This window comes from Peromyscus leucopus, chromosome 16_21, assembly GCF_004664715.2.
Source record: "Peromyscus leucopus breed LL Stock chromosome 16_21, UCI_PerLeu_2.1, whole genome shotgun sequence".
Classification (NCBI taxonomy): Eukaryota; Metazoa; Chordata; class Mammalia; order Rodentia; family Cricetidae; genus Peromyscus; species Peromyscus leucopus.
The window spans coordinates 26,212,291-26,500,648 of record NC_051084.1 but is presented as its reverse complement, the minus strand read 5'-3'; the positions used below and the strand labels follow the sequence as shown (position 1 = coordinate 26,500,648).

Below are 288,358 nucleotides of genomic sequence, written 5' to 3'. Positions count from 1 at the left end.
AATGTGAGGGTAGGAACTCAAGCAGGGACTTGAAAGAAAATCGTAGAAGGCTGCTGCTGCTGCTGCTGCTGCTGCTGCTGCTGCTGCTAACTGGCTGGCTGGCTGGCTCATTGACTTGCTCACACATAAGCTTGCGCTTAGCTAGCTTTCTTATATGACGCAAGACCATTGACCTAGGAATGGTGCTGCCCACAGTGGGCTGGGCCCTTCTATATCAATTAATAATCAAGACAAACCTCCACAGATGTGCCCACAGGTTATGTGAGCTAGGTAATTTCTCGAAAGAGACTTTCTCTCAGATGACTCCAGGCTGTGTCAAGATGACAATTAAAACTCATCAGGACAAAGCCCATGGAAAAATTCGCCACTGTAGAGTGCTCTTCTGCAGTTTGATCTCATGGAGACTCTGATGTCTGTTTTTCAAATGAGATAAATGAGCTTATTACACAACATTTTGTTATCTAAATTGAACTATACTATATAAATATCTGAAGGAGTTATATGGCAAACTTCAAAATCTGTTAATCATTTGTAACAATGCCACTAAACACCATATTTCTGCATTTGTTTTTCATGATACTTATTTTATATATGCGAAAATGAGTTTCTGAAAAGTTGCCCATGGCCACTTTCTGTGATGGAGGAGACAGACGGAGCCAGGACTTGGCCTTGGGACTCTCGATCTTCAAGCCAGTTCTCACAGATGAAGTATCACGAGTTCCATAAATGCCTACTTCAGTACCTACTCTTCTAAAGACCCCTAAGTTCCTCAGATCCATGTTTCATTACTAAAACTTGCCCCTTACAATTTTTCAATTTTTAAATCACTGATTATAATATGCAAAGCTATGCAAATTTTATTCCAAACAGAAAGGGCTACATAGTCATTACTGATAAGAAGATAACTACATGAGGAATGTAAAGTAAGTAAGTCTGAGATTTTTTTTTTCTTACTAGTTCATACCAACACCTAATCTGGGCCTTATGTTAGCACTGAGAAAAAGTATCTCAAAGAAAAAGTATTTCAGACGTTAGCATGGTCCTTAAGGACCACATGGTCTGGGTAAGGAAGAAACAGTTAAATCACTATAATGACATGTCATATCAGTTCTACTGTAAATGCAATGCTAAATCCTGTAGAAACAAAATGATGCCTCAAGAGAGTAATTCTGGGGGGTGGGCACCCCACAAGAGAAGCCTTTTGGTGTTGGCCTTTCTAACTGCTGGTATTTAATACTATCACAAAGCAGATGACTTAACTATTTGGATCACTGCATAAGGTCGCATTTCTTCCCCTCTCTCTCCACAATACATTCTCTACAGCCTGCTCCTAGGTGGACTCTTGCAGCCCAGCCACCACCACTCTTAATATCCTTTGGCATAATGAATTTGAGCTAGTTCTTACTAAGGGCAAAAAAAAAAATGGGTCTGGGGGTTCCAGGTGGAGGGGGTAGTCTTACATTTGAATGATAGGGTACGTTTTTTTGTTAAAAAAAAAAAAAAACTACATAGAAGAATAATTTTGACATAGGCAAGCATAGGAGACCCTACTCTACCCAGTGACACGGCTCTGGGATGCTCCCTTTTAGCAACATGCAGAAGTTAACTCCCGCAAACATTTCTTCCTCTACATGTTGGAAAAACAGGAATCAGCCAATTCCAACAGGAACCGTATAGCTTGTTTTGAAGAAGTCTTTGGAAAAAGCATTCCCTGCCATTTGTCAAGGCTGCTAACTCCCAGAGCTGTACAAGGAGAAACTCCAGTGTGGTGCCTCACATGCCTCCAGGAGCTGCTCTGCTTTGCCCCCTGCACAAGATCAGAGACTCCAGGTAGGATTCTAAGAGTTAAAAATCTCCAAACCCAACTATGAACGGTAAACATCTTTTTTTAATGTCAACGGGCAGCAAAATATCTCAGTGGGTAAGGAGATTTGCCACCATGCCTGATAACCTGAGTTCAATCCCTGAGATTCACATGGAAGAAAGAGAAAACCAAGACCTGCAAGTTGTCCTCTCTGATCTACACTCACACACACGCATGTGCACACACACAAACACAGTTTTAAATTTTTTGATGAAAATGAATGATGTTTTCTATTTACCCTTAAAAGGATCATTTTTAAGCTTTCATGGGACGTATCAGCATTAAAGGGCGATTATAGGATGTATTCTACAGACTGAAATTACAGGTATGAACAAGAAAAAAAAAAAAAAAAGATAGCCAATGCTGATTCCATACTTAGACTATGTCATTTCCCGCTGAAAACTTATATAACACTCTGTCTCCTTTGGGGAAAAAGAAAGTGCACTTTCTTGATGATAAAACTGATGCTTAGGGACAGGAAGACCTTTGCAAAGACACCTTGCCCTTCGAGTCTGGGCACTCTTGAAACCAGAAGGGTCCTTTTGTGCCGCACAACACACTCACCAGATTGGGACAGGACTTTAAACAAGAAATATGTTCACACAGCCCTTGTCAGGGCAGTCTTCCATTGCTGTGGGGCTGCTCTGGGTGAGCCCCTGCTTAAACTCTGCCCCCAACCCTAGCCGAACACAAGGAAAGCACCTAAAAGAACCGACAGCTGAGCAGACCTTTCAGCACACATAATCACGGCTCATGATTGTCTTCACAGGTAGGTGCAGGCAAAGGCAGGTCTTTAGAATAGCGCCACTATCCATTTAAATGCTCAAAGCCATGTCTGGTAGTGAAGGCGTATGATCTAGGTCCTGCGCATCATGTCAGAACCGAAACTCACCAGTATGGTGAGGCAGAAGGGAAGACCAAAACCAGTTGGTTGGCTTCAAAGAGCTGAATCTGCTGCCTAACTAAGTTCTTTTCTTCCTCAGTGGTTGCCATGGTACCATGCAGAGAGAATCACAGATGGAAGGCAGGAGAGAACAAATTTGTGACTTTCTGTCTTGACCCTTCCATGGTGATGAAATCACGGCCCTCATTCTGGGATGGCACAGAATCGCTGCCAGTGTCTTGAAAAAGTCTGCAGAATTTGGGAGAAAATTGTCAAGCAGTCAGTAGGAGACTATATTTTAAATTCTTTCAGGGCAGTTGGTGGGGGCAAGCAAGATGGGTCAGTGGGTAAAAGTCCTTGTCACTAAGCCTGATGATTTGAGTTTAATCCCCAGGACCTGCATGGTGGAAGGAGAGAACCAGCTCCTGCAAGTTCTCTTCTGACCTAAACACACACACACACACACACACACACACACACATACATACTCTCACACACATATACACACATACTCACACACATATACACACATACTCACACACACATACACACATACTCACACACTCACACCATGGCAGTCACTCACAAGAAGGGAGACAGGGACACACACACACACACACACACACACACACACACACACACACACACACACACACACACACACACACACACACACCATGGCAGTCACTCACAAGAAGGGAGACAGGGACATACACACACACACACACACACACACACACACACATACACACCATGGCAGTCACTCACAAGAAGGGAGACAGGGACACACACACACACACACACACACACACACACACACACACACATACACACACCATAGCAGTCACTCACAAGAGGGGAGACAAGGACATACACACACATACTCATACACAAAAGAAAATAAATAAGAGTGAGCTTTATTAGTTTCAAATATTGTGCACATCCAATTCAGATTTACATGAGTATGAAAAACAAACCCAATTAAAATGAAGAATGGCCCCGCATTGTAATATACAGGAAACACACATTCATTTTGATGCATAGACATCAATCACTCCATTCTATGACACAGGCAGTTTGACTCAGTGAAAAGTGCAATAATGTGCATACTGTTTGCTGAGCATTTAGAACACAGCATAAGTTTGACACGCATATTTTTTTCATTATTTCTGACTGCAACTCTTTCAGATGCAGTGTAAGATTATCCCACTTTACAAATGGAGACAGAGTTAGAAGAGAGTAACCTTTACCTTAGGATCATACCACTGCAAGAGAGGACAGCCCCGCCCCACGCCGCCCTCCAGCTGCAAGGCCCTAAGCCAGTGGTTCCCCAACCTTCCTAATACTGCAGCCCCTTAACACAATTCCCGTGTTGTGCTGACCCCCAATGATAAAATCATTTCATTGCTACTTCCTAACTGTAATTTTGCAACTGTTACGAATAGTATTGTAAATATCTGATATGCAGGATCTCTGATATGCGACTCCTGTGAAAGGGTCCTTTGACCCTAAAGGGGTCACAGGTTCAGAACCAGTGCCCTGAGCCCTTCCTAACTGCACAAGCTGGGCACTGGTAGGCGTCGAGGGCTGAGTCCTCTTCATCCAAATTTCTACCCACTGCCAGTGCTTCCTTCCTTTCAATCTCACTGGGACCAGATAAGGATTCAGTGAATCATGAACAGTTGAAAATGTGGGCTCAGCGATGACAAGAGCTAAACAAAAGTATTCATAGTTTGGTTAAATGCACTCGGGATTTTAACCCACTCCCTCTGTTTTTAAAAGAGATCTTTTTTCTTGTCTCTTGCTAGAGCCATCACAAGGGATCTCTAAGGACCAGCCTTGTGTTGTTACTTGATATGACAAATGTCTGCAGCGTTCATCTTTCCTCATTCTCCCAGTCACCGTTATCATGGGAACTGTGACCCCGCATTGAGGAGACCAGTCTTTTTTTTATAAAGGAATGAAGCAAGAAGCCAATGGGTAATAACCAGGAAACATAACAACTTCAACACACCAAGAAATGTGGAGAAGAGAGATTTTTTTCCTCTAAGCTGAAGAAATTCTCACATTTAAGATCCATTGTCAAGCGGCTCCACCCCAGAGCGCAGCTCGGCCCATGCCTAGGAGACCCAGGCATCAGCTGTGGTCTTTTCTCTTTCCTCTCACTCCCCTGGCACTGCAGGGGAGCTGTCACTGATCCCATACTCTCTGGTGGTCTAGATTTGCAGAGAGATATCAGAAGAGAATTTAATCAGCCAGCACACATGCAGCTCAGGGACTCTCAATTATTTGCCCTGAGAGCTTCAGAAGCAGAAGATTGACAACATGTAAGTTGTTTCTGTTGGCCCAGCAAGAACTCATTATCTCAGCACAATCGTTGATGTTCATGGCTTAAAACATACAAACAAGGGTGTGGTGATTTTTCATCTCTAATAGGGTTGCTGTACAGAGCTCTGATTTCCCCTCTCCACTGAATTGTCAGATGGGAAGTCAACCCAAGTGTATAATGGGGTGCCTTTTTCTTTTCTTTCTTCCTCTCCTTCTGCCAAACTTGCCTTTGCTTCTAATTCTCAGAAGTATCAATTAACAATGCATAATTTTAATAGAGCACTTGCAAGCACGGGGATCGTGCTGTAAAAATTAGTTGTCTGGCGCTGATTTCCTGTAGACATCGTCACTCAATGTTCTAGTCTCTTCAGAGCCACCACTAGCCTTCCCCAAGATTCAAGACAGGCAAGATGTGAGTAACCTGCCCACGTGGTCTGCAGGTGTATGGGTGGGTGATTTGGAATATAAATTCTTAGGAAGAAAATGATCGGTTTCGGCTTTAGTCAAAATTCTTGGGAAACTTTCAGAGATCTGAATTTAGTGATTTAATTAAACAAGGTGTGAATGATGATTTCCCACAACGATGGTACCTAAGGCCCAATCCCTTGTTTAATGCCAAACTCTGGAAACGGTGCCCATTTTATAAGTCAAGGAGGATCGTGTGTCACCATTTGATAATGGCCAGACAGGTGGGTAAAGCCTCTAATCTCTGCCCCAGAAGGCTGAATCAAAAGGACAGCAATTTCAGGGCTACAGAGCAAGTTCAAAGCTAACATGGACAGCTTAATGGGCATTGTCTCAAAATAAAAATTAAAAATGTGTGGGGACATAGCTCAGTGGTAGACCACTTGCCTGGCATGGATGAGGCTAGATCTTCAAACCCCAAAACTATAAAACAAAGAAACGAGGAGATTCCAAATGATGTTGCAAATGCCACAGATGACACTTTTAAATCTTTAGATCAGAGTATTTGATAACAGTATTTACTTTAGAATAAGGGAACATGAGTTTCTGGTGTGTCCCTGACACTTTTTGAGTTGAACACACTCCAGGCCAAAGTTTTTCTGCAACGACATCATGAGGATCATCTCTAAGGTTCTTTGATTTTAAAACAAAGAGTTTAGAAGAATTCATACAAAGATGAGAAACTCTAGCCCCACCCCCAAAAAAAATATTTTCATATATATGTGTTCAGTAAATACAGAACACCTGGGCATGCTAGGTTAGTAAGTGTGCACTATGCAACATGGCAGCCATTTGACACAAGTAACCATCGATTACTTGAGATGCAATGTATCAAAGACACATTGGACTGCCATGACTTAGGAGGAAGAATAATTGCAAACCATCTCATTTGTAATTTTGTACTGATTGCATATCGATATGATACTGTGTATGAACAGCAGAGTAGACAAAAATGCATCATTAAAATTCATTTCCCTCTTCTTTTTATTGTTGCTGATGGGGCTACCAGAACACTTTCAGCTATCTACATGGCTTATATTTCCTTGCCATCAAGTAGTACCAACGTAGGTCTTGGTTGCTTGGCAACAAATTAACTTAAGAAGTTAAATTCAAATAGAAACCAGGGAAGAATAAGAGCAAACAGACAGATAAATAATTAATTTCAAATTGGTTTTTTAATGTATAAAGATTTAAAAAAAAATGAGAAATCATACTAAAATGTTTTTCTTCAGATGGGTAGATAGGAAAGTCCTTTAACAGAGATGGCATTGAGTTGAGACCACAGTGAGTCATGGTCACTGTATAGGACTCTGGAAAAAGAGTGGCGTGGACACAGGGAGGACACTTGAAGATCCTGAGGTGGGGCCAGTCTTGGAACATTTATGTGTACTGACCCTTGAAACATTAACGTTTATAAAATATTACCAGACGCATTAACTACCTTGCATAATGGATTGATGGTTTGGACACTGCCCCAAGTCATTATTTCATGTAATTGTCACAGTAACTCTTGGAATGCCACATTGTCTACTCTACAGAGAACTGTACAGATCAGTATTTGAGGGGCCTGCCTGCAGAAGGCCAGCATATAGGAAGCAGTGGGGATAGAGGGTCTCTGTCTACATACAAATCTAGCATGCCTTCTGTCTGTCTGTCCTCTTCCTGTCTTCACCCAAGCACACACTAAGTGTCTTAGTCAATGTTCTATTGCTGTGAAGAGACATCATGAAGACAGCAACTCATAAAAGAAAGCATTTAATTAAGACTTACTAACAGTTTCAGAGGTTTAGGTGATTGTCATCATGGCAGGGAGCATGGCAGCATGCAGGTAGACATGGTGCTGGAAAAGTCATTGAGAGGTCTACATCTGGATCCATAGGCAGCAGAAAGAGAGAGACTGGGCCTGGCTTGAGCTTTTGAAGCCTCAAAGCCCATCCCCAGTAACAACTTCCTCCAACAAGACCACACCTACTCCAACAAGGCCACACCTCCTAATCCCTCTCAAGTAGTGCTACTCCCTAATGACCAAGCATTCAAATATATGAGCCTATGGGGCCATTCTCATTGAAACCACCACACTAAGTGAACAAGACTTCTCAGCAGATTTGTGATGTCTCTGCCAATCTTTTCCCGAGCTTCTCCCCACACTGAGGGGAGAGCTGGGTGAACACTCAAGCTCAGCTTGCTTCTAGTCAGTTACAGCAGCCATTCATTTCCTACATCACACAGCTGATTAATGGGTTGTTGGTTTCCAGCTAACTCTGCAGCAAAAGACACTCATGACTGAAGCTATCTACTGTGTGAACATTTCCTGGGAAGAGAACAAACAAATGTCTGTTCACCCTAGACATGCAACCAATGACAGACTAAAGAAGTGACTCCACTCTGGTCTAGCCTGGTAAATGACGGGGCTAGCAGTGGTTACTTACAAAAGCATGGGAAACTACTGGGCAGCTACAGCACTGAATAAAAGTCTTCCCCAGAAACTGTTAACCATTTACATATCCTTGGGAAAGGGTGAGGCCTCGCAAGCCTGGGCCTCTTTCTCGATGGGTGATTGATAGGCCCACTCAAATGCAGGCTCCTGTGGGTCACCACAACTCCCTAGCTCTCAAGAGAGCATCAGCTACATCAGCCTTCCCAACACTACCTAACAGATTTTCCATTCTCCAACCAATTGTTTCCCTGAACCACGAGAGGGAAGTTTCTCTTCCCTGTCTCCCTCTGCTCCTCTGGGAAGAATAGGTGTCAGCTAAGTTCCCCTGGGCTCCAGGGGGAAGTTGCCTTTTGTTTCCTAATAATTAGCTGCAGAGTTAAATACACTTGAGAGAAGAAACCAAAAATATTTGAGACCTAAGGCCTGGGGATCCGCACATTTCTTCAGATTCATGGAGCTCAGAGCATCCAGTGGCCTGCAGGTCCCAGAAGTACTAGATCTGTAGTTACCCCGGTGCCCACCTAGCTCACAGCCTCCCCACAGCTCCCTGTGTAATTCTTGTGCCTGGGAGCCAAGGCAAGGTGGTCTTTGTAGACGATAGCATCATAGTCTTCAGTCGATAAGATTTCCAAAGAAATTATTTTCCTGGTCCGAATGACTTGCCCTTCGGTCGCTGGCTTTTGGGAGTGGCAGGCAATCACTGTCACTCCCTGGACCACAAAAGGGAGGGTGAGTTTGTACAAATGCAGCCAGCGCCATCAGTGATTCTCAAATTAGGGACACTCGGTCTCCCTCGGGCAGCACACCATTGTTCATTTTAGCAAGACGGGATGAAGCACTCACTCGGTTCCTTGTCTCCCCCTCTTAAATATTATTGGAGATTAATTTTATTCATTACAGTCTCCCGATGTTTAGTAAGCATTCTGTTTATGGTTCAATACGACATTAGGGAGAAAGCTTAGCAGTGCAAGTTTGGAAAGCAAAGAGACTTGAGTTTGCGTCATCTCAGCTCTCTGGCTTACAGCTTGCATGATACTGAACCACAAAACTTTGACCTTCACTAAGTCTCAGTTGTGTGGAAAAAGGGCATGAGAACACCTGCATTAGGGACTGATGTCAAATTAAACTGAGGCAAGTCACTGCCAGCCTGCTATGGCCCTCAGGCATCATTAATTAAAGTGATTATCTATCCTTTGTTTCATCTCTTGTTATAGTTACCTTCAGCTGTCAACTTGACACAAACCCAGACTTGCCTCAAAAGAGGGTACCTCAGTTGTTAATTAATATAGGAGGGCCCAGTCCACAATGGGTGGTACCATCCTTAGGCAGACGGACCTTGGCTGTAGAAAAATGGTAGCGAACATAAGCCTGAAAGGGAGCCAGCGAGCAGCATCCCTCCATGATCTATTATGCTTTAAGCTCCTGTCTCTAGGTTCCCGCTTGAGTTCCTGCCTTGACTGTCCTCAGTGATGGACCAGTACATAGAAGGATAAGCCAGATAAACCCTTTCTTCCCCCGCCCCCAGTCATTTACAGTGAGTGTTTTTATCACAGCAAGATAGAACAAGATAGAAAAGCAAGATAGAACACCTTATATCTGATACGTTTCTGTAAATTAGATCCTCCTTACCCAATAACCCAATGAAATCACATTTCCAACACCTGTCACCAAAGGGGCAAACTCTGAACCATCTCTCATGACAAAGAAAGGCTCCTTTCGCTGGGAAAATCCCCAGGTGCTCTCATCAACTGAAGCCACTTCAACTAAGTGGAATCATGGGCTGGGGAGCTGGCTCAGCAGTTAGAGCACTGGCCACTCTTGCAGGTAGGTTCAGGTCCCAGCACTCACATGGCAGATCCCAACTGACTGTAACAACTCCAGCTCCAGAGAATCCAGTGCCCTCTTCTGGTCTCCGTGAGTACCTGCACACTAGTGTGCAGACACATACACACACACATACACATAAGTAAAAATATAAAATAAATGTTTTAAGTGAAATCATTAGTCTGCTAAAAGGTCCATAGAGAATATCCTACTACCTTTAAGTATAAGAATCTTGGGCCTTTAGATGCGGCTTTTTCTCCACAGATAGAGTACACACACAGGTGGTGAACTTATTATAATGAAGCCATGAAGACTGGCTACTTCTGGAAATTTCTGCCTGCTTCAGAGGTCATTTCCCTGTCAGTCAGAGGAAATGTTTGAGAAATAAGACATGATTAGAAATGAGGATGGGTAGGAAATGCCATAGAAGTACAGCTTCAAGCATTGTATGGCTGAACACAAAGTAATTCCTTAGTTAGTACTGACTATTTCTGAGGATTTTCATAGGCTTCCATAATAGCCAGAGAAAAGGAATGAAGGAATGAAGGAAGGAAGGGAGGAAGGGAGGAAGGAAGGAGGGAGGGAGAGAGAGAGAGAGAGAGAGAGAGAGAGAGAGAGAGAGAGAGAGAGGGAGGAAGGAAGGAAGGAAGGAAGGAAGGAAGGAAGAAAGAAAGAAAGAAAGAAAGAAAGAAAGAAAGAAAGAAAGAAAGAAAGAAAGAAAGAAAGAAAGAAAGAAAGAAAGGAAGGAAGAAAGGAAGGAAGAAAGGAAGGAAGAGGGAGGGAAAGGCAAAGAAAAGAAAAGCTTAAGAAAGAAGTCTGAGAGCATGCTTCTCCTCTAATTGGATGAGTGGCCCCAGTGAGTGTGTTTTCCTGTCTTGAGGAAGTGTGTGAATTTGTCCAGACTCCAAAACACCTACTTTATTCAAAGTGACTGATACAACCTTTGGTCATCTGCCAAAATGTTTCTCATGCTTCTTTCCATTCTATATCATAGTCCATCCATCAACTGCAAGTGGCCTTCTGTAACTCTTCCCAAAGTTTTCAAGAAGCATTTGACTGTAGTTAAAAATTTGAGAGGGAGTAAAAAGCTTTTAGTCTAGTTGAAATTAGATTGAAGAGGGGGCTGGAGTTAGAGAAACCCTTCAAAATGAGCATCAAGAGTGGTAGTTCTCAACTTGTGGGTCACAACACCTTTGAGTCAATGTGTAACAATGAAAATACATCCTCCACATCAGATAATTACATTATGATTCATAACAGCAGCAAAAATATGGTTATGAAATAGCAACAAAAATAATCTTATGGTTTGGGGTCACCACAACATTAGGAACTATATTAAAGGATTGCAGCATTAGGAAGGTTAGGACCACTGATCAAGAGCAATCATATAAGATGCTTGGACATGGCGCCACACTTGGGCCCTCATCTAAGCCTTCATGTCATTTGGGGAATTTAATTAGGTGTATTCTATAAGCTTCAGGGGAGCCTAGAATCCCCTCTCTTGGATTGCCTGCTGGGTCTTTTCTCACTGGTGTCTCCCAGTGGAGTCAGCTGTGTCAATTTCTCTGGAATTCTGCAAGCTCTCCTTTGCAAAAGCATTCTCTCTTTGCTAAAGCATTCACTTATATCCCATGCATAAATGTATAGGCGTCTACTTACAGTTATACTAGTAACATTTTTTAGAAACCATTATTCTTTAATACAGCCTTTAACAGGGCAACACGGACCCTGGGGACCATATATCTAAAGACCCACCTGACTCACAGGAACAAAAACCAGTCCACTTAGAATGGAGACCGCTTCCTCTAGTAGCAGTCTTCTAGTAGGATTTTCAGCCTACAGCTCTTAGTGTCAAAGAACATGGGCCTCTAATTTCATTTTAAGAAAGTCGTTCTTCTTGTTTCTATGTCTGTCTTTATGTTCCTTTTTCTTTTCAGGTTGATTGGCTCGGGGCCAAGTGATTTCATTGATAAGTTCCTTAGTTAAATCCTCCTATCAGATTTAGGTTCCAGATCCTGGAGGAGCATCCATCATGGGTACATAGGAAGTGCTCAGCTGACCTGGCTTATCAACCTTGTCTGTCTGCCTTCCAGGTAGCTTTGGTGTCTTCTCATCTCACACCTTTGTATCTAGGTTTAAAAAGATCTTACAATAGTTTTCAAGGAGATCCATGAGAGCGGGGGGGGGGGGGGGGGGCAGTGACAAAGGCCGAGAGTGTGATTTCAAATGTGGAAGAAACCTTCAGTTTCACTAGTCCAACCTTTTCATTCTCCTGTGGGAAATGATGGGGCCGCAGACAGCATGACTATCTAATGACACTGTACCTAAGAGGTAGCACTGAAATGGGTACCCCCAAATCTCATGATTCTCACTAGCAAACATTCTTTTCACAGTCCCTTTGACTACTGCAGGGATACCTCAGATCCTTGTGCCAAGTCTAGACCTCAGGGATCCCTGTCATAGAAAATTTGGTAGACTGGGCACCGTAAACTGAAAGGACCCCTCCCCCTGGCATGAAAAGACCTGTGATCACAAGCCGCTGTGGCCCTTCAGAAAGTGGTCAGCAACATCCCAGAGCTCTTGCTTTCTAATTGGTTAAGTGATTCTTAAACCAGCTCTCACATCCTCTTTACTTGTGAAAAGAAAGGCTAAGAAGAAAGGGATACTGATGTGGGAGATGTTGAGCCTACTGATTTTCATATTCCATCAATCTAAAAGACAAAGCACAAAGCACACTGGGTACCAGGGGTACCCACCAAGTGATGAGAATACTTCCATCTCACAGATGTGCTAATTAGGCTAACATCAGCTTTTGTAAGGGGTAAGGATGCTGTGTTGTTTTAAGGTTGATCACCTACCCCACTTGTTTGCCTGAAAGTCTCACATTATAGAGAAACTTTAATCAAGCCAAATAGACAGTTGGTCACCCTAAAATACAATACTTGCCCCCAAACTACAGTTTGGATCACTGAGACATTATATCCATTATAGGAAGTTAAAAATGCTTTTGAGGTTGAGGAGGCTGGAGGGATGGCTCAGTGGTTAAGAGAACTTCCTGCTCTCACAGAGGACCTGAGTTCAGTTCCCAGCACCCAGCCAGCATCTCATAACCACCAGGGTATCCAATGCCACCATACTCTGGCCCTCTCCGGCACCTACACACAGATGTACATCAAAGCATAAATAAAAAGTAAAAATAAAAACTAAACAAATATTCAAAATGTTTGAAATTTAGAATCAGTTGACACAGGGAAAGTTCACAAGGCTCCATCTCTAAATGCAGAGTGTAGATATGACAGGATGAAAGGATAGATTATTAAATCTACTTTTAAAGAGCAACTACTTGTTTGAGATGTTACTACATTGCTATAGATTTTAGTTTATTGATACAAAATTAAGGTTAATTTGGTTATACTGCATATATATTTCTACTCTTGTTTAAGGTATTATGTTTATGCAACTCATTTAAAATTGTAATATATAATTAAGGAATACAGATTAATAATTAGTCATCTATGATAATCAAATTTATAGTCATATTAGTTAAGTTTTCTCAGTATACATAGATATATTTCAATTTGGTAGATAATCTTCAAACACTTCAAAGACCTACAGAATATGGCATTTAAAATGTTTTAAGAGCTTAGACTTTTCTGGACATTGAGACATGTCTGCTCTTGGCAGCACCAATCTATTTTAGAGAAGATGATGGGCATCAAAGAAACTCCATATGGAGTTTGCTTTCTTTATGCTAAAAGTTAGCCATTTGGGCAAGAAACTGCTCTTGCCTAGACTGCTTGACAATCTGTTGTATAAACTGGACATATATAACCCATAGGAAAATGACCACTGAATTTGCCAAAATAAGGAGAAATGATTCTTCAGTTTCCTGCTTCACTGAGAAGACCACCGGACATTCTGCAGGACACAGGGAGAAGCAACTTTGCCAATAGGTGAGACAATACTTCAAAATTTCCTGCTTCACTGAAAAGACTACCAGAGACTCTAGATCTTAAGATGGATGCCCCAATGTTGCAGAGAACTTTGGATGACTGTCCAGGAAGCCAGATGTCTCTGTCATTTCTAGAATTATGGAAGCTACTTGCAATGCACTTCCTGTTTACTTAGGTAATATTATATCCTTCTGGGGTCTTTGATGTAATTGAAGACTAGATGGTTATAATTTTCCTTGGTTATGATAAAAGATAAATTAGATATGAAACTTTAGACTCACAAATATAGGATAAATGATAGAATATTTTCTTTAATTTTGCCAAATACAAATAGACTAGATATTGTAACTGTAATTCTGGCTTGATAACTGTTCTGTTACATGTAATTTAACTATGTTAAAGTTAAAATCTTCCATTTTGATTAGACAGTAAAGGGGAAGTGCTGTGGGATGTCTTTCTGTATGCTGTGAATGTGTGTTGCTCTGATTGGTTGATAAATAAAGCTGCATTGGCCTATGGCAGGGCAGGATAAGGTTAGGCAATGCATTCAAACTGAAGATGAAATGAAGAAGAGTGGAGTCAGGGAGATGCCAGCCTGCTGCCCAAGGAGCAACAAGATGCCAGCAGACTGGTAATGCCACAGCCACGTGGCAACATATAGATTAATAGAAATGGGTTGAGTTAAGTTATAAGAGATAGCTAAAAAGAAGCCAGACCCATAGGCCATACAGTTTGTAAATAATATAAGCATTTGTGTGTTTACTTGGGACCAACTGGCTGTGGGATGCAGGTGGGAGAGATTCGTCCTAACCGAGGAACCAGGCAAGACTGGGGAAACTTCCAGTTACAATAGTTGATACAAGAAAAAGCTCACAAGGCCCCACCACTAAATGAAGAGTTTCAGGATATCAGTGGTTGCTGAGAGATGGAGAATCAGTCTTCTCCAGGAATGAGCCCCCTGAAAGATTATCCAATCCCAAGCAGTCAACCCTAAATATGTATGTATGTGTATATGTATGCACATACATATGTAGCAATAATAATTAAAGAATAAGAGGCCATAAATTTGAGAAGAATTGTGGAGATACAGAAGAAGTTGGAAGGGAGGGAGAAACATTAAATATAGTACTTATATATAAAATTCTCAAAAATAATTTTAAAAAACACTTCAGGGGCTGGAGAGATGGCTCAGCAGTTAAGAGCACTGGCTGCTCTTCCAGAGGTTCTGAGTTCAATTCCCAGCAACCAGTTGTGGTAGCTCACAACCGTCTATAGTGGGATCTGATGCCCTCCTCTGGAATAAAGTCATATGTGCAGATAGAGCACTCATATACAGAAAATTTAAAAAATAAATCTTTTTTACAAAGCACTTCAAATACATGTATTAAAACAAAATAAAGTAGAAATTAGTCACTACCCCCTGTAAATTTCACCTCACTTCTCTGAGTTCAGGTGCCTGTGATAAATGTGGGTCAAGGCTTTAAAATACATACTTCTGCCTGTGCTGGCCATCAGTTTCCTTCCCACTTCATAGAACACAGTTCAGGGCAGAAACTCATGGTCATAGTCGAGTGGACCAGAAAAGAGGCAAGGCAGAAAGATTCAAAACATCACACAATGCTATTAGAGCTGCTCTGTACCAGCCAACCAAACAACAGCTTGCATCACGGCCATGTGGCACACGGGTTACCAGGCTTTTGGGAGCTAGTAGCCAACCTATCATTTTATGCTATGTCCCCCAAATCTAAGATGTACAGAGAGCCACAGCCACTGATTTTGGACAATGCAAAACAACCTCCTACATCTGCTGCTAAATACACCCCATCAAACTCTAGGACCTTGAAACGTATTGTTTCAACTCTCCTCACTCTAGTTAGTTTGTTTGGTCAAGGCTTAGTGTATGAGTGCTCTTGACCAAGAGGAGAAGGAATGTCATACTCCATACTCTAATCCATTCTGCTAAAGAACTAGAGTCAGGAGTGGTTGTGATCTGCCAGGTGAGTGCTGGCAACTAAGCCTGGGTCCGCAGTAATAGTAGAAAATGTTCTTAACTACAGAGCTGTTGCTCCAGCCACTCCATAATCCTTTCAGATCAAACACACTTATGCCCACATGGAGCTAAACACACTTTTAAATCTGAGGAGGTATACAAGCAAGGGAAAATGACAGATGTAGTCCATTTACTAAAATAATCAATAGTGCCACCCGGTGATTCTGTACATTCACATCTCCTTAAAAGCAATGATCCCTACATACCAGAGTGGATTGTGGGCTGCAGTGGCGGGGGGTTGGGGGGGGTGCTGGCGGTGCAAAGAAAGCCCTGTCGGACTATGCAAATAATTGATGAATCTAAAAGACCAGAAGAAGCATACTACTCATCTATAAAAGTAAACCTAGTAACTAATTCACCGCACATTTTGTCATGCTGCATATGTCTATGGTGTGTCTTGAAAAAAAAATGTTCTGTTACGTTTTATTTTTAAAAATAGTATTGAGCAATTTCTCTGAATGAAGCATGTACACATTCTGGGATTGTTCATTCATTGTCTCTGGGCAACTTCACATGGGCAGCACTGGCTACACAGTCTGTGTTCTATGCACAAAGTCTTAAGGATGTTACAAACTTGACCAGTGTGGTTCACAGGTAGACTCACAGCCACTACCCTTGTTGAACCAAGAAGAGGGAAGTTCGGAGACTTGCCCAAGGTCAACAGTAAATTCCAGGGCCATAATGACAACTCAGACCGTCTAGCCATAGTCATCACTGCTCCCCCTTCGACAAGCCTATACCATCATCTGTTCCCAGACACCTTCAAGCCTCCTGAGCATCCCAGTGGACTCTCCACCTGAAGAGTTCTTCCCTGCCGGCATCATCTCATCCTTTCCCTTGAATCTTCCATACAAAATCCATCATGATTTGCAATGACGTCATTCACTAATGGTTTGTTCCTTTCCGATGCCTCAGTATTAATAAAGAATATTATTTCCACGAGCATTATTTCCATGAGTGCCTTCTCTGTCTTGTTCACTGTAGCATCCTTGATATCCAGCACAGCACTGGATTCACAGTTAAAAAAAAAAAATCAGTTAAATACTGCATGGGTAAGTGGGTAGGTGGAGAGCTAGATGGACAGGAAAGAATTTTCTATACAGTCTGGATGAGTCGCCTCCATGAGATGGCATTCCACTGAACTGAAGATATGAATAGTTGTAGGTTCAGGAAATACTATTATGGTCCTGGGCTGTCAAGGGGACATGGTCCTAGAAGAATCCATGACTGGATCTAATCTTAAGACATTTTACACATCCAGCTTCCAGCAAGTGGCAGTAGTCATTTTGCAATCACCAATATCAAAGACAAAATGCTATATCAAAGACAAAATACTACCTAGACCTTCACCATGCAACTAACAGATTCAAGTATAGACATGAGAGGGCTCAGCTGACAGAGGATCAGCTTTACATCCTCTCCCTCCCTCTCTGGTTCCAGATTCCTGACTCTAAACTTTATGCAACCTATATCGAAAAGTTTGGAACTGTATTGGGCAATTAGGTGTCCAATTATTTCTATCAACCTCCAAAATGATAGTGAAACTAGAAAAAGTATTAATCTTCAAAGCCTTATCACATAATTAACTTATACAAACTTCTAAATGAATAGATACCAGCCTAAAGAGCTGTAGTGAGCAGAAATGATTGCTACTAATCACTGGTGATACAGACCTACTCTGAGGTCACAGCTTCCTTTCCCAGTTCCAAATGTTAAAGAGGGAGCTCTCTTAAGCTCATAGCCTGCTCTTGAAGCACTCGCCAAAGCCTGCCATGATGCCTAGATAAACGCCAATGTATCCATAAAGTGACATCAATCAACTGGTAACTTAATTGCCAGAGTCTTGGAAGGAAACAGACAGGGTACTTCCGCTGGGTGATTTGAAGAGAATACAGCAAAGGAGTTTGTTGATGGAATTATTATGACCAAATCACAGCACAGGTTATCATCATGCTCCAAGACTAGCAACAGTTAGAGGTCTCTGGAGCTCCAGACATAAAAAGGCAAGAGGGGGTTGCTGGTTATGAGAACCACATTCCTAAATGGTCAGCTGTGGGCAGTAAGTTACACAGGCATGGCACATGATTGTGGCCTTCTTAAGGAGGAAGCTGGCTGCCTATGGCAACCACGGACAAGACAAAGACCATCCACTGATAACACTCCAACTGGAATCCAAAAGGCAAAGAGCATCTTTTCAGGATACAGAGCATGGAGGGAAAGTGGGAGATGGGTCGTGAAAACAGTCATCTTCTGTGGAACCCCTCAAGTAGTTGACAGGAAAGTGTCACTAAGGTGACCATCCTGTGCCAGGTTACCAATACTTGATCAGTATAACACCTAAAGTCCTGTGAGCTGGATGACTGATCATGCTAAGTGTTGCTCAGCTTATGCCTCCAAAACAGTCATCAGTGTTCATGGCAGGTCTACTGGAGTTCTCACTGGGCCTAGAAGAAGCCAAGCTATCAGAGGGGGAAATATAGGTGGAGGCACCACTTCTTTAGGAGGGAATCAATCAACCTCCATTCTGCTTCTAACATGGAGCCCTGAGCCAGGAGTGCTCACCGCACTCCTGTGTGTTCCCATGCCAACTTGAGCCTCCAGTTCTGAGCATTGTCCTCCTGCAAAACAAGAACCTGCAAATGGGCTGATGTTTGCGAAAGCACCGACCACAGAACATGAGAGACCAGAAGAGCTCTTAGTTTAACCCTGTACTGCCTATCTTTCTTGGGAGATTCACAAAGTGCACAGATAGTCTACAGTTTCTGAAAAGTTGGAAGGTAAGAAATGTGTGTGAGTCAACTCAACCCAGTCAGCTGAGCGTGAATCTTTTGTCCCAACCCCATGTCGTACCCTATAGAGACACACAGAAATGACAGTCCACAGAACGGACTTTGGAAAGTGCTAGAGAAGATGACCTCTGTGGCCCCTTAACCCTGCATTTTGCGACTCTGTGACCAGAGGCACGTGTGTATACATGGGATCTACATAACTATCTGTCAGTTAAGGACAGTTTAACCCTATGGTAATCAATATTACGCAGACAGCTGGCTCACCATTCAGGATGGAGTCTGTGGCCACTGAGTTAACTACCACGGATGGAGAGAGAGCAAACTTCGGGGATGTAATTGCTGAAACTCATCCAAATTTCTTTTTTTGAATGTATGGAGGTTACTGACATTTCACAAGACCCTATTAATTGCCTTTCCAGAATCATGATTGTGACAGGAGGTCCATACCAGCTGCTCCTAAATATAATGAGACTAATTTATAAATGTTCCCATGATGCACCGATTCTGAAGGAGCTCACTGTCAGGGGAAAGCTTCTCCTGCCCTCAGCTAATGACCTCCTTATACCATGAAGTAGAAAGATTGATAGATCTTGCAGTTTGATCCCTGTTCCTTTAACTGCGGGGCTCATGGTGATCACAGGATCTGAAATGCTGATAGGTGTAGAGAAATCGTGTTTTTTAACAGACTGGGAAGGAATTTGTTAAGGAAAACTGGCCACCACTCAAAAATGCACAGGAAACGGACAGCACGGGAAGCGTTTAGAAAAGAATCAAGGGAGTAACCACAAAATGTGTGTTTATGTAGCCAGCAGGGTCACAGGCACAACGGGATCCAGTGTGGCGATGTGTGGCTGTAAATACCCAGCCAGGGAGGGGGAGGGCACAAGAAATATTAGAAAAAAAAAATGAAAATTACAGTTTCTGTGCTGTTTTGCCACCCCAAATCTGTAGTTTACAATTGTTGACAATATTCAGGATTGTAAATCTTGCTGCAGCCCAGCCTGAGAAGATGACAGACTTCTCAACACCCAACACCTGAGTGTTGACTGAGAATCCCGTACACCCCCTGGGGTGGCTCTCCTTGTCCTGTCTTCATGCTGTCAGGACATCTGTATATTAGAATACCCAAGTTGTCACATGCCCCAAATTCCACTGCGCACGCCTCTAGGCTGTGAAAGATAACAGCATGTGTGAGAAGGCAGCTTCAGGGAGAAAGACGATGCATTTGGCACAAAACAAATTTGTTTTGTGGAGTGCAGAGTGATGCTGTTTTCCTTATGCTGTGACTCACCCACCCCTGGAATACAAAGGGATGATAACACCCAGCCAAGGGGAAAAAGATGATGATGATGATGATGATGATGATGATGATGATGATGATGCTCAAATCCTCTGCCGTTCCACTGACCTAGACAGCATCAATGATCTTAGAGAAGAAAGCACAACACAGAGGACGCAGGCAGTGAGCTATAGGCGCTAACACTGTCACCAAGAGGGACCATCCACACATTGTACATTGTTGTTACTTCATTGCCAGAACACGATAAAGAGAACAAAGGAATTCAAAATGATACATTGAGCTCATTTTTCCCCCTCTCACTTTTCTACTTTTGGGAAAGAAAGGAGCAGAGAGGAAAGCAGGGGGTGGAGCTGGGAAGAAGGGCCCAGTGACGAAAGTGCCTGGCTCACTGGTGTGAGGATCTGAGTTCCATCCCCCCAACCCCTGCATAAACACCCAGGCACATCAGCACAGGTTTGTCACACCAGCCCTGCCTGGGAAGGTTGAGACAGGAGGATCCCTCTGGCTGACTAGCAAGCTCAGGGCCAGCAAGAGATCCTGTCTCAAAGGAGGTGAACAGCATTCCTAAGGATGACATCCAAGGTTGTCACTTGGTGTCAATGTGTGTGCACACATATGCGAGCACAAACACACATGAGAAGTTGAGGAAGAGTCGCAAAGTACTCGTGGAGAAGGGAACAAGGCAGGTTTCTAATCAGACAGCCAAGCTGCGGCCCTAGACTGGTACTCTACAGACCTCATGCCTTGAGTGCTATGGACAAACACAAGATGTTCTTCAGTAGTTTCAATCCACTCCAAGGTCAAGAAATAGACTGAAGTCTTGTGAAACTAGACATGTTGACACAAAATGGATGAAAACATTGGTGTGGAAATCAAGTGGGCCTGGAAGTTTCCTCTTCGGTCCAGGGTGATCTTGGCCAAATGGCTGACATACCTTCTGCTTCAGAGGTTGCATGGAAGGCACGGGTGTCCCCTCCCACATCCATCTCCAACGTCAATTCAGAGTTGAGATGTTTTTAAACTGAGATAGGGTCTCCTCAGACAGCAGACAAATCAACGTGCTGTGGTTCCTGTTAGCCTAAAACCAAACTCAGCAGCACAAGAAAACTCCAGGCTCTCCACTCAGATTTTCTGCTTCCAAGTTCATTAAGCTAACTTAATACTTGTACATATAAGAATGGAGAGGTTGCTCTGGGGTTAACAGCACCTGTCTCTCTTGCAGAGGATCTGAGTTCAGTTCTCAGCACCTACAAGGTGGCTCATAACCATCTAACTATGTTTCTACATCTAACTATGTTTCTAAGGATTCAGACACCCTCTTCTGGTCTCCACGGACACCAGGCATACCTGTGATGCACAAACATACATGCAGGCAAGACACCCATACTTTATACTGTCAGGGGAGGAGGGGACAAATGTCACCCGAGAATAGAGGAGGAAATGCTCACACAGCCTGAGAAATCAAGACAGCGGTTCTGTTGCATCAGAATACTGTGAAATCCAAACCCACCCTTCTGATGTGGCATCCAAACATCCGCTCTGTGGACCAGAACTCAAAATCGATGATGTCGGTCAGCTATTTTTGTCAGTCTTTTTCCTCTGAGTTTTTTTTTGTTTTTTTTTTTTTAATGCTGTGGATTCCATATGAAAGCTTCCTTTTGTGCCTTTGTAAAAAGACATTGCCTGACAAACACAGAACAGTCTGGTGACATGTTTTTATAGGACACATCACCAAAGCCTTATTATGAAGCAGGAAGCATTAAGATTTTGAATATAGATTTTTAAATAAGTAGAACGGTAATGATGGGCTCCTAACAATAGTGAAATTAGAGGTCCCAGCATTTCTCTAGTGGATGGCACCCTGCCTTGTATTATCATGTTCCTGTTAGCAGCAGTCTTCATTATATGGAGATATTTTTCATTGTGAGATCTTCGTCAAGGATTAAGAGAAGGATATAAACGCAGTCATTTGGAAGATCTTATTGTTGGAAAGTGCTCATTTGCCTCTAACTGGGTATCATTTCTCTGTGGCTTAAAAAAATGTTTCCCTGCTGTTTTTTTTTTTAACAGCAGGGAGATTACAACATTGTTGTTAAAGTTGTTGATTCTGACTAGCCTTCATTAGGCACAAAAACCCACAAAGAATCAATCAATACTTTGTGGTTTTCGAAAGGAGCATTCAAGGTGGGTACTATTAACATGTTCTTTGTATCCAAACAGTATTAGCCCCAGAGAAATAATGAGGAAAAAAATATGAAAAGAAAATGGGGACTACTCTTTCTATGTTAATAATGCTTTCCATTAAATAAAGCAATTCAAGTCAATAATGTGCTGATTACTTACAGGCTAGTACAATATTAAAAAAAAAATTCCCTTACATAACAAGCCACTGTGTTTAATGAGATTTTCTCCACAGTAATATTCAGTATTTAATAGAGCTAGTCACTGCCTGTGGCACCTGTCCACCATGACCTGAGTTCTCTAGGTTAGCCTTACCGGTCTGTGCACCACAAGGCTGATAGCCATTTGGTTTTATAATATTAGGACTTCTTAGTGTTACTTCGGCATGGCTTCCTGGTCTTTCAAAGCCTCATACAATGCAGTGAGCATGTTAGACACTTGGTAAATGCAGCTAAGAAAGTGAATTCTCTCATTGTATTTCTTCTCAGAGCAGTCTGTAGTGGATGTGAATACATAGAAACTCTATCCACAGAAAGTGGACTGCGGCAACAAGCCGATTCTATTAATCATCTTTAAGGTTTTGCTGATAAAGATCTACCTTAAGGGAAACCTGGTTTTATTTATCATGAAGTCATGTAACTCCATTTTGTAAGAACACCCCATATTCACATGAAACAAAGCATTTGCACATGGGGGCTTGTTTGCTTTTTTGAACATATCAGTGTTCCAAAATCCACCAAAGACAGGAAGCACATTGAAGACAGAGGGTCCAGCTCTGTGAACCCACAGCCCCAGCAATAAGCCATTGTCCAAGGTCACCTCTGTTCAAGGGCCACGTGCCTCCCACACAGTTTCTGGAAATAGCTTTGCTTCATGTAAAGTTTTGCACTGAGGTTACAAAACATTTTCAGAGAAGTATAAAATGCCAGTGTCAACTGAAGATGACTTTTAAAAGAAGATAAAGAGTTCTTGGATTGTAATGTGAGTCGACAGAAAGTGATTTACTTTACAAAAAAAAATGAAGTTTACACAAAGCTGGTGCATAAATCAAGATCTCCTCTCTCATGAATAATTTGAGTCACCTAGGATAATTTATAGCCTTTGTCATGAAAACAATTTAAAGTTCCATTCTGCGTTAGCATATCTTCTGTTGAAGCCAACACAGATCCCATCCCGCTGCAAAAAAAAAAAATAATAATAATAATAAAATAAAAAAAATCTGTCTGAATAGCAAAATTTAAAACAAAAAAAAAATCTTTTCTGGAGTAAGGTCACAGACCCTTTAAACATCAATGACTTTGCTTGTCTAGTTGTTGGTGTGGAGGCGGTGCATGTGTATGTGCAAAAGTTCTGAGGAAGACAGGAGAGGGCATCATAGTCCCCAGAGCTAGAGTTACAGGATGTTATACGATGAGTAACGTGGACACTGGGAACCTAACTTGGGTTCTCTGGAAGAGCAGTAAGCACCATTAGCTTTATCCACCTCTCCAGCCCCTGAGATTGTTGTTTTCCTTGTTCTCTAGATCTTTACCAGTTTTGATGTTTGCAGGACCCCTGTTGCCCACCACTCTCTTACGTAAAGGTCTCACACAGCCAGTGGTTGCTCCATCTAAAGGAGCAAACAGCCTGTTGAGGGCAAGGAGGAAGTTCAAAATTCAAGTTTTCTAACTAGGGAGATGTCCTCACGGGACAGGATTCCAGTTACTCCAAACAGAAGCATCAGTTAAGGGTCTCATCTCTTCACCCATAATCCTTTCAACTTTGCGACGCCACAAGAACTATGTACCTCATCCTGGCATCCAAGTCTCTCAGCAGAGGCAGCAAGCGCCATCTGTGTTCACTTTCCCACCATGGTGCAGCTGGATGACCAATTCCTCAGCGGGGCTCAGTCCCTCCCGAGTCTCCCTTCAGCCTTGTGTCCAGCTTCATCTCTCTGCCTCTTCACAGCATTATCATGCCTTACCCACAGTCCCCTTGTGTCTCTCTTCATACCCCTGTCTCTTCTACAAAGGACACTAGTCAAATGGTGGGGTTACGGTCCAGCTCTGAGGATAACCTTTTATGTGTCTAGCACCTCCAAAGACATTTTCTCTGGAATACCGCTACATTCTGACACCCTCGGGGTTGGAACTCTGTGTGGCTAAGGATGGGAAGCAAGATTGATCTCGTAGCACTTAGGGGTGTGGGTAATTGACAGTTTACCTTTTCTTGGTCCTGTGACCGCTCACTGCCCATGACTGAATCAGAGCATCACATTCCAGTGACTTTGTGTGACTTCTGATGAATCTCTGTTGCCAAGACACAGTGACTTCTCAAAAATTATGTGTATGAGGCATTGGTGAGGGATGGAGGTGTGCACATGAATGCAGGTGCCTGAAGAAACCAGAAGAGGGTGTTGGATCCCTTGCAGCTAGAGTTGAGGCTATGGTGAGGCACCTAAGGGTGAGATGCCCAAACTTCAGTCCTCTGCAAAAGCAGTTCATGCTTTTAGCTACTGAGCCATCTTTCCAGTTCCCACATAGTGACTTCTTACCCTTCCAAACTGCCAAAATAAGAAATCAAACAAGGATATTCTAAACAGATTCTAAATGACTGCTCTGTGTGTGTGTGTGTGTGTGTGTGTGTGTGTGTGTGTGTATTCTTCATATGAACAATGCCTTAGGGTTTTTATTGCTGTGAAGAAACATCATGACTATAGCAATTCTTACAAAGAAAACATTTGGGGTGGCTCACGTAGAGTTTCAGAGGTTCGGTCCATTATCGCCATGATGGGAGCATGGTGGCATGCAGGCAGACTTGGTGCTGGAGCTAAAAGTGCTACATCTTGCAGGCCACAGGAAGTCAACTGACTGTCACACTGAGTGATGGTTGAGAAAAGAGACCTCAAAGCCCGCCAACACACAGTGACACACTTCCTCCAACAAGACCAAACCTACTCCACACCTCCTAACAGTGCCACTCCCTTTGGGGGGCCATTTCCTTTCAAACCACCACAGACAACAAAGCTGCAGCCCCTTTTCTGAAATCAAACATCAGTAAGCCAATGGCAGTTTTACCAAAGCCATTGGTGCAGAACTCTTCGGCACATTCAAGGGGCAGATTACAAACGAGACTTCAGAGGGCCTTGAGAAGGAGCAGTTTGCCAGAAGAATGAGAAAGAAATCAGAGTGCAACATAGACGCCTACAGGGTTAGCTGTGAACTGCAGCATTTACCTGTAATCAGGTCGCAGGAGACTGAATGAAGTTCACAAGTTAGAGAGCACTCCAGGCCACGTGGCATGTTTGAGGCCCAGCCTGGGCTACACAGTGAAACCATGCACACATATATAAGCAAACTATCACAGACCTCATAAATGAAGGAACCACTGACAATCTTAAAGTATATATAATATGTATGTGTGTGATTTATATGTGTATACACACCATGTAAATATGTGTGTGTGTGTGTGTGTGTGTGTGTGTGTGTGTGTGTGTGTGTATTAAAGCACAAGGAAATTAGTTAAGAATTAAATAAGCAAGACTGTAACAAGGAACATTTGGAGTGAGGAAGGACATCCAAGGTCAAGAAAATGCTAGAACGTTGTGAGAAAGAGTTAGTAAAGAAGAAAGCCTGTGTCCTTCCTTAATGGGACATTCAGAAAACCGTGGCCATCAGCAGAGATGAAGACAATTATAGATACCTCTCCTGGGTTCACAGGGCCAGGCCAGGCCAACATTCCCATGCCTCTCTGACACCACACAGGCATGCTTCTGGTCTGCTGTGAAAAGGGGGTCTTTGGGGGACCTGGCTAGTTTTTGAAAAATCATTTTGCTGAAAAATTAAAGAGTTGATGCACCAGACTTACCAACTCATTTAAGACCATTTCTTCTTAACCATGTGCATGTCAACAGCAGTTAGTGCTGGAAGAGATTTGCTAGACATTTTTAAGATTTGGGGATAGTTTTTGTTAACATTCATTTTATTTCTCATGTTGCCATTTTAAGGGATATTTAGTATGTCAAAAACATGATGACTCATTAGAGAAAGTACCAGCCACAAAGCATGAGGACCTGAGTTCAGAGTTCCCAGAACCCACTTGAAGCCAAGACACAGTAGCACACAGATATGATCCTAGCCTTCCTTCAACATGGGAGGCAGAGAGGAGATTCCTGGGAGCCTATGAGCCAGCTAGTCTGGCATACACAACACTAAACAAGATAGCTTAACTTAACCAAGATGGAGGTGAAGGCCAGACCAGGACCCAGGGCTGTCCTCTGAGTGCCACACATGGACCATATTTGAATCATGCCAGGGCTTTACAATAGATATTAATTGAAGAAAATTCCTTTGTAAAGTGTGTGTTATATAAGCTTATAAAATATTTAGTCCACATTGAGAGTAACATGTAGTTCCTGATTATAAGACCTATTGAGAAACACAACCATCATCGGATGGAGAATGTTGGATAAAATGACCCTCAGTCATATGAGACAACCAACGACGGTGGAAACATATTACTTCTTGAGTCATGCTGGCTACTAATCAGAAGGCTCAGCAATGAGCTGAAGGAAAACGTCACACCCAGCTGATCACTGCACTGTGGGTCATGTTGTCACCCATCATTCTCCATGTAATTAGTCACAAACTGACATTGATTGAAAGAGCCTGGCTCCCTCTCCCTTGCACGACTGCCTGGGTACTGAGTGGAGTCTTCCAGAGGGAGTGGAGTAGGGTGTGATTTCAATCCCGCTGTGGTTTTAAGTGTTGCTGCGTGATAGAGCTTGAACAGGCGGAGTCCATGCTGTGAGTCTTTTAGAAGCCTATCAGACAGGCACGGCAAGCAAACATTGCTACCAGGGACCAGCACGCACTGTCTCGTAAGCCACCCTGGGTGTTGTGCTAGTGGAATGTCACCAGGGCGGCGCCAGCATGTGGCCCTCGCAGAGCCAAAGTCCAACTTTCTTCCCACTTAGACTTAAGCATCTACTCACGTCCAACTTCCCAAATGCTTTCCTCTCCTGAGTGGAAGGACCCCAAAAGAATCTGAGGCAGAGCCACAGCTGTGAAGAGAGCGCTCCATTGCCAAGCCGAGTGCCGGCTTGTTCTGTGTGGATTTTGATCTGGCTTCCCTCCAAGATACAAGCTGTTCTTCTTACTCCGAGAGAGATAAGAGAAAAACAAATTACACTCGGGGAAAGTTAAATAACCACACAACATGGAACAACGTGGCTGAAGAAACGTCAGCAGGCAGGAACTGATTTATCTGCTCAGCAAAAGGTACTGAGACGAGTGGTCTGCAAACCGGGAACCGCGGAGCCTCAGGTGGTGGAAGTGAGAGAACTCCCCACCCTGCAGTAGAAGAGAATTTCCAGGATGAGGAAGGGTGACTTGGTGGGGTGAAAGGCTTGCTGCACATTCATGCACACACACACACACACACACACACACACACACACACACAATTATTTTTTTTAAAAAAAAAGAAATTATCCAACCAATGTGGTTTCATCCTAACCTAGCATCCTGGCTTCTGCTTCTACCAGGGTGATCCTTATTTTGGTTTTGGGTTGGGTCATGTTCTTTTATTTTCAACAGAAGATCTTCACGACGTACTCCAGTATGCCCAGCTGCTTTTTTTAGCTTGAGTTCTGATGATAGAATTCAGGCCCCAAGGGCCAACTCTTTACTAACAGCCCATCTCCTAAACCTCTCCTCAGAAGCTGTTAAATAAAAATTATATATACACGTATATATCATATTTTTATTGTATATGGTTTAAAATAGGACTGTGTGCATTTTACTTCTCAACAAACTTACTCAATTAATGGCTGATCTTTGGACTATAATGCAGCCCAAGACCCCCTGCAGTTAGGAAATGTCAAGAGCCAACAGAGAAAACAGGGCCCGAGTCCCAGGAAAAGACATTCACCCGTGCTAGCTAGCGTGGAAACACAGAGCAGTTAGAAAGAGGAGACACGGGCTCTCTGTGCTTGCATCAGCTCAAAGGGTGAGGATATTAAAGTCCACAGTATAAACATATACACACAACGATACATGGAGCCGGAGAGCAAGGCTCCGTTTTTAAAAAGCATTCTATTGCTTCCTTAGGAAGCACAAAGCTAGAATTATGATAACTCTGTTTGCTTTAGGTTCAATTCAGAAACGCTCTGCTGTAAAATTACTTTACATCAGTTTTGAAAAACATAAGCAGACTTTTACCAAATATAGATGCCAGGATCATAAACTGAAAATAGAAGCCAGAAGCCAGATGCTGGAAACCCAGGGAACATTAACATTGTATTACACTTGGCATTGAAAAAAAAAAATCCATAGTGATTTACTGACTTTACAGAAAAATGAAGAATTAGCTGGAAACATACTCAAACTATCAAAAATATGTGCTTTTTGGCAATAAGCAAAGAAAGAAGATTTATTTAATGTTAGAGGGGTTAGCAGCAGAGAGCTAAAAGGGAAAACAACAATATCACATATTAACTTTGTTCTTAAACATCCACATTTAATGTATCAACTCTGGCTGCTGTCATATGCCTTGGCAATTCAATAAAGTTAGTGAAATGGAAAATTGAAATTTTTTATTGTGATATTTCCAATTTCTCTACTAGTGGAATGGTTTAATAATAAACCATTTTGTATATATACTGTCAGGGTACTCATTAAAATGAGTGGGCTATCATTTTTTTTCTTTCTATTCCTGCCTATCAACGACTTTATTTACCAGGGCTTATCACGTAGAACACATGGTTCAGCTAACCATTTATGTGGTACTTTTTGTGCAAGCAAATATCATCTATTGCTAAGACCGAGTTTTTAAGCATACAGGGATCTCTAAATAGTCTCACATTGTATATCTCACATTATATATTAAACAACTGAGCCTTGGTCGAGTTTAGCAACTTCTCCAAAGCCAACAGCTAATCCGTGGTACAGTAGGTGTCCAGCTTCCAGAATGTTCTAACACAACAGACCCTGTTATCATCTTGATATTATTTTAATAATAGCTGTTTAACAGGTCTGTATATTCTTGTCCGGCCAAAAAAAAATGTTGAGGGAGTGGCCAATAAGCTTTAATTCGGCCTTATTGATGGATTTTTTTCAGTTTGCTAAGGGATGAAACTCCATTGAAAACACCCCTAAGTGGGCCTGGATACCCTTCCATAGGCTCTGCACATCTGCCTCTGTCTCTTAATGCTCACATCAGTCACAGCAAATATCGACTCCCTAATTTGTAAGACAGTATCTTCATAAAGCCGAACCTGCTCCTTGCTGCTCTTTGCAGAGTTAATCTCCTTCTAATCTGGTACCTTCCATTAAGTTGCTCATATCATTAATTTATTTCCCTTTTAAACGACAATCTAGGCATGTGTTCTTTGGCACCAACCCTCCATAAAACATTTATATCAACCATTAACCCTCCTTAGGCAACCGGCTTGATCAGAAGGAGAACAAATTGGAGCTGAAACACCCTGGGGTGGATTCAACTCTCAGTTCAGTTGCCAATAAACCATGTTGCTTTGAGTCGATCGTCCAACTCCTCACACGTTTTTCTCCATGTGCAATGGAAGCGGTCAATCTCATGACCTCTGAGACCTAAAACTCTGGGCTTCCAAATGGATCATCTTTAAACCAACCTTAATAAGGATTATACTTTTACTAGTCTTCCATTCATGTTCCTACTCTCCTTACATATTCCGTTCCTGGTGCTGAGGCAAGTAAATAAAGCCACAGTATAGTGTGGTATCTTCCTTTACTACACTATGAACTCCATAAAAGGTTAGCTCACTTTTATAGGCCAGTGACTGGTAGAATTGACTGTCTATAAATGTTTGATACCTGGACAGATAGATGAATGACTGCCATTGCATAATAAGATGAGCCTAAGTGGACGAGATCACACTGTCATTGAAAATAGCCAGAGATTGTTGCCCTGGGCCTCATCAGAAGAGTTACTAGTTATTTGGAATTGTGTGAGTGTGTGTGTGTGGGTGGGGTAATGTACTTCAAATCACATACTCTTCTTCCCAATCTCTCCTTATTCCTTCTCCACTACAAGCCTTTGAAAATCCAGATCCGTTGCCCAGCTTCCCCTACAAACCTGTTCATTGCATTTATGAAATCTTCTACTCATGTTAAGTGACTTCAAAACACTGGTCAAATCGAAGCATATGTCCTGTGACAAAGCAAGGTATTTTTTATGTGGAAAAAGACCTAGAACAAGTTATCTGTGAAAATTAACTTCTGGATCTTTATCATTTTGCTCTTTGTTCACTTTATATTTTCATCCCTGAAAGAATCACGCATTCCAGGTAACTCCATCTTTCTTCCTATGACCAGTTTGTAATGAACGTATCTACCTCAGTCTGGAAGGGTGACGAGGCCTTGATGTTTCATTTGTGGTTCCAAACTCAGTGTAGTCGTTGTGTTTTCCTGGTTCCTTTTATTCACACAATAGGGGTGTGTCTTCGGGGTGCCCCTGCATGCATGCAAATGATCTCTGCATTACTTGAACAGATGCTCTGTCAGGTTTTAATCGTCAGCCACACTGCGTGATATGAAAGGAGCCCAGAATGCTGACTCCCAGTGGGATGTCCTGCACTCTCCTGACACTTCTCTTCCTGGATATATCTGCTGCTCTCAGACAAGCCCATTTCTCTGGCTTCCCTCCATGCAGGGTTCTTTTCAGACAATAAAAATTTCTTGATTGCTATCTAATAACTTTCCCACAGTCATGGCTCCATATTGGCATAAACACTCTAGATTAACACATACATAACGTTAATATTTTCTAACTTGCTTTTTAAATACCCATCACAATCATAATGATGCCATTCATCCATTGTAATTATACCCATTATTACAGATATGATTTCTTCGTGGGGATCTTCGTTATTATAAGTAGTATTTTATATTTGCATTATAAATTCTAGCAATAAGCCGAAATTATGAGGACCAACCCTAATGTGTCTGCTATTCGCTCCATCCAAGGACCACACACTCATGCATGGACACATTTATATCTACATAACTGTCAAAGGACTCAAATAACCCCTTGCTCTGAAAATATTACTGCCGTGTTCATAAAAATAATAACAGGCGATTATTGTTCATTTTTCCACATGACAATGACTTCACTACCACAGAGTGTCACAAGGTATATTGCTCCATTGACGTTTGCAATGAGGCTATGATAGAGGAGCCTCACATAGCCCCATTTTACTGATAGGAAAACCAAGGTTTATTGGACTAAAGAGACGGCTCAGCAGTTAACAGCACTTGCTGTTCTTCCAAAGAATGGGAGTTATTGTCTCCAGCAACAACTTCAATGCCTCACAACTACCTGTAACTCTAGCTCCATGGTATCCAGTGCCCTCTTCTGGCCTCTGCAGGCACCCACATACTACACACACACACACACACACACACACACACACACACACACACACACACATAAAAATTTGAAACTAAATATTTTTTAAAAAAGAAAATCAAGGTTTTTTGAAGGGAAAATAATTATACAAGATTCTGCAGGGGAAAATCTAAACATTGTGGAAATGGAGCCCAGATGAATTCATCCCTTGCCATCGGGTTTTGAGAATGCTGCTGAGTCCACTGCTTTCCTAAGCTCTGGAGCTTTCTGTCTTTGAACAATTGTTCTCTAAGCTCATGTGAGCAGATCACCCTGACGTGCTATCTTAAAACTTAAAGCAGGTGAAGAGTGCAAACTGAAATCTCCGTGAGAGAAATCCAGGCTATCAGAGTTATAATGAATCACGATGACTCGGGAATTAGCAAATATGGCAAATCGAATCGGAACATCATTTAAGGATTATGCATTTATCAGCATTGTATTCTAACTGTGAATTTGCTAATGTTGACTGATTCATCTTGGAGTTAATAAGCTTAGTCTCTGTGCTCCTTAGCAGCCTTTTCTCTGGTACATAAGGTTTAAAGTTTAATTTCTTTTCATGAAGATTAATCAAAGATTTTCCAGCTGCCAAAAGACAACAGACCTGAAATCCTATTAGAACTAAATTTAGCCACAAAGATTTTGATAATGTCATATTATATCTCATCTCTCCATGAGTTTATTTTTGTAAAAAAAAAAAAAAAGCAAATGTACAAAATGTGTTATTCTTTAATTATTTTCCATTTGTTGTAGTCTAGTACATAAATAGTCACAAGAATGATATGCTGTGCCAAAGTTTAAAGGTTCTGTGAATCTTCTGAAAAAAATGTTCAACATATTATCTCAATAATGATAGCTTACATTTCAGAAGATTTATTGTTTTCATTACATAAGCCTGAAATTATATGCCTTAAGAATGATAATACTTATGCTTTTAAATTTGCATCATGAACTATAAAGGTTTAAATATAAATTAACTTCCTTGAATATAAAATTTTACCCAAACTGTCTTTAGAACAAAGCATGACATCTTAGTTAGAGTTATTTCTGCTGTGATGAAACATTATAACCAAAGCAGCTTGAAATGGAAATGGTTATTTGGCTCCACATCAATCTTCATCACTGAAGGAAGTCAGGGCAGGGACCCAAGAAGGGCAGGATCCTAGAGGCAGGAACTGATAGAGAGGCCATGGAGGGGTGCTGCTTACTGACTTTCTCAGCCTTACCACCAGCCTAGGGGTGGCACCACCCACAATGGGTTAAGCTCTCCCCCACTAATCACTAACTAAGAAAATGCTCTACAGCTGGATCTTAGAAAGGCATTTTCTCAGTTGAGGTTCCCTCCTTTCAGATAACTCTAGCTTGTGTCAACTTGACATAAAACCTAGCCAGGACAAACAGATTGTGTTCATCTTCAGGAGTGACTGTCTAGTCAATATCAACGACTTACTAAGGTTGAGCATAGTTAAGACCCAGTGAGATACACACTACCAACGATGGCTTCCAATATCTCACCCTTCAGGCTGATTTATTTTAGTCTTTTTAATAGCAATGATAATAAAACAGGAGCTGGAGAGTTGATTGGTATTCAGTCAGTACAACTGGTGCTGTGTAAACACAATGACTTGCGTTCAATCCCTAGCATCTATGCTAGAAAAGGTGGGTGTGGCAGCACACCCCTGCAACCCGAGTGCTGGCAAGGCAGAGAAGTGGGCGTCTCTGGGGTATCTGACCAGTCCATCTAGCCTAATTGGTTTCAGGTTAAATGAGAGACCTTCACTCCGAAAATATAATGGAGAATGATTGAGGAAAAAACCCAATGTCAACACCCAGCCTTCACACACACACACACACACACACACACACACACACACGAAAGTCAGGGGACAAAAATAATAAAATGTAGCTGTTTCATTAAGTCTAGATTTGAGAATGGTCAAGCATTTCTTTGTGTGTGTGTTTTTTCTTTTTTTTTCTAAATTTTTTTTTTCATTTCACTTATCAACCACAGTTCCTCTTCCCTCCCCTCCCTCTGCCCCATCCCACCTCCCCCCACCCCACCCCCTATCCACTCCTCAGAGAGGGTAAGGCCTCCTGTGGGAGTCAACAAAGTCTGCCATATCAAGTTAAGGCAGAACCAAACCCCTCCCCCCTTGCATGAAGGCTGAGCAAGGTATTCCCCCCATAGGAAATGGGCTTTAAAAAGCCAGTTCATGAACCAATGACAAACCCTGCTTCCACTGCCAGGGGCCCCAAATATAGACCAAGCCACACAACTGTCACCCACATTCAGAATACCTAGTTTGGTCCCATGCAGGTTCCCCATCCGTCAGTCCAGAGTCTGTGAGCTCCAACTAGCTTGGGTCACCTGTCTCTGTGGGTTTCCCTATCATGATCTTCACACTCCCCACCCCCTGCTCATACAATCCCTCCTCCCTCTCTTCAACTAGACTGTAGGAGCTCAGCCAAGTGCCTAGCTGTGGATCTCTGCATCTTCTTCCATAGAGCCAGATTAAGGCACGATGATGACAATTAGGGTAATGCCCAATCTGAGTACAGGGGAAGGCCAATTTAGGCACCCTCTCCACTATTGCTAGGAGTCTTAGATGGGGTCATCCTTGTGGACTCTCTATCAGGATATCTCTTTCATTGCTCTCCCTCTCCATCCCTCCACCTACTGAGAATGGTCAAGTATTTCTTAATGTATTTTGTAATATAAAAAATCCAAGTAGCAATAACTTACCTTTCACTTGGAATTCTATTTCAGGCTTTCTGGAGCACACAGCACTGAAATCCCTGATGACCAGTGGTGTCCAGTGTGCTGCCATGATACTGGTTGGCCATGTTGTGTGTTTTCCTTGGGGAAATGTTCAAGTCTTTTCACCCACTTTTTTAATTAAATGGAGTTATTGCCTGTGAGCGTGCCATGTACTGTCATTGTTATGTTGAAGTACATTCCTTCTACACCTAATTTGTCGAGAGTTTTTAATGAAAGGATGCTGAATGCTGCCAAAGGCTTTTCTCTGTCTCTTGAGATGTCTGCATGACTTCTTTCTCCATTGTGTCAACATGGGCTCCATATTTATTGTTTTCACCTATTTGCCACATCCTGGCATCTCAGAGTGAACTCCAACTTGACGGTGATGTGAAATCCCTCTGTCAGCCTTTGGGTGTGAAACATTCCCTAAAGGCTAACGTTGTTGAACACTAATATGGTCCCCAGCTGATGGCTGTCTTTCTAACATCTATGGGACGTTTTAGATGTGAAATATAGCTCATGATAGAGTGGCAGATGTCAGCCACTCTGGGTGGACCTTAAAGGCTATATCCATCCTTGGATCCACCTGAGCCCTCGGCTTCCTGATCTGCCAGAATGTGCGTAGCTGCAAATGTAAACTCCCACCCTTACAGACAAAGCTGCCCTGGCCACCCTGCCTTTCCCGGCCATGGTGGACTGCCCGCCCTAAAACTGTGAGCCAAAATAAATCCTTCTTATCCTTCTTTCCTTAAGTTGCTTCTGCAAGGTGTTGTGTTACAGAGACAAGAAACACAACCAGCGTACCTGCTACAGTGATGCTGAATTCAATTCATTAGAATTTTATTGGGAATTCTGGCATAGGTGTTCATCAGGGAAACTGGCCTGTAACTTTCTTTTCCCATACTGTCCTTATCGCACTTTGATCTGTGAGTGGTGCTGGCCCTCAGACAATACTCATGCAAACACGAATCTAAACCACACAGGGATCTTGCCTTTCATTTTGTTACTATGTATTTGTTACTATGTTCATTTGGCTATGTTTCAAAGACAGACACTAAGTGTTTGACAAGGGCAAGGAGAAAGGGACTTGAATAGTGTTGATAGTACAAATTGGTACATTCACTATAAAAATAGTATGGAAGGCAGCTCACCACTATACCACCAATGCTGCAATTTGATAGACCCTGGCTGGCTGATAGACAAGGGAGGTCTGTCTTTTTCTGAGGAGAAAGGAGAAGGAGTAGATGGGGGGAGGGGGGTTAAGGGAGGGACTAGGAGGAGAGGAGGGTAAATTGTGATGGAGCTGGGGAAAATTATTAATTAGCTAATTAAAATAAATTTAAAAAACAAAAATAGTATGGAGATTCTGCTGTGGGATGGTCTGTATGTCAAATGTGTGCTCTGATTGGTCAATAAATAAAACACTGATTGGCCAGTGGCCAGACAGGAAGTATAGGTGCGACTAACAGAGAGGAGAACTGAGAGAAAAGGAAGGAGGAGAGAGACATGCCAGCCGCTACCATGACAAGTAGCATGTGAAGACGCCGGTAAGCCACGAGCCACCTGGCAAGGTATAGATTTATGGAAATGGATTAATTTAAGCTATAAGAACAGTTAACAAGAAGCCTGCCATGGCCGTACAGTTTGTAAGCAATGTAAGTCTCTGTGCGTTTACTTGGTTGGGTCTGAGCGGCTGCGGGGACTGTCGGGTTAGAGAGATTTGTCCTAACTGTGGGCCAGGCAGGACCAGAAAAACTCTAGCTACAAGATTTCTCAAAAATAAAAATACAGGGCTGGAGAGATGGCTCAGTAGTTAAGAGCACTTGCTGTTCTTGCAGAGGACCCAGGTTCAGGCCCCAGCATCTACACAGTGGCTCACGAGCATCTGTAACTCCGGTTCCAGGGGATCTACTGCCATCTTCTGGCCTCCTTGGGCATAGCATGTACCTCGTGCACATATATACAGACAGGCAAACACTCATAAAAATAAATGTTTTAATTAAAAAATATCTCCCATATGTTTTAACCATATCTAGATGAGGCCAATGTTGAAAATGGATATTCGCACCCCTCTACTCATTATAGTATTAGTCACAACAGCCGAATTATGGCAGTAAACTATGTACTATTAACAATGAATAGAAAATCCATATAGATACAATGTTGCATATAATGAAACACTACTTATTCACAAAATATAAGGAAATCCTGCCATTATAATAAAATAGATTAAACCAGAGGGCATTATAGTAAGCAATATAAGCCAGACACAAAACAAAAATAGTGTTACGTCTCACTTAGATGTTACAGTTTTAATATTTAATGTCTACCATAGGCTCATTCATTGGGAGTTTGGTTATTAGCAGTTGGGTCTTGTGGAATATTAGCTGAAGATGTGTTGCATTTGTTTAGGCTGTGGAATATTCGTTTAATGATGCAAAGATGCATAGCATTTTTTTATGTTGCATTTGTTTAACTCTGTGAAGCTTTGTTACTTTGTCTGACTAAAACACCTGATGGTCTAAAAAAGAACTGAACAGCTGACAACCAGGCAGGAGAGAGAAACAGGCCTGGCTGGAGGGCAGAGAGAATAGATAGAAGGAGAAAAAGAGAAGAGGGAGGAACAAGAAAAAGAGGAGAGGGAGATGCTGGGTCCAGCTACCCGACCAAAGTTGGGGTTGCAGGGAGCAATTAGACCTCATCAGTGTACTAATTCCTTGATGGATTCATAATATAGTGACATTCTTAAAAGGTTGTGGAAAGGAGGTTGTGACTGTTAATCATGGGTGTGATTGGATCTGGAATCAACTGTGGGACATGCCTCTGGACTATGAGGGTATTTCTTGGAGGGATCAACTGAGCAGCGGGGGGGCGTCCCCATGGTATGTGGCACCAGACATAAAGCTGTTGCTTTTGCATGCCTGCCTTCACTGCCTGCTGGTAAGGACATCTACCCTACGGCTGCGATCCTTCATCGATACCAGAACTCAGCTTCTACAGCCTTCCCCCAGGGACTGAAGACCTATGGTCCTCCAGGAATCCCCAGGTCTTCATCTCCAGATCAGGACAACTGGGGCATCTAGTCTCAAGGATGAAACAGCGAGTGGGTGGCCATTACTGGACTACCCAACCTGAACTGTGGAAGCCACTCCAGTAAATAAACTCCCCTTTGTAGTTTGTATTCATTCTATTAGTTTGTAGGAGGAGAACACTCACTAACACATCATGAGCAGGGCCTACTTTGAGGAAGTGCATCACTAGAGATTGTCATTGGGACCTATGCCCTGTCCTCATTCCTGTGTGCTGTCTCTGCTTCCAGGCTACCAGGATGTGACGGGCTTCTCTCTGCCATATTCTCACTGTCATGATGGACTGAAACCTTGGAACCTTTTTTGGAAATTAAATACTTCCTCCCTCAAGTTGTCTTTCTCAGATATTTCACCCCAATGACAATAAGGTCTGACCAAAAATGTCATTAAAAGCTAAACTTGGGGCTGAAGAGATGGCTCAGTGCTTAAGAGCACTGGCTGTTCTTCCAGAAGACATGGGTTCAGTTCTCAGCAGCCACATGGTGGGACTCCGTCTGTGACTCCAGTTCCCTGAGAATTCAAGACCCTCTTTTGACCTCTCTAGGTACTGTATGCATGTGGTTACACAGACATTCATGGGGACAAAATGAACCATAGACATAAAATAAAAATAAATAAATCCTAAATTTAAATAAATATGAACTCGTAATCAGAAAATAGAACAGTAGTTGTCAGGGGATATGGAGTTGGGGAATGGAGAGATATCAGTTGTACCTCTCTCCCAGTTATAAGATGAATAAATTCAGGGAATATGATATTTAGTGTGATGGCTATAATTAATAACATTCTACTTCATACTTGAAATTTGCTTTTAAAAAAGTGAATCAGAAAAATGTAACTATGTGAGGTGATGGGTGTTAATCAATGTGATTGTAGCAATCATTTCAGAGTGTATATGTCACATTATGTGCTTGATTATATAAATTCTCTTTGTCGATTTTGCTTCAATAAAATAGAGGAAAAATAATAATGAACATGTGAGGCCTTGCATTCAATTGCCAACAATGAACAAAATAAAACATGCAGTGCACACATTATTCATCACCATGCTTTACACCATTAAGAAATGTGTAACGAGTCACTGACCTCAGAAGGAACCATATGCTCTAAGGACTGCAGATAATTAACTTGTTAAATTTTTTCTTTAAAATTAACCGTTGGTCATGTTGTGAGCCATTTGGCCATGGCTGAATAGAGCTGAGAAATAATGATGCTTACAACACAAAATCCTATGCATTGAATTCTTTAGTTAAAATGAGCTCAGAGTTCCCATTAGCAGACCTAAATCAGGGGATGACCAAAGCAAACAGGTAACAGTTTATGTGTCCATACTCTTGTTTTTATGTCTAATGTTAACTCTAAGAATAGACCACATAAAATTGTTTATCTGTAACTTGAAAGCAATTCATTAGTATCAATAATTTTGCAGGTTTCATATTCAAGCTTCAACTGGCCATGTTTGTGAAGCAGTCAGTACTTAGGGCAAGATTACACATCACTATAGCAAACTGTGAACTGATCAAAACCTGATACTTTTTTTGGGGGGAGGAGGCCATTCCAAAGTGGTGGGATTAGAGAAAGTGGCAGGGAACCAATTTTCTAAAGAAAGTAGGAGAACAAAAGATGACATTTTGACAATACACATGGCTATCATGTGTCTACTCTAAGTACATTCTTATTTTTTTATTTGTCATTCAGTTCTTTATTAGACCATCAGGTGTTTTAGACGGACACATTCTTTATGTAGACCTGTGCTCAAGTCATCTTTGAGATGCCAATGATTTTCCAGTTGTCCAGTAACCCAAATCTAATGGTATACATTTACATGTGTCAAGTTTCTTTGTTGAAATAATCTTGAGCTCTGAGATAAATCATTTGTTCATAAAGAATCAGTTTCAGAGAATAATAGTAATAGCCAGCTTATATTTGTTTCAAGGTTTTCACTACCTCCCAAGACACATACAATATTTTATTTCCCAATGCACTTGGGACCATGTGGCTGGTGCTGACCAATGAAATGTGATCAGGATTAATAGGCCTCACTTTTCAAAGATGAAGAGCTAAGATGACCCTTACAATCCCCCTGTTCCATTGCAGCAACCAAGGAGGAGATCTTGACTGAGATTTCTGAGCCTCAAGATGAAAAGATCTCAGGTTGACCAGTCACTTCAAGGATGCTCACTGCTGGGAGAAGTCTCTCAGATCCACTGGGTCTTTGCCTGAGCAAGAAACGAACTTTTGCTGTACTTCTGCAGTAAGTGTCCATTACTTGGTGAGAATCGGATTTATCCTGGCTGATACCTCCTCCTAAAACCCAGGCAGACACAACTGGCTATTCCCTCCAAGACACTGCTTAGTAAATTACTATAAGGCCACTTTAAAACCACACGGGGGAAAAATGAATTAAAATAGTCCAAAATGACCTCAGGAATATTAGAATATTTTTTTCAACTCTCCAGAATTTTCTACTGCATAGATTTTTCACAAGATAAAAAACAGAAAAGTTAGGTATCCACCTCACACTCAACATACATTCTCTCCAGGAAAGATTTGATCAGTAGGAATAGGGTTCAGATTTGGTTGGTTTGTTTGGGTTTTAAGGATGTGTTATGGCCCTAGTCACTGTCCTCATGCTGTGAAGAGACACCATGACCAAGACAGCTCATAAAAGAAAGCGTTTCCTCTGGGACTTGCTCATAGTTTCAGAGGTTTCACACATTATCATCTCGGAGGGGAGCATGGCTGCACTCCCAGCATTGGAGAAGTGGCTGAGAGCTACATCTCATCTGCAGGCAGAGAGAGAGAGAGAGAGAGAGAGAGAGAGAGAGAGAGAGAGAGAGAGAGAGAGAATGGACTTGGTATGGGCATTTTCAACCTCACCATCTACCAGCCATGACGCACTTCCTCCAACAAGGCCAAACTTTCTAACCCTTCTAATCCTTTCAAATAGTGCCACTCCCTGGTGACTTTAAGGGCCGTTCTAGTTCAAACCACCAATTTTTTTTTTGTTTGAGGATGAAAATTTGTACCAGAACCTGATATTTAATATTTTTTAAAAATTCAGCCTTGTGTTCTAAAATACATGTAGAGAAGATCAGATTAAAACCTTTGGAGGTTGGGGCTTGAGAGACGGATCAACAGTTAAGAAGTACTTACTGAACCTCTGAGGCTCGGTTCCCACATAGTCACCAATCGCCACCATCTATAACTCCAGTTCTTGGGAATCAGGTCCTGCCCTCTATAGGTGGTATCGTTCCTTACCCAGTTGGTCCTAGTTTATGTAAGCAAGGTAGGTAAAATGAGCCTATGAGTGAGCCAGCAAGCAGTATTCCTCCATAGTTTCTCCTTCAAGTTCCTGTTTGAGTTCCTGTCCCAACTTCGCTTCGTGATAAACTGCCACCTGGAAATTGAAATAAACCCTTTCTTGCCCATAGCAGCTTTTGGTCCGAGTGTTTTACCACAGCCACAGAATAAAACTGGCACAGCATGAGCATGGCAAGCTGACAGGGACAAGGTCAAGAATGAGCATCAACCGTTGGGGTCAACATGAGTGAATTATTTACAGCAATGCTGAGAGACCACAGCCATTCTCTCAAGGTCTCGTCCCCACACTAAGAGGGTTGAATCATCAGTGCAATGACGCCACATTTTCAGAGAAGTGGTCTGATTGTAACACAAGCCGTTGGAAGCACAAACAACACACCCTCCCCCCCGTGATGTCGGTGGAGAAAGAGACTAGAAGCCTATGAATACATTAGGCAGAAAAGCCACCAGCTCCCTCAGCAATTATCCCATCCCAGGAAATACTAGAATACCAGGAGAGAAAGGATCAGATTTTAACTTGCTGGTGCTTAGTCATGTTTATAGGTCCATCTGTTCAGGCTTAGGTTAGCTCCCAAGGTCAAATATCCCTCTTGTATTGACATTCATAGGTTAAGTCTCCAGAATTCCACATGGCCACTGCAGTAAATCATGGACTCCACCCTCGCAAGGCACAAAGCTTGTTGTAGGCTGAAAATTAAAACACCAGCACCATAAAATAATGTATTAGGCACCATGGACTGAGGGAGCGATGCAAAGAAAGCCTTTAGAATCAAAGGCTTGTCTTTTTTTATGGAGAGGAAAATAGATGATGCCCACATGTGTACAAACCATCTGCTCAGACTTTCTGGAGATGAGAATCTGACCACTCGGTGTTTTCTTTTGTAATAAAAAAAAAAAAAAAAAACCTTAAAAAATAAAAAATAAACTTAAAAAACTATACAATTTTTCAAACTTTGTTAATATGAAAAGGAAATACCTGAGTTTGGCTATAAAATTTTCAAACTGCATTGGTACAAACTATAAATAAATCTCAAATTCCTCTTGGCACATTTCCAATCTACTGCGGCTGCCAGGGTTAAGAGAGAAAAAAAATCAAAGTTACTGAGGTAACGGAGGTAAGACCATAACCAAATCCCACCAGTTTTCTCTGCTAAGTCAGGACATAGCCCCTAATGTTTGCTAGCTTATGGGGAATGATTGTAAGATATGCAGCTGATATGCTTAACACCCAAGTCTAGGGCGAGAAATTGGAATGCATAGGGAAACACAGAAACTGGGTGACTTCCAGAATAAATAGGAGTGTTCTAGAAGTAATGAGGGAAAACATTCGATGTATCTTAACTGGTGAGCTTCAAGGCAACTCCACTAATCTTTGTTTAATGAGCACATACCTTCCAAGATCCCTAAGGTCTCCAACCACGGAGAGGTCGTGGGTAACAGGATCGTATCCACTTCACACCTGTTCCTGTTCTATTTGGTCCTATTTGAATAAGTACCTCCAGAAATTAGGCTTCCTTGAGATATTTCTACCAGACCATTAGACATTACTGCTGATTAGTAACAGTCATCCATGTTGACCAGTCTGATTCCGTCTTCCTGTCTAACTCGTATTTATGTCTTTCATTATGACCATACACAAAATAAAATCTTCGAATGTTCACATTCTTGTTGGGAAAACAGTGTCTAGCAGTGTCTTAGTAGTGAGCTAACCTCTGAAAGTCCCAAGGAGAAGTAGAAGATACTCTAAAATGTCTCCTTTCACAAAGTAGAACCAATATCTAGAGGCAATCGTGTTTTTTTTCATGGCCACCATGTTGGATAAGGACACTTGGGAAATCTTAGTCAAGGATATTCTACTTTTTCTAAAGCATATTCAGCAAGCAAAGTAGCATTTTCCTCAAGCTCCCTGAAGTGCCATATCACAGGTGGGTACAGATAGAGGGCAGGTAAGAAAGCCTGACAGCTTCCCTCAGCTCTGCGGGGCTCCAGTGGTGTGACCATCAGCAAGTCCTCGGGCTTCCTTCTCCAAGTCTCCACTTCCTTCCTATACTGAACTTTAGCTGATTTTCCTTTCAACCTCAAGCTTTTCCCAAATGGTGATACTCATCTAAGGACAGAACCAGTCCATCTAAGGCTATGTTGATATTCATCATGATGTGATGTGCAGGGCTGAGCATGTTGGTTTTGAGAGCACAGATTAGGGAAATTCTGAGAGCTAGGCAAACCTGGGATAAATGTTTTTATGTGTGAAAGAGAAATGGGAATAGTGTGACCAGGTTTCAATGTCATTTCAAATGCCACATCTTCTGGGTATATTCCACAGTAAGGTTAGATATAAACAAGCATGAACATGGTAAGCTAATTATAGGGTTTTGGAAATCTATAATAATTGAAAATAAGAGTAGCAGAGTACCCAAAATCCCTAAAGAGATCCCCAAATCATTTTATTTTCAATTTTCAATCTCCTTTGCTGTGGTGGTTTTTATGAGAAAGGTCTCTATATTTGAGTGCATAGTTTATAACTGATGGACTGTTTAGAAAGAATTAGGAGGTATGGTCTTGTTAAAGGAGGTGTGTGACTGGGGGTGGGATTTGGGGTTTCAGAAGCCCATGCCAGGCCCAGTCTCTGTGTCTCTGTCTCTGTCTCTCTGTGTCTCTGTTCCTGTATCTGTGTCTCTGTGTCTATCTCTCACTCTCTCTGTGTGTCTCTCTGTCTCTGTCTCTCTCTCTGTCTCTCTCTCTTTCCCCTCTTCTCTTCTCTCTGACTGCTGCTCCAGATGAGCCGTTAAGATCTCAGCTCCAGTGCCGTTCCTGTTTGCCTGATGCCATACTCCCCGCAATGATAGCCATTGACTAACCCTTTGAGTGTATAGGAAAGTTCCCAATTAAGTGCTTTCTTTGATAAGTTGCCTTGGTTGTGGTGTCTTTTCATAGTAATAGAACAGTGACTAAAACATAAGCTGAATATAATGGAAGACTAACCCTTGAAATTGTGGAATGATCAAAAAGCAAAAGAGAAAAGAAGGTCATAGAAACATCCAGAAACTTACTAGCTATTCTATAATCAAAGAGGAGTATTGAATGGTTGGTTGGTTGGTTGGTTGGTTGGTTGGTTGGTTGGTTGATATCATTATTTTATTAGAAGGGATGTTATGTTCCAGTTATTTTCATTCCTGTATTTGTAAATTGGTGGTTTCCAAACTTCGCTAAGAGATTTTATTACTTTGAAATTCTTGTTAACATTCTCCAATATGTGTATTCATTAACTCATCAACCAAATCTCATATTGAATTTGCCAGTGTACATTACAAAACACATATCAATAAAACTGCTTTAAAATCATTTAATGAGGACATAAATCATATTTTTTTTAGTCTCTGACTCTTTCCTGCTTCATACTCCCTTTAGTGCATCTCAAAGTACAACAATATATACTTAAAGCAAGGGTCACTGTTGTTGATGTAAATCTGTGTTTCAAATGTCTTATTACAGTGGGAAGGGATTCCTGACTTCTCACTAGACCACGTTAGACAGCTCTTCAGTGCTGTGCATTCCAAGTATAGCTCTGAATACAGGAGAAACATCTACTTCACCAATATCCTATTGGTGCTTATGTTTGTCTTAATGTTAGCTTCCCCACAAAACACCCTTAGATCCTTTCTTACTTTGTGACCTCCAATGTAGTTAAAACTAGGAAACATAGTTTTCAATTCCTTAAGTGGACACACGTAAACATCAATGAGATACAACATGATAGAAATGAATGACACATAGAAACCACATTATCTGCAGTGTGGTAAACCTCCTAGCATTCTCCGCAGATAGCTGCCGAAGTGAAAACTAAAGGTCAGCTGACCCTTGGCTAGTGAGGCTGCTGGTGCCCTCCCTGGTGTACATTTCTGTGAATGCCCTGGTGCATATTTGTGAACACTATCATTTGCAATAAGAAATATAAATGGAAACCCTGTTATTTCTTCCCCATCGTCTGCTTTGGAGGTCCAGAGTACAGATCCTTGTGGGAGATAAGCAAGGCAGTTACCTGAAGCATCTCACCTGTGTGCATGGTGGGCCAGGGTTATGGGCTGGGAACACAGATGCATGTGAGTCCTTCGGTGTGACCAGTGGGAACTTCCGGGGAGCTTCTAGGGTGAGCTTCGTTGGAAAATTCCATTTCTCACCATGATGCCTGGCCCATTCTTTGTCCTCTGAGCACCAGCCATTTATGACCTCAGGGAACACCACCATCAGAAGCTGTACAATGTATTAACGTGTTCACAGTGAGTACTTCTGCTAGTCTTGGGTCAAGATAAGATTAGTCTTAAAGCTTCAGTTATCCTGGGAGGTGCTGCCAAGACTTGCTTGATGATTAAAGGTCACACCATTGTGCCACTCAGCTGCCCTTGGGACCTTCAAATGATCAGGGATCCTCCTGCCTGCTACAGTCTGGATGCTAAGGAAAACAGCTGAGCTCCTTGCTGTTTATTTGTTTGTTTTTTAATCTTTGTAACTTGTCTTGTACCGCCAGGGCTGCCACCACAAAACACCAGAGACTAGGTGTTCAAAACTGACGTCTCTTCACACAGGGTCCTGCTATTATGGCCTTCCTCAATCTTCATTACTTCCATAAAGGCCTTATCTCCAAGTATAGCCATACTTAGGGGGCTTAGATGCAGGAATGTTGGAGACACACATTCAGCCTGAAGCATAATTTACATTTTTGTAATTTTGACAAGTATGGAGTACCTTCTCTGTAACTGGTATCATAACCAGATTGTTGCTCTCTGTGGTGGCTTGAAAGAAAATGCCCCCCAAAGGGAGTGGCATTATTAGGAAGTGTGGCCTTGTTGCAGAAGGTATGGCCTTGTTAGAGGAAGTGCGTCACTGTGGAGGCAGGCTGTGAGGTTTTATACGTGCTCAAGCCACACTCAGTATCTTAGACCCCTTCCTGGTGATTGCAAGTCAAGGCCAGAGGGCACCAAGGGACCAAGGAAGGGATTACAAAGCCATCGCGGCAAACCAATGCATGCATGGGGGTAATTTACAGGAACGTGAGTGACTCCAAGCAGCTGCACAACTAGAAAGCTCTCTAAGCATCTTATAGGTAGGTGTACTACTGGGGAATTCTCACGGACCACACATGACAATGGAGTCACTAAAGAGTGGCGGGGACAGTTGTCACTTAACCACCGGAGAGTCTTACTCGAAGCAATGCTTGGCTGTTGACATAACTCTGGGGAGGAGAGGGGTTGTCTGGACCTCATGAGCCTCCTCCAGCCACATGAGGGAAAGTGAGCAGGCCCAGGCTCCTGGGGCTTTTATGTTCATGATCACAGTCACTCTGATTCAAGATAGCATGGGTATGTCACATCCAGTCCAGATGTGGAAAACATCTGTGGGGGACAGTGGTATAAAAGGATGCAGAGGCCAATGCCAGCTTCGTGTCATGTTGGAGAGCAATGGAAGGCTGATGCCTGTTCCTGAGGGCAGAGGTTCAACATGAGCTAATGCATATAGTTTCAAGAGGTCACCCAATCAGACATCCAACCCATAACTGGAGAACAGATGGCATGAAGCCAAGGATAGCTATGAAGGTAGCCCAACACAGAACCACAGACTCACCTGAAATGTTTTGAGAGTTTGGGGGTATCTCTGTTGTGTGGCTCCTGAGAAGAACTTCGTGGGAAACATATGATGTCATATAAGGAGGCCTCAGTCTCCAAACTGCTGGAATTCTGGGATGCACCACTTGAACCGGCAATAATTCTTTCAGGGATGTCACTGCTGCTGCAATAATAGATGCACAGGAGGTCCTCATTAGACAAGTGAAAATGGTAAAACCGAAGAGCAAGTGCGAGGTTGAGATAATTGGGGAATCTTCAACGACGGTAGCTGTGCTTGCTCATAAACTTTTACACCCGCTGTTAAAAGCTCTTCAGATTGATTATCTTGCATCTTATTCCCACCTTTCCCTCATATGAGGAAAGGTCTAAAACTGAAGGGGTGCACTTATCTGAATAGGTATCACTACCCCAGGCTGATCATGGAGCAGAGGATATACACGGGTGCCCATTTCTGCTCGTTTTTTCTTTTTCTTTTCCTTTTTTTTTTTTAAAGATTTGTTTTTTTTTTAAAGATGACATACATTTGAAAGAGAGAAAAGGGGTATATGGGAGTGTTTAGAGGGTGAAAAAAAGAAGGCAGAAATGTAATTATATTAATCTCAAAAAATAAATTTAAAAGACGTACTTTTAAAAAATGTGTGTGTGTGTGTGTGTGTGTGTGTGCGCGCGCGCGCACCTGCTGTGAGTTTTTGTGCGTCGGGTGAAGGTGCACTTCAAAGGCCAGATAACGGCCTGGGACCCGCTGGAGTTAAGACTAAAGGTTGGGTCAGTCACCTGATGAGGATGTTGAGGACGGAACCCCCAGATCCTCTGCAAGAGCAGTAAGCACTTGACCCCTGAGCCATCTCTCTAGTCCCTAGTTTATTATTTAAAATCAATTTGTGTGTTAGTTTGACCTCTCACTGAAAGGTCACTATGCATAAGGTTGCCATAGCAATGGGCAGTGCTAAGTAAGCGCTACCCCACAGGACCCCACGCTGCAGAGTCTGATGTGGAATCAAGACTCCTCCAAGGTGGTCCTTAATGCCACCACCCCCCACCCGCGCCTCCACGCCAGCGATTCCACAAATAGGCAGTGGAGACACGAACCTAAGGTGATGTCCTAAAGCCGCAGGGAAGGGTCGCAAGCTCTTGAGCTTACTGGGTCAGAGTCTGGGCTTATTATGGGACCCAGAGAGGACTTGGGACATGTGGGGGCGGGGTGGGGGCACTCGGAGGAGAGGTACCAGGTGAGATGGGGCCCAGACCCAGGGTTTCACTGGTTTGCAGCTGGCACGGAGGAGGGGTGGCAAAGGCAGATGATATTACGAAGCCTCAGTGCCAGCCTCACCTCTGCAGTTTGAGACTCGGAGTCTCTGCACCGCCGGGGTGCAGAACGGGCAGGTTGGTGTGGTCATGGTCCCTGTCCTCAGCCCACCCACAGCCACTGCAGTCTAGAGCCCACCCCATGCTCCTCACCCCCCAACCCCGCTCATTCCTTCACGCCCCGCGCACCCCCACCCACCTCCAAGCACACCTTCACACACCCTTGAACCCATGCAGCCTCATGACACTGCCTTGTACCCCATGCACCCCTGAGGCCCAGCCTGGTCTTGATGGGTGCACAGGCTGCCAGCAGGCTCTGTGAAACCTCCTTTCAGGGTCACCAGAGCCCCCACAGGGAGACTGTTGGGATTCCAGGGATGAAATCATCTTCCCTGGGAAGGGATTAGAGACTGAATCACACGTGGGCTTCTGGCCCTGGGCACAGAGCCTGCAAGTCTGTGGCTCCGTGTGTCGGGCGTTCATGTGACCTGTGCCTTGCTGTGAAGTTCCTTCTGATGTCAGGAGAAGGAGTAGGTGCCGGGACTCATCAAAAGTTAGGAGTCCACTGGGGATGTAGCTCAGTTGGTAGATTGCTAACATAGCACACAAGACCACCTGGTTGGAGCATCACCAAGACATAAGCCAGGCATGGCAGTGCACACCTGCAATCCCAAGGCCTCCAATACTGGGCATAAAGGCAGAGAGAACAAAAAATCAAATACATTATCAGTTACATAGGGAGACTGAAGCCAGTCTGGGTGCATGAGACCCTGTCTCAAAAAAAAAAAAAGCATAAAACTGAAGTGACATTTAAAGAATTTTTTAACTTGTGAATATTATCTTGTGTGTGTATGTACACATCTGTGGGCATGGGAACGGGCTTGCTATTTGTCTGAAGGACAACCTCAGCTGTCAATCATCTCCTTCTACTCGGTTGGAGACAATGTCTTTCAATCTTATTTGTAACTGCATATAGGCTGGGATATCTCCACCTCCCATCTCCTCTTAGGAGCCCGGGGATTGCAGATGTGTCCAACAGCATCCCACTTCATATGGGCTCCAGGGATTCAAACTCGGGTCCTGACATTGGTGCTGCAAGCTCTTTACCTACTGAACCATCATCTCTCCGGTCCTGAAACATGAAATTTTTCAAATACGGACAATATAAACTCTCTTTGTTCGAATGCGGTTTGTAGTTCCACATAAATGCATCCATGAATTTTAAGAGAATTGGCCATGACTGGTTTCATAAGAGAATGAAGAAGTTCAGCAGGTGTGTCGTTGTTAAAATTAGCAGAGTTGACCTCTTGGTCACTTGTGTTTTCATGGGTGATGTTACTAGGAGCTGTTGGTATTGGGACACCCATCAATTACCTCAATGGTGGTGGTGGTGTCAGCTGACTGGGGACATAACCCAGTGTATACCCTTTTTATAGCTGTTTGGGGCATATGTGGTCTCTGCTCCCTTCACATGCTCGTCTCTGGCTAACAGGCAGTTTGAGAGAAAGGAAAAAAATGGTCCAGCCTTCCCCACTAAAATATTCACAGCCTGGCAATTTAAAACCTGTAGCATTTTTTTTAACCACCTGCCAGACTCAGGAAGAAATATAGAGATTAACAAATAAAAGATTTGTAAAATGTTTCCTGAATCTAAAATTCCATAAATATGCTAAATAGTAATAATCCACCCATTGTTAAATTTATGGCGCCTCTTCTGCTGTGCACATGAGACGATTTAGATGCATGCTTCTTGTCAATTAAACACTGAGTTTGAAGTAAAATAATGAATCCCATTCACATCCTATGAAAGTTGGGGATAAACTTCTCCCATAAGGCAGCGGGGTTGGGAAGCCTGAAGTAAGTAACACTGCAAAAAAAAAAGCTAGGAGGATTACCATTTGCCTTGCAGATGGAAAACCGGACTTGGGAACCAGGGAAACGACACTGTAGTCAGTCCTGACGCATGCACCTGCTGCGTGCCTGGACTCTAAATGTTCCTTTGCGTTAGGTGGAAGCCAGCAGGGAAGCCATGCAGGTTGGTGGGACAGCCCAACAGCTCTCCCACTTAATCTGTGAAATATGTCTCTTGGTATTTTAGAGCTAAAGTTCAATCTGTGGTTTTGCTAATAGGCAAGGAAGAAAATCTTCGTAGTTACTCTGATAAATTATTCATTCTTCCAATAGCATGGGTTTGGTTTTTAAGCATCCTTAATGCCAGCTATTATTTTAATATCCTGAAGATAATTGCCTTGTTCCCAGTGGATGGAGTGACATGTTAACATAACATTTTTTCTCTTAGCTTGTTTTTAACAGTGAAGTGTGTGACTGTTGGCTGGTGTGGCACAAGGAAGCCTGTTTCTTGGGGGCTCGCTTGAGGTGTAAATACTGACATGACTCATCTTTTCTGATTTAGGAGCAACCCAAGACTCTTCCCCAGCAGCCTGGGCAGTGAGGGAAACTGTGACATCAAGAGTATTTCCAAAGACATTGTCCTTTGAGTGGCCTTTGCTTTTCATTTCCTCGACTCGGGTTCTTCAGTTCAACAGCTGCTGAGACCCAGCCCAGCACCCCAGGCCTTCCTCTCTGCCGCCATTCTTACCTATGTCTTAAACTATACCATGCCTTGTAGGGGCTTTCCAGCGGGTTGGCATGGGTAAGAGCCCAGGAAGGAACAAATGACTCCACGTCTGTGGGACAGCCGTGCCCCACACAACATGGTGCTTCATCACCTCACTACACGTCTCCAACAGCCTCGTGGGGTGAATGATGCTGTTTCTGCCTCACCAAACAAAAGCCAAGGCCCAAGGAAAGCTTTAGTGCCAAGAACAGAGCCAAGACCATACAGTGATTCTGCATCTGAAATGAGAAGAGTTGCCATTCTAAACTGAAGCTTGGCTGAGTTCTCCCATTCACTAACTGGTCACCGCATGACCCGTGAGCTCCTGAAATCCTCCACACCTCTGGCTTCTTTCCTCAAGTTTTGGAATAAGCAGCCTCTCAGTGATAGAAGCGAATGTTCCAGAATGTTGGTTGCCAAACACACAAGCTTGTCCTCTGTGGTGGTTTGAATGAGAATGGCCCCCATAGGCTCATATACATGGAATGGTTGGTCAACAGTTGGTGAAACTATTTGGGAAGAATCAAGAAGTGTGGTCTTGCTGGAGGAGGTATGCCACTGGGGGAGGGGGTTGAGGTTTCAAAAGCCCATGCCATTACCATTTCTCTCTCCTTCCCTCCCTCTCTCCCTCCCTCCATCTCTCTGACTCTCTGTCTCATGGCTGTGGATCAAATGTAAGTTCCCAGCTATTGCTCCAGAGTCATACCGGCCTGCCTGTCGCCATGTTCCCGCCATTATGGTCATGTCCCTCTGGAACTATGAGTTCCGATAAATATTCCCTTTTATAAGGGAATCACAATGTCTTTGCAGAGATAGAAATGTAACGAAGACATCCTACAGGGTTCTGGAACCTGTCTTCCTTGCCCTCCCTTTTCCCCCACCCCACCCACCCCCCACCCACCCATTACCTTCTATACTTCCTGGTTCCAGGCAGATCTCACCTCCTTCCTGGGCTCCCTTCTGCTACTTGATGTCACCCCGATCCTCACGACCCCTCAAGACACCAACTGTGAAGGGAAGTTGTTCTCTTTGTGTCTAGGTCCACAGGCGGTTGGTTGAGTTATCTTCTCCTGCTCACTGGTCCCATCATGGCATAGGCTACATAAGTCCAGATCCCATTTGACTTGACTGTTTTCATTATTGTGGTCCCAGGACCCAGTGCAGTGACAAATGGCACCCACTTACTGAATGGTGGATGTTTGGATGAATTATCTCTTACAAGGAACTTGTGTGAGGGGGCCGATGTATCGTTCTTGCCGGGAATAACCTGACTGGGTCCCCATTAACCTCACACCAATGGACAGAATGAGATTACATTATGAATGAAAATCTGAGAGCGGTGATGGAGAACACAGGACTGGCTCCAGACACTCAGAATGATAGAGAAGACTTTGTCTAGAAGATGTTTCAAGGTCAGTTAATGGTATAGGTCATTTCTTTATTGATAAAGAATCCAAAACTTTAAAAAAAGTAGACTGAAGGTATCTTTGGGACCTGTCAGCTGTAGCAGACCCCCTTCCTAGTCATGGAAAAACATGTTCCTGTTTATGGCAAAGCTGTCACCATTTCCTTGGTGTCTGATTCTGATTCACATTGGTAACATTCTTCACTGTAAAATATAAAAGTCCTAAATAATACAACCCAAGCCTCCATACTTCTAGACCACCGTTCTTTCTACAAATTTCTTCAGAATGCTCAGGCACCATACAGTCATCAACGGAGCTGTCAGTCAATGATGCTCTCTTACAAAAATAAAAATCTTAGGTTGCCCACACCAGTACTAGATTTGGATGCTAGAACATTCTCTATAAAGGTCCATTTATAAATTTATTCTGTCCTCCATAAGCCTCAGTACTATATTTCCCTTCATTAAAAAAGAAATTGAAACAAACTGGCCTCCGACTCAGTATGTAGCTGAGGATGACCTTGAACTTCTGATCTATCTGCCTTTACCTCCCCTGTGCTGGGATTATAGGTGTGCACCACAACATCCAGTTTTATGTCCTACTTGGGATGGAACCTGGGTCTCCTTAATCTTAGGAAAGCATTCTATCACCTGAAATATAACTCCAGCTTTTCAATTTCTATTTTAATCATCAAGCAGCCTTTTAATATCTGCCATAGTTTACCAATTCTTTTTTTAATTAATTCAATTTAATTTATTTTATGTGTATGAATGTTTTGTTTGCATGTATGTATATGCACCACACATGTGCCTGGTGCCCTCAGAGTTCATAAGATGGTGTCAGATGCTCTGGAACTGGAGTTACAAACAGTTGTGAGCCACTGTATAGGTGTTGGGACTTGAACTCTAAACCTCTGGAAGATCAGCAAGTGCTCTGTGGTAGTTTGAATGTAATTGGCTCCCATAAGCTCATTGGGAGTGACACTATTAGGAGGTGTGGCTTTGCTGGAGTGGGTATGGCTTGTTGGAGGAAGTGTGTCACTGTGGAGGTGGGCTATGAGGTCTCATATATGCTCAAGCCATGCCCAGTGTATCAGTTCACTTCCTGTTGCCTTCATATCAAGAAGTAAGAACTCTCAGCTCCTGCTCCAGCACCATGTCAACCTGCATGCCATCAGGTCATACCACGATGATAATAGACTGAACTTCTGAAAATGTAATTCACCCCAATTAAATATTTTTCCTTTATAAGAGTTGCTGTAGTCATGGTGTCTCTTCACAGCAATAGAAACCCCAACTAAGACATGCTCTTAACCAATGAGCCCTCTCTCCAGTTCCCACTTAACAATTCTTAAATGCTCAGATGGCTAAATAGGAAACTTACATTACTGAGCACTTTAATACTGGTATAATGGATTTGAGATATATTTTCAAGGATGATTGATGTTTTGAATTCCAAGAATGATGGCAGTTCATGTTTAAGGATGAACATAATAATTTTTTTCCTCTAACTTTGAAATCAATTCTTTCTAGAACATTACCTCCATAAACAAAAGGCTCTTAAACTATAGAGAACATCACAGTCATCTGGAAGACTTCTGAAAATTCTAGATTGCTCAGATCCACACTGCACTGTTCTGAGTTAATAGGTCTGGGATCGCACCCAGATGACTACCTCTTTAGCAAACACATTCACTGACCTCTCAGTCAAGTGGCTGATCATCTCACCCCAGGGGCTCTGATAAATTTAATATGCTCTTAATTTTTCCTGTTTACTTCTAAGAGGGCTATTTTAGAAAGAAAAAAAATACATGAGAAGGAGTTCAATGTATTTGAATCTAGCAAATAGCAGAGATGATCAAATTCATTTATTAGATGTAACAAGTATGTGTCCTTATGGTACAAGCTAATAAAAGCCATATGCATGTGTGTGTGATGTGGGGTATGTGTGTGTGTGTGTGTGTGTGTGTGTGTGTGTGTGTGTGTGTGTGTGTGTGTGTGTAGATACTTCATAGAACACACACATATACATGTGTGCTGGTTAGTTTTAACTGTCAACTTGACACAACCTAGAGTCACCTGGGAAGAGTCTTAATGAGGAATTAGCTAGATCAGATTGGCCTGTGGGCCTGTATTGGGGGCATTGCCTTGATTCTTAATTGATGTTGGAAGGATGCAACCCATTGAGGGTGGCACCATGGCATATGCTGGTCCCAGGACTGTATTACCGTAAACAAGGATGCATTCATCTCTCTTTGCTCTTGACTGTGGATGTGATGTGACAGCTGCTTGAGTTCCTGCCTTAACGCCCCTGAAATGATGGACTGTCATCTGGAATTGTCAGCCACATAGACCCTGTCCTCCCCTTTGTTGTCCAGTATTTTATCACAACAACAGGAATTAAACTAGAACAATGATGTTATAAAGTCACAAGGTAGCCGCAGGGTGACAGACCTAAATGAACAACATTTACAATGTTTCTTTTCTACAGAAAAAAAATACCAATTAGCAATAAGAGTTGAGCGTGAAGTTCCCTGAGATAGCGGTGAGTTCCCTCAGCCTCCAGATGCATCTGCTCCATATACTAGAGATATAAAATAAACATCCAGGCAACACACAAGGATGAATCTGCAGATCCAGCCAAGGGTGCCCACTTAAAGTTCAATCTCCAGTGCACAGCAGTGGGGCCATGGTGTATTTGTGTCTTCTGTAATGTTCTGTTTGCTAATTCTGGCAACTCAGAAGGTGAACATCGGCATTGGTTGGCAACCATATCCAGAACCAAGGGGTGCTCAGCGCTTACTTCAGAAGCTGGCAAGTGCCCTTGAGATGCTCCTGAGAAAAGTGCACAGTCTTTGCTCTCCTGTAGCCCCATGTGGCTGAAGCTCTTGGGGACAGGGGCTCCCCTGCAGAAGTGGGCAGCTGATCCAGAACTACAGCTTGTGGGTAGATGGCCCACAGGGTGACTTAGAAAAGTATTTGAAATGGGCCCATAGGAACAGCATTGAGCTGGATTATGGATAGAGAGTATCTGAAGCTTTGGGAGGGACACTCAAGCTCTCGGATCTCCAGGGTAGTATTACCTGCAGAATATGCAGACATGATCTTGGGCAGCTTTAACAAGCAAACAAGGGCCAGATGGTTGATAGTGGCATTTCCTGCAGAGTGTGCAAAAACTATGGGCAGATTAAGCAAACAAAGGCCTGCCTGAAGAGTTTAGAGTACCCATGCTGGAAACAGCATATGCTCTTGAATCCGTCAGTTAGTGGAGAGGACAAGATTGAAGGGGAGACTGCAGAGGATCCAGCTTCAGTCACAAGGCCTAGCACCAGCTCCTCTATTTACAAGCAGGGGGAGCTTAGACATGCAGGCCACCATCTCCTGCACAGTGAACTGGGAATAATCACAGAAACTGTGAAAGAGTCATTACTACTCAGTGTCTACTTCTAATTGGTGATATGATTTTGTGATCCAACAGAAACTTTGTAGCCTGTTGTTCACTTGTATCTATAGCAAACCCAGTAGCTATATCCACACTACACACACACTAACACATGTGCATAGACAGGCACATACATATGAATACATACACACACACACACACACACACACACACACACACACACACATACACCTGTGTTTACATGAATTGCACAGCGTCATTGCGTGAGACTGCAAAACTATTTAATTAATGGTATGCAAAACTAGCATGGCCTCTATCATTATGGGAGGGGCAAGGTCTCTGCTAGCAGCCATCATGAAGAACTGTGGAAGAGGAAAGAGAAAGAAAAGAGTGAAAGCTGTGGTGGGGTGGTGGTGGCACTCACCTTTAATCCCAGCACTTGGGAGGATGAGACGGGCAGATCTCTGTGTTCGAGGCCAGCCTGGGCTACAGAGGGAGTTCCAGGACAGCTCAAGCAGTTACACAGAAAACCCTGTCTCACAAAGAGAGAGAGAGAGAGAGAGAGAGAGAGAGAGAGAGAGAGAGAGAGAGAGAGAGAGAAGAGAGGGAGAAAGAAAGAGAAAGAAAGAGAGAGAGAAAGCTGGAACTTGTGGCACATGCCTGGCATCCAAGCACTCAGGAAGCAGAGCAGGAGAACAGGGAGTTCAAGGCCAGTCCAGCCTGCCTAAGATCCCCATTCAAAAAATCAAAATGCAATCATAAAATGAGAGTGGAAACAAGTTAGCAAAATAATGTTTGTATACCTAACTGAGGCATTTAAAATAAGTATATTCAAATTTTGGTCTCTAAGAGAGAATACTACAGCTAGTCCAATAATTTACTCTAACCCAAAGTCAACCACATTGTTTTTAAAAACTGCTACGTGTTACTTTTGATCACAGATGATTCATCTGATTTGCTTTATTGTGTCTGATTATTTAATTGAATTGGCATGCAGTTATTGTTCACCCAAGCCTTTGACCATTGAAGGAATGTGAGTTTATCAGCAATAATTGTCAAAATATCCAGGCTTCTGCAACATGCCAAGCAGTGTTAACAATGATATCTTCAGGGTCATAGTGCTGGGACTCCAATCCTCCCCACAAGCTTCCTGATTCGGACCAGTCACTGTGTGTGCTGGTTGCTTTCTGTTACAGTGATAAACACCATGACCAAGAGCTACTCAGAGGAGGAAATGGTTTATTTGGCTTCCACCTTCCAGGTCACAGTCCATCATTAAGGAAAGCAGGGCAGAGCTCAAGCAGGAACCCAAAGCAGAAACCATGGAGGAATGCTGTGTAGCTGAAGTTTTCCTGTGCTCGCCCAGCACCAAGGTCCCACAGCCACTTATAAAATTCCTGTGTCCCATCTGGTCCTGCAACCACTCAGACCCAAGTAAACACACAGAGTCTTATATTAATTAAAACTGCTTGGCTATTAACTCAGGCCTACCACTGACCAGCTCCTACACTTAAACTCAGCCCATTTCTGTTAATCTATAAATCTCCAAGTTTTCCATGGCTTTACATGCTGCTCCCTGGATGGCAGGCTGAAGTCTCCTGATTCAGCCTTCCTCTTCCCAGAATTCTTCTTATTTGCTTATCCCACCTATACATCCTGCCTGGCTACTGGCCAATCAGCATTTTATTTATCAACCAATCAGAGCAACACATATTCACAGCATACAGAACAACACTCCACAGCAAAGCTGCCTGCTGGCTCATGCTTACACAGAACAATATGGCATGCCTGGAGAGAGTGCCACCCACAGTGGGCTGGGCCCTCCCACATCAATCAAGACAATTCCCACAGACAATGTCTACAGGCCAATGTGGAGGTAATTTAGTTGAGCTTCCCTCTTACCAGATGGCTCTAGGTTATGTAAGAATAACAATAAAACTGACAAGCACTTCTCCAAATCTCCCTTTAACCTGTCTGTAAGGGAGAAGCAGCGCCATTCCTTGCCTCCAAGGCTATGAGCTGTCTTCAGGAAGGTACCCAGCTAAGTGCTGCTTACAGTTTCATGACCTCAGCCATGGTACTGTGGTTGGCGTGTAACTTCCTCAATCTCCCCATAAAGGATTAAGTTCAGGAAAATATCTAACAATGTGGAAGCTATTTATGATCTTCAGCCACGTCTTCATGTATTGATTTACACAGCCAGAGATATTCGGAGCACTTTCTAAACCATTAGAATGCAGGCTTCCTATTCCAAGGAGGGTGTGTTTCTTTCTCCTACACATCTACCTTAAATTTTTATGTAGGAGAAGGCATGGCACCTCTCTGAAGAGTTTTTGGGTTTAAAGCTGTCTGTTAAAGAATCTGAAACTAACTCATAGACACTAACTAACTCATACAGAAAAAAACTAAAGGTCGACGTAAGGTAACTTGTAGCTTGTGTATATAGTGGGTAATAAGCATCTCCAAGGCATCTCCCACGTTTTAAAGGTGGTAGACTCTCAGGGCTGGTAAGGTGGCACCTCAGGCTAAAAATCACTTCTGGTAAACCTAACCACCTGAATGTGACGTGGGTATGATTCCCAGAACACACGCAAAGGTAGAAGGACTCCACACATTTATTCTCTGAACCCCACACATCTTCCAATATCTACCATATATAAATATATGTAGGGGTGGCACAAAGGTTTCCTAGTGAGATCTGAGCTTGCTTTACCCAGCAGGGCTACATTAAGGGATGGCTTGCCCACGTGCATGGTTACCAGGTGATTGGAAGGGTCTTCACTTGGCTGTGTTAGGGGGAGGTCTTTTGCCCCACCCCTTGGCATTCCTATAAAACGCCCTTTTGGAGAGGCAGAAGGGGCCAGTGGATATTGATGCAGGTTCTCCCGAAGATGTCCTGCGTTTCTGTCTCTTCTCCACACTCTCTTTCTATATAAATATTTCTTCTCTCTCTATTCTCAAGAGTACCCTGGAGAAAATGTGGGAGCTGGCCTCCCGTGTGTGTGTGTGTGTGTGTGTGTGTGTGTGTGTGTGTGTGTGTGTGTATGCTATATACAATGTTATTGTATTTGTATATAATGTAAACAAATTATATATTTACTTATAATTATATATAATGTAAATAACTTTTTTAATTTTAAAAAATGGTAGACTCCATTTGAGTGAACTTATTGTATAACAAAGATCAATGTGTTTTAAGACTGAAGCATTGATAAGCATCTGCCACATACATATTTTTAATGAAAATAAATTTTTTCATACAATATATTCTGATCATGATTTTCCCTCCCTCTTCTTCTCCCTGATTCTCTCCATCTCCCCACCCTTTCAACTCCATGACTTCTTTCTCTCTTTCTTAAGAAAACAAACAGGAAGATAAAAACAAAAGAAGCAAAGAGCACAAGAATTTCATGCACACATAGATACAATCATGCACTTGTGTGCCTGCACACACACACACACACACACACACACACACACACACACACACCACGCACCTTAAAAACTCAAAATCTGGGCTGGAGAGATGGCTCAGCTGTTAAGAGCACTGGCTGCTCTTCCAGAGGACCTGGGTTCAATTCCCAGCACCCACATGGCAGCTCACAACTGTCTGTAACTCCAGTTGCAGGGGATCTGACACCTTCACACAGGTATACACCCATGCCCATAAAATAAAAATAAATTCCTTAAAAAACTCAAAATTAGAAATCATAATATACAAGCAAATTACCTGCAAAGTAAAAACTGCCCAAACAAAGCAATATGAGACAAAAAAAAAAAAATCTTCAAGTTTGTTTTGTGTTGATCTGTTTTGTGTGATACTGCTGGGCATGGGGCCTGCTCTAAAGAGTGGTTTGTATACCCAGTGAGACTCCCTTGGAGAAAACTAATTTTTCCTTTGTGAGCAGTTTTCATTTAGAGATAGCTTCTTGGTTAAAGACAGGAACTCTTGTCTAGCTCCCCATCTCAGTGCTGGTCCCTCATCTGGTTTGGCCCTGTTCAGGCCCTATGCACTCTGCCACAGCCTCTATGACTTCATATGTGTGCCAGTCCTGTTACATCTGGAAGACACTGTTTCCTCGATGTCTTCCACCCCCTCTGGCCCTTACAATCTTTCCTCCTCTTCTTCAACATAATTCCCTATCCCTGAAGGGAGGGGTTTGATGAAGACATCCCATTTAGGACTGCGTGTTCCGAGATCTCTAACTCTCTACACATTGTCTGCTTGTGGATATCTGTATTTGTTCCCATCTACTGCAGGAAGAATCTTCTCCAATAGTGGTTGAGCAAGACAATGATCTATGGGTACAGAAGAATGTTACTAGGAGTCATTTTATTGCTATGTCCCTTTCACAGAACGGTAGTATTTGTTTTCCCGCTCAGTCCCTGACCTATCTAGCCTCAGGTTCTTGGTCACTCAAGCTGTGTCAGGCATCTCACAAAGTGAGCCTTAAATCCAACCAGATAATAACTGGTTGCTGCCACAACTTTTGTGCGACTCTCACAGCAGTGTATCATGTAGGCCGGAAATCATTGTAGATGGAAGGGTTTGTACCAGGGTTGGTGTTAACCTTCCTCCTCTAGTAGCATGCAGAGTTCTTCCAGTAGTATTGTAAGCATCAGTCAGTAGAAATAAGTGTTCTAGTTAGGCACCAGCTTGACTTCTCTGTGTCCAAGTGAAGTCAACCTAAGTGTTGTCTTAGGCAAATGGATCTTGCCATCAGCTTGGGGAGAGCAATCAGTAGCTTTAGCAATGGCATTAGTTGTTTGGGGGTTCCCATGGGGCCCCTTTAGCCAACAACTCAATTAGACACTGGAGGCTTTAATTTTCTTTATCCATTCATCGGACATCTAGGCTGTTTACAGTTTCTGGCTCTTATGAATAGAGCAGCAATGAACATGGATGAACAAGTGTCTCTGTAGTAAGATAGAGAGTCCTTTGGATATATTCCCAAAAGTGGTGTACCTGGATCTTAAGGTAGATCTATTGGCAACTTCCTCAGAAATCATCACACTGGTTTCCACAGTAGCTGTACTAGTTTGCACTCCCACCAACAATGGAAGAGTCCTTATTCCATATCCTCACCAGCATGAGCTGTTACTTGTTTTATTGATCTTAGCCATTCTAAAAAATGTGAGTAGTTTTGATTTGCATTTTCCTGATGATTAAGGATGTTTAACATTTCTTTAAGTGTTTCTTAACCATTTGAGTTTCCTCTTTTGATAATTCTCTGTTTAGAACTATACTCTGTTTTTTAAATTGAATTATTTTTAATCTAGATTTTTAGTTTTCTATGTATTTTGGATATTGTCTCCCTATCAGATATGTAGTTGGTAAAAAGAAAAAATCTTTTCCCATTCTGTAGACTGCCATTTTTTTTTCCAAATGAAAGTATCCTTTGCCTTACAGAAGCTTTTCAATTTCATGAGGTCCCATTTATTAATTGTTGATCCTAGTGCCTGTGCTAATGATGTTCTATCCAGAAAGTCTTTTCCTGTGCCAATGAGTTTAAGACTATTCCTCACTTCTCCTCTATCAGGTTCAGCATATTTGCTGGGTTTATGTTGAAGTCTTTGAATCATTTGGAGTTGAGTTTAGTGCAGGATGACAGATATGGATCTATATGCATTCTTCTACATGCAGCCATTCAGTTTGACCAGCAACATTTATTAAAGATTCTTTTTTTTTCTATTGTGTATTCTGGCTTCTTGGTCAAATATCTGGTCCATGGATATATGGATTCATGTCTTGGTCTTTAATTTGACTCCATTGATTGATGCATCTGTTTCTATGTCATAACATGGTGTTATTACTATAACTGTAGCACAGCTTAACAATGGGGATGGTAATATGTAACGAGTCTTTCTCTGTACCACAAGCTCCCAAATAATGACACAGAGATTTATTATTAATTATGAAAGCTTGGCCTTAGCTTAGGCTTGTCCCACTAGCTCTTATAACTTATATTAGCCCATTTATTGTATCTACATTCTGTTGCATGGCTCATTGCCTCATTTGCTCATTCTGCTTCCTCTGCATCTGGCTGGCAGCTCCGCCTTCTTCTTCCCAGAGTTCTCTCCCTGCCCTGAAGTCCCGCCTAGACCTCCTGCCTAGCTATTGGCCATTCAGCTCTTCATTACACCAATCACAGAAATACATTTTTCACAGAGTGTACAAATATCCTACAACAGTGATACCTCCAGCAGTTCTTTTATTTTTCAGGATTGTTTTAGCTCTCCCATTTTTGGCTTTTTTTTTTATATGAAACTGAAAATTGTCCTTTTAGTTTTGTGAAGAATTGTGTTGGAATTTTGATAGAGGTTTGTGGAATCTGTAGATTGCTTTTTATAGGATGGTCATTTTCATATTAATCCTACTGACCTATAAACATGAAAGATCTTTTCATCTTTTGATATCATCTTTGATATTTTCTTCAATGTCTTAATTCTGTTATTATAAAAGTCTTCCATTTTCTTAGAGTTATTCCAACTCTATATATAGAGTTGAGAGAGAGAGAGAGAGAGAGAGAGGGGGGGGGGTTATTGTCAGAGATATTGTTTCCCTGACTTCAGTGTGTTGGTCAATTGTATATAGCAGGGCTAATGATTTTGTTAATTTTGTATTGTGCCACTTGGCTGAAAGTAGCTATAGAAGTTTCTCATGGAGTTCTTAGGGTCTTCTGTGTATAAAATCCTTTCCTACTTGTATTCCCTTGATCTCCTTCAGTTGTCTTATTGCTCTGGCTAAGACTTCCATTATTATATTGACTAGGTATGGAGAAAGTAGACGGCCTTGTCTTGGTCCTGATTTTAGCAGAAATGCTTTGCTTCTCTCTCTGTTTGGGTTGATGTTGAATGTAGGTTTGCCGAAAATTACCTTTGTTATGTTCAGATATGTCCCTTACATCCCCAGTTTCTCCAGGACTTTCATCATGAAGTAATGTTAGATTTCATGAAAGACTTTTTCTGTATCTAATGAGATGCTCATGTGGTTTTTTTGTCTTTCAGTCTGTTTATGTGGTGGATTACATTTATCAATTTATATATGTTGAACCATCCCTGCAATTCTGGGATGAATCCTACTTGATCATGCTAAATGATCTTTTTGATATATTCTTAGATTCAATTTGCAGGTGTTTTACTGAAAAGTTTTGTGTCTATGATCATAAGGGAAATTGGTCTACAATTTTCTTTCTTAGTTGGCTCTTCCTGTGGTTTAAGTATCAGGGTAATTGTAGCCTTATATAAAAATTAATCAATGTCCCTTTTGTTTCTATATTGTGGAAATTTTTGAGGAATATTGGTGTTAATTATTCTTTGAACCCATAGGTCTGGGTATTCTGTGATTCATTTTCATTAAATTCTAAAAAGTTTATAAATTCCTTATTAATTTCTGTTTTTATCCATTTTTCATTCAGTGGTGAACTAATTAGCTTCGATGAGTTTGTGAAATTTCTATTGTTTCTGTTGTTTCTGATATCCAGCTTTAATCATTGATGGTGAGATAGGATACAGGGTATTATTCCCATTTTCTTGTATCTGTTGAGACTTGCTTTGGGTCCAAGTATGTGGTCAAGTTTGGAAAAAGTTCCATGAGGTGCTAAGACAAAAGTATATTCTTTTGTGTTTGGGTGAGATGTTCTGCAAATATTTGAGAGGTTTGTTTAATTTATAACATAATTTAACTCCAGCCTTTTCTCTGTTTAGCTTTTGTTTGGATGGCCTGTCTGGTGGTGAGAGCTGGGTATTGAAGTCTCTCACTATCACTGTGTGAGGGTCAATATGTGATTTTAGTCACAGCAGTGTTTCTTTTCTTAACTTGAGCACCCTTGTGTTTGGTGTAGATATGTTTAGAATTGCATCCTCTTGGTGGATTTTTCCTTTAATGACTATGTAGTATCTGTCCCTATCTCTTGTAATTAGTTTTGGATTAAAGTCTATTTTGTGGGATATTAAAATGGCTATACCTGCTTACTTCTTGGGTTGATTTGCCTATCTCCTTCCATCCTTTTACCCTGAGGCTGTGTTTACCTTTGATGGTAAGTTGTATTTCTTGGATGCAGCAGAAAGATGGATCCTGTTTTCTAATCCAATCTGCCAGTCTGTCTTTTTATTGGGGAATTGAGCCCATTAATATTGAGATTTTGGGGGGGGCTGGAGAGGTGGCTCAGAGGTTAAGAGCACTGCTTGCTCTTCCAAAGGTCCTGAGTTCAATTCCCAGCAACTACATGGTGGCTCACAACCATCTGTCACAAGATCTGGTGCCCTCTTCTGGCCTGCAGAGATACGTGCAGACAGAATACTATACATAATAAATAAATAAATTTAAAAAATATATATTGAGATTTCTTTTGGTTAGTCTACAAAACCATGGGTCTCTAGAGACTTTAGCACATACTTGTCACTTCTAGCCTCCCATTTATGTTGTCATTTGGTTAATTCTTACCCTCCTCTCTCCTGGACCAGAAGTCCCTGAAGCCAGAGGTCACACTGGTAAGCCTCCTTTTATCTTCCCAGCATGGCTTACAGAACCAAGCATCTAATACCTACCCAAAAGACAATAGATCAATCAATTGGATGAGATTTTGGTTTTTCTCATCCAATTGGTCCAGTGTGACCAATGTACTGCAAAGCAATTTTTTAATTTTGGGAGTCAGATTTGCCTTTCAGAATTGGATTAAAAATTTGATACTCTCTCTTATTAAAAGTTGAAGTACACAGTTTTTATAATAAATTTTTAAAGGGTCCATGGAGCTTAGGTTAAGAATTAAATATTAAGAACATCTAATTGTACTTGGGAATGAAATATCACAAAAATTAATTACTATAAGTAGCAGTATTTTAATGTTTATGTGCTGATGGTAATCAATTATATGTTGCCTTTGGAATATTTTGCAACCTTCCATAGGGGGAAAGGAACTATCTATAAATGCTATATATTTTATTTATATTCAGGAAAGAATTTAAGGCCTGCAGAGAAAGACTAATAAAAACACATACTGCAGTATAATATAAAATATATTCCAAAAAGGTAAAAAAAAAAATCAGTCTAAGGAAAAAACTAAGGCTAAGAATACAAGATAGGGCCAGGGGAGAGATTCATATTCAAAATTTATGACAAGAAATTCAACACCCTTGCTGGAAGACGGTAACAAATTTTATTCTCAGGTTTTCAGCCGCCAATGTAGAGGAGAAAAAAAAAATCAGCTATGCCTTACAGAGGGTCGTATTTTATATATGCGTCTGTATGAATACATGTATGTGTAATTTAATAGAAAATGCTTAAAGAAGGGGCCAGTATGCCATGTTAAAAAGTAGAGAGGCAATATTTCCAACCTTCCTGGGCATAGCCTCTGCTCCTGAGCCTAGAACAAGACATAAACGATGCTAAGGATGACCAGAATTTAAGGGATTTATAATTAACAGTTCGTGATTTTCTGTAATTTTTGTCAGCAGTAGATATTTGGAAAGAGTCTTCATTAAGCTAGGAGAGTCAGACATCTGGGTGTTCCCCAACAACCAGGGATCTCCACATCTCCATTTATTACAGCCCCATCTTTTAGGATTTTCATTTGTTTTGTGTGTGTGTGTGCATGTGCGAGAGCATGCACACACAAGGTGCAACACCGTGTGTGTGTGTGTGTGTGTGTGTGTGTGTGTGTGTGTGTGTGTGGTCAGAGGACAAGCCTCTGGTTGTCTCTCTCGCCCCCTTGTGGGACTTGGGGGTCAGACTCAGGTTGCCAGGCTGGCTTCTAAGTGCCTCCATGCAGAAGCCACAATTCCACTTTGTCCTGTATGCAGGTACACTCTATTTATTTAATAAAAGGCTTAGGGGCTCTTGCTCCCCCTTAAAAGAACACACACCTAGGATGCTTACTCTCAGGACCTCGTCTGAGCCTTCTCAATCAAGCCTCTCTACTTCAGAGAGCTAATACAGTCACCTCCCTCTCCTGGTGGAGGATGGGACACTGAATGAACCACACCGACAGGGTTTCTTTCTTTCTTAAGTGGAATGCGTTTCTCCGGCTCCTTTGTCCTAAATTCAGATCAGACTTCATTTCTTTTTCGAAAACTGTGGTTCGGGCTCTCATAATCCCAAAAGTGCATTCAGGTTCCGTACTTGTCCCCTTTGTAAAATGTCTGTTCCCAGGGACTCAGAAGGTCTGCATCTTGGATGTAACTAGGCAAAAGTAACTTATGCAACATTTTAGTGTTTGCCTTGTTATTGAGATCCTTATTCAGTTGCTAGGATTCTGTCACCATATGGAAGTGGAGACAATTATATTACATTTGGTGGCAAGGGTGGTGGGAGCGAGGAAATAAAAAGACATTCCCCAGCACAGCGTTCGCAATCCAGAGACTTCAGCACTTGAGAAATCTTTCTTCGCCTTTCTCTCCTCAGCCTGTCTCCGCCCTGAGTCCTCCCTTTTCACCCTCCAGTGTCTCCAGCCCGGTGTGCGCAATGATGAAGACGCTCGCGCTAGGACTAGAGAGGATGATGTTCAGAAGTAGCACATCTTACATAATAAAGCTGAGTGTTCCTGCATAAGAGAAGATTTTGTTTTAAAAAAAGAAAAACTCTACTACTCCCGTCCACCTAGTATCTGAGTGGCAAAGGAAGGTCTCCTGCCTTGATTTCTTAGGTGCACCCAAAGCCGTTAGTGGCCTTGCATGGTCTCAGAACCACGCTGTCTTTGGATAGCTTAAGCTTGAGACTGTGGACCTTTCTCCCTGCACCTATATACCTGCGTTTAGTTTCTATAAAACATCTGAGTTGATTACCTACTGCCTGCCAGACACTGGTGGGAGGGGATGAATTGCCTCTGATGTCCCCTGCCTTCACTTAGCCTGCAGATTAGTGGGGAGAAAAAGCAAAGAATGGCACAAATTAACATGGAATCGAATTGATTTCAAGTGTGTCATTGGGGGGGGGGGGGACGGTGATAGAGATGTAGCACACTTCAGAGTGCTTGCCTCACATGCAAACGGCCCAGGTTCTGTTCCCCAGCACCTCACAAGCTGGATGTGGTGGTATACGACTGTTATCCCAGCACTGTGGAGCTGGAAGCAATGAGTGCCAGAGGTTCAAGGCTATCCCCCCAATACATAGTGAGTTTGTGGCCAGCCTGGGATACATAAGACCTTATCTTGACTAGAAAAAGAAAAGAGAACATGTACTTCAGAAGGGATAGAAGGTCCCAGGACATGAGATGCAAATGGCACACAAGCATCTTCAGATCCAGAGGGTAGGCAGAGGGCCTGGTGCATTGAGGTTTATAAGACAAGCGTCTAGCAAGAGAGAGCATGCGCAGTATAAGAGCAGAGAGGGAGGGTTGAGCTGCCTGATTCCCGATGTACTTACTCAAGGGCCATTGCCATGGAAACCTCCCCAGCCATATACAGTAACCTGCCATGATGCCAGGACTAGTGAGAAGGTTGGGGCTTTATGCTCTTGTTTTGTTTGTTTGTTTGTTTGTTTGTTTGTTTGTTTTTGTTTTTTCTTAGTGGGAGAATTGTACTTAGTTACTTCTGTTTTCTATTCTGAAAATGTATTTCTGGCTACAACCTGGACGATGAGTGAGCAAAGGACAAAAGTTATATAATGCAGTTGAATGTTTTCAGTGGAGAGATGATGGACCCTGGGCTTGTCAGGGGAAGCAGGTGAGGTGGGTGAGTTTTACAAATTGATTAGAGTCAAGGGGCTTGGGGAAGGTACTGATGGGGCCATCTTCTGCAGCAGTTATGTGGAGACAATGAGGAAGTGTCAGAAACCAGAGACAAGCGCTGAGTTCAAGGCTGGGGGTGTTGATGACACAACAAACTGTCACAAGCAGGAAGGGGATTATACTCTGGGTGTGGAATTGGTTTAAGGTGACAGGATTTGGGGGCATGATGATGTCACAAGACACCATGCACAGACACTGGATTGTATTATGGTCATGTTATGGGTGTGGAGTTTGTCAAAGAGGATAAGGACTTATGATATAAACTTATGAGTCATCTTCCCACTCCTGAGTCTGGTGATGGAGATGATTAGAGAGAGAGGGAGATTGTAAAATGAGTCAACAATAAGTCTGGGACAAAAGTCTACAGGAAGTCAAACCCACGATGGCCCTGTATGAGAGGGGGACCCAATAAAGAAGGAAATAACGGCAGAAGAATCAGGAGATCCAAGAAATGACTGTGTCATAATGGGCTGGGGATAAGGGTTTCTGAGAGGTGGGAGTGGTCAGCTTCCTCAGATAAAGAGGATGGATACACAGGGGGTTTTTGGATGTGGTGACTCAAACTTAGTACTTGGAAAACAGAACCAAGAGGACTACAAATTCCAGGCCTTATCCAGTCAAATAAAGAAAGGAAGGGAGGAAAAAAAGAAAGAAACAAACAGAGAGAGAGATAAACAGAGAGAGAGAGAAATAACACTTTGTATATGTTGAGAAACTTTTGAGTTATTATTTACTTATTTTTTTTCTTGAGCTAAGGTAGAGAAGACTGATCAGTAGATAATTGCTTTTGAAACAAAAATAATTGTAAAGCAACATGTACCAAAAATACAGCTGTAATTCATTCCACCTGTGGTTCTTTTCTGTTTTTTAATAATTTTTACCTAATCAGTTTTACATGTATCTTTAACCTATACTCAGCAAGGAAGCATGACATAAACATGTGACATGTTGGTGACCACGAGAAAAGGAGAGAAAGTGGGTGGTGTGTGAGCAAGGAACAGTGTGGGGTTGTGTGGTCTCAACTGCAAAGAAAATGTGACCCTGGATCCCAGGGACCTTGGCACAGCCCCACCTGCTTCTGCTATCAGTGACCTATTTGTGCCTAGTGTAAATAAGCCAAGGACTGTCCACAAAGCACTGTTGACGCCTCCCCTGCTGGTTGGCGTTGCTATGTGGGGGAAGGTTCCCACAGGCTGACATGTGGAAGAACACATGCTCAGAGACTTCTGTGGGATGAGTGGCAGTCTGTGTTCCCTCCCTGCTCCTGATGCAACTCGGACATTTGAACCCTCCCAGAGAGAAGGTGCAGCGGAGGTCAGTGTCTCAGCACAGTGACCAGGTGGTAAGACAGACGTCAGACTGAAGCATAAGGAGCTGATTATGGGAGGTAAGAACATGGAGGTGAGGCCTGGTGCTTAGTTCTGTGTTTGGAATCTGCAATGGAAGTGAGAGGTTGGGGGGCAGGCAGCTGGACAGACACATGGGTAGGTAGGCATTTGTTCAGTCAACGAACAGTGTGCTGTCTTACACTTGGTGGCACTTAGAGACAGGAGGCAAGGGGATATCCTCGTGGGAGATCTGTCATAAGCATATTGGGCCATAAGATATATGTCCAGGATAATCTCAAATGCATTTACTAATGTGATTTACTAAGTTCAGCACTTTTCCTCATAGGTACACTTTTTTTTTTTTCTGTTGTCGGTTTTGAGACAGGGTTTCTTTGTGTAGCCCTGGCTATCCTCGAACTCAGAAATCCTCCTGCCTCTGCCTCCCAAGTGTGGGATTAAAGGCATGCACCACCACGACCCAACACCGAATGTACACTTTTAACATGACCTTTATGTAAAGGTCAAACCAATTTGTATTCAGAACAGAGAAATAAGATAGTATGCCCCCCAAAGTAGTCATTTTGTTTTTTTTATCCTCTCTCTTTTCATTTTTTTTTATCTAACCAACTTGAGCAGTCCTACTGTTACCACTTAAGAATCGGAATATATTTTCTAAATAGTATCCTGAGCTATATCTTCAGTCTTCCATGGTGCTTTTGAAAAATCAAGGAATTACCTACGTTATATCATGCCCACGATGCTTAAGCAGACTGTGACCTCCATGGAGGTTAGAAATGTGAATCAATAGGGTGTCTCCAGTTGGGCTATAAACTTCTTGATAGCAAGGGCTTTTCTGGGTTAGAACCATCCCAAACAAAACCAGAGACCATAAATACAATTGTCATAGAAAAATGCTTAGGGTATCCTTGGTTTGCAAAGGAGGACTCAGCCAAGGATTTAAGAAGATGCCAGGAGGAAGTGGTAATGAACTGGGGTGGAGGTAAAGACAGACACAACAGATGAAAGAATGTTATTAACATGGGCTTGAGAGAAAGGAACCAACCTTTCCAGGTGGTGTTGGCAGTGTGGGGAGATAAAATTAGTGACACCACAGAGGTCCTGGGTAAAGTGGTTTGTTCCTCTTGATCTCAGCTCCTGGGAAGCTCTATTGGATGAAAGCTTTGGGCTGGTTCTGTGGAGGGGAGGGGGTATGTTGGGAGCTATTAGAATTCTCAAACAGAAGGACTTTGAGGCATAGGAACAACACCCAGATCACATAGAAAACTGAGAAATAATGGAGCTTGGGAACTGAAAGGTAGATGAGGATGAGCTCTGACAATGATCTTGGGTAGGTAATGGGAAATCCAACCTCTATGTACAAAGTGGCCATGTTTCAATTTGATGCGTGGAAAATGAAGAGGTACCATCTAAAACGGAGAATAAAGATGGCCCAGCCTTTAAGCCAGAGAGAGTGATAATTCCACTATTTTGGTGTAGAAAGAAAGGGAGATTCTTCAGAAGAGGGTGAGGATGGGGATCTGGCCCCAGTAAAGATATCAATGACTCTCAATTTGACTGAAATTGCTGCCAAGTGGAGAGCCTGTCAACAGCCCGGGCCCGAGGGGAGGGGAATGGGAAGATGCCAGACAGTGAATGTTAGATGATTGTTCTGGGAGAAGAGGCATGAGGTTCCACAGGAGCCAAGGGAAACATGTGGGTTTGGGAAAGAGACCTTCCCTGGGATGCCTTTCATTGATTCGATCATCTCGTGAGATCTTTTCTCTTTTTCTTCCTCCCCCTTTGGAACAGCCCCACGAAGTGGCTGAGTGGCTGTCAGCACCATCTCAGAGCTGGGACACAACTCATCTTCCCAGCTCAATGCCCTATTTACTAATGAGCATTGACTGACCTGGAGTTCCTACAGGTTCTCCTTGGGGCTGAGAGAAGGATCTCCTCAGGGGATCCTCGTGAGCCTGAAGAGAGAGCTCAGTGGGTAAACACTTGCTGTGCAGACATGAATCCCCACACGAAAAGCTAGCTGTGGTGCTGTGTGCTTACAACCCAGCACCGAGGGAGCAGAGACAAGAAGATCCCTATGGCCCACTGTCTGGCCAGCACGGCCTACTTGGTGAGCCCCAGGTCAGTCAGTGAGTGATCCTGCCTCAAAGAAACCAGGTAGATGACCCCTGAGGAACCTGAGCCAAAGTTGTCCTCTGGCCTCCATACCTAGGCATCACACACACACACACACACACACACACACACACACACACACACACACACACCACATACATGCACAGAGACCCCACTTCCTGTCTGTTTGTTACGAAGACCCAGAGAAGGGGAAGAGACAAATGATTTACTAATTGAATATTTCTGGCTTACATTTATGATGCTGCTGAGCCAAGCTTCAAGTTCATCTCTAGGAATAACACCCTTTTTATAGAAATAATCACTGCCTCTATGAAAAAGTGCTATTTTATCTTTCAGTTTTCACATAGTTATTTTATACTTCTAAATAATCCATTTTATCTTAATGTCCTTGTACATGAAAAAAAAAATCCAGAAGGATGAAATACTTGCTTTCTCTAGAGAATGTGATAAAGTGACATGATTTCTTCTGAAGGATATTAAAAATTTATGCTTTCCCTTTCCCCGAAGTACCAAGAAATTCAAATACAAATTCTACTTTCAGCTACTTTGACTACATTGACCAGCGTGTGTGTGCATGTATGTGTGTGTCTGTGTGTGTGTGTGTGTATGTGTATTCTCCTTTTTATTCTCAATGATGCTTTCTGATTTTTACCCCTAAAAAAATCCTTAAGGTAGAGTGTCAGGATACAAACACACTAAGCACCTATTAAAAGAAAACTGAGATCAGTTGGCTCCAACAATTTATTCTAGCCTCATTTTATTCCCAGCACTACATAAGAAAAAAAAAAGAATGGGGGGTGGCCTGGGGGAAGGGGAGGGGGGCAGGAAGGGAGAGAACAAGGGAATCTGTGGCTGATATGTAGAACTGAATGGTATTGTAAAATAAAATAAATTAAAAATAAATTAAAAAAAAAGAAAAGTGAAAAAAAAAGAATGAAAAAAGAAATGAAAAGAGGTTCTCTGACCTGACCGCATTCTGGGCCAGATATGTCCAGAAGATCACATCCTTCTGCATAGATAAGTTATATTATAACCAGAGAAAAGAAACCTGGTTGGCTGCAGCTGGCACTTGCCTTACATGACCATATTTTGGCAACATTCGGCCTCTGATTGGCTGGACAGCTGGTGGCTGTGGTTGGCTGGAATGGCAAAGACCTCTTCGGTGTGCTTGTAGTCTGTTTGTATATCACCTTCCAGCACAGGTCACCATAGCAGGGCATGCTTTGGGCCAGCCATGAAAATACAGAGACTAGTTCAGTGTAGCAGCCCTTGTAGTAATAACTGGATAGCTCTCCACTCCTACTGAGTAGCTCAGGGCATCGTTTCCACCCGAAAGGTGAGGGAACTGAGCACCAGCGATCAAGTTGAAGCATTAATGGCACTGGTAGAGGATAGAAGTCGGTTGACGCAGACAGGATGGGCATGCACAAAGCCCTAGGTCTATCCCCACCACTGTATAAAACCAAGCATGCTGCTGTTGGTGCTCGCCTGTAATCCTAGCACTGGGGATGTAGAGGCATGAGGGCCCAACATTTAAGGTCATCCTCAGCTACGTAACAAGCATTGAGGCCCAAGCTACATGATTTAAAAAAAAAAAAATCCCTTGCGTAGAATTCATTCTGATACCCTGCTCCCAAGGGAGGCCCCTTTGCTCCAACTTTCTCCCCTTCTTGCTCTAACTCTTTGGAAGATTTCCAAATGGCATGCCCTGGCTGAGTGGTTCTCGTGCTGATGAAGACTAATCACCGACATATGGGACTAATATTGTTTCCGAAGTTTCTCCTCATGCTTCCATCTCCTTCCTAGGTTTTACAACAAAGAGACGTCTAGAAGTATGCCCTTCATCGGGCTGTCTTCAGTAATGAAAATGGAATCCAAGCTTATTCTCCTCTTTTGCAGGGTAAGTACTAATTTGAGTTACTGAATTAGCTTTGCACTCCACAGTATTTAACCAAAAAAAAAAGTAGAAATGTTGCTTGTGCTTTGTAAAGATGGCATGCCTTATGAATAACACCCAGATTTGTCTTAAGGGTGTTTGCATTTAAAAAGAAAAGAAGAATGTTCCATTTTTAAACATTACATTGTGGGTTTTTATAAATTGTAGTTGAACATGTTTCCTCTGATCTAGAATTTGAGTCATTTTGACCTACATAGGAGTTGAGATCATGAAAATAACATGAGTCTTCCTTGCATATTTTATACACAAGTAGAGTTTTGTGCATAAAACTGACATGTGGTCTCTGAAAAGTCATGACCACATGACAAGGAAGATTTAGAAATGGACAGATTGCTGCTCGGTAGCATTGTCTTTCTTCCCAGATGCCCTAGCTTGGTGTATCCACCCCTCTTGGCCTCAGCACTGGCTGTCTTTAACTGGAAAATGCATGATTACTGTGCAAGCAGCTAGAACAAAGATGGGCCCAAATGGGAGAAATTAGCTTTTGAAGAAAGGGCAATGTTGGTGGGTTGCTTTTTGTTTTTTGTTTTTCCCCCCAGAGTGACTCTGCTTTGTCTACCTACAAAATCATGTGTTAATTTCAGTCCACATGTGTTTTATTTTTATTTCTATATTTAATGTTCCAATGCATAGTTTAAAGAAGAGCCTTCTGTGTGTAACTATAAATATTGTAAACATTTTAGTTATTCCAGGCTTGGGGAAGTGAGCATACCTGAATGTGTGTGAGGACTGAATTACAGATAACTCTTAAACAAATGTAGCTTTTATTACCTTTTACTACACAGAGTAACTTCAACAAAACATTACAAAGTAAAAGTCCTTAAGGGGACCCTTTGCAATAAATCATACGAACATTCCATTATTAGCATATAGATTGAATGTATAGAGGAGCTCGGAAAGGGCCAAGGTTCCCTGAAAATGGTTTATTCTGTGTCAGAAAATTATACATAATGCTGAAATTACATGTTTAAAACACCATATTTTATCTACCCATAAATACAACATTTGCAAAGCAAAAGTAAACATAAGCTTGTAAACAAATTATCAGAAGGTTTTTAATGTGCCAGGGCCCTATATTAACTACATGTCACCATGTGTGCATAAATAACTTAAAGAGTAGGTAAGGGGGTGTTTGCCCCCACGTCTCAGATTCTGGGGCTCGCACTAATGAATCAGGATCCTATTTACACTATTAATCCCCAAAGTAATTGCTTATTTGAAGAAGTTCTGTCTTGGCAGTTTCTATTAATTAAATCCATTTGCAGTGTATGCACACTCTTGAAATTCTCCAGTCCTGTTTTTCATAAGCCAAATTCAAATAGGTTCATGTCATAATGTCTTTGTCTTTTATTAAGGCATCGACCTTTCGGTTTTAAGGACATCTCAGAACGGCTCTGTACATAAAAACTGCTAAATCAAATTCCTCTATATTTTAGAAAAGTCAACCTATTACACGTTATTATGTGAAATGTTCTCTTCAAGACGATGGGTAGAGGTTTATGCCGAACACATGTCTAATTTCTAATGTTTCAGTAAGTGCCGTTTATTCTGTGGTTTTTTTTTTTTTTTCCGGCTTTGACTCTGCAAGTCTATTTTTAACTGTCCCTGTGCCTTCAGGATTTCAAGCAAGCTTCTCAGGGTGCATGTATTTAAATATATTTTTATGAATTCTTTGAGAATGTCACACACGCTTGTAATGTATTTAGATCATATTCAACTCCTCCTCCCCATAACCTCCATCTTTTTCCAACTTCGTATACTTTTTTTTTTCTTTTATAGATTATAGATAGGGGAAAGAGATGGGGAGAGGAAGAGAGAGGATGTGGGGGATGAAGTGGCATGGTAAATGGGGACTTCAGAGGAAAAATAAGAAAATACAAGAGCAAGTATTCTTCTTTTTTATTTTAATGACCCACTGAGTCCAACATGTGCTGCCCATATACTCCTGGGATCGGCGCCTCCCCTGGAGTGTGGTTGGCCTACTGGGGGCCACACTCTTAAAGAAAACTGGCTCTCGCTCCCCCAGCAGTCATCAGCTGTCAATAGCCCCTCAGCTAGGGCTTGGGGGCCTCGTGAGCCCCTCCCATTTCACACTGGAATGCTAACTGGCTTGATCTTGTACAGGTCTTCTGCAGACCACAGCTGCTGTAAGTTCACGATTGTATCTGTCCTGTGGTCACAGGGCTCCAGACCTTATCGCAACTGACTCCATGATGGAAGTACCATTCAGGCCATAAAAACTCAGCATGTAGATAGTGCCACCTGCCAAAATGAAAACAAAGACCTAATCCATCAAAGCCCATAGTTCCAAAGAAGTTTCTAAGTGTGCTAACCTTGAATTTTGGGTTTTGTAGTTCCATTTCTGGCTAACTGTTCTTGTTAGCTGAACTATATCAACCAGAATATAGTTTTTGTGCTTAAAATCTCACCCTGAGAAAGGCTAAGTGCTACCCTGCGATCCCAAACACCTAGTATAGTCACCCAGCTAATAAAGACTTTCTATTGGCTTAAACCCATGTCCGAGCAGTCTTATTTGGTGAACACCCCACAATACTGTCATGTCCAGATGACCCTGATTCCACTCTGTTACTCCATGGCCCCTGACTCTTACAACCTTCCCATTCCCTTTTCCCCCTCCCCAAATGGTTCCTGAAAAGGTGCATTTAAAAGATTGATCTGGTCTACCCAACTGGGACACCACACAAATATGAAGCTAGTTCTCATGCTGAAGGGTGGAGTATAAGAATTCACAAAGTTGAGGGGGGGGTGTTTTAAAGGGTAGAGTTCCCAGAGAGCTTTCAAATATTTGACTGAGAAGTTGGGAAATAAATTCTATAGTCCGTCGACACTACAGAAGTGTTTCTGCACACCCTCACTTGGAAGCTTGAAAAACATACTCAAGGGGCAAGAGCAGAATTTTTAAAGAGGGGGAAAAGTAGCAACCAGGATGGAGGCAGCATCTGTGAAGTGCCCAGGGGCAGCAATCAGAGTGTGGGAGGCTAGACATGGGCAACAGGGAAACAGATTTGAACCCAGGGTGAAATCATGCCTAATAAAACTATCTGGAATCAGCTATTGCATGCCTATCTACCTCAGTGTGTGCCTAGGCATAATACAATGTACCTAGGTGTATTTCTCTTTGCAAGGAAAACATAGAGAGCAGAATCCAGACACATGTGGGTTCAAATTCCAACATAAGAGCATACACAAATCAAAAGAGGTGTGTAACATACTGTCTCGGTTACTTTTCCTATTGCTGTGATGAAATGCCCTGACAAAGGCAGGAAAGTTAGGAAAGAGAAGATTTGTTTTGGCTTACAGTTCAAGGTACAGCCCATTGTGGTGGGATACTCAAGAGAAAAGGAACTTGAAGCAGCTGGCCACATTGCATCCACAATGAGGAAATAGAGAGGGATGGATGCAAGTTAGTATTCAGCTTGCTTTTTCTACTTTATATAGACCAGGACTCCTGCACAGGGAATGAATGGGTCTGCTCACAATAAAGATAGGTTGTCCCACAGCAGTTAACGTAGTTGAGATAATCCCTCACAGGCATGCCTAGAGGCCCATCCTCAGATAATTCTAGATCCTGTCAAGTTGACCATTAACACTAGCCATCACACAATCCAAATTGGAAAAAAAAATAAAAAGACAAAGATGGAAAGAAGTGGTACCCTAAAATCGGGGGGAGCCTTACAGTAGTTTTGCCCCGGATAGTCCTAAAAGGACTGTTACCATCTTAACACAGGATTATACTGAATGTCTAGAAAGGAAAGAAAGCTTGCTATCATGAAAAACTCAGGTTTCTTAAAAGAAAATAAATTGTATTCAGTTAACTCTCCTTCATTAAGCAATGATTTATGTAAAATTTAATACTAATGGTTTTCTAAGAAGATCCAAGTTTCTTTCTTGCTGGAATCACCCTAAAGAATCATTTTATCTCACTCAGAGAAAGCACTTATGTTACCATTTGTATTAATTTTTAATACTGAATAAAATATTAGTGTTTAGCTTAATATTGATTCTAAGTGTAATAGTCCTCCATAATGACACACTAATTGGTTAGAATTAAATCAGACAGATTCAAGAACCCTGAGACTATACCAACTAATACTTGCAATTTTTTTTCATTAGTTCCCAGAATTCCAATTAAAATGGAGTTAATCTGTTGAGTGAAAGATCATGGGACAATATAAGTTCTATGCAGTATGTCATGGATAGCCACTTCCTTCCAGCTCCTCTATCTTCACTGTGGAATAGGAGTGGAATGGGGGATGGAGAGGAAAAAGGAGCAGTGAAATTCATATGTGAATTTCATCCATGGAGTAAGAAACTCTGAAACTCTGAAGTCCAAATACATCAAGCAATTCATATGCATTGAGATGGTGTACATGCACTGAAGCAGTATACACATATTGAGGTAGTCTACTGAATTAAGGTGGTCTACTATATTGGGGTAGTCTACATGTGTTGAAGCAGTGTGCATGCATTAAGGGAGTCTACAGTATTGAGTTGGTCTATATGTGTTGAGACAGTTTACATGCATTGACATGATTTACTGCCTTGATGTGGTCTACATGCATTGAGGAAGTGTACATGCATTGAAGTGATCTATATGCATTGGTGTGGTCTATATGTATTGAGGTAGGATACATACATTGAGTTGGTCTACATTCATTGAGGTAGTCTACATGCATTGATGCGCAATGCATGCATTAAGGTGATCTGCTGCATTGAGGCAATCCATATGCACTGAGGTAGTCTTCTGCGTTGAAATCATCCATATACTTTAAGTTGGTCTCTGGGCACTGAGCTCTTTAGCTTACCACCATGATATCTTAGATATTCTCCTTAGACTTCCTTAGAGCCACAGTGTTCCCTTCAGTAATATTAGTTCAATAGCATTACCTGCTAAAGTCCTTGAGGAAGCAAGACAGTGCTCAGTGGGTGGGTACCTTTGACCCCCAGTGATACTTCATAAGGACTAGAATCTTGAATGTCACCATTAAAGAATACACAGTTGGTAGCTAGTGATTGAGCACAAACCTCAGATGCTGCTGAATATCCTTAGACCATAGGACAGGTCCCCACAACAAAGCCTCCTCAGGCCAAGAGGTCAAGGTAGCAAGGCTTAGAAACACTGAATTAAAGACATGTGTGGAATGAGCATGGTGTCTGACACAATCACCCCTCATAAAAATACCGGGACAGGCTGATGTTCTTGTTACCATAATGGAGTTGAGAAGGAAGAAAATCATACACATGGTGTTAGCCCTGAACTCTGCAAACAAGGTAGCCAGCCCTTTCGGGGACATCATACTGACCAGCCAAGTACCTGCTTGAGGTGGCCTGTTTTTAGGTGATGACCCATTTAATGCTTAACTGTTCTAGAAGGCCTGAGGATAGATGATATCAAAGTTCACCGCCTATCATGTGATGTCTATGTTCTCAGAAACTGGAATAAAATAGGAAAAGACAGAGTAAGCATTTGGTACATTTTAACTTCTGGGTCAGGAGTCTTTTGGTGGTTATGTTTGTTTTAAGAAACAGACTGCTGTCTGGACAAATGCAGTTCAGTAAAGTTATCTTCTGCCTAGTGTAAGATCTCATTAACTAGTCTCATGATACATGACTATTACAATCTCAAACCAAGTTGAATACAACCACACACAAAAAAAAGTTTGACTTAATGTTATGCTATTTTAAATAGAGAAGATTCTTTCTTAACACAAGGATTCAAGGTCTAAAGACCTGAGCTTACATTTCAGTGTTGGAACCAGTGAGCTCTGTGACCTTGAATAATTTACATAACTCCTCTGGGCTGTTTCCTTGCCTCTTTAATGAGTAGATCATTACCTCATAGGAGTGTTGGGAGAATGAAATGAGACATAAAGCATTTGGCAGATGTTACGCAGTTAATAAATGATAATGGTCATTGATTTCATTTTTTTTCCTTTGGCTCAAAAGCAATTCTAGGTGTCTTACATTGACATGGTGGCTGTTGTGACCTTCATCTGTCATTGTAAAGGATGACTGTGATGCTTAGGGATGCTTCTTTATGAAAATAAACTCCAACAACATCCCCTGTCTCCATAAATAAGACCTTCAAATTAGCCAGGCATAGTGGCATGTGCCTTTAAATCCCAGCACTTGGGAGGCAGAAGCAGGCTGATCTCTGTGAGTTCAAGGCCAATCTGGTCTTCATGATGTGTTCCAGGACAGCAAGAGTTACATTAGGGAGACCCTGTCTCAAAAAAAACAAAAACAAAAAACCTTCAACTCACTTCACTAAAGTTGATTTGAAAAGGAAATGCCAATCATAGTGGCACACATTTCTAATGCCACCACTTAAGAGGCTGAGGCAGGAGAATAATGAATTTGAAGGCAGTCTGGGGAACATAGGGAGATATTGCCTGTTTCTAATTTTTTTAAGGGAGTAGGTGGGGGAAAAAGAGGAGAAAGAAAACATGCATATTAAACATGTAATTTCCCAGTGAGAATTTTTCTAAGAAAAAAAGGTGGATTTCCAAAATTAAAGAATAAATGATGTGCCTCTCTTTATGGCATATTTAATATAGCTGATAATCCCCTTCTTAATTAGCCATGTAATTATAACTCAACAGAAAATTTCCCTGATGAATGTGGTAACCTACTTCAGAGAGGAAATCGGCACCCTGTGGCCACCCCTACCTCGAACTGTGACACTTTTTCAACCCTAATTTGTTCTTAACCTGAAAAGTCTCAGGAGAGATGAGGAGCAAGCTATTCATAATCTAACATTCCAAGGCCTGGGTGTGGGTTAAATTCACCTGTCACTGGTGTGCTCCATTTCCCATTTCCTTTATTCCTCAGAGACTATTTAATCCTTTTGTGTTCTTGCCACCTGTATGCTCTAAGTCTGAAAATAAAAACAAGACTAAGCCATCCATGAAGTCATAAAGTAATCATTTACCAGCTCTTTTTAACTAAGCAAGAGTCCCTCATCTCTATCTCCCCCAAAGCAAAGGCCTGAACAGCAGTATAAAAGACTGCCTTGACATGTGATACGGCACTTTTTTCTTTTTTTTTTTATTAATAATTTTTTATTCACTTTACATACCAATCACAGATCTCCCTCTTCCCTCCTCCCACCCCTCCAAACACACACACACACACACACACACACACACACACACACACACACACACACAGCCCACCCACCCCCATTCCCTCCTACAAGAAGGTAAGGCCTCCCATGGAGAGTCAGCAGAATCTGGTACATTCAGTAAAGGTAGGTCCAAGCCCCTCCCCCAGCCTCAAGGCTGTGTGAGGTGTCCCACCATGGGTAGTGGACTCCAAAAAGCCTGCTCATGCACCAGGGATGGAGCCTGATCCTACTGCCAGGGGGGCCCTTAAGCAGATCAAGCTACACAACCGTCTCGCTTATGCAGAGGGCCTAGTCCAGTCCTGCAGAGGCTCCACAGCTGTTGGTCTAAATTTCATGAGTTCCCATTAGTTGGGTTTGGTTGTCTCTGTAGGTTTCCCCATCATGATCTTGATGCCCCTTGCTCATAGAATCCTTCTTCTCTCTCTTTGACTGGACTCCTAGGGTTCAGCCTGGTATTTGGCTATGAATCTCTGCATCTGCTTCCATCAGTTACTGGAGAAAGGCTCTATGATGACAGTTAGCATATTCACCGATCTGATTACTGTAAACCAGCTCAGGCACCCTCTACACTATCACTAATAGTCTAAGCTGGGGTCATCCTTGTGGATTCCTGGGAATTTCCCTAGCACCCAGTTTCTCCCTATCCCCATGATATCTCCCTCTATCATGGTATCTCTTTCATTGCTCTCCCACTCCATCCCTGTTCCAGCTCAACCATCCTGTTCCCTGTTCCCTTATGTTCTTATTCCCCATCCCCTACCTTCCATTGCCCCCCCTCACCCCCAGTTTACTCTTGGAGATCTCAACTATTTCCCCTTCCCAGGGCGATCCATATTAGGGTCCTCCTGGTTAGCTAGCTTCTCTGGAGCTGTGGGTTATAGTCTGGTTATTAGGGCACTTATTTTTACACAAAATTAAGGGAAGGATTTTTTTTTTAAATCTACTCTAGCAATAGATGCTTGAAGTTCCCAAACACGAATGGTGTTTTTATTTCTATTTCTTTGGTTAGTTTTTGGTTGGGTTTTTGTTTGTTTGTTTGTATTTTGAGGCAGAGTCTCAGGTAGCCTAGGCTGGCCTCAAACTCATTATGTTGCTAAGAATGATCTGGAACTTGTGACTTTTTCTTTCCTCCACTTCCCCAATGGGCCACCATGCCCAGTTTTAGGCAGTGCTAATGACTGAACCCAAAGCTTCTAGAATGCTAGGCAAGCACTCTTTTGGTTTGGTTTGGTTTGGTTTGGTTTGGCTTTTCATTTTTATCATGTGTTTTATCCGTAGCTATAAATGTGTTCAAACTTAGTACCTGGTTCTGTGAAAAGGCATTGATACATCATTGAATTCTCACTCATGACCAATTCTACACTTCTGTACCATTACAGTATTTGAATGTGTTTGCATCTCATTGCAAAGTCTTATCTTTGGTTAATTTCTGCCTCGGACTCATTCAGTGTAGGCAGACACAGAATTATTTGTACTAATTCATTTCATTGATGTGTGTACCCCCATCTCGGTCACCAAAACCTCTTGGCAATAACAAGTGCTCATCATTTCCTTCTTTGACTCCAAACCCTCCAGCAGTTCCCTCGGTCATACAGAGTCAGCAGCTCTGACCTCCCTCAGCTCTTTTTATCTGGCTCTCTCCTCCCCCATTCTACTCCATTCCAGCCCCTCTGGAGCCTTTGGGTTCTTCCTGCCTCGGAAACTTTGCACTTCTGTGGACTGTTATCTGTGACATTGTTCCCCAGGAATCCACGTGACTTGATCACAGAGTCTTTATTCTAGATGTTCACAACTTCTAGTCTTTGTGCAAATGTTGTCTTCTCCAGAAGATCTTTGTCGTCCCCTCTTGCTGAACATGCTCTTTTTCCCTTCCTGGTTTATTCCTCTGGCTGGTATTTGTCACCCTCTGATAAACTTTCTAATTACCTCTCTTTTCCTGTCTCCCTTCTTAGCACATGAACTCAAAGAGGGCATTGATTTCTGTGGGGTTTGCCGGTTGAATCCCAACCGCTGCACTCACTGATGGATATTAGTTAGGTGGTTTATACCTTTATTAACCTTATTTCTCTACCATCAATGATTTGTTTTGCCTCTTACTGATTTTTTTGTCCTGGTATTCTACCTTTGTCATGGTTCCATTATGCTAAGACCCCCCAAGTTGCTTAAGTAACCCTAAGCAGAAAGAATAACACAAGAGGTAGTACCAACCCTGATCTCAAATTGGACTTTACTACAGAGCCATAGGGACAAAGACAGAGCAGTACTGGCACAAAAACAGACACTTTAACAGTTCAACCAGGAAAATGTTGTTTCCTTCTAGATTTAGGAAAGAGATGGAATTTCATTTTTCTTGCTTTTACCCCTGTTGAGTTTAACAGGTCAAGTCTGCATTTCAGCCATGCTCCTCTCCCTAGTATTTTTTCCTATCAAACAAGGACACAGTTATCACCTAAATGGTAAGTTAGTTAGGACAAATTAGATTCCTGATGAGAATACTCACGAGTGAGTCATAATGTGGCGGGGGTTGTGGGGGGTGTATGGTGTAAACACCAAGTCTTCAAATAGTTAAATGAAAGAAAACATGAAGATAAGTTTCGTTTAAAGCTGAGAATATTTTTCCTCCACACATAGAACAAATATTGGGCACTTAAAACCTGATCCAAGAAAGTATCTACCTTCCCACAACAAGAAAGCTGTAAATATAGCTCATGACCAAAGATCACTCACTGTTTATTCTTAGTGATAGCACATGATACATTAGGGAGACTAGCAGACATCTCTGGCCAGCTATTCATCATTTTGCAGTAGAAGAGGAAGAATTTTTGTATCTATGTCCTCCATTAAATGACTCAAGGAGAGAAACATTTATGGTGTTTTATCATTTAGCAAAAGGATTTGGAAAATATTAAAGATGCGGTGAGTGGATTCCAGATGTGCTGGAGTCAATCTTCTTGATAATAAGCTTCCGTTTAGAACAACAAGAAAGGAATTCTAGCCTATGCTGCTCAGTCCTCTCTTGTGCCCTCGAGTGGTGTTTCTAAGCATGAGGAAAAAAGGCAGATTTATCTCAGAAAGCCTACAACATTTTGAGCAGCTCCACAGCTATATGACCTTGATTCACCTCCCTGATGCTGCCCCTGCCCTGTAGGTTGGCACTACAGGTCTGTTTAATGCAAATATGCAGAGATCCACTACCCCCAATTTCACATCACTCTCCACCTCAATCTGTGACTTGCAATAAGGCAAAGCCCAGAGCATGTTAATATATCTTCTACCTAATTAAAGAAAACCTCAACCTCTATTCCCTTTGCAATACTGTGTCCCGACAAGTGAGAGAGCTTATGCCCTTTGAAAGAAGCCTTTGGGAAATGTCCCTAGGGATATGAACAGCTAAGAACTTTGTCTCAGAAAATGGTGGAGTGAGCCAGGAAAGTGTTTTAACATAACCAGTCTCTCCTCTGAAGCTTTGAAGGGTTCTGAAGACACCATTAAAAATTAAATAAAAAGCCTCGGCTTGCATTTGTGCATGCTTCAATAGGCAAAAAGTTATATTTAATGCAGAGGGTGTTGAATCTGAATTAGTACAAATATTATTAATTTAATGTTCATACTGCATTTTATGGTTTATAAACTGGTTTGCCATAATTTTATACATTTTCCTCACAGCAGCACTATAAAATATATCAGCATTTTATTTTTTCCGCTTGATGGATGAGGCGAGCCTTAATAAGTGATTCATTTCTTTCCTGTGCATATTGGTTAACTGGTAAATGATTAATTTATGTCTACATGAACTTCATCACTCAGAGTATTTATTTAAGTGTGAGTTGGTATTTATTTTGCCTGCAAAGCATCACAGTATCCAATTATATATGCATGCTTTAAAGGCAGTAAAGCAGCCTCCAAAGGCTAATGCAACATTAAGTCAGATTTTAAATCCATAGTAAATTCCAAGTTAAGGTATTTAAATCAGCCATCCTCCTTTCTCCCCACTCAGGTTCATATGGGTGAGAAATGGCTTCTCCATTAAATGGCAAAGTGGCACCTGGATAATCACCAAGGAAAGATGCATTGAGATTTTTCAGAGTTCAAATATTAACTAAAGAAAGAACCCAAAGACTGATCCATTGAACCCAGTGAGGGCAGAAGAATAATTGATTGAATCCTTTCATTTATATCTGCTTGCAGAATGGTTTTGCAATTGTGAGGATCTTGATTTTTCTCCCTTCCTTCCTCTTTTAGGGATCTTCATCAACTTCGCACCCATAAAATTGCTCTTTCTGTGGTCTTTCTTTAGCTTCCTATGGCCCTGATAAAATCTTCCCATGGAAGCAGCTTACAGGAGGAAAGGGTCATTTTATCTCACAGTTCAAGGTACCACCCACTGTGGTGGGAAAGGCAAGGTGGCATGAGCTTGAAGCAGCTGGCCACATGACATCCACAATTAGGAAGTAGAGAGAGATGCATGCATACTGTTCCTCAGTTAGCCTTCTCTAGTTTTCATAGTCCTGGATCCCAGGCAAGGAATGGTGCCAGCCGCAGTTAAGATGGGTGTTCCCATATCAACCCAACCAACACCCATAGGCATCCCAGAGGTCCACTCCCCAGCTGACCATAGGTTCTATAGAGTTGACAGTGAACGATGTCACAGTCTGCTCGTGTAGAGAAGTGTGGATAACCACGTACAGGTGATGTGCTGAGATTTCCTTCAAGAAAGTAGAAGATCTGCAAGTTCTTTGCATCATCGTCAGTATCCCTCCTCACCATCATCGGGGGCTGTTGAGTTGAAATCTTTCCCAGTGTATGAGGTGCTCAGAATCCAGGATTTTCAAAATGCTCCCTCCTGAAGCACTTACTCAGCTGATGAGTCTTCTACCATGCTGCTCCGGATAACCCTATCACGAAGCTTCTACCATGATGCCCTTGCCATGACGCCCCTGAAATGATGTTCCTACCACGATGTCCCTACTACACTGTCCCTCTCATGTTGCCCCTACCATTGTCACCCCTGAAATGATGCTCCCATCATGCTGCAACTTCCGTCCTACAACTGAGAATGGAGAAGCCCCAGAAAGCTAAGCGCCCCTATTGCATCAATTTTTTAGAGGCAATTAGAAATGTGCTTTCTTTACCTGGTAACGTGTGATGTTTTTCTCCTTTGTCTACAGACCTCAGTGCTCTTCAACTGAGCCAATAAAACTGACAACATGTCCTTTTGATGTGTGCCAAAGAGTCCCTGTCCTAGTCTCACCTGCAAGAATTTCTCAAAAGGTCTAAATATTGACGTCCTGTGAGCCATCAAAGGGAGCTGATGGAAAACACTGTGTGGGCAGGATACTTAAACTCTCCCAGGATCCAGAAATTCTCTCTCAAATTTAAAACACTCTTGGAATCACTAAGTACGTCAAATCCAGGAAGTGATCTGAGGTGGATTTAATGGAAATAGTTTTATTTTTTATAATTTCTGTACATATGGAAACACAAAAATCCATCATCTTAGGTACACCAATGAGATGGCCTGGTACCACATTTCTTAGTTCACATGCTTTGCTATGGAGCCTTTCAATCATAGCAGAGAAAAACTTAAAGCAAGAGGCATTAATAGAAAGAGATGTCACTGAAATCTTCTCTGTGGGCTTTTGCTTAAGGATTAAATATAGCAACAACAAAAGGAGTCAAGAGTGTAGCTTCCTGGCCGGGCGGTGGTGGCACACGCCTTTAATCCCAGCACTCGGGAGGCAGAGCCAGGTGGATCTCTGTGAGTTCGAGGCCAGCCTGTGCTACCAAGTGAGTCCCTGGAAAGGCGCAAAGCTACACAGAGAAATCCTGTCTCGAAAAACAAAAAACAAAAAACAAAAAACAAAAAACAAAAAACAAAAAACAAACAAACAAACAAACAAACAAACAAATAAAAAAAGAGTGTAGCTTCCTAACTCAGAATTAGCTGACCGGGTTTTTCTGGATTATTTTTATACAACAATGACTACACATATATAGATTATATGTATGGAAAGAGAAAATATGGACTCTCTAGTCATTTTTCTCTCTGTTATAAAAAACAGAAAAAGACATACATGCAATGAAAATAAACGTTCCAAACATAAACATATAAAGTATAGAAATCCCATGTTTTCAAAAATCCCCCTCAGCTGGTGAGAAGGCTGATAAGATATTCTCCCAACTCTCCAACTATCCCAGCGTTCCCTGTGAAACAAGCTGAGAATGGTCGACAGAGCTTGCTCTCCTCATGTACTTTTATTCAACATGTACTGCAGCCTCCAGACCAGACATATCCTTTCCCCTTGGGAAGTCCATGTCCTTATCCAGCCTTACAAGAGAGTTGGGAGCTTACGCACTTTCCAGCATACCAGTGAACTGAATGGGTGGAGAAGCCGATGAGATTTCTTCTGTGCCCTCCTTCTCCATCAATTGTCTCATAACATGGGACGCAGGCGGGCGTGGTTCCCCATTCTCGGGTGCTGCACTTGGTCCCCAGGTTCTCAGTTTTGCAATACAGGGACCCATCAATATGGCCTTCTCTGTTCCCTTGCCATCTTTGTATATAATTCAGATAGCTTTTGCCAAAAGAAAACTTTTCAACAGCTTTTTTTTTTCTAATTTATCTATTTTTTAAGTTTCCATAAAAGTAAGTTGTTGATTGTGTTTGCCTTTCTCTTTGTCCTGGCTCCTCCTCTCATGAGTCCCCTTGTTTCCTAGACATTTTTCCCTCTATTTTCACGTCCCATATGCATACATGATTTTAGGTTGTCTATGTAAATTCTGGGAACCTCGAATGAGAAACTGTGACATGCATCATTCTGAAATGGTGATTTGCTCAACATTCTTAAGCGGAAATGTTGAAAACTAACGGCGGTCACAAGTGAGAACCCTGTACTCTCTTTGAAGGCAAGCTGATATCGAATCAGGTCACCATAATTTATCAGAACAGCGCGTGGAGAATGTACTGACCCTCGTTTGGCTACCTGATAGAGAGTAGAATGTTTACACAACTATTACCTAGAATTTCCCTTTCAGCTTAACATGCCAGTGTTTAATCCATCTGTGTGTAACTTAAAAGTCCTCGTGAGTAAATATTCAAATATTCCTATCCCTCAGAAGTTGGTATATTCCTTAGTGGAGGGGGGAGATTCAAAAAATTAGGTAAGAATAGTATCTTAATGTAGAAAGAAGACCAAGAGAGGGTAATATCAGGTGATGAGGAGGGATGGAGAGTAAGAAAAAAGATATATGAAACATGCAAGAGGGACAGAGTCCAGCCTAGGAAGGACTACAAGGGGGACAGGAGGAGAGGAGCCGCAAGAGAGGGAGGAAAGAGACCCACAGAACACAATCAGTTCAAGTACGTCATGATAATATGTCATAACGCCGATTATGAAAAGATAGTCTACAAAATCTACCATATCTTTCTGGCAGTTGAAAGAGTAAGATCCTAGCCTAATATAGGAATCCCTCCATGGGGGGAGGCAGAGAGAGAGAGAGAGAGAGAGAGAGAGAGAGAGAGAGAGAGAGAGAGAGAGAGAGAGAGAGAGAACAGCATTAACCTCTCATGACTCATGACTCTAAAATACTGGCTGTTTCTGCCTTCCATCTTATCCCTAGGCTCTGGACTCAGACTATGGAACCTATTCATTGATTACAGTTCTCCCTCTCGTGTGATTACGTCTGCTACTGAGTAGAAAAACACACCAATGAGTCGGTGCCACTCATTAGCTTAATGCCACTTCTCTGTCAATAACGTGCTGGCATTCTGCTATAGAGATAAATGTGCTATTACCAGCGAGATCATTGCAGATGACACAGCTCTCAGACCCCGTTATACAGAGAAGGGAGTCTTGTTTCTGGAACATTAGGCCAGAGAGCTATTTCTCATTCTTTTTGCTCGTAAAATATAATCTTCTCCATATATGCTATCACCACGCCTTCCATGCAACAGAAAAAAAAAAAGAAGAAGAAGAGTATTTGTAGGTAATTACTACCAGTTCAACACTGTCCTTCGAGAAGCAGGTTCACCTAGCCAGTAACAAGGCACATTTAACTCCTCCAGTCTTGTCAACTGGACAATCTCTACTTAGATCCACCATCCACAACACAGGACGAACCCAGGAGAACTGAACTGGGAATGAATCCTTTGGCTAATAGACAGTAAATACCCCTCCTAGTGACTGCTTCTTTAAAAAAAAAAAAAAAAAAAAAAAAAAAACTAATTCAAATCTCATGGTCAGAAAAATAGGTATTCTATGAATGACGCTATTTTTTCTTTGGACACATAGCAAAACTTTGTGTATGTACACACAAATAAACGAACTGGTTACCAAGACGTGATTCAGTTAGTGGAGTGTTTCTGTAGCATGTGGGAAGCCTTGGCTTTGATTACCAGAGCCATGTAAACTGGACGTGTTAGCTCTTGCCTCTAGTCCCAACACTTGGGACGTAGAGACTGGACTTTCAAGGTCTCAGCCTGGGCTACATGAGACTGAGAGCCTCCATAACAAATAAATGAATAAACAAACATAGTCTACTGAATAGTCCTTATTTAACTGATTCAGCAGAGGTCCTAAGCCTGCCTAATGGGAACTGGTGGCAGAGGAGAGGCGATACAATGTTGAGAGGCTCTGGGAGCTCCTCAAGTGAAGTATCGTGGGTTCTGCTCATGCATATCAGACATTAAGAATATCGTGTTTCATGTTACGTATAAAGAGAGTTCTGGAGATTGCCTCTCCATTTCCAGGAACAATAGTCATCCCATGGCCACTTTTACTTGATTCAATAAGATCATCATTAAGCTCACAGGTAAACTATTTTGCCTAAACTGGCCTAAAAGTCTAAGAAGATATCATCATCAGAGGTTGAAGTTTTTACCCCCTGCATCCTTACCTCACGTCAGTGTGTGGTGCCCCTCCTCACGTTAAAGACATCCATGCTAACGTAGAGCTCAAGCCCATCCCCCATATGTCCCTGGGACTCCTCTTACACAAGGCACACGACACTAACTCTGCTCATAGTTTCTCATCCTTATCACACGAGGCTTAAATTCTGAGCTCGTCAGGTCCTCCCAGGCTCCATGTTCCTTCTCTATGTATCCCCCACATCGCTGACAGCATCACCCAGGTCTTTGATGCTGTTTCACTCGAGCACAAAGCCCAAATGATGAGGCATGGGGCTCCAGCTCAGCAGCAGACTGCTTTCTGGGGATACACAAGGCCCTGGGATTTGGGCTCTGATGTTTTTAATGATTAAATCCCCAAACAACATTTTCAATACCCCTGCAGGAATGAAGTAGTCATTCAAAACAAACGCAGAAAGAAGCCTCCATCCAGAAGCGAGGAGAGGGGATGGCTTTTCTCTCTTGGGTGCTATTCTGAATAGAGACAGGAAGCTGAGCTTAATGACCTCATGGTGACCTGGAAGCTGTGAAATTTTGTGATCATTGATGCTCCTAGCATCCCATCCTCACCCAACGCTAACATCTAATCTGCTCTAAGCTATGAGCATGTTTAACAGATGAAAACATCTTCACAGAGGATTCTGCTTGCTTTCTCGGCAATGATTTCCTCAGCCATCGTTTACATTTACAGTCAGGAAAACCACTATCATATCCACAGGAAACTATAAAGGAAAAAATCACCAGTCATTCTGTGTAGTGATCCACAATCTGTCTTTGCCAGACTCTTGCCTTTATCACTGTTTTAGAAATATTTAGGCATGGTTAAAGGATTCATGTGCTACATTTTTTTCCCCTAAGAACCTACAATGATTCCTGCTTTCTACACTCTGATTGTTTCTATTTAAACACGGCCTTTTCAACATCGGTGGCCCTTCTGCTTCCAAATGAGACTGCCTTCCATAGAGCAGACAGCATCTGTCAAGGTGATGTAGGGAAGATCAGCAGAGACTGTGTTAGCCAGTGCCAGCCCTTCTCAATTAATCCACCAGGACTGAGTTTGCGTATTAAGCCCTTGATGCCATTTGGAACACAGAAGTTGGGTTATTCATTTTCATGATGTTGAGTCAGCTGTTTCTTTCCGGGTTTGTTTTTATTATGCGTGTGTGTGGGTGTATCTCAGTGTGACTACGTAGGCATGAGTATAGTGCCCACAGAGGCCAGAAGAGGGTGCTGGATCCCCTGCAACATGACTCGGCAGGTGGTTGTGAGCCTCCCATTGCAGGTGCAGTGAATCAAATTTGGGTCTTCTGCAAGATCAGTCAGTGTTCTTAACTGCTGAGGCCTATTCCCAGGCCCTGGACTGTTTCAGAATCTGTGGGAAAGTTCAGTGGTTGTTTCCACAACCCAGAATGAATTACAGAATCCACATGCATCAGTCTGAGTTCCAATATTACTGTCTGTTAGATTATTGCTATTAATGAGGCTATGAGCAGAGTGTCCCACAAAAACTGCCCACCCCGTGGCTGGGGAGAAGGCTCAGCTGGTAAAGCCCTTGTCAAACAATCACAAAGACCTGAGTTCAGATCCCCACGAATCCACATACCAAGCTGGGCGTGTGGGTGCATGCCTGTCAACCCAGCACTAACAGAAGAGGTGGAAACAACAGGCACGTTCAAGCTCACTGCCCAGCCAGTTGAGCCAAATATGTCATGTCCAGATTCAGTGAAAAGACTCTTGTCTCTAAAAAACAAAATAGTAAAAAAGGTTGACCTCTGACCTCCACATGCACACATACACATGCACCTATGCACACAAAGATGCATACACATGAATAACTACACACACACACACCTTAACCTGATCATTACATGTACTATTCTTTTTTGTTTGTTTGTTTTTGTTTTTCGAGACAAGGTTTCTCTGTGTAGCTTTGGAGCCTGTCCTAGAACTCCCTTTGTAGACCAGGCTGGCCTCAAAATCACAGAGATCCACCTGCCTCTGCCTCCCAAGTGCTGGGATTAAAGGTGTGCGCCGCCGCCGCCGCCGCCGCCGCCGCCGCCGCCGCCGCCACCACCCGGCACATGTACTTATTCTTATTGAATCTTTGTAAGAATTATTTGAAGTGTTACCAAATGAAAACAGTGGACTATGTGTATATTCCGGGGCATTGTTTTCTCTGATACTGACTTTGTCTACTCATGAACATTTCCACAAGCAGTTGTTCGGTATTCAGTGTGTTATTTTGTGGTTGTTGTCTGTTCCAACTGTACTTTGGATGCTAGGGAACAAACACAGTAAGCCATAGCATTAATCTTAAGTTGTAAAAGCCCCATTTGTATTGTGACACACATACAAATATAAAGCAGGCAGAAAAAAAATGCTTCGCAAGCTCCTTTCTGAGCTTGGTATTGTTGGAGAATAATGGGCTCTTACATTATTTGGTGACATCTTGGAAGGGCAGAAAGAATTCTACTCAGGTCAGAAATGATTCCAACATTACCTACTGGACTATTTTTAACCAAAAATTAGTTCCTTGGGTAAGTGTGTATCCTTGAACTTAGCACAGTTGCTAAAAGTGATAAAATATTGAATTAATGTTCGGTGCATATCCTAATGGAATTATCAACAAATACCTAACATTAAATAAAGAAAATACAGATAGAATTCATAGTTCCATCTCTTAAATAAACACAGGACTACTGGACAGAATAATGAGTTTCAGCCCTGCAGGAGGTGGCATCTGTCCTTACTGAATATAAATAGCTACCCACCGTTCACATCACCTAAACCTTGTGTGCTCAAAATGAGGAGTTCAATGGTTAAGAGCATATACTGCTCTTGCAGAAGACCCTGGCTCAGTTCCCAGAACCCATGTTGGGTTCTGTAACTCAAGTTCCGGAGGATCTGCAACATCTGGCCTCCACAAGCACCTGCACTCGTGTATGCATGCACACATACATACATACATACATACATACATACACACACACAGACACACAGAGAGAGACACACACAGAGACACACACACACAATGTAAAAATGAAACAAATCCAAAAGAAGTTCTAAAAGGCATTTCTAATGCAGTATAGCTGTCACCAACAACAACTCTGTGTGGACACAGACATGCACACAAAGCTCTCAAACCAATATTAAGTAATACAAGCATTGCTGACTTTTATGACATCATGCTAAGTGACAGTATCACAGGTTCACCATAGGCTGGCCCCTCAGACATATAGAGCAGGAGATGAAACGGGAAACCAAGTCTCCAGGTGGTGGTGGTGGCGGCAGCAGTGGTGGGGGCGGAGATGGTGGTATTTTCAGTTGATCTTTTATCTATCAATCAGGCAGTGGCCCGATTTGTTTTTTCCTTGCTGATGTCAAAAGTGAGATGACTTAGCCCAGCATGGTGGTCCATGCCTGTATTCACAGCACATGAGAAGCAGAGTAAAAAGAATGGAGAGTTGGAGGCCATCCTAGAAGACATGGTCAACAAGGAAAACAATGATGTGGGTTGATCAGCTGGAAGCCCTGTAGTCCCCTCCAGCAGTCACCCTGAGGTCAGAAGAATTAGTCTAAGAACATCCTCATTCTTTTCCCCCTAGCTCCTCAAAGTACATAATACAAGTCACCCTCTGACTAATCAGAAATAAAGGGTTGGTGAGCAACTCTCAACCTGATGACCAGAGATTAGAAGAAACCCCCGGAGGCCAGGACTGTCCTACATCCTTTCCTGACATCTGTCATGAGCTAGAAACTTCATGAACAGGAGGAGTTCTATCCTAGTTAATAGAACATCCAGCATTTCAGACATGTGTCTCTGTAAACCCCACTTCCTGCTCTTAAACTTAAGTCTCGGCACTAAGGAACTGCTGACTTCATGATAAGCTCCTGTCTGTTTCCCTCTCTCCCTTCAGTTTTTTCATCAGCATCTCAATCGCTTTCCTTAGAACATTCTCTGAGTTGCTTTAATGTTGGGAAACATGGGGTATTGTCTAAAAAGCACTCTCGTAAAACTCCAGTAGCAATAACTTCTTTTTAGCTCAGTCTACTGATGAAGTTTTGTTCATAGCTGCTCCATCAGACTAGATGTTCCTCACATATCTAGTGAGAGTCACAGTGGCTTCAGGATTAGGATTCCTCTTTTGGAATTTCTTTCTGCGAATGTTAGCTCATTTAATCTGATTAAGACTGTTAGTTTTTGTTGTTGTTTTTTTAGACACTGTTTCCTTCCCCCTTTTAAAAAATTAGACCCCGGTTGCTACACCATCTTCCTCCTCACCAACTCTTTCCCAAAGACAGAGGACAATGGGCCAGTAAGTTTCAGTCTCACTGAAAACTTCAGTTCATTCATTGTCCCAACTGCCAGTTTTGGAACATAAGGCGTACCCTACTTTTAGAATCAAAACGCTCAAAATCTGGTAATTTGGGTATATTCCTATTTTAAGACTTAAGAATTATCTCTATCTGGAAACAAAATTCCTATTTATACACTAGCCACTGCCATTTTGAATTCAATCAGGCCACACGTCACATCCATGTGGCACCCCTCCACAGTAGCTTCCTGTGGCCATAGTTGGCATCCTGTGTGTTTCTAGAACCATCATTAGAATCTGTCTGGGGAAAGGCAGAGAATCTCAGAGAGCCTGTTTCCCTGTGGTCAATGGATGGAGTTATATACGAACTAGTTATGAGAGAAGGAGGAGGGCTCAGGACAGCTGTTTAATAAAACTGGAAGAAAACTGGGTGAGGGTTTGAAGAAGCAGACAGAGAGAGATTCAGCTCGGGCCCTTGAGATCTTGTTCCTCTGGGTTTCAGAGAAGAAAAATCCTCAGCAGAGCCAAATTCTCTCAAGCCATGACCTCTTTTCTATGAGCCCAGTATGACCCATACTTCTTCCTTCAGGAAGCTTCTTTGGAAATTGAAGGCAACCAGGGGGATTTCACTTTTAAAGGGGAATCGCTTTTAAAGATTCAGAGAAAGTCCTGATGGCCACACCTTGCATCCAATAAAAGCCTGGTCATCAACCGAGGTCCTTCAAAATCACTGTTTGTTCCAGGGTTGAAATCATTTCCAAAGAATGGAGACTGTATACCCACAGGGACCAAATTCCCACCAGCCGGATCATGAAGGCGTGCAGCACGGGATCTGTCCTCCTAATGCCCACCAGGCAGATCATGAAGGCATGGAGTTCGGGAGTTGTCCTCCATGTTCTCCTTAGTCATCTTAGTCTTCCCTATCATTCTCAAGCCCAACGTCTTTGTCCCTGACACAAACACAGGAAACACACACACACACACACACACACACACACACACACACACACACACACCGATTCTGTGCTCTTCCTGGTTAAGGCATTGCTATCTATCACTATGATGTAGGTAACTCTCTTTCAGACCAAGTTCGGTTCTCGGACCTTAAGAAGCAAGAATGAATACAAACAAGCATATATATATATATATATATATATATATATATATATATATATATATATTTGTATATATATTTGTATATATGTATGCATATATACAAATAGACGAGATATTTTATTTCTAATTGCCCCGAATCATGCAGGGATTTATTTTAGTTTCTGCCTCACCTGGACTATCATACTTCTAGATTTTCACAAAACCATCCATCCACACTATGAAAGCCTCTCTAGTTAAGACTCCTACATCCCCTTGGGGCTCAACTGATCCCCATGTCTGAAACAATCACATTGCTTCACTCCTTTGCCCAGGACCCTGCTTGATTTTTTTTTTTTTCTAAAAAGCACCATTATTGTTCACTTCATTATTACCACTCCAGCATCACTTAGAACCAGGGATTTGTTCCTATTTGTACCTAGATGGTGTAGACACCCAGAAGTTTCTCCATAAGCAGATGTTCCAGCCATTATGTGAAAATGGAGCATAAAGCAGGGCAGAGGATCTGGAGCCCAGGCTGGGGACTGCTTCACCACACTCTCAACTGTCTTCCACTAGTGACTCCTGTGTGAAATCACAGGAGAACTTGGTTGACCATCCCCTTTGGGTGTTTACACTACAGTCAGAATTACCCTGATCAACTGAAAAAAATCAAATCAAATCACTTAATGGGAATGGCAGGATGCCTCAGCTGGCAAAAGTTCTTGCTGCCGAGCTGTAAAAAGACCTGAGTGTGAGCCTCAGGACCCACGTGACAGAAGAAATAAACCAGCCTCTGGAAGTTCCCCCCTGACCTCTGTGTGTGCAAAGTGGCATATGTGTGCCCCCGCAACACAACAAATAAATAAATAGATAGATAGATAAATAAATAAATAAATAAATAAATAAATAAATAAATAAATAAATGCTGTAAATTTTAAATTGCTTGACACACAAACATAGAAAGTTTAAACAAAATTACTCATGGTGCCAACACCAGAAGAAGCTAGTACTAAAAGGTCGATGATTTTTTTTTTTAAGGATGTTTGGAATTTTTGCCAACTTCTCTATCTTTTCCAGGCATTTTCTCTCTCACATTCTGCACCGTAGAATCCTCTAGTCTGTTCTCTGAACTTTTAAAAATCTGTTCTCATAAATTTGTCATAGTTGCCTGATTTTTTTTTTCCCCAGATATAGCTCATCACTGCTTCAAAAGGGGAAAAAAAAATCTGTTTAGCGTTCTTTAAAATTCCTGTTTCTTCAGGGTGGCTGACTACTTCTGACCTGAGGAGTGAGAATTTGATTTTCTTTTTAAAATATCAATTCCTCTTTTTATTTGCTCATGTTTGGGGAGGAGGAAATTGCCAACGGGCAAGTCGAGGGGCCCTCAGAAATCCCGAGTTCAGCAGAAAATCAGTTCCAGAATCAATGGGTAGAGGCTTGCTCATCAAAAAGCTTGTCCCGATACTCCGTCCGTTGCTATACTGTAACACACTGTGAGAACTGAGGGGCTGGGGGCAGGGGGCGGCCTCACCGGTACAGGATGCACCATGCATACTGCCCTCGGTTTCATCCCCAACATCGTATCAGAAAGTCATTGTGTCCAGGTTGAGAGGTGCTCAGCAGTAAAGGGCATTTGCTGCCCTTGCAATAGAATCTGGGTTTGGTTCCCAGCACCATGTCAGGCCACTCACCAGGGCCTGTAACTCTTACCCCAGGGGAATCCAACGCCCATATCTGGTTTCTCTATACAGGTGGTGTGTGTAAACTCACACAGGGTAAAACACACACACACACACACACACACACACACACACACACATTTTTTATTTTAAAAAGAAAACCTATTTTGTGCCAAACACTGTCTCAAGCAGTTGAGACGCTGAAATGAAAGCAAAGAGTACACCCCCCAAGAAGAGTTCATAATTTTGCACATATTTGTAGACCACCTAATATGTTCCATGCATTATGCTAGGTACGTAAACTGGAAGGAATATAATTTCAACAAGAGTCTGCACACTCTGGCTTATAAAATGCTGAGTCATCTAGGGGTAGAGCAATAATGGCTCAGTGATTAAGAGCACTTGCTGCTCTTCCAGAGGACCCAGGTTCAGTTCCCAGCACCAACATAGCTGCTCACAGCCATCAACCATCTATAACTCAGTTCTAGGAGAGCAGATGCCTCTTCTGGTCTCTGTCATCACCAAGCATGCATGAGATGCACAGAAATGCCTGCAGGCAAAATAGTTACACACATAAAATAAATAAACATTTTAAAAAAATGCTGGGTCATTGTATTGGCTAGTGTTTTTGGGGGTACGGGCGGGGGGGGGTGTTTGGTTTGGTTTAGGTTTGGTTTGGTTTAGGTTTGGTTTGGTTTTTGTTTTGAGACAGGGTTTCTCTGTGGAGTTTTGGTGCCTGTCCTGGAACTCACTCTGCAGACCAGGCTGGCCTCTAACTCACAGAGATCCATCTGGTTCTGTCTCCTGAGTGTTAGGATTAAAGGCATGCACCACCACCGCCCGGTGTATTGGCTAGTTTTATGTCAACTTGACATGAGCTAGAATCATCTGAGAGGAGGGAGCCTCAATTAAGAAAATGCCTCCATAAGATCAGGCTGTAGGCAAGCCTGTAGGACATTTTCATTATTAGTGATTGATGAGGAAGGTCCAGCCCATTGTGGGTGGTGCCATCCCTAGGCTGGTGGTCCTGGATTCTCTATAAGAAAGCAGGCTGAGAAAACCATGAGAAGCAAGCCAGTAAGCAGCACCCCTCCATGACCTCTGCTCCTGCCTCTGGGTCCCTACAGTTTGAGTTTCTGTTCTGACTTCCTTTGATGATGAACTGTGATGTGGAAGTATAAGCTGAATAAACCCTTTCCTAAGTTTCTATGGCCAAGGTGTTTCATCATAGCAATAAAAACCCTGACTGAGACCAGTTGGTACCAGGATAGTGAGGGATTGCTGTGACAGACCTGACCATGTTGTTTTGGGGAGGACTGTAGCAGGACTTTGGAACTTGGGGCTAGAAGAGCCATTGAGTGTTGAGAGCTCAGTGAGCTGTTCTGGGGGAGCTTGGAAGATGAGAACGTTAGAGCAGTGCAGACAATGGAGGCCTGGCTTGTGAAGTTCCAGAGGGAAGCAAAGACTCTACCAGGCTTTTTGTGTGAAGAATCTGTGGTTCTGGTCAGCTGGAGCTGACGAATCAGCTGTGATTGACAAGAGGCCAGAACCACAAAAGTGAAAACTCTGCTTTGCTGGGATAACCAATGCTGGTCAGCTAGGGCTGAAGAATCAGCTGTGGTTAAGAAGAGACCCACGTCATTGAGGTGAAATCTTCTGGGAAGTGTTTCCTGAGAGTCAGCACAGCACATGCAAGCTGTGTTCCAAAGGTGGCCAAGGTTGTACCTCGTATTGGCAGCTGAACTTGGTAGTGTAAGAGTCTCTCTGGTGGTGCTGGTTTTGAAGGCATGAAGGGGTCTTGTAGAGCAGCCAAGGCTTGGCATTGTGAAACACCAGGAGAGGCCATTGGTGAAGGTGCAGCCTCAGTGGCAGTTGAAGGCCCAGGATTGAAGGGGTCATGCTGAGAAGCTGAGGCTTGGCACCATGAAGAGAGACCAATGGTGAAAGTGCAGCCCAGTTGCAGCAGAAGACCCCAGCATTTTGGAGATGCCAATACCATGAGATGACCACCAAGAACAGCAGCAGCCTTGGAATAGAGCCAGCAGAAGCCTGGAAGGCAAGCTGTGTGTGTCACAGAGAGTGAGGCCAGAGAATTGACCCAAGCCTCTTGGAGGAGCCCAGAAGACTGTGAGTGAATCCCAGATAGTTGGACATTGAATTATTCATACTGTTGGAATTTGGTTTTGCTATGTTCAGATTATGGCTGTGCCCTGGCTCTTCCCTCTTGAAGTGAGAAGGTATTTCATTTAATTTTGATTTTTACAGGAGCCCACAGCTGAAAGACTTGAACTTATATAACAGATTTTGGATTTTTAGAGAAATCAGATATTTAAAACAGACTAAAGTTTTCATGTGCTTGATTTTGTAAGGACTGTGGGACTTTTTAAAGTTATCAATGTTTTATTGTGATACCAATATTAACATGCTATCTTGGAGATAAATGAGAAAGGAAAGTCCTAACTGAAAAATGATGTGTTTGTATGTCAAGTTCACAGGGGTCAGTTGTGCTGGCTGTTTTTTTTTTTTTTTTTTGTAACTTGACACAAGCTAGAGTCACATGAGAGGAGGGTACCTCAATTGAAAAAAAAATGCCTCCATATGATCTGGCTGTAGGCAGGCCTGTAAGGCATTTTCTTCATTAGTGAGTGATGGGGGAGGGCCCAGCCCATAGTGAGTAGGGCCATCCCTGGGCTGATGGTCCTGAGCTCTATAAGAAAGCAGACTGAACTTTGGGGAGCAAGCCAGTAAGCAGCACCCCTCCATGGCCTCTGCTCAGCTCCTGCCTCCAGGTTCCTGCCCTGCTTGAGTTCCTGTCCTGACTTCCTCTGATGATGAACAGTGATAGGGAAGTGTGAGCCGAATAGACCCTTTCCTCCCCAGGGATTTTATCACAGCAGTAGTAACCCCAACTAAGACAGCCATGCTGTTTATCTATAAACCTGAGATAATCGTTTCCACCTAAAGGACTATGAATAGGTAAAGAAAAGTAAACCATTCTGGATCCTAGCAGCACAAAAAGGAGCAATTGGGGTTGGGGATTTAGCTCAGTGGTAGAGCGCTTGCTTAGTTAAGCACAAGGCCCTGGGTTTGGTGCTCAGCTCCGGAAGGAAAAAAAAAAAAGGAGCAATTATATTTCCTATTCTCGAGATACTTGAAGTCTGGTAGATAACATACATAAAACAAATTGTTTCAACAGTACTTACTGATCCCCCTTAAATGCTGTGCAAGAGTAAAATGTGATGCCCTTGGCTTAAGTAGAAAATATCATAGGTCAAAAGGCATTCAAGGCTGGGGAGATGGCTCAGTCAGTAAAAGGCTTGCTGTGCTAGTGTGGGGACCTGAGTTCAATCCCCGATGCCTCCATAAAATCCAGGTTGTAACAGCAGTGTTGGTAACCCCGGAACTGGGGAGCTAGGGACCGGTAGAACTCGGGGGCTTCGTGGCCAGGCAGCCGAGCTCAATCAGTGAACTCCATATTCAGTGAGAGACCCTGTCTCAAAGCATGAGATGGAGACCAGTGGTGGAAGACACTAGATGTTGAACCCTGTCTTCCACGGGCACACACACACACACACACACACACACACACACACACACACACACGAATCTCACAGCTTCCCAACTCAGTACTGTACAGCATGGTGCTTGACCTCCATGACCTCAGGCAATTGGGCTCCTCGCTGTCGATGTCCACCATTGTAAAAGAATGCCATGCTGAATGTCACTAGCCCAGAAGAACACCAATATTAAAAAAACAAAACAAACAAAACAAAACAACAACAAAAAAAAACCCTGTGGCTTCTGTTAAATATATTTATCACTTTCACATCAACTTAAAGACCAAAGATCCAAACTTCCAAAATGGCACCTTCTTTCTCCTGTATGCTCAGATTTCCCTACATGCCTGGCACCCTTAACATAATACCTGTTGAGCAAGAACAAGCTCAAGAAATGCTAAATGGATGGGCAATTAGATATCCTGGAAGTAGCTTGCTTTTTCTGAAGTTGTGAAATTATCCCCCAAACAGGAAGTTTCGTTTGTAAGGCATTTAAACTCTCCACTAAGATTTATGGGGGGAGGGGCTGGAGAGACAGCTTATCCATTAAGAGCATCTGTTGCTCTTCCAGAAGACCTAGGTTCTGTTTCCAGCACCCACATGGTAGGCCACAACATCTGTGACTCCAGTTCCAGGGGATCCAATGCCCTCTTCTGTTCTCTGATGGCACCAGGCCTGGAAGTAGTACAGACATACAAATAGACAAAACACTCATACACATAAATATAGAGAAAGCTATGGATATAGACCTGTAATAAATATAGATATAGATAATATAAAGTTAGGGGAAAGAGCAGAGAGTATCCCTAGTTTTCCAAGTGTTTTACAAAGAAGGTTGAAATTGCATCACTGTGTAAAAAGAAAAAAAAAATCACGAGTTGATGTTTTCCCTATGCGTGAAATTAGTAAAGCTTCTTGCCCAGAAATAAGTATCAATTTGGCAAGTGGGGAAATGTTTGCATATTTTCCTCTGAACGAACTGACTTCATAAAGAGGGAAGGAGCTGGAGTTTCTGGTTTCTGGGGCCCTGGAAGCTAAGAGCTGAAAGTATAAACAATGACTAACACATTAGTCATCGTCCACAGCTGTTCCCTAGCAGGACAAGGAATAACAGCCTTGAAGAATCAGGCTTGGCAAGACAAAGAACGTATCTGAAAGAGTGAGTGTCAGTTAGATGGCCCTGAGAAAGCATGAGGCCCGAGGGATTTTACTCTGTGTTGTTCGGATAGATACCCACGAACCGATTTTGATTAGTTTTTAATTGTCTTCCTTCATAAAAGCTGAACAGATGAGACAATTTTCCAGAAACTTGACTCATTTCTCACATGTCCCCTAGAGGGCAGCAGTGGCCCAGAACACGGGCCAGGACCAAAATCTTTGGCGCCAATCTGCTTCCTCCAATCAAGTTGTCAGTGATGTGTTTATTTCTATTAGTGTCTATCTAGGGAAGCCATTAAATAATAGAAAACAATGTAGTGAGTACATTTTACAAAGTTTGGATGGAGTTATGTTTTTTTTTGTTTTGTTTTGTTTTTGTTTTTGTTTTTCTGTATAGAAACTGCACAACATAGCCTAGGTCAATGGTTCTTAACCCTTTCACAGGGGTCGCCTAAGACCATCAGAAAACGCAGGCATTTACATTACAATTCATAACAGTAGCAAAACCACAGTGACGAAGGAGCAACAAAAATAATTCTGTGGTTGGGGGTCACCACAACATGAAGAACTGTACGAAAGGGTCCCGGCATTAGAGAATTGAGGACCACTGCTCTAAGCGATCCTGTTCCTGTGGGTTTTGTGCATGTGGAGAACAGAGGTGTGAGATGGCTGAGGAGGGTGACAGGATGTGTCAAAGTCCCTGCCCTTTGTGGGGAAATCGAAACAACCCCCAGGTCTTACCAAGCAGCCATTCCTTCATACTCTCACCCTGCAGTTACCAAGTGCCTAAGAGTTGGTTGGCTGGCGCATTTGGTACGGGGGGGGGGGGGGGGGGGGATTGCAAAGTACTTTAGGTGGCTCACAATTTAGAAACGGAAGCGGAATGGTTTGGCCCAGGAAGGATGACCATTCAATTTACAGACTGTAGTAGCACTGTTCATTTTAGAAGCGCTCCTTTCATACGCTTGGATTTCTTCGGGAGCAGCACAGCTCTGAAATACTCTTCCTGTCGTGGTAGGGACACGGGGCTTGGTGCTGAGGAGGTGATAGCCAGCACTGTGGGCATCCCAGACAGACGAAGGGAGAAGAACCTGAGTGTGCGCTTTCTGAATGTTGAGGACTTCCTTAGTTAATGTTGCTCTTTAAATATTTCATTGTGCCCAGAGACTTTTGTGTGTGTGTGTGTGTGTGTGTGTGTGTGTGTGTGTGTGTGTGTGTGTGCAAAGGGTGCAACTTTGAAAAGACAGCCAAGGTTACCCCCAGAGCTTCCCATAATCCCTGTGAATTTATCTCCCAGGATCTCTGCTGCTGTGTCCGGGTTGTTTCCTTTCTTCTCTTCCATGTTGTGGAATTCACAACTCAAGAACTCAAGGAAGGGATGCGCGGTGTCAGAACTGTGACTTGGTCCCTATGGGGTGAGCCAGGTGGGGTTCTATACGGAATGCAGGGCAAGGAAAACCGTCTCCCCACACAGCAGTGAGTGGCTCCTTCCTGCCATAGCCTTTCCTCAAATCCAGTGGTGTGTCCTGTCCCCACAGGATGGCTTGTCCTGCGCAGCTTGTCACTCACTGGATAGGACGTGTATGGCTAGAGAGTACATGTGTGGGAAACTACTTCAGAGCAGCCGCCGTTCTCCTAGCTGCCATCCAGAACTACGGCAGCCAGAACTTCATACATGTGCTAGGAAATGATCACAGTTGTAACAAGCTGGCTGGGCAGTGTCGGTGGCGGTCTAGCGCTAGGTTGGGAACGACAGCCCCTAGTCCCTTGGAACCGGTGGCTGTTTTAAGTGGCATTGACTCTGAGGAGTCCAACAGAATCACAAGGTTGACAGTTTGATACTTAGGACAAGTCTGACTTGGGGAGGGGCTGAAACTGACAAGTGGAACCAGGGCCTGTGGTTGGTTTACTTTGTTTATCTTGTTGTTTTTGTTTTGTTTTGTTCTGACACAAGGTCTTAGTCTATAGCCCAGAGTGGTCCAGCGCTCCCTATGGAGCCCAGACTGGAGCCCATGGCAGTCCCCTTATCCCGGACACCCAAGAGCTGGAGTCGTAGGTGTGAATCATCCCTCCCAGCAACCATAGCATTTAAAAAAGAAATTATACTTACTCCAAATTGACTAGCCCAGCAGTTACAGTCAGGATAGTGATGCATTGTCTAAAGACTTCACCAGAGAAGCCTTTAAATACTTCTAAGATGAAAACTTCTCTAAATAAAAACAGAAAATTATACCAGAAAAAGGCCAAGACCATTTAAGATCTATTTTACTATTTGTTTGTGTGTGTGTGTGTGCATGTGTGTTTGCACAAGTGTGCATGTGCCTATACCTGTGGGTGTCCTCAAAGGCCAGAAGAGGGAGTTGCATTCCCCTGAAGCTGGAGATAAAGATGATTATGAGCTGGTTGGTGTGGGTGCTGAGAACTGAGCTCAGGTCCTCAGCAAGTACAGTCGGTGCTCTTAACTGCTGAGCCATCTCTCCAGCCCATATCACATTTATTTTTTATGGGGAAAAATACTGTATAATTTGATTCTTCCTGAAGTGTGGATATTCCATCTGAATTATGAAGGAAAGTGTTTTTGTATCAATACTATGCTAAGGCAACTCACATCCACCTATAACTCCAACTCCAGGGAGTTTGATGCCCTCTTCTGGCCTTCACACACACACACACACACACACACACACACACACACACACACACACACACAGAGAGAGAGAGAGAGAGAGAGAGAGAGAGAGAGAGAGACAGAGAGACAGAGAGAGACAGAGAGAGACAGAGAGAGACAGAGAGAGACAGAGAGAGACAGAGAAATCGAGAAATCTCTCGTGGAGAGAAAATACTCTAGTTGATGCAGACAAGCTGATGTGGCCTTTACCCAGTAAGCTGGCCGTGTTTTATACTTGTGACACCAAGTGGCTGCTGTGACGCCAGTCACTCCTCTCTCCTCAGCCACAATATCATCACTGTGCTTATTCCAGTCCATGATCTGCTCTAGGACACTGTCTCTTTTTCAGTTAGGAAGGGTCAGATTGGACGTCACCTGATAAGCAGACCCCTGTAAATTTGGTCCCAACAAAGCGCCCTCAGACACTGTCCTCATGGCAACTTCGTAATCTGACTCCAGATTAATTTTCTTCCCCATGTCTCATTTTAATCATCTGCACAACAGGTCAACCAAAAGAGGAGCGAGGGCAGGTCCTTTAAAAGCATTGTTTGTGTTCATTGCATTTAATAATGTTGCAAGAAGATATTAATAGAATAGTGGCCCATCCTGCTTAGAGCCCATAGTGTATGAAAGTATTCTCACCTCATACAATGTATTTGAATCAGGTGGGTGTCGTGATGTCTGTCTTTCAGAATTCAAGAGCTCGGGCAAGTGTCCAAGGACCACAGAACCTGCAAGCTACTGAGTGGCTTCCCAGGCAAACTTTCTCACTCTGGACCCAGGTCTGGATGAGATCTGTTGACTACACCATTGTGTTAACTTTATTACTCGAAGCAGCCTGTTACGTAGTTTATATGGTAGTGTAAAATATTCACAATGGTGCCATTGCCGTGTGCCGGGCACTGCAGCCAATGCATAGTTAGTAGAGACTGACTTTTGTAGAGGAGAGAGTGGAGCCTCCAAGAGGCTTCATAAGCCGTCCAAAGTTATACAGCCCCTAATGGTGGAGCCCCTTCCATGCAGATGAGTCCAGAGCCACAGAGAACCCCTTCTTTCTAATACCACCGTTCTTCTCTGGGCTTTCCTCCTCTGACTGGCCTCTTTTTAAGCCCCAGTGGGCATTTCTGTGATGGCTGCTGTCTCAGTATGCCATTCCATTGAATGCAAAGTTTCTCACCTGTTTCTACTGAAAGCGAAACCTCTCTATTCTGAAACTCATTTACATAAACTCTGCATCGTATTTCTACTGAACCAACTGCAGTCACTCCAGAAGTCCTAGGCCCCTTGGAAAATGACAGCTTCATAACTGCTTTTTTTAGTGGATTGGAGTTTAGGGAACAAAGAAAGGTTGGGTACAGTACAGGTGGTTCTGGAGACCTGACAGGGAGTGGTGGTGACCCTACCCACTTCCCAAGCCCAAGTCATTGTGGAGTTAAGGAAGCACTATTTACAGGATGAGTTTGCCAGAGACCACCATCCTTCCTGGCCAGAATGGTGGTAGAGAAACTTCTGGTGGGACAATAGATATTAGAGGCAGAAACCCGTGGAGCAGCAGCCAAGGGATGCCACTCACTGGCACCAAAGGGGGGTGCCAGGCAAATGGCTACAGAACACACCAGTCAACTGTAACACAAATTATGACTTGAAATGCAGTTCCATAGAAATAAGAAAATTTGGAGTACACCGTGAGACTGTGATCCAAGAGGAATTATAATTCAAACCCTGCTCTGAGCATTTTGTTTCTTTGTTTGTTTCTTTCTGTTTTTTTTTTTTTTTTTTTTTTTTTTTTTTTTTTTTTTTTTTTTGAGATAACATCTCTCTGTAGTATAGCCCTGGATGTCCTGGAACTCACTATGTAGAGCAGGCTGGCCTTGAACTCACAAAGATCTGCTTGCCTCTGCCTCCCTGGGATTAAAGACATGTGCCATTCCACCTGGCTTCTCTGGTCATTGCTATTACAATACTCAGTCCAACTATATAGTCCGAACTCTCAAGTGGTGGCTGTGAACACAACCTTTGAGAAGAAACCCAGTCCTTCAGTTTTGTCCCCAAGAGAAGCTGATTTACAACTGGCAAAAACCACATCTGATTACAGGCATCAGACTCTCGTGGTGTGACTCATGTAAACACACCATTTGATTGAATTCCCAGCACGATCAATAAGGGTTTCTAGTTGCTACATCAATTGCCTTCCACAGAAAGTCTACGGAAGCATCATTTAATTCGATTTCTTATTTGCTACTTCTGACACTTAAACACCATCATATCCCTTTACATGTGGTAATGAAATCATGGGTATATTACCAAGATTAGAACTCACAAGGATGTCTGCCCTTCTGATTTTCTTCCTGCTAAAATTAGCAGGCTTCTCACAGTGCCACCTGTGAGGGTTCTGTGAGATGAGGAATTTCAAAACTTTTCACACCTTTCTACACCTACCAATCACCCCGTCAGAACAAATTGGTTTTTCTAGTCTCTGTTTATCATCGCAGCATTTTGGAGCCTAATAGCTAATTTTTGAGGATATTAACACATCTACCTATAATGAGTGTCCAATATGTGCAAGAAACATGTTGAATGTTTTACGTGTAGAAGCTTGTTTAATCTTCCAAGAAATACTCAGAAGTTTCTTTCCATGACACAAACCATGGCACAGCATATTGATGGAAGAGGAATAGAGCCAAGACTGGATTCTAGTACTGATTTAATCCTAATCCTACTGGAGTAGGAGGATCAGAGTTCAAGGCCATCCTCAGTTACATAAAGACCTTGAGGCCAGCACTGGATACAGAGTTGAAGGAAGAGGGAGATTTTAGCATGGTAAAGTTGTTACCAATTTATAAATCCAGTGGATGAATAATGGATGGATGGATGGGTGGATGGACAGATAGATAGTAAGTGGACAGATAGAAAGATGGATGGATAATGGATAGATGGGTAGACTGATAGATGGATAGGTGGATAGAAGGATAGCTGGATGATGGATGAATGGATGGATGGATCATTGGATAATAAATGGACAGATAAAAGGATAGATGGATAGATGGAAGAATGAATGGATGGATCAATGGATAATGAATGGACAGATAGAAGGATGGATGGATGGATGGATGGTGGGTGATGGCTGATGGATGAATGGATGATGGATACATATATTTAAAAAATACAGCAATAGCTATTTTTATTCATTTAGTTGACAGGTATCAAAATAAGCCCAGGCAGGTAGACATTCTCTGCCTGCTTAACTGAAAAGTGGTAGGGACAATATCAGCACTTGAGTGTGACACATTCCCCCTGCTGAGTGCTGTTAGGCCTGGACTCATCAGCCTTTTATTTGTTTCCATTTTGTTTCAGCATTTAGAAGCCAGGTTGAGAGACATTATCAGCAATATCATCCCTTTGTCCAGCTACATGTAAAGTATTCAGCAGTCACATTTCCATCATCTCTCTGAGTCCCTGCTCACTGGCAGAGCTTTTGAAGTAACCTAGAGTGAACATTGCTTACATGGCAACCATCTGGCATTGTTCTTCTGGGGGGTAGTTATAGATCTGTGGACTTTGCCTTCTCCCACATCTCTCGAAAAAGATCCCCCCCCCACCAGCAAATACTATACTATACTGCACTCAGGGGCTGGATGCAGGAGAATCAGAAGTTCAAGGCCATCTTTGGCTACACAGAGAGCTCAAGTTTAGTCTTGTGTATGTGAGATCCTCACTCACAAAAAGGAGCACCCCATACTGTAAGTGCCCATTCTGAAAGCAAGAGCCGTGCCTGTGTGGTAGGGGGCCTTGCACTCTGAAGAGCATAGGTCTGGTATGCCTTCCCTCTGCTTTAAACCAGCATGTGAATCAAAGGTGTGTGAAGAGTTTCCTCAGCTGCTGGTGGAGATATACTGGGACAGTCACGTGGTTTTCTCTTCTGTTAAGGCTGTCCTTATTGGTTTTTGAGCAGGAGTCCTGCCGATCTCACAGCCTTCCAACCATACGTATGTTCTACTGAAGTAAGCACCCACACTATTGGGTTTTTAAGTTGTATTTATTATTACTAAGTGTGTGTGTGTGTGTGTGTGTGTGTGTGTGTGTGTGTGTGTGTGTGTGTGTATGTGTGTAAGAGAGAGATGGAGGGATAGAGAGATGTGAGAAGGAGGGAAGGAGAGAAGGAGAGAGAAAGAATTGAGATGTATGTGTCTGTGACACCTTCAGGACTCCTGTTTTCCTCCCACCGAGTTCCAAGAATTGAATTTACACCATCAGGTTGTATAGCAAGCGCTTCTCCCCACTGTGGAGCCCACATTACTGTTATTTGGATGCCAACTCAGCCTCGTATTGTTCAGCAACCCCTTGCTCTGGGTCTACTCTTATATAGATTGTGCGTTCTGTTTGCTACCACTTTGTTTCGGATTTGTGAGTTTGTGCTTGTGATAACCTGGTCAGATTTTATCAAGAGTGAGTGGAGTCTTAATCTTGAGTTATTGACCCCAGGTATCATATTATATAATGCGTGTGTGTTCGTTGTATTTAAGATGTATACGTAATCCTCCTGAATTTGAGTACAATTTTCAAAACTAACCTTGCAGAAGGGGGCTGGGGAGATGTCTCTGTAGATAATGTTCTTGACATGCAAGCATGAAGATATCATGTAAAAGCATCACGTAAAAGCTGTGCGCTGCAGCAGGCCAGTGCTGGGGGAGGGTGAAGACAGGAGAGCCTTGGGAATTGCTGGCCAGCCAGTGTAACCTCGCCAATGAGTTCCAGGCTCCGTGGGAGACCTGTCTCAGAAAATAAGGTAGACCGAGAATAACAGAGGAAGATACCTAACGTCACCCTCCGGCCTCCACAGACAGGCAGCCACATGTAGAAGGATTTGTGCTATGTAAGGAGAGCTGGCAATTATCTGCGGTATGGAGTAACCTAGGACGGCTGCTCCTTGAATAATTGACCACAGTGACCCGTAAGTCTTTCCGATCCCAAGGAGCCATGCTTGCTACATGGGTCGCATGGTTGGTCCAGGCTGGGCAGTGTTATTTACGTTAGTTACTCTGATGTTCACAGTATGCTCAGCTGAACATTATAGATCAGTGGTCGACATGTTAACCATGGAGATCGCCCTGTGGATATGGGTGGGCAGCTCAACACCTAGGATAAATGCATAATTTGTACTTTCATATGTAAATGCCCCCCCAAAGAAGTCCTGCCGTGAGAAATATAACTTTAAGAAAAAGATCAAATAAGAAGTGTCTCCTGAGCTGGCTGGGTGCTCAGAAACTAAAGGGTTAGTGCCTGCTGGAGCTGACTGTCTCTCTCGCTCAGCAAGTCTATCAAACTTTGGGAATTGCTACTTGACTAGGCTATCTTACCTACTGTTCACCACTAAATTATCTGGATAATTCAAAAGGAGAATTTTATCTGCTTTCCTTCTATCCAGTTGTTCTTCTCTCTCTACCTCCCCCCTTTCCATTCAAAAATTGCCAGATTTACAAGTAAAAAAGACCACCACTGATATAAACAGCAAATAATCTTTACTACATGTGCTGAATACTACATAAAATATTTGAATATAATTGAGTGTCTTCTGTGTTATTTGGAGACCCTAAACTCAAACCACATGAGCCACTTAGAAGTCATGAACAAAACTTTCATCTTCGTTTAGTAATGAGTATCCAGAAGACATCTGTCCTCGTTGAACACATATTTTACGTTTTCCATGAGTATGAAGTGCTTTGGAAACCACTCTCTCTTCCATCTTTCGAGAATTCTTTTAGAAAGAAAGTGGCATGCTCTGGAATGCTGTTCGGTCATAAACTCTTCTCTGCAGTCTGAGCACTTTCGTTTGATGGGTGGGTCGACTGTGTCCTGGCAAGGGACACAGTGCAACCCAGCGATTTCTCCTATGGGGACCCCAAATGGTCCAGCTAAGTGTCATCAACCATGCACACGCCAGTGGTCAGGCCCTACCACACCCTGTCTTCAGATTCAAGAATTGAAATCAAAATCAAAAGTCAGTTGAACACTGATTTTGGTTTCCTGTGAGTATCTGGCTTATACAAATACCTTTAGCTACTCCAGGGCCAAGAAACCCAGAGGAAAAATACAAGATGCGGTGTCTTTAGCAAGGACACTGTATTGGCGCAGAATAGGAAGAAATGTCATTTTTAAGCCAATGGTCTGCACATGTTTGTATAGCTGGCTCTCCCATCAGGTAGATATGGATATTTAAACATCGAGAGATAGTCTTTATTTGAATAATTAAGAATAACTGGCATAATCTCTGGGAGCCCAGCTCCCTACCTCACCCATGTTGCCCACTGTAGATAAATTGTGCTTCATAGCCACTCCATCTGGTGAAGCAGGCTGTTTCGGCTGTGCGGCTTTCCCTTTGTATCAATCTGTTATCACCGGCATTAGGTGAAACACCGCCATCTCCTCTTGCCTCCTAGGAAGTGGAGCGATGACTTCATCTCTTCAGGAGATAGCAAGGAATGAACGCAATTGCAAAGTAGCTCCTGTGTCTTGGTGGCAGGGAGGTAATATCATTCAGGGACACCTGACCAGTAGGTGTTAGCCAGTTGTCAGAGACCATGAGGGACTTCGAGTTGTCACCTTGTAAATACCAGAGCCCTTGGACTCTCCCTGGCTTCAGATGCAAACTATGATGCCCTGTAGACTTCTGGCAAGTGGCTTTACCTTTCTGAATCTAGGCTTGCTCATCTATAAAATAGGAATTTTAATGCCACCTTCCCATAAAGTCACTATGAGGAGTTCATGACTGTCAAAGTCTTGGGCCCCACACCTAACACGTGGTAGGTGCTTACTAAATGTTAGCTGGTAGTACAGATATAAAATCAGGCTTGCTAATGACATGTCAATCTTTGTGAAATGTGTTTTTAGATCTCAGAGTGACCCTTCATGGGTAACGTATGTTGGCAGTGATTACAGCAGGACAAACGGATACCCCTCCTTTACAGCCTCAGCTTTGTTAAATATGTGGCCTGTATATATGATTAGAGAAAATTATGACTAAGGAATCCTGCAAAAAAATGTTTATCATGACATTTAAAATGCTTGGGATCGGAAACTTTTCAGATTTTGGATTTTGTTGGAGTGTGGAATTTATTATACTGACATAATGAGCTATCTTGGGTATTGAAACAAGTCAAAACAGGAAATGCATTTGTACTTCATAACCCTTATACATATAACTGTAAGTTATTATATATTTTCATTGATTTTGTGCACAAAACAGTCTTCTAATATGAAAATATCCACAGTGATATCATGTCAGCACTCAAAAGTTGTTGGAATTTGCAGTATTTTGTATTTTCAGATCAGGGATGCTCAACTTAGGTTTAAAACTATGGCATCTTGGGAGACAGCTCAGTTGGTAAAGTGTTTGCAAGCGTGAGGACCCAAAATCAACACGCAAAGGCAGAGTGTGGTGTCCAGTGTTCTCCATCCCAGCACTGGGGAGCAGAAATAGGCAGATCCCTAGGGCTCACCAAACAGTCTAGCCTCATTCTAGTGGATGAGCCCTAGGTCTTACTGAGAGACCTTGACTCTACAAAACAAAGTAGATGGCTTCTGAAGAACACTCCTGGTCATGATCTCTGGCCTCCACAGGCATGTAGACCCACCTCCACACACACGAGTGCATGTATGTGTACACAAGGGCACAGAGACGCTAAGATACAGAGAGAGAGAGAGACTAAAAGATGGATGGATAGATGGATAGATAGATAGATAGATAGATAGATAGATAGATAGATAGATAGACAGGTAGGAAGGAAGGGAGGGAGGGAGGGAGGAAGGAAGGAAGGAAGGAAGGAAGGAAGGAAGGAAGGAAGGAAGGAAGGAAGGAAGGAAGGAAGGAAGGAAACCATTGGCTTTTCTGCCCATGGTGCTGTTGGAATTACTCTGGGCAAAGATGAAAACTGAAAGGAAACTTCATGCCTCTCCTCCAAACCCTAGGTTCCTTAAGACCAATCCTGTAACAGAAGTGTCCTGGCCCCTGGCCTCCTTGGCTTATATGTACAAGAGAAAAACAAAGTTGATCCTGACGTGCTTAACCGATTATGTCACTCACAGAGATGCAGTTAACGGCTTGCCCACGAAGGGGAACTCACCAAGTGATAAACTGCCTGTGAAATATTCAACATAAATCTTCTCAGAGCTAAGGAGAACCCTGGTGTTGTCTGTCCAAACTGATCTTCACAAGTCCCCGGGAGGAAGTCGGGCATCTGCACACTTGTGTTAGGAGCACGTTTGAAAGGCATTGCACCAATTGAAGACAAGCCTCGTGGCTTAGTCTTTCTCTGGACGTGTTAGGTGCCCTTCAAGGGCACTGGTATTTCTTTGTGTACTCCTTTTTTTAAGGGAAATCTATTTAGAACTCAGTGTGCTTAAAAATATTTGTACTTAAAGGTATTTGCTTGCACATGGGCTAAGAGCAGGCATGGGATTTGGGGTTAGTCAGTGTGGTTCCCCTCTCACAGGAACAAGTCACTCAGCCTCTGGAAAACCTCACTTCTCAGTCTCTTGTGTTGGAGATAGTATATTTCAATGTTGTTCTGAAGAACAAATACATTAAACATACTGAGTGAGCAAGCGAGTGTAATATGAATACAGGCTGTGGGTGGAATTGTTTTCCTAAAGTTTTGTGCGCATGTATATATAGTGTACTTATTTTTCTGGTTTCTGCATGGAAGACAGTTCATTTCTATGGGTGGAGAAACACACAGCAGCTGGACATCGGTAACAGCAAGACTCCCGGAGCTGGAGTTACAGGCAGTTGTGAGCCAACTGATGTGTGTGCTGGGAACTGGACTCAAGGTTCTCTGCATGAGCAGTTGTGTGCTTTAAACCACTGAGCCCCACACACGGTACTTTTCAATGGCTTCCTGGGCCCATTTTCATATTTCTAGGTGTGATCTGTGCACACCTTTACTTTCTACATCAACATTCTCCCATTTACCATTAGCAACTGTTCAGTAAGGATTCACTCCTGCCTTCCTGTGGCTTTCGGACCACTACATGTGTACACACACTAAATAAAATCACATGACTACTTAATGGATGGCCAAAATGCAGCTGTTTTCTTTTTCTTTTTTTCTCTCTTATTTCTGTTCCCTTTAATGTATGTTTAGGGTTTTGGATTTTTTTGTTTTTTTGTATTTTGGTTGTTTTTGGTGGTGGTGGCGGCCGTGGTGGCAGTGGTGGTGGGGCTGGAGTTGATCCTTGTTTGGTGAAAATAACCAATTATTATGTAAAACAGTCAGGTAAGATAGCTTTAAACATGCCATGCACATGAATGTTATTTATTTTTAATCAATTAAAACTGAAGAATAGCTTGAACATATTTTGTAATATTGACAGTGAGTGTGCTTGTCAGTTTGTCCCTGAAATAAATGTCCTTTACAGACACAGAACATTTTTTTTTCCAAGACAGAACCATATTGTTAACTTTAAAAAGCTGACAATACACACTGAACTCAGATCTTTTCCGGTCTCTACTTCCACACTGGAGCAAAGGGCAGCTGGCTCCTGCCTCCTGGCCATGCCGAGCTAAGTCAGTGAGGGCTAGCTTGGCCAGAGAGACTTTTGACTAGAAGAAGGATGTAGTTAGGACTTCAGGCTTGCAAAATCACATGTTTAACAAACTCATCCGACACCAACAGGAAACCCAAAAAACAATGCATAGAGAAAGAATATTATGCCATCCTCCATGCATACCATAATATGTTGTGCGGACTCAATCTTGTCTAGTTTCACTCGCTGCTAGCTAGAAAAATAGAAATTGTGCTATGAATTTTGGCCTGAAAAAAAAATTAAAAAGTACAGAATCTTTAACACATTGACCTTTAAGAGGGTAACCACCCAAATCCCACAGTCAGCTTAGCCTATTATCATTTTCTACAATTATCCTTTAAATTATGAGTTTGTCCACCCAACCACCCTAGGATAGAACAAAATACACACAGCTTTACGAGAGTTGGTAATGCCATCTACCTGCAGTTTTTAGGAAAACAGGGTAAGTGATGTTGTCTCCCACACACCAGCAGAGCTCTGGTGTCCTCACAGCAGAAAGCAGGAAGAGTTGGGGACCTCTATGGTTGCAGGGATGACTTGAAAACACTTGCAGCAAATTAATTTTACAGCAGGGCATCCCCACACAGCTGGATCGCTCAGAACCAAGGGCTTTTATTCTTACTCAAGCGAATGTAGCTTCATACAAAACCTTTCTGTGGTGCTGGAGACAGAAGAGATGGTTTCATGTGGCAGATATATCAACCGCGCAAAAGTTGGGGACATGGCCCCAAGAGAGGAAGCTGGGAAATACCTGTCCTAGCTGCTCTGGCTAGTGCAACTTGTAGGCATGTTGTTCCAACATTTGGATACTGGATAAAAGGGTATCTGCAGAAACGGGGTCCAGAGAGGTCGTTTCCTCTTGGGGCCATCAACAGCATTATGGAAATGCGCAGACTCACATCTCTGCCCTCCGTGTCACTAACCAGAGACGGGCCTGAGGATGGGGCCGTTCAGATCAACCCTATGGCTTCTGAAAGCCTGGCATCCTGGGTGGTTTAGACAAAGCTGCTTGGAAAGGCTTCTTAAATCCAGCACCCTGCCTTACCCTGCTCTAGAGCTGGGAACAATTCTTTAGAGGCATCAGTCAGTGGAGGCAGCCTGCCCACGTGCCACCAGCCGCTTTGTCTCTTAAGGTGCCACAATGTTCTTGGCCAATGCAACAGCAGCTCTGTCAACCCAGCAATCTCCCCCAACAGCTGTTTTTCAAAAAAAAAAAAAAAAAAAAAAAAAAAAAAAAAAAAACTTTTGACCAAATGCAGCTATTCTTTAAAAGTCGGCCCATTGGCCAGTGTATTTTCTCCTAGCGTCTTCACTTCCCTGTACGCGCTTATCTGAAACGACTCCCTGGCACCTGCCACTCATTGTCCAGGCGGACTTCCATACCGCCAGCTGGGCATCAGGTCTGGCATCCCAGACCGATGGGTGGACAGTGGAAGCTTGCACGCCCCAGTGGTCCAAGCCGCCCACTGGAGGAGACATTTGCGCCTGCGCAAGAGGGAGGGGCGTTGGCTCCGCGGGCTGTCGGTTACAGACCGCTAAAATGAGGACTTAACACCACATGACTGAGAAAACCCTCTCCATGGGAATTTCATGTAAGTGATCCCACATACCCAGGGATATACTGAGAAAAAGATCTGGGCAATAGGAGCCCTGAGCACTTGTAATTGAGTTGATGATAGAGTTTTCCTTGGTGCGTGGGGGCGGTGGAGCTGTGCATATTTAGTTTGCAATTTGAAAATTATGACCCCAGAATGGTTTTTTTTTTATTTAATTTAATTCAACAATAAAGAGCAGGAGGATTGGCTCAGCAGCTGTGATCCTTGCACCTCTTGCAGAGGACTAGAGTTCAGACCCCAGAACCCACTGTTGGGTGGCTCTCAACCACCTTCAAACTCCGGCTCAAGGGATCTGACTCCCTCTTCTGGCTTTTGCAAGCACCTGCACCCATGTGCGCATACGCCTAGGCAGACACACATAAGTACACACACTTAAACATAAAAATAAGTATTAGGCCAGGCGGTGGTGGCGCACGCCTTTAATCCCAGCACTCGGGAGGCAGAGCCAGGCGGATCTCTGTGAGTTCAAGGCCAGCCTGGGCTACCAAGTGAGTTCCAGGAAAAGGCGCAAAGCTACACAGAGAAACCCTGTCTCGGGGAAAAAAAAAAAAAAAAAAAGTATTAAAAAACAAAAATTAAGGATATTCAACAAAAGAAAGACAACTCACCTATAAAATAACCTAAGACATGAACATCTCTCTCAGCAAGAAGGAGATAAGTGTGGTCAGTTAGCCCAGGCAGAGCTGTTTGACAGTGTTAGTGTTAGGAAAATGCAAATTGAAACCATGATGAGTTCTTCTCACCGCTATTGAGCAGTAATTTTGTAAACAAACAAACAAACAAAGTGATGATACCAAATACTACTGGTGGGAATGTAAGACATGCAGTCATTCTGGAAATAAAGTCTGACAGCTTATTTAACGTTTGATTCAAGATTTGACATTCTTAAGCATTCATCTCAAAGGGAAAAAAACAGCCACACAAAAACTTGTGTACAAATGTTTATGGAAGTGTTTTTTAATTGATGCAAAATATTGAAAGAACTTGAATGTCATTTCAGGGGTGAAGGAACACACCCTGTTATGTCCATATAATAGACCCTTAGTCAGCAATGAAAAGAACTGTGGATGCAGGCAACACCCTGGATGGACCTACAGGGCAGTATGTGCAGTGAAAATATTCAATCTGAAAATATTACACATTAATATTCCAAATAGTATGTCTCATAGTGGTAAAAATCTAGAAATGGGGGGGGGAGATTAATGGTTGCAGGGGAATCATGAATGCCAAAGGGTTAGTAACAAATGGTTTTATTGGTAATTAAATAACACTTATATATGTAAATTGTGGTGCTTAAGCTTTTAATTTATTATTATTGTGTGTGTGCCATGTGAGATGGCTGACCTAGGATGTTTTTGGGTGTTGGTGTTGTTTTGGCTGGGGGATGTTTTATTTTGTTTTTTTTGGGGGGGGTCATTTTGTTTTGTGTTTTGGGGTGTTTTGTTATTGTTTTTTGTTCTTTCTGGCTTGGGATTTTGGGGGTCAGGGGACAATGTCATTGGTAAGATACCTACCATAAAAATCCTAACATTACTTTTGGGCAATAAAACAAGTATTTGGAGAGAAAAAAAAATGTTGACTAATTGCCACTGAGGCACCAATTCTTGTTATGTGAGGTAAACAGTATTGATTGTGTTAGCGAACAGCAGTTTTGAACCAGAAAGACGGCTTTATCTGCGGGCTGGAGCACAGATGAGGTCTTGCATGATGCTGTATATCCACTTAGTTCCTCTTCTCTTGTAGTTCTCTCTTTCCTGTTGGTAGTTACAGCACATGCAGCGTGCCCAGCCAGTCCTCCACCTTCACGAATCAGAAGTCATGTGTGTGAAGTATGGAGTTGCGTGACCCTGGAGGTAGACGGCAGTGTCTTCTTAAGATCCCTGTTCTTGCTTGAAAAAAAAAATTTCCAACCGTTTTTCCTCTGCTGTAGCTGAAGTCACAGTTACTAACAATCTCTTTCCCTGGAACTTCTTCCAATCATTTCCCTTCAGGTTCAGGTATTCTGTGAGGCCCATTGCAAAAATGGCTAGTAGCTGTTCCGTGCCCACTTTACAAGGATGGCCCTTTGGGAGCGCGGAAGAGAGGCAGGCAGAAGAACCCCAAGAGTATGCACAGTAGTGTCTTCCTACTCTTGGCACCTGCCTGATGCTTCAGAAAAACATTGCCACTTATGCTTTTATTGTTTGTGTGCATGTGCAGATGTGTGCACATGCTCACATGGGGGGGAGGGGATGAGTGGTACACATCTGTGCTCTTGCTTGTGGAGTCCAGAGGTCAACCTTACGGTTGTGCCATAGGAGCTGCCCCTTCCCACCCCATCCTGCTTTTTGAGGCAAGGTCTCTCACTGGGACTAGGGGCTGCCGAACCAGCTAGGCTTTGAGCCAGTGAGTTCTAGGCGTCCTGCTGTCCCCCACTCACCAGTACAGGAAATCACAAGGACATGCCAATAGGCCAGGCTTTTTGCTTGAGTGTTGAAGATCCAACTCGGTCCCCGTGCTCATGTGGCAAGGACTTTGCTGAGCTATCTCACCACACCCATTTTTTAATGTGTGACTGGGGAAGTGAAAGACACCGAAGAGGACCGGATGTCACAAAGACAGTTAGTGATAAGACCAGCCCCGGATGACCCAGGCACAAATGTCAGCAACTAACATGAGGCTACTCCCCGATGCATGTGGGGGCCACAATACATATTGCTTCCTGTTTCTTAGTTACTGCCCCATTCCTCAGTGACCAGGGTGGCCTGAAAAAAAAGTGACCTGTCTTGAAGTAGAACTGCTGGCTAACGGTGACGGGGGTCAATGAACTTTCCCTAAGAAACACATCCATGAAGAGAATGTTTGTTGGTTGAGTCTTTCAACATGGCGCCCCTTTAAAACAGACTGAGGGAAGTCTGTTCCTTGCCAAGCCAATGACCACATCCCTTCATGGATCCACCGTTCGTGTCTCAGATACCAGACTTTGATTCCTCCTCTTTCTAGTATCAAAAAGTTAGGGCCTTGATGACCCCATTTCCAGCAACAGTGCAAAAATTAAAGATCGCCTAGACCGCACAGGTTGTCCACGCTACATTTTCTTGTAAAAACATTTAATTTACCCAGCATGCTGGTGGTACACGCCTGTAGTCAATGTGCCCAAGAGGTGGAGGCAGGGGGAGGCAGGAGTTCAAGGCCAGCCTTGGCAACATGGCAAGTTTGAGATCAGCTTTGGTTACAGGAGACTCTGAATCTAAGGGAGGGGCAGGGAATTACCAAAGGGACTGAAATGCATTCAGGAATTGTAGGGAGGAAGAGAAATCCATCTGTAAAAACCAAAGGTGGTTTCCTGAGATGGGGGAGGGAGGTATTCCTGCAAGAGAAGTTTGTTTGTTGTTTTCTTTAGGGGAGACTTGGAAGATAACACAAAGAAATCGCCCTTGCATATTAAAACAGACCTTTCCCCGCCCTCCCGAAATCTTGGCACAGTGCCTTACCTAAGAACTGATTGAGGCGGAGGATGTAGCGTGGCCATCTTTGTGTCCGCCCTGGTGCTCAGCCTTCACAAGGGTTTATAAACTGTAACACACCCCTAGCTGAAGGCATTCACACCCTAATCCCCCAGCTGTCTTTTTACAGGACTGGAGTGAGCGGATTACAGAGTTGAGCCTAACAGCCAGTTTAGAAGGTGGACTAAAAGTTCCCTGTAGGCAAGAGCCAAATTAGTTGTGTCCACTGCCACCTCCTTAGAGGTTGGCATGATGCTTGACATCCCTAGGCACCTAAGCGTTTCTTATGTGTATGCATGAAAAATAGCCATGATTCTGCCCTCAGAACTCAAAATCGGCTTGAAAGTCCAGAACGTCCCTGAGAAGGGCTGGCTGGCTTTGGTTTCCAAGAATCGACCCAAGAGAGACCGATATCAGCTTCAGATCTTCCCCCCAAGCTCTCCAAAAGGAGCTGTAAAGCGCCTGGTTTCTGAGGTCTAGGGTAGCAGGGCGTCCCCCACCCCCACCCCGCCTCCTGCAGGGACCCCTCAAGCCCAGAGGAGGGGAAGGTGACCAGGAGGGGGAGAGCCAGCCCGCACGTGCAGCGCCCAGGGGAGGAGGCTGGGCCAGTGCAGCGCTTAGTCAGCAGCTGGGCTTGGTTTTGAAACAAAAGCCAATGTCCTCCCTCGGAGTCTGCGGCCGGTCAGTTCCTAGGGGGAAGAAAGCTATGCTGCCCAGCCGGTTAGTGGCCCAACTTACTTTTCCTGAGCCCGGGACTGAGGGCCAGCGGATGTTCGGGAGTGGGTGGGATGCTGCGGGGAGGGGGCGCGGGGACAGCTCTCACACACCCTGCCCTGCTCTGGCGTCTGCTTGGCCCGAGACCGGGTCCCTGGGGGTGCCAGGCACACGCTCGTCCCGGCCAAGCGCCCTGGAGCCCAGGCCCCTCCGGTGTGCGTGCAGCCGAGGCACCTTCGCCACCTCGCGTCCCACAGCTCAGACACACCAGGCCCTGGTTTCATGAATGAAATCCAATCGTGTGGTTATAAATAGCCGCCAAGGCTGCTCACGTCACGGTGGAGAGAGGGAGCGATCGGAGGCCGCCACCGCCGTTGCTCGCTCCGTGCCGGGGCTCAGGGTTCCGCCCGGTGCCCCGCCTGGCCGGGGACTGGGGGCGGGAGGAGGGCAGGGCTGGAGGCAACAGCAACGCGGGGACGAGGCCCGTGGCCTGGGCCGGGACGCGGACTTGGACGCGGCCGGGCGCGGCTGTGCCATGCTGCCTTTGTGCCACGCCGGGCGGGTGGCGCACGGCGCGCAGGGTCCCCGCGTCCCCGCGAGCGCGCGCGGCGGGGGCCGCTGCTGAGCGGCGGAGGGAGCCGGGTCTCGCTCGGCTGCAGGGTAGGTGGTTGTGTCGTGCAGAGTCCCCAGTGCCAGAGCCCCAGCTCCCGATCGCCCCGCGGGTGGCAGGTGGGGACCCCGGCCCATGTGTCCCAGCGACATGTTGCGGGAGCAAGCTGATGGGAGGCAGGGGACAGTCCCCTCCCAGGCGCGTGAGCTGAAGAGATACCCGCCCCAGCCGCACCCCTAACTTGTAGCTGCTGAGAACACGTACAACAGGCACCTTAGGAGGCCGGCTGCACCAGGGCGGGTGCTGCCGCGCCCCCTGGGAAGGCGCCTTTTCCTCGAAGGACTGTGGCGGGGGAACCCGGGACCCGAGGAGCGAGGTGCTCTGATCCCTTGGGCTCTCGCACTGCCTGGAGCGGTGCTTTCGGGTTCACGGTGAAGCCCCTCGCTCTCCCCCCACCCCAAGCCCTGTGACCAGGGAGTCGGTTGTGAGTTGCTGTGACAACCGGTACACGCTGCCTGTGAGGGGCTTGCACACACCTGAACTTGTGCGGGGGGCTTCAGCTTACTGGGTTCACAGCCGGGTATAGGGGGAGATGTACAGAAGAGATCCACACCCACCCACCACACCCCACACACCCCCCCAAAAAAAAACAAGCGGAAGAAAGGCAAGACTGTGTAAAAATATATCATTCGATCCCGCTGTTGGCCGTGTGGTTTCCATCCCGTCTCAAACTACTCAACGGAGGAGCAAAGTCAATATTTAGACTTGGACAAGCCAGAAAGTTAGGAGGGAGCGCCAAGCACAGGGTTTTGACTTGGCTTTGCACGTCAGCACACAAGCTGTGCCTTTGGAGCTGACTGTGTTGGGTGGGGAGGCGGGGGGGGGGGGGGTGCATGAAGGTTGACGCATACACACCGGCACAGAAAGCTGGGGAACTCTAGAAAGTAGCAAGCAGGGGAGTCATCCTGACTTTGAACCTCCCTGGCCTGTGTTTTGGGGGAGCCGCTGAGCTCTTCTTTGGTGCTCAGCCTGGGGGTTCATTGGCTCTGGAGGTTCTCCACCAGGGTGCTGCTGCGCTGATTACTACAGGAGACAAAAGAAGAGACTCAAAACCATCCCAAGCTTCCAGAGGCTTTCCGCTTTGCCAAGGGCAGATAGTAAGCCATCAACAGGCTCCCAAGTTCGCTTATGAACGCTACTTTGAGACTTGGTGTTGTATTTCATCTTCTATGATAGTTTAGAGCCGGTGGTTCCCACCATTATAAACTCAAGCTTTTAGACTGTCCAGAACATCTGCAGGTTGCTCCACAGGTGGAGAGAGAGCAGTCAATTATTATATTACACAAGGTTCCTCCCCCCGAGATTCCTGGATTATATTTTAATGTTAATATGGGTACGGGTTTGACCCATCCCACCCCAGTGTGGAAGGCTTTGGACCACCATTGGGGGGTGGGGAGGGCTTTTTAAGTCTTTTAGGCTTACCTGCTCTTGTCTTCCAAGATTTCGAAGGTAGTGGGCATTTCAAGACATAGGGCTATGTGTAATCACAAAGAGGCACAGAAACTAGTTGGTATTATTGAATTAGTACTGCCACAAAAAACTAATAGAAGAACCCAGAATTGCTTGCTTTGGGGTTAAGGTGATGTTGTTTAAAAATAACATTTTGAAGGGAAATCTCTCGCCCCCTTCAGTGACTTCTGCATCCTAAAAAGCCTGAATCACTGAGCCTCCCATCCATTTGCAGCTAAGTGCTTTTTTTGTACCATCCCCAAACGCTCAGAAATATACTTTTGTGGATGCTATGAAATGTTAACATAGCTATTTCAGGATACACTTGACCCAAAGAAATGCCAGTTGTAGGCATGGCATCAGCCAAAATCAGGTTGATGTGGAGAGAGACACAAAGCATGCTGAAACGCATGAGCTCCCTCGGGCTGCTGGCAGGCAGTGAGATTTCAACAGTGTTTCTCTCTGTTCCCTAGGTAAGTCCAGCTGTGAGCGGGGACTTCTGTTCTTCACTTCCAGAGAGCCAGGTCAGTGTCTTTGTGCAAACCCACAAACACAGATGAATGGTGCAGCCTCTGGTGCTGAATGTGTATTTTAGAACGGGTTTCTTAGTCTTGTGTCTTGAAAGAATTGGGTTTTTACGTTGTTTATCAGAAACAACACAAGTTGGTGGTTGGTTGAAATTATTCTATTTTCTCTGTGAGGAAAACAATGTTCATGTGACCCTTATGCCCCTCACTCCCTTCTGCTTTTTTTTTTTTTTTACTTGAAAATCAAAATGGTGCTAGACAGTTGAGGATCCTGGGAATCTGTGTGTCAGTAATGGAGACTTGAGTCAACTTCATCTTAGCCTTCAGGACATAGAAGAAAACTCAACAGAATAACAGTGGATATTTGTTGAGTATGAGTTAAAATTTGGGTAGTATTTGGTTCTGTACATTTATGTTTTTATTCTACATATGTGTGTGTTCATATAAATGGACAAACATATATATTCATAGACACACATACATGTACATATATGCATATATAATCCTGTGGTATGCAACCACTTTTGATTAATTTTTTTAAGTATTATCTTACTCTAAAACTCCTACTTGAAAAATTCTTCTTCAACAGGGAGACTGAGGCCAAGAAAGGTTAAAGGATTTGTTGAACTCAATAGCTACAGATCACCCAGTGACACTCAACGGTACAGCTGTTTCTGTAGAGTAGATCCCACTCTCTTAAGTAAAAATAGGTACTTCCTGGCATGGATCTGTTAAAGATAAGAATTTTTATCATGGTGGGGAGAGGGGTTCTGACTCTTAAAACGTTTTCAAGCAGATTTAAGAGATAAGATGTTAGACATTTCCCATATGACAAAGTGCAGAATAAATCATGGCCGCACACGAAGGGCCAGAGGCTGATTGGGAGGCCCACAGAACTTTCATAAGACTTTCAGCATTTTCTGTTCTGTGAGATTATTTTTAATTCCATGTACCAAGCATAAGTTTTCACCTACACAGATGATAAATGAGCACTTGGGAATAGGCAAGACATAGAATTTCAAACCATCAGAGATTGGACTGTTGTTTCGGAGCCATGGAGTTACAGGACCATGGAGGCAGAGACACTATTTCTTACAAGGCATAGCAGCTTCAAAGCTGCCACTCTGCAGAACATCTTTGATAAAACACTACAGTGTGACATGGAGCCCTTCCAAACCTCTATGTGCCTGCAGTGTTCTGCTTCCAGCAGATAGGTTTGGATACATAATAGATAAATCCCAACCCAAGTTCTGAAAAGGGCCAGTATCTAAAGTTATGGACACTTTCAGTTTGCACCCGCATTGACAGCATCTCTTGCCTCTATTTCCCCCCTTGCTCTTTGTTAAAGAATAATTTGTAACAGTTGTTAATCCTTCTCAGGGAATTTAAACACAGAGTCATTAACAATGAAGCAGGGAACAGATTACTAAGGAGATCTCTAGATGCCATCTTTTTCATGTACTGACAACCCCAGCTCACCTAATCGAATTATAAAAGCACAATGAGTTAAGGGGTATCTTTGATCAATTAAAAGGCAGTTACGTGCTATTCTATAAGAGCTTGGTCTATAAAAGCCGTTATATCCTAGACCATTACAAGACAGATCGTATTCCATGGTTTGTATTGGGGAGCTCCCATTACAGGCCAGGACCTCACCATTAACTGATATATGGCTAGCTGTGATAAATGATATGCCATAAAAAATAATCAATATGACAATCATGAATCTATAATTTATTTAAAGTAGTCCAATTACATAATGTTGGAGCCAAAAAGAACCTTAGAATTAGCATGCTATCTCTAATGATAATTACTCAGTTAGCAGTCAGCAGTTTGCTTCTTTGGACACCAGCAGGCTTTGGTTACTGTGTGTGGCTTGTCTCTAGAAACATTTGTAACCTTGCTGGCTTCCTTTGGTTAAACTGACTTGTAGAAAACACACAGACCTAAGCCTGGGAGATGGTGTGATCTGGAAAGTGCTTGCTCTACAAACACGAGGCCCTGAACTGGATTCCCAGGACCTACCTTAAAAAAAAAAAAAAAAAAAAGCTGAGCATGCTTGTAATTCCATCGCTGGGGAGGCAGGGACCGATGGTTCCCTGAGGCTCCATGGTCAGTCAGCCTAGATCACACACACACACACACACACCCCTCACACCCCTCACACCCCTCACATACCTCACACACCTCACACACAAATCCTCACCTCTCTGTTGGTATTATGACAATAGAAGGCCTCCCTTTAGCTTCCCAAGGTTTGAATCTGGTCTTTGTTCCCACCTTCTTTGACCCACCAAGGCTCTTCATCAACCTCACAACCCTAAAACAAAACTTGGAGAAGGAATTTGAAATAAGTCACAAAGGAACAAAGCCAGAGAGCCAGGAGTGGGATGAAGTGTGGGAGTGGAAGGAGATGAGGGGGAGAGAGAAAGCTTGGAGGGTGCCAGGAGACCGCACCCAAATGGACAGAATGGCCACAGATGGGTGATCTGGGAATTGTTCTAGTCTGCAAATCACATAAAGCCAGTGACTAACATAAAACCAGATGCGTCTCCCAGCCCCTCTATTCCCTGGGCACCTTGAGGCAGAACTTGGGAAATGGGCCAGTCAAGACATGGGAAATGAAGGGCGAGCATGACCTTGGTCTCCCCAGACATCCATGGCATTGCCTGTCTTCAGGTATTCCTTCTAGCTGTGACTCAGACACAGAGGTACAAGAGGGTGAACCGCCCAGGAGTCCAGACAGAGCAATTGCACTTCTCTGCCCTGCTCTTGAGTTCATTCCGAGGGCAGTGGCGAGATCCCAGTGCTGAAGCGTTTGGACCTCAGGCTCTATCCGTCGGTGGAGCAGTTTCCTTTGAATTCTTAGCCATCCATCCATAAGGCAAAGCGAGTGGCCCCCCAAGCTCTAACAACAATGAGGACTTCTTACATTCTTCCAAGACGCCAAGCATTTGACTGCTCTATGACTGATACTCATTTTTCATTATCAATTACAATTTTACAGAAGCAAAATGGGAGGAGAGAAGGACGGGGACTAAGAGACCTTCAGTCAAGGAGCTAATAGGAAACAGAGCTCAAATTGATTGGACTTTAGTCTGCTCAGGGATTTGAATGCACTCTTGATGAACTCCTGGAAAGGGGCACTTTAAACTGTTGCATTCCAGGTTACTCTTGCAAGGGGAGAAACTATCTCTGTGGGGTACAGCTAGCAAATACATAACTTGAGGTACCTGGCCATCCTGCCTGGACAAACCTGCTGACTGCAGGTCATTGCTAATGTATGTTGATGGAAGTCACAGACAAACACTCAAGTCAATGAGGGTTGAGTCATGGAGTCAGGAAAGTCCTTATAAGGTCACTTGTGTCAGCCTCGCTCTGGGGACAGAGCCCTGGCTGGCACCAGGAAAGTGATGTAACCTGACCACTCTCATAGTTAATAAGTGACTTCTCCTGAACTCAGCCCAGGTCTCTCAATCCAACCCCGGGTTCCATCCCGTTACATAACACCACCTAGAAAGTGCCAAGGCTTCTGCACACTCCAGCTTTGCCACAGTTCCAAATAGTGAGTCCAAACTACACACACACACACACACACACACACACACACACACACACACACACACACACACACACAGCCTAAGTCATGTTCCGCAAAGAGTGATAAGAGGGTGCCAGTGGGATGCTGATACCGCGGGCACTAGGAGCAAGCAGCCCTTCTTATCAGCAGAGATGTCCACACAGAACGTTCCTTTTGCTCTTCATCAGAACATAACTCTCTAAGCTCTGATCCCGCCCAGGCCATCTCAGCGGAACGACCCATCCGGAGCTTTGTAATTTTGTCTCCACTCTGGCTGCTACTAGCTGGGTGCTTTGGGTGAAATATGCTTTGGACTTCACTCTCCTTGCCCGAAAACGGCAACGGTATATAGCCTCGTCCTGCGGATTATGAGGATGTCCTGAAATCACAGGTACAGACCGCATTAGTGGGTGCTCACCAAGGTTAGCTGTCTTCTTGGCCTTCCTGGAATATCTCAACAGGAAGCACTGTAACGTATTTGGAAAGTTGTATTTTGTCGCTTAGTTTACTGGTGCCAATGTATCCTGATGCTACAAGAATAGTTACCGTAACGTCTCCTCTAGTTATCGTTTGTGTGAAGTCAGAGTGAGTGTTCTCTCTCCTTCCCTCCCTCTCCTCCCTCTGCCCTTCTTCCTCCCTCTCTCTTTCTCCCTCTCTCTCTCTCCCTCTCTCTCTCCCTCCCTCTCTCTCTCCCTCTCCTTCTCTCTCCCCCACCTCCCACCTCTGCCTCCTTCTCCCTTTCCTTCCTACCTCTCTGTCTCCTCCCAAGGGACATCCACAGTTGCCTTTCTTTCTCCTGTGAGTCTTGAATCACGAGAGTTTCTATGAACTCTTTCATTGGTTTAGACTCTGCCCTAAACTAGATCTGGGTCTCTCATTCCCTCCCAGACTGTTAGAGCTGCTTGGTTCTAACATATTTTTTCACATGGGCTTTGCATCTCCCAGCAACTGCAATATTTCCCACCCAGTAACCAAGAGAGATATCCAGAGATGGTCATGGCTCACAGAAAACTTTTGCTTTCAATTTTGAGGCATGTCAGAGTTCCCTGCTTCCTTTTCAGTTAGCGGCATGTCGAGTATTATGGTCTGCTGTTTTGTTTTGTTTTTTTTTTTTCCCCTCTGTGCCGTGTGTTGCTGTTAGGTGCATAGATAGGAGAGCATAACACTGTAATTTCGCCCTTCCCCCTCTGCCTGGCCTAATGATTAGCCTGGCCTAAATGACACCTCTGGGAAGCAGTTCAGCACACGCCTCTCCCCAGCTGCCACCTTGTCATGTGGCTCTTGCTGCTCTGCTCTGGACTTTTGGAACCGAGTCTTGGCAACACATCTTGTCTATCACACAGCAGAGGGAAGCTGCCGGGACTGCTTTTTACCTTCACTCATACCTGGTTTTTTTCCTTCTGCATTAATAATTCAATGGCCTCAAATGGACTTCTTTTTCTTGATGGCACAGTTGCCGCTCGGTAGTTGACACGTGTGTTAGTGCAAGATGGGTGCGGCCATTGTGTGTTTCCCTGGTGCTACGAAGGCGCTAAGCTGAGACCCTGTGCCTTCCAATCACCAGTTGACGTATCGTCCCTAACTCTCATGACTAATCTCAGACGAGTCGAGCTTTGGTTTCAGTTCTTAGCAAGGAGTTAATTTTGCTGAAACCTGGGATCCAATTTTATCAATGTGCATGAATGGGAATGGGAATTTGGGGGGAAAGATAGTCTGATTCAGGAGCTCTGAGGTAGGACCTGGCATCAGAGTCTTCCAACAAGCCAGTGAGGTTTGCAGGTACTTACCTCAGGGTATCTCACGAGCTTGTACTGGACAGGCTGTGGCTGGACCCCTCACCTAAGTTTGTCTGCTTGAGTCTTAAACACGGAGGAAGTGGAAACAGTGGTGTGTGGGGAGATAATTGTGTCAGCTACTCTCATGGCTGTGAGAAAACTCTTGACGGGGGCAACTTAAGGGAGGAAGGGTTTATATAGGCTTACAGTTTGCAGGGAGGGCATTCCAGCCAGAGTGTGAGGCAGCTGATCACATCACATATGCGGTCAGGAAGGAGAGCGAGATGGAGGCTGGTGCTCAGCGTGCTCTCTCCTTTTTATTCCGAGACCCCAGAGCATGGGCTGGTGTCAGCCACATCCACCATGAGTTCTCCCACTTCAGTTAAACCTCTTCATAAACGTTCTCACTGACATACCCAGATGCCTGTTCCTATGGTGATCCTAAATCCACTCAAGTTAACAAGAAAGATTGACCACCACAAGAACTACTGCATATGTGTGCATCAATCTAAATATAAGAGCTTCCAGGGGTTGGAAATATAGCCTAGTGGTAGAGTGTGTGCTTAACATGTCCAAGGCTCTGGGCCCAGTTCCCAGCATATGCATACATACATACCCACGCAACTGCTAATGACACCAAGACTGTAGAACAAACAATTAACAGGCAATAATAACATTCACCATACCTCTTACTATAACTCTTACATTAATGGTTGTTTCTCACTGAATGGTCCTATCACACACACACACACACACACACACACACACACACACACACACACGAACTCTTCTGTCCACAGCCAACATACAGTTAATCTGGAAGTGGAGTTCCGTTCCCACACACGTGTTTTGTTGTCTTTCACAATGATGAGTCAGGCAGAAGTGAAACCACAGAAGCAAAGGTCCAAGCCGCACCAAGCATTCGATGGTGTGAGGGAGTCTATGCCCCAACGGGTGGACGTGTCTACACTCTGCAAAGACATTTCCTCAGATGAACTAGTCACAATCTAACAGTGACGCACACAGCACACTTTTTATGTTTCTCTACAGAGCAGTAAAGTGAGCCCTGACTTGTGGTGGTGGCCAGTTCCTGTGGTGGTAACGCTTCTGAGGTGACAGAGCTCAGAGATGCCACAGAAACATACTCTCCTGCAGCATTTCCACCCCACACCTAAGAATGCAGCGACTGCCTCTACGGCATAAATTCTGCGTATATATTTTTAGTTACTCTATTCTTACTGTGTGGGTGTTTTGCCTGCGTGTATGGCTGTGCCCCACGTGGGTGCCCAGTGCCCACAGAGGCCAGAAGAAGGCATCAGATTCTTTGGAACTGGAGTTACAAGGGGTTGTGAGCTACCATGTGGGTGCTAGGGATCAAATCTGGGTCCTTGCCCCAGGGCAGCCAGTGCTCTTCATGGCTGAGCCACCCCTCCAGCCCAGCATAGATTCTAATAAAATATAAAACAATCAGAAAGTGATGGCTTTTGAGGACTTGGTATAGTTTTATTTAACTGTGAGTTTCTACAACTTTTTTTTTTTTTAATGCTGACATTTTTAATGGACTTGTCAAATTCTGCACTTTGCTCTTGTCAACTAGTGGGGCCTGGCCCCAGAACACTGAGAGTTCTGTGGTTCTCAACTTGGGCCTTCCCTCGATTGGGATGCCCTGAGGGACTTCCGCTCTCCGGTTTTAATCTTAGTTACAGATGTGTTCCATGTGGGTGCTAGGGATCTGAACTCAGGTCCTCACTGTACTAGCTAAGGTCTCTTGCTAGCCTACCCTGCACACTTTATAATGCCTAGCTTCTCCCCCCACCCCCCACCCCCCGGTGTTGTGTATGTGAGATCCATCCTTAATGAACACAGCAAGACTTCCTCCACGTTTGATGGTGTAGAGTGTTCTATTGGATGACGGGATCTCAATTTATTATGGGCTTATCCATTCTACATGTAATGGATCGTTTCCAGCAGCGGGTCCCTATGAACTGAAGTGCCAAGAACATTCTGGTATAGATAGTAGCATTATTCTAATCAAAACAAATCCCCCACTGACTCTACTAGGCATCAGATTTCTTTCCTGACTTCTGTCCAGCCACCCTTCTCTCCTTCTCGTACAGCATGGCCAAAGCCATTGGTCCCTTCGTGGGAAAGTGCCTTTACTTCGCTAAGTCCTGAGGCCATGGCTTCTGTTGATCATAGACTGTCCTCCTGACTCTTGGCCATGCAGGGTTCCCAGCTGCCCCTCTCATCAGGGTGTCTGCACGTATTCTAGAGAGCCATGACATCTGGCTTCACATTGCTAAGCAGGGAGATAGTAACAGATACTGTGGCTATGGAACCAAAGGCCAAGCTTGGCAGCCGCTCAGTAAGGCTCCTAGAGAGAGGCTTCAGCTCAGGGAAATGGTTTCCCAGTGTGTATCAAACAAAAATCAACAGTGGACTCCCTTGACTGGAAGTCCACCAAGTGCTCGGCCCTAACATGACTTGGTCTGGAGATAGCGTTGCCCTTCGGCTGTTCAGCAGGTGACCCCTGTCTTTAAGGTATCATTTTGGAGAAATTGATGGAGAGAGGAGAGGAGGGGTAGGGAATAAGATGGAGGAAAAAAGAGCGAGATGGTTTTTTTTTCATCTGCTTAGAAGTGAGCACATCCTAACCCTCACTGGCATAATGCAGTCTCCTCGGTGTTTAACTGGTTGTTCAGCCATACGGCATCCTCCGCAAATGCCTATGTTGCAGAGAATTGCCCTGCGACAGCTCTGGAGGAGGTTTTCAGTGAACCAACTACAAAGTGCTGTCCGTTCCTGGTCATCTTAGCACCAGTGTCGTTATTCTCTCCAAAGTGGAATCCTGTTTTCTCCGAGAAGCGTTTTACAGCCTGGCCATCGCTTTAAAGAACTGAGCAGCAGCACTGCCATTATTAACTCTTGACCAGGTTTTCCCAGCCCACTCTTTGCCACAGCTCAGCCACATGGTAACTCTGGAAGGTATCTGTTTTTTTTTTTTAAAAAAAAAAAAAAGGCAGGGGCTGGAGAAATGGCTCAATGATTAAGAGCACTGTTTGCTGCTCCTCCAGAGGTGCTGAGTTCGATTTCCAGCACCCACATGGTGACTAATAACCACCTATAATGGGATCTGGTGCCCTCTTCTGTCATCTAGACATACATGCAAATAGAGCACTCATATACATAAATAAATGAAATAAATATATATTTTTTTAAAAAAAAGGCTCCAAGTATAACGTACATGTAGAGTCCATGGAAAAGCATCTGAAGATCACAAGCGTGCATCAGGATACACCTTCTTAAACAGTATAGCCACAGAACGTACAGCTAGACCAATCAAGGGCCAGAATGCCAGGCAGGCCTGGAAGTGGAGGCAAGAGATTCAAAAGATTAAAGGTCATCCTCAGGTACATGCCAGTCACAGACTAGCCTAGGTTATGTGACACCTTTTCTTTTTTTGTTTTTGTTTTTGTTTTTCAAGACAGGGTTTCTCTGTGTAGCTTTGCGCCTTTCCTGGAACTCACTCTGTAGACCAGGCTGGCCTCGAACTTACAGAGATCCGCCTGCCTCTGCCTCCCGAGTGCTGGGATTAAAGGCGTGCACCACCACTGCCCGGGGACACCTTTTCTAAAACAAAAACGAAAACAAGTTGAGGGAGGTAGGAGTTTGACTCAGTTGCTAAAATACTTGCCATGTAAACATAAAGACCTGAGTTGAGATCTCCAGGATCCCCACGAAAAGCTGGGTGCCATGGTGTACCCCCATATTAAGATGGGGCTCCTGCAATCCCCATATTGGGATGGGTAGGGATGGACCAGCAAATTCCTGGAACTCACTGACTTAGTCTTCTAACTCCAAGTTCAGTGAGAGACCCTGCCTCAAAATAGAAGAGGGGAAGTGGCTGAGGAAGACACTGACCTCTGACCTCTGCATGCACACATATGCACATGCCCATACATATACCGCTGGCATAAAAATGTTAAAAATAAAATTTTAAGAACCACCAAGAATACCATCAACGCTTGCCTGCACCTCCCACCCCACCATGATTGACGTGTTAAAATCCCACACCCAGTGTGAGCCCTTCACCAACAGACCCTGACCCTGCATTGGACTGCCACCTCTCCTGAGCTAACTAATGCCGCTTTCAGGCACATCTCTGTCACCCATGGATCTGGAAACTCATGGAAAGTCACCCTTTCCCGTACAATAATAGTGTGAAACCTGTGCATGAGTGTGCATCAGTATTTATATGCCCGTGACTTTGGAAACACAGACGTGCGCACTGCATGCCAGGTGGCAAGTCCAGAGTTGCTTCCCTCTTAACGAATGTGAGTTTCAGGCATACTGCATTGCTGACCCGTGATTGAAGTAGTGTAACGGTGGTTGATTCCTGCAGAATCCATTTGCTTTCTAACTCCTTCAATTTGTTCATTTCTGTTAGCATAAATATTTTCTTTGGATGCTCAAACTTTCAAAGCCAAGAATTCTTCCTCTTCTGCTAGAAATAGAATTGTATGTGTTTGTTCTGAGTGGCCTCAGCTGTCTTTTTATTTAGTTCAGTTTCCGTGTTTGGTATTCAGCAAAATATCATTTTGATTTCTGGTTGGTTTTGGGGTTTTCTCTTTTGCTTTTTTTTTTTCATTTGAAAGCCTGTGTCAAGTCAAAAAAAACATGCTGGCCGCACTTTGCAAACATGTCTTTTTAAGCAGTTTAAGCATCTTCAAAAATCATTTTTAGGGGTCTGGAGAGATGGCTCAGAGGTTAGGAGTGCTTGCTACCCTTGCTCTTGCAGGGGACCTGGGTTCAATTCCCAGCACCCATATGGCAGCTTACAACTGTCTGTAACTCCTGCTCCAGGAGCCCTGACACCCTCTTCCAGCCTCTGAAAGACCAGGCACACACAGGCAAGACACCCATACACAGAAAAATTAAAATTAAACATTAAAACAATAACAATATTTTTAGGGGCTGGAGCAACAGCTTGGTGGGAGAAAGCATTTGCTATCCACACATGAGGACCTGAGTTCGTATCCCAGGTCCCCCACGTGAAGCTGGGCATGGCCCTTTGTGCCTGTAACTCCAGTGCTATGGCCATGAAAACAGGAGACTCACTGGGCTTGCCGGCCATCAGCCTATCCTCAGGTTCAGTGAGACCCTGTCTAAAGGAAATAAGAGAATAATAGAGCAGAACACACACACACATACACACACACACACACACACACACACACACACACACACCACTCATAATAGTAATAGTTTTATCACTGGCACACTAAGTATAATTAGCAATATGTGGTTACATTATACAGTCCTTAGATTTTTAAAACCTGAAATACTTTCCTTTATACAAGTAATGCATACCGAACACAGTGGCGCACACCTTTAATGCCAGCACTGGTGGCAGCAGATGGAGGTGGGTCTCTGGGAGTTCAAGGCCATCTTAGTCTACACAGTGAGCTCCAGGAGAGCTGGGGCTACCTAATAAGACCCTGTTTCGAAAACACTCAAAATAAATAAAAGCAGTACTTTGTAAAGAGTGCTACTGTCCTGCCATGGAAGAATGAAGTACTGACATACTGATGCCAGCTACCACATGGATTAACTTGAAAACATTTGCTGAGGGGAGGGAGACAAATAGAGAAGACCCGAGACTGCATGACTCCATTCATGAGAAATGTCACGAGCAGGCAAATTCACCAACAGAAGGATTAGTGGTGGTCAGAGCCGGGCAAGTGACAGCTGGGATGAACTGACATGATGCTAGGGCTTCTTTAGGGGATGATGGGCTGTCGCTGCATATGACGGTCATTGTCTAACTGGGAATATTAAATAAACAAACAAACAAATAAATAAATAAACCATTAATTTTTTGGGAGTTTTTTTTTTGTTTTTTGTTTTTTGTTTTTTTTCGAGACAGGGTTTCTCTGTGTGTAGTTTTGATGCCTGTCCTGGAACTCATTCTGTAAACCAGGCTGGTCTCGAACTCACAGAGATCTGCCTGGCTCTGCCTCCCGGTGGTTGGTTTGAAGGTGTTGCTGGGATTAAAGGCATGCACCACCCACCGCCACCGCCGCCGCCGCCACCTAGCAAATTATACATTTTTAAAGGAGTAAGATTTACAGTATGTGAATTTGGTCCCAGTGTTTTTTTAAAGGTCACCTAAATACACTGTTGAAGATGTAGAAACAAACAAACAAAAGGTAGAAAAATGTCGGGAACGGGGGACTAGGAGATGGCTTGCTGAGTAAGGTGCTTGCACACGAATGTGAGGACAGGAGCTGAAATCTCCAGAACCCATATTAAAAGCCAGGCAGGCCTGGTGACCCACCTGTGACCCCGGCCCTTGGCAGACAGAGACAGGGATGGATCCCTTGGGACAAGCTGGCCTAGACAAATTGGTGAACTCCAGGTTCATCAAGAGACCTTGCCCGGATAAATAAAATAGAGAGCGATCACAAAAGACAGCAGATGTCAACCTCTGACTGCCCCCACCACCACCACCACCACACACACGCACACACACACACACACACACACACACACACACACACGCACACGCACACGCACGCACGCACGCACACCATGTGCATCCACACACACGTGTACCCACACACGTGCACATGGAAAGAAACGATAGGAATGAACCCTTGCTGTTCCATATCCAACAGCAGCTACTGCTCTCTGCTCATTCTTTCCCTTCCAGTATATTCTCTGCATTATTGTGTCAATTGAAGAGATTGATGCTGTTTCCCAAGATGACAGGGACATCATGTCTACATGACTACACTTTAAGTAGTCATGCGTGAGTATGGCCACTCACTAACAAGGCCGGAGCCCAAGGAAGGTCCATTAAGGTGGCAATAGGTCTTACATAATGGATGGGAAGGGCAGGAAGCAGGCAGGCTGCGATGGCTACTCCTGCAGGAGGAAAGGAAGTATGTCCCGGAGAAAGACAGAGGGCCTGGTGGGCAGAGAGACACTCTGGTGGGTGCCAGGCAAGAGGGAGCCCGAGGGACAAGCACTCTGAGGAGATTGTTTTCCGAGTTGTGCTGTGAGGCTCTCACATTCTGCAGAGCACTCTTCTCTAGAATCCCTTGCCCGTGGTGGTGGGCATGCCCCATCCCTGAGACAGGGCTCCATACAAGGGAAGGATGAGGTCCCTGCTTTTAGACTATGCCACCTTGGGCATTGGAGAGAGCTCTCAGCTCTGCTTCCAGTCATGACCCTACTATGTTCCCCTGCCCTACTATTTTTGCTTTAGTTCCTTTGAATATTTGCTTTTCCTTTATACTTGCAGAAACACAACTTTTATCAACAGCCTGAGATCAGGCTTCCCGAGTATGAGGCATACAGAAGCGATTCAAATACTTCACAAGCATGATCTAATCTAATCTTCAAACAACCCTGTAGGGGGAAGTCTCTCGGTGCCGCCCGGGGCCTACGGTCTGGACAAATCTCTCCCACCCACAGTCCTGCAGCTGCTTTTTTAAAACAATCACTCAGAGGCTTATTTTAATTACAAACTGTGTGGCCTATGGCTCAGACTTCTTGCTAGCTAGCTCTTACAGCTTAACTCAACCCATGTCCACTATGTTTTGCCACCTGGCTTCGTGGCATTACCTGTTCTCCTGGCAGCAGCTCCTCTGACTCTGTCTTTCTTCTCTCTCTCTCTCTCTCTCTCTCTCTCTCTCTCTCTCTCTCTCTCTCTCTCTCAGATTTCCCACCTGGCTCCATCCCTGCCCTGCCATAGGCCACTGCAGCTTTATTTGTTAACTAATGGGAGTAACACACATTCACAACATTCAGAAAGACATCCCACAGCACTTTCCCTTTTCTGTCTAATCAAAATGGAAGGTTTTAACTTTAACATAGTAAAATTACATACAACAAAACAGTTATCAAGCAAGAATTACAGTTACAATATCTAGTCTATTTGTATTTGGCAAAGTTAAATACCCTATCATCTGTCCTATCTTTGTGAGTCTAAAGTTTCATATATAATTTATCTTTTATTGTAACCAAGGAAAACTATAACTACCTAGTCTTCAGTTCCATCAAAGACCCCAGAAGGATATAATATTATCTGAGTAAACAGAAAGTGCATTGTAAGCCACTTCTAAAATTCTAGAAATGACAGACATGTGGTTGCCTGGACAGTCACCCAAAGTTCCTATGCAACATTGGGGCATCCATCTTCAGTCTACAGGCCTAGAGTCTTTGGCATATTTTTCAGTGAAGCAGGAAATTTGAGGGATTGTCTAGCCTGTTGGCAAAGTTCATCAGTCAATTCTCTCTGTATCCTGCAGAATGTGTGGCAGTTTCTTCTGTGAAGCAGAAAACTGAAGGACCATCTTGCCTTATTTTGGCAAAGTTTGGTGGTCACTTTCCTATGGGTCCTGTATGTCCAGTTTACACTGCATACAAGCAACCCAGGCAAGAGCAGTTTCTTACCCGAATGGCTAACTTTTGTCACAAAGAAAGCCAACTCCATATGGAGTTTCTTCAATGCCCATCATCTTCTCTAAAATAGATTGGTGCTGCCAGGAGCAGACATGTCTCACTGTCCAGAAAAGCCTGTTCTTAAAACATTTTAAATGCCATATTCTGTAGGCCTTTGAAGTATTTGAAGATTACCTATCTATATCTATGTATACCTAGAAAACTTAACTAACATGACTATAAATTTAATTATCATATATGACTATTAATCTGTATTTCTTAATTACATATTACAATTTTAAATGAATTGCATAAACATAATACCTTAAACAAGACTAGAAATATATATAGTATAACAAAATTAACTTTAAATTTGTATTAATAAACCAAAATCCATACTAATGTAAAATAGGTAAGATTAATAATTGTTTTTTGGATTAAAGTAGATTCAATAACCTATAGTTTTATCCTATCATTTCTATATCCCCTTTTCTTTTTAGAATGAGATCCATGAATCTAATCTCCTTTGTTCAGCTTTCTTTTCTGACCATTATCCATAATAACTTGTAACCAACCCACCAAAACAAATAACAAATATCCATAATTTATCTTTGGGAAAATTTAGGATTATGGTCAAGACCTGACTGGAGCAGTCTGTGAGGCTAGATCATCTCAGCCAGCAGCCTTGAAGCCTTTCTGGATACAGAACTCAGAGGAAATTGCAACAGGGGCACTCTGGAACATTGAATCATCTGGGCCATCTGTTCCCACTGGAGATTTTTTAGGGAGTCTTGTTTGATCAAATCATATTAACCTGGAAGCAATCCACAGGTTCTCATCTTCTTTGGAAACAAAAGCAGGACCTCTTTTCCAAAGCAACATATCCTTAGACCCAAAAGTTGAAGTCAAGATACCTTTAAAATATACATATTGGTTTATCTTAGTAGCCCCTACAGTTAAATGTCTCTCTGCAGTTAAAAATCCCAAAGACAACACAATAATATGCAGTATCTAGACTCTCTGTGTAATTTCCATGTTCAGTGACTCTTAGCTCAGTTCTAGAATCTCTTCTTAAGTTCTCTCAGGTTTTAGGTGGAAACTCTTGCCCCATGTTGGGCACCACTTGTTATGACCAATCCATGTGAGTCTATTTAATGGGTAACTAGGATTTATTAAGATATAAACTGGGGAAATACACTCATGAATACAAAACAGCTAGAGTCCTCCTCTGTTCTGTCTGGGAATGAATGCACCTGGCCATTCAATGTCTGATCACACCAAGAAGAAGAACCTGACCCCTATCCTTTTTCTTTTAAGAGTCATGTATGAAGGCAAGAAGCACCACCTCTTTTGGGCCATATAGCCCAAGGTCATGGACGGAGCAAATAGCACTATACAACCTCTTGAGTGGGGCTATCCCCAATTTATAGAGAAAATGAAGGCTTGGTTTAAGGAATATGCCCATACCTTCTGTGGTGGTACATGCCTTTAATTCCAGCAGTTGGGGGACAAAGGCAAAGACAGGTGGATTGCTGTGAGTTCCAGGCCAGCCAGAGTTACACAGTGAGACATGTCTCAAAAGAAGGAAGTGATGGCAAGGAGAAGAAGAAGGAGGGAAGGAAGAGAGGGAAGGAAGGAGGGAGGGAATAGAGAAGGAAGGAAAGGAAGGAAAGGAAGGGAAGGGAGGAAGGAAGGAAGGAAGGAAAATCCCCAAGATCACACAACAAGCTTTTTTGTTAATTCTCTCCCCTCTTGCTATCAATTTTGGTTGCTTTGGGGTGTGTGTGTGTGTGTGTGTGTGTGTGTGTGTGTGTGTGTGTGTGTGTTGTAGTGTACATATGTGTATATACATGTGTGGAACCTAGAAGTTGACAACAGTTGGCTTCCTCCATCACATTACTCAGGGTCTCACCAGACTGAATGTAGAACTTACAGATTCTGCTAGCATGTCTGGCCAGGGAAGCCCCAGAGTTCCTTCTGCCTCCACTTTCCTGGTGCTGGAATTATAGGCACTCACTGCTGAGCCCAGAGTTTTGGTGGGTGCCAGGGATCGAACACGGATCTTCCTGTCTATGCAGCAAACTCTCACCAAGAAAGCCAATTCCTCAGACCCTGACTTCTGCTATTCTTAATAAACACACAATAGATATGTCGTCTAAAAGTGTTGGACATTTATGGAGCTATTTCCTCAGCTGGATGTTTCGGGAAGCAGTCCCTTCATGTCATAAGAGTTCAGGTGGCCGTGGTTATAAAACTTTCCCTTTTGAGTCATTAATTTCTTTGTGGTCGAAATATTTGGTCCATAGAATTTGTACTTTGTGTGTGTCTGTGGGGGGGGGGGGTCAATCTTCATGATCTCACGCGTGCTAAACACACTTGAAGGGAGGTTCGCTGGCTCCTTTAGATTTGAAAACACCCAGGAAGCCTGTCGACTCTGCTGCTTGTCACTCAAGCCCCACGCCTGATGCTCGTTCATTTTCACTCTTCCTCTGACATTGATTGGCTTTGATTTTTCAGCCCACAGGCTTCAATTACTCCTGCGAGCTTTCCCTTGAACTCACCGTTTTCTTCCTGTGTACCATGTGCCCTTTGATTTATTAAGATTTGTTATCGCTTTGATGTTTCTGTTAGGAATCGCCCTTTTTTTTTGCTTTCCAAGAGATAAGTTTTGTACATACACAATGTCGTTGCCTGATTCAGATTGATTTGGCTGTCTGGTTGGTTTTCCTGTCTCCTAACATATCCCAGGCTGGCCTGAAACCCCTTCATCTACCTCTCAGCACTGGGACTTGCTGTTCATGACCCTGCCTGCTTACCTGGCCTCGCCCCCTCTCCTCTGGTCTATCAAGTTGTTCTTTGCTCCCTCAATTCTTCGGAACAAACACTACCTGGGAGATGTGTTTTGACATCCAGCCTTTTGGTTGTCTGCCACCCCATCTCGGCCTTCAGTTCTTTGAGCAGAAGGACTTCTGGTGTTCGGCCTGCCCCTCACATGTCCTGCCACGTTCCCACGTCTGCCACTTATTGCCACCCAAGTTTTGTTTTGTTTTTGACACGGAGCCCCTTATGTCATTCACAGGCTGCCTTTACTTCTCTTGTTTCATCAGCTGCATGACCTCATTTGCTGTTTGCCTACATAGTTGAGCTTCATTGGTATTGGTCACATCTTTAATTTTCTTTTCTTCTGTTATTCCTCATAGACTATCCAGGGTTTGTAACAGTTCTCATAGGTCTTCCTCCATCCATTAAAAAAAAAAGACAGAAGGAAGAAGAGAGAGAGGGGGAGGGAGGGAGAGAGAGAGAGAGAGAGAAAGAGAGGGAGAGAGATAGGAAGGAAGGAAGAGAGAGAGAGAGAGAGAGAGGGAGGGAGGGAGGAAGGAAGAAAGAGAGAGAGAGAGAAAGAAAGAGAGAGAGAAAGAAAGAAAGGAAGGAAGGAAGGAAGGAAGGAAGGAAGGAAGGAAGGAAGGAAGAAAGGAAGAAAGAAAGAAAGAAAGAAAGAAAGAAAGAAAGAAAGAAAGAAAGAAAGAAAGAAAGAAAGAAAGAAAGAAAGAAGAAAGGAATCCTAATGGTTGAGGATTGAAGGATTGAAGTATATGCTAAGTCCCCCTGGTTATCCTTAGCTCTGTCAGTCCCCAGCAGCCATCCAGTTCCAGCGAAGACAGAAGTTCATGAATATGTTACAGATGGAGAGAGACTCTAGAAGTGAGATAAGAACACGAGTGAGCAGTGTGGCAGCTTGTTCACACTTGGAAGGCGCCCCTCCCTCCACCCCTCCTTACCCTGGCCTCACAGCGGCTCCCCTCACAGCATCTGGATAGAAAGGCCTGGACAAGCAGGCAAGTAGAGGGACACTAGGATAGTACAGGAATCCCCCTGCCATGCTCAGATCTCTCTATCTGGCCATCTTCAGTAAGAGGCCACGGGGCTGCTCCATGCTGAGGGCAACATGTCCATCTCTCAGAGGCCCTCTAATGTCCCCGCAATCTGTTTTTCCAGCCATGGTCGTAGTCATCCCAACCCTCGTGATTCCACCATGGTTATTTATGTGTGATGAAGAACATGCTGCTTGCTGCTGGGACCAGTTCCTTCCCTTTGAAAATGGGCAGGCCACAGGCCACAGGCCACGGGCCACGAGCACATTTCTTGCTTGGCTCCCTGGAGGAGATTTGTCAGGCGTCCTTCAGCTTCTGGCGGACAGCTACTCCTCACCCTCCTTTCTGATACTGTTGTTGAAGCCAGCTAACTGCACTTTATGGCCTAGCTTCCCTATCTGTCACCGGTTCTTCTCCATATCTCATAAGGTGCCTATGCCTCTTCTTTCTCCTTTCTAGCCAGGTCCACCAGACTCACAAGAAGGGTTTGAAAACCCTTTGGATTGGGTGCTAATGCCTGAAAGGAAATGGGAACTTCACTGTAGCTCTCTATGTAAATATTATTAAAGTTTATAAATGGGTGGTAGGTGTTGGGGCACAATAATCACCAAGTTCTTTTATTGTTCCCAACCAAATAATGCCCTTAGTGCCCCTTGCCTGTATTTGTTGGTACTTTTTTGTACCTCGACTTCCCATTCTGTGAAGGGACCTGATCTTGATCCTCATGGTTCCCTGTGGCCCGGCTTCTTCCTCCAGATCATTGGCTGCATTGGTCCAGGAGGGTGGAGGGAACAGAGGTGGGGAACAGGATTCGGACGGCTGTGGGTTTGACGGAGACAGACCTCCAGGAGACAGACTTCAGTGAATCAGCTCAGCTCTATCGCAGAGTATAAGGAATATACAGCATTGGGGAGCCTGGGGACAAACCTTAATTTGCATCAAGTGGCGTGCTCCTATCACAAGGCTCCCAGCACAAGTCTTAGTTATCATCGTATGTGCAGTAGGGGAGGCTTCTGGCAGGAATCTGTGCCAAGGGTCGAGCTAAAGATATATCAGGCATCTGGCTTAGAGACAGCTTTCAGATAAGGTCAGTCCTCCGGGCCCAGGGACATTCTCCAGATAAGAGCAGGTAGAGAACAGGAAGTTTCTCTGGGGAGGGAGGGCGTCTCCATGCCTTCGAACTTCTGGAAAAATCTGCCAGGCCACGATAGGTTGCAACCTCTGACCTGCCAGCAAGGCCTTCCAACAGTTCCCATGGTAATGGGTGCCCTTCTTGCCAAGGGGCAGTAGTGGGTGTGATGCCACCTGCCAAGTGCTGCTCTCATGATGGGCCACAATAGATGTCCCTTAAAGCGTCCCTCTCACCCACCACAGTCCTAGCCACTTGCTACCCTCAAGGCCACTGGGCCTAATAATCAGTCAGCAGAGGCAGCTGCATGTGAGTTCTCTGCCAACCCCAGGTACAAGGTTTCCTAGGGAGAGTAGAGGGGCTGAACGTCTGTGCCCGACTCGACACTTACTGAAAGGTGCATGTGGGCAAGGTACTGGGAAAATATTTAAAGAGTAAAAGAAAAACCTTCTGACAGCAAAAATGTGTAGTCTAGAGCTAGAAATACGACTCAGCAGCGTGCTTGCACAATGTGCATAAAGCCCTGGGTTCAATCCCCTTCAATCCCCAGCACCACAGAAATCGGGCACTGGGGAGGTAGAGGCAGGAGGTTCAGAAGTTCAAGGTCACCCTTGGCTACATAACGAGGTGGAGGCCAACTTGAGATCCTATCTCAAAATAATAAGAAGAATGAATGTATGATCCTGGTGGGGTATAAGCAGAACACATAGAAATGTAATCATCTGTCTTACAAATTGGGATATGACAAACACCCCAGGAGGCAGTGTACAAGGAAAGGCCTTTAAATTCATGGGTGATCTTCCAAGATGCATCCAGGGCCCACCTACTTGACTACCTCCGTGGATCCCACCCTAGTCAGAGAGACAATCCCTTTATCATGGTCCACTTGCCCTTTCTTCTCTCCATTCTTGTGGCAGCCTTGCCATTCTCGTGGCACCTCTTGAAAGCCCGTGAGAACCTGCCGCTCTTCGGTGGGACTGCCATTCTCACACACAGCATTTGGAGTCACTCCAAAGTCCAGACTGTAACTCCAAACTCCCATGAGCTGTGGAGTAAAGGGATGACCTGGTCCATGCCTGCCCATCATCACTCTGTCTTCTCCTGGTTCCATCTGCAGAGACCACCTGACATCTCTACCTTGCGACTGGGAGCCTCTCAGCTCCAGACAGTGAGAAAATGTTCATTGGTCTGCAGGCCTAAACTCAAGAGCCTCCCCAACCTTCTCTCTCTCTCTCCTCTCTCTCTCTCTCTCTCTCTCTCTCTCTCTCTCTCTCTCTCTCTCTCTCTCTCTCTCACGCACGCACGCACGCACGCACGCGCGCACGTAGTCTTTCATGGTCTTCGAGGAACTCAGCACATCGTATGCACTTGACTCGGAAGTCCAGGATAGCAACCCGTACCCTTGACCCAGTCACTCCTATATATCCCCAGGCCTGCATACATTTCTGTAGTTGGCCCAGAAGGAAAAAACAGTTTGAGTCAGTGGGTGAGGATGAGCTGTGGTGTAAACAAAGCCATCCAAGGAAGCGTTATATGGCCTACTTGTAGGAGAAAGTAGGCCAGCCTGTCTAGAATGGAACACAGCCTAGTTGGGGTGGTTAGATCTAGTCTGGAGGTTCACGCTTGGTGGGTAGGGCAGGGTCTCCCTGTGTAGCCTTGGCTGATCTCAAAGCTGAGATCCTCCTGCCTCCGGCTTCCCAAGTGGTAGAATTTACAAGTGTGCATTACCAAGTCCAGAATTTGTAGATATCTTTTAAGGGTTTTTTTTTTTCATTTTTATTACTTTTATTTAGTGTGTGTATAAGAGAGAGAGAGAGAAACAGAAAGACTTACACATGTACATGCCATGGCCCAGTTGTGACAGTCAGAGGACAGTTTTTTTGGTTTTGTTATTTTTATTTTATTTTATTTTTTTTTTCAAGACAGGATTTCTCTGTGTAGCTTTGCTCCTTTCCTAGAACTCACTCTGTAGCCCAGGCTGGCCTCGAACTCACAGAGCTCTGCCTGGCTCTGCCTCCTGAGTGCTAGAATTAAAGGCGTGTGCCACCAACACCCGGCTCAGAGGACAGTTTTTGAGAGTCTGTTCTCTCCTTCCATCAGACACGTCCCAGGAATTGAGCTCAGGTCATCAGGCTTGGCAGCCAGGCACCTTTACCCAGTGAGCCATCTCTCAGGCTCCATCTTTCAAACTGTTTTTTTTTCTTCAGTGAGGGCAACTTAAGTGCAGCTGAGGTAGAAGAGAAAGTTTATGCCCACTGCTGACTCAAAACTCACTGACCTCGGGTTTTTTAAAAAACAGAAAACATGGCCTTGCTGTTATCACAGGACTCAAGGAAGGGCCATGACTGGATGTCTTAAAAAGCACCATTTCATTTCCAAAGGGCAGCCTTGGGTTTCCTGGTGCCCTGGGGCCTCTGTCCAGCATCCTGTTACTTAAGTTTCTCATGAAAACACATAATCGAACTTAAAAGGTTGTGATGGGAAAGACAGTTCTGCTGACTTGGATGACTTTATCTGAGAGATCACGTCTCAGCGGCCTTGACTGGAAGCTCTGGCCTGCCCCTGACTGCCCCTTTCCCCCGCCCTGAATGCATTCTCCACTGCAGTGAAGATGCTTGCCTTATGTATAAACCGGTCCCTGCCTGCCCCGATCACAGCTGAGAGCGCAGCCTGACACCCTCTGCAGAAAGGAAAATGGGCCACCTCCTGTCTGTCGTCACTATTACGTGGTTTCTGGCACTTCCCTTTTGTTCACGGCAATAGTAGAAAGTTTTCAATTTTTCTTCAGTGCAGACTCCTCCAATACCAGAACTGTGTTCTTGGTTCTGCCAGTATTTTTGCTGATCACCAACCTAAATGATGTCTTACATTATGGATTACTGTTTTCCTTCGGGAACAAAAAAAATGTAGCTCTAGAAGCTACCTGTGCGTGGAGCTGGGGGCCTCAACTCCTGTTCTTAAGCAGGCTGCTCCAGGGGCCTCGGTCAGAATAACAAGGTCAAGAGAGACAGGGGAAGTGATGACGGGAGAGGAACCACACCCCAATAATGGTTGTTCCAAATTAATGAAGGTGAAATGTCTTTGACCAATGATAGCTCCACCCCACACTCCCTAAGATCTGAATTTCTTAATGAGGGATGTTCTGTGTGGCAAATGTGTTGCTCTGATTGGTCAATAAATAAAACACTGATTGGCCAGTGGCTAGGCAGGAAGTATAGGTGGGACTAGCAGAGAGGAGAAAAGAAAGAACAGGAAGGCAGAAGAAGGAGTCACTGCCAGCCGCCACCAGAACAAGCAGAACGTGAAGATGCCGGTAAGCCACGAGCCACGTGGCAAGGTATAGATTTATAGAAATGGATTAATTTAAGCTATAAGAACAGTTAGCAAGAAGCCTGCCATGCCCATATAGTTTGTAAGCAATATAAGTCTCTGTGTTTACTTGGTTGGGTCTGAGCGGCTGTGGGACTGGCGGGTGACAGAGATTTGTCCTGACTTTGGGCAAGGCAGGAAAACTCTAGCTACAGAGGAGTCTTGAGGCCTCCTCTGAATACACCATGTGACCAGACACCGAGGCACACCTGTTGGGAGCAAACCAGCCCATCCTGAGTTTCTCCTCAATATGGAATTATGGGGCCTAGACTCTAAGGTCAGGCAGCCACACTTTCTTAGGAGCCTGTTTCATAGGGACAGACAAGACACTACAGAAACCATCATTTCAAGGGCTGGGGGTGAATAAGGTACCGCCTCAAGAAGAGGAATGACTTGAAGATACCAGAGGAGCTGAGGTCGTATTCCAACATGGCTGTTGCTTTGCCCATGATTGAGAGAGAGAGAGAGAGAGAGAGAGAGAGAGAGAGAGAGAGAGAGAGAGAGAGAGACAAAGAGAAGAATATGGGACCAGATGGCATAGTTAGGCATGGCTTATGGAAGAGGTGTATTGCACATTAACACACAGCTGAACTCTAGAGCTATATAATGTGACTGAGTAAATGAGATAGGCATTTGGGATGTATCAGCTTTACCAGAAAGTAGAAATAAAACTCAAGACACTTCTGCTCCAAGCATCTGTCAGTCAGGGAACGGAGCAAACTGGTCCATGGAGAAGAAGGGTAACTGGAAAATCCTCTAGAGGTAATAGTATCTGAAAACAGTTTTAAGGAATAAATAGAATTTTCCAGATGAGCAAGAAGTCAAGGAAGAGCAGAAGAAGGGATAAGGCCTATAAAGGTGCCTAGTCAGGTATCAAACCGCACTTAGAATTGAAGGAAGCCACTGGGAGGCTAATGCATGCAGCATTGATGTCCACTGCCGCTGGAACAAATGACCAAACACCGAGTGAGATGAAGCAACATGCATTTACTAACCCTCAACGCTGGAGATCAAAGGTCTTCCAGCTTAAGGCATTGGCGGGCTCTGTTCCTCCCGGAGGCTGGTGAAAAGAATGGCGCCTTACCCTTTCTCCTTTCCAGAGCTCACCTGCATTCCTGGCTCTCAGGCCCATTTCCTTCCTTTTCAAAGTCAGCGGAAAAGCATCTCCATAGTTCTCTCCAGCCTGGATCTGCTGCTGCTTGCTTCTCCCACATTTAAAAAGCACACTCAAGAGTACATGGTCCAAAGAGCTAGCCACTTCACTTCCTTCTGTAGCTCCTAAGGGTCGCATGCCATGGGACAAATCACATTCAGAGAGACTAAGAAAAGGACTTCAGGCGCTGTGACTCTGCAAATGATAAATGCCATGTAAGAGGCAAAGGGTGGTGCCATGGAGAAAAGTTGCCATGATCCGCCAACATGGAGTGGGAAAAGACCCAGCATCCAAGGAAGGCTTGTGTGCCAATTTACATTGATTGTCAACCTGACAGGGTCTAGAACCACCCTCTGGGCATGGCTTGTGTGTAGATTAGGTCGATGTCGAAAGACCCGCCTGAAAATGTAGGCAGCACTGTTCTGGGCCGGAGTCTCAAACAGAATAGAAAGAAGAAAGTGAGCTGAGAACCAGCATTCATTTCTTTCTCTCTCTCCTTTTGACTGCTGATGCAACGTGTCCAGCCACCTCCAGCGTCTGCCGCCACGCCTTTCCCGCCATGACTGACTGTACTCTCAAACTGTGATTCCGAACAATCCCCTTCTTCCTTAAGATATTATTGTCAGGTGTGGGGTCACAGAAGTGATATTAGCGTAGGCATCGGAGTTCTGGAGATTTTCATAACAGATGTGTTTCAGGTCATCGCCGCTACATAACAAGCCACCCCCAAAACTTGCTGTCTTTAGAACAATAAGATGCTTTCCCTGTTGGCCTCCCCTAGCTCATTCATAAAAGTACTTCCAACTGGAGGGTCGGTGAAGCTGGGAGATCTGCACAACCTTGGGGACAGCCAAGGTTCTGGGTTCTTGAGCTCTCTGTTCAGCTGGGCCAGCAGCCTTAGCTGGTCTCCTCAGGGCAGTGTCCCAGCAATGCATGGCTGTGGGACTGCAGAACCCTGGAGCCTGAACTCACATCATCACAAGGTTCCCCCGAGTTCGAGAGGAAGGGAAGTGGATTGCCCCTGCTGCTGGGGAGTGCTGTACTACCTCACATCAGGAGGCTCTGGCGCTAAAGACAGTAGTGTTGCGTGGAGTGTTGCACTCTGACATTTGAGATTAGAGGGGTAAGATGTTCCTCGGGACAGCAATACCCAAAGGAATTAATTAATGACTTGAGTGTGATTTAAGTGCCATAGATACTGAAGTGAGGAAGCTACAGGCCTGGGGCACAGAACGCCTAATCCTGTGGCTACAAAGCTGAGACAGTGGCAGATGGAGAGGAGTGGCCTGTGGTCCAGATCCTGCTAGTTAACAGCAGGGAAAGTCTGGGATGGCCACACCAATGACGTGGTTCTGGAGACCACGAGGACCATGACCACAGCATATAAGTCTATCTCATGAGGAATGGACACGCAGGGCCCAGAGCCATCTCATCTAGCTCTTTAATCCCCAGCCACCAAATCTGCCTGTTGACTTGCCAGTCGTAAAATAAATTCTCCACTTCTGACATCCAGACAGGGTGAGTAGAGGCTTCAAGGCATATTTTAACCCCGAGCTTCCATGTCCTCCAAGTTTGTTGAAGTAGGAAATGCAGTAACAGGTTGGTTTACAGCTACCATTTCTGGCTCTCTTGTCTCCTCGGATATTTATGTAAAGACAAAAGAGCGCTCGCACAGATGAGCAGGATTTATGACGGTGAGATGTATTAGCTCTGTTAAATGGATAACATTTATCACTCCCATTGTAAGTAAATAAAAATCAGAAAGCAGACAACAATCACCCAGATGGTCTTAAGAACTCACTCAACCATAGCATGTAGACATGAATAAACTGGAGCCCATTACAAGTAGAGAAGGATGAAATTGCTTGTTCTTACCATTGCTTCCAGGACTGAGTGTCTGTCTGTTTATGTGGGATCTGCGAACAGCTGATTTGCTGGGATCCTGGGAAGGCCTGATTTGGCCTCTCTGGCTGTAGCTTTGAATTCTTGCAATACTTTTTTGATTATTGTATACACAGAAAAGGAAATGTTTACTCTGAATGAAGTACTGAGGCTGTGAGGCAGTTCGATAGTACTTTACTGCAAACTCCACCTCTGCAGCTGAGTTCACTGTGAGCAGTGAATCCTACCCATTCCCGTGGCTCTCCCTCATCCATGATCTCCTGTTGATGGGAATCAGTATGATCTGATCCTAAGTAGACTGCAGGGATTAGAATCCCTATGGATGTTATTTTTACCTTTGACCCCATTGGTGTTTTTTTTTTCTTTTAGAATATGGCATAAATATGTCCTAAAAATGAGAATAACTTTTGCAGTTTAGAGCTTGTCTTACTTAAGATTTCTGTTGCTGTGAAGAGAAACCATGTTCTATAAAGGAAAATATTTAACTGGGGCTGGCTTAGTTTCAAGGTTCAGTCCATTTTCATCATGGTGGGAAGCATGACAGTGTGCAGGCAGACATGGTGCTGGAGAAGTAGCCGAGAGTTCTACATCTGAGTCCATAGGCAGAAGGAGACTGTCACACCAGGCCTAGCTTGAGCATACCTGAAACCTCAAAGCCCATCTCCACAGTGACACACTTCCTCCAACAAGGCCCCAGCTACTCTAACAAGGCCACACTTCCTAACAGTGCCGCTCCCTATGGGCCAAGCATTCACACACATGAGTCTATGTGGTTCATTTCTACTCAAACCACCACAGAGCCTGAATATGAAACATGAAGGGTTTGTGACCACCTCAAAGGCATATGTAAAAGCAACATGTTTTTTTTTATTTCACCAGGGTATTACTAATCCACATGACTTGGGAGCTCCTCTTCAGAGTCTGCTGGCAGAGCCAGGTTGCTGATAGACAAGAAAGCCAATTCTATATTTTTAATTTCCTATCCTACTTGTCCCTAAATCCAGGCATCCTTCTAAACCATCTGCCTTTCAAACAATCACATCCCCCAGCAAATACTGAGATTGTCCTACCGCTTAGAACATTCAAGGCAATGTACCTCAGTTTCAAAGTTGTGGGGCCCCCAATGAAGCCAGTTTCCTGGCTCACCCCACTCCCTTGGCAACATCACCAGGATGTTGTTAAATAATTTGGTAACTTTGATTCCCTTTCGATTCGTTGGGTCAGGTCAGCTATTCCTCATCTTGTGTTGATTTTCTGCAGTATCCAGTGAGTTATCCTTGAGTTAGCTCTTATAAAATCCGTCCTTTGGGGAGATCTCTGTCTGTATTAGCTTGGTGAGTTTACCTCTGATGCTGGCTTCCTGCCTCACTGTATTTTGATGTCCTCTGAAAGTGTCCATCTTCCTCATCATGGAGTCACAGACTACACCCAGATCTTAAACATCTGCTCACCTCTCTCACTGGCCGTAGGAGGTGGAGTTTGCCAAGATTAACAGATGAAAATAATGAGGCCCAGGAAGCAAACCCCACCCAGTATCAGGGGACAAGATCAGAGCCTCGAGGATTCCAACTCACGCCATCTGAGGCACCACTGTTGACCCTCACCACTTTGGTTATCAGGTCATATGATTCATTTTTCAACTTATTCTTCTCTCATATAGTACATCCTGACTGCCGTTTCCCCTCTCTCCTCTCTTCCCAGTCCTCCCCCCCCCACCTCCCCTCTCCTCCAGGTCCACTCCTCCTCTGTTTCCCTTCAGAAAAGAGCAGGCCTCCCAGAGACATCACCATAGCAAGACACAATAAGACCAGGCACAAACCCTCCTATCAAGGCTAGGCCAGGCAGCCCAGTAGGAGGAAAAGGCCCCTCAAGCAGGCAAAACACTCAGAGACAGCCCCTGCTCCCGCTGTGAGAAGTCCCACAAGAAGACCAAGCTACACACCAGAACATACATGCAGAAGACCTAGGTCAGACCCACACAGGCTCCCTGTGTGTCCTCTGTTCGGTCTCTGGGGTCACATAATTCTTGATCACGTGTCGATCCTAGCCTTTGGGTACACTTAGCAATTTTTGTTTGTTTGTTTGTTTTTGCTTGTTGTTTTGTTTTTGAGATAGGGTTTCTCTCTGTAGCTTTGAAGCCTTTCCTGGAACTCACTCTGTAGCCCAGGGTGGCCTCGAACTCACAGAGATCCGCCTGCCTCTGCCTTCCCAGTGCTGGGATTAAAGTCGTGTGCCACCACTGCCTGGCTAGCAATTTTATCTTTGGTCTCTAGACGTAGGTGATATTCCCTAGACGGAATACTGAAAAATCATCCGTCCAATGCCAAACTCATGCTTCTAGCACATCGCTCTCTGTTACTCAAGGAAATAAAAATACCATGGAATCATAAGACAGAATGTTAAAGAGATCAGGTGCAGGAGCCACCACACCTGGCTGATCATCAAGATTAGACTTTTGTTTTTGTACTAAGATTTTTTTTTCTCAAAAAAAAAAAAAAAAAAAAAAAGTGTGGCCAGATGGGGAACTGCTGGGTATTTTCAGCCTCTTCGTGCTACACAAACCACAGGTCAAACTCGAACCAAACCACACATCTGCCCCTCGAGTCCTTCCTGCGAAGCCTCAGGTTTCACAACTGCCTGGGACAATGTCACTGTGGATAACAGACGGCATTTCAGAACTGCTTCACCTCCCAGCAAGGCCCGACTGTGAGACGGCGGTCCCTCCGTCGAACCTCTCCACCTTCTGTTTTTTATCCTCCCAAGGACGGCTCTCCTCAAATCAACTTTGAGTTCAGTTCTACTGGGTCCCAGTCAGGTAGAAGGCTCTTTCCTCTGAACGTTCCTAAAATCATTGCCAACTCTGAAAATGACCATCAGACCACGTTGCTCAGGTTAGACCTCTTCAAGGGGCCAGTTACAACTGACTCATCAAAACCTGACATCATCCCTTTAAGCTGCCCGCAGGAAGGCGATTGTTTTCTGTTCTATAGAGAGCCTAACTCCGGAAAGCATGGATGCCATAGCAGCTTCTCTTTCTCCTTCTCTTGAGACCCGGCACTTTTGGTTTGTTCGTGTGTTTTGTTTGGTGGAGGCATGATATGGGTATGTGGTGATATTGTGTCCCCCCAATATACTGTGCTCGCTAATAAATTTATCTGGGGTCAGAGAACAGAACAGCCACTAGACAGACATAGAGGCCAGAAAATGGTGGCACACACACCTTTAATCCTAGCATTCCAGAGGCAGAGATCCATGCGGATCTCTGTGACTTCAAGGCCACACTGGAAACAGAGCCAGGCATGGTGACACACACCTATAATTCCAGGACTCATGTCTTGCTTGGGAAAGACACCTATAATCCCAGGAAGTGATGGCAGGAAGCAGAAAGGTATATAAGGCGTGAGGACCAGAACTAGAGGCTTTTTTAGCTTTTAGGCTTTTGAGCAGCAGTTCAGCTGAGATCCATTCCGGGTGAGGACTCAGAGGCTTTCAATCTGAGGATTCATGGAAACAGGATCTGATGAGGAGTTATTGAGGTGAGGTTAGCCGTGGCTTGTTCTGCTTCTCTGATCTTTCAGCTTTCACCCCAATATCTGGCTCCGGGCTTGTTTTTATTAATAAGACCTTTTAAGATTTGTGTTACACTGGTACGTGCCCCAGGCTAGCCTAGAGCTTACACTCCTCCTGCCTTAGTGTGACAAAAGCCAGGGTTAGAAGTGTGAGCCACCACCCTGGGTCTGCAACCATCTTTTAACCTCCCCCTGGTATTTCAGGAAGGTCTCACATGCTTTGCCTTCCTGGCTGGGTCTGCCTTTACCCTATGTTCCAGATTCCTTGATGAAAAAACCCTGAGGGGGAGGGACGAACGGCTTCTGTATAGAGAGCGCTAGCTTTGGTGAGCTCTCTTGAGAATACTTTGTTGTGTCAATACAGTCACTATAAATAGTGGATGAATGGACATAAGTTAATTTCATTAGCATGTCGTAATTCAACCTGGAGCTTCCTGTTTGCTCACACCCAGGCAGTTTTGCAGCCCAGGTTTTGGTTCTCACCGTAAGGGCCACCGTAGCCATTGTGAACTTGCATATGGCGTTCCAATGCCAGACACTTCGTAGCTTAAAGACTGTGGCGGGGTGAATGACAGTATTTCTTGGGCAGCCAAGGGTCAGGTGTCAAAGCTCAGCCAGGCCTATAGGTGACCAGGTTCACTAGCTGGTCAACACGTGTGGCTGGGGAGCTATGACTGTGTGCCAGTAATGCCTGGACCCGTCTGCGGTAGGCAGGTTATGTTTAGAGAAAACCAAGGAGAAAATAACACGTTCACCGGAATAAACTGTTCAGGGTCAAAATAACAGCAGCGTGGTGTTTCTGTTCTAGTGTGAGATATAAAAAGAAAGCTTGAGTTTCACTTCCAAACTCCTTGCCTGTGCTCCGGCGCCTCCAAGGACGTGGCTGAACAAAGGCAAACTGTGGGGAGTTGCTGTGGGAAGCCTCGGCCTCGCTAATGTGGCACCCACCATCATCTTCTTCTTACAGAGCCTTATAAATGGACACGGACATGGACTACGAAAGACCCAACGTTGAAACCATCAAGTGCGTGGTCGTGGGCGACAACGCCGTGGGGAAGACTCGCCTGATCTGTGCCCGGGCGTGCAACACCACACTGACGCAGTACCAGCTGCTGGCCACCCATGTGCCCACCGTGTGGGCCATTGACCAGTACCGTGTTTGCCAGGAGGTAAGGCGGCACATAGGTTTAGCCTCAGCTACGTAGCCAGTTCCGGGCCAGCCTGAACTACTGGAGACCCTGCCTCAAGAACAAACAGAAAGCTGAATGTAATAGTAATTCGCCTGGCACGGTGGCCCAGTGTTCAAGAAGCTGAGGTAGGAGAATGGAGAAATTGAAGGCTAGCTTGGGCTAGAGGAAGAGAAAAAAGAAGGAAGGAAGGAAGGAAGGAAAGAAGGAAGGAAGGAAACTTTAAAATAATGCTTAGGCCATGACTTCTGTTTGCTGTTTATTAGTCTGATCAAAAATGAAGGAGGCACGTGGCTATATAGCATGTCTAAAACAGAAGTGACCTGTGCAGTAACAGATTAAAAAAATACAAAGTGGAAACTTGGGGGTGTGGCTATGGCACACCGAAGAAGTCTGAGTCACACAATGGGGAAGGTGAATTAGGAGTTGACTTGTGTCCTCTAAACTGTGGAAAGACCTGAAGAAATGCCCCTGCAGAACACTCGAACATACCGCCCCCTCACCCTTCACCCCCCCACTCCCCGCCCCCCCATCGCACTCCCTCCCTTCCATGCCCCCTCTCTCACACTCTTTTTTTCTGTCCCCCCTCTCCCCCCACAGGTCCTAGAGCGGTCCAGGGATGTCGTTGATGAAGTGAGCATTTCTCTCAGGCTTTGGGACACTTTCGGAGATCACCACAAAGACAGGCGTTTCGCATACGGCAGGTAAAACAGGGCCAGGGAAGCTTGTGGTTGCGTCCAGTTTCCTCTCCCTCTCCACGGTGGGTTAGGAGAACACCGACAGGCAGACCATGCAGCCTTGCAATGTGCTGGGCTCTGGGCCGTGCCTCGGTTAGGAATTAAATGGACAGGATTGTTTTCTGGTATCAAGGATAACCAAGTCCTCCTCCTCCTCACTCACAAAGTCCGTCCCTGGAACTCCCAGCTAGCCAAGCTGGGCCGTTTGCAACACCAGTGTCCATCTGGTCCTCTGGTTCCGAGTCAGTTTAACCTTCCACCTCCTTCCACAGTACTGGCTTCCTTTTAGGAGGTGTTGCCTCAAAAGCATAAAGGTTGCTTGTAAAAGAAAGAAAAGCATCTGAAAAGCCCTTCTCGGGGCGTGATTCCAAAATGAACGGAAGCATTTGTGTCTCTTTTTTCTTTCATTCAAAGAGAAAGAGAGAAGGAGATACCCAGTAAAAGGAAGATAAACCTGGAAGGACACTAACGTGGGTAGGGACAGTCAAGCCTTCCCGCATTCAGCACCACCTTGTCACCGTCGCTCCGTTCGGTCTCTCTGAGAACACGTCACAGCCCTCTGAACCCACACAGGGAGATCCCTATTCCTGCTCCCTCGTAAACAGACCTGCGTCACCTCAAGTTAGCCTGGAGTAGCACTGTTTGGTTGTCCTTTCCTAACATCCCACGCCATGTGACCTCAGAGTGCCAGAGTACATCCTCCCTCCTAGGGATAAAGACAAAACATTCTGACAGATCCCTCGTTCTCCAGCCCTGGACAATCTCTTAACAAGCCACACCCACAAGTGTGTGCTTCACTTTTCCTCTGGTGCCACGAGACAGGTCAGTTTTGTCTGGAATGTGTAAGGTAGCCACCTGATCTTAAGCCTAAGGATTTTTTTTTATTTCCTTTCTAAATTACATTGTATTAATTAACTAATTAATTAATTAATTTTGTCATGTGTGTGCGCGCACACAACAGGGCAAATGTGTGGAGATCAGGGGACAGTTTGCTAGTCTTGGTTATCTCTTCCCACTATGTAGGTCGAAAGCATCAAACTCCAGGCATGGGACTTGGCAGCAAGTGCCTTGATCAACTGGGCCATCTTACCCCGGTGCCATTTCTCTCTTGAGACAGAGTCACACTCTATAACCCCTCCCCCTCCCCCAGCATCCTGAGTATTGGAATGACAGGCAGGGTGGCTACCTTTATAGGTGTGTCTAAAACAATGGGTAAACTGCTGGGAAGCATTTGCCTTGCTCCTGGGAAGTTCCCGTAATTGGGGGAGGGGCAGGGAACCTGCAATTTAGGCTGGTTTGTTCGAGGAGACTCAAAAAGAAGGGTGTGGGAACGGACGTAATTTTCCATTAAGTTTGTTCTTTGACAATGTATGTACGCATAACGCATTCTGATTAGTCTCAACTCCACAGGCTCTCTTACGATTCTCCAATCCCTGTTAACCTCCCTCCTTCTTTTAATTCTCTTTCCCAGATTCACGTCTTGTTCGTTGGTTTTGTAACCCACCGAGTTTAGCCAGGGCCATCTACCTTACCATAAGTCAGCATTTAAGGAGTGAGACCCCCCCCCCAGGTACCTCCCCCTCCACATCTGACTCTAATGTAGGCTCAGCGTCAAAGTACTTGTGCGGGCACATTCATGTCACCACATGCATTTCGAGGTTTGGGAGTTCGTTCTCTCTCCTTACACCATGCGAGGCCTGGAGATTGAACTCAGGTCATCAGGCTTAGAAGCAAGAAGAGCTTTTACCAGCTGAACCACCTTGCTCATCCCTTGTAGCTAGAGTTTTCCTGCCTGGCCCACAGTCAGGACAAATCTCTCTAACCCGCCAGTCCCACAGCCACTCAGACCCAACCAAGTAAACACAGAGACTTATATTGCTTACAAACTGTATGGCCGTGGCAGGCTTCTTGCTAACTGTTCTTATATCTTAAATTAACCCATTTCTATAAATCTATACCTTGCCACGTGGCTCGTGGCTTACGAGCATCTTCACATGCTGCTTGTCATGGTGGCGGCTGGCAGTGTCTCCCTCCGCCTTCCTGTTCTCTCAATTCTCCTCTCTGTTAGTCCCACCTATACTTCCTGTCTGGCTACTGGCCAATCAGTGTTTTACTTATTGACCAATCAGCAACACATTTGACAGACAGACCATTCCACATCAACCCCTCTATTACATTCTTTCCACCCCCTCTTCCGAAATGATCCACGGACCTTAGAGCGGATGGTATAAATGTCTTGTTTGGGCCTGAGCGGTCACGACACTTTTTCTCTTCAGGCAGCCTAACATCTCTGCATGCACCATCACAAACTCTGTTTTTAATGTCCCCTCTGTGGCAGAACTTTTCAACTTAGTAGCTGGCAAGGTAGGTTCCTCCCCTTAAATGTCCTGGGGGTTTTGATGTTGTTGTTTAGGTTTGGTTTGAGTTGTTCATTTGTTTGTTTGTTTGTTATATTTTGTTTTCCCAGTGATGTTATTGATCATCATCTGGAATCTTTTTGCTGTGGGTTTTTTGTCTCTTTGCCTTGGAGTTTTTTTGTTTGTTTCGTCTGTTTGTTTGGCCTCACATTGTTCTACACATAAAAACTAATAAATCCACGTGCACATACCAAGCACTCAGGTTTACATCTGTGATTTTAAAGATGCATCCGTTGAGAATGAAGTCTTTGAACAAAGGAAAGATGGGTGCAATTGGTGTGAAGGACTTTCAGAATCCCACTCCTGAGAAAGCACCTTGCAAGGAGAGGCACAGGATGCGCTCCCTGGGGTATTCCCGGCAGCCGAGCCGACTGCTTCAGCAGCTCTGTGCTCTGTGGGCACTCCAACATTTGTGTTTGAGACACACAGTGTGACGTGGCCCACTTTGCAGAAGTTGCCCAGTGTGGACCGGAGCTATTTTGCTCCCGTGAGACATTTTTAACAGCCCCACAGCCTCACAGGGTGTACAGTGGGCCTTGTCCTGCCCCAAGACAGAGCTGGAGTGGCCTGCCCCCTCACTCCCAACAAAGCAAGCTGCTCTCTCCCGGCACCCCATGGACTCAGGGTTCATTGCTCTGTGCCATGCCCTAAGGTTCTGTCACCCACACCCTCTTCCCGTTGACATGGAAAAACAGCCCGTGCTCCCCCAGACAGCACACTGATGTCAGGGCCTTGGTTCTTGTGAGGAGGCTTCCCGCTGCCTGTCTGCTCTTACCTTATATATTTCCTCTGTCCCCTCCCATGCCCACAGCCTCCAGGCCTGCTGCCTGCAGACTCCACCCATCAGAGACTAGAACCCAGACCTACCCCATCTCGGCCACCAGCATCGTTCTAGAAATGCTGAATACATGACATTATGTTAATTCAGTGCCCAGAAAGCTACTTTTTTTGGAAAATTTGGTAGCAGTAGGAGTTCCTTTTATTCTGTAGAAGGTTTCAGTCACCTCTTTTCACTGCTGTGAGAGAGTCCTTTAACTTCATAATGACTTCCCTGTTTAGTTTTTTATCATTTATGGAGGGAAAAAAAGCATAATTGCAGTTCCAGCTAATCACTTTGGTGTGGAAAACCTGTTTTGGGTGTGTGTGTGTGCAAGCGTACACCTGAATGTATGTAGGTGGACCACATGTGTGCAGAAGCACTCAGAGGTCAGAAAAGGGTGTCAGATCCCCTGGAACTGGGCTTCCAGACTGTTCTAAGCAGCTATATGGATGTCGAGAACCAAACCCAGGTCCTCTGCAAGGAGAGAAGCATTCTTGAGCATTGCGTCATGCCCCAGTCCCCAAACCTGTTTTGTTGTGTTTGTTTTTGTTTTACTTACGTGTTTCCTGTACTTGGTGTGAGCCCTTCAATGGGATAAGCAACCAGCATAAACTTGGAGGCACTCGGGATACATTCATCCCAAGGCATGTGGAACCTTGTTAAAATAATTCACTGGATACCTGGAGTGGCCCCGAGAGAAACCAGACTCCTGTCAAGATGTCTTAGGCCTCAGTACTGGCTTTCTCTGCTTCTCAGCACAAAGGAATTTCACATGGTACCCCTCCAGTATCCCATGCATGGAAGGGTCTGTTTTCTAGAGCAATCCAGCAGGTCCAGTGGGACTCAGCGGCAGGCAGTTGGCCAACTTGGATCTGAAAACTTTCTCACGTGGTTTAACTGTGCACAGAATGCCATCATTCTCTTTGTGGCTTACTAGCAACTATTTAAACCTACACCCACCCCCACTTGGCCTACCAGAAAAAAAAAATAGCTCCAGTGTATCAAAGGTCTTCCTAGATCTCAGCCAACAGGGCAGGAGTTCTGCCAACTTTGGGTAGCTCATCCCCTGGGGAACCCTAGGAGGCAGATGGTCCCTATGCTACAGGTGAGGACTCCTCACCTGTTTCCCAGTCCCGAGTCTCAAGGGGCAGGCTCTCCTGCAGCTCTCCAGGACTTGGGGCTCCCTCAGCTTCCCCCACATCAAGTCATCTCCACCTCATTTTAGATAGGATGCAGCCGAAAATGACCCCACATTGGGGAGCAGAGTTTCTGTGTGTCCTTCCGTATTTATGCAAAGGCTTAAGACTAGAATCACTGTCCGCAGTTGACCTTCTGGATCCTTTGCCTTCAGGGAGACAAGTTACCCATCCCAGCACAACAGCTGTTGGGGGTCTTAAGACTGCCCACGCACCATCCGCTTGTGGATGAACCTTTAAACCTCTTCTCTGGTTCTTTTCAAATGTCAAGAACAAAACCATACATAGTGACCAGGATTGGCATCAGCTCGTCTCTTTTTTTTTTTTTTTTTTTTTTTTTTGGCAAGGAAGAGCCTCTTCTTAAAGGGATATCACTCATCTCCGAGAATGACAGGTCACAATTTGATTCCAGGCACCCTAAAAAGATTGGCAAAGGGGGATGGGCTGTGACTTTAGGAAGACACATGGGACGTTCAATCCCCCTCTTCCAAGTCCAGCTCATGTACAGAATGCAGACGTCACTGTTTCCGTGACTGATCCGCTCTGACGTCAGAGACCCCAAGCCCTCTGGTGGGTGCTGAAGGTGTCAGCGACAGCTACAGCATAAGCTAAGCAGCCCTGGAGCCAGGTCTGAGCTCCTGCCCTGCACCCTCTCCCACCGTGTTGTCGTGGTGACCCAGTGACGCGAGCTCATTTCACAGTCAAGGAAGCAGCGACAGGAAGGGCCATGGTCAGGCGCTGAAGACAGACAGAGCTGACCTGAGCTCCCCTCCCCTGTCCGCTGGACTGCAAAGTCCACATCCTGCCACAGCGCCTCACCCATGGCTAGCGGTGGTGCTAGGTGGCCCACTCACTTGACGCTTCCTTCTGGTCTCCTCCATCTCACGCTGTCTGTGTGGAGCGTGGGAACCCAGCATTCCTCATCTCCTCAGCTGTGGTCTCCCAGGGCTTCTAGTCATTTCCTTAACCCTCAGCAAATAATCCAACTCTCCGTATGCATCCCGAAGCAGCCAAGCATGAGTATTTCACTGTGAGTAGAGATGACACACCCAAAGTTTAAAAAAAAAAAATACACATATGATGTGCCTGCATGTGTATGTGTGTGTGTGTGTGTTCATGTGTATGCAGATGCATGGGCACATGTGTGTGCATACATATGGAGGCCTGAGGGTGGTGTTGGAAATGTTCTGCAATCATTTTTGTCTTATTCTTCAAAGCCGGGTCTCTCAGTCAAATCCAGAGCTCACCAACACAGCTCATCCAGCTAGCCAGCTTACTCTAGGGATCCCGTCTCTGCTTGCTAAGAGCTGGGATTACGGTCAAGTCACAACACCCATGTGGCACTTACATGGGTTCTTTGCTTTTGTGGTAGGCACTTTAGCCATCTGCCCAGCCCTCAAGGAAACATCTTGAGAATGGTTGGGAATTCTGAGTGATTGGGGAAGGAGGACATTTTCCCTCCCAAACAGTTAACTGAACAATTCAGAGCCATGGTAACTGCCCTCATCACCAGCATCTCTGTGCATATTTACAGTCTAATTGGACTCATTTAAGGCATGCTATATTCTTATAAAGATTTCTCTCCGGCACTGTTTGCCCCTACAAGGAGCAGTACAGTGTGTATGTGTGTTGGAAATGATAACATTAATCAGAGCTGCGGTTTCTGGGTGTCTGTTTAGATAAGATGGTTTGGGTTTCGTGTTAAAAGTCCATGAAATCAGAGATGGCATGGATACACTTAGTTTCCAATACTTCACAGAGGCCCTTTAAAATATTCAAGACTCTGGTGGCCCAGGGTTTGTGTCTTTGCCTGAGCTTAATGCCCAATAACAAGAGAAAGGTAAGAACCAATGAGTGTGGATCTATTAGAGTCTTTCTGCATTTGCCTGGGCCATCTGGGAATATTCTGGATGATTTCTAGGTGGCAAACAGCCTGTTGTACCATAAATATGTCAGGAGGAGGTTGGCTGAGGTCAAGATAAGACAAAACAAATGAATAACTTGGGCTGCAAATGTAAATAGTTTTAAAGGCAGAATCATCATTGGCTTGCTTTTTTTCTCTTCCGCCTCAAGCTGACCGTGGCCCTGCTATGGACCTGGCCTTTGTTTGGAATGGTGATGTCTTATTCACCGTGGATTTATTTTCAGTTTTTTTAAAAAGTATTCTTCATCTGGGTGGCTGAGTGGTTTCGTCCTTCCCTACATTTTGTACTCAGCTCAGGTGACCTGCGCTCTTCTCCAGCCCCCAGCCCTGACAGAAGGTTTTACAAATGGACACAGGGTAGAGAAAGGGAGATGGCTACAGGTGTACTTTACAGACTGCTACCCAAAGCATAGCCTTCATGTGTTAGTACCACATGGGTCTAGGAAAGTGATTAGAGCTTATGCCCTGGAAACGCCAGGTCCTGCGGCTTCTGTAACACAAGAAACTAAACGTTGCTGTGGCCTTAGAATAAGACCTCAGTTCTTTGAGCAGAGATGCATGCACTCCCTGGGAAGCTATGTAATAGTGTTAGTATTTGCACTTGGGTACACCTCAGCATGGTACTTGATCTAGAGTTAGAGTTCTGGGGTGAGATAAACCAGCATGATGTAGCTGGAGTTTTCCTGTGTCTACCTGGCTCTTGCAGCTGCTCAAAACCAAGTAAACACACAGAGACTTGTATTACTTATAAACTGTATGGCTGTGGCAGGCTTCTTGCTATCTAGTTCTTATATCTCAAATTAGCCCATATCTACTAGTCTATAAGTTGCCACGTGGCTTGTGGTTTACCAGGACTTTTACATCTTATTTCCTGTGTGTCTGGCTGGCGACTCCTCACTCCACCTTCCTGTTCCCAGAATTCTCCTCTCTGCTTATCCTGCCTATACTATACTTCCTGCCTGGCTACTGGCCAATCAGCATTTTATTTATCGACCAAATCAGAGCAACACACATTCACAGCATACGGAGCAATATCCACAGCAGCATGGTCATGAAGTAAGTGGCCCTCAGCTACATATACTTGACCACTCTTCAGGAGCTGTAGTGTTTTTCTTTACCAAACCTCAACAGAAGGGGAAATAAGAGTGAGAACTTCTGAGAAATGGGCACCGGGTAGAAAAGTCCATATACTGTGTGGCGCCATTCAGATAAAATTCTAGAAAAGATAATCTAGTCGAGTAGAGATGATGGGTTGGTTCTGTCTTTCCTTGCTGGGACAGACACACTGGGAAAAGCAACTCAAGGGAGGAAGAGGTCATTTGCCTTGCGGCTCAAGAAGGGACGCAGCCCACCCCGGTGGAGAATCACGGGACACCTGGGAGCATCGAGTGACGGCTCACATTGTGTCTTCAGTCAGAAAGCAGGAAACAAACAGAAAGTAGGGCCTAGCTATAGAACTTCACATCCCAACCCCCAGGGACTTCCTTCCTCCACTGAGGCTCCATCTCCTTCCAAAACAGCATCACCAGCTGGGCGCCAAGCCATCAAACACAAGAGCCTGTGAGACACATTTCACATTCAAACCCCAAAAGGAAGGGTGGATTACCAAACTATAGGAGGGAACCTCAGGAGCGATGCAAGTATTACCTCTACGTGTGAGCATGGTTTTGTGGGGAATAGAGACGTCAGAACTGACCAAATTAAATACACTACAGATGAATATTAATGTATTTCGATGTTATCTCCATGAAGTTTAAGACGAGGAAATGTAGAATTGGAGCCTCAGAAACTGATATAGAAAATGGAATTTACAGGCTCTCAAAGCTAATGGCAGAACACCATTCTCCGGCCACCCAAAGCCATGCTGGCTCTCTTCTCACAGCGCGAGCCCCCCAGCCCAGGGGCTGGCTGGCTGATGGCAGGGACCCTGCGTAGCCTGTGTTTGTGTTCATCTCTTCTCAAAGGTTCATCTCTCTTGAGTACCATGTGACAGTGAGATGAAGAACACTCGGTTCCATGAGAGGTTTCCATCTCTTCTATTTCTGTCTCCCATAGCTGTCTGCTCAGGTTGTAGAGTACGTAACAGAAACCTGTGGAGTGTGTGAGTGACCTGTGTGGTCTAACCAGCTGCCCCGTCTGGGAACTGGGGTGCAGAGGAATGGGGGTGTGCCATTGCTTGTCTGTCATTCTGTCTTGGGTCTCATCCTCTCTCGCCAGCTTTATCTTGCTGTAGGCAAACCAACCACATCATCAGAACTTGCCTCCCTTCCCTGTTTCCACTGAATTTCATTGTTTTTGTGAATATTCTTAAACAGAAGGTTTGTATAGATATGGATGATTTTCCAATTAAAAGGTCACTTCTTCTCTGGGTATCACTTCCCCTAATTTTGTTAGAATAATTTTTATAACAGTTTTCTTTTCTCGTGTGTGTGTGTGTGTGTGTGTGTGTGTGTGTGTGTGTGTGTACATGCTAATAGCAGGGATATTAAGCAAAACAGTTGAAACTGGATCATTACTATAATATATGCACCCCAAATAATAAAATACACTAGGCTTAAATACTTACAGGCAATTTCAAAAATTACATGTATGGCCATGTATGCATTCAGAGCTTGAGCAACCACAGCTGTAAGGCTGCTGTGGATCCTGGTCATCTTACAGTCTTCCCACCCGGCCTCTGGACCTCCCTCAGCTGCTGTTCCAGGTGAACCTTCCTGCTCTGAAATAGAGCAGCTTGGGCTAGAACCAAAAGAATGAGGCATCAACAGAGCAGGGATCCCTGTGCCTGGCCAAGCCCTCTCCCCACACAAATCAGGAGCACTCAGCCCTCGGTGAGAAAGAGATAATGCTTCCTGCACCGCTGTGGCTCACATGGGCAAGGTGCTGGTCACGTGGCCGGAGAAGCGGTCTCGTGGGCATCACGTGGTAGCTTGACCAGGAAAGCGTAGCTAGACCCAAGAGAAGCCCCCCAGGAGAGTCACAGTGAGGCTGCTGACATGGGCAAAGAGAATAATGATTGCCTTCTTTGGACTTCCTATTTTTTTCCTTTACTAACTGAAAGCTTTACAAATTGGGTCAAGTTTGCAACATTGGCCTTTCAATATGGAGTAAGAGGAATTAAAAAACAAAAACAAAAAAAAACTCCAGTTTGTGTTGTTTCTGTATTGGGATTTTCTGGTGAGGAAATAGATTCCAGGCCACAGTGCTGTTTTTCCTTTCAAACTAGGTGGGTCAGAGGCAGGAGACTGTTGAGTAACTCTGTGGTCAGTCATTCTAGAACCTTCTCTCAGAAACTCCGGACCATAAGGCATAGCTGTGGGCCAAAAGGAAACTCCATCTCGCTCTTACTGATTGTAGCCTCCAAGGTCTTTGACTGGGTGGATTCTGAACCCGTTTCCATGTTGGTCCAGTTGGTCCTGTCTGCTACAGAGCGTGTTCTCGGATGTTCTTCTCAGGAAGTTTACTAACCCTGCCAGCAACACTTAATACCAGTCACCCGTGACAAGCGTCTCTAAAGTAAGCCCAGAACTGGGCTCTCCTCTCAGACTTCTGCCCCCGCCGCCAGGGAAACTGCACAGCGGACACATTTCTAGGCTGCAGGAAGATGAATAGGAAAAAGAGAAAATAGTGAATTGTCTCTCAAGTCTATCCTGCTGGCTTCAGAGACTCATTGAGTTGGGGTGCGTGCTAGGTGAGTGTGTGTGTGTGTGTGTGTGTGTGTGTGTGTGTGTGTGTTTAAAAGCAAGATGGCCTTTGTAATTGAGGGCATCCCTGAGCCTTAATCTAGCTGTAATCTCCTGGAATTAATCCAAAAAACACCTTCCTCTCTTCTTTACATTTCTTTGGCTTCTGAAGATAATCTCATTCCTGGAAAAAAAAAAAAAAATTGTTCCTCTGCAGTTAGGAAAATGGCCAATGGATTTTTTTTTAAACAAATTCAAATAATTTTTAAGAAAGCGTATTAACTGGTTAACCTCTGCTCATGTCCCCAAGGCATCACGTGGCGGCCTTCCAGGAACAACAGTCTGAAGAATTGTAATGGTTCACATTCTGTTTTCATTCCGTACTTAAACTCCAGCTGATCCCCTGCCCGACTTCATGTAGCCTAGTTTCGGTTCTTTCAGATTCGAAGTCTGCAGACAGCTGTGTACCCTCAGCCTTGAACGCCTGGATACCCCGCAGGCCCTTTGATGGGATAAAAGCAATCGAAGGAACATGGGGGAGGAAAACAAAAAAATCCTGACAATGAGCTAGCTCCTGGTACCGTGGGCAGTTAGCTGCATCCGTTAGAGCCGTTCCTCAGTGACCACGCTGAGTAATAGCGAGACATCTTAGATGCTTATTGCGCCACTAAGTCCCATCCTGGATCTGGTCATTCCAGCCCTGGTGGCATGACCTTCTGCAGCCACCTTGCTACCTGCACCCATCTCTCCTCCCAAGGCCAGGCAAGGGTACCACCACCCACCTTGGGTACCGCCTCTTCTCGGACCCCGGCTTCTCCCAGCATTTCCTCTCCCTGACCCCTGATCCTTGGCCACTCCGACACCAATTTAATCAGCTCTCTGGTCATGATGGTAACATCTGCTTATTAAACTAGAAATGATATCACGCCATCCCACTCAGAAAAACCCACTCAGGTGTTTCTACCAGCTCACGGGAAGCCAGAGCCACACACACACACACACACACACACCCCTGAGAGTCCTCCCACCTCAGCCCCTCTGCGGCTCGGCTTCTCCTGCCTTCTCCTCCCCACTGTGCTCCAGCAATGTGCCTCTTCCCTCAGGGAAGTATCCTAGGCATGCCTGCCTCAGGGCCTCGCCTGCGAGCTAGCTGTTGTGGCTTTGAACTCTTTCCCTACAGCTGGCAGGTCTGGTCCCTCCTTCCCTTCGGTTATTTACTGAAATGTCAACCTCAGAGAGGCTCTCCCCAGAGGTCTCTTTTTTTTAATCACCCTCAGCTCTATTCCCCCGCCCCCCACCCTGGCTACCACTGTCCCCTTTCTCTGTTCCGTGTTCCGGTTGGCTCTGGCCACCAATTCTGTGTGTTTCTCCTGACTGTTGTCTTTATCCTCCCGTGTGCAAGCATGAGAGAGGATAGACAGGACAAGGACAGCTGTCCCCAGTGTCTCTGAGAGAGCCTGGTATGCAGTGGGCTGTCACTATTATGTCTGGAAGGAACGGCTAGTTCTGAGACCCAGTGAGGGAAGAAAGCAAGCCCTGGTACCTTCAAAGGTACCCCAAAAGGGTCGCTGAGAAGTCTGAGCAGGGAAAGAAGTCTCTTTCCCATCAAGCTCAAAAAAAGGTGGCTGGTTGACAGTTTGGCCTCCTAAGAGTCCTGGGCATGACTCCCAGAGAGTTCCCACCTAGCACTGCAAGAGACCATCCAGGGTTTCCCGGATCCGCAGCTGGCCTCGCCACTCGGCACAGAAGGGATGTTTCTCTGGTGTTTAGCTTTGAGGAAAACTGAGGAGGACCAAAGAGCAGAAGTTGGGAGGGTTTCTCTCTCGTGTCATGTCAGCCGGGCATTCAATGAGGCTGTTGAAGCCATTTGTTTTCATCGGTCGATGGCACGTCACTCAGTGTGACTCTTGTTCTGGTTCTCCTGGTCCCGACCACATGCCATGGAAGACCACACTGCCCTGTGGTGTGAAACAGATGGTGTAGGACCACTAGATGACAGGCGCCTTAGTTACTCTCTTACCGCTACCACAAAATACCTGACAGGCGCAACTTCACAGAGAGAGGGTCTGTTTGGGCTCCCAGTGTGGAAACAGCCCTCCCCAGCCACAAGAAGCAGCTCTGTGGCTCCGACTTTGGTGACAAGGATGTCCGCAGTCAGGAAGCAGAGAGACACCAATGCTGGCGCTCAACTCCGTTTCTCAGGTTTATCCCCGGCCGTTCATCCACCATCAGGGTCTTCTTCCCTCCCCAGATAAACTCTTCAGAAACCTGCCCTCACAGACACACGCAAAGGTGTGTGTGTCCTGCGAGATTCTGAATCCTCCTTAGTGGTCAAGGTTAACTGCGGTAATAGCCCACCACTTTGGTTGGTGGGGCCGCTCACCGCCATGGCATCTGTACTAGGGTGGAGGAACCAGCCATTTCTAACACTCTACCGTTGTCTGCAGCCTCTGGTGACGCTGGCGGGCTGTGGCTGCTACCGGCCCACTCCTAAGCGCGTGGCTTGCTTTGGCCAGATTTCTGTCGGGTGGAGGGAGCCGGGTCTAACATGTCACTTCCTGGTGAAACTGCATTTACAGTCCTGGAAGACTGTAGTCACACGCATGCTAATCACTCCCAAATCTGGATATATTTCAGGATGTTTTGACAGTTTCCCCCACATAACATCTGTACTTAAAGAAGCCTCACTGCTCTTGGTAAAGTATTGGCTTGATTTCTCCGCTCACATCCGGGGCCCTGCATGGTTCTGCCCTGCTCCCCCCAGAACTCCCAACCAGGCGCCCCCACCCCATCCCCCCCACCCCCCAACAGGCCTGTCCATCCTCCATGAGTTCCAGCTTCCCCAGCCATCCATCTTCAGCCCGGTCGTGTGTACCATCTCTGACAACTCCCTCTACATCTCATACACCCAGGCTGCTCCCCTTACTAAAACCTGGAGCCACCCGCTCCAACCCTGTGCCATGCTCCCAGCCGTCCTGTGCTGTTTTCAATGTGTCTGTTTGCATAACACTGTCAGAGTACACTGCATGAGAGGTGTGTGGTCGATGTGAATGGTGTTGAAACGTTTCGGGGAAAAGAACCTACCTCAGTTATCGGCCAGGAAAGGGAACTGGAAGGCCCCTGGGTAGAGATCAGGAACTCCTTGCTTGAATCTCGGCTAGAGGTGGACTCCTGTATATTGGCAAAGAAAGCCTGTTCAGATGTGACTATGACCCCTACCTGTATAAAGATCATGGGGTCCACACACACACACACACACACACACACGAAAAGTGAAAGTAGGTATAGGCCATGGTGGTTTATAGTGTGGTAAGATCTGAACACAGAACAACACTCTTAAAAGAACATATGGGTAATTAAAAGAAGGTAGTCCCATACAGAACTTGGGAAAATATCACACAGGCTTCCTCTAAGCTTCCTCTAAATATTAGTCTTGCATGAGATCCACCCTGAGCTGCGCACCCTGGAGGAGGGCACGTGGCCACCCTACTCCCAGCGTTCTGGAGGCCAGGTAGACTACGCTTTCCTTTGCACTGTCTGTCCAATCAGTCTGGTGTGACACTTTTTAGATGAAAGATGATTTCAGGGTTTCTTCTTCACTTACCCAGCTGAGGTAAAGAAACCTAGGCCCCCACAGGCCCCTCAGCGTGATACCCGTGGCAAGGCCAACGGGCCCAGCAGAGATGGGGAGCCCTCCATGGTAGGAAAGAGTTTAGAAATTGCATTCCTAACAGTCAGTGCCTTTCGGCCTCTGGTAGCTTCTCCAGGCTCTTCCCACCAAGGGCCTGGACTTGTAAAAACAGCCTCTGAGACCCCTGCTATTTGCTGTTGAGTCTGGCTCCAGACAAGCTATGTGGGAGAGGACGGCCTTTCTCAGATTTCTTTAATGTTCCAACAAAGGTTATCCCTGGCCTGGAATGAACACTTCACATTCCCCTAACGTCTCTCACAATCCTTCACATGCTGTCTTTGGCCAGTGTTTCCCCCAAAAGATAACTGAGGAAGCATGCCTCTGGGGTTTATTTAATATACAAAGAAAAACAGACCTCGGCCCCTACCGTCTTGGATGACTCGGCCCCTCTCCCCGCCCTGCCTCTCTCTTCTGATGCTGGACATGCCCAATTGCTGCACCATTGATTCCGGACCAATTTGCTGTTAACCGATCAAAATGCATTACTTTGTGGACATGACATTTTTTATGATGGCACCCAAGTGAAATATACTGATATTTCTCCCTTAGGAACAAAAAAATCATTTTTCCCTTTAAAAAAAATGCATTCAATGATTCCATGTGTTAATGAACAAAAGGATGCATTCTTAGCCTCCTGGGTGTTTCTGGCTATCTCTAATAAGCCCATTTATCCCAGTCATAATTTTTTTTTAAATAAAAGTCAATACAATGTGCATTCCAAGTCTCCTCCTGCACCCTTCTCACTACCCAAATTCTGGGGTTTAAAGCCCAGTTCACCCAGGGCTTTGTCTCTGAGTTCTCGGGTTCTTCTACCCCAGGTAGCTGTAGAATTCCACTGAAATCCTATCATTCTTTTTACAGCTGAAATAGAGCCTGAGGTCACTTCTAGACAACCCTGACTGCCAAGTCTGTCCAAACGTCCTCCTCACACTCTCCACAATTATTTTTAAATCCACTCTACAAAACGAAACAAAACAAAACAAAACAGTAACAGAGCCATGGAGACAGAGCTTCTCGAAGCTGCTTTTTCCTTTTTATCTTCCCAAGGAGGGGCCTTTTAAATCCCGGTTTATGTCAGACACTGAACAGGCCCCACACAAGAATGCGTATCTCTAAACTCCTTGGAATCCTGCCCCAACCTGGAGATATTCTTAGCTGAGAGTCTCCTGCTTTGAACTAGGTAGAAGGAAAGGCTGGGGTCTAGAAGAAATAAATGGAATTCTCTAAATAGTTACTTGATTTTGCTTTAATGGTCAAATATTTATATGCTATTTTCTAGTTTGTTTTTTTAAATTTACAATATGGTGCGGTAGTTAATATTATTTGTTTTTATTTTTTATTATTAATTAGATTTATTCATTTATTTTATATCCCAACCATAGTTACCTCTCCCTCCTCTTCTCTCACCCATCCCCAATCCACTCCTTGTCTGTTTCTGTTTAGTTGCTTGATTTTAATGAGTGTTTAGGCCGCAGAGGATGCTGACATATTACCAGTTAGGCAAGGGTATTTGGAAGAAGGCATGTCTGCCTATGGCCACATCTCTTTGACAACTGACTCTCAGTCTCTGTTGGAATTTGTCCTTTGGATGGCAAGACCTGAGGATAAAATTCTACTTAGAGCACACACCAGGCTTCTCCCATGTTTGTGTCTAGATCAACATGGTTTAAACAAAAGCAAGTTAATAGTTAATACATAATCTTATTTTTAACTGATTTCAGTCTACAGTAACGGGGATAGTTTTTTCTTAGCAGCTAGATAAGAAAACAAAGAAAGACGTTATTCTAAGATACACATAAAATTTTTATGCAGTGTGTTATTTTAACATCTATAATAGTGTTTTTCTCAATTCAACTTGCTCTTACATTTTGAGCCAACATATATGCAGAATATCAGATCATTTCCCAGCTCCTCCACAGATCTCAAGCATTTAGACACCGAAGCCACGGGGTAGGACAGGACACTGATAACTCTGGCCCTGCATTGTGTTGTGGCATTGTGTGGCTATCAGAAGATTCCATTTGTCCACCACCATCAGCCCCTCCCAGGTCCTGTCTGGGCTTGCTTGCAGTTAACTCCCATGTGTTGCATGTCATGAGTGGTAACATGGTTACCTTGGCAACCAAGCCAGCTCTGATTTAAAAACCTCACTTTGCTACATCATAAAATTAGATAGCAGAATTGACATTTAGTTATGTGTCTATCATAGAAATGAAGTTCTTAGAATGATTCTCCTCACAGCTGTATGCTGTAACATGGAAACTGAAGGCACCAATTACAATAAATATATAATATATATTACATACACACACACACACACACACACACACACACACACACACACACACGTAGTCCTCAAGTTGAACAATGGATGTATTTGCTTAATTCATTGTCTGAGATGCTGAACCAGACATATTATTCTCACTATGTCAAAAATTCTGTGATGGCTTTATCTTATGATCAGAACAAAGCTTATAGTAGGACTTCACTAGATACCCAATATAAACAGGGTGATGAATAATAGAAAACTAAGCCTGTAAAAAAAAAAGTAATATTTGAAGCATTTTTGGCTTTAATGGATACTGTTATTTATGCTGATTGGAAGTAAGGCTGAGTACAGAATATTTTAGTAACTAAATCAGAATCTCAAAGACAAGACACGTCTCCTTTTCATTTATATATTTATGCATATTTTACACATATTATTTACATATTATTCCAGCATCCTGGGGCCTTTGATAATATCTTTACATTGAGATTATTCTAACCACGCAGAACAGCAGTCACCTGCTTTGAGTCCTGGGTTTTCTTTTGTAATGTATGACCATCTTAAACTCGGGACTTTCCCCTCTGTTTGCCGTGGTCTGGTGCAATTATTCTTTTTTCCCCTGCAAATACACGGAAAGACTCAACTTGAGAATTACATTTAATGCAAGCCCCCTGCCGTACTATGCCTCAGAGGCGACTATTTTTAGAAATTCTGTGGCTGCCTGCATACATTTGTACGTCTCCATTGATATGTAGGAAGGAAAGCTCATTAATGATTTAAGAAGAGGTTTTTTTTTTTATTCATAGACTTGACTCTTCCCATCACATAAACAATAAAGGCAATAAATTAACATCTCATAAAGTCATGAGTTTATTGCTGAGTTTATTTGCAAGTCTGGACTCCCGGAGCAGAAACATCCCTCACTTCCCCTGCCTGGCTGTTCTAAAAACGGTCACTCACATTTTAACCTAGAAGGGAGGTTCTTATTCCTGCTTGCCAGCTACCATCAAGTACCATATTTGAGCACCTGTCTTTACTCAACAGTTCTTTGTCTTCTAGAACGGTAAGTTATACTATAAAAATAGAAGCTCCCAATGTCAAATTCAAGTAGAATTTTTTCCCATGTACCTGTTGTATATCACCTGTAATATGGGAGGAGTCTGATTCCCATGTTTTCTGACCATATCAACCCTCCATTGACTTCATCTTCTTGCTTTATACCTAGTTTAAAAAACAATGCAAATTCCTGCCAAGTCAGGGTCTCTCTGTTTGGAAGCAGATAAGGGGTTGTGCTTTGTATCTGTGTGCGTGAGCAAGAAGGGCCAGCATCCTTCTTTGTATTTGCTGACGCCACACAGCAAATACTGCCGACATCTCCACCAGCTGTTTGCTTTCTCATTGGGTTGGACATCTTCGCCTTTGTGTTTTATGAAGGGGGTATAAAAAGGTGGTCTTCATCGTTTCCTTTTATCTTGCAACTATTTCTCATGAGCAGAAATAGTTCAGCATGTGGGAATTCCAGGACTGAACTCCTTCGGGTAGCCATCTCTTGGGAAAGTCACTTGGGGGGTGTGGGGGGGGGCCTGAGCGCATCCATCCACATTCTGCAGTGAGATGTGAAAATGAGCCGCAAGGCTGTGTTGGGGCTGGAATGCTTAGCGGGCTGTGTGCATGACTCATAGACGTATTTACTATCCGGCCCTTTTTAAAACAAAACAAAACAAAAATATTATTTTTAACTGTGACGTCATATTGTCAGCTAAGTGGGAGAAGAGAGAGGGACCATAATGGATGGCTAGAGAGACGCACGGAAAGGTGACGTGAGCCCCGTCTGCGGTTTCCTTTTTCAGGTCTGACGTTGTGGTCCTCTGTTTTTCAATCGCAAATCCCAACTCCCTAAATCATGTGAAGACTATGTGGTATCAAGAAATCAAGCACTTTTGCCCTCGAACACCTGTTGTCCTTGTTGGCTGCCAGCTAGACCTCCGCTACGCCGACCTGGAAGCCGTTAACCGGGCCAGACGCCCCTTAGCAAGGTAAGCCAAGGACCCCGCATGCAGCTGGCACCTCAGTGAGGAAATAGTCTTTTGTTTGGTTGGTTGGTTTGGTTTTTTCGAGACAGGGTTTCTCCGTGTAGCTTTGGTGCCTGTCCTGGATCTCGCTCTGTAGACCAGGCTGGCCTCAAACTCACAGAGATCCGCCTGGCTCTGCTTCCCGAATGCAGAGATTAAAGGCGGGCACCACCGTCGCCCAGCGAGGAAACAGTTTTCAGGTACCTCAGATTTTCAGTGGCCACTGAGGCTACACCTCTCAGCCATCGACTTTTGCAAAGTCAGTCAGCCATTCATCCTGCAGCTAGAGTCCTGATGCCTCCCCAGGCTCAACGGAGTCACAATCCAGTCTCATCAAATGGTTCGGCAGTGCTTCAAGGGAATTCCACGTGATATGAAATGGGGTGTATGGAAGTGCTTTGGAGGAAGTATTGTAATTGAATGACGTCCTATACAGAATGTTAGCCACCCAGGGTGGCATCATTCTTGAAATGATGCCTGCTTAGAATAAAATAAACTCAGGCGCAGAAGGATCAGCCACAGCTGTTGGCCAGTATCACATCCCAACAGAGATGTGCTTCTATTCCCATGACCACATGTCTAGGTTGGCTTTGGTAGTGGTGTTAGTGTTTCTCTGGCTTCTGGTGTTCTGCGCAGCATTGGAGAGTCGGCCTAAGGCCTTCCACATTCTAGGCAGACCAGACATTCTACCACTGAATCATGGCCCCATTCCTCTTTTAACTTTTAACTTAGAGCCGGGTAGGGTCCCACTACATTTCTTAGCTGACTCTGTAGCATAGCCTGGGATTGAACTTGTGATCTTCCTTCCTCGGCCTCCTGAGCCGCTGAGACTACAGGCTCATACCACTAGGCCTGGGCTGGTGTCCAGTTTTTTTAAATCATGTGGAGCTGAGCCTAACAACACTCGTTTTGTGATCCCAGGACTTGAGAAGCAGTGGCAGATGGATCTCCATGAGTTTGAGGCCAACTTGGTCCACAGAGCTACACAGTGAGAGCCCGCCTCAAAAAGAAAACAAAAGCAAACACCTAAAAATCACGTGGAGCTCTACTTGCAGAAAAGCAAACACAAGGAGTGGAGAGATGTCTCAGCAGTTAAGAGCACTGGCTGCCCTTCCAGAGGTCCTGAGTTCAGTTCCCAGCAACCACACGGTGGCTCACAAAACATCACTAGTGGAATCTGATGCCCTCTTCTGGCATAAAGTTGTACATGCAGATAGAGCACACGGGTACATAAAATAGATAAGTAAATAAATTTTTAAAAAGGAAAGCAAAAGCCAGGAGGTGGTGAAGCACGCCTTTAATCCTAGCACTCGGGAGGCAGAGCCAGGCAGATCTCTGTGAGTTCGAGGCCAGTCTGGTCTACAGAGCGAGATCCAGGACAGAGAAATCCTGTCTCAAAAAAACAAACAAAAAAAAAAACAAAAAACAAAAAACAAAAAAAAGGAAAGAAAGCAAACATGATTTTTTAAATGTATCTAATCCTTATGTTAACAAAGTGTCAGAATTTAAAATAAAACAAATTAGAAGGTGGTTTGGTTTTTTACTGTGTCCACAGTATGGATACCAATTTTGGAAAGAAATAGAATTCTTAAAAACCTGTGCCCTCAGAAGTTACTCTTGTATAAAACAGTTTTGTCTGTTTTACACCCATATTCTCTGCTGAAGGGCAAAACTCCCACCAAATTCTGATAGCAATGCTTTGGCTGACCACAAACCTTCTCTGGACCCCACTTTTTATGCTTATTGCAGTGCTGACCTTTGAGACACTTTCAGACGATTTCTGTTGCTCCAAAGGCATCCTGGGTAAAACTTGGAAAGCACTTCATGTTCGGTCTCCACAATCCCTCTGTTCCTACATGCATGGACTAGAAATGGAATGTTCAGAATCACTTGGGTGTGGGGGCGACTGCAGAGGGTAGCAGAACCGGCCAAGCAGCAGACAGGACCGTCCCTTATAGGGAGCGACTTAGAGATTTCACAAAGTGGGGCACTGGAGCCAAGCTTCGGGTTAATCAATTAGCAAATTTCGAGTCAGCCCCGAGGACAAAGTTCAGACAGGGCCCACAGGAAGAGGCCCAAAGTTGAACCTTCTTCCCTGGATCTTTCCACTCTTGTCAGCACCCTGAGGTATGACCTCCCTCCCTCCGCCCTGGTCTTCAAATCCAAATTCCATCCACTTTTATCATTGCTCTCCTGGACCAGGGCCTGGGAAGCGTGTGACTTTTGGTGTCAAAGGCGAAGTCTTTCAGATCAGCCGCTTAAGAGTGCCTGTCGGAATCGAGCGTGCGTTTCTTGAAGCACTGTAGCGGATCACATCTTGTCGGTTCTGGAACCTTTCCCCGGTTATGTCTCAAGCCCAGCACTACAGTGCTTATATTGGCCTCCCTGGGTCTGATTAACTTGTAAATGAGTTTTGCGTGCCAGACCAAAAGGGCGTGGGCTTTGTTCCACTGGCTTTGTGGAAACAGGAGAAATTAACACAGAATTGCAGGCTCAGCCGTACCCTTGCTATTATTTTAGTACATTTCTTGCAGGGGTGGGACTCTGAGCTGTAAGTGCGGATTCTGAAGAGAGGCTGTCTTAGTTAGGGTTTCTATGGCTGTGAGGAGACACCACGACCACAGCAACTCTTATAAAGAAAACATTTCATTGTGGTGGCTCCATTACAGTTTCAGAGGTTCAGTCTATTATCATCATCATGTCAGGGAGCATGGCAGCTGCCTAGACAGATCCACGTGGTGCTGGCTACATCTTGGCTTGTGCCAGACAATGTCCTGAGCCCACCCCCACAGTGACACACATCCTCCAACAAGACCATACCCACTCCAACAAAGCCACACCTCCTAATAGTGCCACTCCCTATGAGATTATGGGGGCCAATTACATTCATTAAAAGTACCACAAAGGCCAACTAAGTAACTTATGTACCAGTCTAAAGAAAAGATCAATGAAGGCCTGATGGAAATGGAGGGGAGGAATATATGAAAGAGGACTCATGAATCCAATAGAGAGACTTTAGAAGCCACTGGACATGGATCCCTGAACCAAGAGTGGGGAAGTCTGTACACTAACCACTTAGTAGAAATTTCTAGTAGCTTATAGACATTCTGTAGGCAAACCAATTGAACTTCATGCCTCTGTTTCTTCTCACTACAGAATGAAAACGGTACTTCATAGAACTTTCAGATAGCGCGGGGGGGGGGGGTGCATTGTGAAGTTATAAAAACGAAACATGCAATGATGAAGGTGGCCATTAGCAGTGATAACTTTTATCAAGCACCAAGGACAATGCTAAGTGCATTCATTATCTCATTTAATCCTCTTCTTTAAGGGCCCATGCTCTCCAAAGTTGGAAAGCCAAGGCTTAAAGAGGTTAGACAACTTGCTCAAGATCACATAGATAACAAAGGCCAATCCTGTTGTTACCATGGTTACTACTAACAGCATATGCTTTTTTTACAGTCACAAACCTTTATCTTGGAATGTCCATTAATGATGAGTTTTCAAGACCCTTGCAGGATTTTAAACATAAAATTTTAAGAAGTGAATGAATTTTTAGTTATATAATTCAACTTAGGGATTTAGAAATTTAGATGTCACACCCTTTCTTTTTTTTCCCCTTAAAAGAAAGTTGATTATGTGTATTTTTTTAAAATTCTCTTATTTCAGGCCCATAAAGAGAAGTGACATTTTGCCCCCAGAAAAAGGCCGAGAAGTGGCGAAGGAACTTGGCATCCCTTATTACGAGACCAGCGTGTTTGACCAGTTCGGCATCAAGGATGTGTTCGACAATGCTATCCGGGCAGCCCTCATCTCCCGCCGCCACCTGCAGTTCTGGAAATCCCACTTGAAAAAAGTCCAGAAGCCTCTGCTTCAGGCGCCCTTCCTACCTCCGAAAGCCCCTCCCCCGGTCATCAAGGTCCCCGAGTGTTCCTCCATGGGGACAAGCGATGCTGCCTGTTTACTGGACAACCCTCTGTGCGCTGACGTCCTCTTCATTCTCCAGGACCAGGAGTACATCTTCGCGCACCGCATTTACCTCGCTACCTCTTCTTCCAAATTCTACGACCTTTTTTTAATGGAATGTGAAGAATCCCCCGGTTGGGGTGGGGGAGCTGGTGAGGAGGTGCCATGCAGGGATTGTCACGGGCGGATGCAGGGTATTGGTCCAGCCGAGGAAGGGAAGAAAAGTCCCCAGAGGACCCCTCAGGCTGGCCCAGGAGCATCTTCAGGCCAGGACCTGCCGGAGAGTCTAGCTTTGCAGGCCGAGGCCTCAGGTTCTGAGGCACAGGCCCTGTCTGGCTGGAGCAAGGGATTTGTCAGCATGCACAAAGAGGTGCGGGTCAACCCCATTTCTAAGCGGGTGGGCCCAGTGACCGTTGTCAGGCTGGACCCATCGATGCAGTCAGGCCCTTTCCGGACCCTGCTACGATTCCTCTACACTGGGCAGCTGGATGAGAAGGAGAAAGATTTGCTGGGGTTGGCTCAGATGGCCGAGGTCCTGGAGATGTTCGATCTGAGGATGATGGTGGAGAATATCATGAACAAGGAAGCCTTTATGAACCAGGAGATCACAAAAGCCTTCCATGTCAGGAAAGCCAATCGGATCAAAGAGTGTCTCAGCAAGGGCACCTTCTCAGGTGAGCAGGGCCCCAGGGAGCCACCAAGCAAGGCCTTTGTGCTAGGTGGGGGGATCATCAAATGCTAGCTAAACTGAGCAAGGGAACGAATAAAGATAATAGGATTAGCGTTGCTAATCCTTATCAGACCCAAGAGGCAGTCCTCCTACCTTGTAGGTGTTGAGAAGCAAGGGACTGAGAGGCCAGGTCACTAAGTCACTTAAGTGGTTATAGTGAGGTCATGAACTCAAGCCTTGCCACTCCAGAAACCTAGTCACTCAATCTCCAGTGCCCAGGGTAGATTAGGTGACCCTGCGCCTCCCTCCAGGGCCTTGAAGCTCGAACCACCTGGCTTCAGGATCTGTTCCATGACCAATGTCCATTGTCCCATTCTTCTCCATTGTCCCTGCATCATTGATCTCTGGTCCTGAGGTCACTGAAGTCCCAGAGACAAGTTGCATGACCACTACCACCACCATCACCACCACCACCACTAACCACCACCACAGCCCAGCCGCCTGGTTTGTGCCCTTGCGCTCCTGAGCCTGCTCGCTCTTCTTTCTTCTCGGGCAACTATGCCACACACGGCCCTTGTTGCCCTTCCATGAGCAAACTCCCTAGAGACTGCACCCGGTCTGATTGACTGACCTTCGCTTAGTTCTCTCTGTCTGATACATGTGTGCTATTTTTATTCTAGAACTTTCGTCTCGGGACATGTGTGCGGGGGTGGGTGGAAGTGGACTTTTCTGCAATGTTGACTTCCTGAGTTCTGTTGACTGGGCTCCCTCTGTTTTTGTCTTTGTCTCCCATAATCCCTGCCATGGAACTACACATTCCGTGACCTGATACTGAGTCACGCTATTCATTTTAAAGCAAGGAGTGGGGAACATTTACTGCAAACATTGGTTGCCATGGTGTGGAAGCAGCTCTTGAGTGTGACTGAAAAGAACGTGTTGCAAATATGTACTCGATTAACTGGGGGACATTAAATCTGACTGAATCCCCCACTAACTGCCCAGATCGAGCCAAGCAAGAATGGGGGTCCACGTAGGACTCCTTCAGGAAAGGGAGGCCCTGGCATGTCACTCAGGGGAGACTGAGACATCTGAGCTAGATAATGGATGGCATCAGTACATTGTTCTATTTTCTTAGCTTTGCTCAAATCATGGTGCAGTTCTTTTAAGTTGTTGCTGTTCTTAGGACTTTCCTGATAAAGAAATTGGGAATGAAGTGTTACCTCCAGTTCACACTCACACACACACACACACACACACACACACACACACACACACACACACACGGGGGGGGGGGGGGGGGGGGGGGCCGGTAACTAGGGCACATGCGGCCAAACAGTAACAAGAGATAGATGGACAAGTCTTGTATATGCTGAACATCTATCCCTAGTGCCTGAAAATCCAAGACCCCAAATGCTCCATATTCCAACTTTTTGAGTGTCACCCTGTGGAATAAAGTAAAAGCATTTATCCCAGTCCCTGGGCACAGGGATACAGAAGTAATCATGAATGTTAATTTAAAAGGTCATCTTACAAATGCACAGTAAATTAAACGCTGAACTATGTCTTATGTTGATTGAAATTACTTACAGGCTATGTATACAAGGTGTCTATGAAACATACGTATGTGTAAATGTGTCAAACGCTGTATAAACCCCAAATCTAAAGCACAAAATGATAATCCTCTCCTTTCTACTACTTTTCCGGCCCTGAGAATTTCTGTTGTGATCCTGCGTGCAATTTTTCAAGGTACACTCTTTGCTGTGGGAGCTGGTTGTGTCAGAAGTATGGATTGAAGTAGGATCAGTAAACCTGGAACAGGGAGGGAGAGATACAGCTTGATGGATGTACACGGAGCAGAAGGCTCGGGGTGAAGCCCCTGGAAAAACTGGCTCACGGTTTTGTTTCCTCCATCCTTGGCAGATGTGACCTTTACCTTGGATGATGGAGCCATCAGTGCCCACAAACCACTGCTGATCTGTAGCTGCGAGTGGATGGCCGCCATGTTTGGGGGGTCCTTTGTGGAAAGCGCCAACAGTGAGGTACGTGGTGCCTTGGAAGCCTGGAATGTTTAAGTAGCCAGACGACTCCCCTTGAACAGCTTCCAGGAAGTAGTTGCTCAGGCTGTCGTTTAGTGCGAAGTCACAGTGTGAAGACACATTGCTGTGTCTATAGGCTGTTTGTTGGTCACCAGTGTGAGAACACAAAGTACTTAGGATGCACTCACACACCTTTCTTCCACCAAAGAGTCACGACTGGCCATACTTTCTAACAAACATCAACAAGACAGATGGGGTAGTATCAAAATCAAGTACCAGAGCCCATCCTCTAGAAGTCTAGGGGAGTAAAAAGATCCTCAGTCAACGGAGGACCAGCACTGTCCTTAGCCAGACAGGAGACCTCGCCCAACCCAGTTGCTGTGCCTCGGGCATGTCACCTGCAACCTGATGAATGTCCCTAGTGATCCCTGAGGTCCAGCTGTGAGCCACAGCATTGGCAGCTCAGCCCCCCCCCCATTTTTCCATGTTGCCGGGGTGGGAAGTGGGGGAGGGGCGAGGGGCAGGGGGCCTAGGAGTGTTTCTTTTGTATAAGGAAATGAGAGTTGGTTGAGTGTTCACTGCTCTGGGCACACTTTTCAAAGTGTGTAGGTCCAGCAGAAGTGGATGGGCCCTACCCTCCCAAAGAAAGACCTTTAGAATGTCTCAAGCAGTGTCTGGAAGACACTGTCTTTATCGTTGTACAAACACTGCTGGAAAAAGAAAGAAAGAAAGAAAGAAAGAAAGAAAGGAAGGAAGGAAGGAAGGAAGGAAGGAAGGAAGGAAGGAAGGAAGGAAGGAAGGAAGAAAGAAAGAAAGAAAGAAAGAAAGAAAATCCGTGCAAGCGTTTCTAACCAAGTGTAGGTGGAGCCAGCACTTCTGTTGAGTTTTGCAATATTCCTTAACATCTTTTTTTTTCCTTAAAAAAAAAAAAAAAAAAAAAAACACAACACGGGGACACCCCATCAAGTTTATTGTCCTTAGGGGCTGGCCTTGCTTATCTCAGCATCTCTCCCAACTTTCAAAAGAAATACTAAAAACAAAGGCTGACTTTTCAAAAGGGGTGCTCCCAGGGGTGCAGTGGGAACACTCCCACGGTGCCCCAGGGGGCTGCATTTGCATCTCCAAGTAGGGAAAGAGAATCCTAGAATCACAAGCCAGGAATGGCTGGGGCTGAGAAGGTCATTGGGCCATCCTCCTGCTCCCAGAAAAAAAGCACAGCTGCTGCTGCGAAATCCGACCCCAGAAGAATTACCCCAGCCTCCTCTCCCGGCATCCTTTGGAAACCAGGAAGTCCTCTGATTGGCTGAACCTCCCTCCTGTGCGCTCAAAGGTATGAGACCTTTAAACGGAGGCTTCTCAGTACATGAGAGCAGCACAGAAAAGCGCCCCCCTCCCCCCCCATGACCCAAAACATAACCCTTCACCCCAGGGCTGGATGGCCTGGGACAAGTGGCTTCTGCACTCTGAGTCTCCCTCGGTAAAGCACTCAATCATGACCCTGACCCGGATGTAGTTGTGAGATGTGTGGGAGAGATGTGTTTATACAGTAATTCCCGAGCGTTTAGTCCATGCTAGCCACCACAGATTGGCTGGCATTGGTGCTGATGGAAGTATTGCCCTCTTACAAGAAAGACTGGGGCAGCGCCCCCCTCCTCCCCCCACATCTGACCTCCGGTGATTGGCATTTTCTGGCGTGCACCCCTCCTCGTCTTTCTAGCCCACCACACCTGCTGTTGGTGCCTTTATGGGAATGAAGCCTAATGATCGAGGTCAGGACCCCAGGCACAGAGCAACACAGTGTCATCGCTGACCCAAGGGATGCTAATCTCCTTTATCCCTTCACAGAAGGGACCTCTAATCTCTCCAGATTAACATGTGCAGCAGAGGTAACCAAAACAAAACCTAGCTGCGGGCGCGCAGCGCAGCACGTGTGAGCACACACCTGACTTACAAGTGTGAGCGCGAGCGCAACCGTGCCTTACACGGTGATTGACCCGCTGGAAGTGGCCACCCGCTCAGCAGGGTTCTGAAAGGAACCTAGGTCCCAGCCTTCCCCTCTCAGGACTGAAGCTAAAAGTAACACAGGCAGAGACTGCAGCCACTGGGGGATTAAAAAAAAAAACGACCACTAACCGAGTCACCAAAATTCCTTGAGCCCTAGCAACGCCATCCGCTGTTGACATTTCCGCTTCCTGTCCCTTTCCCCTGTTCCTAAGAGAGACCGCAAGAGGTGTTCATGAACTTGTATCTCAGTGTGACTGTGACCTGCGACCAGTGGCCAGCCTTCTCTAAACCTGCTTCCTCATCTATTAGATGAGAATGACGGGCGAAAGTTCTCCTGAGGGTAGGCCAAGCGTGGAAGCACGTGTGCCATGCCTGGTGATACCCAGCAAATGCTGTCACCCCCATCAAATTCTCTCACTGGGAGTAAGGACACTTGTCCTGTAAACAGCTCTAGAATCAACAAAAAAACTACCAGCCACCAGGCCTTAATCCCAACACTCAGGAGGTAGAGGCAGGTGGATCTCTGAGTTCAAGGCCAGCCTGGTCTAGGGAGCAAGTTCCAGGATGGCCAGGGCTACACAGAGAAACCCCATCTTGAAAAAAACAGAACAAAACAAAGAAACTGCCAGACCATCTTCAGATCTAAGACAGGGAGGTAGCAGTGGGCACAGATAGAAGTGAGCCTTAGGAAATGGTCACAAAATCCTCTAGGAAGAGCTGTGCTCCACCCTTATCCTTGGGAATTATTCTTTCTGGGTCATCTTTTTAGAGTTGTTGACTTTTTTTAAGATTTATTTTTATTTATTTATTTTTTTTGTATATGGGTGTTTTACCTGTGTGTGATGTCTACCTGTGTGCAGTGCCCAACGAGGTCAGAGGAGGATGTCAGATCCTCTGGAACTGGACTTATAACTACTGTCAACCATCACATGGGTGCGGGGAATCGAACTCCAGACCTCTGCAAGAGCAGCCAGTGCTCTTGACCACTGCGCCATCCTTCCAGCCCTTCTTGGTCATCTTTTAAGTCTGTTTTGTCTGGGGGAACTCTGACTTAGCCCCTGAAATTCAGCCCATTTGGGGGGGGGGGTACAGAGAGGATCTTTATACATGTGTATAGAGAAAAAGAGGACAGTGAGCCCTGAATGTTAGATTAAATTTTTCATTTAATACAGAAGGAGACATTTCCATTCTACTTTTTTCCTTCGTTACTTTTAGTGTAGCAGTAAGTCTCATTCTTTCCCACTGAGGTATTCAGCCAGCAGTTCACTTCAAATGTTTGCCAGGTTATGGTAAGGAGTGGGCTAGCTCTAGAATACGTGCTCGCTCTGCGTGAGACAGGCTCTAATGACGAGCCTAATGGTCTGAGCTAATCTTCACAATGACAGTGTTAAACCAACTAAAGAATATGGGCATCGATTGGGGGTAGCATTCTCCTCCACTTTGGTCATTCCAGTGTTTTCTGGAGTTGGCTTGAGTAAGTAGGTTGGAGACATGGTGTTCTGTCCCTTGTGGCTCTGCACTTGGGTTATTATTTTCAAGGGCTGTAAGTAGATCCCCCCCCCCATTGTTAGATGGTTACTTCTAAGTGCGGAGATCACAGAGACAGGATTTGGATTTTGTTTTGTTTTATAAAAAGCAATCAGCAATGAGGAGGAAATACATGCTATGAAAGTGTTTTGTGTTTCTTCTCCTCTGTTGATGACCCCTAAGGGGTCTGTCCCTAAGATGACCGGCCAAATGAGTCATCGCTTCAAAGGTGTTGACGTCATATTAGCGAAAGGGAAGCAGCTGGTCTCTGGTGATTATACACATCAGAGCACTCTCAGGACGCTGGACTCTCGTCTCCTGTTTCCAGAAACAACTCCTTTCTACTTAGGATGTCCCTGGTCACATCTGTATTTCCAATGCCCATTTTATCTTTGCTGACAGCCTGGAAAGCACTCTTAGCATACCCAGCCAAGGTAACCTGAGAGGTTTTGAAACCCAGTCTCGGTGAAGAAGTAACTCTAGCGTGCATTCTGAATTCTTCCTGAGTCACAGATGAGGAACCTGAGGGTCAGAGAGAGTGGGTGACTTACTGAGGGTCACAGTACTTATTGATGTACCCCCGGGCCACATCTTGGCATGCCTCTGGGCCAGCCCACACACTCTTACTCTGTCCCCTCAGGACACAGTGCACACCTCCATTTCTGAAAGAGCAGATCCCCATACCTGAGATCACCATAGCACATGCTCTCTACCCTGACATCTACGATTATAGCTCTTAACATCTCTTATAAAACACGGATGCTTTTACTATAAACTTGGTTAAATATGGAAGTCTGGCACCCTAGCATTCAAGTACCTAAAAATCCCCACATACCTAAAATTTCCCATGAATTCAAACACCATTCTAGAGATGAAATCTCACCGTGTGTTTACACACACAGAGGAGCCTGTGGCTCCTGTCAATTAGTTATTGGTGTGGTATAAATGCCTTTAAACATATATGTGCGTGAAAGCAAACACGTAAGTATGCCCACGGTTAGATGTACACTGAAATACGTTACTACTGTGTGACACAGCCGGGTGAAGGGGATGAACAGCATGGGTTGTCACAGTCTGTCCTGGAAACCAAAGGGACAGGAGAGGGGCAAGTGTCAGCAGCAGCAAGTGACAGTCTTCGCTCCATGCTATTTTAAGATGATCATATCAGTTTTGACTCCTCACATCCTGTCACCGCAGGGGTTGTCCTGGGGCCTTGGAATGGCGGGCGGTAGTAACAACCCAGGTGCTTATTTACCGGCATCATCAGGGTTTTCGTTCGATGCCTGTGTCTGAGAGTAGGAGATAAACTGCTTGGTATGTCTAGGAGTTCGTTTCTGAGACTTCCTCGTGGCATGTTGAAGAACAACTCTACCTGGAAGGATAATCCTTCTCTGATGTGGCCGGTGACTGCCAGGAGAATAACTTCCAAAGTGGCAATAGCTTTATTCTGGAAAGGTCATCCATGAGCCCACATAGACGATGAAGGAGACACAGGCATGTGTGGGCAGGTACATTTGCTGCCTCCTCCCTTCATGTGTGTTTATATATGTAGTGACTAATCCCACAGCACAGATGCAATCATGTATATACAGAGAGATGGAGCCATATATAATACATATATACTTACATAAAGATATATACGGTGTATATTTTTTATACACCATATTCTGTTTTAAGTGCGAGAGTTAAGGAGTCTACAACGGTTCATCCTTTCAAATTCGAACCTTAGTTCCAGAACTACTTGTGCAATCCAAGGCTTCATTATTCTGCAACCCAAAGTGATGCCTTAAGGAGACTCCAGGTTACACAGCATTGCAGGGTGTGAACTTCAGAATTGCACTCCCTGGGTTTAAATCCCAGTCCTTGCCGACTACAACCTTGGACACGAAACTTAGCCTCCTTGACTGCTACGTCCATGTCCACAAAATACCATAATTAATAGTCTCTTCTTCCTAGGACAGGTATAAGAGTGATATTAGACAGTGTGTGTGGAAATCTGGGCATAGGAGCTCCTATTAAAGTAACATTCCTGTCGGAAAAACAAGGGGTGCCATTCTGTACCATGTCAGTCCCCCACCCTGTGGAGTATCTTAGAGTTTTATTGTATTGCTGTGATGAAACACCATGACCGTGGTACTTCTTATGAAGGCAAGCATTTAACTGCGGGTAGCTTACAGTTCAGAAGTTTAGTCCATTATTGTCATGGCGGGAAGTATGGTGGCATGCAGGTGCTGGAGTGGTGGCTAAGAGTTCTCCATCTTTATTGGCAGGAAGCAGGAAGAGCAAGTGAGCCGCTAGGCCTGGCTTGAGCTTCTGAAACCTCAAAGCCCACCCCCAGTGACACACTTTATCCAATAAGGCCACACCTACAAGGTCACACCTATTCCAATAAGGCCACACCTACAAGGCCACACCTACTCCAATAAGACCACACCTACAAGGCCACACCTACTCCAATAAGGCCACACCTACAAGGCCACACCTACTCCAATAAGGCCACACCCCCTAATAGTGCTATTCCTTATAAGCCTGTGGGAGCCATTTTCATTCAAAACACCTTTTGGAGCTAGTGAAGATCTGAAATACAGTGTGTATCCCCACTGACCTGCGCTCTTCCCACCATCCCCCTCCCGCCCCCTCCACAATACAGGAATGAGGCCTCTGTTCATTCCCTGACCTCTTAGAAAGTGTAACACAGCCGGGCGGCGGTGGCGGCGGTGGTGGTGGTGGTGGTGGTGGTGGTGGTGGTGGTGGTGGTGGTGGTGGTGGTGGTGATGGTGGTACATGGCTTTGATCCCTGTACTCGGGAGGCAGAGCCAGGTGGATCTCTGTGAGTTCGAGGGCCAGCCTGGTCTACAGAGCGAGATCCAGGACAGGCACCAAAGCTACACAGAGAAACCTTGTCTCGAAGACCCACAATAGCTCCAAACACATGGGACAGGCTGTGGGCAGTCCACAGGGGGTCAATGCCCCACACTCAACCAAAACTGTGTCTCTAGGTGTACCAGGCCAGGAGTCCTTTGGCTACTCTAGATCTGCTGAAACCTAGTGTTATATCTGTCATTCTGGTCCGTGTGATTGTGGGAGAAAATACTGAAGAACAGACACAATGCCGGCAGATGCTTCAGGGTCATCAGAATGCAACGTGGCCCTGTGCAGCTAGTGTGGCCATCCTCCCGTGTTTGGCCACCCAGGAGAGGGCCTCTTTCCTGTCTGTAGCAGTCCGGCTCACAGCTTCCCATCCGAGTCACGTTGCCAGAAGATTTCTCTCTCCACAATGGAGTCTCCTCCGGTTCTTGGCAGGGAGGGCCCGGTAATGTCACAACACATTTACGGGCCATTTGTCTGATTGATAGGCCCAAATAGCCATTTAAAAAAAAAAAAAATAGAGACACTTCACACCAGGCTCTGTCAGGTAGCAACACTCTTTTGTCACCTACAAATCAAGCTGTTAGGTTGACAGTCGTAGTAAACACCGAAGGCCCCCTCCGCGCAGCCTCAGAGCAGTGCCTCGGGTCACGTGGCCAGGATGTTCCTAAGGCCCCCCTGGCCGGCAGGTGGGCAGCCCCCCAGTTCCCGCAGCAGCACTGAGTCCTTCTGTACACTGTTGCAGGTGCGTCTCCCCAGTATAAACAAGATGTCGATGCAGGCGGTGTTGGAATACCTCTACAGCAAGCAGTTGTCGCCCGCCTTGGACCTGGACCCCCTGGAGTTAATTGCCTTGGCAAACAGATTTTGCCTGCCACACTTGGTTGCACTCGTAGGTAAGGCTGGTGGTGATTTCGTGCCTGGTAGCCAGGCTGGTCCAAAAAATCACACTTCAAGGAACACGTGACGGCTAACGAAAGATCAGACGCTCGTGTCTGTCTCTCTCCGAAGAGAACAGGTCCTGGGCGGGTAGGAGAAGACAGCCCCGTCTGTCAGTCAGCCTAGTCTGAGGCAAGGAGCCATCTCGTAAACTCCCCTGTGATAGGTCCTGTTAGGTAACGAAGATGTAAATGTACAATCGTGGGCACCTGGCTTTGGAGGTACATGCTGAATCTTACGTGGACCACAAACTTTGAAATCAAGCCAATGGGTCGGCATTACTCCATGACACATCCTATGCAGAGGTGTAGCCTTTGAGGAAGGAACATTTACAAGAGTGGCAGAGAATAGAGGATCCAAAGCCAGCTTCTCCAGGGTCCCCTCCTGGACCCTTGGCTTCCCCCAAGGGTGACTTGTCCTTTGTATAACTTGAGCTCCGTATCTCAGCCTTCTCTGTCTTTAAAATGGGTACATGAGCTGCCGCCAAGCAGTGAAGATTAACTGGGTAAATATATGAAGTCCTTAGAACACTGGCTGGCACACAGAAAGCATTGTGTGTTTGGTTTTGATCAGTTTTTTCTTTTTTTTTTTTTCTTTTCTTCTTTTCTTTTTTCTCTGAGACAGGGTTTCTCTGTGTAGCTCTGGCTCTCCTAGAACTCACTCTGTAGCCTAGGCTGGCCTCAAACTCACAGAGATCCACCTGCCTCTGCCTCCTAAGTGCTGGAATTAAAGGCGTCACCACCACAAGGCTTTCTCTTTTTCTTAAAGCTATTTCTGAAAATGTTCTGACATTGTTAAGTTCATTTGGAGAGGGGGGAGATTTGGCTTAGCTTCCGAGGTCTTTTCTGTAACTTCTCCATTTGTGCAGTGTGTAAACTGGATCAGGTGTGGGTGGAATATCTATGCATTTAAAATCCCTTATTTGAAAATGTTAAGCTTCATGCTTCCTTCCCCAGAGGTGATGGTCAGCAGGCTGGGTGCGTCTCGCTATACTTGCTTGGTTCTTGATTCTAGGGAAAGTTGAGACACGCTGTCATTTACTGGCCCTCCTCGTGCGCTGGGAGACTTGTCTGTGCCCACTAGGCTTTCAGTAAAAACTGAATAGCTAAGCCAATGAGCAGAGAGGAAGCCAGCCCATTTAATATCTTCTGTACCTTCTGGCACTGACTTTTGATATTTCTCTGCCCTCCTACACACAGATTACCTGGAAATAAGGGTCTCTTTCCTTCTTGCTTCTTCCCCAATTTAAAGGAAGAATTTGCACCCAGGCGTGATGATGGAGCACACTTTTAGCCCCAGCCCTCAAGAGGCAGAGGCAGGTGGATCTACTTGAATTCAAAGCTAGCTAGCTTGGTCTACAGAGCGAGTTCTAGGACAGCAGGGCTACACAGAGAAACCTTGTCTCAAAAAAACATAAAACAAACAAAAACAAAAACAAAATGAACGAACAAGTAACATAGGAAAAAAATCTTTTCCCCAATATACTGAAGTCATAGATCCAAATGAGTATATTACTTTTCATACATTAACTTCAGGGAGTTGCGGTGAGAATTCCCTTTTCAGAAATGTGAGTTGCAATCCCAGGTAACCACACACAGGTTATGCAAAGGTCCTTTGAAGATAAATTCAATTTTTTTTTTAAAGAGACAAAAAGTAACTTGGAACCAAATATGTTGCATCTGGTCTGTGTTCAGTGTCAGCACAGTAGTGCTATTATTTAAAGATTAAATTGGACACTGATAACATGGGGTTGATTTCAACATGCAAGATTTTTTTTTTTTAAGTGGCCCTAAGAAAGCTGCTGTGGGAACTCACTCCAGTCTTCCTGCATGATGTTATGAAATCCTGCTGGTACTGATCCACATACCTTCCCAACACAGCTCCTATTTGGTGTGCAGAGTCTAAGCAAAGCCTTTAGACTGGTGGTTCTCCACCTGTGGGTCCAGACCCCTTTGGCAAACCTCCGTCTCCAAATATATTTTGCATTACGATTCGTAACAGTAGCAATATTCCAGTTGTGAAGTAGCCACGAAAACAACGTTATGATTGGGGGGTCAGCACAGCATGAGGAACTGGATTCAAGGGCCACAGCATCAGGAAGGTTGAGGAACACTGGTTTAGACTCTCTCCACAGCATATTTCAGGCTCTGTTCCTAGGCTGGAAACGCTTTACAAACCAGTGTTAAATACATTTCAAAAAGAAATATCGCTGCTTTGGTCACCTTTCTCATCACCGTGACAAATACTGACACAACCTAAAGGAAGGAAGGGTCTGCTGTGGCCCAGGATGGCACAGTTCATCTCAGCCGGGCAGCAGAGGTCACAGCTGTCACACTGCATCTGCGTCCCGGGAACCACCACGCTCGGGGGTGGGGGGTGGGTGGGTGGGTGGGTGTCTTCCCACCATGGTCAGACCTTCCCCAAACCACCCTTATAGACACACCCGGGAGTGTGTCTCCATGGTGATTCCCAGAGCCCGTGGAGTTGACAGTCACGATCAACCATCCACATCTGCTGTTACTTAGAGAGCCCAGATGACTTTTCTGGGAAATTTAGCTCTAAGTAGTTCTGTGAATCTGTCCAGCTGAGGTAGGGCCGTATCAAAGAAAGCATCAGCTTGTGCAAACCTGTGTGTGGGCTCAAGAACACAGAGCCAGGTAGGAGGAGGCGGGCATGCCCGGACAGGACACGGTAGACACACCTCAGACAGTGTGGGGTCAGCCCTGGGCCACGGCAGCACCAAATTCCTGGTATCTCAGTGAATTATTAAAATTACATGGACAGCAAGCTACCGTCTGTTAAAACAGCATTACCTCTAGACAATGGAGAAACTCTAACCAAAAATAAATAAATAAAGATTGCTTTAAAAAATAAAAATAAAACTAACCCATCCGCTCAGTCTCTAGCCATACATAATGCAATCTTCATGCCTGGGTCCTGGTAGATGTGGTTGATCAAAGTGGTGGGATTAAAGGTCACAACAGCTGATGCAGCTTTTCCTGATCAAATGACAGTGACATTTGGCTCATTGGCTGACCCCTCTTTTCATAGGCGGCTACGTGGTAGTGTGGGGATTCTGTTTAGTGGTGATTTTCCCACAGTAGACTTTCTCTCAAAACTGAGGTCAATCCCCTAAACCCCACCAGTTCTTTTGTGGGTTTTTTTTTTTTGTATGTATATGCGGTACACTTGCATGTGTGCGTGTGTGTGGCCACACCTGTATGTGGGTGCTCATCCATGTGTGTGCTCACGTATGTGGAGGCCCAAAGCTGATATCAGGTACCTCCATGGATCAGTCTCCATTTTCGAGGCAGGATCTCTTGCTGAACCTGGGTCTCGCCAGCTCTGAGTAGTCTAGCAGGCCATCTTGCTCCAGAGATGCTCTGTCTCTGCCTCCCAGTACTCAGATTATAGGCAGCTGCCATAATGCCTGGCTGGCTCTTTCGAGGGTTCTAAGGACCCAAACTCTCGTTCTCAAGCTTGCCTGGCAAGGGGTTTTGACTGAGCTACCCCGCAAGCCTGTCACCCATTTACCAGAGAGTCTATAGACAATATTCAGAATCCATTGTCTTTGCCACGGTATGCAGTGTGACTGGGTGCTTGAGTTCTCCTTGACTTCGCTGAAATGATGGAGTGTGATTTGGGATTGTAAGCCAAACAAACCCTCTCTTCCTTAAGCTTTTTTTCTGGTCAGAGTGTTTTTATCACAGCAATAGAAGTTGAAGCTAGGAACGTGGGCTTCCACTACTTAGGATATCTTTCTGTGGTCAGATGCTCTACCCTCCAGCTTTGCTGTTCCATTTAGGGAATTTAGGAGAACAGGGAAGGCCTCAAAGAAAAGAGATTCTGTTCAGTACTTTGATTTGTCTAGTTTCTTGAGTTCTTTATATATTGTGGAGATCAATCCTCTGTCAGATGTGGGGTTGGTGAAGATCTTTTCCCAATCTGTTGGCTGTCTTTTTGTCTTATTGACTGTGTCTTTTGCCCTGTAAAAGCTTCTCAGTTTCAAGAGGTCCCATTTATTAATTGTTGTGCTCAGGGTCTGTGCTGTTGGTGTTTTATTTAGGAAATGGTCTCCGGTGCCAATGCATTCAAGAGTGCTTCCTATTTTCTTTTCTATTAAGTTTAGTGCAACTGGATTTGTGTTTAGGTCTTTGATCCACTTGGACTTGAGTTTTGTGCATGGTGACAGATATGGATCTATTTGTAATCTTTTACATATTGACATCCAGTTATGCCAGCACCATTTGTTGAAGATACTTTCTTTTTTCCATTGTATAGTTTTGGCTCCTTTGTCAAAAACCAGGTGTTCATATGTGCATGGATTAATGTCAGGGTCTTCAATTCAATTCCATTGGTCCGTATGTCGGTTTTTATACCAGTACCAAGCTGTTTTTATTACTATAGCTCTATAGTAGAGCTTGAGGTCAGGGATGGTGATGCCTCCAAAGGTTGCTTTATCGTATAGGATTCTTTAAGCTATCCTGGGTCTTTTGTTTTCCCATATAAAGTTGAGTATTTTTCTTTCCAAGTCTGTGAAGAATTGTGTTGGGATTTTGATGGGGATTGCATTGAATCTGTAGATTGCTTTTGGTAAGATTGCCATTTTTACTATGTTAATCCTACCTATCCATGAGCATGGGAGATCCTTCCATTTTCTGATATCTTCTTCAATTTCTTTCTTTAGAGATTTAAAGTTCTTATCAAAAAGATCCTTCACTTGTTTAGTTAGTGTTATCCCAAGGGAGGCAACTAGACAGTGGGACCAAGTCCTGTGCTCATTGCATGAGTTGGCTGTTGGAAACCTGGAGCTTATGCAGGGACGCTTGACTCAGTCTGGGAGGAGGGGACTGGACCTGCCTGGACTGAGTCTACCAGGTTGATCGCAGTCCTTGGGGGAGGACTTGTCCTGGAGGAGGTGGGAATGGGGGGTAGGCTGGGGGTAAGGGGAGAGGGTGGGAGGGGGGAGAATAGGGGAACCCATGGCTGATATGTAGAACTGAATGGTATTGTAAAATAATATATATATATATTTAAAAAAGAAAGAAAAGAGATTCACTTCAGCCTAGCCGACAGCTGCCTCAGCCCCCCCCAACACACACACACACACACACACACACACACACACACACAAGGTGGCTGGGTTGTCCTTTGATACTTTGAAGCCAGACAGGAGGAGTTCTCTCTAGCTACACAGGCCCCCGGGGGGTGGGTGTCGCCTTCAGTACAAGGCTGTTCTTTTCATGCTGAGGGTCTCTTAGGTAGGGAGCCCTCATCCGTGACCTCAACTGGAACTTCTGAGTGACTTATTATAGCTCCTTATTAGCACTTACTGTGTTGCCTCCATTCATCTGTTCTGGTGACAGGATCTTTCCTCAAACCCCACAAATCAGCCTCTGCCTTTGTAGAAGTGGAGGGAGTTGGCCTTGCTCGGGAGTGGGCGTGGCTGGAGTTGGCCTTGCTCTGGGGGTGGGCGTGGCTAGAGTCGGCCTTGCTCTGGGGTGGGCGTGGCTGGAGTCGGCCTTGCTCTGGGGTGGGCGTGGCTGGAGTTGGCCTTGCTCTGGAGTGGGCGTGGCTGGAGTTGGCCTTGCTCTGGGGTGGGCGTGGCTGGAGGGATGCTGCTGCTCGGTTGCTCTTCTATCCAGACCACCAGCAAGCCCCTCTTCATTTCCTTCGGGGGCTTACCTTTGCATTCACAACTGGCGGGCTAGCTTTGGGGCTATCCTGGCTTTGGACACACCGTCCTGACTAAGCCTTATCATCTCTATCTTTGGGGTTAAAATGAGAGCCTTGTGGTGGTTCCTTTCTCTCACTTGAACCTGTAGAAGCCATGGTAAGCTTGTTTTTGAGGTTGTTATATCTCAAGGGATTGAAAGGCTTAAAAAGAGGCAGATTAAGCGGGGAGTGTAAGCCTGCCAGTGGGGCAGTCAGGATACACAAAATGTTTATCTATTAAGCTCGCTTGTCTTACATGTGTCCAGTACCAATCACATTTCATCATTTAATAACAATTAAAAAGTTTGAAATAGCTTAAGAATTACCAGAATGGGGCACAGAGGCACGAAGTAAGCACACACAATCGGGAAAACAGTGAACTGGCCTGTGGCCGGATGAACACGGACTTTGGATTCATTAAAAAATAAAAACAAAACCTACAATCAAAGTAAGGAGAATCACAAACTAAAAGTGGTCAACCGGCAGTGTAGGGAGTCACCCCAGCACCCCACCGATGCTATCATCGTAGAGAGTTAGGAAACTTCACACACCCATGTTAACCTGGGGCTGGAAACTGCCCAGGCAGAGGCAAGAAACAGTCACCCCAGCCTCAGGACCACAATTTACACTCTCACGGAAGGAGCTGGGCACAGGCTCTAAAGCAGACATGGCTGTCTGGAACTGGAGCTTTGTTGCTTAGGACCAATGGCCTTCCCCACCTTTATATTCCAAGAGATTGAACTTCGGCTGATCTGTCTGTAATTGTCGAGACTGATACATATATATTCGCACTTAATTTTGTTCACTGAGGTCTCACGTAGCCCAGGCTGGCCTCAAACTCAGGGTGTAGCTGAGGACAACCTTGAACTTCTGATTCTCCTGCCTCCACTTCACAAGTGTTGGGACTGCCCACATCTGAGATATGCAGTACTGGGGCTCACACCCAAGTCTTCAGACCTGCTAGGCAAGCTCAATGCCAACTCAGCTGCATCCTCAGTTTTCAATTCCCCAAGTAGACTTGCTCCTCTGTCGTTCAGTCTTTGTTGGCAAAAGATAACAAGCCTTGAAGACATATGCAAACAGGACTGTGTCCAGAGTTAGGGGTAGCCTGTAAACATGCTAGACTTCCCAGAACTACACTGTCCAGTAGAACCATCTGTCAGCAATGGATGTGTCCTCCATCTGCACATTCCAAAGGGGTAGGCATGTATGGCTACTGAGCATTTAACAGGGCTATCTAGCTTAATAATGAGCTAAGTATGAATTATCTGGGTTTAAATAGTCACAGATAGCCTGTGGTTATCATCCTAGGTGGGGTCATGAAGCTCTGGAGAATTCTAACTATTCTAGAAGCATAGACCAGAGGTCCCGGAGACATGGGTGTCTTGGTTGGATACGGATAGGCCACCCAGTAGAATCAGCCCAGGGTTCATTTCCAGTGTCTTCCCAGAACTGTGCCTACTATCTCCTCTTTTCTCAAGTGGTCCAGATCAGCTCCTCCAGGCCGGGGGTCTGGCTTGGGGTGGGCAGTTTAACCCTGTCCTGCCCTCTCTTTCACAGAGCAGCACGCTGTCCAGGAGCTCACCAAGGCCGCTGTCAGTGGAGTGGGCATCGATGGTGAAGTGCTCTCTTACTTGGAGCTGGCACAGGTAGGATTGGGGGCCCTTACCTTCCATCCCTGGTATGTATCCCACGAGCCCACTTCAATACTGATAAAAACATCCCAGCTGTCCAAATACAGATGTCACAGAGGTGTGCTTTCATGCTGAAAAAAAAATCAGAAAGTTTTACGTTTCAGTCAGCATTCCACCTGCCAGGCTGCCTTTGAAAGAACAAGGGCCCCTTCCCCAACACCATCCTCACCCTCCCGAGGCAGTGATTTCATGTGTAAGAGGCCCATTCACTGGCTTAGGGGGAAATGTTGCCTCTCTTCCTTCTTTGAGTTCTTGGAAAAGGATTTGGCCAAGAACAGTTTCTAGAATATTCCAAAAAGCATTGTAAGCCCCCCTGTAAATGAACAGTTTACTGGAGGTCCCCTGGAATGTTCTAAGATCAGTTTGTTGTTATTGGTGTCCACGATCCCTACACAAACATTCATGCATGTATGTAGATACACACAGACACACACACGCACACACGCACACACACCTCTTCCAGAGAAGGGTAAATCAACTAAAGGTCTGGGCACAAAGATAAATTCTGTTTTGGCTTCCTCATCCGTAAGACAGGAGGATGCCAATCCTTGACCTCACAACCTTACAGACTGAGAATCAAGGGAGAAAGAATGTTCAAGAAAAAGCCCTGAAGATGGAAGTTGTCTTGCACCACAGAGTATGTAGGCAGAATGACCTAGTCCCATGGACTTATCAACAGTAGTTTGCACTCTGGGGGCAGGGGATGAGAAATAAGTTCTGAACTCACTTTTTTTTCCCCCTTCTGCCTGAGTAGTCGGGCTCCCTTTGTTCTCTCTCAGTAAGGGCAGTATGAACTCAATCTTAGGTCAGGCCATGTAAGTGGACATTGCCCAATGACAGGAGAGGAGGTGGCCTCAGGAAGAGGTAGCAGGACGAGGGCAGGTGTTGCTGAACCCAGCCAAGTGTGGTCACAGGTGACGGCTCGGGTCATTGGGAGAAGGTAGGCTGGGAGCTGGAACAGCCAATTCCCTCTGACTTGACAAGTACTGGTTGTGTGATTCCCAAGTCCCAGGCACGACCCTCAAGTATAGCCAGGCAGCAGATGCCCCACAGCCACAGGGAAGTGGGAGCACAGAGCCTAAAACCCAACCTGAAAACCCACTGGATGGAGACCGAAAGCTGAGGGTGGATGTATGGTTGAAGCTCCAAGCAAGGCTTCGTCAGAACTAGTCCAAAATTTGAAACTGGAGGTCTTTGGAGACACCTGCTCCCCTAGTTTGAGGGATAATTTATAACTGGACTCTATTCATAAGTATCCTGCATAGAAGAAATTGAAATGACTCAGAATGCCCTACTGGACAATTCACTGGAACTAAAGATGCGACCTTTCTCTGCTTTCCCTCCCGGCTCCTCCCTGTCTTCCTATACACACTGGTGACAGGCTGTGGTATGATTACTACTAAACCCTGACAGACCCTGGCAGGAAGTTAGCATGATGTCTGTGTCATAGCCCATGTGTTAGCCTTCAACTCAAAGAGGGTTTCACACCTAATGGAACCCTGATCTGTTGCCCTTGCTAATTTCCATGCTGTAAATTCTCCCACTGTGGCCAGTCTGAACACCAAGACTGGGTCACTGAACTCAAATCAGAGGGAACAAGTCATGCAGCCAGTTCCCTGAGCTGGGGAACTGCCCGCCCCCCGCCAGTACCCCACTGCCCCAAATTTATGTTCAGAGTTAAACTGAACATGAAGAAAAAGCTTGAAGGACCAGTTTCCAACCACCTCCATGGTTGGAGTTGTGGGTTCTTGCCTCCCTGGAGTGGCCTTTAAAGGATGAAGAGCCAAGCCTCAGAAGAACCACGCTGTCATTCCCAGGTTCCCTGTTAGCCAAAGAAATACACAGGATGAGTGAAGAAGGGAAAGGGTGTCAGAGGAGACCTGGGGAGTGGACCATCTGGTTTGGTTTGGGGACATGAGGCGATCACTTCGACCTCAGCAGCCACGTCCCCAGGCAGCTGCTCAGAAAAGCTTGATGGAGCATACGGATCCTCCCACCTCACCCACACGCCTGCTCTTATGTAACCAGAGGGCAGGTACAAGACAGCTGTGGCACAGTACACTGCCTTCTTGCCTTTCGATCTTTGGCCCCAGCAAGCTGAGCTCTGACATGTGACACGGAGTATTCCATTGCTAAGGCTCCCTAAACAGAGATGGCATCGTTCTGTCTGGTACCTTCCAGAGGGCATGCATGGCCACCTATCACCAGAGGGCCAAGGGGCGGGCCGGGCCGGGCAGGACATCCAGGCATACTTTAAACTCTCACTGTGATGTGGTGTTTATTTTGGGGACCATCTCTCTCAGTCGGCAGTGAGGGAAGGTACGTGAACACTGTACTTGGCTGACATCAGAGCCACGGTCAAAGTCAGAACCCTGAGGTCGAAGGCAAGGGCTTTTTTGTATTAGTCCCACAGGCTTTTTTATTTCTCTTCCCTTCCTCTCCCACCCTTACAATAGTTCTCATTTCTTTGTAGACTTGTTTTAATTTTTTTTATAAAGATTTATTTATTTATTATGTATACAGTGTTGTCTGCACACAAGAAGAGGATGCCAGATCTCATTACGGATGGTTGTGAGCCACTATGTGGTTGCTGGGAATTGAACTCGGGACCTCTGGGAGAGCAGCCAGTGCTCTTAACCTCTGAGCCATCTCTCCAGCCCCTTGCTTTAATTTTTGTAACATTTAGTGTATGTGTGTGTGTGTGTGTGTGTGTGTGTGTGTGTGTGTGTGTGTGTGTATGTGTGTGTGTGTGTGCCACTGCACGCCTGTGAAGGTCAGAGGAATTGCCAGGGTCAGGCCTCTCCTTCCTCCATGGAGTCCTGGAGATTCGAACTCAGGTCATCAGGCTTGGCAGCAAGCCCCTTTCCCTGCTGAGCCACGCCACTGGCCTATTCATTGCCTCGCTTCAGCAGAGCCTGACCCCACTGTGATCTCCTTCCTGCAGTTTCACAACGCCAACCAGCTAGCCGCCTGGTGTTTACACCACATCTGCACCAACTACAACAGTGTCTGCTCCAAGTTCCGCAAGGAAATCAAATCCAAGTCAGCAGGTAAGAGTCGGGAGCGTGCTTGCGAGCTCTCCACCATCCAGCCTCCAAAGCCTTGGGAGGGACCAGGCGCGCGGTGGGCACTGTGTGGTCAGTCCCTCTTGGGTGTGTGGTAGGTCACATATGCAGGTGACGTGACCCAAAGAATCGTAGTTGGGGGGCTCTCTTTGCAGAACGTCTCCCTTGGAGAATGGAGGAGGGACTGGAATTAAGGGGGCCCATTGCAGAGCAGGCCGAGGCAGTTAGCCATTGGCCTCCCCCTCATTTACGGATGGACAGCCAGGGCCAAGCTGCAACTCTGGAGAAAGTCAAGAAGTTCAGGGTCTCTCTTTCTCGCCCGGATTTTACCTCTCAGACTTTAAGGTCACCATCTGCATAGTGACAGCCCTGCTCATGGCTCCTGCCACATCAGGGTGTGGGGAGGTTTATGAGGATCATGGGACAGGCAGGACTCAGCATCCAGGAACAGTCAGGGGGCGGCAGGAATCACAGACAATACAGGAATCACAGACAATATCTTCCCTCTCCCCCGCCCCCCCCCCCGTCCTGCACCCAGAAAACCAAGAGTACTTTGAGCGGCACCGCTGGCCCCCCGTGTGGTACCTGAAGGAGGAAGACCACTACCAGCGTGTGAAGAGGGAGCGAGAGAAGGAGGACCTGGCGCTGAAGAAGCACTATTCGAGGAGAAAGTGGTGTTTCTGGCACTCGTCCCCAGCTGTCGCCTGAAGAGGAGAGAGAGGGACAGGTCATCCTCTCGGCCACCTCCACCGCTGACAGCTCTACCTGCGGTAGAAACCAGTCTCCTTAGCCATCGGCGCGGTTAGGGTTTGGGGCACTGGCTTCTCCACTCGTGTGCATTTATATCTCCATCAGGATCAAAGCACAAGCTCGACATCCTTGAGCCTGGACATAAAAGGAAGCTGACTGGCTCACCGCATTCCTTCAACCTACACCTGTTTTTGTGGGTTTTTTTTTTGTTGTTGTTGTTTTGTTTTGTTTTGTTTTGTTTTTGGTTAGGAAGCTTAATACACTTTAGTGCATTATTTTATTCCTTTTTATACAAAGACAAACAAATCCAGCTTTCACGTTTCAGATTCCGGATTGGAAAGTATTTTTATATGGTCTCTTGTATTTCATTGAAATGACAATACTGTATATTACTTTAATTTCATAGGCCACGCATTGACCGCGAAGTTGCCCCATGAGTCTCTCGGCCCCACGTGACCACCGCAGAGCATTACTCATAATTACAGAGTTATCTTTTTGTTGTGAGGCAAAGGGTTGGGCTGAAATCCCCCCCGGAGTACAAGCTGGAAGCGCTTAATCTTTGTTCTGATGAACAACATTGGTATAATTACCTATTTACAAGATTTTTCTATTTAAGTGCTAGTAATTATATGGTTATCGGTGCCATATAAACTATGGTGAGGGCAAATATCCTACTGTTTAAGTTGTCTAGATTCAAGAGGATAATCCTCATAGTCATTAGAAGGGCTTATTAAATTCCAGTGCTATCAGGGGCAAGATTGGCTGGCAGACCTGGGTACCTACGACAGGGTTCGAGTACTGCTATTGGATGACTGTGTCAGGGTTGGTGGCTCTCAGTGTCCTGTAATTTTGCTGGGCTTCTACTGGCCAACCCTTTGGCAACCTGAACAGAGATGAGCGAAGGAGAAAAGACTCGTCCCACTGTCTACAGGTCTGGCACCTCAGCCCTCACACCCATGGCCAACTTCACTTTGTAAAGACACAGATTTTTTTTAACTCTTCCCAGGGAAAATTCAGGTCACCACTAAAGTAGGCCAAGGCAGACCACCTGCTTCTACAGCGGTCCCACGGAGCCTGTGAAAGCACAAAGCTGGAGGCCGGGGCCTGCTTTCTCCAGCAGTGAAAGGAGCCAAATCCCAAGAGCCTAGGAAATGGTGCTATTGTGTGTTAGGTAGTTCTGACCCCGTGTCCTTTGGGAAGTTCAGTGTTAGTACAGAACGTGGAGAACAGGGGAGCTCTCAAGAGGCATCAACATCATTGCCCCCTCGGCAGATTAAAATGTTACAGTACACACATTCACTCTCATGCGTGTACACACACACACACACACACACACACACACACACACACACACACACCATTAGAGAGTCATAGTGCCGCAGCTGCCTCGGGATGCTGTGTGCTGGACACTGGGGCTCATCCTGTTGGGAGGTCACCTTACTGATGCTAAGGGCTATTGATATTTTTGTTTGTTTGTTTTTGTTTTCTAGGGGTTTTTTTTTCTGAAGATGAAAAGGAGACAGTTGAGTTCAAACTCCAAATGCCATGTACATTTGAAAAATCCGTGTAGCGCACAGGCAAGCATTTGTTTCTGGCATGACCACATACCAGATACAAGAGCTTAGAAAGACCCAGGAATGCACCAACCACCCTCTCATGGCAGAGAGGGAGCAGCAGAAGAGGGAGTCTGATAAAGCCTCCCCCCTTTACCTTGTTAATAGGGCGAATAACTAGTGGACAGAGAGAGTAGGTAGAATGGGAGGATATATGTCAGAACTCGGGAAGAAACGGCATATAGCCACCTTCAGATCTTAGAGGTTGTGTGTTCAGTGAGTAGTGCTAGTTGAATTTAACAACCAAAGCTCCATCTGATTGTACTCTTGCCAAAACATACCAGACACATACATGAACATGGGGCATAAGCAATAATACCCACTCATGTTCTTCACAGCTGCTGGAACCAAGTGGCTGGTTCATTTGGTTGACTGATTAGCCTTTAACCATGGTGGTTTGTTTCATGTTTTTTATTTCACAAAAAGCCAATAAAATTGTTTAGCTATAAAAAAAATGCCTCTGGTTTTGTGTATTTTGTGTATTGTGCAAAATCCTCGTGTGTCTTTTAATAGCTTTTTTTAAAGTTATCAATCCTCAAAGGTGCTTCATACTCGAGCTTATGTTGAACTAACGAAGCCTCAATGAGTGTCATTTGTATTTAGTTATTTCCAGTGGAAATCCCCAGGCCAACATATAGATGAGGTATGTGCCACCTTGCTCTTTCTCGGACAGTACCATGTGTCACTTGGCATTGTGTGGTCTTGGGGAATGGTGAGCATGACGTCTTTGTTCTATTGGAATGGTTGGAATCAGAGTTTGGAAAATTCGGACAGCAATTAAATCAAAGGTCTGGATTGGTAGGCCCATGTGAAGAAGTCCTTCAGAAGCAGGTCCGAGGAAGACTCTGGAAGGATCTGTCTATAACATGTAGATATAAGGTTACTGAAGCTTCAAGGAAGTAAGATCTTTTAACAAGATCTCACAGAGTGGCTGAGTTTTTTGTAACTCCAGGGAAAAGAGTCAACCCTTGTAAGAAACAGTCATGGGAGACCAGCATAGAGATTTGTTCACACCTTTCAAACGGTTACGAGTCCCAACTGTGGTATGTTGCACATAGGCACTCCAGTGCAGTCCAAACCCGCACAGAGTTCTGCTGGACAGCCTGCAGGGATCTCAACACCCTTAGAGAAGCGTCTTGGGCGTAACACCTCCTACTGGCCTCAAGGAGCTGAAATATTCTGTGAACAGTAAAATGCGGAAGTCCAATGATTCTAAAATCTCAAGTTGTACAAATTCAGTTCTCCTGTCTCGGACACAGGCTAAACAGAATGAAGTGTACAGAGGGAAAACCAGCCGAATCCCAAGTTTGGGAATTTGGGTTAAGTGTAGTGTTTCTAAAATGAATGTTTCTAAGTCAAGACTCACAAGCCTTTCCCTTGAATTACTTCTAAAATAGATACACAAACACACATACATACAGACAGAAATGCATGCATGTGTACATATATATATGTGTGTATATATATATATATATGCATTTGACTGTTGTCTAAAAGTTGTTGAGGAAAAGGTTAGCCATGAGGAACACGCATATGCAGTGTGTGTATTTGTTTGTAAAACTTTCAGTTAGCTATCACAAAGCAACACTACAGAGCAAAACCAAGATGCCAAAGAGGCAGGAGCCATTGGGGAAAAAGCATGGGAGTTAAGTTAAGCACCTTAGGCTGTGGATGTATTCTCTTCCAACGTGCTCATTTATAAGGTGACCCCATATCTCAAAACCTCATTGGCTTTTTTTAATGAAGACTTTCCTATTCCTTGCAATAACTGGCTATGGATGATACAATGGGCAAACTTACAAACACCAAGAGTTTATCTGACTCTGGCCTCTGGAGCCTGAGACGTCCAGGAGCATGTGGCCAGCATCTGCTAGCGTGTAGGGAGAGTCACCTAACTGTGTCACAACATGGTAGAGAGCACTGTGAGGCCAGACAGAGCCAACCCATGTCAGTGCGGGACTCTCTTGTGAAGCCTCCAGTCTCTTCGTGGGGACATGAAACTTGCAGTAGCCAAGTTCCTTAGCACCTAGTTGCAGTGTCTTCCTTGGTTCATGCAAGTTTTATGTTTCTCCCATAACCTCACAATCTCTGCCCTTAAAACACGCCGGTGTCCTTTGGTGTGTTTCAGGTCATAATCGTCTTGCCAATGCATTCCCCCACGAACCCCCATCTTTCATGTGTTTTGATGATTTTCTGGGTTAGAAACCCAGCCACATGGCAGTATGTGCCGTCCACCTTTGGCTTTTGCTGCCCCCTAATATTCTAAGCACTTCTATTTTGCTTCTTCCTGTTGCCCTCATTTTGCATACATTTTCATGCAAAGCCAAGGTGGATGGATCTTGAGCGTGATAGTAACAATACACTTTCCCATGCTGTTTCAATTTCATTGAAATGTTTCTTTGCCATGCCCAACTGGGTGGACCAATGCTGGACTCATCCCCATTCTATTTCCCATTCCATTGGTGATGGGAATGCTGGTCAATTCACACACACACACACACACACACACACACACACACACACACCACACACACACACCCCACATACACACACACACACACACACACACCACACACACACACACACACACACACACACACACACACACACACACTCTTCCCCTATCCTGATCCTTTCCTACAGTGAGCCTTTTTCCCATGCCTTAGGATCAAAATCCAAATAAGGATTCCAGGTTCCTCTCCAGACATAACTAATCACAACCTTCAGAGCAGATGGGCCTGCATGGAAATGCTGGCTTTGATGATGAAAGCCCTGGCCTACTGCTGCTCCAAAACAACATGATTCAGCAGATGCAGGCAGACTGTGACCCAGCCAGGCGACAGACTGTCCTCTGACCAGCAAGAGGAGAAACTAGGTTTAGCTTCCTGCCACCTGAGAAGCTTTAATAGGTTTTCCTGACAGTGCATATTATGAGCTATAAGGATGAGTTATTTGGTCATGTCTGGCCTTTCTCTTTTTTTAAGGTCATCTAACCCTCATGAGCAGCAAGAAACCAAGATGATTACTTTCCCATAGTCCCTTAGACACTGGTTTCCTGGATTTGAAGGACTCTCCAGTTTTTAATCTGTTCACAATACAGGTATCAAAACATCATCTTGCACACTATACGTCTGTGCAATTGCAACTTTTATTTGCCAATTATATCATGGGGCTCAGGGGAAAATAATTCCTGAGTGAGCCTGTCCACATACACTGAAAACTGCCTTCTAATTTTGTCATTACACATAGCTCAAGAAAATATAACCTGGGGCTGGAGAGATGGCTCAGCGGTTAAGAGCCCTGGCTGCTCTTCCAGAGGTCCTGAGTTTAATTCCCAGCAACCACATGGTGGCTCACAACCATCCATAATGAGATCTGGCGCCCTTTTCTAACCTACAAGCATATATGTAGGCAGAACACTGTGTACATAATAAATAAATCTTTTTTTAAAAAAAAAAGAAAAAATATAACCTGCCACTGTTCACACTGCCTTGCAAATCCTCCATACTTTGTCTTGAGAAAGACGTTCTCTTTCTCCTAGTGCTCTGTCCCAGGTGGCAAATACCACCACTTAACACAGATGAGGGTCTTGGACCACTGATTGCTCTGTTAGCCTTGCCCACATTGAATGCTTGGATCCCATCCACACCACCACCAAGATTCCCCTTCACTTTAGATACCTGGGTGATTTCTTTAAGTGAAAAACAGCTGAAATATTTAATTCTTAGAATAAAGGACTTGCCAATCAGAGTGAAAGGAAGAGAGGAGAGGCAGGGTGGGTAAGAGGGGAGGGAGCGGAGGGAAGGAAAGGGAAAGGGAGGGGAGAATGCTATCTATCTCCCAGCAATGCCAATTCCCTTGACTTCTATTGCCCCCATTTTGCATACATTTGCATATATTTACATACAGAGCCCAGGTAGTTGGATTTTCAGTATGCTATTTACATTACGCTTTCTTGATGCTCTTTCCATTTCACTCAAATCCTTCTTCCCTATACCCAACTGGGTGGACCAATGCTGCACACATTGGCACTACTCTACCAGAGCCCAAAAGATGAAGGAGAGAACCATCCTAACTAGACATGATATTTGGAGCCTCGCATGACAGCCATGCACTGAGGTAAGTGTCTTGCATTTGTCTCCCTCTATCCTCGAAGCATTTTCTTACACAGACCCTGAGATGAAGGTGGCTCACACACAAATGATTTACTTGGGAAATGCCCTTGGAAGGTGAATAGAAAGGGAGGCAGCAGGGCAGGTTAAGAAGTCAAGCTGGAGAGGGGGTGATTCTGAGAAGTCCTACTCAACTGGCCTCAAAGATGCTGGGGAAGCAGATTACTAGGTCACCTTGGGCTAAGTACTCCGGTGGTGCAGGGGGCAGCTGAGGAGTGTCTTCCAGGCAGCCCAGGCCCTCTGAGGTAAGAGAATTAGGACAGTGGCCCCAAGAGCACACAGCAAATCCTGCCATGAGTCTTGGATGTGAGCTCTTAAAGGCAAACAGAGAGCGTGGGGGCCCCCGAGGAAGAGGTGTGAGAAAGAGGAGCTTAAGCCAAGGACACCTGAAAGGGCTCCATCACCTCCACCTCATCATCTTTATTCTGAGATTCCCCATGCCCCTCCCCCAAACTCTTTGATATACTCTGTCCCCTTTGAAACTCGTGTTGAAATTTGATTGCCATAGTGGCAACATTTGGAAGTGAGACCTTCTATAGGTCACATGCAGTCTCTTTCAGACTAGGTTTAGATACAAAACTCAACCCTGCCCCTCAAATTTCATCTCTTCCCACACACGCCCCCTGAGCCCCTCCACTTTTCCCTCAGGTCACTGAAAGTCACGAGACCCTCCATAGCGACGGCTTCCACCTTTCGACTTGCCAGACCCCGGAATCACGGACCAAATAAACATCTGTTGTTTGTTTTGAATGTACTGCAGGTACTTTGTCAAGGGAACAGAGCACAGACCGAAGCAGAAGAGGCACCTTGATGGAAGTACCCTGTGCTGGGGAATAACTGTGGCTGAAGAAAACTCATCCTTGTGTTACCCCCCAAAAAGGCCTCTCAGGTCAATTTGAGGAACATCAAAATATAAGTTCATCTAAATTTTTCCAAGTCCCAGAACCTTAAACAGTCATTCCCCTAGCCCCAAACATACATAAGACTGTATCTGAAAAGGTGCCATTGTGTGGTGTGATAGCTGTTTGTGTTCTGACAAATAAAGCTTGCCTGGAGATCGGAGAAGCAAACGAGCATCCACCAGTGACTTCTTAACTCTATGGATCCTCTGACCGAATGGGAGCGGAGATCCTGTCTCCACCTCCCTAGTGCTGGCATTAAAGGCCCTGTTTCTCTTTTAGACTGGTTCAATCTTGAGTAGCCCAGGGTGGCCTTGAACTGCTCATCTTCCTGCTTCCTCCTCCCAAGTGCTGGGATTAAAGGTGTTTGCCACCATGGCCTGGCTTCTATGGTTAACTAGTGGCTAGCTCTGCCCTCTGATCTCCAGGCAAGCTTTATTTGTTAGAGCACAAACAAATTATCATACACCACCACTGGTTTGCCCTAACTCATGTAAAAACATAACATAATGAATTGCATTAACCTAGGCAAATCTCTGCCACACACATCTGGTAAACCAATGACAATTTCTGAAAATGCCCAGAATCTAAATTCTAAACCTCCCTTACCTCTGCCACCTTCTCTCACCCATGTATGAGAGAACCAGTCTGAAAGATCAGAAACTAAAGCTTTGAGGTAAGCTTCAAAATTTGTGTTTTAGCGGGTCTAGCTGGCACAGGTACTCAGGGGACTGCGGCTGTAGGACTGTTAAGAGTTTGAAGCCAATCTAGGCTATACTGCAGTGAGACCTCGTTTCAACAAAGAAGATAAAAAAAAAATTAAATAGTTCTTTTTTGTTGTTGTTGTTCGAGACAGGGTTTCTCCGTGTAGTTTTGGTGCCTGTCCTGGATCTCACTCTGTAGACCAGGCTGGCCTCGAACTCACAGAGATCTGCAAGGGATGCTATGAATGTGTTGCTCTGATTGATTGATTGATTGATTGATAGATAAATAAAACGCTGATTGGCCAGTTTAGCCAGGCAGGAAGTATAGTGTAGGTAGGATAAGGAGAGAGGAGAATGCTGGGAGGTGGAAGGCTGAGGCAGGGAGACGCTGCCAGCCGCCACGAGGAGAAGCATGATGTAAGATACCAGTAAGCAATGAGTCATGTGGCAAGGTATAGATTTATAGAAATGGGTTAATTTAAGATATAAGAACAGATAGCAAGAAGCCTGCCACAGCCATACAGTTTATAAGTAATATAAGTCTCTGTGTGTTTACTTGGGGAACAAGAGTGGGAGAGATTTGTCCCGACTGCTGGCAGGCCAGGACACAGAAAAACTTCAGCTACAGACACAGGCCTGACTCTGTCTCCCAAGTGCTGGGATAAAAGGTGTGCACCACCACCACCACCACCACCACCCGGCTTAAATAGAATTTCTTTCTTCAAATATTTTTATTAATTCTTTGGGAATTCCACACAGTGTGTCTTTATCATAATTCTCCACTCCCACCCCTCCCTTTAACTCCTCCCAGATTGCCACAGTTCACTGTCTAATTCATATTCTTCCGTATTATCTTTAAAGAAATAAAATACCCATTGCTCAGTGCCTGTGACTAGGATCTATTCTAGACCCCAGGTTTTCATAAATAACAGAGAATTCTTCCACCTGCTCAGATCCTGAGCAGGCAGTGGCTTGAAGTATGAGGCATCTCTCTTGCGATGGGATATTCTGGTTTCACTCAAATATTTGTATCAGGATAGGATAGTTGTATTGATGGGGTCTTCCTACAGTTGGCTGGTGCAGAGAGGAAAGGCAGCTAAGCTCCTCCTAGTGAGGAGCTTTTTACTTTTCCTAAGTCTTAGTTGTTTCTGAGTGACAGGTACATTGACAATCTCTGTGTGTAATGGTCATCTGTGTGAAGGCAGGCTCTATCTAAAAATGGAATTCCCCTCTCAGTCCCCAGGGTATCATCCTTGGGTAGAAATGATTGCCTTCATCACCAACTGAAAGAGAGAGATCCTGTCTTAGGAACATCAGGAATGAGCAAGCCTCTGAGAAGACAGATATGAAGACATGCTTCCATTGGGAATATCATGGCCCAGAATCCACACAGGAGATCGGGGCCTTCTAGATCTCAAACAGCTCCAGATCCCATTTCTCTTAAGTTAGATTCCCTAGTTTTCTAGTTTGGTTTCTGTTACTGTGATAAGACATTCTGTTCGGAAGCAACTTGGGAAGGAAAGGGTTTATTTGACTTAAAGATTACAAGTCCATATTAGGGGGAGCCAAGACAGGAACCTGAGGCAGAAACCTGGAGGAATGAACTGAATTGGAGAACATAGGGAAATGCTGCTTTCCAGCTTTCTCAGTCTACTTTCTTATCCAGACCAGGACCATCAGCCTAGGGAATGACACCACCCACAGTGGACTGGCCTCTCTCACATCAGTCACCATTCAAGGCAATTCTCCACAGACATGTCCACCTCTCAATCTGATAGAGGAAATTTCTCAGTGGAGGTTCCCTCTTCTCAGGTGACTCTGATTTGTGTCAGGTTGAAAATAAAAACTAGGGCTGGAGAGATGGCTCAGAGGTTAAGATCACTGGCTGTTCTTTCCAGAAGTCCTGAGTTCAATTCCCAGCAACCATGTGGTGGCTCACAACCATCTGTAATGAGATCTGGTGCCCTCCTCTGGCCTGCAGGCATCCATGCAGGCAGAACACTGTGTACATAATAAATAAATAAATCTTAAAGTAAAGAAAAGAAAGAAAAGGAAGGGAAAGGAAAGAAAAGCTAACCAGTATACCTGGTAACAAAGTCCTTCTTCACCTAAGCCTGGAGAAAATGCCCGACCCTGTATAAGTCCATTGGCTCTGACTGCCACGCATACAGATCACAGATCAAGATGTTTGGATTGAGAAGAACAGAATGTATCCAGTGTTTAAATGCCACAGTCACGCAGACTGAATGCCCACACTCCCAGAGCTTTGGGTCTGGAGCTGACTTTCCCAGCCACTGTATTTTGCCAGGAGGTAACTTCTAGAAACCCCTTCTGCCAGCAGGGTGCTGATCATGTGCCTCTCATCTCTCATTGTTGAAGGCTTGGTTTATCAGCAGTCTTTGACAAAATCTTGACCCAAGTATTATTATAAGTCAATTCAATTCATCCAGAACTTTTTGAACTTCTAAGACAGGAACAGGCTCAGTCTCTGGCATCAGAGATCAGCACGGATCTGGCTGTAACAATAAGAACACAGCATAATTAATGGTATAGGTCAGATGTGGTAAACAGGTCCTGTTTCATCTGCTAAGTCCAGTCAGTAATGAATGGCTGTCTTGTGCAATTCTGAGGTACAGTCCAGGGTCAAGGGCAGAGAGGCTGAGATTGCTTCACAGTGTGTGACATGGCCCTGAGAATAGGACTAATATCATGATTGGCAAGTGTTTATTATCTGCACTGGTGCCAGCCTAATATATGCCAGGCACTCCTCCGAGCACCAAATCACAGAATTTGCAAAGCGTGGTGGGAGACACGCAAGGAAAACAACACATCTGCATCTTTCTTTCTTAAGATTGTTTTTTCATTTTACATTTTACCAACTACCGTTCCCCCCTCCCTCCTCTCCTCCGGTTCCCCATCCACTCTCAGAAAAGGGTAAGGCCTCCCATGGGAGTCAACAAAGCCTGGCATATCAAATTGAGGCAGGGCCAAGCCTTCCCACGGCATCAAGGCTAGCAAGGTATCCCACCATAGGGGATGGGATCCAAAAAGCCAGTTCATGCACCAGGGATAGCATCTTTATGGTACAAGAACTATAAAGAAATAAAACATAAGAGGATAGGGAAGGATGCACTCTCCAGTGGGTAGCAATTGGGGAGGGGGAGGGCTTGAGCAGAGATCTGAATTGTGTGAATTGGAATTTGGGAAGGATACATAAGAGACAGACAGTTTATGTCAAAGCTAAGATTTGAAGGGTGGACATGACTCAGCACAGGGGCTGGAATACATGTATGGAGACAGGGCTTCCAAAGGCTGAGGGAAAGGCATGCATAAAAGCCACAGGCAAGAATACCCTTGAGATAGCAGAGGTTTGTCCAGAGGACCTGAGGCATTGTGGGAATTGGGTAAAGGAAGGTGTTGCGGAGTATCTCAGTAGTCAACAAGCCACACAGAGTGGCAGTTACATTAGACGACTCCGCACACTTCTGAAATCCAGGCATAGGCAGGACCTGGTGACACACGCCTTTAGTCCCAGCACTTGGGAGGGAGAGGCAAGCGAATCTCTGTGAGTTTGAGGCCAGTCTGGTCTACATAGGGAGTTTCAGGTCAGCCAGGGATACACAGGGAGATGCTGTCTTAAAAAAAAAAAAAAAAAATCCAGACTTCCAGGCAGGCTCCAAGTCAGTAGAAGGAATGTCGAATGCACGTGTGGAATAGGAGACAGTATGGCCATCATCTGCCTTGATAGCTTGGAGTGGAAGGGTCTGGCTTTGCAGAGCTGGGTCAGAATCTTAGCTCAGGCACTTACTAAGGCTGATGATAACCTCTTGAACCTCAGGCCTCAGGCTCATCATCCGTGAAGTGACATCAGAGTCGGAAGCAGGGCACAAATGTGGAAATGAATTGGTTAAATAAACCCCAGCCTCCTCTCCTTACCCAACACCCCTCCTCTCTGCGTCAACAATAAGAAGGGATTTGGGTCCAGGCCAATGCCTTGTGCCAGCAGCGATGCCCACCCAGGTCTGTGGGCATCTGCCCACTTTGCCTTTTCTCCAAGGGGGGCCAAAGCACTCATGTGGGGACTAGAAGCAGCTGTCCCATATTACGGGGAGAGGCAGCCTTGAAGATCTCTAATTACCCACTCTTCAGCCAGCTTGTCTATTTTCTCATCAGAACAAAAAGCAGCTTCCCGTGCCTCTTTCTCTCCTACATAAACTCAGTGTTCTACCTTCACCCAGCCCTCGGGCCTGGCTGAGACCCCAGCCAATGGCTCTGTTCTTCCTCCCTGCCCCCACAAAGGGCTGTTTGGAAAGGTAGAGTTTCTGGGTAAAGAATAGTGGAGAGTTTGACTAGAAAGTCCCAAATCTTCTCCTTTACATGTGAGGAGAACAGACTCCTGTGAGTAGCCTCACGTGGTGATACAACAGCTGTAACCAGTACCCTGAGTCCCAAGTCATCGGAGCCAGAGCTGAGCAAGTCTGAGGTGCCTATTCCTTCTTCTAAGCAGCTGCTTCTCTCCGCTTGCATGCACCCCACTGGCCTCATTTTCTTAATATTCCTGTGTGTGTGTGTGTGTGTGTGTGTGTGTGTGTGTGTGTGTGTGTGTGTGTGTGTGTTTTGTATGCAGGGAATGTGCATGTGCACGCCTGCGCATGATTCTATGTACATGTACATGGAGGCCAGAGGCCAACCTCAGTTGTCTTTCCTCAGGTGCAGTTCACGTATCTTTTTAGATACGGGGTCTTTCATTGGCCTAGAACTCACCAAATAGGCCACGCTTGCTGGAGAGCAGCCAGGGATCCCCCGGCCTCCATCTCCCCAGCACTGGGACTGCAAGAAAGGGCCACCATACTTGGCTTTTTTTTTTTTTAAAAAAAAAAAACACAAATGGTGGGCATCTGTTGTCACAATGTATCATCCTCTGATGTGGGATGAATATGTGTTGCTTTTATTGGCTAATGCATAAAGCTGCTTTGGCCTATGGCAGGGTAGAATATAGCTAGATGGGAAAGCCAAACTGAATACAGGGAGAAAGAAGGGCAGAGTCGGGAGAGATGCCAGAGCATTACCAGTAAGCCAGGGGCCACATGGTGATACACAAATTAGTAGAAATGGGTTAATTTATATATATATATATATATATATATATATATATATATATATATATATATATATATAACAGCTAGCTAGTAATAAGCCTGAGCCATCGGCCAAACAATTATAATTAATATTAAGCCTCTGAATTATTGTTTTATAAGTGGCTGCAGGACCAGGAAGGACACAGAAAAGCCTCCAACTACAATCCTCCCAGAAGAGGACCTGGTGGATCCAGAAGCAGGTATGGCAGCCAGGCTGCTCTCCTTTAAGCCAAATCTTAAAGGAGTTTGAGGAGCTGAGAGAGGTTCCATGGCTAAGAACTGCTATTTCAGAGGACCTGAGTTCAGTTCCCAACATGGTTCGTAACAGCCTGGAATTCCAGTTCTGGGGGCTCCGACACCCTCTTCTGGCCCCTGCAGGCACCTGCCTTCATGTCCTCACACCCACACAGACACACACATACATACACATAATTAAAATATTTTTATATTTTTATTTTTTAAAAAGCTACATTTTGGGTCTGGAGAGATGGCTTAGCGGTTAAGAGCACTGGATGTTCTTCCATAGGTCATGAGTTCAATGCCCAGCAACCACATGTTGGCTCCCAACCATCTGTAATGAGGTCTGGCACCCTCTTCTGGCATCCAGGCAGAACACTGTGTACATAATAAATAAATCTTTAAAAAAAAAAAAAAAAGCTACATTATAGAATTCTTATTTTTAAACAAATTAATACATATTTAATTTCTAGTGCAACAAATATTGATAGTTATGAAGAAAACAAACCAAAAGCTCTCTAAGAATCCCAATAATTCTTTGATAATATAAAGTTGTCCTGAGACCGTAAGTCGAAGAACCACAAACCAGCCTGCCCATTTCCTACTATGTGGTGAGCACTGCTCTTGCTAGGTACATCTGCATTGCCTTAAGAAAATGGAGGAACCCCAGCCACGTCCTGCTGGGAACACCTAGAGACACACCGTCCCAGAATATGCCTAGAAGGCTGCACACACGCCCTGGATCTCAGCATGGAGAAATATTAGCTAGCCACGGTGATTCACATCCTGAATCCCAGCACTCTAGAGGCAGAGGCAGGAGAAGAGCCACAAGTTTGAGGCCAACCTGTCCCTACAGTGAGTTCTAGGCCAGACAGAGTAACAAAACAGGACTGTCAGAGAGGGGAGGGGGGGGAGGGAGGGAGGGAGGGAGGGAGGAGGGAGGGAGGGAGGAGGAGGTCAGCAAAATCCAAAGGGAGAGGCCATTCTACCAAATAGTTTGCTTTGTACCTCTCAAATATGTTGATATCACAAAAGACAAAATGAAGGGCTGAAGAGATACCTCGGGTGGCAAAGTGCTCGCCACACAAGCATAAGGGCCTGAGCAGTTCACACTGCACTTAGGTGTACAAACACACACACACACACACACACACACACACACACACACACACACACACGTAATTTTAAAAACACTCATAAACTTTTTTTTAAAAGATAGACAACTCCTGAGGAACAACACCCGAGGGTGCCCTCTGGCCCCCAACATACATGCACCCGCAAACACATGAACACACACACATCTAAGTCTGGGGCAACTCATTGCCCTCCTGTGTTTAGTGCACGGAGAAGATAACTCCCCACAAAGGCTCCGTGGCTGAATCCCTGGACCTACTGTGCTACTTTCAGGCAGCTTGTGGAGGGTGAAGGGTGTGTAAAGGGTGAAATGTCCCCCCTAACACCCGGAAGGCCAATGTTCTTAGGGAAGCCTGGGTTGGCCCAAGAGTACAGATATTGGAAGTCATCTCTCAGGGCATTCCTTGAGGATCTTCCAGAAAACTTCTACTATCCCTCAACAAGCACGATGATTGGCTCAAAAGACCAAAGAAAATATCCTGCAACCTGCACATCTGGATAAACGACAGGAGCCGAAGGAAGACGGAGGCAGGATTTGCGGGAGGCGGGTGTGCAGTCGCTGGCCTCCAGGTTACTCGGAAAAGCTTCCCCACGCGTGGATGCAGCTATCGGAGTAGCTGTTTGCAAAGTGGACAAATGCTTTCTTCCTGAACCCCAAAGTGGATGACCCCGGGCACCAAGATGAGTGCCGGTACCTGGCTGGCATCCAGATGAAGGTCATTACCACTCTAGCCTCATCTCTCCCATTAAACCGAATCCCCCACCCACCCCCATCCCCATTTTGATCCGAAGCTAGAAAATATGTCGGCCAACAGTACTCCCAGCCCCTGTCTGTCAACCCTGTCATGTGGAGACAAGTTCCCAAGGAAAGGATTTGAATCAGCCGTTGCTGAGTTCAGTGGGTAGAGGTTACACAAGGCTAGGAACTTCCAGAAGCTGTAGATACACACAAGTGTTGACCAGGTGGACCATCCAACAGACAGTGTTCAAATCCAGTTGTGCAGGTTTGCTTCTATGTGCTGTGACAAAGACCATGACCAAAAGCAACTTGGGGAACAAAGAGTTTACTCTGCCCTTCAGGTTAGAGGCGGTCATTGATGGAAACCAAGGCAGGCTGGAGCTCAGGGCAGGAGAGAACACCACTACCTTCCTCTTCCAGGTACCTCTCTTACACCTCCCAGAACCATCTGCCCAGGGATGGCACCGCCTAGAGCGGGCTGGGCCCTCCCACATGAATCAGTCAATGAGAAAATGTCCCACAGACATGGCCACAGGCCATCCGATGGAGGCAATTCCTCAACTGAGGTTCCGTCTGCCCAGGTGTGTCAAGTTGACAACCAACATCAGCTCTCACACAGTGTGTTGGCTTTCTGAATAAAAAATAATAAAGAAGCACCTATTTCTTTGGATGCTATAGGGACTTTCAGTTCTCCAGAATGGTAGCAGAGACAACAGCGTCCTCTCTGGTTCTCCCACAGCCAGGGCACAGCTGCCCACGTGTGCCACGCATGTCCAGAAGCCATTTTCACCCAAGAAGAGACGAAAGTTCAAAATAATTTGTTTCTCTGCCCTCCAATTTGAGCCTGTGAAGGAAAATTTGGTTGACTGCATTTGTTTCGGGAGGCTGGATTGTGAAGCCTACATTGCTGAATTTTGAGTGTCCGGCGGGGCTCTCATAGCCTCCATAGTTAATGCCATCATTTGCAAAGTGGATTGACTTCCCAAGTACTTTTCCTCTTGCCCTGGAGATTACACACATTGGCCCGAATGGGCTTTTATTTTCCATTTTAATTTATACAGTATAAATACAAGGTTAGACTCCTTTAGAGTGAGAGGTTTCTCTGTACAGATGTTTCTTAAAAGCCTTTTTCAATTCATACTGTTGGTTTAAAAAAAATTTTTTTTATTAGCCTGGCTGCCTGCCAGAATGGAAAAAAAAAAAAAAAAAAACTGTTGCATTTCACACAGAAGAGGGAGGCTTCCGGTCCCGGTTGGCTCCCCACCCCCAGCCAGCTACAAGACTGTCGGAACTCAAGGGGGCATAGCGACATCTGGTGGTCAGCCACCAGACGCAGGAGGCGGCTCCGCAGGACCCGGGTGACCCAGTTCCTTCTCCCACAGGGTTTCTTGATTTACTTATTTGCCTTTTATTTACCATTTGGCTCAATTCACTCTAGATCCCAGGTTGTTTGGTTTTGATGGACCGTGTTCAACTTTGCCCCAGTAGGAAAAGATAAACCCGCTGCATTCTGGCAAGGAGGGAGGGTCATAACTCACGCTTTGGGCTTTTATTGAATTCCTCATTTTAAAAAAAAAAGTGTTGTGTAAGTCACTCAGTAATAAGTCTGGGAAGTTTTTCAAATCTTTCCCCTTAAAAAGGAGACGGGAAGCAGGCACACCAAATGGGCTTTCTTTCACTAGCGGAGGCTTGACCGGGTTCATCGCTGGCTGGATAACTTGATTTGTTTATTCTTTACGGGGGAATGTATACATAATAACCAAGGATCTCCGGGGGACCAAACCTGCTTGTATTGTTCTCGACTTTAAAAGGAAAATTCTGCAAACGAAGAGGCAGCAACTTGTGCTGTATAACAGGGAAGAGAGGTAAACGTGATGTTAAGAGGGCAGGACGGTCGATGTTCAGTGTGACCCTAAGTGTGTGACCGCAAATATGCGTCAGGGTGCAGCTGTCTACGCTAGTGGGGCTCATTTGGAGGAGGGTGCCTAGACCCAGAAATGAGCCCAGAAAACAATATGTATAATAATATGTACTCTTTGTTTGACACATTATTAAAATTGATAATTATTTTCTCACATTTTTTTTCTTTTTCTTTTTTTCTTAACGGAACATAAATTAAAACCTTAGATGGGAGAGGTTGGAGACATGGCTTAATGCTTAAGAGCACTTACTGCTCTTGAAGAGGACCTGAGTTTCATACTGATGGCCATTTAGCTTTTTATTAAACCATTCAGAAGGCACCTTGGCAAAGATACATCTGTACACAAAGATTATTCCACAGCACCACCTCCTGAGCGTTGTCATACACTATGTCCCCTCATTTTTGTGGTACTAGTGGTGGAATCCAGAGTTTCATGCACTATAGGCAAGCTCTCTGAGTCACACCCTGATCCCTAATTTCCTAAGTTTAAATGGAAAAGATAAACACAACTAGGAAATAATCAAATCTGAAAAGCAACAATTGGCCGGGCGGTGGTGGTGCACGCCTTTAATCCCAACACTTGGGAGGCAGAGGCAGGCGGATCTCTGTGAGTTCGAGGCCAGTCTGGTCTACAGAGTGAGATCCAGGACAGGCACCAAAACTACACAGAGAAACCCTGTCTCAAAAAACCAAAAGAAAAAAAGAAAAGAAAAGAAAAGCAACAATTGCCTTTTTTTCCCCTAAACCAGAAATCAATGCTTATTATAAATCTATGACGTTGTGCTGGTTCTTAGATAGACAGAGAGTAACAGAAAAGGGGAAATACCAAAAGCAGACCTGATAGCATGTGGAGATGCAGGACCCCATGAGGTTTAAGGGCTGAGGTGGTCTGAACAGGAATGGCCCCCATAGTCTCATAGGTGTGAACGCTTGGTCGTTAGGGAGTGGCGCTACTTGACAGCAATCAGGAGGTGTGGCCTTGTTGGAGGAAATGGGGAGGGGGCACTTTGGAGTTCAAAATGATGAAGCTAGGCCCAGTGTCTATCATTTTCTATCTATCATGTCTATCCCAGTAGAGTGCTGCTCCCTGCCGATCCAGAACACTCAGCCACCTCACAAGCACCATGCCTGCTCGCATGCTGCCATTCTTCCTGCCATGACAAAAACTGACCTCACCTCTGAACTGCAAGCTAGTTCCAATCGAATGTTTTCCTTTATGAGAGTCGCCATGATCGTGGTGTCTCTTCACAACCATGGAACTCGGACTAAGACAATGGCGTTGAAGATGTGAGACACAAATGAGCGCAGACAAGACAGACGGGGAAAGTAAAGACTTTAGCCCGACTGGACAGCCGTCTAAAGCTGTCTCACGCCCCATGCTGTGACAGATTCCAAATGTGGGGGGGGAAGGTGCAATGCTAAAAATGAATAGCACATTGCACACAGTATAAAAGCCTTAAAGAGCGATTGCTAATCTTAGAGTGTGCTGGGCAGATGGCTCAGGTAGATGCTTGCCACTCAAATGGGACTCATGTGAAGCCAGACACAGTAGCATGCTTCCCCAATCCCGGGGCACCTAGACTGAGATAGGTAGTGGAGACAGGAGTGTTGGCTGGAGGCTCACGGGCTGGCTAGCCTGGCCTACCCAGGGGCCAGCTGCAAAGGAGACTGTCTCAAATAAGGTGGAATGTGAAGACTAACACTCATGTTTGTCCTCTGACACCAACATGTGTGTGACCCCCACTAACACACACATACACACACACTTACACACATGTGCATGCCCCCTCTGAAAAACACACACATACATACACAAACATCAACACATACAAAAACACACACACAAATATACACACAAAAAATACATATACATATATATACATAAACATACGCACACATGCATGCCCTCTGAGACACACGCATACACACATGCACACATGCATACACACACAAGTTAAAGTAACAATCATCTCAGAATGGAGAATGACTTAATGTTTATGGCTCACACAAAACACAGAAGATTCAAAATTTCAGAAAAAGCAAAGTCAAGGACATGGGACATACCTGTAAGCCCAGTACTCCAGAGGCTGAGGCAGGAGGATGGAGAGTTTGGAGGCATACAGAATCTATCTCTGAACAAAACAAGGACAGCACTAGAAGGAAAATATGTTTCCTATAGACATGGTACTTACGTTCCATGATACATAAGAATTCTGGGGGCACACACCTTTAATCCCAACACTAGGGAGGCAGAGGCAGGCAGATCTCTGAGTTCAAGGCCAGCCTGGTCTACAGAGCTAGTTCCAGGACAGCCAGGGCTACAGAGAGAAACCCTGTCTTGGAAAAAAAAATCAACAAGAAAACAAACCAATAGTCTAATTAGGAAATAGACAAAGGGTATCAATCAATTCTTTCCAACAAAGGAAACACTCAAGAATTTTCTAAGACAGGACAAGGGTTCAAGTCCATTCATGACTGATTACAGCTTTCTAGACGTTTCCTTTACACTTAGCACATGGTTAGACTCAAACCTTGGCAGCAAAAGGCTGAAGGGGTAGGGAAACCGCTCCCCTTTCCTTCACTGGTGGTGGCCATGGGAAACAGAGAAAGCCCCACACAACTGTTCTTTAAAAAAAATTCCCCCTTCTAGGTTTAAAAAATATATATATTCATTTATGTATGTGTTGTGTACTGGGGGGCGAGCGTGTGCACATATTGGTGTGGCGAGTGTGGAGGTCAGAAGTCAAAAGCAACTTTCCTTCTCTCTTTCTCCATCTTTGGTTTTTGCTCTGCTGCTGCTGCTGCTGCTGCTGCTGCTGCTGCTGCTGCTGCTGCTGCTGGTGATGGTTGGATTTTCGTTTGGTTGGTTTGCGTTTTGTTTTGAAGACAGACCCTCTCGCTGAACCTGGAGAGCACCAGTTGGCTATGCCTGTGGTGGGTGAGCCCTGGAGACCCTCCCCCATCTCCACTTCCCAGCCCTGGGATTACAGGGGCATACCACCACACATGGCTTTTTTATGTGGGTGCTGGGGATCCAAACTCAAGTCCTCATGCTTCTGCAGCAAGTACGTTACCCACTGAGCCATCTCCCCAGCTTGCAGGAACCCTTTTGACCCGACTACTCCACTGGGGGAGGGGAAGGATTATAGTGCAAAAGATTCACTTGGGGGCCCAAAGCCACACGTACACTCCCATTCACTTCAACAGCGTTTACAACAGCACAAGATGGAGAACCCTAAGGAGCTAACAACAGACCGATGGTTAAATATAAACTATAGATACCATGCTAAAGAACACTGTAAGGCAGGAAAAAATAATAAAATATAATAAAATGATTTGTGGGTTTACATGAATTACCTCCAAGACATATTGCCAAAAAGCAGGGTTTCAGACATTGAGTTATAGTGAAAGATAGGAATACACTGAATATATACATCTGTTCCCCTGCAGAGTCAACCATTAGAAGGTGTGAACGGTGCATACTTAAATGCACAACGGTGTCTGAACTCCAACCACACTGTCCTCAGCTTTCACTCACTCAGAATGGTGAGACTTACCCTGATGATCTATGTTATGTGCCCGGAGACCACCCCGAGGAGAGGAGAGGAGAGGAGAGGGAACCGTGTCCCAGGAAGACCTGAGCTCCCTACTTACTGTGTCTGTCACAGCTCGAAGGGAGGTGGGACCTGGGAGAATGGAGAAACTCGTGAGGCGGACCAAAGTCTCAGGTCATGGCCAACTTCATTCAGCGCCTCGGACAATTTATACTCGGAGGGTTAAGAGGGTCATGTGAATAACGCTCGTGTGAGTTCAAGCTGTATACAATCGCAGGGATAAGCCACACGTGGCAAAAACGTGTTTTCCCATCGAGGCAGATAAAGGATGATTCCAACAATTAACTGAATGACGGCAGCAATAATGAGTAAACTCACTCCTCCCCGCTGCTCCTGGGAGGAGCATGAAAATGCATTCCCAGAACAACTTCATGTTGGGGGGGTGGGGGAGGACTGAGATCACAAGACTCTTGTCTTGTTTTCTTGAAGTGTTCTCACAAACATTCAGAATTCTCCTCGCATGACTCCATTCCTAGACCATGTTCCAATAGTGTCCTTCAAACTCACGCCTTCTGAAAACATGTATTTTAATGATTTATTTATTTATTTTATGTGCACTGGTGTTTTGCCTTTGTATGTGTCTGTGTGAGGGTGCCGGATCCCCTGGAACTGGAGTTACAGACAGTTGTGAGCTGCCATGTGGGTGCTGGGAATTGAACCCAGGTCCTCTGGAAGAGCAGTCAGTGCTCTTAACCTGTCTCTCCAGCCTGAGGTATTGTTTTGAATCTTTTTTTTTTTTTTTTTTTTTTTTTGGTTTTTCGAGACAGGGTTTCTCTGTGTAGCTTTGCGCCTTTTCCTGAAACTCACTTGGTAGTCCAGGCTGGCCTCGAACTCACAGAGATCCGCCTGGCTCTGCCTCCCAAGTGCTGGGATTAAAGGCGTGCGCCACCACCGCCCGGCCCGGCTTTGAATCTTAATTTATAAATACAAATTACATTCTGGGTTAGCTTTAAGATAAAAGTGATAGAGGTCTTGAGCCCAGTACTGGAAGTGAGGGAGAATCCCTTGGGACCACATTCAGTGTTAAATGGTCCACCTGTGCAGGCTCTCACTTCCTGAGGGCCCAAGCGCAACCCGAACCACTGGGATTTGCGGCACATCAGTTGCTGGGTGTGAAGATTCTTACTCTCATTATAAAACATGGAAGAAAAACCTGAAGGAGACTGGGTGGCTGAACCGGAAGCATCCAAAACTAAAAAGTAGGAAGTTGTATTTCCACTGCAGGCAGATCCAACCACTCTATGAGGTTTGGCCCTAGTCCTCTGGAATGTTTAATCTTATGTATTCCTCTGGCTTCAGGGACTAGAAACTCCAGTTCCTTCAATCTTGGCTTTCCAGTGGGGGATGGGGAGGTAGACATACTATGCCTAGAACTTACCCATTTATAACTTGTATAGAATAGAGTCTAAGAATAAATATTTCTCATTCCCACCTCTATTCCAAGTGTGTTTTATTTAATTTTATATCTCTAGTGTCTGATAGGTACTACTTATTAGTTGGAAGGATGGATGGATGGGTGGATGGATGGATGGATGGATGGATGGATGGATGGATGGATGGGTCAGTAGATGGGTAGCTAGATGGATGGATGAGTGGATGGACAAGTAGAGGGAGAGATGGATGAAGAGAGAATGTTTTAGCTACTTTCTGTTGCTGTGATAAAGCATTGACAAAAGTCAACTTCGGAGGAAAGATTTATTTGGCTTACATTTCCACTTTCCCAGTCCATCACTGAGGGGAGTCTGGGCAGGGACACAAGCAGAAACCTGGAGGAGGGAACTAAGGCAGAGATCATGGAAGAACGATGCTTACTGGCTTGCTCCCACAGCTTTCTCAGCCTGCCTTCTTATATCACCCAGGACCACTTGTCAGAAGATGGCACCACCCAGAGTAGTCTGGGCCCTCCTACACCAGTCACCAACCTAGACAATTTCCACAGACATGTCCTACAGTTCAATATGCTGGAGGCAAACCCTCCATTGATGCTCCTCTGTGGAGGTGACTCTACAATTGACAAAAACGAGTCAGCACAGATAGACTGGTAGGTGGATGAGTGGATGTGGTGAGGGGTGGGGGAGTGGATGGATGGATGGTGGGGTGTACTGGTAGATAGATGGGTGGATAGTTGGATGGACAGGTGAAGGGGTAGATGATAACTAAATGAACAAATGAACTTTAGAGTAAGGTAGATGGCCAAATTTATTACAGTTTAGATCAGTGGTTCTCAACCTTCCTAATGCTGGGACCCTTTAATACAGTTCCTGTTGTGCTGACCCCCCAACCATACAATTATTTTCATTGCTATTTCATAACCGGAATTTTTCTACTGTTATGAATCATAATGTAAACATCTGTATTTTCTAATGGTCTTAGGTGATCCCTGTGAAAGGGTCGTTTAACACCCCCAACATCTCCCCCGCAAAAGGGGACTCATAGGTTGAGAATCATTGGTTTTAGATACTAAAATAAAAACGGTTTTGGCACTTGGTATAAACACAATACAAAGTCATTTCGATCTGCTCCTGAGGACACTACTACATCCCTGTCACAGACCCGAGCTCCACACAATGGAAAGCTATAAACAGCAGGCAGAGTCACATGAGGGTTATGCAATAGACGGTTCACAGGACACAGCTGCCTTCATCACTCAGGCTTAAGCTGCTTGGAAATGGAAACTCAGTCATGCCCTATGTATCACTTTATCCAAAAGATGCCAGGCTCCCTGCATGGGTACAGCCCATCTTTTGGCCTCCGTGTGAGGCAGGTTGCCAGGATCCTTTCTGCCAAGGAATGTCTGCAGTCATTCCAGATATCGAGAGAGCCAGTTCAGCAGAATTATTCTCGTTTGTAGGGGGAAAGTGGGAAGACCTATGCACACTGGCTCTGAGGACAGTTGGGAGCACCTGGTCGCAGGTCAGGTAAGTAGCTAGGCTGCATTCATAGGTCTGGTTCCAAAAAAGTCACCTTCTGTGGTCCCTGCAGGGGAACCTTGCAGGCTGTCTGGCAAGCTCTAGGAAAACAGTGACCACCCCCACCCCGATACCAGGCACCATGTAACATGTTGCTCTTAGGTAAGGTGACGGCATCAGCAGGGATCCTGAGAAGGGGAGCACACCACCTCTCCATGGTGGGGGAACCGGGGCTCGGAAAGTCATTTCCCCAAGAACCAACCAAAGGCTGTGGCAGAGACTGGCACCCAAACTCCTCGCCTCGTCTCCAGTCCTCATCATCCCCCCCCCCCCCCCCCCGCCTTCTTGCTGACAAGCATGGCTATCGGTTGGGTTCTGGCAACAGAACTTGATAACTGAAAGGGAGACGCCCCGCCCGTCACCGCATGTTTTAGCTGTCTCCTATTTCCCGAGTTTCTGTTGCTATTGCTTTCGAATTGTTTGTTGAAAAGCGGGGCTCACTGTGTAGCTCAGGCTGGCACGGAACTCATGATCCTCCTGCCTGGCCAGGGATGCTGGCCTGCACCACTTTCCCCAGCTTTCAGCTGCCTGCTGTATGGATTCTGGACCAATTATGGAAGCCATGGGCATCATCAGTCTTGGTCCCTGAATGAGTATCTGCAGTCACATAATCTTTTTATGGTCTAGTTCTATGACTACAGAAAAAACAAAAACAAACAAACAAAAAAAAAAACACTTCTTTTATGTGAGGCATTACCCACGACTTCTTCCAGCAGTTAGCCGAGCCTCGACAGGCTATGCTGGGCAGACCTGGCAGCATCTGCAGACCTGCCTCAAATGTTACCATTGTAAAGCATGTACAGCTCTCCTCCCAGCCATCAGGCCCAAACTGACCTCAGTGGCTTTAGAAAGGTGGCCCGGGGAGCCTGTTGCAGGGTTCTGAGTACTGCTCTGCACAGAAACCGGGCAGGGATGGTAAACGCTAGACTCCCCATGACACCAATAAAACCGTGGGCACTCAGCATGATGTGTGTTCATTCATAAGACAGATACACTTACACTGTGGTGCCAATATAGCTCACATGACTTAAACACACCCCCAGTAAGAGAAAGATTACGACTGTATGTAAAGGGAAACGGTAAATGAAAATGTGGTGTTTCTCCCTGTGCTGTTCAGATGGTCTTTCAATCCCTTTCATGGATGGTTTAAGCCCCACTTCCAGGGTGGACACCTCGCTTGTGCAGAAGTGACTGATTTCAGCGAGCAAGGAAAACCTCTCTGGCAGCTGACACCCAGGCGACACCTTTGCTGAGCTGTCTCCAGTCCCGTCTAGGCTGCAAGGGTGGACTGTGTGTTATCTAACGATGCTGCTCTTGAAGTCTGTTGCCAGAGTAACCAGAAGAAGCAAGCCGTGCGATGGAATCAAATGTTTTATTTATCTTGTTTCCTGTTAAAGCTAGCAGAGTGCCCCCAAGGGATTGTGCTGGGTCATCCGTGATGATTATTTAAGGATGAGCGGATGACTGGATATATAAAAACATTTTTAACCTGCAGGAAAACCCCAATTAAGATGTAATTCTTAGCCAGGTGTGGCAACTCACACCAGTAATCCCAGCGCCCAGAGCTGAAGCAGAAGGATCACAAATTGAAGCCTAGCCTGGGTTATAGAATGACAGTCTCAAAAAAAAAAAAAAAAAAAAATCCACAATGTCATTCCCTTCCCCAAACTCTCCATCAGAGATGAGAAAATTACAGTCTACCTCAAAGGGACACTCAGGAGAGCAAACGGGACTTTTGCAAATTGTGATACTATGAGCAAGTGTAAGAAATTGCTACTAAGTGGTGCACAATTATTCAAGTACCCTGAGCAGACGAGAAATGACATCATCCCTCACACAGCATTTACCTCTACTCTTATTATTAATGGAAAGCCAGGTTGAGGCTTACACTATAATCTCAGCATCTGGATACATATTGAGTTCTGGGTCAGCCTAGACTCCAGCATGAGATCCTGTCTCAAAAAAAATAAAAATAAAAATAAAAATAAATATATATATATATATAAAAATATATATATATATATATTTTTATAGGCTAGAGAGATGGCTCAGCAGTTTTAAGAGCACGGACTGTTCTTGCAGAGGACCGAGTTCAAGTCCCAGCATTCACATCAAATGGCTCACAACTGCCTGTAACTGCAGCTCCAGGGATCCCACGCCTTCTTCTGGCCTTCAGAACACTGTGCTCACATTGACTACCCATGTAGAGACACCCACACGTGATCTTTTTTAAAAATCCAAATACATAATGTGTATATATAATTAAAAATAAAATACTTACATACTTGCATAGGAAATTAAAAATTGAAGAGGGTAAACTACATGGACATGGTCTATTGCTGCCACCAGTGAACTCAGGAACTCCGGGCACCTGTGACCGTCTAGCACACTGCTTTTCTAACATACAGTTTGAAGTGTCATTTTGTGTTTTATCGGGACATTCACATTCATTATAAAAACATACACATTTATTATATAATCATCAAAGATCTGCTATAAAATATCAATGAATAGGCTTGGTGGTAGAATCACTTTCAATGTTTTTTTTCTTTATACTTTTCTCCAAATTTTCTTTAATAAACACATGTAAGTTTCCTTCTGATTTTAAAGTAGTAAAACAGGAAAAGTTCTGCTAATGTCCAAGACTAACTTACACTTTGGACTGGATAACCACAGATTTTTGTAAGAAATCTTTAAAATTGTTGGAGTAAGGTAAGAGTCAAAGCAACTGTGTAATGTGTATTTCATACTCAACTCAGAAGAAACAGCAAATGAAGCTAATCCCTGGTCTTAAACTTCTTGATCAAACATCTCTTAAACCTATAGTTAAAAAAAAAAAAAACAACAACAACCAGAACTCTCTGGAGGCTGGAGAGATGGCTCAGCAGTTAGAAGCGCTCGCTGCTCTTAGGTAGAACCAGAATTCTGTCCAGTGCACCTTCATCTCTGGCTCACCACTGCAGCTCCCGGAGATCTGATGCCCTCTTCCAACCTCCAAGGCCACCTGCACTTCCAGGAGAGGGGAGCCCAGCACTGAAAGCTACACGGTGATCTCCAAGCCTGCTTTGGCGACAGTGTGGCATACAAACATGTGCATACACATACACAACCTTGCGTGTATAACGCGATCTCTGTATAAAGAGATTTAGAGCAACACACTCACATCATCTTGAATCTGTGGAAAGAAAATCTTATAGAGACTGGAAGGCTGAACATGACAGGTGAACCCTCAGATAATGAAAAGCAAGACTTGAGGATTCTACCACACTACTTCGAGCTTTGAGTGGCATGAGGATGGGATAACCATCCTGAAGCCAAGTGCCCCTCCAGTGCTGGCTCTGGGGAGCCGGCGCTCACCATGGGTCTCTACGGAGGCTGCCAGAGCTGGTGGAGAGATGATCATCAGGCCTGTGACTCCAGGGAAGCACCAGGCTAACCCCAGCTGGTTTTCTGCAGCATGCTGGGTAGCTGGGCTTGGATGGGTCCTCTTCCTGTGGCTGCCTGCAGTGAGTACCTGCAGATTTCCGCTCTAGCTGAGCACAGCTCTTGGCTTCCAGTTGGCCACACTGCCAAGGCTGGTTATGTTTCAGCCAACTTCCCTGTCCAGTGTGAACTAAAATGTGCTCCCACAGCAGTGCTCAGTTTAACTGAGTTTCAAGAACAGTATGGCAAGGAAAACCTAGGAAGATTTGCACCCTGGGGGTCCTGGGCACATCCGCAGTAGACAGAGTCTCCTATTATGAGTTCAGCCACCTCCACTGTTGAGGATCCTAACCTGTGGTCCTCAGCTATTCTGGGGTGAACCACTTCTCTGCTTATGCCACACACTGACTGTTGACACTGCAGGACATTGTCAATACAGGTAGTCTAATCTTGCTACTTAGCTCATGATTGACGGTTCCTGTCCCATCAGTAATTTCCTAGGAAGTTTGGTAAAAACAAAACCATATCGAAGTCCAGTGTGTTGCCTCACAACTGAGATTCCGGCACTTGGCGGGATTGTCAGCATTTGAGTTCAGCCTGAGCTTACATACATACTAAAGCCTATCCCAGCAAACCTAGACAAAAACGAACACGAAATTTTCTCTCTCAAGTCACATATTAGTTTACAGTATTGCCGTCTTGACCAATGTCAGGTGATGCCAGACTCCAGAACACTGAAAATACAGGCATGTGCCATCATATTCAACTCCGAAAGCAACTTAAACTTGAAGGTGTAGACCACCGACAAATTGGGATTCAATCGGGGAAAATCAAAATCATTTCAAGTATTGAAACCGAAGGACTTAAGTCCAAGGCATTGGCTATGTGAAGGCAGAAATAAACATCTCAGGCGGATGGTAGTCAGCCAAGCAGTCAGGGGGTTAGTGACTTCAGGAGACTAGAGACAGAAGGCTATGGTTAAAGACAGCACAACTAGCTGGAGCCTCTGGGAGGGGGGCAGGTAGGCTTCCCTCCATTAGTGCTAGGAGTACAGAACTGGCACCAACCGAGAATGAAGAGGGCGATGGGTCATCTCTCCCACTGCCCACCAGTGTCCCCACGGCGTCCATGCAGAAGCTAGCTAGATGACAGGGGAACCTTGGAAATGCATTTCATGGGCTGAGGCACCTAAGATGCAAAGTATACCAGGGAAGGGCTGGTGTTAGAACTGACCTGCAAACCAGCCAAAGGCCTCGCACAGAGAACAAATGGAGACGAAGCGTGAGGACTGAGTGTGCATCCCTGGAGGAAGGCATTCACTGGTGGGGGCATGCTGAGGAACGCCCAGGAGGGAAGCAACTGTAGCCATGCTACTGAACATAGGCGAATCCCACACAGTAAGTAGTAAAGGAAAATAAAATTCAAGGATAGCATAATCCTATTTATTTATGATGGGTTGAGCAACAGATCGCAATGGCGATGTTCCGGAATGTATGGTGTGATGGCGTAGCAAGTGAAGATGCCAGCCACCAAGCCTAACAACCTGTATTTGAGCCCAGGACCCACATGGTGGAAGAACCAACTTCCACAAGCTAGCCCTCTGACTTCCAACACATGGACCACAGTACTCCGATCTAGATTTTATAATACACATTTTTAGCTTTACAGAGGAGCTTAAAGAATGGGCCACACGGGCCCGGCTACTCTAAATGGAAGTTGGGGGGGGGGGTACTCCCCACAATCAGTCCTTGTCCCCAGCATCTCTAGACACACCAGAGGCCCCTCCATGTTTTATTCTGACTGACCCGTAGGTCTCCCGAGTAGGAGTTGATCCCATGCCTGTTTGCTTTTGTTTTCTCTGGCTTCCAGCAGGCACTGTCCTGTCTCACAATGGCAAGGAACTATCCACGATCCCCGGGAATAGATGCATGTTCAGAACACGACAGCACCCCTCCACAAACATCCCTGTGCCCTCCCTAACTCTAACCTTTTCAATTACTATTTTTTAAACATTTACTTATTAGGGGGCAGCGGCGACAATACAGGCAAAAAGCACATTATGTGTGCAGGCCCAAGGATGTCAGTTCTCTTCCACCATGTGCGTTCCCAGGATCCAACTGGGGTTAGAAAGCTTGGCAGCAAGGTATTTTCCCACTGAGAGCCCTAGCCTTCTCTCTTTTCTTTGGCCAGAGAACCTGAGCAGGATGGCTTCATGGGTGTCAGTTAGTTGAGTGTTCCACAGTTCAACGTCCTAAGGCTTGGGGAAAGATTCAGTCTGCTGCTGCCATCTTGAAAGTCTCAATTTTACAGTGCGCTCCATACGCCACTTTGTTTATCCAGGAGTAGCAGTCAGGGGACAGATCCTTGCAGCTACTTCCTTATAAACAGGCATGGCAGATACACCGTTCTTGCAATATTTTCAAATAGTGGCTGGAGGGACAATTAGCCTCAGAGGTTGATTCTGCCTTAGTCATAACTGAGAGAGTCCTAGTCTAAAATCCTGTTTCTTTCACTTACATTTTATGTTTTCCCTATGAGCTAATGGAAAGTTCACTAGCAAGACCCATCCATTTTGCTCAAAACGGTCCTCCTGGCCCAGCCCTGTACCTGGTTCCTAACAGATGCTCACTACGTGAAGAACATCTAATGAAACCCCTAAGACCTGTGCTTATCCCAGTTGCTGTCTAGTAACAGTGTTCGTGAAGATCCGACCTAATCTCTAGAAGACACTCCTGATAACGCACCGAACTCACTAGGCCTGGTGGCAGTCATCTTGAGGCTGGAAGAGGAAGACCATGTTCAAGGTCTACCTGGGCCTCATAATGAGCTTAGGCAAGGGCAGCCTGGGGATGCAGCTCAGCATAGGAGATCACTTGGCTGGAATGCACAAGGCCCTGTGTTGGCTCCACAGTACTGCAAAAGGAAACAAAGCAAACGTAGACTCCTCCACAGGAACAGGTGTAATGGGGGAGACGTTTCTTCCCACTGCTTCAGTGCTGCTTTTCATTTCTCAAGATTACCACCAGCATCCTAGGAGCACTTGCTCTAATGCCCACCATGGGAACGGTCTGGCCTCTGTGACACTAGTGGCATCTTGGGTACATTTAACTGTCCCGAGTTTTCAGAATGACTCCCCTTTCGGCACTGGCACTATCACCCCCACATGCGTCCTCAGATGAGATATTGACAGCTCACACACTTGTTGCCCTCAAAACAAATTCCCAAAAACTGTTTCAAAGCCTATACATAGATAGAAAAGACATTGCTGATGAACTATGCGTTGACATTTGCATAATTAAATGCATGCACACATATTTCATCACTGGGTCACTCAGAGTTTAATGTGTCCTTAAACACATTGTTTTGCATTAAACAAAACAGCCGTTGGTGGCTAAGCAAAGAAATCGCTTTACGAAGCTTCACAAACACAAAGGACAGCAGAAACCCAAGGAATCCATTTGATCCAAATGGAAAGTGGAGTGAAATATCTAACAGTATTAAAACCCCAGACAAAACATTGACGTGAAACAGGAGGGCCTTATTTACCCCCATCCAAGCCCAAGGTAGCTGGGTAATTAGTTTTCTTTAAACAACAGCTTGCTTTGCTGACATCTCATTTTTCAGAAGCAGCTGTTAGCCAAAAACAGTCCTGTTTATTCACTCCCTAGAAGGCTGTTTTAAAAAGAGCTTCTTCTGGTAAAAATATTGCTTCGTGTAATTGGAGACAACATGAAAAGTAGGACTTGATGTTTGTGTTCAAATAAACATCTGCTTAAGTCCAGTTTTCCGTTTGTGAATAATCCTTTCATTTCATGCCATTAGGCACGCTAAATGATTAAGTCTTCCTTGTTTGGGGTCATGCTGGATTCCAATAGGAGAAATTTCTCGAGGCTGTGTTCTTTGTTCTGGCACCAGGGACCAAATGTGTGTGATATTACCTGAGTACAGCTAGTGTCTGTCTGGCACCCAGTTGTAAGGAAGCTGGTTTGTCCTTGGTTATTATGAAGATAGAAAACTGCCCAGAGCACACATGGTGACTTACAGCTATAATCACAGTACCCAGGAGGTTGAGGCAGGATTACCTTGAGGTCAGCCTGGCTGGTGCTGAAAGCCTTTCCAGCAAAACCCTCCAGCATCTGAGATCTAGTTGAGTCTTCAATCACCCTCTGAAGGAGGGTAGAGAATGAATTTCTAAGGAGTGCACAAGATACTGATGACAACCGTACTTGGTCTCCCTTTTCAGCCTAATGTCTGGAAAAAAGGCCCATTCTACACAACCCTCTCAGATCTGACACTACCCTCTCTTCAGAAGTGGAGGTGGGCTCCAAACTGCAGTCTAGGCTGGTCGAGAACTCAATGATCCTCCCTCCTACCTCCCTTTGACTGAAGTGTCTGTCTCGTGTCCTTTGCTTCCATTGCTGACTACATACAACTTCCCTACAACTAAAGTTTGTCAGATTTAGAAACAATTTTGCATCGTTTTAAACCAGGAGCCAGAAAACCCAAGATCCATTTCCTGGATGTCTGTGTGGCCTTCTAATGAAGAAAACAAAGACTAATGTTATACAACATTGATAACGAGGAAGTGAGATTTACTGTTCGAAGTGGGTGAGGTACACCAAAGGCAGGGGTGGAAGGCACGTGACTGTTCTGAGTTTTTTGGCATGGGTAAGAATCCAGAAAGTTCAGCGGTCTCTAAGGTTGCAGGCAGGCAGATTTCTGTAAGTTCGAGGCCAGCCTGGTATACAAAGCGAGTTCCAGGACAGCTAGGGCTGGCACACAGAGAAACCCTACATCGAAACACCACCCAAAATCTCATTCTGTCTTCTGGGAACTTGTGATCATTTTATGTTCTGAGTCATTTTCCATTAATGCTTACTCTTGATAAGTTTTTAAAGTCCAAAGCACTTCTAAAGCTGCTGAGATTTAGATTTTGAAGCAGCCAACTCTCGGGCAGAATAAGGGTGTGGCTGTCCTGCTCATGAAGACACTTGCCACCTCATGAGGGGCCAAGACCAACAGCTATGGGGTGGGCATGAAACCTCTATTGTAAAGAACACGCTACGGTAGTCATTCTCATGGTCTCACATGGCAGCATGTTTATAGTCTGTAAACTGTCTGGAAATAGCATGCCACTCAGTCACCACTGAGGTGCCTTCCAAAAGCACTACAACTGCTTTTGTTACCCAGTTACTTCCGTAACAGAGCACACGGCTGAGATCATTTCAAGAGGACTGCCTCCAGACCATTGTACTTTATTTTCTTCTCTTCACTAACCAGTCGGTACTACACAGGAACACTTCAAAATCTACAGGTCCTCTGAAAGGTAAATGAAGGACAACAGTATCTGAAGCTACCTACAACAGAAGCAATGCTCTATAAGCAATCTTAAAAGAAATTAAAGTACAATTTGACTTCAAGTGCTTCAAAATTGGAAGTTTTTAAGTCATTTAAATCATGGTGCGCTGATCACTGTGTTAGTCAGGACTCTCGAGATTAAATGTCAGAAACCCAATTCAAATTAAGCATACAAAAACCTGAGGGGGAGGGAGGGGGGCCAAATCCCCAATTCATGCCCCTAAGGAAGTTATTAGGAGGCTCAGGTTTTAAGGCAAATACTGCAGGAACCAGGGCCTATGACCAACCCTCACCCCAGGGCTCTCTAGTCACGAGCCCGGTTTACATCAGCAGCAGGAAAACGTCACCACCACAGGTTTCTGCAGCAAACAGCATTGGCCAACCACTGACTACTTACTGATCTGCCCAGGTCGGTCCTGTGAGTAGAGATTGGCGGCAACAGTTACAAAGCTCTAGGCCTGCCTCCAACACTGGAGCTCTCTAAACACACGAGAACGTTTCCGAAAACTGGAAGGACTGAAGACCTGTCTAGTGAACTCGTTCCCTCCAAGTGAGACAGACAGAAGCCTCTAGAATTGAAGCATAATGCTACAGGGACTTCCCTGACTCCGGTGAAGCACAGGGGCTGAGTCTGAGCTACTGTAAACTGAGCCGGCTAAAGGAACAAACAAAACAAGTCTATTCCAACTAGAGGAGCTCAGTCTTTTCAAGATCCCCCCAAGAGTAACCCTAAAACACCTCAGCCTTTTACTCTAAAAAGAGCAGTAGATATTGCCTTTGACTACGAGCAGATACATCAGGCTGCTTCGAAGAACCACACTAGGCAACCTAACTAAACAATGTAATTCCCAAAGTGAGTAATTTCAGCTCAATATTTGGACAAGGACATTTTTAGACACTGCTAATAAACAACACTGTCAGAAGAGTTTAAGCAGTTTTCAAGTTAGGCTTGGAAGCCAAGGCAACCAGTCTAACCTACCTGACTGCAGCACAGGAGCCCAACTGGACAAACAGCTTTCACAGCAATTCCCAACAGTGTCCTTCCGCTCTGGACAGCCCTTGGTCTCTAGCTGTAAAACTCAGCCCACTCTGGGGCACTTATCTGTCGGTTTTATGTTCCTGAAAGATCTCAGATCTTGGGCCTTCTCATCCACACTTAAAAAACACAAGTAGAGAAAGTCTCTGCAGAGGCAGACTGTAGAGTTTCCTCGTGGCAAGACACTGACAGGAAACTTAAATACCCCGAGGATGAAGGCATTACAAAGCACCATGAAACCTGAACTCAGCTCCTTCAGAACGCACGGTGGTCCCAGCGGTAGGAACAGCTGAGTCTGGAATGATTCAGGTCTCCCAGTTCCCTGCAGCAACACTTTTACTTTCGTTACAGTAACAAACAGCCACCAGTGAGATCTACACATGTACAGAATTATTATATTTAAATTCATATGGAATAATATTTACATGTTAATTAAGTTATATGTATGAAATGAGGAAAGTCCAGGTGACGGTTTACAGACCAACAGAAGGAAAATATACAAGACAGGAAGGAAGAGAGCCAACAGCAAATGCCACTATCTGGCCCTGCCACAGCAGGCAGGACTGCCACAGAAAGCTACATCTTCTTAATCTGATTGTCCAAGTCATCAAAGTATGGGTGCTTCAGGGCCATTTTGCCAGAGATTCGCTTGGCAGGATCATAGACTAGCATTTTCTGGAGAGAAAAAGAAGAAAAAAACTTAGAAAATAGCCCTTTAAAACCCCCACAAGCCTTAGCTTCTTCCAAGAGCGAGCCACATTCATAATTTCAGTGAGTGCCTGCTTGGGGGAACTTAGCTTCAGCAACTCACTACCAAGCCTGCCCTCTATTTACCCCTCCAAGATGGTCAACTCACAGACCTCTGTTAGGAATTATAAGGTAATTATAGCCTCTGTTATAAATTGTAAGATAAGCACTCAGACAGTTTTAAAACCGAAACATAAATTTACAGATTATCTAGTTAATTATATCTCCCTTGAGAATTACATGTCCATCTGTTATTCACAACATTCCTGAAAAGGTGGTGATCAACTATTGTGTTTCATGATATAGTGTCCAAATAACACTTGCCCAGGCCAACAAAGGAAAAAATCCACAATATGTTTCTATAAACACAGCTACAATAGATGGATTATTTACAGTAAACCAATTTATATACTCCGGAGAAAGTATTTGGTCTTAAATTTGTTCTTACATTTTATCTTCAGAGAAAACGAAATCACTAACAGACCAAAAGCCCACTCCATCACGGCTAACGGGGCTTTGAACTACAGTGCAGTGGAGGATGACCTTGAATCTCCTGATCCCCCTGCCTCTACCTCCCAAAGGCTGGGATAATAGGCAGCTGCCACCACACCAGGTTTGTATGGTGCTAGAGACCGTAAACCCAAGGCTTCGTGCATGCTGGACATAATACTGGCAGGGCTCCACCCTCAGGCCATACAGATACTTCAGCTAACTAGTTACTAGATAAACTCATGCATTCATTCAGGATTGTATGAAGGCTTGGAGGGCATGTCAGTTAATCCTCACAGCACAAGGGAGATATGCTGTAGTACTCTCCAGATTAAGACACCAAAGTCTCTCAAGGACATTAAGAAACTTGTCCAAATCCGTAAATGTGGAAAAATACACTGAAATCTGAAGCCAAGTCTAATCAATAATCCACAGTGGTTTCCAACTGGAAATGTTTGCTTCTCCGGGGTCTGCTAAGGATAGAGACATTGCTGAGTGTAGCACGGCAGTCTTCTGAGTGCAGAGGACAATGACACTGTCACAATGTTCAGCGGGAGACAGGGCCACAGCAAGAATCAGCTAGTCCAGGGTGTCACTCAACTGAGGAAACCTTGTTAAGTGAAGTGGGGGGAATTCTTTATGTTCAAAGACTGGAGAGCTAAGAGTAGAGTCCATGGCCAACCCCCATGCAAACCTACCTCCATCCATGACCCACCAGCAGCAGAAAACAAACGAGAGCTGGCACCTTTAGATGTGACCAGCAAGCTGGGCCCAGAATACAGCAATGGTTCTAAGTTAACCAACACCACCAACACACAAAGAGTGTGAAGGCTATGGAGTCTGGACAATCTGAGCTCCATCTGGTGGCACAATCTATAGATTGTGACGGAGCTGAAAGACCAACTGGAACACATATTTGAGTCCTTCTAGAAATTAGAATTTAAACACTGCTCTACCTACAACAAATTCCCTAAAGCAGGCCTTTAACAGCAAGTTTGTTCTTTGCAACATTTTTGTAAAGAAAATAACTGCTAATTGGGTGCAGTAATGTAACTGAAGAAAAATCAAAATTCTGAGCCTTTCTCAGAGAAAACTAGGCCAGACCCAAGAACCGGAGTTTACACTGTAAAAAGCCTGAATATCTATCTCAAAGTATCAAGCAGTTGTGAACGAAGTACAGTGTGAGAAACACACACAACAGCCAGGAAGGAGTCCTTACAATTCAGCAGCGCACCCTCAACGGTGGAAAGTGGGAGCCCTGGCCTCTGCTACTGCGTGCCCACTGCATCTACCAGTGAGCAGCAGAGGAGACAGTCTAACCCTGAGGTTACTCAGACCACGAGCACTGCACATCTCAAAGGCAGCTGTCCCCACAGGCATCTAACTCCAGGACTCTCTTCCTGCCCGAGTCCAGGACTGAGTATGTCCAGTCACCCCATGTGTCGCTACAAACACCCAAGAGCACTCTGCTCAAACCATAAAGCACAGCCGGCTTACTGAGAGCAAATCCAAGCCGTTTTCATCCAGGTTCTTGACGTGGGAGGCGAGGCTCCCTGGCTTCCACTTGGGAAATGTGTTCTTGTAGTCCTGCAGAGACTCTACTTCTGGCCACACTTCATTGTTAGGAGTGCCCAGAGCTCTGAAAGAAAAACAAGATGCGGGCTGGAGAGATGGCTCAGCAGTTAAGAGCACTGACTGCTCTTCCAGAGGTCATGAGTTCAATTTCCAGCGACCACATGGTATCTTACAACCACCCATAGCAAGATCTAATGCCCTCTTCCGGTCTGCAAGGACACATGCAGGCAGAATACTATACACATAATAAATAAACATATAAAAAAAAAATGCTATCACATACTTGGTGCCTTTGATTTAACCTTATAAGCTTTTAACAGCTCAGGCACAAAACACAATTACCTGAAAATCCTGAAGAGCTGGTCAATCTCCGAGTCACCATGGAAAAGCGGCTTCTTAGTGGCCAATTCTGCAAATATGGTGCCTATACTCCAGATATCAACAGGGGTGGAGTAACGGGCTGATCCCAGCAACACTTCTGGAGATCGGTACCACAGCGTCACTACCTGGTACAAGATGGAGCACACGTAGTCAACGTTCCTTATACAGCTGCTTCACTGGGTTGTCTTTTAGAAAGCCGTGCAGGCCTCACCAGGAATGTAAGTCAATTAACTATTTACAAAATACTTAGCTGAAGCTAATTAGTTTATTTCTGAGTTCTGCTCATTAGTGGGTAAAAACCATAAACTTGCTTTTCAAATCATTGAAGTAGAAGGATCAAAGTAGCTACAGCCTGGCTGGGCTTGGTGGCATCTACCCGTAATCCCAGCACTTCAGCACTCAGGAGGCAAGGCAGGCAGATCTGTGAGTTCCAGGCCAGCCTGGTCTACAAAGTGAGTCCCAGGCTATCCAGAGCTCCATAGTGAGACCCTACAGTCTCAAAAACAAACAAACAAAAAAAAAAAAATAGCTTGATATGTTCCAAAAAACTTAAAGCAGGAAAAACACTGAATAAATAATAGATGGTTTAGGAATGGTACTGTACAAAGTACAGGTTTTGTTTATGTTAACATAGCAGCTAAAATTAACATGTGTTAGAAACATGAGCAAAAAAAAATTTGATTAGTGATTCAGAACTAATTAACCATAGTATATTCATCAATATAGTGACTCTATGACCTGGAAGAACAACGCTAATGAGGTCAACAGCAGCAATAGCCAAAGAAAGAAAATTCATCTAGGTGTGAAAAACAAAAAGGAAGAAACAAGACAGGCTGAGAGAGCAGGCAGCTGAGTGGAGCTTGCCTATCAAGTAGCATGTAAGGATCTGAGCCCCAGCACGGCATTCACCAGGCACACAAGTGCCCACTCATGATCTCAGCACCCAAGAGGCAGAGGTAGTCTTCACCATCACCCAAAGAATTTGAGGTCAGCCAGGGCTCCAGGAGACCCTGCCTCAAAAACCAAAAGAAACAAGGCAGGAAAGGGACAAGGGTCTGGTCACCTGACACCATGGATTCCACGTTCACAACTCCCCAGGTGTCAATGTTCTTGCACTATACAAGTCACTGCCCTTTCAGACACACCCGAGGAACCCAGTCCAGTGATGCAGACTCTAATCCCAGCTCCCGGGAGGGGAGGATTCACAAGTCCAAAGCCTATCTGGTCCAGTGACTTCAAGGCCAGCCAGGAAAACTTCCTCAAAGTAAGAGGTAAGAACACAGTTCAGGGGTAGAACACTTGCCTGGTATGTGTGAGGCCCTAGGTTCAAGCCCCACTGTGGAGGAAAATCAACCAACCAACCAATGAAATGCCAACCATCAAGAGAATACTGACAAAGCTTGATGACAGGGCCATGGTACAGCTCAGTGACGAAGCACTTGACTAACATGTGCAGGACTAGGGCTGTAAACTCCCTCCCTCGGGGCTGGAGAAATGGCTCAGAGGTTAAGAGCCCTGGCTGCTCTTCCAGAGGTTCTAAGTTCAATTCCCAGCAACCACATGATGGCTCACAACCATCTGTAACGAGATCTGATGCCCTCTTCTGGCCATGCAGACATACATGCTGTATACATAATAAATAAATCTAAAAAAAAAAAAACTCCCTCCCTCAAGTATATTACTGGCTCCTAAATGTATCAGAATAATATATACCTCACACAGTAAAACCTGCCTTTTAATTGATCTGAATGAACCTCTAGCAGGGTCCAATCAGGAGGAACCACAGCTCTGGGAAAGATCAATATAAACAAGTAAGAACTCCAAAAGCTACAGTAAACCCCTTACTTCTGTGAGGCCTCTCCGGGAATCTCCCCTGATAAAACATGCCTAAAGTTTCAGTGTGAAAATATCTGTATTTCACATACACTCGAGTGACTTCAGAGGCAAGAAGAACAAACGGATACTACCAGAGCAGAAACTTTTCTCACCCAGTTCTTTCTTGGCAGTCACCCAGCTCACCTCGTGTGTGTACACTCTAATCGGTATCCCAAAAGCTCTAGCCAGGCCAAAATCAGCCAGTTTGATTGTTCCTTTGTCATCGATCAATAGATTCTGAGGTTTCAAGTCTCTGTGAAGAACTCTTCGGGAGTGACAAAACACAATCCCCTGGAGGATTTGGTACAGGTAGCTCTAGAAAAAAACAAGTCAGAAATTTAACCATGCCACAGGACTCTGAAATGATCACTGTTTCTGAAGAAATTATGACAGAGAAATAATTTAACTACGAAAAGACCTTTCAGGCACCTTTCCACCACCATCAAGTCGAGGGCAGGAAACCTGTCCATACAGTGTAAGTGTATGGAAGGATGTACCTAGACCCACATGAGCATTTAAGCTTTTGTCCCCAGTCTTCCAGTCACAAGTTAGCCTCCTGCAGAGAAGTTCCCACACACACATCAAGTGCTTCCTTCTGGAATAGTTGCTCTTTCTCATTTCTCTCACTCTACACATGCACTTCCTCTTTGGAGACATCTGACTGACGGCAAGTTTGAAATGGGAAAATATGTAAAACAGATAAAACTCGTGTGTGTGTGTGTGTGTGTGTGTGTGTGTGTGTGTGTGTGTGTGTGTGTGAACACTCGACTATGTTTGCCCATGCAGGTACCAGGGCAGAGGTGGAAGTCTGTCTTCTGCTATAACTTCCACCTTAGTTTTTGAGGTAGCATCTCTCACTAAACCTGAAGTTCGCCATTCTGGCCAAACTGGCTGGTCAGTATACCCCTGGGACACACCCCCTTCTCCTCTGCCCACCGCCACACCTGACTCGTACAGATGCTGGGAACCAGAACCCAAGTCCTCATGCTTACAACAGAAGCATTCCCCCACTGAGATGTCCCTAAAGCCTCACAATCTAGTTCTGAAAACAAAATGAGTCTTTGTGTTACAAAACAAAATGAAAATGAGGGGGGGGGACGGCAAAAAAATATTGACATTATTCTAATACATCTGATCTAATATATTATCTTCAACAAGACATAAAACTAAAACAAAGTACAAAAGCCATTAAGAATATTGTGATGGGTAGTTTTATGTCAACTTAACACAAGCTAGTCACTGGAGAAGAGGGAGCTTCAGTTGAGAAAAAAAAAAAAACGCATCCATAAGGTCTGGTTGTAGGCACGCCTGTAGGGCATTTTCCTGATTAGTGATTGATGTTGGAGCCCAGACCATTCTGGGTGGGTCCATCCCTGAGCTAACATATATGGTCCTTGGTTCTATAAGAAAGCAGGCTGGGGGTTGGGGATTTAGCTCAGTGGTAGAGTGCTTGCCTAGCAAACGCAAGGCCCTGGGTTCGGTCCTCAGCTCCGGGGATAAAAAAAAAAAGAAAGCAGGCTGAACAGGCCATGAGGAATAAGCCAGTAAACAGCACTCCTCTATGGCCTCTGCATCAGCTCCTGCCTCCAGGTTCCTGCCCTGTCTTCCTTCAGTGATGGACTGTCAGCAAAATAAACCCTTTCCTCCCCAGGTTGCTTTGGTCATGGTGTTTCATCACAGCAATAGTAACCCTAAGACATACATAATATAAAACATTGGCAATGGTGGGCACCACTAACAAATTAAAGTGAGAAAAAAAGCAAGGGAAGGAATTATCATTGTGTTACTAAAAAGACCTTTTAAATTATTGAACAATATCGTAATATAGAAAGATCAGTGAGTATGAATAGGCTATGCATAAATCATGTTAAATATCAAATAAATAACTATAATAAGCCCCTTTACATAAACTACTGAGACTATTTAAAAGATACATACAATCAAATTTGGGTAATGATATAATAAAATAACTGATCTTTAGAGGTCATATGGTCCTATCTGCCAAGATCTTAAATATAAACACATATTTTATTCCAGTCCAAGAATTCATCTCAACGGTGACATAAAGAGGTGGACTCAGTGGCACAAGCCTACGATCCCCACACTTGGGAGACAGAGGCTGGAGGATGGGAATTCCAGGGCAGCCCCTACTGCACATAAAGACAATCACTGCAGCATGGTCTACAAGAATAGCAATCACTAAATTAGGAAGTCACAGAAATGGCAAAAAATGGAAATGGTTTAATAATGGTTATTAAACCATTCATGAAACAGAAATAAAAAGGCCAACTAATGTGTGTGCAATACATATACAGAGATGATCCCATTCTTTATATACATACAAAGTCAACATGACAGTGTCTCCAAGAAAGCAGATGGTAGCTCAGTATAAAAATAAAGCTGGTTTAAGGTTAACACACCTTTACCTTAGACATTTAAAATCTATCTACATACATTTGCTGAGAAAAATGCTTGCCTAATTATGCACAATGCCCTGGGTTCAATACCCAGCACCACAAAGAATGATATGATATATATACATTTATAATTTAATTGAAATACAATGTTTACATTAACCAAAACGTATTCTTCACAGAATAAGACCACTGAGCCTCAGCCATGGCATATTCTGTCTCCAGCAATGTAATACATCGTCTATAGTATGGTGTTTACTCTCCACTCCACAACTGTCTGGTAATAAAATAAGCACAAGATGATCTGTGTGGGGAAAAAAATAAAACCCTCTCTACTTCTATTCTCTTACAGGGTTTCCAACATTCACCCACAAAACACAAGGATAAGCCCCACACTCAGAGTGCATAAGCATTTATAAAAGTATGTAAAGCCTTACCTTAACGAGTGAAGAATCCATGAACTGACCAGGGGGGATAGAATCCAAGTACTTCTTGAGATCCATGGACAGGAATTCAAAAATGAGATACAACCTGGAGTCCTGCATGAGCACATCCTGAAGACTGAGCAGAAAAACTGTGCGTGAGAGTCCAGCAAATACCTCGGCCCTCTCGCTTTCCCCAAGTACAACTGCTTCTGAGAGCTTCACGATGATCAGGAGCTTCTCATAAACTACCTTCACGCTGAAGACTTGAGGAAGGCATTTCAGGACAGTAATTTATGTCTTCCTGTACATCCTGTCTTTGTCCCTCAGCTCGTCTTTCATTGAGATAAATTAACTATGGACATTAAAGGTGAACCAACCTAACTTTAACAGGTGTTCCCTACTCCCAGCCCCAGCACAATAGTTAGACCCAAGACAAGAGTAGAGGCCTGTCACCCCAACTAACAGAGGCAGAAGCTAGGATGTTAAGGCAGAGGATCTCTAAATTCAAAGACTGCCCAGGCTACAGAGTGAGTACAAGGCCAACCTGGGTAATTTTGAGATCCTGTCTCAATTTAAATTTAAAGAGGGCTGGAGGCTGGGTGTGGTGGTGTAAAAGCCCACAGTTCCAGCACTTGAGGCTGTTGAAGGACAGGCTGAGTGAGCCAGAGTAAAATCTTGTCTCAAAAATCCAAAACCCCAAAACTAAGGCAGCCTGGATACAGCTCAGTGGCAGAGCACTCTCTTAGCATGCCCAAAGCCCTGGGTCCAGTACCTAGTACCACCAGAAATTCTAATGAATCACTAGACCACTTCCTCCAAGACCCAGTCCAAACGAGTCAATAAAAAAGTAAAACATTGTCCCCGCTCAGCCCTAGCTACGTGTGTAAAGGGCCTGTGGAGAGCTGGGCTCTGAACAGGAGCTGACAAAGGTCCTCAAGGAGCAGCTACCATGCCTGCTCCTCCAGACAACGCCAGTTCTCAGCACCATGTCTGGAATTCTTTGAACAGGCTATTCTCTATCTCCTCCCAGTATCATAATCAACAAAAATAAACAGGACTCTATCCCACTCCACCCAGAAACTAAGCAGATGTAAAAATTCCCACATTAAGGTTGATCTGAAGTAGCATGGGGAGAATTTAATTCAGACATAGCACACCTGACTATATTTGGATGGCGAAGTTCTTTTAACAGAGAAATTTCCCGAATCGCAGTACTAGGCACTCCTTCTTCCTCACTTTCAAGTCTGATTTTCTTCATGGCCACTATCTGGCCAGTAGTCCTGTGTCTACCCTTATACACCACACCATAAGTACCTGAAATGAAGCAAAGAGATTTTTTAAAGTGAACCCTTAAGGTGTCACATGATAGATATGCCTGCTGTGTGACCAGACAGGAGGTCACCTCACACGAACTTAAAACTTTCCATACTTCCAAAAAGAAACCTACCATACCCATAGCTTAAGAATAAAATTCTGGGGTCACCCAAGTCTCCCCAGTTAAGTTTCCTTCATGAGCCAGCACATGAACATTAGGAAGTGGATCTCCTACAAGCTGAAATTCACCAGTCAAATATCCTGCATGCAATTAAAACACTGAGTAACGGAAGCTCAGAAAACAGTCCCTAGAGGAGGCACCGTGACACTTTCAGAAAACTGTAATGATGTATGCTTTCCATGACACTTTTACACATCTCAAAATGTAGTCAACACTCCTTACCCAAGCACAGAGAAACAGAGACGAATACCACACATTTTATGAGGACCAATAAAACTGCTACTGCTACAATTGCAAGCCTGCCTCCAGTTGGGAATGTTGAAAACACCAACCTGAGTGTCACATGAACAGCATAACAGTAAGAAGAGACAGTGGGGTGTGGCAGGCACAGCAAGCCGGACTAATGACCCAGCTCACACCTGTGCTGCAAGCACTTCCCAGGTATCACAGGCACCTTCTAAACTCGGGGTCCAGTTGAAGAGGTACTAAACTCCCTGGTTATCTATATACAACTTTGTTGGACAGCTTTTCATGGCATCAGTATGACTTCAAAAATGGCTAGAACACCAGGCCTGGTGACACACAGCTGTAATCATAGCTACTTGAAAGGCTAAGGGCTGGACAACTTAATGAGACTTGCCTCAAGAGACAAAGATCCCAGCATGGTGTGTATGTCTGCAATCCTATCACCTGGACTAGAGCAGTTTCTTCCCAATGTCTAAGCCACAGCTTTTATTGGTTCCAAGACTCTGCCCCAATGACCAACTGCTTACTAAGCAGTTTGCTCAGCAGCAAGTGGACACCCACATGGTATCTGTGCCAGCATTTTTTTAAAATTCCAGGACAGTATGTTTTCCTAACAATTCGGTCATTTTAGTGATATTATTTCAAATAAAATCCTATTTTGACCAAATGCTAGCTGACTTTGAATAACCAAAATATTCCAGCTAAAAAGTACTGGCTACATTTTGTCTGCAAAGCTGCAGGAAATCTCTGCACTCACATGTTCCTTAAGGGTGGATATCTAACTTGTATGAAGCACACAGCAGCTAAGCCATTAGCAAGATGACATTGTCTGGGCAGTCTCAATTAGCAAGTTTTATCACAATCCAATACAAAATGATTAATTCTGAATTTCTACAGCATTTTCTGTTTCCTCCCAGTGCACTACTTCAATCCTGGAATCATGTGCAGAACTAAGTCATGAGCAGAGCCAACACTCAGTAAACACTGATTCTTAGACAACACAGAATTGTGTTGACATGGCTCTTCTCAATGAATGTCTGCAATAGGGCTAAACAAAGCACAACCACCTCACTTGTTAATCACTGAACACTAGTTATGAAATAAACATGTTTTTGATTCAGAAGTATTTTAAATCATTTAATAATGGGGGGGGCAGGTATCAAACAAGGCTGGAGAGATGTCTCAGGGTGAGAATTCACACTGCCCTTGCAGAGGACCAGTACCTACACAAAACAATTCAGAACCACCTGTAACTCCAGTTCCATAGTGGTCAACACTGGCCTCCGTGGACTCTGCATACCTGTACAAACCCACACTCAGACAACTATATACAGTAAAAGCAAGCGTAAGATCTCAGCTACCCTGGGGGTAAAGGCCCAATAGCACTGAGTGGTAAAAGCCACGAATCCTCACAAATGTTTCTGGAGTGCTTATTAAATGCCAAGGAAGCCTCCACCAACCAGTGTAGACAGCTATGTGAGTTGAAGACTGTCTTGCTGGGCACGGTGGCCAACAATACGCAGGTGACTAAGTAAGAAAACACTAACGTGGTAGAGACATATCTTCTATCTTATCCACAGGCTTGACCACGTAGCTAGTATTAGCACAAGAAAATTCTATGTGGACAAGATCACCTAGTTTTCAAATTATTTCAACAAGTCAGTTTTTCAGCACAGCCTACACAGAACCCAAGACAGCCAGACACAACGGAGCAGACAAGCCTCTAGGTCGGAGAAGAGTTCAGGAAAGCAGGTGAAGGTGCTGCGGTACCTGAGCAGTGAGAGATGTCTGGGCCTCAGCCTTTGTGGAGCCTAAACCTGGAGCAACTAAAAGGAATACTGAGGCGGAAACAAGCAAATTCCCTCAACTTAGAGCCTTGTTTCTCAACATGTGGGTTGCGACCCCCTCTTTCACAGGGGTCACCTAAGACTACGGGAAACAGACATTCACACAGTTCACAACAGCAGCAAACTGCAGTTGGGAAGTAGCAACTGTATGAAAGGGTCGCAGCACTAGGACGGTTGAGTTGAGGAGCACTGAACTAGAACGAGTCGAAAAGAGAAGCCAGCATGGGATGGCCTTAGATAGCCCTATCTGAGGGGGTCAAAGAATCCAATGGGAGAGGCAGGCGGCAGCAGATGAGGCTGCTGAGAGGGGTGGTCACCGTGTAAGGAGACCATTGTGGAGACGATGGTCACATTAGGGCAGAAACCCCAGACTCCCATCTGAACACTACGTGGCTTACTAAATTCCCTGCCTTGGTTTTAATACCCTGTGTAAGTGGGGTCTCTGAACAGAATGCAAATGCAAATGGTCCTCAACAGAACCCACAGACAAACAAGCTCCATCGTTTGCTCCTGGAGAGCTAAGAATGACGTCTCGACTCCTAGGTAGAAATATGGACATTCTGTTGCAGGGAGAGAAAAAAAGAAAGAAATAGGAAAGGGTTATTTTCATCCCTCATTTATGCCACATGGGCCTAAGCATTGTTCAAAATACTCCAGAAAGGACCTGAACAACACATGAAAGCCACAAAGTTTAAGCCATTCTTGCCCATGGTAACCGCACAGAAAATCATTCAGCTTAGTTTGTCAATTACTGCACCTAGTTTACATACAACTTACTCTAATATTTAGACTTAAGACTAAAAGTGTATTGTGAAATTAGCATAATTCTACTCCCCGAAACACACACACAAGCTATCAGTAGTGTTTCCGAAACACAAGGCATCCAGGTGTTCAGTACCAGAAGTGAGACCAGCTCAGTGGTCTAGTGTGTGAGGCCCTATGGTCTCCAGGATTCACAATAATTTAAATTCTCTTGAATGAGAATGGTTTAGGTTATAAGTAAACTATGTCTTGCTGTGGCTGTGATAAACACCCAGACAAAGACAACCTAAGGAAGGGTTTGTTTGGACTCGGAGTCTGGGTCACAGTCCAGCTGCAGCAGGAACACAAGGCAGCTGAGAGTGAGGTTTACTAAGGCTTAGCTCCTTCTCTCCATTTACAGTCCAGGATCTCAGCCAGGGCGTGGGGCCCACAATGGGAGGAAGACCCTGCCCACTTCAATATAGTTGAGATAATCCCCTCCCCACAGGAGTGCTCAAGAGTGATTCCAGATTCTGTTAAGGCGACCACTAACACCAACTGTAACAGCGTGCTAATGCACATAAGTACAAATACATCAACGACTGCACTTAATGTTTTTGTGTTACACAGGAACACTCATGAATTGTTTTCAAAAACTTTATACTACAACCACTCACCTTCTCCAATTTTCTCTATTTTGATATAGTCTTCCATGGTTACTCAACAGGTTATGATGGACCCTAAAATAAGAGCAAACACTGGTGTGATTACAAATTGTCTTCCACAGTGCCTTCTGCATAGCCCATAAATGTTATTATATCAAAACATATCACCAGGGGTTAGCTACTCCTGCAGTAGCTCTCAGAGCCTTCTCGGCTCCCAAGACATTGCATTTGCATATTCTATACGGCATTGTATTTGGCCTCTTCACATTTCACAAATCAAGCCCGCCTGGTGAGAAAGGCCTGTCATCCCGGCTACTGAGGCGGCTGATACAGAAGGATGAGAAGTTAAAGGCTGGCCAGAACAACTTAGTGACACTATGTCTCAAAATTTAAAGAAAAAAAAAAAGAAACGCATAAGGCCTTGGGTTTGACTTCCAAGACTGTAAGTTTCAAAAAGGACCAGAATAGTGATTTTAACACCAACACATGCTAATTCTACCCACCTATTTCAAGACACACTACTGTACTAAATTTGTACCGTTTTAATTTTCTGAAAATCGTTAAGAATCTACGAAAAGGATGTCATGCCTGATGTAACCCTAGCACAAGGAAAGCTGAAGCAGAAGAGCAGGTTCAAGGCCACCCTCTGGCCTCGTTTACTGCAACACTGTCTCAAAAAGAAAGGATGTGCCACCTTCCCTAAAGTACAACCACTAGAAACAGCATTTGTTCTTTATAAAAGCATGTGTTTATATTACAAGCATCCAGTTTACTTGAGCAGCAGGAATGTTTTTAGCCACTCAAGCGAACTGAATGCCTTTTAAAAAGCAGCCACAGACAATCCCACTCAAGACACTCCAAGGGAAACGTGCTGGCTAATTTTATGTCAGTGTGACACCAGCTAAAGTCATCTGAGAGGAGGGGACCTCAATTAAGAAAATGCTTCCCCAAGATGGGGGCTGCAGGCAAGCCCGTAGAGCATTTTCTTAGTCTTGACCGGAAGGGCCCAGATCATTGTAGGTGGTGCCATCCCTGGTATCCCATGGTCCTGGGTTCTATGAAAAGGCAGGCTGTGCAAGCCGTAAGAAAAGAGAAAAAAAAAGCTAGTCAGCAGCATTCCTTCATGGTCTCTATACAGCAGGCCATGCCTCTAGGTTCCTGCCCTGTTTGAATTCCTTTCCTGACTTCCTGTGATGATGAACTGTGATGTGGAAGGTAAAAGTCAAATAAACCCTTTCCTCCCCAAAATGCTTTGGCCACAGTGTTCCATCACAGCCATAATCCCAAGGCAGTGTATTTGTACAAAATTCTAATCACACTTGCAAAGTGTCACCAACAAAAGAGAAAAAGAAATCCTTGCCTCAAAGAATGGTGGGGAAAAAGCTAAGCACCTTTGCCATGAAAGCCCTTTGCCACAGATCACCAAAGAGCTGACATTTTGTGAGTTCTGTTCCTCACGGATTCCTTTCCCAAGTAAAATGAATCCCGGAATCCCAGATCTCACAACTACACAAGGAGTCAGTCAGTGGCTCAAAAAAAAAAAAAAAAAAAAAAAATCTCAGCGATGCGTATTTTATGAAATTACAATGGACATTTTAAAAAATCCCTTTTCTTCAATAATGCCTACGTCGTATAACTATAGAACATGAAAACTTTTCAGCCCCTTTTGTGCATACAGCTAAGAGTTAACGCGTCTTCAAAGATGGCTCATTTCCTTCCAACATTTTCCAGGCTCCTGGGGCTGGAGCTATGAGCTGCCCAGTGCACCTCTCTAGACCAGACCTCCAAGTAGTGGGGGGATGGTGATGTGCACACCAGAACCTTCAGTAGTCGCTAATTTTTTTTTTTTTTTTTAAAGACAACGGATGTTAAAGCATCACTGTTTCTACGTCTCGGCCGTTCTTAGCCTGGGTGCCGTCTGTGCCCGTCTACAAGCGGAGACAACTAAAAATACAAAGAACGATCCCAGGTTCTTCCTTGGCTCTGGACCTCGATAGCAATGCTTTTAAACGACCACGGAGCAGTCTCGGCCTCAGTACCCACGGAGGGCCTCTGACGTGGTGCAGCAGCCTAGCTCAGCCCCGGCGGCCGACAGGGCCTGGGACCCGGCTTGGCACCCCGCCCACCCCCGGGGCTCCAGCGAGGCCCTGCGCCTCTGCAGGGACCCGGGGTTCGCCTGAGGCCCTGCACGTCCGCGGGGACCCCGGGCTCAGGGGAAGCCCTGCCCTTCCACAGGGGGGACCCCCGGGCTCACGGGAGGCGCTGCCCCTCCACAGGGGGGACCCCCGGGCTCACGGGAGGCCCTACCCGTCCATAGGGGGACCCCCCGGGCTCAGCGGAGGCCCTACCCGTCCACAGGAGACCACGTCCTCACGTGGAGGTCCCACCCGTCCACAAGGGGACCCTGGATGCCGTGCCCCGTCCACGGGGGATGCCCCCCGGGCTCACGCGGAGGCCCCGCAGGCCCTGCCCGCACCCGGCCCGCCTCACGCCATACCTCCCTGGTTCCCGCGGCCGCCACACCGCAGTTCCGGACTGCGCGGAAGCAGCGACTCCGGGAGCTCCGAGGCCGAGTGCCAGCAGTTTCAAACTCACCGCGATAAAGCGCCTGGGATCCACCAATCAGGGTCCCCGTAGACGTTCAAAGGAGCCAATCACAGCCGAGCTACCATGGGGCGGGGCTGCCTGGGAGCCCAGAGCGCGAAGGGGAGCGGAAACCGCGGCTGGAGGAAAAGTAGGAGGGCGGGCGCCAACTGACTCTGAGCTCGGCTTTCCCTCTAGGGTTGTCCTACTGTTTCTCGACAGTCCGATCTAATTTTTTTTTCTCTCTCTCTCGATCTCCTCTCTTTTGTAATTTCCCTCCAGGAGTAACACCATTCAAATGTATTAAATTGAAATAGCTAGCCACAAAAGTGATATTGCCTTAATGTAGAGAGTCTCTTACTTTTGCTGCTAACATTTAAAACTGCTTTTCAAATATATATATTCCGCCTTTAATCCCAGCACATGCATGAACAGGAAGACCTCTTGAGTTCCAGGCCAGCCTGGTCTACAGAGCGATGAGCTCCAGAACAGCCTACACAGAGAAACCCTGTCTTGAAAAGCAAAAACAGTGTATATATGTTTGTGGGGTGTGTGTGTGTGTGTGTGTGTGTGTGTGTGTGTGTGTGTGTACAATATTAAGTTTCATTATGAAATTTCCAAATAATATTGGTCTTGGTTAATTCTCCTCAACCCTTCTCCTGGTACCCTCACCATGTAAGGGCACATGCCGCACCCCACCCCCAGCCATCTATGTCACTATTGCCAGCCCCAGGAGACTCTCCTTTTTCCCCTATGGAAAAGAGCTTCTACACACACTCACATATGAACATTATATGTTCCTGCAGATTTCACTGATGGTGGTTTTACTTTTCTCTTATTTATTTATTTATTTATTTATTATGCATACAGTATTCTATCTGCATGTATGCCTGCACACCAGAAGAAGGCATCAGATCTCATTATGGTTGTGAGCTACCATGTGGTTGCTGGGAATTGAACTCAAGACCTCTCTGGAAGAGCAGGCAGTGTTCTTAACCTCTGAGCCACCTCTCCAGCCCGATGGTGGTTTTTTAAATGAGTGATTAGCTGGACAGCAGAAGGATCACATCTAAAGTACCTTGACGAGATGATGGAACACTGAAAGACGTCCTCAAAAATGCAAAGAAAAATGCCTGTCTGTCTCTGTGATGTTATACATATGTACCCACACTTTGCTTTTATATTGTGTATAAAATGTTAAAATATCAAGTGTTTTAAAATATCGCCACATAAGAATTTTAAATATTCCTTAAAAAGCAAAACTGCACAATGCTAAGAACAAACAAAAAGGCATCTATTTTCTACGCTCTAACAAAAGCCGTAACTCATCACCACCCTCCAACCGCATGCCTGAAAGGGGATCCGCTCCACCTTGAAAAGATTTTTCTTTTCTTTCTTTTTCAAGACAGTGTTTCTCTGTGTAATAGCCCTGGCTGTCCTGGAACTTACTTTTGCAGACCAGGCTGGCCTTGAATTCACAGAGATGTGACTGTCTCTGAGTGCTGGGATTAAAGGCGTGCACCACCATGCCCTGCTGAAAAGATTCTTAACTCTTTGAGAAAATAAAGCAGTGTGATATGGTGCTGGAGAGATGGCTCAGCAGTTAAGAGCATTTGTTGCACAATCATGAAGATTTGAATTCAGATCCCATTACCAACAAAACAAGCCACACATCCTGTAAATGTCTATAATTCCAGCTCCAAGGAACTCATGCTCTCTCCTCGCCTCCCTATGTTTGTACAGGCATGCAGACCCACACACATCCTATACATACACACACACACATGCACACACACACACACACACACACACACACACACACACACACACACAAAAATAAATATTTTAAAAAACCAGAATGATAAAGCTGAGGATAATGAGAGACAACCTAGGATGGAGTTGTCTTTGCCTAGACTTCATAAGAAGAGGAAAGTGGATTGCAACACCTGTCTCTTAGAAGATCTGTATTAGGATGAAGAATAAGCCAGTTTAGACATGCAGGGTTTTTTTGTTGAAAAAATTTTTTTCATACGAAATACTTTGATCATGTTTTTCCTCTTCCCCAGTTTATATCAGATCATCCCCAATTCCCTACTTACCCAATTTTATGCAATTGCTCTCTCCACCCCCGCCCCACCCCCCATGGAAGAAAATCTGCTGCTTAAGTCTGCTTCGTTATGGCAGCTCAGAAGAAGTCTAAGTCAATTATCTGGTTTCTTTGTGTTTTGGTTTTAAAGGAGAACAGTTTGAGAAACATTTGCTTGAAAACATATGAAAGAAATAGTCCCTATATAAAGTGGCCAGGCGTGGTGACACACACCTTTAATCCCAGCACTTGGGAGGCAGAGGCAGGTGGATCTCTGAGCTCAAGGCCAGCCTGGTCTACAGAGCAAGTTCCAGGACAGCCAGAGCTACACAGAGAAACAAAAATAAAAAACAAAAACACAAACAAACAAAAGAATGGGGTCTTCGGGGATCTTATGTATCTTGGTGATGTGGTGCTTGCTTATCATGCACAAGGCCTCATGTTCTAGTCCTGCACCCCACCCCCTCCAAAAGCAGAGCTCAGAGAAACATAGATGCATGGAAAGAAACCTCTGAGAAGAGAAACTGTGAACTCTGTGAGTGTAAGGCCAGCCTGGTCTACAGAGCAAGTTCCAAGACAGCCAGGGTAGATAGATAGATAGATAGATAGATAGATAGATAGATAGATAGATAGATAGATGGATGGATGGATGGATGGATGGATGGATGGATGGATGGATGGATAGATAGATAGATAGATAGATAGATAGATAGATAGATAGATAGATAGATAGATAGATAAGGGATTTGAACTATAACTACTTACATGTAGCCTATACATACCTCCCAACTATTTAAATCATCTCTAGTTTGTTTGTGATACATAACACACTGTAAATACCTTGAAAACAGTTGTTGTGCTCAATTGCCTAGGGAAAGATGACAGGAAAGATGTCTTCCAGTAATTTGAATCTGTGATTGTTTGTCTTCCAATGCTTTCAGGAGGTTTGTTTTGTTTTTGTGGATGTTTGTTATTTGTTTGTTTGTTTGAGACATCTTTTTATATAGCACTGATTGGCTCAGCAGTCACCATGTAAGCCTGGACTGGCTTGGAACTCACAATAATCCTCCTGTCTCAATTTCCCAAGTGTTAGGATTACAGGCAAGTGCCATCAAGCTCAACCTGATTCTGATTCTAGATTTGGACCCCAAGAATATGAGAAAGCTGATGTCACGCTGAATTGACATACTGTCCTGGTTAGTATATAGGTTTTACTTGGTGGTTTTGTTTGTTTGTTTGTCAAACTGACATAAGACAAGTTCCTCTGGGAAGGGAGAACATCAGCTGAGAAAATGCCTCCATCAGATTAGCCTGTAGGCAAGTAGGCAAGTCAGGGCTGGATCTCAGGACAAACCAGGATTCTAGCATCTTGTGGTACTAATCTGTGGTGCTGGGAGGCAAAGTCTATTAAATGCATATTTTTTACTTAAAATATTTTAAATTTGTGAAGGATGTTGTCTTGGGATTACTATTGCTGTGATGAAACACCATGACCAAAGCAACTTGGGGAGGAAAGGGTTTATTTCACTTACACTTCCATAGCACTGTCCATCATGGAAGGAAGTCAGGACAGGAACTCAAGCAGGGCAGGAACCTGGAAGCAGGAGCTGATGCAGAGGCCATGGAGGGGTGCTACTTACTGGCCTGTTCATCATAGTTTGCTCAGCCTGCTTTCTTATAGAACCTAGGACCACCAACCCAGGGATGGCACCACCCATAATGGGCTGAGCCCTCCCCCATCAATCACTAACTAAGAAAATGCTTCACAGCTGGATCTTATGGCTGTATTTTCTTAACTGAGGCTCCTTCTTTTCACGTGACTCTAGCTTGTGTCAAGCTGACATAAAACTAGCCAGGACGGGGATATTGGGATAGAATTTTGTTGCAGGTTGAGGTACATCTGTACATTATAAACAATGTGGCATATGTTATGTGACTCTCGGTTACCAGGATCTCACTCTGGATTCCTCTCAGCTCTTGTCCTTTGTGATATCTGTTAAAAGAATTCAGATGAGATGCTTAGTGATAAGAAAATGGGGTTTGCTGAAGATGAAGAGAGACACCATCCAGGTGTGAAAGAAGGTAATGGTCCAAGGGACCACTGTGGAGGAAAACACCGTCACAGGCTGAGAGTGGACAGTGGACAGAGAGACTCCCGAGCTAGCCTAGTTTTCAGTTGGATGTGTGTCTTGTAAAGATGACCTTGAAAAGAGGCCTTCCTGAGAGGCGTTCTCTTGAGCAGGTGATTGACAGGCCCATTTGGATGAACTATTCAGGAAGGGAGCAATGGTATTTTTGATCTTTATCAGAATGCCTCTGGCTAGATAGAAGTCTTCTGAACTTCTGGGCCATGAGACATAGATCTCGTGTTTCTGGGCCAGAGGAACACCCAGAGCCTATTCTTGTGATCGTTCATCGAGAGGTCCTGAGGTTTCAGCTTCTGGTTTCAGAAGTTACTGAGTACAAGGAGGAGAGGTCCATCACAGTGACCTTCAAGCCTGCTCCTACGTGACTAGCTACCTACAACACCCAGAATTCCCATGTTGGAGCTTAACTCCTGGGGTGACAGCATTAAGAGGTTGGCTTTTATGAAAAGGTGATTCAGGCACACGGACAGGATCGATACTCTAATAAAAGAGATTTCAGAGAAGTCCCAGCTCTCTTCCTTTTGTTGTGGAACACACTATGTAGACCAGGCTGGCCTCAAACTCATAGAGATCTGCCTGCCTCTGCCTACTGAGTGCTGAGACTAAAGACATGCACCACCACACCCAGCATGTGGCTGTATTTTATTATTTTTTAAAAAATTATTTTCGTCATATTTAAAATTCTTATCCATCTGACAATCTCTCTAATCTGTGTTTCCTCACGTGTCACAGTCTTCCTATGTTTTCTATGTAGAGAGAAAGGGTAATTTAGTTGTTCATGCATAATTGATCGGTTTCTATGACTTACCATTTCAGAAAAAAGCTATTTTGACTTCCCGTGTCATTGTTTATGTCATGTACACTTTTGGAATTTCTATCTAACTTGAGAAAATACTACGTTTCTTTCATCTACAGATGCTTCTGCTATAATTCTCTCTGCCTGACAAACTCAGGAGAGGTGTGGGGATTGAACCCGACTGTCAACTTGATGAGGCCGGGAGACCGGCTTTCCAGCCTGCCTTTAGGAGACTATCTTGAATAAATTCACTGAGGTGGGAAGACTGGCCCACTGTGTGTGTGGGGGGGGGGGGCACCATTTGCTAGGCTGGGATCCGAACAGTATTGCTGTGGGTTGAGGAAGAATGGGCCCATAGGCTCATACAGTTGAATGCTTAGGCACCAGGGTGTGGAAGGAACTCCTTGGTAGGACTGGGAGGTGCGGGCTTGTTGGAGGACTGTGTGTCACCATGCTAGAGCCAGTCTCTCTCTCTGCTGCCTGCAGATCAGGATGTAGAACTCTCAGCTACTTCTCCAGCTCCGTGTCTGCCTGTGTGCCACCACGCTCCCTGCAGTGAAGACAATGAACTAAACTTCGGAAACTGTAAGCAAGCTCCAATCAAATGCTTTTTTTAAAAAAAAAAAAAAGTTGCTGTGGTCATGGTGCCTCTTCACAGCAATAGAACACTGACTAAGACAAGTATAAAAAGAAGAAAGTGAGCTGAGCACAAACATTTATTGGTCTCTGTTTCTCTTTCTTTCTTTCTTTCTTTCTTTCTTTCTTTCTTTCTTTCTTTCTTTCTTTCTTTCTTTCTTTCTTTCATGTGTGTTTTGTTTAGTATTTTTTTTTTAAGACAGGCTCTCACTGTGTAGCCCCGGCTGTCCTGGAACTACACTGTAGACCAGGCTGGCCTTGAACTCAGAGATCCACCTGTCCCTGCCTCCCAAGTGCTGAGATTAAAGGCGTGTGCCACCACCTGGCCTGGTCTCTGCTTCTTGACTGTGGATGCCTCAAGCTCCTGCTGTCATTGTTTCCTTACTGTAATGGCATCACCCTCAAACTGTGAGCCCTCAAACTGTGAGCCCTCAAACTGTGAGCCCTCAAACTGTGAGCCAAGATAAATGTTTCTCTTTTAAGTTGCTTTTGTCAAGGTATATTATCACAGTATTAATCTCACCAATCGAGAATAAGACCACTACAACAGTTTAAAGCCAAATTTGAAGCAAGCTATAATTAAATACTGGCCGGGTAGATGGGCACTGGCCAGGTCTTTACCCAGGTTCCTGGGAAATGGCCCAGAATCACAGTTTCTAGTGGTTTAAGAAGGAAAACCCATAAGTCATTGCACTTCCCATCAGGTTCAATCAGGGGCAAGCACATATTCTGACGCACCTCTGTTCTGTGAACCTCCTGCCCACATGTGATCAAGCACAGCCGTGCAGATGGGTCAAACAAAGTTGTTCAGGGCAGTGAAAACATGTGGCTTGTTATCTCCCATAAACAACAGCCTCCAGCATCCCAGGAACTATCTGTCCTTGGCAAGGGGCTTGCAGATCAGAGGCATTTTTGTTTCATGGATCTCTCAGGCATAGGAATTAAAACTTAAAATGTAATTTGGGCTCTCACAACACTAATAGGAAAAATAACTAAGATAGAAGGTAAATTTTAATTTGCATCATTCTAAGTATAGTCAAAATTCCTCCCAATGATTATGCTGATTATTTATAATACAATATCTTAATAGTTGTTTTTCTGGATACATGAGAAGTTCAGTTTAGACAAGGTGCTGTGGGTGAGATCTGTAGAATCTCCCAAGGTCCAGGAGTTAAAGGCTATAGGGAGACAGAGGGCTCTGTAAGAGTCTTGGCTTAGTGAGAAGACCCCCTGCCCCCCATTATTGAGAGATGCTCTGAAAGGGAATAGAGAGACCCAGTCTCTTCCTTGCCCTCTTTCCCACATACTGGCCAGGAAATGAGCAGTTTTGCTCAACCACACATAGCCCAGCATGATGCACTGCCTTGCCAGGCCCCCAAACAACAGGACCAACCAAGTGCAAGCTCTAAAACTATGGTCCAAATTAAAGCTTTCCTCTAGATAAAGTGACTTTTCTGAAGTATTTTGTCACAGTGGCAGAACGTTAACATTAATGCAATTAATAATTATTAAATAATCAATTTATAATTTAATAATTAAGTAGTAATTAAAGTAATGGTGCAGTTCAAAATCCCTTCTGTGTTTAATCTTATATATTTGGAAACGGGACAAACCAGCCTTCTCTCTACTACCCACTTTGGGTCCAGCTACTGCCTTTGTCCATAGACCTTTCTTTATACCTAGATGCCAGGAACATCAGCTCAGGAATACTGCTTCTTAGAAGCAGTGCCTATAAGAAGATGATGGGTGCTAGGGTTTGGATCTGAAATGTCCCCAACAGCTCCTGCTTGAATGCTTGGCCCTTAGCTGGTGGTTTTTAATAGGTGGAGTATAGCCAGAAGAAGTGTGTGTCACCAGGAATAGGTTGTTGTGGGGAATGTCATCTCTGGTTCATCTCTGTTACACATCGCCTTACTTCCTGGTCCACCAAGATGTGAACAGCAGCAGTGTCCTGCTCCTGCCACTATGGATTGAGTTGTTCTTGCTACCCTGTCTTGTCTGCCATGATAAGCTGTGACCACTGAAGCCAAGAGCCAGCATGAATGCTTCCTTACTAAATCCATTGGTAAGAACTTAGAAAAAGAAGCGCATATCACCAACGCAAACCAAATGAGTTCTTAGTCCTGTCTGGCTACTCTAAGACTCATCCTGAGTGGCTTGTGAGCAGCATAAATGTATTTCTCACCATTCTGATGGCTTAGAAATCTAAGGTCCAGGCAGTAACAGAATCATTGTATGGTAAGAACCACGAATGCCCCTCCTGGGCCCTACCATCAAGACGCCACATAATCTGAAATACATCCCAAATGCCCAATCTTCAAATATAATTAAGCATTTTGGGATATATTTTTTTGTGGTGGTTTGAATGAAGAATGTCCTCCAAAGTCTCATGTATTTGAACAGTTTGGTCTCCTGTCCTTGGTGCTGTTTGGGAGGTCACAGGACCTGTAGGAGGCGGAGCCTTGCAGGACGAAGCTTATCACTGGGGATGGGCATCCAGGGTTTACAGCTTCACCCACTTCTCGTTCTTTCTTTTTCCTGTATGCAGCTGAGATATGATCTGTCAGCCCCTGCTACCATGCTGTGCCTTTCTTATCATGGGGTCTCTCTGTCCCTCTGGAACGGTAAGTCAAAATATGCTTTCCTCCCTAACGTGTCTTTGATTGTGGAATTTTATCACGACGACAGAAAAGTACTAATACAGTTGTCAACACATGAATTCTGGGGAAACAATAGAAGGATCCCACTCAGAGTGTGGAAGTGGGATATACAAAGACAGGGTCCTATAATTAGGATTCTTGAGTTTGGGGTGTGGAGACCTCTGACCTCTGCATACATGCTGTGGGACACATGCATACACACGCACACACTCCACATGCAAACAACCCATACATAAATGAATTTTTTAAAAGAGTATATTGTGAGATTCATGGTGCAGCTAGCTCTTGAAATTCTGACAATTGTATGTATATTTGGAGGCAGGAGAAATGATCTGGGCCATGGAAGTTGTCAGAGTAGTTTTTACAATGGAGTATCGGAGATTTTAGAACTAGTTTTGTAGATTCTCAATGTCTTTGTAAATTTGCCACGAGAATGCTTCGCCTCAGACGGGCTTTCCTGCCGGAAGTGAAGACATGTGCTCCGGGAGGGAGGGAGGAAGTGCGTCACAGCTTTTCATTTGCGGTGTCTGCTCAGTGAAGAACCCAGTGCAGTAGCAGGAGATCTCCCCTCAGCTAAGGAATCAATATGAAAGCTCATTTTTCTAATGGCCTCCAGCAAATGAAGTTCTCATTTAGAGAAGAAAACTGCCATCTGGCGTGATACAGGCCTAGGATTTTGGCTTGTGAAATATCGGGGATCACTTGAAACCTTCACTATACTTGACAAGTCTCAAAGAGTGAGACAACATCCTCTTGCTGATTCAGTGACAGGGAACACAGTTCCTCAAAGGTGGACAGGCTCCAGGTGTGGTGGTGGTGGTGGTGGCGGCGGCGGCGGCGGCGGCGGCGGCGGCGGCGGCGGCGCACGCCTTTAATCCCAGCACTCAGAAGGCAGAGGCAGGCAGATCTCTTGAGTTCAAGGCTAGTCTGATCTACAGAGTTCTAGGACAGCCAGGGCTATCTATCCTGTATTGGGGGAATAAAAAAGTGGGGTGGGGGCATGGCACTTCAGACCCTTGCAGCCCTGTGGAGTGCACTCCAGTTTACACCAGGGACGTGCTACCAAAGTACACACACACAGCACCCTGCAAAGTCTTGAAAGGACAGAAAATGAATTCCTGTTTATTCCACTCCCCAAATATGGAGTATCTTCTGTTTACCTGGCATTTTTGGAGCACTGAAGACAGACAGGATGAGAAGACACAGCACGGGAAGATTGTGCCCCTGTGTTCATCTGCCAGCTGCTGCTTTTAACCAGGTGCTGGGGGGATACAGACAGAAGAGAATGCACGTCCAGGAGGGAAGGTCGTCACCTACCTGCCATTTCTGCAGCGCTTAAGGACTTTTTCTAGCCGTAGGCCATGAGCTTCAGGATGACACACCGCAGAATATGCAAAGCAGCACCCCAGACCTCAGCCTCAAGCCAAAAAAGATACAGAGGAGGAAACAGTGAACGGGCCAGCAGGCGCCTAGGAAAAACAAACCCAGGAATTATGCTTGCTCATTTCTACCAGCAGCCTCTGCCTCAGACTCAAAACGAGTGTGTTGGCTGGCTATCCCGACCCAAAGCTGGCCAAACAGCTGTGGCAATGTGGAGGCTACGAGCTTGGAATAGGGAGACAGCCTGGGCCCCGATCCTTTGCAATCTTGCCTCCTTCCTTTACCTCATCTATAGCTTGGGAAAGCTACCTCATGTCCACGACACTGATAGCAGCGCCCAGTTGCCCTTTGCAATCACAAATGAAATAGTCCGCTGACGTTTACTGAAGTCTGTGCCTTGCTCAGAGCGCGCACCTCGCTCATTTCTCTGACTTCAGCTCATTGATCATCGCCTATCTCAAAACAACTAGCACGTGGCTGCGGCTGCGATTCGTTGGCAAAGTGCTCGCCCGCCAGGCGTGAAGATCTAGGCGTTGTCCGCCGCGCTTCATAAACCGCGAGGTGGTGGTGCATGCCTACAATCAGAACACCTGGGGAAGGTGGAGGAAGGAGGATTGACGCTCAGGGCCTGCCTCAGCTACGTAACATGTGCGAGGCTAGCCTGATCTACATGAGAGCCCGTCCCCAGAGGAAATTAAAATTAGTAAATAAATAACCAGCACATAATCGGCAAAAATGACTCCGAGGCCAGAGAAGAGAGAGTTAAAGAACCTTGGGGGAGGTGACGCCTCCTCAGAGACGCCAATGCTTACCATGATTTTGGAAGAACGGGTGTCAGCCTCAGTGACAGTTGAAGGGATGGGAGTAAGACCCTGGTTGAACACTCTGTCAAAGGGAGCAGCATGCACGGGGACTCGGTGTCCTAAAAGAACTGGTTTGTTCGGGACTCGTGAGGGGGGAAAAAATCAGAAAAAAATAATGCATTTGAAAGAGTTTTGGAAATAGGTGAGCCTAACTTTGGCACATAAAGCTGGAGAAAGAAACTGTGATGTAGAGAAGGCCAGATTCGGTGCTCAGGGTCAAAGGAGGGATACACAGTGGAATTTGTCCGAAAGGCCGATGGCTCTAGGGAGGACAGGGATGAGAACAGGGAAGGGAGTTGTTGGCTTAGGAAGTCACTCCCTGGGGAAGCCTGGAACAGACTTACTGGCTACCCCTAGACCCCTAAACACACACACTGGAAGGTTCTTTTTGGTTGAAGGACAGGAGTTGGAGGGTTGAGTTTTCTCTTTGCAGGTTAACTTGGCAGAGATTTCGGGAAGCATTCATGTCGACATAGAAGGGAACAGCAATGCCATTTAAAAGGCCATCCCCCCACAGCCAGGTGTGGTGGCTTGCATCTGTAACCCTGGGACTTAGAAGGCTGAGGCTGGAAGGTTGTCAGCCTGGGTTACATAGTGTGTTCCATGTCAGCCTGGGCTACAGAGAGAGAGACCATGCCTCAAACAAAACAAAAACCAAATAACCCCTCACACACGAGCAATTGAAATAGGCGATCCTCTTTAAGAGGTTTTTTTTTTTGTCACATAATAAACAAGGCTAGGACCAATTCAGTAAGACCGAAATTGAGGAATCTCTTGTATGCAAGTATACATACATGCTGTGTGTGTGTGTGTGTGTGTGTGTGTGTGTGTGTGTGTGTATTTAACCTGGAGACAATATGGTAAGCATGTTATATCTATGTAACCACTAGAGGGTGGTAGAGACAAGCTTGTAAACCCTGGGCTCTTTGTACAAACCATGCAAAAATATTTTCTCTGTGACTTAACAATGGTTGCAAGCTTAGTTCTGTTATTTAATAACTAGGATGACTATATTTAGTGGTTTTATTTCTAGAAAATTCAGTACATTCTTATTGTATTTTTTTTTGGATTTTTTCAAGGCTTAAAAAAAAAGAAAGCACTAAGATTTTATTTTTGTTTTGTTTTGGTTTGGTTTGGTTACCAATAGCCACCATTTTACTATGGCCTTGAATCAAACTCTTCTTTAAAATTAAATGTAGAATCACTTCATCTAAATCTCTTACTGATTTAAAATGAAAACTGATGTATAATTTATAAGGGAAAAGTTGGTACAGGTTAATTCTGTTATGCAGTGTTTCCTTAGGTTTCTAAGCTTTTCTAAGTGGGCATAGTATCCATTGGAATGCTGATTTTTAGGTGTTCTCCTAAGGTTTACATTACCAGATCACATGTCTGTACATTTTAGCATGTATGTTCACATACACAACCTCTTATATAGCAACCTATCACTTTAGATATGATATCTACACTTGTTTTTTGTTTTTGTTTTTTTGTTTTTCTTGAGACAGGGTTTCTCTGTGTATCTTTGCACCTTTCCTGAAACTCGCTTTGTAGATCAGGCTGGCCTCTGCCTCCCGAGTGCTGGGATTAAAGGTGTGCGCCGCCGCCGCCGCCGCCGCCGCCGCCGCCGCCGCCGCCGCCGCCACCACCACTGTCTTGAGGAGTTCACCTATGCCCACTTGGAAAAGCTCATCCCAACTGGGCCTGTCAGCTGTTTGCATCCCCTCATAAAGACCTTCCCCAGAGTATCCAGCTGTTCACCAATGCCTGTTGTATTTAACTGTGCCTTAACTGCACATGGCCTTGGGGAAGGGCTAGAGTATATAAACCCGGGAAGACTGGGGGCGGGGAGTGGGGGTCCCACCTGTGCCATTATGGGAAAACACTCCTCCGTGCTGAAAGACTTTCCAGTGGGACCTTGAAGGGAGCACACACAGTCTAGTAAGTAACCCTTCACCCATGCTCTGTAAGAAAGCCCGATGAATTCGTTGGTTCCCCAGAGTGAACTTTGGTCGAATCATACCTGGATTTGTCTTTGGGACCTTAGGAGGGGTGGACCTTATTAATGTCTCCCCTGGGAAGGGATATTAGCCGCACTATAATAATGATAATAAACTGTAGACCAGAAACTTCACAGGGAAATGGCTTGTAATGTTGACTGTCAACTGGATTGCACTGACGGGGTCCTTGGTGGTGGTGGAGGGGGATCAGAAAAAGCACCCTGCTGTGCATGTCTATGCAGACCTTTCCAGAAAGGTTTAGCCAAGTGGTGAAAGCCAGTCCTGAATGGCAGCTGGGGACCAGACAGAGTGAAGGAAACTGAAGAAAGCCAGTGAATGTGGGTATTTTCTCCTTCATTCTCACTGGCTACCATGATGTGAGCTGTTCCCTGCTACAAAGGATGGAAACATCTAAGTCAGTGGGTCTAAACCCCTTTGGGGTGGTGGTGTCAAATGACACTTTCACAGGAGCCGCATATCAGATATCCTGCCTACATATCAGCTATTTACATTATGATTCATAACTAACAAAATTACAGTTATGAAGTAGCAATGGAAACAATATTGTGGTTGGGGGTCACCACAACATGGGGAGCTATATTAAAGGGTCACAACATTAGGAAGGCTGAGAGCCACTGGTCTTCTAAGTGAACCAAAAGAACTTTCCCCCTCCATGTTATTTATAGTACATATTGGCCACACACACACACACACACTCTCGTGTTCCAACAAGCTACGCATGGCCTGTCCTTTCCTTAATTGCAATGGCAATTTTATAGTGGATGATGATTTGTACCAGCAGTTGAAGCCGTGGGAGAGCAAGGCAGCCGCTCATGTGGGATCTGCAATCAGGAAGGAACAGGTGAATACCGGTGCTCAGCTGCCCCTCCCCCATTTTTACCTAGTCCAGGACCCATATGGGGTGGTGCCATCCTCCATATTTGAGGCAGATTGTCCCTCCTTGGTTTAACCTCTCTAGAAACCCCCTGATAGAGGAGCACAGATGTATTTTTCGTAGTTGACACTAAATCAGGTCAAGCTGACAGTGACTATTGTCACCACCACAGACACATAGCAAATCATAGACACTGAAGATGTCCTTCCATTTAGTGACCCTTATACCCTGCATGAGTAATTACCACAGAATGACCAGATATTAGCCCTGGTGGAGCTTTGGAAGTCACCCTATGAGAGGAGAAGAGTGCTGAAGCAATTGTTTATTATTCCCCGTCTTCAGAGACCTGGGCACTTATCTTGTTTGATATGTGCGCTATTGATAACAAGCAGTTGGCTTTACCAGTAATTGGAAATGTATACAAACACACACCTGCATTTGTGGCCAGGTAGATTGAGGAAGTAAACCATTTTAAATGTCTCAAGGTGATAACAGTGGCCTACGATAAAGTTCCTAAGTGTGCCACGAGTTGTGTTACATCTTTTAACTTTCTTTCTTGAAGAAAGGCTTGTCTTTCTTGAAGTAGCACTCCTATGGAAGGGAAGCCAACATCTACAGAGATGACGTCACCTGCCTAGTGTCAGTCAGAGAAGCAGGGCCAGAATGGACATTTGAGCCAGGAGGTAGTGGCATGTGCCTTTAATACCAGCACTCGGGAGGCAGAGGCAGGAGGACCTCTGTGAATTTGAGGCCAGCCTGGTCTACAGAGCAAGTTCCAGGATAGCTAGGGCTACACAGAGAAACCCTGTCTCGAGAAAAAAAAATAGAATGGACATTTGAACCCAGAAGTGTCTGAGTTCAAAGCCCACTGTCTCCACTAGCATTCAGTGTTCCACTGATGTTTGTCAAACAAGTACACACAACTCTACTAAGATGAAACATCATTTGAAATATTATCGGCATCGACTTCTTCCAAACAGGACATGTATATTTAGTATTCTTGTGCTTTGTTTCTGAATGATGACTTCATCCTCAGCAGAATCTCCCTGAAAACCAGCAGACGTATACAACTTTTGGATCCACAGGTAACTAAAGGAAGTCGGATCTCTGGTTAATGGCGAAGTATTTAGAATAGTTGACCATTGTTTTTGGAGCACCACAGTGACTCGCTTCAGACGAGACAGGGGAAACACGTGCTGTGCTCCCTCTCACCTCTATGCCCAGCTTTTGTATCATTGCTGGAAGCTCCTTCTCCAGATAGATGCTTCTTTCAGAGTTTTAGTGCAACAAGTCAGTGTGTGTTTTGATGATGGATGCAGAGAATGCAATCCTGGCTTCCAGACACTGTCTGACCCTTGCTGGGTTTAGAAGCATCTCTACTTGTGTTATTACTAATTTATGACAATAATGTAATAACCTCCCAATGAAACCATAGCCCAGCTTTAAATCCAGGACCTGACCAACCACGGACACCTGTGCGTTCCTCCATAGCATTTCATCCTGCCACTGTTCCTGCCCCAGGTGACTGCTGAGGTCTGGAATCACCTTTCTGCTGTGGATATTGCTCTGTGTAAATAAAACACTGATTAGCCAGTAGCTAGGCAGGAAATATAGGCGGGACAAGCAGAGAGGAGAATTCTGGGAAATGGAAGGCTGAGGCAGAGAGATGGAGCCAGCTCCGCCATGAGAAGATGTTAAGATACTGGTAAGCCACGAGCTATGTGGCAACTTATAGATTAATAGAAATGGGTTTATTTAAGATATAAGAACAGCTAGCTAGAAGCCTGCCACGGCCATACAGTTTATAAATAATATAAGTCTCTGTGTGTTTACTTGGTTGGGTCTGAGCAGCTGCGGGACTGGCGGGTGAGAGAGATTTGTCCTGACTGTGGGCCAGGCAGGACTGTAGAAAACCTCAGCTACACTTTTCTTTGGTTGCATTTTGATTTAGTTTTATCTATATAGTCCTTTAAATTTTTTATTTGTTTTTATTTGTGTGTGTGTGTGAGTGTGAATGTGAGTGTGTGTGTGTGTGTGTGTGTGTGTGTGTGTGGTGATGCCCACACATGTGCAGGTGCCTGTGAGTGCCACAGAAGGGAGTAAGATATGGAGGAGCTGAAATTATAGATAGTTTCGAGCCTCCTGATGTGGGTGCTTGGAACAGAACTCTTGCCCTCTGGAAGAGCAGCACATGTTCTTAATGGCTGAGGCATCTCTTCAGCGCTCCCTCCCATTTTTTTAAAAAATGCAATCTTAGTATGCTGCCCAAGCTGGCCTTGAACTCCTGGGCTCATCTTCTTGAGGTGGTGGGATTGTGCATCAATTGTGGCTTTCCATTCTTCCCCAGCTCTCTGGTAGAGACAGCTAACACCACTAGGGGGCAGCAGTGAACGGGCTCTGAGGGCAGGTAAGCCTGTTCCACTAGCCTTTGGTTATTAAACTACACTGCTTTTGTTTTTCTTCTCAAAAGACTTGCCGTTTCAGTCTTCAGAACTGCCAGGGTATACACGTGGTATGTGTGCCGTCTTGCATTTCCACTAGTGCTTTAATTACATTGTCTCAGTTTCTACCACTATTGGTGATTTTTTTCTCTTTTTCCGTATAATCTAACCTGAGTTCTGTTTTGCTTGTTTCTGACGCTCCAGATAGCATTCTCCCACACATCTTCATTCTACATTTCGTTGATGTCTGCTCTTCTTTGTCTGGTCCGCTCTTCCCCTACTGACTACATTTTAGCATGGTGTCACGTGGGAGGTAAGTACTGATATATAAAATCTCCCTGGTGAGGCCTGGGGTGATGTTTCACTGCAGGGCTCACTGTGCTACACAAGGACCTGAGCTTGAATCCCTGGGGAAAGGCGGGCATGCATAGCAGCACACATCTGTAATCCCGGTGCCCTGATGGTAAGAAGTGAGACAGGAGAACTCCCAGAGGTGTGGGGGCCATGCCACCTGGCATACACAACACAGCTGTAGACAGCCAAGAGACCTTGCTGCCTCAAACAAAGTCTAGAGACGAGGAGCTTTACGCTGCAGAGCTTTAGTGAGTCATTTTGCATCTGGTTTTAAGTCATTAAGCATGTGCTAATTTGTTTTAACCATCTCCTCCTGGTGTCTAGTTGTTTAATCAAAGATGATACAAATGTAAACTATGTTTCTGGAGACAGGGACTGTTTTTCTATGTATCAGAAAGAACCAGGATAGGGTTCTGCACACGGGGAGAAACAACCTAAAAGATGAAAGATGGGTGTCTCAGTCAGAGTTCTATTACTATGAAGAGACACCCATGACCACGGTACCTTTTTTTTTTTTTTTCCCAACAGGATTTCTCTGTGTAGTTTTGGTGCCTGTCCTGGAACTCGCTATGTAGACCAGGCTGGCCTCGAACTCACAGAGATCTGCCTGGCTCTGCCTCCCGAGTGCTGGGATTAAAGGTGTGAGCCACCACCGCATGGCCGGCCACGGTAACTCTTATAAAGGAAAACATTTCATTAGGGACTGGCTTACAGTTTCAGAGGTTTAGTCCATTATATCATCATAACGAGAAACATGGCAGCATGCAGGCAGACGTGGTGCTGGAGAGGTAGCTGAGAGTTCTACATCTTGATCCACAGGCAGCAGAAGGAAACTGTGTCACACTGGCCAGACTTGAGCTTATAAGACCTCAAAGCCCACCCCCACAGTGACATATTTCCTCCGAGAAGGCCACATCTCCTAATAGTGTCACTCCGTATGGGCCAAGCATTCAAACCCATGAGTCTATGGGGGCCATACCTATTCAAAGCACCACAATGAGTAAACAGGATGAGATAGCACAGGAATGGTGTTTAGGAATTATTTAGAAATCCATTCAGGCCGTTTAATAACAAGTTGGGGATAGAACATGAAGCTAGAAAGGAAATTTGTAGAACAAATTAAGCTCATAGGATCTTTTATAGAGGAAATACAGATTTTGTTCATTATTCATGTGATTGGGAAGGTCAATGAGAAGTACTGATGCCATGGTTACAGTTCTAGCACTCTGGAGACCAGAAGCAGGTAGGACCTGGTTCAAAGCCAGCTCAGCTGTACAGCAAGCTGAAGGCCAGCCAGAGCTACCTGAGGCAGCCTCAAACAATAATGGCGACGCCACCATCCCCAAACAAGCACCTGTTCTCTACACATAATTTTGTGACCTTCATGTGACAATCAATGTCAATGTCAAACCTTTTCTCTGGAAACTTTAAAAGATATACCACAAGGATGGGATTGTAGCTGAGGGGGAGAATGTTGTGGAATATTTGTTTAACTGTGTAATTATGTAAAGATGTGTTGCTGTTTTACCTAGCCTCCCTAAGGTACCTGACTGGTCTAATAAAAAGCTGAATGGGAGGAGGTATAGGCAGGATTTCCGGGCAGGGAGAGGAGGAGGAGGAGGAGGAATTTAGGCTTGGAGAAGAAAGAAAAAGAGATAGATGCCAGGTGCCAGCCAGCCAGGAATGGAGGAAGCAGGAAAGTGTAGCATATTTTCTTTTAGGCCATTAACTAGCTCCCAAATCATGACACAGAGACTTACTAGTTTTGAATGCTCAGCCTCAGCTTAGCTCTTATTTTAACCTGTTTCTCTTTATCTACCTTTTGCCTTGGGACTTTTAAACCTTTCTTCCTTCTGTACATCTTGCTTTCACTGCTTCCCCTGTCTGACTGGCTGGTCATTGCCTGGCTGGCTCTCGGCATGTCCCTCCCCCAGCCCCACCTATCCTTTCTCTGTCTAGCTATTGGCTTTTCAGTTTTTTTATTAGACCAATCAGGTACCTTAGGCAGGCAAGGTGAAACAGCAACACATCTTTACATAATTAAACAAATATGGCAAAAAACAAATGTAACACATCTTTATATCAATAACAAAGGCAGCAGAAACAAATGTAACACACCCTTACACAATTAGATTAATATTCCACAGCATAAACAAATGTAACACATCTTTGCCTAGTTAACATTGATATTCCACAACAGGAAAGTAGGACATACAGAATGAAAGGTAAAAAAATGTAGATTTAGTAGAAGCAGGTTAAATTAAGTTAAAAGAGCTAGTGCAACAAGCCTAAGCTAAGGCCAAGCATATAAGTCTCTATGTCTTTATGTGGGAGCTGGTTGGTGGTCCAAAGAAAATTCCAACTACAGTAGAATGCTTGCCTAGCATATGCCCAGCCCTGGGTTAACTCCAGAGCACACAGAAAGAGGGAGGGAGGGAGGAAGAGAGGAAGAGAGGGAGGGAGGGAGGGAGGAAGGAAGGAAGAAGGAGAGAGAGGAAAGAGAGGGGGGAGAGAAGAAGGGAGGGACAGAGAAGGGAAGGAAGGAAAAAAGAAAGAAAGAAAGAGAGAGAGAGGGAGGGAAAAGAGAAGGAAGGACGGAGGGAACAAAGGAGGGAGGGAGGGAAGCAAGGAAGGAAGGAGGGATGGTGGGAAGGAAGGAGGGAAGGAAGGAGGGAAGGAAGGAAGGAAGGAAGGAGGGAAGGAAGGAAGGAAGGAACCATTCCATCACAAGCCTGTGTTTTTTTTTTTCCTGACCATTGGCTCTTGCTTCCAGGAATCCTCGTGGTCTGCTTTCTTTCCCCCACACTCGGACTCCATTGAGGACACCCTATCAGGACTCTTCTTATTCTATCTGTCTCCTCTGCATTGTCTCATTGATCACCAGGGTTGCAGCTATTGCTAGGTCAGGGAGAGCCCCAGTGATTCTGGAACCCACACTTCTCTGCTGAGACCAGGCTTACTACTGTGGACTATGCACCCTGGAGTCCTCAATGACATCTTCGTCTCGGGTGGCTCCAACACCAAGTACAGCTACTTCTGCTTCCCCTCCCCCCCCCCTTCATAATGGATACTGATCTTGCCCACTCACTCTGGATGGAGCATACGTCCTCCTCAGCCATATCTAACATCACACATTCATTCTCCCCTTCTTTCCAACCTCACTGTCACGAGCTTAGTTTAGACTCATTTCATCTTTCTCACCTATGATGTTAGGGATTGAACCCGCGGCCCCAAACATGCCAAGCAAATGCTCACTGAGATATATCCCATTCTCCCTACACCCTCCCTTCTTCCCTTCCTTCTATGTTGAAAATTTGGCATTTCCTCGTGTGTGTGTGTGTGTGTGTGTGTGTGTGTGTGTGTGTTTAAGATTTGTTTTATTTTACATGTATTAATGTCCTACCTACATGTGCACCACATATGAGTCTGTTGCCTTCAAAGGTCATACATAGGAGGTTGACAAATCCCCTGGAACTGGAGTTATGGATGGTTATGAGCCGCCATGTGGGGTTCAGGGAGTCAAACCCAAGTCCTCTGTTAGAGCAGACAGTGCTATTAATCCCTGAGGCATCTCTCCAGCTCCTCTTTGTTTTTTAAGGCAGAATCTCTTGTAGCCCATGCTGGCCTCAAACTTGCTATGTAGCTGAAGATGACCTTGAACTCCTGATCCTACTGCATCTACCCCCCAAATGTTGGGATTACAAGAATCATCCCCATGGTTGTCTTATGGAATCAATTCTTTTTATTTATTCATTTGTTTTCATCATATGTAACTATCCGGGTGCATGCACGTATGTGGAGGGGTGTTCCATGCATGCCACCCTGCACTTGTGGAGGTCAGAGGATGACATCTGGGAGTCAGTTTTCCCATTGCACTATGTAGGTCCCAGGGATTGAACTCGGGTGGTCAGCAAGTGGCTCTACCCGCTGAGCATCTCCCTCCCTGATCTAATCAGTTCTTGAGTCGGGTACTGCACTTACTGCTCAATTGGTGGTCTTCCTTCCAGGCTTTCCTCAGGGAGGCCTGTCCATCACTGCGGGACTTCCTTGCTTAACCGTATCCAGTGTCTTTGCAGCTGTCAAGTCTATGCTTTCAGCGCACGCACGCACGCACGCACGCACGCACGCACGCACACTTCTACCCTCCTCACGATAGGTCTGATTCCTCCTTCATATGCTCTTTGGTTTTGTTTTTTTAGTCTACTCTGTGCTCCAAGAAGCGCAAACAACTTATGATAGGTCACATACATCCCGTTGTGTTCTCTCAAGGTGAATGAGTATCAACCTTACTCACTGTTGGATGTAGAAGGGCCAGCAACCACAGAAGGCCTCATTTTAACCGGTAAAACAAGAACATACAAATCCAGTCATTACAAGAGAAACAGAAGATCAGGCCCAACAGCCACGGCAGCATGGTGGGTTGATGAGGAAAGTAAGGGAGACTTGGAACTAGGAGGATTCTCCGTGCGCTCATCACCCTGCCCCTGTTGACAAGGGGGGGGGAGGGGGAGTAGTAGGGTCACTATCGGGTGGCAGCTGTGCCATCAGGAGGGTACAGTCCAGGGATTTGCCCCGGTGAGAACTTCCTTGTGAGACTCTGGATGATGCTAGGAAAGGCCTGTGCTGCAAACCAAGACTGGAGTCCAGAGGGAAAGAAGGCAGCTTATACAAAATACAGGATTAACTCGATCCTGTGCTTGGCATAACTTTCTATGCCACACACACCTGTGTTTGCCTACTGGGTTTGGTCAGGATCACTGTAAACGAAGAACGCATGAGCTTGTGTCTCTCACAGTCTATTTGAGTGATGTTATTTAAAGAGAAAAAATAATAAAACAAAACCAAAATAAAATGAAAAACCAAGAATGTAGACTTGAGAAAACACCAACTGTCTACTAAGGGTTTATCTGTCTATGCTGCTGACTCTTCCCGCTCTTCACATTATAAGGTAAGGAGGTTGGGGAACAATGGGCTTAAGAGTTGACTGTACGCAAACCTATCCTGAGGATTAGATCATGGAGCCAACATCTGTAAGAAAATTGAAAGGTAAGTCGTGTGTCCTCAAAGTGTGATCTGACGCTACTATCAAAAGTTTCAAGGAGTCAGAGAGATGGCTCAGGGGTTAAGACTGCTCTCTGCTCTTCCAGAGGACCCGAGTTCATTTCCCAGCGCCCACACTGGGTAGCTCACAGCAGCCTGTAACTCCGGCTCCAGGGAATCTGACACCTTCCTGTGGCACTGCACCCATGGGCTCACATTCACACACAGATACACATAATCTAAAATAAAAATAACATGTTTTAACGTTTCAAGGGCTGGAGAGATGGCTCAGCAGTTAAGAGCATTGGATGTGTTGTGAGAAGATCTAGGTTCCATTCCCAGCACCCACATGGTGGCTCACAGCCATCTCTAACTCCAGTTCCAGGGAATCTGATGCCTTCTTTTGGCCTCTGCAGATACTAGGCACACACACATGGTAAACAACATAGGTGCAGGCAATCACTTATACACATGAAATATAAACAAGTAAAAATAAATCTTTAAAAATAAAGTTGAAAATATTTCAAGGCGAAAAATAGGAGAAGCAAGCTGTTTTAATGTACTAAAGTGATTATTATCCTTAATATATTATTACAAGGAAAGCTAAGGTTCTGAATAAAGAGTATTTTATGCTACTTTTTTTTTATAGGAAATGGGGAACTAATACACAGAGCACTTGATGATAGTTCACTAATAACTATAAATTTACATTAGAATCTAACTTCCTTTGATGGGGATAAAGGGAAAACAGAAGTGAATAGAGATATGTGTTGCTAAGATTTTTTTTAAAAGTTTTATTTATTTATTATGTATACAGTGTTCTGCCTGCATGTATGCCTGCATGCCAGAAGAGGGCACCAGATCTCGTTATAGATGGTTGTGAGCCATCGTGTGGGTTCTGGGAATTGAACTCAGGACCTCTGGAAGAGCAGCCAGTGCTCTGAACCTCTGAGCCATCTCTCCAGCCCAAGATTGTTTTTGAATCATAATTCTTATATTGTTTTTATTTGGATGCAGAAATGGCTGCTGCGGGCCTATGTGTTTAAATACTGTGTCCCTAGCAAGTGGTACTGTTCTGGGAGGTCATAGACTTCTTAAGAAGTGGGTCCTAGCTGGAGAAAGTGGGTGTATGGGAAGCAGGCCTTGAGGTTGAGGGTCTGGCCCTCCTGTTTTTTTTTTTTTTTGTTTGTTTGTTTTTGTTTTTGTTTTTGTTTTTGTTTTTGTTTTGTTTTGTTTTCCTTTGACCCAGTCCTGGGAGAAAGCGACCAGTCTCACACTCCCAACACACAGCTGCAAACTGCTCCTGCCAGCATGTCGTCCCCACAGTGATGGACTGTGCTCTGGATCCGGGAGCCCAAGACCCTTCCTTCTCCAGTGACTCCTTGGCAGGTGTTTGGTCGAGGTGACAAGAAAAGGCGCTAACTGTGCTGGTTGGCTGCTTCTGTTTGGTGTGTTTGTTTTTCAATTTGATACAAGCTGGCGTCATCTGGGAAGAGGAGACCTCGACTGAGAAATTGCCTCTGTCGGGTTGGCAAAGAGACAAGTCTGTGGAGGCATTTTCTTGATGAATTATCCGTGTAGGTGGGCTCAGCCCACTGTGGGCCATGCCATCCCTGGGCAGGTGTCCTGGGTTGTATAAGAAAGCTAGGTGAGTAAGCCATGGGGAACGAGCCAGCAAGCAAGCAACCTTTGTCTCTGCTTCAGTTCTGGGCTCCAGGTTTAGACCTTGACTTCCTGCTCTGCCATCCCTCAATGATGAACAACTGTAAACTATCAGTAAAAAGAAACCCTTTTTTCCCTAAGCTGCTTTCGGTCACGGTGTTTATCACATCAATAGAGAGTAACTAGGACACAGGTCTAGAAGGTGGGTGGGTCTGAGGCTTTGGGAGCTGGTTTGTGGGATACACGAAAGAGTTTGGAGTAGTGGCAACAGAGGTTGCGGCCACAGTGGTAAGAGTTTAGAAGACAAGAAGTCTGATGGAAATGTAGATAGGAAGGGCTAGCCAGTGGGGGGAGAGCCAGTTGTTGCAGGGGGAGACAGTGGGGTGAGGGGCCAGTCCTGTGAGGTTTCAGAAAGGGACAGGAATATATTGGGAATGGAACTATAGGCCTATCATGTTATATTCTATTAAGCAATCTGGTTGCATTCTGCCTATGTCCTGAAAAATTGAATGAAGTTGACTAAAAGCAATGGTCTAATTTGTTTGATGGGAGAAATTTCTTGTTTGTTCCCTTGGTGTGTGTGTGTGTGTGTGTGTGTGTGTGTGTGTGTGTGTGTGTGTGTGTGTGTATGTGTGTATGTGTATGTGTGTATATGTATGTGTGTGTGTTTGTATGTGTGTGTATGTGTGGTGTGTGTGTATGTATGTGCGTGTGTATGTGTATGTGTGTGTGTGTGTGTATGTGTGTATGTGTATGTGTGTATATGTATGTGTGTGTGTTTGTATGTGTGTGTATGTGTGGTGTGTGTGTATGTATGTGCGTGTGTATGTGTATGTGTGTGTGTGTGTGTGTGTGTGTGTGTGTGTGTGACCACTTGGGATCAGATAACCATATAGGATGCTCAGCTCTGGGATGCTGATAGCTCTTCATCTAGGAGTGGGGCCATGTGCAATTTCTCCCACCAATGTCAGCATGGCAACCAGTGTCTCTAGCTGGAGTGTTTTCTCTCCGGGTCCCACCAATCCCTGGCAGTCCCAGAGCCCACTTATAAAATAAACATACTTATATTATTTAAACTGCTTGGCCATTAGCTCAGGCCTATCATTGTCTAGCTCTTACTCTTCCACTCAGGCCATTTCTATTAATCTATACTTTGCCACATGGCTCGTAGCTTACTGGTACCTTACATCTTCCTTGTCCTGGCGGCAGCTGCAGGCAGTGTCTCCCTCTCTGCCTTCCTGTTTCCTCAAATCTCCTCTCTGTTAGTCCCGCCTATACTTCCTATCTGGCTACTGGCCAATCAGTGTTTTATTTATACAGAGCAATATCCACAGCAGGTGTTGTCATTCTGGGGGTCCTGTTTAGGCAGTCATACTGTTACGATTTCCTGGTTGGAGCTTCCCTGTCCATTTTAGAAGACACAATTTCATGGCAGACTTCCTGGTCCTCTGGCTCTTATACCCTTTCTGTCCCCTCTCTCCTAAAATGTTCTCTGAGCCTTAGGTATAGGACTTATATCGCAGATGTATCATTTGGGGCTGGGCACCCACAGCCAGCTGTTCTCTGCATAGTGACCAGCTGTAGCTTTCTGTAACGGTCTCTATCTGGTGACAAGAGAAGTTTGCTTTGATGAGGGGTGAGAGCAACATTTATCTGTGGGTATAAGGATAAGTATTTAGAATGCAACTAGGAATTGTCCTGGCTTAGGAAAGCAGTAGCGGTAGTTTTCCCTCTGTTATCTGTGACCTCATTGGCCCCTGGAAGTTAGCTGGGTTTACAGTACCAGGCACAATTTCCCTCCTGTTGAATGGGACTTTAGTCCAGGTAGAGAGCTGTTGGTTACCACCAATATGTAAGTGCCACTATTGCACTTTTAGGGATATCCTGCTGTGCTGATCATTGTTGTGGTCTAGAGGCATCACAGCTGGGCAGGACTATGGTTGCCTTCCTTCTTTGATAGTATGCAAGCACCTTTCAGTATTATAAAAGCTAGTTTATAAAAAAGCTAGTTTGGGATGGGGAGTTTGGGTTTGATTCAGCCTAGCTCTTCTTGGTCCTGTGTCTGAGGTGTGTGGTATCGTCATCAGTAGGAACTTCAAACTCTGGGGGAGCAGCAATAGCCCATCTTGTTTGGGGGGGGGGGGCTCTTGGACTGCCCTGACCAGCAGCTTGAAAAGGTTTCTCATGCTTGATGATGGGATTTTTGTTAGCCAGTCTATGGCTCTTGTGGGGGAAGCATTATCACTCCAAGTGACATGGTTTTGTTGAAACTATATACTTATGTAAATACATAAATGTAGTATATACAGCTTGATCTAAATATAAAATAGTTTGATTCCCCTATGACTTTTCAAGTGTCCTTAGTTTTATTTGTCTCTCATCTCTCCTTCAGCTATATTAACCTTCCTTCGCGCCTTAGTTAAAACGCCCCCTTCCCATTCCTCCCTTTGGTGGAGGAAATTTCAAAACAATAGAAGATCCAGGCTGTGGCATGGGTACTGCTCAGTGTATTTGTCTAGATTTACAGTGAGAGAGGAGGAACAAAGAGATAAACAATGTGCAGTCTAGTGTGGAGCCTGTGCACCAATGACCAGGAGCAGGGGAAGGGCTTACTTCTAGGAACACTGGCATCTTACTCATGGCTATATGTGGAGGTTTGAATAAGAATGGCCCCATAAGCGCATACATTTGAATGATTAGTCACCAGGGAGTGCTACTCTTTGATAGGATTAGAAGGATTAGGAGGTGTGGAATTGCTGGAGGAAGTGTGTCACTAGGGTAGGCTTTGAGGTTTCAAAAGCACATGCCAGGCCCAGCTTCTCTCTCCCTCTCCTTCCCTCTCTCTTCCTCTCCCTCCTTCTTTGTCCCCCCCACCCCCATTTCTGCCTGTGGATCAGGATGTAAAGATCCCAGATACTGCTCCAATGCCTGTCTGTTTCTGCCATGCTCCCCATCATGATGATAATGGACTGACTCTCTGAAACTGTAAGCAAGCCCCCAATTAAATGCTTTCTTTGATAAGAATTGCTGTGGTCGCGGGCGGTGGTGGCGCACGCCTTTAATCCCAGCACTCGGGAGGCAGAGCCAGGCGGATCTCTGTGAGTTCAAGGCCAGCCTGGACTACCAAGTGAGCTCCAGGAAAGGCACAAAGCTACACAGAGAAACCCTGTCTCGAAAAAAACAAAAAACAAAACAAAAAAAATTGCTGTGGTCATGGTGTCTCTTCACAGCAATAGAACAGTGACTGAGGCACTATATCACTAAGGAAAATCTCTCCCTTTTCAGCAAAACTGACTCTAGATCCTTGGGGGAGGGGCAGGGCCTTGAGGGTTCTTCTATGCTCCCTCAATGGCAGGATTAATGGGTCCTGTAATCACAGCTGTGTGAGTTCAGGAATGCCATGGTCACGTCATGCTCAGAAGACAGTGTTTCACAGCACTCTGTGCTTTCCTCCAGCTATTACATCTTTTCCACACTCTCTTCTGCAATGGTCCCTGAACCTTGGGTTGGGAGTAGCTATTGATGTCTCATGTATGACTGAGCCTATAATGGCCATTTATTCTTTTGTTTGGTTGTTTTTGGCTTTTTGTCAGGACAGCGTCTCACTGTGTAGCTTGGGCTGTCCTAGAACTCACTATGCACACCAGAGATCTGCCTACCTCTGCCTCCCGAGTGCTTGGTTTTAAAGGTATATGCCACTACCACCTGGCAAGTCATTTATTCATAAGACTTTGGGTCCCATATTTCCTTGCTCTATGGCCATCCTTTCTTTCTAGAATTGGAATAAGATGGGATATTTACTCTTTAACTTTAGAAGTTGGAAGCATGGAATAGTTTTGTTTTTTTATGCGGACTCATGGTTGAAACATTGCCTTGAGTCTCAGAAAAGACTTTGGATTTTGAACAGTGTTGGAACTGGTGGACGATAGGAACTTTTAAAGTTTGAATGCATCTTGTACTATAAGATGGCCATGAGCCAACAGGGACATGGAGTAGGATGTTATGGTTTGAAGGTGAACTATTTCTCATAGGAACATAGGCTTAAATACTTGTTCCCCAGTGTGTGGTGTTGTTTTGAAAAATTTGTGGAATCTTTAAGAGGTGGAGCCTCACTGAAGGAAGTGGATCACAGGATGGGTGGGCCCTCTGGGGCTGGAGGCCGATAATCCAGCCTCACTTCGGGTCCTTTCTTTACATTGTGGTATGATGACATGTGGGAATTCAGCTCACACTCCTACTGCCAAAGTCTTTACCATCATGGTAGACTGTGCCTTCAAGATGTGGGCCAATGTGGTGGTTTGGATGAGAATGGCCCTGATAAGTGGTGGTGGTTTCTTCTTCTTCTTCTCCTTCTCCTTCTCCTCCTTCTCCTCCTTCTCCTCCTCCTCCTCCTTCTTCTTTTTTGTTTTTGTTTTTTTCAAGACAGGGTTTCAGTGTGTAGTTTTGTGCCTTTCATGGAACTCACTCGGCAGCCTAGGCTGGCCTTGAACTCATAGAGATCCACCTGCCTCTGCTTCCCAAATGCTGGGATTAAAGGCATGCACCACCACAGCCCAGTAGGTTCTTAATATTTGGATGCTTGGACCCCATCAGTTGAACTGTTTGGGAAGGATTAGGAGGCGTGGCCTTGTTGGAAGAGGTCTGTCTCTTGGAGGTGGTCTTTGACTCTCAAAAGCCCATGGCAGGCCCAGTCTTTTGCTACCTGTTGCCTATAGATGAGGATGTAAAGCTCTCAGCTACTTCTCCAGGCCATGCCTGTCTGCTTCCCACCATGATGATCATGAACTAATTCTCCAAAAAAAAAAAAGTTTAGTCGCTGCTGTGTGTTTATCTGTTAGAATTGTAGTCTGGAATAAATATAGGTGACAATGAATTGGGGAGAGATGGGGTATTCATTCTAACATTATTTCTAATAGAACAAAGAAAAATACCCTGATAGGCAATTGACTAAATAACAATTCACAATTATACAAAGCACAGTGTGATGGCTATTCTGGGTGTCCTTGGGTGTCAATTTGACTACATCTAAAATTAATCAAGATCCAAGCATTTGAGTATACCTGTAAGGGTGTACTTAATTAAATCATTTGAAGTGGGAAGACTCACATTTAATCTGGCACTTTTGAGGTGGGAACGATCCATCTTTAATCTGGACCATGCCTTCTGCTGGCAGCCTAAATAAAGAACATGGAAGAGGAAAACTTTTGCTCTTTGCCTGCTTGCCCTCTCTCTTGATGGCAATTTCACTCCTTCACTGGCATTAGAGCCTACTTCTTTGGGCTTCTGGTGTATACTGAAGACCAGTTGAGATAACCAGCCTCATGGACTGAATGATTACTGGATTCTTAGACTTTCTGTTGGTAGATAGCCATTATTAGACTAGCTGGACCACAGCTGTAAGCTGCTCTAATAAATCCCCTTTATATATATGAATAATATACTAGTATATATTAAATATATTATAAAATATATAATACATAAAATAAATTCCACAAACAAATAAATTAAATAAATACATCCCATATATGGACTTATTTATTTTATTTATCTATCAATTCCATTCTTCTAGAGAATGCTGACTAATACACACAGGGAACTATTAAGAGTTGTCATGTTGCCAGGCAATGGTGGCACACTCCTTTAATCCAAGCACTTGGGAGGCAGAGGCAGGTGGATCTCTGTGAGTTCAAGGTCAACCTGATCTATACAAGGAGTTCCAGGACAGCAAGGGCTACACAGAGAAACCCTGTCTCAAAACAAACAAAGAATTGTCATGTCTATACATATTAATGGTTTCAGGAAAACATAATGCCTAGTGGTATGCAAACCAGGATCTCCACGTGTACAAGGAAAAATGTGTGAAACCAGGCCTCAAAATGCTAACTTGAGAACATAGGAGGACTTAAGTCTGACTTTCATATTCTAATGTGGCTAACTCATGAACGAATACGTTACATATCAGATTCATAAGAGGTAAAAGATGTTCTCTTTTTTTTCCTTCTCTCTATTTATCAAATAGGATGCTCTCCCATGTTCACTGTGACCGCTGGCCTGCCATAGCAGAAGCACTGATGTTTTATTGTGCCAGATGCTGCTGTAAAGGCTTCAGAGGAATTCCATAATTTAATCTTCAGCACAAAGCAAGGAGGTCAGCGTTGCCCTGCCTCTACTCTGCCAGGAAGGATCGAAGCTTCCTTAAGGTAAGAACCTATCCCAGGCCACACAGATCTAATCGGCTGTATCCTGATCCAGACAGCCGGCCTCTGGGGCTCATGACCTCCATCCCTGTACGATCACGTTTCATCTGCATCAGGCTCTTCTCTGGCTTTGTAACTCCCCTGGCTTCCCTGGAGTCCTTTAATGTATGAGTTCCCACAAGCTACCTTAGTGCCTGGATTCTCAACATACAATGTTGTTGTTGTTGGGCAAATGAATGAATTTACTTGAAACTAGACTTGTTCGGCTTTAGCAGTCCCTTGTATATTGTATAGTGTAAAAGTTACTAACTAGAACAGCCCTTCCATTTGGCCTAGCAGGAATAACTAGCCAGATATAGTCTCCTCTCCTCTCCTCTCCCCTCCCCTTTTCATTCTTTTTCTCTTCGATAGTTTTGTTGTTTTGTTTGTTTGTTTTGTCTTGTTTTTGAGACAAGGTCTCCTGTAGCACAGCCCCCAATTCACTATATCGCCAAGGACGATCTTACATTTCTGACTCTCCTGTCTCTGCCTCCCACATGCTAGAAATGCAGACACACACACATCAAGGCTAGCTTATGCAGTTCTGGGGAGTCAAGCTCCCAGATTTGTGCATGCCAGGCAAGCATTCTAAGAACCGTGCCACTTCCCCAGCTCCCAGGCACGTTTTTCTCAGTTCCCCATCCCCAGCCACCATTCATTCCTAGTAGAGGAGTGATGATCTGCTGAGGAGAATTTATAACATAAACTTTAAAGGCCCCAGGTACAGCAGGCTGTGTCCTCGGTAATAGCTGAAGAGATAAGAACCGAGTTCTTGAGTTTTCCCATAGGTTACAGCAAGAGGCAGGGTGGATGCACTACACACCATCACACAAGTATGCATGCAATAGAGCAGCACTCAGGTCCCCAGACATCTGAGAGAGAGAGAACAAGTCTCTCTAACAAGGATTCTGGAAGACTTCCCCGAGGAGTTGCCAACGTCTGGCTAAATGTAGAAGAAAAGTTGAGGGCGGGAAACGGCACAAAGCCTGACCACCTGAACTTGATTCCTGGAGCCCATGTAAGCACCAGATAGTGTGGCACCCAACAGTCATCCAGGGCTCCTTCAACACGCAGGAGAGTTGGTCACAAATTTGCATGTGCAGTGGTGTGGTGGCAGAAACAAGAGAGACCCTGTCTCAGAACAAACACAAAGAAAAGAACAAACTCCCGAAAAGCTGTTCCATCTTTCCGATTGTCCTCTGTCCTCCTCCATGCTCACACATGTGCTCTTTCTCACACACACACACACACACACACACACACACACACACACACAGAATAAATAAATAATTATAAAACATAAAATAATAACTAGTGAAACTGAGGCTACTGGTAAGGGCCAGTCACAATGGGGAGGGGCTGCAGGCTACACTTTCTACCTCAGGAGCTTGAAGAAAAGTCTATTTCATCATTTTGAGAAAATAATTCTCTGATAAGAGTCACCACCATTTCTATGTGGATGAGTCAATTAAAAATAACCCAGAGAATGAGGGTGTAGGGATTATGCATAAAGAGAGAAGTCTGTATGTGTTCAAGTGCACAAGGGTAAGCCTGTGTGAGCGTTCGAGGTGATAGACAATAGGAACAGTTATATGTCGTGAAGAATTAATTCTGGCTACAGGTCGGATTTGGTTTCTGACAGGCTGAGCCATAATTGCAGTAATTGGGGACACAGCCCTTTCCTCCCGTTGGCCTTGTGAAGGAATTCCCATCGTAAGGCTGGGTAGCCAGCTCTATGTAGAGTTGGAGTTGTTCCCTCAAGAATTGTCCAGGGGCTGAAACCCTTAACAAGCTTCAAATGATGCTTTCTCTAAACTGAGGGAAAACTGGACCCTTCATAATTATTTCACACCAAGTAAATATATATTATTAGTATATATTATTCATATATGTAATTATATATTAATGGCATTTTTCTTCTTTGTGATCTTAAAATCTTGCCTACATATAGCAGAGTTTGCAAGCCCGAACTCATCTTTTAGAACCCTGAAAGGCCAGAACCACAGTAGCGTCATGGGACATGCTGCTAGTGCTGACTGATGTCCTGGGAGGCAAATTCTAGTCAAATAATCATCTTAAAAAATAAAAACAAAGAACCAACTCTTTGTTTCATTGATTTGTTGTATTGTTTTATTTTTTTTTAATTTCATTCATTTCAGGCCCGAGTTTGATTATTTTCCGCCATCTACTTCTCCTGGGTGAGTTTGCTTCTTTTTGTTCTAGAGCTTTCAGGTGTGCTATTAAGTCACTAGTAGGAGATCTCTCTAATTTCTTTATGAAGGCACTTAGCACTATGAATTTTCCTCTTAGAACTGCTTTCATTGTATCCCATAGGTTTGGGTATGTTGTGCATTCATATTCATTGAAGTCTAGGAAGTCTTTAATTTCTTTCTTTATTTCTTCCTTGACCCAGTAGTAATTCAGTAGAGAGTTATCAGAGGTAGGTAAAATCAGATTTGGATTTCCTCTAGATCAGTGGTTTTCAACTTTCCTAATGCTGTGACTCTTTAATATAGTTCCTCATGATGTAGTGATTCCCAACCATAAAATTATTTCATCGCTACTTTATAATCGTAATCTGGTACTGTTGTAAATGGTAATGTAAATATCTCATATGTAGGATAGCTGATATGTGACTCCAGAGGGGTCACGGCCCACATGTTGAGAACCACCGCTCTACACCTTTAGTGATTGGTTTTCAGCCCCTTTCATTGAACAGCTGCTAGCTAGCCTCGGGCTGTTCCAGGAAGGAAGCCGATGGAGCTTTGTGTTGTTTAATACACAATGCATTCTTGGCACAGGTTAAGTGCAAAACACTAAGTCCCGGGATCTCTCATCACTCAAGGTCATGGTGAAGTTCATTACAGGTTTCTTTTATAATGAGTAGGTTTGCTTTCACTAGTTAACTGATGAAACATACCGGCGATTCAGGACGGGTATAATTTGTATTTGATGTTCAGCCTGGCTGGTTTGATAATGCATTTCTCATCCCCAAACTGCAGGTGGCTTCTGGCCTCACCCCTCAAGGGGCTAGAGGTGTGGACTTGAAGAGAACCATCGCCTTGTGTTTGGTTAACAAGGTGGGATAAGATGGCAGGATGGCCAGATGTTAGGGCACCAATGTCCTCCTGATGGTTAATGGGGCTTGCACATCTAGCTGATCTATTTATTTGACTTTCCTTTACCTCTACTCTGTCACCATTCTCAACCCCTTTCATCACTTTCTGTCTGCATGGTCAAAGGTACAGGCTGGGCTGCCTGGACAAGAGACTGTCACTAGGAAGAATATCTCATCCACGAGCAACCCAGAGCTGTCGGGACATGCCGCTCACGGGGACTTCCTGACCTCAGCACAACTGCCATTTGGAGCTGGATAATATTTAAAAGTTTATTTCAAGTGTCTGTATGTTGTGTGTATGAGAACATAGTCTCCCTTATTCCTCATTGCCACACTTTTCTTTTCTGGTCCCCCCACCCCCCTCCTCTCTGTCTCCCCAGTCAGCTTCATTTCCATGTTCTATACTATGATGATCAGTGTTAATTGCCCACTTGCAAGAATCTAGAATCCTCTGGACAATAGGCCTGTAGGCATACCGGGGAGGGGTTATTTTGGTTAGGAAAAGAGGAAGACCCACCGTCACTGTGCACAGGACCGTCCCCTGAAGCAGGGATCCTGGACTGTGTAAATGGAGAAAGTGAACTTCGCAGCAGCCTGTGTTCATCGCTCTCTGCTTCTTGGCTGCGGCTGTGATGTGAGCGGCTGCTTCCGGCTCCTGCTGCCTCCACTTCCCAGCATGACTGACGTCGCCTCGAACTGTGAGCTACAAGGAGCCCTTTCTCCTTCAAGTTGCTTGTTTCAGAGTGTCTTAAAATTAGAGTAACCAGGAAAGAGACGAAAGGCATTATGAGTCGTGTATGTATGACTTTGTGCATGTCTGTACAATCTAGGAACCACGGATAAGACAAAACATGCACTACGTATCCTTCTGAGACCGGCTTCCGCTGCTCACTGTGATTGTATATGACGATTTCCAGGTGTGTGAAGCTGCGCAGTTCTCGTGGATCTGGTCTGAGCATTGCAAGTCGTTCTGCAGTGGCCCCTGGCCACTGTTCACTAAATGCCAGCAGCAAGCCTGCAGATTATGAGAAAATCCGCAATGTCTCCAGAAGCTGGGCCTGGTGGGTGGTGCATGCCTATCACTTCAGCACTTGGGAGGTAGAAGCAGGAGGATCATGACCTTCAGGCTAGCCTGGGCTACTTAGTGAGACATCTGCCTTGAGAAAGCAAGCAAGCCAGCCATGGTGGTATGTGCCTGTAATCCCAGCACTTGGGAGAAAGCAGGAATTCAAGACTGAGCCTGCCTGTGAAATGGGTCTGAGCTACATAGTGAGCCATTGTTATTGCCAAATGTGTCCTGGGAGACATAGGCTCCAGTGGGAACCATTTTTACATCTGTGTCCCACAAGGATCTGAGAAACTAGCAGCATCCCAAACTCTCTCTTCAGATTGTGGGCCTTGACTTCGGAGGGGAAAGAGCATCTCCCGTTGGACTGTGCACCCCACATGGTAAAACTGTTCTTAAGTTTAGCCTCCAACCGAAGGCTTCATTGTAGCTAGAGTTTTCCTGCCTTGCCCACAGTCAGGACAAATCTCTGTCACCCGCCAGTCCCACAGCCACTCAGACTCAACCAAGTAAACACAGAGACTTATATTGCTTACAAACTGTATGGCCATGGCAGGCTTCTTGCTAACTGTTCTTATAGCTTAAATTAATCCATTTCCATAAATCTATACCCTGCCACATGGCTCATGGCTTACCGGCATCTTTACATGCTGCTTGTCAGGGTGGCAGCTGGCTGTGAGTCCTTCTGCCTTCCTGTTCTTTTATTCCTCCTCTCTGTTAGTCCCGCCTATACTTCTTGCCTAGCCACTGGCCAATCAGTGTTTTTTTTATTGACCAATCAGAGCAATTTGACATACAGACCATCCCCCAGCACAGCCAAGTGCAGACCATCTCAGACACCTGCACTCAGGCCCGTGGTCCTAATCATCCTCTATGTGGACCTGCTGGGTAAAGCCACGAGGAACCCAAGAACAGGCTCCCACAGGACATACAGAACATCCCACAGCACTTCATTGTTTGAAAACCACCTCACCAAGTTTCTGTGGCTATCTGGCCAGTTTCTCCTCGTATGACCTCTGCTTAGCTGCCGTCTTCTCCCCACACTTCTTATAGACAGAACTTGTTCACTTCATCCAAGTGTCTGAGTCAGTGGGAAGGAAGGACTTTGTCTTCAGGTCTCTCTGCTAGACTGGGTGACATGGCTCCTCCTCTCCCCTAACCTGTACTTCAGTCTTCTGGAATTTGCTCTATGGTGTCATCCCCAATCTTTTGTTGGTTATTGCCGGTTAGTCACTTCCTTGTGTACTGTCCTGCTCAGAATTCTTCACCCAAACAAACCCAAGAAGAAAGATGGTCCTTCGCCACGATGATTTCCACAGCCATTGCCCATTTGAGTAGTAGGCCTCTGACTTTTCCTTTCTCCTTTGGCCTACTGACCCCTTCATTAGGGTATTACCTGGGAGACATGGTTCTCACATGAGCTGACATTAGAATTATCTGAAGTGTCTGATGGAAATGATACTGGGCTCTGACCCCAGACTCCTGACCCTGTCTGGAGTATGGCCCTATACTATGCACTATGCAAAGTTCCATGATGGTGGCTCATGCCCATAACCCTACCATTCAAAAGCTGAGGCAGGAAAATCACAATGCCAGCCTGGGAAAAACATTTTAGTCTCTCTCGTGCTCTCTCTCTCTCTTTCTTTCTCTCTGTGTGTGTGAGAGAGAGAGAGAGAGAAAGAAAGACACACACACACACACACACACACACAGAGAGAGAGAGAGAGAGAGAGAGAGAGAGAGAGAGAGAGAGAGAGGGTTTTTATTGATCTTGGGCAGAGCAGCTGGCCAAGCCCCTCCAGGAGAATCTGGGTGAGATTGGGTGTCACCCAGCAAAGAACTACTGTATTATTATTATATATATATGTATATAAAATAAATGTCTTTTAACAAGTTCAATCCTGCCAGCAACACTTGGAAAGGACAATGAGAAAAACCATGAGAAAAAAAAAATCACACCGCACTGCCTGATGTGGTGCGCCACACCTGATAGCCTGGGCTACATGATAGCTGTAAAACAAAACAAAACAAACAAACAAACAAAAAAACAAGAAAGCCTAAGGGCATGATTAATAAAAGGAAGCCTTGGAGTCAAGTGTGACAGCACACTCTCAGGAGACAGAGAGAGTTCAAGGCTAGTCTAAGCCAGATGAATGTATAGCAAGTTCAAGGTCAGCCTAGGTTGTTTGTCTCAAAAAAAAAAAAAAGGAAGTGTTTAAAAATAAACTCCAAATGCCAGGTGTACAAACCAACAATAAAGTGTTCATCAATGATTTCTTTCTCTTCTCTAGCTGTATTAACTCAAGGTAATAAGATTAGCGATGGAGAAGAAAGCAAGTGAGTCAAACTATTCAAGCCATAAAGACATAGAGGCTATCCACCCAGGAACCACCGGGTGCCCATTCAGCATTCGGTGTACAGCAGGCCCAGAGCTGGGTGTGAGAGCCACAGCCCTGGCTTTCATGGGCATTGGATTCAACACTTCCCTTGAGAAGGCCTTGGAGGTCTGATCAGCCCTGCTTTGTGTGTCTTGGTATGAATGAAAAGAGGAGTTCTCCTCCCAGCTGATACTGTACCTCCACCTATCGGAATTACTTGCAATACTAATTTTTGTAAGGATCTTAGTTGCTGTTTGCCAGAAAGTATATCTATGTCAACTATCTGTATCTATATTTTCTGTATCTGTATTATCTATATCTGTGTCAGTTAGCTCATGTATACCTGTAGCTACATTATCTATATCAGTTATCCCATGTATATATGTATATATATATACATATATATAATCTATGTCAGTTATCTCATGCATATCTTTATCTACATTATCTATATCAATGTATCTGCAGAGACAGAATCTGCTGTATAACCCAGATAGATTTGAATTCAAAATCTCCTACCTTAGCCTCCCAAGGATCTGGGGTTACAGAGTCATGCCACTGCATATAAAGGCCTAACTCTATTATAATTATGATGTGAATAGCACTTGAATATAATACTTTTTTGTAATGTGGGAATTTGCTTTTCTGAGTACAAAAGCTCTTAGAGGAAGTGTCAGGAAAGGCCAAAGATGACAATATTTATAGAAGTGACCACAATGGGATGAAAATTATTTCTCTACTCACCCATTTTTCTGTCAGCAATTGCCAATTTATGATTTTGCCAATGTCCTAAGGGTATTTCACATGATTCTCAAGGATTTTTTTAACAAGGAATTGAGCAAGGTTCAGGCCAAACATGATCAGTAGAACAAAGGAGGAACATTGCCCTGGTGCATTATAGAATGCCCAAGTAACTAAGAAGTCTTGGTGTTTCCTGGCCTGTTTGCACATAGCCTTGGTGAGTTGAGTTGTGTTTCTAGTTTCATTTAGTCAAATGTGTTTGTTTACTTTCTGGTTTAGAAGGTCCGTATTTGAGGTTGAAGGTAGTATTACTCTTATGTGAAGAAGTCTCACACAATGCCGTTAGGGACATGTTTATAAAATCCAAAGGTTGAGAAATGGGGACAGCCTTTGGAACTAGGGGGTGGTGCTGTGTGGTATCTTTCTATACTCTGTGAATATGTGTTGCTCTGATTGGATGATAAATAAAGCTGTTTGGCCAATGGCAAGGCAGAATAAGGTTAGGCGGGACATTTGAAGAGACAAGAGAAGAAAGGAGAGTGAGAGGAAACATCAGCCCGCTGCCCAAGGAGCAAACAGATGCCAGCAGACTGGTAATGCCATGGCCATGTGGCAACACATAGATTAATAGAAATGGGTTGAGTTAAATTATAAGAGCTAACTAGCGAGAAGCCTGACCCATAGGCCATACAGTTTGTAAATAACATAATAAGCCTCTGTGTATTTACTTGGGACCAAATGGCTGTGGGATGTGGGTGGGAGAGATTCGTCCCAACCAAAGGGCCGGGCAGGATGGGAGAAGTTTCTGGCTACAGGGTGGGGCACAAGGGAGCAAGCGGGGCATGAGGACCGCCAGGCATGAAAGAGTGAGGTGTTCAGAGTTATCCAGCTTTGGGATTATCTATTAATATTATTTGTATTGTTTAGAACAAAGATGAAAGCAAATACTAAGAAAGCCTAATTCTGGTTTAGCCTGATTGGAATGGAGGTTGGTAGAGGGTAAAGCAAGACAGAACTGGGGGGTATGTGTGAAGGATAAAGTATTTATAAGATTGATTTACTTTTACTTCATGTGTATAGGCGTTTTGCAGGCATCAATGTCTCCACATGTGTTCAGTGCCCTCGGAGGTCAGAAGAGGGCATCAGATTCCCCTGGAGCTGGAGTTACAGATGATTGTGATCTGCCATGTGGATGCTGGGAACTGAACCCTGGTCTTCAAGTACAGCAAATGCTCTTAACCACTGAGCCATCTTTTTCAGCCCCTTAAAGACATATTTTAGTTGAAAATCCAGTCCTTCTTTGGCTGCACCATGTCACACTTGTAAAGTCCTCTGCTCTGAGTCCTAGATACCATGCTATGGGGGACCTGCCTCCACCTTTTCCCCACGATACTCTTGAAGAGAGAGGGATAAGAGATTTAGATAGGAGGATAGAGGGGAGAGAAATAGATAGAAACACAGGATAGCCTTGGGAGGGCCTGGATCCTTATCCACTGGCCCAGAACTTTATTCAAAAGGGCTTTTTATAACAATGCCACGGGGCAAGGCAAAAGACCTCCCCCTTACTAGATACAGCCAAGTGTAGACCCTTTCAGACACCTAGTACCCAGGCCTGTGGTCCAGTCACGCTCTTATGCAGCCCTGCTGGGTAAAGCAACCTCAAATTTCACTAGGAAACCTCTGTGGGCTCCCACACCATGCTAGTGATTTTTTTTTTCATTTTAAAAATAAGCACCTTCAATTCAAATCATCACATTCCACTTCACTGGGAATTCAAACAAAGACGATACTTAGAATCACTTTTGACTCAGTATTGGGTGGAAGTTACTGATGTGCAATGTCCCGCACGGGCTCATGTGTTGGAGCACTTGGTTCCCAGGAGGTGGTGCTGTTTGGAGAGGGTATGGAACCTTCAAGAGGTGGAGTCTTGCTGGAGAAGTGTGTCACTGGCGGGTGGGCCTTGAGTGTATAGCCCACCCCCACTCCCTGTCCTGTCTCTGCTTCAGGACTGTGGCCAGATGGCCCCATGCTCCCCCTGCCCTGCCCTTCACACTGTAATGCGCTGTATTCCCTTGGAACCAGGAACCAGGACCAGCCCCTCCTCCCTTAAATTGCTTTTGTCAAGGAATTTTTGTCACAGCGACTAAGTGTAAAGTAACTAAGACAGTTAGACACATGCATACTTATATATGCATACACAAATAAATAATCTGATAAGTGTTTTTAAGGTTTATTATTCTGTTTCATAAACTGCTTTTGTGGCTAGGTTTGTTGTATTTTGCTTTCCCGGTCAACAATTAGTTATCACAACTATGTGGAGACAGGCAGTGTTTTTCATTCCATAGAGGATGCCAGACTAACCACTATTTCCTTTTACTCCAAGGAACATTGGGATGAAGAAATGGAAATGGACACCCAGGTTAATAATTTAATCATATTGTATATGGAATCGCTAAGCTAATTCAATAAATAAAATGCTGTGCCTTTGTTCTGTTTGATCTTAATTTAAAAAAAAAAAAAACATAGTCTTCACTGGGTATATAGGAGTTTCTATCCAGTTGAGACCACGCTTGGGGGAAGGGCTGAAAACCACCAGAGAGAAAACAGTTTGGTTGAACTTTGTGCGTTGTGAGCTGCTTCCCCACACAAAATTACAAAGTAGGAGGCCTCTTTCTACATATGATCAATGCTTTCCTGGTTCTTGCTTATGTTAGAGACAGCCATACACTCACTAGCCATCTTCTCCAACTTACAGAATGGAATGAATCTCACAGGCTAAAGCTCTCTGTGTTAACTCTTGTTCCCTCATCTATTGGAGACTGATGGACTCTGCATCAGAGGTCAGTGTTCCCTCTTGCTGATGGTCAGGTGGGAGAGTCCTGCTGCTTCACTAGAATCTAATTGTAATGCAAAGAGCCTCAAGCTTAAAACACAAGAAGCCAAGTAAGGGACAGAGGGGAAAATTCACTGAACCCTCTTCTGGAAGCCGCCTACCCCCAACAACCGTGGATCGTTTAGGGACAGGGGATTAGACAATATTGAGCTATGTCTAATATTTTCAGTTCTTTCTCATGCTGTTACCATTACTCAGATAGCTTGTGTCTTGGACAGGTTTCCTTATACCTTTATCACTGGCAGGGTTTCCGTTATATTAAAGAATGAAGACCTTGGGCAGAATGAAGAAGGAGAAAGAAGGAATTCGTAATAATGTCTTGTCTTTGACCTGTGTTTAGTTAAGTAAGAATCGTTTTCCATTAATATAGTAAGCCTGATATGATGCCACACCACTGTAATCCCAGTTTTTGGAAGGAATAATTGGAGTTCAAAGTTATCCTCAGCTCCATAGTGAGTTAGAGGCCAGCCTGGGCTATTTAAGAGTCTATTTCAAATAATAACACACACACACACACACACACACACACACACACACACACACACACACGCCAACAGCAAGTTCAAGGCTAGCCATATATATATGTATATATGGAGTGAGAGAGAGCCTATCTTTGAGAAAAAATACGAAAGTATTGGCTATTAAGAGCATTTACTGCTCTTGCAGAGGACCAGAGTTCAGATCCCGGCACCCACACTGGGCATCTTACAACTACCTGTAACTCTAGTTCCATGGGATCCTACAGCTCCTTCTGGCCCCTGAGGGAACCTCCAGGCACATGTGTATACCACTCTCCAACACATACATCATAAATAAAAGTACAAATAAAATATTTTTAAAGGTGTGTGGAGGGTGGCAGGCCAGTAAGAGGGCTCGGTGGCTTAAGGTGCCTGTTGTGAAAGACAGACAACCTAAGTTTGACCCGCAGAGCCCATGTTAAGATAGAAGGAGAGAAGAGACTCCATAGTTTCCCTCTGACCTCTACAACTGTGCCCTGGGATATGTGTGCTCACACACATATGACACACACAAATAATAATAAACAAAAAGTTGAAGTTTAAATAAGGAAGGTCCTGAGAGAAAGTTTTAGAAGTAGATGTGTTGATATAAGAAGTAGATTAGCCGGGCGGTGGTGGCGCATGCCTTTAATCCCAGCACTCGGGAGGCAGAGGCAGGCGGATCTCTGTGAGTTCGAGGCCAGCCTGGGCTACCAAGTGAGTTCCAGGAAAAGGCGCAAAGCTACACAGAGAAACCCTGTCTCGAAAAACCAAAAAAAAAAAAAAAAAAAAAGAAGTAGATCAAGGGCTGGAACTATGGCTCTGCAGTTGAACAGTGGCTGCTCTCCCAGAGGACCCAAGTTCAGTTCCCAGCACCCCATGGGGCAGCTCACAACTGCCTGTAACTCCAGCTCCAGGGCATCTGCTGTCTCTGTGGAGACAGGTGCATACAGTCATGTGCACATACCCGCCTCCCATCTGCCCAATACACATAATTAAAAAGAAATCGAAGAGGTAGATTACATTAAGAGATGCAATGCTTGTGATACACAAATATAACAGAAGCCCTGAATGGTGCTTCTAGCACACGGCTAGAGTGCTGTAGTTTACTCATTGTCTCCTGTACCATCCTTTTCACCCTCCCCTTCCCGTGCTCTCTCTACTTTCCATCATTCACCCAAACCTCTTCTTAGTGTATAATTATGGCGGGTGTCGTGAACTCTGATACACAAGGGTTAACCTACTGTTATCACTTCCCCTCTGACATTCAGCTTTTCCAGGGAGACCGATATGAAACCCATCATTGTACAGAGAGAAATCTGATGTGCATGCAAGGTAGAGTGTCACTCAGAGAGGGCACAGCTGCAAGAGAGAGGCCAGGGGATCAGGTTTCGACCTTGGGAGTCCGTCCTAGGGAGGCAGGCCAAGTTCATAGCCATGCCTTTCTTTTGTCCGGCAAACCTCTATCAAGTGAGATGGTGTGCTATGTGCTGGAGGTTTGGACAAGCAAAAGACATGCTTGAAGTGATAAGATTATTGGAAGGTGACACCAGCCAGGAAAGAGCTAGAAGAAAGAAAAATGGCCCCCAAAGTGTGCCATCTGAAGAGAAACAAGCATTAGCAGTGAAGGCAACTGTGCTTACAATTCAAAAGTGATACAATCTGCAAACTGTATGTCATATAACCCTTGGAAGGCCATAAAGGATGTAGCATCATGTCCTATCTTTAAAAACATGAATACCATAGTAAGGCTACAAATGGCCTCTAATCAATTTGGATATAAATATAGATATATATCCATACACTACCCCCCCACACACACACATACATGTCTTAGTTAGGTTTCTATTGCTGTGATGAAACACCATGCCCAAATTAAGTTGGGGAGAAAAGGGTTTATTTGGCTTACACTTTCACATTGCTGTTCATCACTGAAGACAGTCAGGACAGGAACTCAAACAGGGCAGGAATCTGGAGGCAGGCGCTGATGAAGAGGCCGTGGAGGGGTGCTGCTTACTGGCTTGCTCCCCATGGCTTGCTCATCCTGCCTTCTTATAGAACCGAGGACAACTAGCCCAGGGATGGCACCACCCACAATGGGCTGGGCCCTCCCTTATCCTTCACTAATTAAGAAAATGCCTTACAGCACAATTTATGGAGGCATTTTCTTAATTGAGGTTCCCTCCTCTCAGATGACTTTGGCTTGTGTCAAGTTGACATAAAACTATCCAACACAATATATTAGATTTCTGAATTACATAAAACTGTTCCAGAACACACTCCACAGCCATAGTCACGCGGTCTTGCAATAACCAAGGAATGCTAAAGAGCCACATCAACAGAAAAGGGGTCTGGATGGCTTCCTTGGGGTGGGAATGCAGCACAGCAATAGTTGGCATTAGCCAGAGAGAGAAGCTGGGGCTGGGGGAAGAGCTGGAGGCTGTGAGAGGGCCTTCCAGGCAGGGAATGGCCTGTGGAAAGACACTGGTTTTCACATGAGGGTAGACCTTGTGGGACAGCAAGGCATTTGTGATGGCTGTGTGTGGAACACCCGAGATGGGGAGGAGGGATGGAGAAGAGCAACCGTGGAGCAAGCAGAGCTGGAGTGTTCAGGGTGAGCTTTTTCTCTTGAAGCATGGAGCGGGTTGTCACAAAAGCTCAACCCTACTTACTCTTGTGAGCTGATTCGACATTTTTGGGAAAACCACAGTATTAGAGCACAGAGCTGATTCTGTACCCAAAATTCGGAAACCACTGCAGTTGTCAAGGTGACAGGTGATGAGTACATGTCAACTGGGATGGCCTGGCCCAAAGCCACTGCTTGCAAAGCATGACAACAAGTGGGTGAAGGCAGGGATACAGTGGGGAAGGACAAAGTGGGGAAGGGGGAGAGAGACAGACAGACAGACAGACAGAGACAGAGACAGAGAGAAATGGGAGTAGAACTCAGGGACTTATAAATACAAAGCAAACCATGTATGGTGCCTTACACCTGTAATCCCAGAACTTGGGAAGCTGAGGCGGCAGGTGTGCCTTAAATTCAAAGCCAGCCTGAGTTACATAGTGAGTTCAAGGCCAGCCTGTTGAGACAGTCTCAAAGTAAATAATAAAGTCTGGCAGTGGTGGCACACGCCTTTGATCCCAGCACTCGGGAGGCAGAGGCAGTCAGATCTCTGTGAGTTTGAGGCTAGCCTGGTCTATAGTAAGAGTTCCAGAACAGGCTCCAAAATCCACAGAGAAACCCTGTCTCAGGGGGGAAAAAAAAAGTAAAAAGTGGGCTGGGGGGGGGGGATAGTGCAAGAGTAGATCAGCGCCAGCACATGATGGGAGGGAGAAGACAGAGGGAGGCCCAAACAAATCCCAGAAGCTGATTAAGTAGAAGTCATATCCAATGCCCTGTATCATCTAGAGAGTGGTCTGGAAAAGTCCCTCAGGCGTGCAGCAAGCCCGTCAGCTATGATTGCAAAGCCTAGCATCATTAGCTGAGGAGGGGCAGAGGCATGGTAAGGTATCTGAGCAAGCAGAACTGCCCGGCCAGGATCCACTACTGTTCGTTTATGGCATTTGGCTATGATGGCAGGAACGGAGCTGGTCAGTATTAGAGGGTGTCACAGGCTGGATGCAAAGTTTTGTGGTTTAGCTACATGCTTTGTTTGTTTGTTTGTTTGTTTGTTTGTTTGGGGGGTGCCACATCTCTCACTCTTCAGCCAGACTTGAACTTACTGTATGTCTCAGGCTGGCCTTCAATGTTTTGGTTCACCTCCTGCTTCAGCCTCCAGAGTGCTGGGACAATCTGCTTGAGCCACCATACCTGGCTCCATTATAATTTTTTTAAGCTATAGCCAGACTCCCAGCTGCTTGCTTGTACAGTTGTAACACAGCTTGCCTCTGGAAGAGGGAGTCTTGTGTACTCCCAAACACAAGTGTCTCTCAGAAACAGGCGCCAGATAAACAGACCAGAAAGGCTCTGCAGGAAAACTCCCCTTTCTGGATGCTCCAAGGGGCTGCTTCTTGAATTAACTTCTTATCCCCTCTCTGCACCCCACCTCCATTTCTCTATGTCTTTCTGATTGCTGCTGGCCTCTTACGGGTGACTGAGTCAGTGCCAGGGTGCTGGGTCATAAAATACCTATGTTCCTGCGGGCTTTCCCAGTTCAATGCTCTTCTCCAGCCCACATGCAGTGTCTCAGGGAACAGAGCACCCATTCAAGCGCAGTAGGAGAGTCAAGGCACTGTCCTTGCCCTGGACCTTAATAAGGCAAGACATGCCCCTGTAATCATAGCAGGGGTCATTAAGCTTGCGTGGACACATAGATTCTTTCGGAAAGTTGAAAGGAAGTTCTTTTTCTTCATGTACCATCACACACACCAGAATGTTAAATCCACGCCATTATGGACTTCCTAAATTTTGAAAACAATCAATGTTTCCGAGACTAGGTTCAGATCCTGCTGTCTGTCTTACCCGGAATCTGCCATTCCCAAATGTGGTAACATGGGCTAGAGGCTCAGCAGAGTCGGTGAATCCACAGCCAAGGAAGGGCCCACAAATAATGTGTCAGCTTCGGGTTTGCTTTGGGGATCAGAGCTGCAGCGAGCTCCCTGCAGAGTTCTCTACTTCGGGTGCAATTACGGTGCTTTTTGATAGTTAGCAAAAGTATTGTTTTCCGCATTTCACCTTATGCTACAGCCTTCAGCGTTTCTGTTGTAGTTTTTGTTTGTTCTCAGCTGAACTATTACTCTACTTCCAAAAGCAACAACAACAACAAAAAACTTGTTTTACCCCAATGTAATGGAGCCTGCGGGTCACTATCACTTTCACTTGCCAGAAAAAAAGAAAGCAACAGTAACAATAAAGAATGAGAGTGAACAATGAAAGCAATGTTTCCATTCTACCTAGGCTCCAGGTGCTAGTGTCCCTGCCTTGGTGAGATAAAAAAAAAAAAAAAAAAAAAAAAAAAGAGTCTGTCTACTGGTTGGGAGAAAACTTTTATCTTTACAGCCAGAACTGAATCTGAAAGTGTGTATGGTGGTGGTTAGGGGGACGACTACATTTTTGGTTGTGTTCCTCGAGCTGATTGATGCGAACGCTGGAACGCTGGGAGAGGCGCTCCCTTTGAGAGGCATCTGGCTAGTATGGATGCTTTCCTGCCCACCCTCCCCCCGCCGCCGCCGCCGCCGCCACCAGGGTAAGTTCTACTGATGTTCCCAGTGGCCTGGACAGCCAGCTGTCCCTTGTCATCTGACCTCTTAGAAACGAGGACATTCCGA

General features: G+C 44.7%; 2 protein-coding genes and 1 non-coding gene across 9 annotated transcripts; 2 read left to right on the top strand and 1 right to left on the bottom strand.

Annotated features, from left to right (window-relative positions):
- The first annotated feature begins 51,668 nt into the window (after positions 1 to 51,668).
- LOC114698546 lies at positions 51,669 to 51,798 on the top strand. The gene has a single exon (XR_003735371.1). It is a non-coding gene; the product is annotated as a small nucleolar RNA SNORA24 (small nucleolar RNA).
- Positions 51,799 to 67,950: 16,152 nt separating this feature from the next.
- Rhobtb1 (Rho related BTB domain containing 1) lies at positions 67,951 to 196,829 on the top strand. 7 transcript variants are annotated; one of them, XM_037200053.1, is made up of 12 exons: positions 67,951 to 68,114; positions 72,016 to 72,109; positions 120,681 to 120,731; positions 150,499 to 150,700; positions 151,319 to 151,422; positions 169,306 to 169,491; positions 173,197 to 174,167; positions 176,084 to 176,202; positions 183,344 to 183,494; positions 190,813 to 190,901; positions 193,891 to 193,996; positions 194,550 to 196,829. In XM_037200053.1, the coding sequence occupies exons 4-12, from the start codon at positions 150,509 to 150,511 to the stop codon at positions 194,717 to 194,719; spliced, it is 2,088 nt and encodes a 695-aa protein (XP_037055948.1). In that variant the 5' UTR covers positions 67,951 to 68,114; positions 72,016 to 72,109; positions 120,681 to 120,731; positions 150,499 to 150,508; the 3' UTR covers positions 194,720 to 196,829. The 7 variants fall into 7 exon arrangements, with proteins under 7 accessions (XP_037055948.1, XP_037055949.1, XP_037055950.1 ...); XM_037200054.1 differs by lacking the exon at positions 67,951 to 68,114 and adding an exon at positions 71,438 to 71,545; XM_037200055.1 differs by lacking the exons at positions 67,951 to 68,114; positions 72,016 to 72,109 and adding an exon at positions 113,775 to 113,865.
- Positions 196,830 to 228,093: 31,264 nt separating this feature from the next.
- Cdk1 (cyclin dependent kinase 1) lies at positions 228,094 to 243,222 on the bottom strand. The gene is made up of 8 exons (XM_028877238.2): positions 243,116 to 243,222; positions 240,631 to 240,693; positions 236,782 to 236,938; positions 235,637 to 235,760; positions 232,930 to 233,100; positions 230,872 to 231,035; positions 230,452 to 230,593; positions 228,094 to 228,393 (listed from the first exon to the last, which is right to left on the bottom strand). The coding sequence occupies exons 2-8, from the start codon at positions 240,665 to 240,667 to the stop codon at positions 228,295 to 228,297; spliced, it is 894 nt and encodes a 297-aa protein (XP_028733071.1). The 5' UTR covers positions 240,668 to 240,693; positions 243,116 to 243,222; the 3' UTR covers positions 228,094 to 228,294.
- Between the last annotated feature and the right edge of the window lie 45,136 nt (positions 243,223 to 288,358).

Excerpts from the sequence above, each read along its gene's own strand:
- Rhobtb1 (XM_037200053.1), top strand. The coding sequence starts at position 150,509 with ATGGACACGGACATGGACTACGAAAGACCCAACGTTGAAACCATCAAG. Across the intron at positions 151,423-169,305 it reads AGGCGTTTCGCATACGGCAG|GTCTGACGTTGTGGTCCTCT; the intron begins GTAAAACAGGGC and ends TTCCTTTTTCAG. Across the intron at positions 183,495-190,812 it reads ACACTTGGTTGCACTCGTAG|AGCAGCACGCTGTCCAGGAG; the intron begins GTAAGGCTGGTG and ends TCTCTTTCACAG.
- Cdk1 (XM_028877238.2), bottom strand. The coding sequence starts at position 240,667 with ATGGAAGACTATATCAAAATAGAGAAAATTGGAGAAG. Across the intron at positions 235,761-236,781 it reads CGCCATCCAAATATAGTCAG|TCTTCAGGATGTGCTCATGC; the intron begins GTGTGCTATGTC and ends TTTTCTGCTCAG. Across the intron at positions 228,394-230,451 it reads ACGGCTTGGATTTGCTCTCA|AAAATGCTAGTCTATGATCC; the intron begins GTAAGCCGGCTG and ends TTTTCTCTCCAG.